The sequence below is a fragment of the Manacus candei genome, unplaced genomic scaffold (assembly GCF_025592945.1).
Source record: "Manacus candei isolate 608988 ecotype Guabito, Panama unplaced genomic scaffold, ASM2559294v1 h1tg000003l, whole genome shotgun sequence".
Lineage (NCBI taxonomy): Eukaryota > Metazoa > Chordata > Aves > Passeriformes > Pipridae > Manacus > Manacus candei.
This window is the reverse complement of record NW_026138051.1, coordinates 17,033,840-17,277,632: the sequence shown is the minus strand read 5'-3', so window position 1 is coordinate 17,277,632 and position 243,793 is coordinate 17,033,840. Positions and strand designations below refer to the sequence as shown.

The window sequence follows — 243,793 nt, the reverse complement described above, 5'->3', positions numbered from 1 at the left end:
AGCAGCCCAGCAGCCCTCTGCCATGCAGGGTGGCCAGGAGAAAACATAGGACATACTCCACGTCCTGCTCCTTGTTACAGGCAAGAGACTGCCAGCATTGAGTTGTCTTTGACAATGCCTTCTGACCACAGTTATTAAATACTGATCAGGACTGACAGACAGGAGGATGTAAGCCCAGTGTCTGCCCATGTTTGCAGCTTGCCCGACTGCATGCTTGATAGGACACCAGCAAAATCCCTGGCCCATGGTTTTATGGAAGTAGCTGAGATTGGACTTACCCTTGGCCAATTATCTGCTGTAAAGTGTATTTCTTCGTAGGGTTCTCCTCACTCACAATGCCCTCTGAAAGAAACAACATGAAAGATGCTCGTGTGAAACAGAGATACCACCTTGCAGCAGATCCGAAAGGCAGCCCCACTGTGCGGGGCTGTGAGCCCTTTGTAGTCAGCTGGTAACAACAACAACAACAACAACAATAACCACAACAGCAGAGGCAGCTCCGAAGCACAGGTGGCTCCACAAAGACTGATTTTCCACAGTCTTTTGAGGGTTTACCTTGACAGGAAACTAAGCCCATGGAGAAATGCTCAGAGGAGACAGAAATCAGAAAAGAACAGGCACCAATGCAAGAGTGCGATGGATATGGATGACCTACGGGGAGAAAACGGGAGCCGTGAGGGGGGAGCGCTCGCGCGCGTCCGGCAGCGTAATAAACAACGAGCGGCTTCATAGCGCCTGTGGCTCTTGAGTTTTACTAGCGTCGCCTTTTCCCGGCATCACTGAGGCCTCAGCTGAGATGGGGTGACCCCCAGGCTGAAGCAAAAACCGCTGCGGGCTGAAGCAGCGGGGCACAAGGGCTGAGATGAGAATGGCTCTGGGCTTAGACAAAACCGGCTGCAGCTGAGGCGGGGGGGGGGGGCAGTTATGAGGCAGAAAGGGCTGTGGGCTGAGGCAAAACCGGCAGCGGATTGAGGGGAAAATTGGTGCGGGCTGAGAGGAAAACACCTGAGGGCTGAGGCAAGAACAGTTGCCGATGAGGCGGGGCGGCCCCCAGACTGAGGCAGCAGCGGCGACGGTTCTCAGCCTGGGCGATGGGGTGGGGCGGGGGGAAGAGGCCAGGCACTGAGCACAGTGGCGAGGAGTCTCCCTACAGCTCCCCGGCCCCACGCCGTCCCGCTGCCAACTTGAAGGAAGCCCCAGTTCCACCCCCCACCCCCCCCATCTTTCCGTTTTTCCTTTAATTCTTTCCTTCCCCAATTCCAAGCCATACCAAAACCCCCATCAATGGGGCTTCCCAGCTATGAATAACAACAAAAGTTAATTTAATAATGAAGTGGCTGCAAAGATCAGAGTAGATACTTGCCACCGCCCGGTGCGGAAGGAAACAGGGACGCGACACAGAACGGTCTGACAAGGCAGAAGGAAGGGGTGCAACAGCTATTTTATTAGGAGGAACGAGGACTTATGTAGGGTTCAGGTGAGGGAGGTCCGATAACCGGGGCGGAGCATGGGACGGACATCTCAGGGTGCCACAGGACTGGGGAGTAGGGAGAAGGAGGGAGGAACTTGGGAGGAGTCAGGTATCTGGGGCCAATGGGAGCTCACTCCGCACTGCGGCATTTTCTGGCCAATCAGTGTGGGATGAGCGGGAAAGCAGGGGAGAGTAAGGGAGAAAACAACTTTTGGTGGGAATAACTGGGGACAAGTTCAGACATGTCTGGGGTAGTACAAGTCAAGGGGATTGATACAGAGGTATATGTGTGGGTACATTAAACTGGCTTCAGAACTGGGTAAAAACATGCAAGTCCATAAGTTGGTGTTTTCCTCAAGCACCATTCAGGTCTCTCCAAGCTCGGAAACGCTGCCATTCTGTTTCTTGTTCCTCCACACATACGTTGGCTGTTTTCCAAGTCCTTCTTTACTCTGCCTCCTTTGCGAGTGGAGGCATATCAGTGTTGGGAAAGGAGACTTCTTCAGGTTGTGATGCTGCAGCAGTGCCTGCCATTGCAGAGCTCTTGAGGATCTGTGGCAAGAATTAGTTTCTGTGAGAAAGGTGGCTTGCAGAGATGCCCTGAGATCATAGTTCAAATGCAAACCCTTGGGAAGATGCTGTTGGCCACCAGTTGGGCTCTTAAACTGTCTCTTGCTGGCCACTTCACAAAGTGAATGGACGAGAAGAAAAGACTGGATTTACACGAGTTCCTGGGCAGTTTCCTCTTCAATTTTTATGCATTTTTGAACTGTGCAGAGGGGCAGGTATCCCCAAGGGACAGTTTCTCCTGTCTCCTGCAAGGGACCCTGACTCAATTTGGAAGTTCAAAACCCCTTTTCCAGGTGTCAGTGGCTGGGCTGTAGCACCATGTCATGGCAGGGCTACAGCCCTCACAATCTTCAGCCATGCATGGCAAACACTGTCTGCTCAGGAACTTGCAGCTCTGAATGACACCAAAGGCAGCGCTAATGTACGCTGGCACTTACTGATTTCATTCGTTAAGGCTTTGCTTTGACAACTTCTTTCTCTGCTTGCTCTTCTTTCCCCTCTTGTCCAGAAAGAGAGGGACCCAGCAGAGGTTCTGGTGCCTGTGTTGTGGATCTCCTGGCTGCATCAATCAGAGGAGCCATCTCGTCAAGACTCTTGGATTTCTTTAAAAACGGATGCTGCACCCAAAACGAAAGAAAAACCAATAGAGCCATTACTTTCCAAACACAGATTCTCACAGGCTCCAGCAGGATCCCTCTGGTTACCAGCAATACACATCAGGAGGACTGAGGGCACCATCTACACCTCCAACTTCATGTCCAGGACCTTGCTATCACAGGAAACATGGCCCATAAGGCCATTATTCAATTTCTCAAGGTGTCTGCAGCAAGGAGGTTTGCCTTGCCAGTGCTCGGGAATGCCACTTGCTGTCTCGGGCCTTTTTCCATTTCAGAAAACTCAAAGGACTCCCTTAGGTTCCTCTTCTCTAAAGACTTGGGCTATTTTAGGTGTGAAAATTGATGAGGAGCATAAGCCCCTCCTCGGGAAATTCCCGTACCTCTAAGCAAGGTCAACCCCAGGAGGATGCAGGCCTGTGTATTGTTCTGAAGAGCACTGAGGTGGAGGTTCTCAGCACCCAGACAAGAGCAGGGACACAAGGGGCAGAGCGCTGATGGACTCAGCTCTGGCTTGCAGGGAGAGCAGTGTGTGCATTCCAGCCCTGCCCCTCCCTGTGCTGGCTGCCACCTTCCTTCCCAGCAGGGACAGCCCAGTGGCACCTTCTGCAGCTCCCTCTCTCTGCCATAAAACCTGCCAGAACCCTGGAGCACTTCTGGCCTGCTTGAATGTGCCAGGCAGCAAATGGGGCTGGGACAAGGCCCGCTCAGCTGTCCCTCCTTGGGTGGCAGAACCTCAAAGAGTGGGGCAGGAGGGACAAGCTGGGCCCCCTCTGAGGCTCACAGTGAGCTCCCCACAGCCCCTTCCTTCTCCCAGGCCATTAATACTCTGACCACTTGGCTGGGACTGCTTTCTTGGGTCCCCCTCCACCAACACCATTTCAGCCTCTGGACCTGCTATTATGCTACTCCAGCTCTTTTGCCACCAGGTACAACCAAGTGTCCTCCCAAAGTACAAGCCAGGGCCACAGACAGGACCAGATGGTGGAAGACCTTTCCTTGGAGGAAAGGCCATGAGAGATGGCACTGGAGAAGAGAAGGTCCCAGGGAGAACTTATTGTGGCCTTTCAGTCCTTCAAGGGGACACATTTTTTCAAAGGGCCTGTTGCAATGGGACAAAGGGTCATGGTTTTCAAGTGGAAGAGGATAGATTCTGGTTACATCTAAGGAAGTTATTGTTTAGAATGAGGGTGCTGAAACACTGGCACAGGAAGTGGATGCCCCACCCCTGGTCAGGTGGGACAGGGCTCTGAGCAACCCGGTCTAGTTGAAGATGTCCCTGCTCGTTGCAGGGGGGTTGGACTAGATGCCACTTAAAGGTCCCTTCCAAGCCAAATTATTCTAGGATGCTACTTAGTTGTCATTTGAAAAGCACCAAGAGTGGAGATTAGTAGGAGAGGAAGCCTCCTGATGCCTCTGAGTTTAGCTGATGACAAAGCCCATCCCTGGACAGCTGTTTCACCTGCAGCCACTTTACCTTCAGCAGCTTCTTGGCCGTCCATCGACGCTTCACCTTCCGATTCAGGCAGGACTGCAGGAAGGAACGGAACACAGGCGACAGTTCTCTGGGAGTCTCCAGCTCCGGTGGCACGTCCTTAGGCTGGGACAAAGGAAACACAAGGCAGCCATTAACCATCCCTCCCTGAGGGGAAGAGCTCCAGCACAGGCCAGTCCTTGCTTTCTGAGACTTGACCTGGGGCTTCTCCAGGAGCCCTGATCAACATTTGAGCTTAAGGAAGCAGAGAATTTTCAGCATCCAGACCAGTCCTGCTAATTGCCTTCATCTCTTTTTGCTGCCTTCTGCAAGGCAAATGCAATCCAAAAGAAGTCTTCCAAGCAAAGTCAGGGACCTTTTTCAGAAGAACTGGAAGACTGACATTTTCCATAATTGTTGCCTTCCTCAGGAATTAACTGTGCAGCATTTAACTTGGTTTCAGCTGTTAGTTCATGGGGTTTTATCCCAGTATACCTTCCTGGCCTATTGCACACTCCTTTGATGTAAGAACGGGTCATTTCATTTTAGGGAATTAGCATCTACAACTGCAAACTTGAAAATACATTGGCTTACTACAAGGAGCTGTGCTAGAACCTACTTTTAGAAATGTACTGGCTAATACATACTTGTGGCAGTACTAGAAGCAGTGACCTGCCCTGAAAGGCTCAGGTAAGCAGTGGGCACTGGTCCCAGTTTGAAAAGACTTCTGGCCTGCAGATCCCCTTGAAATGCTTTTCACAGTAATTCTCCAACGGGAGAATCCTGCTGCTGAAAAACTCCTGCCATTGGGAGATCCAGCTCCAAGGGAGTTCAAAGAGCACAGGAGGAATTCAAGCATTGTGGGAGGCCAAAACGGCCCATTTCTGCACTGGCACATGTCGCTTCTCCTGTGAGCAGATGTGCTCCAGGACACTTTTAGACGTGGGCCTTGGGGGGACTAGTTCAAGCTGATGTGAGTGGGAGAAAGATATGGCTCAGGGGAGAAAGGCAGGGCTCTCTGACACTATTTGCACCTTACCCGTGTAGGACCATCCACCATTTCTAGTGCTGTGATCCCAAGGGCCCAGATGTCCACTTTGGCATCATATCTGTCTCCTCTCAACATTTCTGATGCCATATAGAAAGGAGCTGCAAAAAATGACCTCCATGTCTTTCGCCGGGGCTTCAGCCAAGCACATAAGCCAAAATCAACTGCAGAAAAAAGAAATAGTGTTAAAACCGGCTTGAATTATGAAAGCAAGCACAAGAATTCCCCACTCTCAGTCTGAGAGCACAGTGTTGAATCTAGCTGGAAGAGTGGCTGTGCTCTGTTTCCTCTGGAAGGGACATACCCAAACCAAAGGCACTCTTGACAGCCTCATCCTCTCTAGAGCTCTCTGCACATTGCAACTCTGCTCTCAGCTTACAGCAGTGGGCTGGGCACTCCCACCAGCACCACTTTTGGGGAGCTGGCAGGCACTCAAAGGCAACCCCAGACCCTGCCTCCAAGGAACGCTGTGCCTGACCAAGAACACCTACTCAATCTCACAGATCCATCGATTCCTAGAAGAATATTGTCACTTTTGATGTCTCTGTGGATCACTCGATTTGAATGAAGGAAATCCAGGGCTTTCAGGCACTGAGATTAAACAAAGAAATGAGAGAAAAAAATTAATTAGGCTGATTTTTTTCCCACAAAAAAGGAAATGGCTCTAAAAGATCAAATTTCCAGGTGACACAACAATTGCAGACATACCTCAAGTGGCAAAGTTTGGAATAATAAATAAAATAAAATGAAATTAAACTAGAAAGGAAAGTACAACAACATTATAGGAGTATAATAACAGAGTACAAGAAATGCAGTGAGACTGGCAGGCCGTTCACTTGGATGCTCTTTTCTTCTCCACATCATAACAGCAACGCAGAAACAAAGCTCTGAACAGGAAATCACTCCTGCTCTTACCACCTTTTGCAAAGAACCATCCTGTCCAAGCTGTCAGAAGCAAGGGCAGCATCCCTTACCTCCCGACTGATGGAGGCTATCATCTCTTCCTCAAGAGCTTGTTTGGAAATGACATCGCCTAAGGTGCATCCCTCCACATATTCCATCACCAGCCAGAGTTCTTCATTGAAAAGGTAGCTGAAAGAAGAAACCCACAGCATGGAGATGAATGGGCCCAGCTAAATGACCTTATGGGAAAGACTGCAGTTGAGTTTTCTTGCCAGGTCACTTGTAAATGAAGAGAGAATCTGAGCAGGCTAAATGAGAAAGGCTCATCTGTGAAAAAGGAGATGTCCTAGATGGCAAGCAAGGCAAAAATGCAGTTTAGTGACAGCAGAGAGAAATCTGGAACCAGGACATTGCCATCAGCTGCTTCATCATCTTAACTCCTCCCTTCCAGCCTGAACTCCAGGAAGCAGGCAACACAGACTTCTCCACGGGAGGAGAGTGTGCACCACTGAGGGCAGATGTTGGTCAACCCCTTGGAAAGCATTGCATAGAGTGCATTCAGAAACAGGGAAAACCATTTAAAACCTGGCACATTGTGTGGTTGTGCAAACAAGAGCCTAGTCTTCCTGGCATCCACAGCAACAGAAAGTAGAGGGAAAACCCCAAGGGCAATAATTTCTAGGTGGGTTTATCAGCACGTATCATTAAGGCACAGAAAAGATGATCAGTTTGAAAAAAAACAGACCCCAAAAGAACAGGGAGGTAGTGAACTGAAGGGCTGTGGCTTTAGGAAGACATGGCAGATGGAGGTTTTGGAAGACACGCTTCAAACTACCTATACCAGAAAAGGCCAAGGCAGACACAAGGCAAGCTCCTCCCTGAAGGAGCTAAGAGACCTGTGCCCTGCACCTCCCATCCACTGCAGGTGGAGGAGTTGAGAAATAATGAAGAGCTCCATGTTCTTCCAGTGACCAAAGTGGCTTTTTAGCCTTTGGCTTGCAGTGTGTCAATGAACCTCAATGTGATAATCCCAGAACCACTCACCTGTCTATATAGTGAATGATATTGGGGTGCCTCATTCTCTTCAGGACCGTAACTTCATTTACAACTTTTTCGCTTTGATGCTTTTGGTCTCCAAGAAAAATCTTCTTGATGGCCACCTAAAAGGAGATTAAAAGCCATAGACTTGAGAAGTCTGTTGCACGGGACCACAACGCACATGGAGCGGGTGTCTTTGGAATGATGGAGCCAGGCTGGGCCAAACTGCCTGGGATTAGACACCAGAGCTTCTTAACTGACAGGACAAGAGGCGATTCCTCCACTGGCCCTTGTGTGCCAGTTACAGGACACATGGCTATAGACATTTTGCCTTGTAAACTCTGGACAAATGGTCTCCAAACAATCAATCCATAATGGAGGAAATCCCGTCCTAAAAGGTCATGGAGGTTTCAGAAAAAAAAAAAAATACAATCCCAGAACTTTGTAACATGTTGAAGTTGGATTTTGCTACTCTAAAGAACGTTTTTTAACCCAGTTCCTATTTGCAGTTCTTTTCTGGGTTTGAAAAGGAATAACCCATTCTAGGGTATTTTATGGATGTGGCCGGGGTTATGAGCAGCTCTCAGGGCCTTTAGATCCCTTGCAGACTCCTGTGTAAGTGCACTTCCCAAGTGCAGCACTGCAGCTGGGTAAGGAGCCACCAAGTAGCTGATGCATTAGCATAGTCAGTAAATAAGTCTGAGCAAAGGTGTCCTTCTCTGAAAGATACCCCTGCCCTCCTTGCCTTCTTTTGGGGACTTAATAAGGACAAGGTCTGTCCAAACCGTGTGTTGCAGGCTGACACTTGTCTGCCCTCAGAGGAACAGTCTCTGCAGCAAAGATCTCGTGGCCACCCAGAGCTGTGGCCACAGCTCCCAGCGGAGGGGAAAGCACTCGAGAGCTGCACAATCTGCCGGGGGTGCTGGCCCTTACCTGTCCTCCTGTGGCAATGTCAACTCCTCGGAAAACTGTTCCAAAAGTCCTAGAAACAGAGCAGCAGCCAAGAAAGGAGAAGGCGTTTAGGCCCTGGGTGAGAAAGCCAGCCCAGAGAGCAGAGCTCTGCTGCCCAGAGTGTTTATAAAACACTCGGCTTCAGCAGCAGCCCAGCAGCCCAGCAGCCCTGTGCCATGCAGGGTGGCCAGGAGAAAACATAGGACATACTCAACGTCCTGCTCCTTGTTACAGGCAAGAGACTGCCAGCATTGAGTTGTCTTTGACAATGCCTTCTGACCACAGTTATTAAATACTGATCAGGACTGACAGACAGGAGGATGTAAGCCCAGTGTCTGCCCATGTTTGCAGCTTGCCCGACTGCATGCTTGATAGGACACCAGCAAAATCCCTGGCCCATGGTTTTGTGGAAGTAGCTGAGATTGGACTTACCCTTGGCCAATTATCTGCTGTAAAGTGTATTTCTTCGCAGGGTTCTCCTCACTCACAATGCCCTCTGAAAGAAACAACATGAAAGATGCTCGTGTGAAACAGAGATACCACCGTGCAGCAGATCCGAAAGGCAGCCCCACTGTGCGGTGCTGTGAGCCCTTTGTAGTCAGATGGCAACAACAATCACAAGAGCAACAGAGGCAGCTCTGAAGCACAGGTGGCTCGACAAACACTCTGTTCCTTTAGTACAGCTAAAGTTGACATGCATACCACGGACTGCTCTACCAGAAGTGAAATACATGATACGTACTGAGATCGGCGAGGTAAATACTTGTTAGTGAGGATATCAGTTGTGGCTGGTCTGAGCTTTTTCTCCCTGTGCTGGTTTCCCCAGAGCTTTTCTTCCCAGTGTTTGTTTTCTGTGTGCATTTTTTCCCAGTGCCTCTTTTGCCAGTGCTTGTGCTTGGCATTTCAGTGTCGGGCAAGCAGTCTTCTTTAGGTTGTGGTGCTGCAGCAACACCTGCCATTGCAGAGCTCTTGAGGATCTGTGGCAAGAATTAGTTTCTGTCAGAAAGGTGGCTTGCAGAGATGTCCTGAGATCATATTTCAAATACAAACCCTTGGGAAGATGCTGTTGGCCACAAGTCAGGCTCTTAAACTGTCTCTTGCTGCCCACTTCACAAAGTGAATGAACGAGAAGAAAGGACTGGATTTACACGAGTTCATGGGCAGTTTCCTCTTCAATTTTCATGCATTTTCTCAACTAGGTCGTGCAGAGGGGCAACTACCCTCTAGGGCACAGTTATTGCTGTGTGTCCTGCAAGGGACACTCTGACTCAACTTGGAAGTTCAAAACCCCTTTTCCAGGTGTCAGTGGCTGGGCTGAAGCACCATGTCATGGCAGGGCTAGAGCCCTCACAATCTTCAGCCACAAAAAGCAAGCGCTGTCTGCTCAGGAACTTGCAGCTCTGATTGACACCAAAAGCAGTGCTAATGTACTCTGGCACTTACTGATTTCACTCCTTCAGGCTTTGCTTTGACAACTTTCTTCTCTACTTGCTCTTCTTTCCCCTCTTGTCCAGAAAGAGAGGGACCCAGCAGAGGTTCTGGTGCCGCTGTTCTGGGTCTCCTGGCTGCATCAATCAGAGGAGCCATCTCGACAAGACTCTTGGATTTTTTTAAAAACCGATGCTGCACCGAAAAACCAAAGAAGAACAAAAGGAGCCATTACTTTCCAAATGCAGTTTCTCACAGGCTCCAGTGGGATTCCTCTGGTTACCAGTAATACACATCAGGAGGATGTAGGGAACTATCTAGACCTCCATCTTTCCTCTGAGGAAAGGCCAAGACAGATGGCACTGGAGAAGACAAGGTCCCAGGGAGAGCTTATTGTGGCCTTTCAGTCCTTCAAGGGGACACATTTTCTCAAAGGGCATGGTTGCAATGGGACAAAGGGTCATGGTTTTCAAGTGGAAGAGGATAGATTCTTGTTACATCTAAGGAAGTCATTGTTTAGAATGAGGGTGCTGAAACACTGGCACAGGAAGTGCATAACCCATCCCTGGTCAGGTGGGACAGGGCTCTGAGCAACCCGGGCTAGTTGAAGATGTCCCTGCTCATTGCAGGGGGGTTGGACTGGATGCCACTTATAGGACCCTTCCAAGCCAAACTATTCTGTGACGCTACTTAGTTGTCATTTGAAAAGCACCAAGACTGGAGATTAGTAGGAGAGGAAGCCTCCTGATGCCTCTGAGTTTAGTTAATGACAAAGCCCATCCCTGGACAGCTGTTTCACCTGCAGCCACTTTACCTTCAGCAGCTTCCTGGCTGTCCATCGACGCTTCGCATTCCGTTTCAGGCAGGACTGCAGGAAGGAACGGAACACAGGCGACAGGTTTCTGTGAGTTTTCAGCTGGGGTGGCACGTCCTTAGGCTTGGGACAAAGGAAACACAAGACAGCCATTAACCATCCCTCCCTGAGGGGAAGAGCTCCAGCACAGGCCAGTCCTTGCTTTCTGAGACTTGACCTGGGGCTTTTCCAGGAGCCCTGATCAACATTTGAGCTTAAGGAAGCAGAGAATTTTCAGCATTCAGACCAGTCCTATTAATTGCCTTCATCTCTTTTTGCTGCCTTCTGCAAGGCAAATGCAATCCAAAAGAAGTCTTCCAAGAAAAGTCAGGGACCTTTTTCAGAAAGACTGGAAGACTGACATTTTCCGTAATTGTTGCCTTCCTCAGGAATTAACTGTGCAGCATTTAACTTGATTTCAGCTCTTAGTCATGGGGTTTTATCCCAGTATACCTTCCTGGCCTATTGCACACTCCTTTGGTGTAAGAACGGGTCATTTCATTTTAGGGAATTAGCATCTACAACTGCAAACTTGAAAATACATTGGCTTACTACAAGGAGCTGTGCTAGAACCTACTTTTAGAAATGTACTGGCTAATACATACTTGTGGCAGTACTAGAAGCAGTGACCTGCCCTGAAAGGCTCAGGTAAGCAGTGGGCACTGGTCCCAGTTTGAAAAGACTTCTGGCCTGCAGATCCCCTTGAAATGCTTTTCACAGTAATTCTCCAACGGGAGAATCCTGCTGCTGAAAAACTCCTGCCATTGGGAGATCCAGCTCCAAGGGAGTTCAAAGAGCACAGGAGGAATTCAAGCATTGTGGGAGGCCAAAACGGCCCATTTCTGCACTGGCACATGTCGCTTCTCCTGTGAGCAGATGTGCTCCAGGACACTTTTAGACGTGGGCCTTGGGGGGACTAGTTCAAGCTGATGTGAGTGGGAGAAAGATATGGCTCAGGGGAGAAAGGCAGGGCTCTCTGACACTATTTGCACCTTACCTGCGTAGGACCATCCACCATTTCTAGTGCAATGATCCCAAGTGCCCAGATGTCCACTTTGGCACCATATATGTCTCCTCTCAACATTTCAGGGGCCATATAGAAAGCAGTCCCAACGACTGACCACCGTTTCTTCTGCCAGGGCGTAAGCCAAGCACAGAAGCCAAAATCAACTGCAGACAAAAACAAGGACTGTTAAAACCAGCTTGAATTATGAAAGCAAGCACAAGAATTCCCCACTCTCAGTCTGAGAGCACAGTGTTGAATCTAGCTGGAAGAGTGGCTGTGCTCTGTTTCCTCTGGAAGGGACATACCCAAACCAAAGGCACTCTTGACAGCCTCATCCTCTCTAGAGCTCTCTGCACATTGCAACTCTGCTCTCAGCTTACAGCAGTGGGCTGGGCACTCCCACCAGCACCACTTTTGGGGAACTGGCAGGCACTCAAAGGCAACCCCAGACCCTGCCTCCCAGGAACGGTGTGCCTGACCAAGAACACCTACTCAGTTTCACAGATCCATCCATTCCTAGAAGAATATTGTCACTTTTGATGTCTCTGTGAATCACTAGATTTGAATGAAGGAAGTCCAGGGCTTTCAGGCACTGAGATTAAACAAAGAAATGAGAGAAAAAAATTAATTAGGCTGATTTTTTTCCCAAAAAAAAGGAAATGGCTCTAAAAGATCAAATTTCCAGGTGACACATCAATTGCAGACATACCTCAAGTGGCAAAGTTTGGAATAATAAATAAAATAAAATGAAATTAAACTAGAAAGGAAAGTACAACATTATAGGAGTATAATAACAGACTACAGGAAATGCAGTGGGACTGGCAGGCCGTTCACTTGGATGCTCTTTTCTTCTCCACATCATAACAGCAACGCAGAAACAAAGCTCTGAACAGGAAATCACTCCTGCTCTTACCACCTTTTGCAAAGAACCATCCTGTCCAAGCTGTCAGAAGCAAGGGCAGCATCCCTTACCTCCCGACTGATGGAGGCTATCATCTCTTCCTCAAGAGCTTGTTTGGAAATGACATCGCCTAAGGTGCATCCCTCCACATATTCCATCACCAGCCAGAGTTCTTCATTGAAAAGGTAGCTGAAAGAAGAAACCCACAGCATGGAGATGAATGGGCCCAGCTAAATGACCTTATGGGAAAGACTGCAGTTGAGTTTTCTTGCCAGGTCACTTGTAAATGAAGAGAGAATCTGAGCAGGCTAAATGAGAAAGGCTCATCTGTGAAAAAGGAGATGTCCTAGATGGCAAGCAAGGCAAAAATGCAGTTTAGTGACAGCAGAGAGAAATCTGGAACCAGGACATTGCCATCAGCTGCTTCATCATCTTAACTCCTCCCTTCCAGCCTGAACTCCAGGAAGCAGGCAACACAGACTTCTCCACGGGAGGAGAGTGTGCACCACTGAGGGCAGATGTTGGTCAACCCCTTGGAAAGCATTGCATAGAGTGCATTCAGAAACAGGGAAAACCATTTAAAACCTGGCACATTGTGTGGTTGTGCAAACAAGAGCCTAGTCTTCCTGGCATCCACAGCAACAGAAAGTAGAGGGAAAACCCCAAGGGCAATAATTTCTAGGTGGGTTTATCAGCACGTATCATTAAGGCACAGAAAAGATGATCAGTTTGAAAAAAACCAGACCCCAAAAGAACAGGGAGGTAGTGAACTGAAGGGCTGTGGCTTTAGGAAGACATGGCAGATGGAGGTTTTGGAAGACACGCTTCAAACTACCTATACCAGAAAAGGCCAAGGCAGACACAAGGCAAGCTCCTCCCTGAAGGAGCTAAGAGACCTGTGCCCTGCACCTCCCGTCCACTGCAGGTGGAGGAGTTGAGAAATAATGAAGAGCTCCATGTTCTTCCAGTGACCAAAGTGGCTTTTTTGCCTTTGGCTTGCAGTGTGTCAATGATGTGATAATCCCAGAACCACTCACCTGTCTATATAGCGAATGATATTGGGGTGCCTCACACTCTTCAGGACTGCAACCTCAGTTACAACAAGCTCCCTTTTGTTCTTTCTGTCGAGAACAAAAATCTTCTTGATGGCCACCTAAAGAGAGATGAAAAGCCACAGACTTGAGAAGTCTGTTGCACAGGACCACAACGCACATGGAACAGGTGTCTTTGGAATGATGGAGCCAGGGTGGGCCAAACTGCCTGGGATTAGACACCAGAGCTTCTTAACTGACAGGACAAGAGGCGATTCCTCCACTCGCCCTTGTGTGCCAGTTACAGGACACATGGCTATAGACATTTTGCCTTGTAAACTCTGGACAAATGGTCTCCAAACAATCAATCCATAATGGAGGAAATCCCGTCCTAAAAGGTCATGGAAGTTTCACAAAAAAAAATACAATCCCAGAACTTTGTAACATGTTGAAGTTTGATTTTGCTACTCTAAGGAATGTTTTTAACCCAGTTCCTATTTGCAGTTCTTTTCTGGGTTTGAAAAGGAATAACCCATTCTAGGGTATTTTATGGATGTGGCCGGGGTTATGAGCAGCGCTCAGGGCCTTTAGATCCCTTGCAGACTCCTGTGTAAGTGCACTTCCCAAGTGCAGCACTGCAGCTGGGTAAGGAGCCACCAAGTAGCTGATGCATTAGCATAGTCAGTAAATAAGTCTGAGCAAAGGTGTCCTTCTCTGAAAGATACCCCTGCCCTCCTTGTGTTCTTTTGGGGACTAAATAAGGACAAGGTCTGTCCAAACCGTGTGTTGCAGGCTGACACTTGTCTGCCCTCAGAGGAACAGTCTCTGCAGCAAAGATCTCGTGGCCACCCAGAGCTGTGGCCACAGCTCCCAGCGGAGGGGAAAGCACTCGAGAGCTGCACAATCTGCCGGGGGTGCTGGCCCTTACCTGTCCTCCTGTGGCAATGTCAACTCCTCGGAAAACTGTTCCAAAAGTCCTAGAAACAGAGCAGCAGCCAAGAAAGGAGAAGGCGTTTAGGCCCTGGGTGAGAAAGCCAGCCCAGAGAGCAGAGCTCTGCTGCCCAGAGTGTTTATAAAACACTCGGCTTCAGCAGCAGCCCAGCAGCCCAGCAGCCCAGCAGCCCAGCAGCCCAGCAGCCCAGCAGCCCTGTGCCATGCAGGGTGGCCAGGAGAAAACATAGGACATACTCCATGTCCTGCTCCTTGTTACAGGCAAGAGACTGCCAGCATTGAGTTGTCTTTGACAATGCCTTCTGACCACAGTTATTAAATACTGATCAGGACTGACAGACAGGAGGATGTAAGCCCAGTGTCTGCCCATGTTTGCAGCTTGCCCGACTGCATGCTTGATAGGACACCAGCAAAATCCCTGGCCCATGGTTTTATGGAAGTAGCTGAGATTGGACTTACCCTTGGCCAATTATCTGCTGTACAGTGTATTTCTTCGTAGGGTTCTCCTCACTCACATACTGCTCTGAAAGAAACAACATGAAAGATGCTCGTGTGAAACAGAGATACCACCTTGCAGCAGATCCAAAAGGCAGCCCCACTGTGTGGGGCTGTGAGCCCTTTGTAGTCAGCTGGTAACAACAACAACAACAACAACAATAACCACAACAGCAGAGGCAGCTCCGAAGCACAGGTGGCTCCACAAAGACTGATTTTCCACAGTCTTTTGAGGGTTTACCTTGACAGGAAACCAAATCCATGGAGGAATGCTCAGAGGAGACAAAAATCAGAAAAAAACAGGCACCAATGCAAGAGTTTGTTGTCTACAAACATTAAGGAGAGCTGGTGCAACAGAGCCCTATTTTCTTGGAGAGAAACACTCTGTGTGATTCAGCAGAAGGAACAGCCACAGTGCTCTGTTGCTTCCTCTCTTCCTTTAGTAGAACTAAAGCTGACATGCATACCATGGACTTCTGTAGCAACCAGGAAATACATGATACGTACTGAGTTCAGCAAGGAAAAGTCGTGTTAGTGGGGACAGCTTTGGCGGCTGGTCCGTGATTTTCTTTGGAATGCTCTTCTTCCGAGTGTCTCCTTTCCCGGTGCTTGTGCTTGGCATTTCAGTGTTGGCAAAGGTGACTTCTTCAGGTTGTGGTGCTGCAGCAACAGCTGCCATTGCAGAGCTCTTGAGGATCTGTGGCAAGAATTAGGTTCTGTCAGAAAGGTGGCTTGCAGAGCTGCCCTGAGATCATATTTCAAATGCAAACCCTTCGGAAGACTTGGCCACAAGTCAGGCTCTTAAACTGTCTCTTGCTGCCCACTTCACAAAGTGAATGGACGAGAAGAAAAGACTGGATTTACACGAGTTCATGGGCAGTTTTCTCTTCAATTTTCATGCATTTTCTCAACTGGGCTGTTCAGAGGGGCAACTACCCTCTAGGGCACAGTTATTGCTGTGTGTCCTGCAAGGGACATTCTGACTCAACTTGGAAGTTCAAAACCCCTTTTCCAGGTGTCATTGGCTGGGCTGAAGCACCATGTCATGGCAGCACTCCAGCCCTCACACTCTTCAGCCATGCATGGCAAGCACTGGCTGCTCAGGAACTTGCAGCTCTGAATGACACCAAAGGCAGTTCTAACAAAAGCTGGCACTTACTGATTTCATTCCTTCAGGCTTAGCTTTGACGTTTTCCTTCTCTGCTTGCTCTTCCTTACTCTCTTGTCCAGAAACAGAGGGAGCCAGCAGAGGTTCTGTTGGTGGTGTTGTGAACCTCTCTGTAAGGAATCTCCTGACTGCATCGAGCAGAGGCCTCATGTTGGTGAGACTACCGGATTTTTCTAAAAATGGATGCTGCCCAAAGGAAAAAACAAAGAAAGAAAGGAGCCATTACTTTCCAAATGCAGTTTCCCACAGGCTCCAGCAGGATCCCTCTGGTTACCAGCAATACACATCAGGAGGACTGAGGGCACCATCTACACCTCCAACTTCATGTCCAGGACCTTGCTATCACAGGCAAACATGGCCCATAAGGCCATTATTCAATTTCTCAAGGTGTCTGCAGCAAGGAGGTTTGCCTTGCCAGTGCTCGGGAATGCCACTTGCTGTCTCGGGCCTTTTCCATTTCAGAAAACTCAAAGGACTCCCTTAGGTTCCTCTTCTCTAAAGACTTGGGCTATTTTAGGTGTGAAAACTGATGAGGAGCATAAGCCCCTCCTCGGGAAATTCCCGTACCTCTAAGCAAGGTCAATCCCAGGAGGATGCAGGCCTGTGTGTTGTTCTGAAGAGCACTGAGGTGGAGGTTCTCAGCACCCAGACAAGAGCAGGGACACAAGGGGCAGAGCGCTGATGGACTCAGCTCTGGCTTGCAGGGAGAGCAGTGTGTGCATTCCACCCCTGCCCCTCCCTGTGCTGGCTGCCACCTTCCTTCCCAGCAGGGACAGCCCAGTGGCACCTTCTGCAGCTCCCTCTCTCTGCCACAAAACCTGCCAGAACCCTGGAGCACTTCTGGCCTGCTTGAATGTGCCAGGCAGCAAATGGGGCTGGGACAAGGCCCGCTCAGCTGTCCCTCCTTGGGTGGCAGAAACCTCAAAGAGTGGGGCAGGAGGGACAGCTGTTTCACCTGTAGCCACTTTACCTTCAGTAGCTGCTCGGCCGTCCATCGGCGCTTCTCATTCCGTTTCAGACAAGACTGCAGGAAGGAACGGAACACAGGCGACAGGTTTCTGCGAGTTTTCAGCTGGGGTGGCTTGTGCTTAGGCTGGGACAAAAGACACAAGGCAGCCATTAACCATCCCTCCCCGAGGGGAAGAGCTCCAGCACAGGCCAGTCCTTGCTTTCTGAGACTTGACCTGGGGCTTCTCCAGGAGCCCTGATCAACATTTGAGCTTAAGGAAGCAGAGAATTTTCAGCATCCAGACCAGTCCTGCTAATTGCCTTCATCTCTTTTTGCTGCCTTCTGCAAGGCAAATGCAATCCAAAAGAAGTCTTCCAAGAAAAGTCAGGGACCTTTTTCAGAAAGACTGGAAGACTGACATTTTCCATAATTGTTGCCTTCCTCAGGAATTAACTGTGCAGCATTTAACTTGATTTCAGCTCTTAGTCATGGGGTTTTATCCCAGTATACCTTCCTGGCCTATTGCACACTCCTTTGGTGTAAGAACGGGTCATTTCATTTTAGGGAATTAGCATCTACAACTGCAAACTTGAAAATACATTGGCTTACTACAAGGAGCTGTGCTAGAACCTACTTTTAGAAATGTACTGGCTAATACATACTTGTGGCAGTACTAGAAGCAGTGACCTGCCCTGAAAGGCTCAGGTAAGCAGTGGGCACTGGTCCCAGTTTGAAAAGACTTCTGGCCTGCAGATCCCCTTGAAATGCTTTTCACAGTAATTCTCCAACGGGAGAATCCTGCTGCTGAAAAATTCCTGCCATTGGGAGATCCAGCTCCAAGGGAGTTCAAAGAGCACAGGAGGAATTCAAGCATTGTGGGAGGCCAAAACGGCCCATTTCTGCACTGGCACATGTCGCTTCTCCTGTGAGCAGATGTGCTCCAGGACACTTTTAGACGTGGGCCTTGGTGGGACTAGTTCAAGCTGATGTGAGTGGGAGAAAGATATGGCTCAGGGGAGAAAGGCAGGGCTCTCTGACAGTATTTGCACCTTACCCGTGTAGGACCATCCACCATTTCTAGTGCTGTGATCCCAAGGGCCCAGATGTCCACTCTGGCATCATATTTGTCTCCTGCCAACATTTCTGGTGCCATATAGAACGGAGTCCCAATGAAAGACCTCCGTTTCGTCTCCCAGGGCTTCAGCCAAGCACATAAGCCAAAATCAACTGCAGACAAAAACAAGGACTGTTAAAACCAGCTTGAATTATGAAAGCAAGCACAAAGATTCCCCACTCTCAGTCTGAGAGCACAGTGTTGAATCTAGCTGGAAGAGTGGCTGTGCTCTGTTTCCTCTGGAAGGGACATACCCAAACCAAAGGCACTCTTGACAGCCTCATCCTCTCTAGAGCTCTCTGCACATTGCAACTCTGCTCTCAGCTTACAGCAGTGGGCTGGGCACTCCCACCAGCACCACTTTTGGGGAACTGGCAGGCACTCAAAGGCAACCCCAGACCCTGCCTCCCAGGAACGGTGTGCCTGACCAAGAACACCTACTCAATTTCACAGATCCATCGATTCCTAGAAGAATATTGTCACTTTTGATGTCTCTGTGAATCACTCGATTTGAATGAAGGAAGTCCAGGGCTTTCAGGCACTGAGATTAAACACAGAAATGAGAGAAAAAAATTAATTAGGCTGATTTTTTCCAACAATAAAGGAAATGGCTCTAAAAGATCAAATTTCCAGGTGACACAACAATTGCAGACATACCTCAAGTGGCAAAGTTTGGAATAATAAATAAAATAAAATGAAATTAAACTAGAAAGGAAAGTACAACAACATTATAGGAGTATAATAACAGAGTACAAGAAATGCAGTGAGACTGGCAGGCCGTTCACTTGGATGCTCTTTTCTTCTCCACATCATAACAGCAATGCAGAAACAAAGATCTGAACAGGAAATCACACCTGCTCTTACCACCTTTTGCAAAGAACCATCCTGTCCAAGCTGTCAGAAGCAAGGGCAGCATCCCTTACCTCCCGACTGATGGAGGCTATCATCTCTTCCTCAAGAGCTTGAATGGAAACCACAGCACCTAAGGGGAATCCCTCCACATATTCCATCACCAGCCAGAGTTCTTCATTGAAAAGGTAGCTGAAAGAAGAAACCCACAGCATGGAGATGAATGGGCCCAGCTAAATGACCTTATGGGAAAGACTGCAGTTGAGTTTTCTTGCCAGGTCACTTGTAAATGAAGAGAGAATCTGAGCAGGCTAAATGAGAAAGGCTCATCTGTGAAAAAGGAGATGTCCTAGATGGCAAGCAAGGCAAAAATGTAGTTTAGTGACAGCAGAGAGAAATCTGGAACCAGGACATTGCCATCAGCTGCTTCATCATCTTAACTCATCCCTTCCAGCCTGAACTCCAGGAAGCAGGCAACACAGACTTCTCCACGGGAGGAGAGTGTGCACCACTGAGGGCAGATGTTGGTCAACCCCTTGGAAAGCATTGCATAAAGTGCATTCAGAAACAGGGAAAACCATTTAAAACCTGGCACATTGTGTGGTTGTGCAAACAAGAGCCTAGTCTTCCTGGCATCCACAGCAACAGAAAGTAGAGGGAAAACCCCAAGGGCAATAATTTCTAGGAGGGTTTATCAGCACATATCATTAAGGCACAGAAAAGATGGTCAGTTTGAAAAAACCAGACCCCAAAAGAACAGGGAGTAGTGAACTGAAGGGCTGTGGCTTTAGGAAGACATGGCAGATGGAGGTTTTGGAAGACACGCTTCAAACTACCTATACCAGAAAAGGCCAAGGCAGACACAAGGCACATGTGAACCTCGATGTGATAATCCCAGAACCACTCACCTGTCTATATAGCGAATGATATTGGGATGCCTCATGCTACTCAAGAGTGAAACCTCAGTTAAAATTATCTCTCTTGCGTACTTTCTCTTGGAAAGACACATCATCTTGATGGCCACCTAAAAGGAGATTAAAAGCCACAGACTTGAGAAGTCTGTTGCACAGGACCACAACGCACATGGAGCAGGTGTCTTTGGAATGATGGAGCCAGGCTGGGCCAAACTGCCTGGGATTAGACACCAGAGCTTCTTAACTGACAGGACAAGAGGCGATTCCTCCACTCGCCCTTGTGTGCCAGTTACAGGACACTTGGCTATAGACATTTTGCCTTGTAAACTCTGGACAAATGGTCTCCAAACGATCAATCCATAATGGAGGAAATCCCGTCCTAAAAGGTCATGGAAGTTTCACAAAAAAAAATACAATCCCAGAACTTTGTAACATGTTGAAGTTGGATTTTGCTACTCTAAGGAATGTTTTTAACCCAGTTCCTATTTGCAGTTCTTTTCTGGGTTTAAAAAGGAATAACCCATTCTAGGGTATTTTATGGGTGTGGCCGGGGTTATGAGCAGCGCTCAGGGCCTTTAGATCCCTTGCAGACTCCTGTGTAAGTGCACTTCCCAAGTGCAGTACTGCAGCTGGGTAAGGAGCCACCAAGTAGCTGATGCATTAGCATAGTCAGTAAATAAGTCTGAGCAAAGGTGTCCTTCTCTGAAAGATACCCCTGCCTTCCTTGCCTTCTTTTGGGGACTTAATAAGGACAAGGTCTGTCCAAACCGTGTGTTGCAGGCTGACACTTGTCTGCCCTCAGAGGAACAGTCTCTGCAGCAAAGATCTCGTGGCCACCCAGAGCTGTGGCCACAGCTCCCAGCGGAGGGGAAAGCACTCGAGAGCTGCACAATCTGCCGGGGGTGCTGGCCCTTACCTGTCCTCCTGTGGCAATGTCAACTCCTCGGAAAACTGTTCCACAAGACCTAGAAACAGAGCAGCAGCCAAGAAAGGAGAAGGCGTTTAGGCCCTGGGTGAGAAAGCCAGCCCAGAGAGCAGAGCTCTGCTGCCCAGAGTGTTTATAAAACACTCGGCTTCAGCAGCAGCCCAGCAGCCCAGCAGCCCAGCAGCCCTCTGCCATGCAGGGTGGCCAGGAGAAAACATAGGACATACTCAATGTCCTGCTCCTTGTTACAGGCAAGAGACTGCCAGCATTGAGTTGTCTTTGACAATGCCTTCTGACCACAGTTATTAAATACTGATCAGGACTGACAGACAGGAGGATGTAAGCCCAGTGTCTGCCCATGTTTGCAGCTTGCCCGACTGCATGCTTGATAGGACACCAGCAAAATCCCTGGCCCATGGTTTTGTGGAAGTAGCTGAGATTGGACTTACCCTTGGCCAATTATCTGCTGTAAAGTGTATTTCTTCGTAGGGTTCCCCTCACTCACAATGCCCTCTGAAAGAAACAACATGAAAGATGCTCATGTGAAACAGAGATACCACCTTGCAGCAGATCCAAAAGGCAGCCCCACTGTGCGGGGCTGTGAGCCCTTTGTAGTCAGCTGGTAACAACAACAACAACAACAACAACAACAATAACCACAACAGCAGAGGCAGCTCCGAAGCACAGGTGGCTCCACAAAGACTGATTTTCCACAGTCTTTTGAGGGTTTACCTTGACAGGAAACTAAGCACATGGAGAAATGCTCAGAGGAGACAGAAATCAGAAAAGAACAGGCACCAATGAAAGAATTTGTTGTCTACAAACATTAAGGAGAGCTGGTGCAACAGAGCCCTTATTTTCTTGGAGAGAAACACTTCGTGTGATTCGGCCAAAGGTTTAGCAGTTTTGAATGCACTAAGTTAAGTGCATTCAAGATTAAATTTTGACAATTAAATTGAGGTTTGGAATCTACTGTTGTGAACAAGTGCCATTTTCAGAACAGAAAGAATATTATCAGGTGTTTACAGGAGAGGATGGAATCTGCCCAACCTTTCAGCAGTTTGCCAAAAAAAAGGCCTTTATGTTGTTCAAGAGCAGCATCTCAAGTTCTAATCCCTGAGAATGGGGCTTTAAGAACTTGGACCCTCATCACTGATCAGCAGGCTGAGTTCTGAAGAGGACCTTGCCTGTGCCATTTGAAGAACCACACTGCTTGTCTTCAACCTTAGAGATTTCGGCAAAGTCTCTGTACTGCGAGGAGTCAGGAGTCTAAAGAGAATTTAGGAACCCTAATATTCTCTTGGGTTTAGCCCTCTGCACACAGGAGTTCACTAGGTCATTCACTAGGTCAAAGCCTTCTGCTCAACCAGAAACCATCTCTGCCTTTGCCTGGAGCGTAGATGGAAGCTCAGGAAAACTGAATCCAGCCCCAGCTGCCCTCAGAGGCAGAAGGAACAGCCACAGTGCTCTGTTGCTTCCTCTCTTCCTTTAGTAGAACTAAAGCTGACATGCATACCATGGACTGCTGTACCAGCCAGGAAATACATGATACGTACTGAGGTCATCAAGGTAAAGTTGTGTTAGTGGGGACAGCGTTGGCGGCTGGTGCGGGATTTTCTTTGGAATCCTTTTCTTCGGAATGCTTTTCTTCCGAGTGTCTCCTTTCCCGGTGCTTGTGCTTGGCATTTCAGTGTTGGCAAAGGTGACTTTTTTAGGTTGTGGTTCTGCAGCAGCAACAGGCCTCTTGAGGATCTGTGGCAAGAATTAGGTTCTGTCAGAAAGGTGGCTTGCAGAGCTGCCCTGAGATCATAGTTCAAATGCAAACCCTTGGGAAGATGCTGTTGGCCACAAGTCAGGCTCTTAAACTGTCTCTTGCTGCCCACTTCACAAAGTGAATGGACGAGAAGAAAAGACTGGATTTACACGAGTTCCTGGGCAGTTTCCTCTTCAATTTTCATGCATTTTCTCAACTAGGTCGTGCAGAGGGGCAACTACCCTCAAGGGCACAGTTATTGCTGTGTGTCCTGCAAGGGACACTCTGACTCAACTTGGAAGTTCAAAACCCCTTTTCCAGGTGTCAGTGGCTGGGCTGAAGCACCATGTCATGGCAGGGCTAGAGCCCTCACAATCTTCAGTCCCAAAGAGCAAGCGCTGTCTGCTCAGGAACTTGCAGCTCTGAATGACACCAAAGGTAGTGCTAACCAAAGCTGGCACTTACTGGTTTTATCTCTTCAGGCTTTACTTTTCCAACAGCCACAGGTTCCTTCTCCACTTCTTTCTCTTCAACCTCCTGTCCAGAATCAGAGGGGGCCAGAAGAGGTTCTGGTGCTGCTGTTGTGTCCTGGGGAGAGTCAGTAGAGTCAGGGACAGTCACCATTCTGTCCCTTGCAAGGTTGGATAGTTACACACAATAACAAAAGGGTCATTTCACAAAAGGCCACTTTCTTGTTCAGTTTGCTTAGATTTTCTCAATTAGGCTATTCAGACGGGCAGGTAACCCCAGGGCACAGTTATTGCTATGTGTCCTGCCAGGGACACTGGCTCAACTTGGAAGTTCAAAACCCCTTTTCCAGGTGTCAGTGGCTGGGCTGAAGCACCATGTGATGAAAGGACTCCAGCCCTCACACTCTTCAGCCATGAAGAGCAAGCTTGCTCTCATCACAAGTTCTAAATTACACCAAAGACAATGCTAATGTAGTCTGGCACTTACTGATTTAATTTCTTCAGGCTCTGCAGCTCCAACAACAGCCACGGGTTCATCGTCCACTTGCTCTTCTTTACCCTCTTGTCCAGAAAGACAGGGAGCCAGCAGAGGTTCTGGTACTGCTGTTGTGCCCTGGGGAAAGTCAGTAGTGTCAGGGACAGTCACCGTTCTGTCCCTTGCAAGGTTGGATAGTTACACACAATAACAAAAGGGTCATTTCACACAAGGCCACTTTCTTGTTCATTTTTCATGGTTTTCTGAAATAGGCCCTGTGGAGGGGCAGGTACATCCAAGGGACAGTTTCTCCTGTCTCCGAGGAATCCTGCACGGCAATCTAAAGACTAAACAGGAAGGGTCAAAATCCCTTTTCCAGGTGTCAGTGGCTGGGTAGAAGCACAGTGTCATGGAAGGACTCCAGCCCTCGCACAGTCTTCAGCCATGAAAAGCAAGCTTGCTCTCATCACAAGTTCTAAATTACACCAAAGGCAATGCTAATGTAGTCTGGCACTTACTGATTTAATTTCTTCAGGCTCTGTGGCTCCAACAACAGCCACGGGTTCATTGTCCACTTGCTCTTCTTTACCCTCTTGTCCGGAAAGAGAGGGAGCCAGCAGAGGTTCTGGTGTCACGTTTGTGCCCTGGGGAGAGTCAGAAGATTCAGGGACAGTCACCATTCTGTCCCTTGCAAGGTTGGATAGTTAACACGCAATAACAAAAGGGTCATTTCACACAAGGGCCTGGCCAATTTCTTGTTCATGGATTTTTCTGAAATAGGCCCTGTGGAGGGGCAGGTACATCCAGGGGACAGTTTCTCCTGTCTCTGAGGAATCCTGCACAGCAATCTAAAGACTGAACAGGAAGGGTCAAAATCCCCTTTCCCAGGTGTCAGTGGCTGGGTAGAAGCACAGTGTCATGGAAGGACTCCAGCCCTCACACTCTTCAGCCAGGAAAAGCAAGCTCACTCTGATCACAAGTTCTAAGTTACACCAAAGACAATGCTAATGTAGTCTGGCACTTACTGATTTAATTTCTTCAGGCTCTGCAGCTCCAACAACAGCCACGGGTTCATCGTCCACTTGCTCTTCTTTACCCTCTTGTCCAGAAAGACAGGGAGCCAGCAGAGGTTCTGGTACTGCTGTTGTGCCCTGGGGACAGTCAGTAGTGTCAGGGACAGTCACCGTTCTGTCCCTTGCAAGGTTGGATAGTTACACACAATAACAAAAGGGTCATTTCACACAAGGGCCTGGCCTGGACAATTTCTTGGGCTGAAGCACCATGTCATGGCAGCACTCCAGCCCTCACACTCTTCAGCCATGCATGGCAAGCACTGGCTGCTCAGGAACTTGCAGCTCTGAATGACACCAAAGGCAGTGCTAACCAAAAGTGGCACTTACTGATTTCATTCCTTCAGGCTTTGCTCTGATGTTTTCCTTCTCTGCTTGCTCTTCCTTACTCTCTTGTCCAGAAACAGAGGGAGCCAGCAGAGGTTCTGTTGATGGTGTTGTGAACCTCTCTGTAAGGAATCTCCTGGCTGCATCGAGCAGAGGACTGTTGTTGGTGAGACTATCAGATTTTTCTAAAACTGGATGCTGCCCAAAGGAAAAAACAAAGAAAGGAGCCATTACTTTCCAAATGCAGTTTCCCACAGGCTCCAGCGGGATTCCTCTGGTTACCAGCAATACACATCAGGAGGACTGAGGGCACCATCTACACCTCCAACTTCATGTCCAGGACCTTGCTATCACAGGCAAACATGGCCCATAAGGCCCTTAATCAATTTCTCAAGGTGTCTGCAGCAAGGAGGTTTGCCTTGCCAGTGCTCGGGAATGCCACTTGCTGTCTCGGGCCTTTTCCATTTCAGAAAACTCAAAGGACTCCCTTAGGTTCCTCTTCTCTAAAGACTTGGGCTATTTTAGGTGTGAAAACTGATGAGGAGCATAAGCCCCTCCTCGGGAAATTCCCGTACCTCTAAGCAAGGTCAACCCCAGGAGGATGCAGGCCTGTTTGTTGTTCTGAAGAGCACTGAGGTGGAGGTTCTCAGCACCCAGACAAGAGCAGGGACACAAGGGGCAGAGCGCTGATGGACTCAGCTCTGGCTTGCAGGGAGAGCAGTGTGTGCATTCCACCCCTGCCCCTCCCTGTGCTGGCTGCCACCTTCCTTCCCAGCAGGGACAGCCCAGTGGCACCTTCTGCAGCTCCCTCTCTCTGCCACAAAACCTGCCAGAACCCTGGAGCACTTCTGGCCTGCTTGAATGTGCCAGGCAGCAAATGGGGCTGGGACAAGGCCCGCTCAGCTGTCCCTCCTTGGGTGGCAGAAACCTCAAAGAGTGGGGCAGGAGGGACAAGCTGGGCCCCCTCTGAGGATCACAGTGAGCTCCCCACAGCCCCTTCCTTCTCACAGGCCATTAATACTCTGACCACTTGGCTGGGACTGCTTCCTTGGGTCCCCCTCCACCAACACCATTTCAGCCTCTGGACCTGCTATTATTCTGCTCCAGCTCTTTTTGCCACCAGGTACAACCAAGTGTCCTCCCAAAGTACAAGCCAGGGCCACAGACAGGACCAGATGGTGGAACAACTTTCCTTGGAGGAAAGGCCACGAGAGATGGCACTGGAGAAGAGAAGGTCCCAGGGAGAGCTTATTGTGGCCTTTCAATCCTTCAAGGGGACATATTTTTTCAAAGGGCCTGTTACAATGGGACAAAGGGTCATGGTTTTCAAGTGGAAGAGGATAGATTCTGGTTACATCTAAGGAAGTCATTGTTTAGAATGAGGGTGCTGAAACACTGGCACAGGAAGTGGATACCCCATCCCTGGTCAGGTGGGACAGGGCTCTGAGCAACCCGGTCTAGTTGAAGATGTCCCTGCTCGTTGCAGGGGGGTTGGACTAGATGCCACTTAAAGGTCCCTTCCAAGCCAAACTATTCTGTGATGCTACTTAGTTGTCATTTGAAAAGCACCAAGACTGGGGATTAGTAGGAGAGGAGGCCTCCTGATGACTCTGAGTTTAGCTGATGACAAAGCCCATCCCTGGAGAGGTGTTTCACCTGCAGCCACTTTGTCTGCAGAAGCTGCCTGGTAGGCCATTGGGGCCTCACATTCCCATACAGGTAAGACTGCAGGATGGATCGGAACATAGACGGCGGATTTCTGGGAGTCTCCAGCTGGGGTGGCACGTCCTTAGGATTGGGACAAAGGAAACACAAGACAGCCATTAACATGCACTTGGTCCTACGGGCCTCAGTTCTACAGTGCGTATGTGCCAGGCCAATTTAACTCTATCAAATTAGGGGAGTTGAAGCCCCTCCACAGTCCCAGCTGCCTCTCAGTGGCAGGGCATTACATCCCATTGTCCCAAATTTGCTCGCTTTACCAACTAGTTAGACAGTGCTGCATATTGCTCTGACTTAGATGTCCCACCACGGCTAAAAGCAGCAAACAGTCTTCTGCCTGCAAACCCAGACCTTCCTCTGTTTAAAAGCTCTTGAACAGAAAATGAGAAAACGGCCAGGGATGCCTTGGCTGCTGCTGCTGCTGCTGCAAAGGCACTGACATGGACTTTCTTTCATGGACTTGCTTTCAGCCTCTCAGGCTGGCACTCTTTTGTAACAGGCCAAGCTCACAGCTCGCTCCATGATTCTTAAAACTAGGAACGTCAAAGCTTCCTTTTCCACTCACAGAAGGACGGGCTGCTCTCTGTCTACCTCCATATCCACTGGTGATTCCTCCGTCTGCAATGGGCAAGGCAAAATGAAGCAGATGCTGTCAGAAAACTGCCTCTTGTGGGGAATCCCATCACACAAGGCAACCCAAATAAAGAGCATTTTTCTTTCACAACATCTCTCCAGGAGCAACAGTTCTTTTGCACAGCAAGCAAGAGAAGAGGACAAAACCCCACATTCATCTTCTTCTACAGTTTCCTGTCTATTTTTTATGCTGTTTTCCCAGGAAATAAAACAAATAGAAACTCCATCAAGCAAATGTAAATTGTCCATTAACAGTCAATGCTTCTGTTCTGCCCAAGAGCTAAAGCAGCTTTAGTTGAAGAGCTAAAGAAGTTTCCTCTTCTTTTTTTTCTCCTTTTTCTGTTCTGTTAGCTTTTGGTTTTTCTTTTAATAAATGGCAAGCATCAGTTCTCTTTAGCTTGCTGAAAATGGTTCCCCAGAAAAACTGTCCCAAAATCCCCTCTAGCCATTCTGTCATAGCACACGAACAGCTCCTGGGTTCAGGAGCCTGCACTGTTTGCAAGTTGGCATTTTATTTCAAAAGTCATTGGTGTGATCAAATCCTTTAATTATGGAATTTAACAAACAGGATGCTTTCCCCTCAGTTCTGGAGATAACTGAACAGTTTTGAGAACTTCTGAGAAGCTCTCCCAAGCCTGCATTTTGGAAGTCGTACTGGTAGAACCAGCAAAGTGAGGAAATTACAGACTCCACAGGCTATCCAGTGGAGGGCACAGAACCCCCTCAAGTTCCATTCCAAATGCTGTCCACACACAGACCCCTCCTTTTCAGACAAAGCTGTTGACAGGAGTTCTACCAAACTAAGGGCATCTTAAGGGCAGTTTTGTTTCTAAATCATCTCAGTGCCTAAGGAAGAGCATAAAGAACGCAGCCATGCCAAAGCCAGGTATGCTGCCCCCAGGAACAAACACTACTCACCTCTCGGGACATCCATCACCTGGCAGGGCCTGTCTGGAGAAAAATATAAATTTGATGAAAGGAGCACAAAATCATGAACTGCAGCACAGATTTGCCGAAACATGTCAGCAAAGCTGTGCTGCAGTCCAAGGGGCACAGCCCCTTGGGGGAGGGGAAAGAAAACCGTTCGCTGGTTTGCAGGGTCTCCACTGAGAGCTCCTCGATCTGAAAAAACCTCTTCGATGCCCGTTCGCAACTCTCCGCTGAGAAATCCTCAATCCGAAGACTCCTCTGCGATGAGCACGCGACGAACTGCACCGCAAGCCGAGGCCCTTGGTGCCTGAATGAGAGCGTTCCACGGACACTGCAGTGGCCACCCAGCACTTCAGTGACATCACAGCGACAGTGGGGCAACAGTCCTGTGACATCACGGAACCAGCCGTTCAAGGTTCCCCACGCTGCAATGGTTTTGGGTGGCTTCTTGACCCCTGGAATGTTGAATCTTGCTCTCCTGCTGGAGCCTGACCTCCCTTTCTCACAGTGACTTGTCAGCTTACCTCCCGATGTAAAGCTCACCTTTCTGCCTAAAACTCATCTGGAAATCAACTCTGCTCTTCCATGGAATAATGGAATAATAAGTTTTCAATCTCTGTCTGTGTGGAGGCCTTTGACTGGTCACCCACAGCCCTCAGCACTGTGAATAAAGTGACGCCTTGCTTTTTAACAGTAGCATTGCAGGGTTTGAGAGTTCTATTATCCCGAGGATTTCAGAGGTATTTGACAACTCCAGGAAGAGAGAGATTCCTTCCCGGCAGCCCTCACGGCACAGCCCTCGCTGCACCAAGCTGGGCTTCTCCCCTTTTACCGTGGAGAGGCTTGGAGGACATTCAGAACAGCTGTGATTGCCTGACATGGACAGCATTTGTTGTCAATCCCTCAGGGACACGTCCGTGTTCCACACGTGGCAGGGAGCCCTTGGAGCAGCTGTCAGAGTGGGGGTGCCCCCGTGGGTGCTTCCTGCCCGTTCTCCCCCCTTTGGCCACTTCTCCCATAGCCACTCAAGTCAGACTTTCTCCCAAGAAAGTTCTCTGCCCAGCACTGAGCTCCTGGTGCACCTGCAAACCCCAAATTCCCTTAGGCTTGTGGGAAACCTACAGGGTCGGAAGCCTCAGTGGACATGGAGCTCTTAAATCCTTCTCCTATCCAACTTCTGTGTGCGTGTAAGATTTTCTGGGGCCCTGACTAGCCTTTCTGTCTGCTCCAGTGGAATATCAGGGCCACGGAGCAGCGGGTGTGTGTGAGGGGGTCTCCCTCTTTGCTGCCTGCTGAGGGGAAGGTGCTGAGAGACTGCGCATGCTCCGAGAGCGAGGTGAACCGTTCGGTGAGAGGCAGACTCGAAGCCTTCATCCCCTACGACCACCCGAGAGAAGTGGGCAGGCGCCAGAAGGCGTGTCCCGAGATTTCCATAGACCAGCGCCCACTCTGGGGTAGTTCCTGAATATGTAAAACCGTGCGATGGATATGGATGACCTGCGGGGAGAAAACGGGAGCCGTGAGGGGGGAGCGCTCGCGCGTGTCAGGCGGAGTCATCCCCGCGCGTCCGGCAGCGTAATAAACAACGAGCGGCTTCATAGCGCCTGTGGCTCTTGAGTTTTACTAGCGTCGCCTTTTCCCGGCATCACTGAGGCCTCAGCTGAGATGGGGTGACCCCCAGGCTGAAGCAAAACCGCTGCGGGCTGAAGCAGCGGGGCACAAGGGCTGAGATGAGAATGGCTCTGGGCTTAGACAAAACCGGCTGCAGCTGAGGCGGGGGGGGGGGGGGGGGGGCAGTTATGAGGCAGAAAGGGCTGTGGGCTGAGGCAAAACCGGCTGCGGGCTGAGGGGAAAATTGGTCCGAGCTGAGGCAAAACCGACTGTGATCTGAAGGAAAAATGGCTGAGGGTTGAGGGAAAAACTGGTGCGGGCTGAGGGGAAAACACCTGAGGGCTGAGGCAAGAACAGTTGCCGATGAGGCGGGGCGGCCCCCAGACTGAGGCAGCAGCGGCGACGGTTCTCAGCCTGGGCGATGGGGTGGGGCGGGGGGAAGAGGCCAGGCACTGAGCACAGTGGCGAGGAGTCTCCCTACAGCTCCCCGGCCCCACGCCGTCCCGCTGCCAACTTGAAGGAAGCCCCAGTCCCGTCCCGTCCCGTCCCCCACCTTTTCGTTTTTCCTTTAATTTTTTCCTGTTCCCACACAAATACATACATATATGTGTATATATATATATATTTGTATATACATATATATACACACTATATGTACACACTATTTACACAGTCTCTCTCTATATATACACACACACAAGTATGTACATTATCTATATAAAAGGGAGCATTATATAAGGGGCTACAGTGCAGGAGAGTTATGGGGTGTCGTGCAAATGCCCTATAGAGTACAGGCCAAGCAGAATGTCTGTACATCTGCATTTATTATTTCTTGGAAGCAGTTGGAACAGACAGGGTTTGCCCATCAGAAGGAGCTGAGTTCCCAAGCTGGGAACACAACTGGCTGTGCTGATTTACAAGGCTTCTGGCTTCCCCAGTGAATCCCAGGTGAAGCAAGGCTGCCTGCTCCCCGCATGATAGCCAAGGCTGGGCAGGGACGATGCCCCCTCACTGTGGGCTCCAGCTCCTAACAGAGCTGGGCAGTATTTTTTAACAACTTGTGGGAAAAACAGGGTTTTTTGGAGGGTGCTGCATTTATGTACATACTCAGGCCACCTTCAGCAGAGAGTCCCTCGGAAATGAAAACGGGGGAAATGGGTGGGAAATGTTTCATTTCGGCCTTTCATAACTTCAATGTGAAGTGACTGAAGCAAAAGGTTTACAAACACATATTCAGGGACTTCTGCCTCCGCCTGCCCCGCTGGCAGCCGCGAGAGGGCGATCTGTATCCATTCACCCACCCATCCTTCCATCCGTCCAGGTAAAACCATGGCCAGGTACCGACGCAACACACACACACCGATAAATACAGGGTATCGTTTACAGAAGACATCATACATTATCCTATACACGATATTACACCTCTCTCTACAGTGTGTAGCACCTATAGAAGGGCCTCCGAATGTCTATAAAAATACATATTTATATACATATACTACAGATACACACAATATATATTTACACAAACGCTATATATATATACACTACATATATACACACTATATACACAGTCTATATACAAACACATATATACATTATCTATATACAACGGTTATAATTCTACAGTACATTGTGTAGATACACACAATATATATTTACACAAACTCTGTATATATATACATATATATATATATATACACACTACATATACCCTGCCTCCCAGGAATGCTGTGCCTGACGAGGAACACCTACTCAATTTCACAGATCCATCCATTCCCAGAAGAATATTGCCACTTTTGATGACTCTGTGGATCACTCGATTTGAATGAAGGAAGTCCAGTCCTTTCAAGCACTGAGATTAAACACAGAAACACAAGGAGAAAATTAATTAGGCTGATTTTTTTCCCACAAAAAAGGAAATGGCTCTAAAAGATCAAATTTCCAGGTGACACATCAATTGCAGACATACCTCAAGTGGCAAAGTTTGGAATAATAAATAAAATAAAATGAAATTAAACTAGAAAGGAAAGTACAACAACATTATAGGAGTATAATAACAGAGTACAGGAAATGCAGTGAGACTGGCAGGCCGTTCACTTGGATGCTCTTTTCTTCTCCACATCATAACAGCAATGCAGAAACAAAGCTCTGAAGAGGAAATCACTCCTGTTCTTACCACCTTTTGCAAAGAACCATCCTGTCCAAGCTGTCAGAAGCACGGTCAGCATCCCTTACCTCCCAGCTGATAGAGGCTATCATCTCTTCCTCAAGAGCTTGAATGGAGCTAAGGTGAATCCCTCCACATATTCCATCACCAGCCAGAGTTCTTCATTGAAAAGGTAGCTGAAAGAAGAAACCCACAGCATGGAGATGAATGGGCCCAGCTAAATGACCTTATGGGAAAGACTGCAGTTGAGTTTTCTTGCCAGGTCACTTGTAAATGAAGAGAGAATCTGAGCAGGCTAAATGAGAAAGGCTCATCTGTGAAAAAGGAGATGTCTTAGATGGCAAGCAAGGCAAAAATGCAGTTTAGTGACAGCAGAGAGAAATCTGGAACCAGGACATTGCCATCAGCTGCTTCATCATCTTAACTCATCCCTTCCAGCCTGAACTCCAGGAAGCAGGCAACACAGACTTCTCCATGGGAGGAGAGTGTGCACCACTGAGGGCAGATGTTGGTCAACCCCTTGGAAAGCACTGCATAGAGTGCATTCAGAAACAGGGAAAACCATTTAAAACCTGGCACATTGTGTGGTTGTGCAAACAAGAGCCTAGGCTTCCTGGCATCCACAGCAACAGAAAGTAGAGGGAAAACCCCAAGGGCAATAATTTCTAGGTGGGTTTATCAGCACGTATCATTAAGGCAAAGATAAGATGATCAGTTTGAAAAAAACCAGACCCCAAAAGAACAGGGAGGTAGTGAACTGAAGGGCTGTGGCTTTAGGAAGACATGGCAGATGGAGGTTTTGGAAGACACGCTTCAAACTACCTATACCAGAAAAGGCCAAGGCAGACACAAGACAAGCTCCTCCCTGAAGGAGCTAAGAGACCTGTGCCCTGCACCTCCCATCCACTGCAGGTGGAGGAGTTGAGAAATAATGAAGAGCTCCATGTTCTTCCAGTGACCAAAGTGGCTTTTTAGCCCTTGGCTTGCAGTGTGTCAATGATGTGATAATCCCAGAACCACTCACCTGTCTATATAGCGAATGATATTGGGGTGCCTCATGCTACTCAGGACAACTTTTTCGCTTTGATGCTTTTGGTCTCCAAGTAAAATCTTCTTGATGGCCACCTAAAAGGAGATCGAAAGCCACAGACTTGAGAAGTCTGTTGCACAGGACCACAACGCACATGGAGCAGGTGTCTTTGGAATGATGGAGCCAGGGTGGGCCAAACTGCCTGGGATTAGACACCAGAGCTTCTTAACTGACAGGACAAGAGGCGATTCCTCCACTGGCCCTTGTGTGCCAGTTACAGGACACATGGCTATAGACATTTTGCCTTGTAAACTCTGGACAAATGGTCTCCAAACAATCAATCCATAGTGTGGGAAATCCCATCCTGAAAGGTCATGAGGGTTACACAGAAAAATATAATCCCTGTACTTTGTAACATCTTGAAGTTGGATTTTGCAACTCTAAAGAACGTTTTTAACCCAGTTCCTATTGGCAATTCTTTTCTGGGTTTAAAAAGGAATAACCCATTCTAGGGTATTTTATGGGTGTGGCCGGGGTTATGAGCAGTGCTCAGGGCCTTTAGATCCCTTGCAGACTCCTGTGTAAGTGCACTTCCCAAGTGCAGCACTGCAGCTGGGTAAGGAGCCACCAAGTAGCTGATGCATTAGCATAGTCAGTAAATAAGTCTGAGCAAAGGTGTCCTTCTCTGAAAGATACCCCTGCCCTCCTTGCCTTCTTTTGGGGACATAATAAGGACAAGGTCTGTCCAAACCGTGTCTTGCAGGCTGACACTTGTCTGCCCTCAGAGGAACAGTCTCTGCAGCAAAGATCTCGTGGCCACCCAGAGCTGTGGCCACAGCTGCCAGCGGAGGGGAAAGCACTCGAGAGCTGCACAATCTGCCGGGGGTGCTGGCCCTTACCTGTCCTCCTGTGGCAATGTCAACTCCTCGGAAAACTGTTCCACAACTCCTAGAAACAGAGCAGCAGCCAAGAAAGGAGAAGGTGTTTAGGCCCTGGGTGAGAAAGCCAGCCCAGAGAGCAGAGCTCTGCTGCCCAGTGTTTATAAAACACTCGGCTTCAGCAGCAGCCCAGCAGCCCAGCAGCCCTGTGCCATGCAGGGTGGCCAGGAGAAAACATAGGACATACTCAATGTCCTGCTCCTTGTTACAGGCAAGAGACTGCCAGCATTGAGTTGTCTTTGACAATGCCTTCTGACCACAGTTATTAAATACTGATCAGGACTGACAGACAGGAGGATGTAAGCCCAGTGTCTGCCCATGTTTGCAGCTTGCCCGACTGCATGCTTGATAGGACACCAGCAAAATCCCTGGCCCATGGTTTTGTGGAAGTAGCTGAGATTGGACTTACCCTTGGCCAATTATCTGCTGTAAAGTGTATTTCTTCATAGGGTTCTCCTCACTCACAATGCCCTCTGAAAGAAACAACATGAAAGATGCTCGTGTGAAACAGAGATACCACCTTGCAGCAGATCCAAAAGGCAGCCCCACTGTGCGGGGCTGTGAGCCCTTTGTAGTCAGCTGGTAACAACAACAACAACAACAACAACAACAACAACAACAACAATAACCACAACAGCAGAGGCAGCTCCGAAGCACAGGTGGCTCCACAAAGACTGATTTTCCACAGTCTTTTGAGGGTTTACCTTGACAGGAAACTAAGCACATGGAGAAATGCTCAGAGGAGACAGAAATCAGAAAAGAACAGGCACCAATGCAAGAGTGCGATGGATATGGATGACCTACGGGTAGAAAACGGGAGCCGTGAGGGGGGAGCGCTCGCGCGCGTCCGGCAGCGTAATAAACAACGAGCGGCTTCATAGCGCCTGTGGCTCTTGAGTTTTACTAGCGTCGCCTTTTCCCGGCATCACTGAGGCCTCAGCTGAGATGGGGTGACCCCCAGGCTGAAGCAAAAACCGCTGCGGGCTGAAGCAGCGGGGCACAAGGGCTGAGATGAGAATGGCTCTGGGCTTAGACAAAACCGGCTGCAGCTGAGGCGGGGTGGGGCAGTTATGAGGCAGAAAGGGCTGTGGGCTGAGGCAAAACCGGCAGCGGATTGAGGGGAAAATTGGTGCGGGCTGAGAGGAAAACACCTGAGGGCTGAGGCAAGAACAGTTGCCGATGAGGCGGGGCGGCCCCCAGACTGAGGCAGCAGCGGCGACGGTTCTCAGCCTGGGCGATGGGGTGGGGCGGGGGGAAGAGGCCAGGCACTGAGCACAGTGGCGAGGAGTCTCCCTACAGCTCCCCGGCCCCACGCCGTCCCGCTGCCAACTTGAAGGAAGCCCCAGTTCCACCACCCCCCCCCCCCATCTTTCCGTTTTTCCTTTAATTCTTTCCTTCCCCAATTCCAAGCCATACCAAAACCCCCATCAATGGGGCTTCCCAGCTATGAATAACAACAAAAGTTAATTTAATAATGAAGTGGCTGCAAAGATCAGAGTAGATACTTGCCACCGCCCGGTGCGGAAGGAAACAGGGACGCGACACAGAACGGTCTGACAAGGCAGAAGGAAGGGGTGCAACAGCTATTTTATTAGGAGGAACGAGGACTTATGTAGGGTTCAGGTGAGGGAGGTCCGATAACCGGGGCGGAGCATGGGACGGACATCTCAGGGTGCCACAGGACTGGGGAGTAGGGAGAAGGAGGGAGGAACTTGGGAGGAGTCAGGTATCTGGGGCCAATGGGAGCTCACTCCGCACTGCGGCATTTTCTGGCCAATCAGTGTGGGATGAGCGGGAAAGCAGGGGAGAGTAAGGGAGAAAACAACTTTTGGTGGGAATAACTGGGGACAAGTTCAGACATGTCTGGGGTAGTACAAGTCAAGGGGATTGATACAGAGGTATATGTGTGGGTACATTAAACTGGCTTCAGAACTGGGTAAAAACATGCAAGTCCATAAGTTGGTGTTTTCCTCAAGCACCATTCAGGTCTCTGCAAGCTCGGAAACGCTGCCATTCTGTTTCTTGTTCCTCCACACATACATTGGCTGTTTTCCAAGTCCTTCTTTACTCTGCCTCCTTTGCGAGTGGAGGCATATCAGTGTTGGGAAAGGAGACTTCTTCAGGTTGTGATGCTGCAGCAGTGCCTGCCATTGCAGAGCTCTTGAGGATCTGTGGCAAGAATTAGGTTCTGTCAGAAAGGTGGCTTGCAGAGATGCCCTGAGATCATAGTTCAAATGCAAACCCTTGGGAAGATGCTGTTGGCCACCAGTTGGGCTCTTAAACTGTCTCTTGCTGGCCACTTCACAAAGTGAATGGACGAGAAGAAAAGACTGGATTTACACGAGTTCATGGGCAGTTTCCTCTTCAATTTTTATGCATTTTTGAACTGTGCAGAGGGGCAGGTATCCCCAAGGGACAGTTTCTCCTGTCTCCTGCAAGGGACCCTGACTCAATTTGGAAGTTCAAAACCCCTTTTCCAGGTGTCAGTGGCTGGGCTGTAGCACCATGTCATGGCAGGGCTACAGCCCTCACAATCTTCAGCCATGCATGGCAAACACTGTCTGCTCAGGAACTTGCAGCTCTGAATGACACCAAAGGCAGCGCTAATGTACGCTGGCACTTACTGATTTCATTTGTTAAGGCTTTGCTTTGACAACTTCTTTCTCTGCTTGCTCTTCTTTCCCCTCTTGTCCAGAAAGAGAGGGACCCAGCAGAGGTTCTGGTGCCTGTGTTGTGGATCTCCTGGCTGCATCAATCAGAGGAGCCATCTCGTCAAGACTCTTGGATTTCTTTAAAAACGGATGCTGCACCCAAAACGAAAGAAAAACCAATAGAGCCATTACTTTCCAAACACAGATTCTCACAGGCTCCAGCAGGATCCCTCTGGTTACCAGCAATACACATCAGGAGGACTGAGGGCACCATCTACACCTCCAACTTCATGTCCAGGACCTTGCTATCACAGGAAACATGGCCCATAAGGCCATTATTCAATTTCTCAAGGTGTCTGCAGCAAGGAGGTTTGCCTTGCCAGTGCTCGGGAATGCCACTTGCTGTCTCGGGCCTTTTTCCATTTCAGAAAACTCAAAGGACTCCCTTAGGTTCCTCTTCTCTAAAGACTTGGGCTATTTTAGGTGTGAAAATTGATGAGGAGCATAAGCCCCTCCTCGGGAAATTCCCGTACCTCTAAGCAAGGTCAACCCCAGGAGGATGCAGGCCTGTGTGTTGTTCTGAAGAGCACTGAGGTGGAGGTTCTCAGCACCCAGACAAGAGCAGGGACACAAGGGGCAGAGCGCTGATGGACTCAGCTCTGGCTTGCAGGGAGAGCAGTGTGTGCATTCCACCCCTGCCCCTCCCTGTGCTGGCTGCCACCTTCCTTCCCAGCAGGGACAGCCCAGTGGCACCTTCTGCAGCTCCCTCTCTCTGCCATAAAACCTGCCAGAACCCTGGAGCACTTCTGGCCTGCTTGAATGTGCCAGGCAGCAAATGGGGCTGGGACAAGGCCCGCTCAGCTGTCCCTCCTTGGGTGGCAGAACCTCAAAGAGTGGGGCAGGAGGGACAAGCTGGGCCCCCTCTGAGGCTCACAGTGAGCTCCCCACAGCCCCTTCCTTCTCCCAGGCCATTAATACTCTGACCACTTGGCTGGGACTGCTTCCTTGGGTCCCCCTCCACCAACACCATTTCAGCCTCTGGACCTGCTATTATGCTACTCCAGGTCTTTTGCCACCAGGTACAACCAAGTGTCCTCCCAAAGTACAAGCCAGGGCCACAGACAGGACCAGATGGTGGAAGACCTTTCCTTGGAGGAAAGGCCATGAGAGATGGCACTGGAGAAGAGAAGGTCCCAGGGAGAACTTATTGTGGCCTTTCAGTCCTTCAAGGGGACACATTTTTTCAAAGGGCCTGTTGCAATGGGACAAAGGGTCATGGTTTTCAAGTGGAAGAGGATAGATTCTGGTTACATCTAAGGAAGTTATTGTTTAGAATGAGGGTGCTGAAACACTGGCACAGGAAGTGGATGCCCCACCCCTGGTCAGGTGGGACAGGGCTCTGAGCAATCCGGTCTAGTTGAAGATGTCCCTGCTCGTTGCAGGGGGGTTGGACTAGATGCCACTTAAAGGTCCCTTCCAAGCCAAATTATTCTAGGATGCTACTTCGTTGTCATTTGAAAAGCACCAAGAGTGGAGATTAGTAGGAGAGGAAGCCTCCTGATGCCTCTGAGTTTAGCTGATGACAAAGCCCATCCCTGGACAGCTGTTTCACCTGCAGCCACTTTACCTTCAGCAGCTTCTTGGCCGTCCATCGACGCTTCACCTTCCGATTCAGGCAGGACTGCAGGAAGGAACGGAACACAGGCGACAGTTCTCTGGGAGTCTCCAGCTCCGGTGGCACGTCCTTAGGCTGGGACAAAGGAAACACAAGGCAGCCATTAATCATCCCTCCCTGAGGGGAAGAGCTCCAGCACAGGCCAGTCCTTGCTTTCTGAGACTTGACCTGGGGCTTCTCCAGGAGCCCTGATCAACATTTGAGCTTAAGGAAGCAGAGAATTTTCAGCATCCAGACCAGTCCTGCTAATTGCCTTCATCTCTTTTTGCTGCCTTCTGCAAGGCAAATGCAATCCAAAAGAAGTCTTCCAAGCAAAGTCAGGGACCTTTTTCAGAAGAACTGGAAGACTGACATTGTCCTCAATTGTTGCCTTCCTCAGGAATTAACTGTGCAGCATTTAACTTGGTTTCAGCTGTTAGTTCATGGGGTTTTATCCCAGTATACCTTCCTGGCCTATTGCACACTCCTTTGATGTAAGAACGGGTCATTTCATTTTAGGGAATTAGCATCTACAACTGCAAACTTGAAAATACATTGGCTTACTACAAGGAGCTGTGCTAGAACCTACTTTTAGAAATGTACTGGCTAATACATACTTGTGGCAGTACTAGAAGCAGTGACCTGCCCTGAAAGGCTCAGGTAAGCAGTGGGCACTGGTCCCAGTTTGAAAAGACTTCTGGCCTGCAGATCCCCTTGAAATGCTTTTCACAGTAATTCTCCAACGGGAGAATCCTGCTGCTGAAAAACTCCTGCCATTGGGAGATCCAGCTCCAAGGGAGTTCAAAGAGCACAGGAGGAATTCAAGCATTGTGGGAGGCCAAAACGGCCCATTTCTGCACTGGCACATGTCGCTTCTCCTGTGAGCAGATGTGCTCCAGGACACTTTTAGACGTGGGCCTTGGGGGGACTAGTTCAAGCTGATGTGAGTGGGAGAAAGATATGGCTCAGGGGAGAAAGGCAGGGCTCTCTGACACTATTTGCACCTTACCCGTGTAGGACCATCCACCATTTCTAGTGCTGTGATCCCAAGGGCCCAGATGTCCACTTTGGCATCATATCTGTCTCCTCTCAACATTTCTGATGCCATATAGAAAGGAGCTGCAAAAAATGACCTCCATGTCTTTCGCCGGGGCTTCAGCCAAGCACATAAGCCAAAATCAACTGCAGAAAAAAGAAATAGTGTTAAAACCGGCTTGAATTATGAAAGCAAGCACAAGAATTCCCCACTCTCAGTCTGAGAGCACAGTGTTGAATCTAGCTGGAAGAGTGGCTGTGCTCTGTTTCCTCTGGAAGGGACATACCCAAACCAAAGGCACTCTTGACAGCCTCATCCTCTCTAGAGCTCTCTGCACATTGCAACTCTGCTCTCAGCTTACAGCAGTGGGCTGGGCACTCCCACCAGCACCACTTTTGGGGAGCTGGCAGGCACTCAAAGGCAACCCCAGACCCTGCCTCCAAGGAACGCTGTGCCTGACCAAGAACACCTACTCAATCTCACAGATCCATCGATTCCTAGAAGAATATTGTCACTTTTGATGTCTCTGTGGATCACTCGATTTGAATGAAGGAAATCCAGGGCTTTCAGGCACTGAGATTAAACAAAGAAATGAGAGAAAAAAATTAATTAGGCTGATTTTTTTCCCACAAAAAAGGAAATGGCTCTAAAAGATCAAATTTCCAGGTGACACAACAATTGCAGACATACCTCAAGTGGCAAAGTTTGGAATAATAAATAAAATAAAATGAAATTAAACTAGAAAGGAAAGTACAACAACATTATAGGAGTATAATAACAGAGTACAAGAAATGCAGTGAGACTGGCAGGCCGTTCACTTGGATGCTCTTTTCTTCTCCACATCATAACAGCAACGCAGAAACAAAGCTCTGAACAGGAAATCACTCCTGCTCTTACCACCTTTTGCAAAGAACCATCCTGTCCAAGCTGTCAGAAGCAAGGGCAGCATCCCTTACCTCCCGACTGATAGAGGCTATCATCTCTTCCTCAAGAGCTTGTTTGGAAATGACATCGCCTAAGGTGCATCCCTCCACATATTCCATCACCAGCCAGAGTTCTTCATTGAAAAGGTAGCTGAAAGAAGAAACCCACAGCATGGAGATGAATGGGCCCAGCTAAATGACCTTATGGGAAAGACTGCAGTTGAGTTTTCTTGCCAGGTCACTTGTAAATGAAGAGAGAATCTGAGCAGGCTAAATGAGAAAGGCTCATCTGTGAAAAAGGAGATGTCCTAGATGGCAAGCAAGGCAAAAATGCAGTTTAGTGACAGCAGAGAGAAATCTGGAACCAGGACATTGCCATCAGCTGCTTCATCATCTTAACTCCTCCCTTCCAGCCTGAACTCCAGGAAGCAGGCAACACAGACTTCTCCACGGGAGGAGAGTGTGCACCACTGAGGGCAGATGTTGGTCAACCCCTTGGAAAGCATTGCATAGAGTGCATTCAGAAACAGGGAAAACCATTTAAAACCTGGCACATTGTGTGGTTGTGCAAACAAGAGCCTAGTCTTCCTGGCATCCACAGCAACAGAAAGTAGAGGGAAAACCCCAAGGGCAATAATTTCTAGGTGGGTTTATCAGCACATATCATTAAGGCACAGAAAAGATGATCAGTTTGAAAAAAACCAGACCCCAAAAGAACAGGGAGGTAGTGAATGAAGGGCTGTGGCTTTAGGAAGACATGGCAGATGGAGGTTTTGGAAGACACGCTTCAAACTACCTATACCAGAAAAGGCCAAGGCAGACACAAGGCAAGCTCCTCCCTGAAGGAGCTAAGAGACCTGTGCCCTGCACCTCCCATCCACTGCAGGTGGAGGAGTTGAGAAATAATGAAGAGCTCCATGTTCTTCCAGTGACCAAAGTGGCTTTTTAGCCTTTGGCTTGCAGTGTGTCAATGAACCTCAATGTGATAATCCCAGAACCACTCACCTGTCTATATAGTGAATGATATTGGGGTGCCTCATTCTCTTCAGGACCGTAACTTCATTTACAACTTTTTCGCTTTGATGCTTTTGGTCTCCAAGAAAAATCTTCTTGATGGCCACCTAAAAGGAGATTAAAAGCCATAGACTTGAGAAGTCTGTTGCACGGGACCACAACGCACATGGAGCGGGTGTCTTTGGAATGATGGAGCCAGGCTGGGCCAAACTGCCTGGGATTAGACACCAGAGCTTCTTAACTGACAGGACAAGAGGCGATTCCTCCACTGGCCCTTGTGTGCCAGTTACAGGACACATGGCTATAGACATTTTGCCTTGTAAACTCTGGACAAATGGTCTCCAAACAATCAATCCATAATGGAGGAAATCCCGTCCTAAAAGGTCATGGAGGTTTCAGAAAAAAAAAAAAATACAATCCCAGAACTTTGTAACATGTTGAAGTTGGATTTTGCAACTCTAAAGAACGTTTTTTAACCCAGTTCCTATTTGCAGTTCTTTTCTGGGTTTGAAAAGGAATAACCCATTCTAGGGTATTTTATGGATGTGGCCGGGGTTATGAGCAGCTCTCAGGGCCTTTAGATCCCTTGCAGACTCCTGTGTAAGTGCACTTCCCAAGTGCAGCACTGCAGCTGGGTAAGGAGCCACCAAGTAGCTGATACATTAGCATAGTCAGTAAATAAGTCTGAGCAAAGGTGTCCTTCTCTGAAAGATACCCCTGCCCTCCTTGCCTTCTTTTGGGGACTTAATAAGGACAAGGTCTGTCCAAACCGTGTGTTGCAGGCTGACACTTGTCTGCCCTCAGAGGAACAGTCTCTGCAGCAAAGATCTCGTGGCCACCCAGAGCTGTGGCCACAGCTCCCAGCGGAGGGGAAAGCACTCGAGAGCTGCACAATCTGCCGGGGGTGCTGGCCCTTACCTGTCCTCCTGTGGCAATGTCAACTCCTCGGAAAACTGTTCCAAAAGTCCTAGAAACAGAGCAGCATCCAAGAAAGGAGAAGGTGTTTAGGCCCTGGGTGAGAAAGCCAGCCCAGAGAGCAGAGCTCTGCTGCCCAGAGTGTTTATAAAACACTCGGCTTCAGCAGCAGCCCAGCAGCCCAGCAGCCCTGTGCCATGCAGGGTGGCCAGGAGAAAACATAGGACATACTCAACGTCCTGCTCCTTGTTACAGGCAAGAGACTGCCAGCATTGAGTTGTCTTTGACAATGCCTTCTGACCACAGTTATTAAATACTGATCAGGACTGACAGACAGGAGGATGTAAGCCCAGTGTCTGCCCATGTTTGCAGCTTGCCCGACTGCATGCTTGATAGGACACCAGCAAAATCCCTGGCCCATGGTTTTGTGGAAGTAGCTGAGATTGGACTTACCCTTGGCCAATTATCTGCTGTAAAGTGTATTTCTTCGCAGGGTTCCCCTCACTCACAATGCCCTCTGAAAGAAACAACATGAAAGATGCTCGTGTGAAACAGAGATACCACCGTGCAGCAGATCCAAAAGGCAGCCCCACTGTGCGGGGCTGTGAGCCCTTTGTAGTCAGATGGCAACAACAATCACAAGAGCAACAGAGGCAGCTCTGAAGCACAGGTGGCTCGACAAACACTCTGTTCCTTTAGTACAGCTAAAGTTGACATGCATACCACGGACTGCTCTACCAGAAGTGAAATACATGATACGTACTGAGATCGGCGAGGTAAATACTTGTTAGTGAGGATATCAGTTGTGGCTGGTCTGAGCTTTTTCTCCCTGTGCTGGTTTCCCCAGAGCTTTTCTTCCCAGTGTTTGTTTTCTGTGTGCATTTTTTCCCAGTGCCTCTTTTGCCAGTGCTTGTGCTTGGCATTTCAGTGTCGGGCAAGCAGTCTTCTTTAGGTTGTGGTGCTGCAGCAACACCTGCCATTGCAGAGCTCTTGAGGATCTGTGGCAAGAATTAGTTTCTGTCAGAAAGGTGGCTTGCAGAGATGTCCTGAGATCATATTTCAAATACAAACCCTTGGGAAGATGCTGTTGGCCACAAGTCAGGCTCTTAAACTGTCTCTTGCTGCCCACTTCACAAAGTGAATGAACGAGAAGAAAGGACTGGATTTACACGAGTTCATGGGCAGTTTCCTCTTCAATTTTCATGCATTTTCTCAACTAGGTCGTGCAGAGGGGCAACTACCCTCTAGGGCACAGTTATTGCTGTGTGTCCTGCAAGGGACACTCTGACTCAACTTGGAAGTTCAAAACCCCTTTTCCAGGTGTCAGTGGCTGGGCTGAAGCACCATGTCATGGCAGGGCTAGAGCCCTCACAATCTTCAGCCACAAAAAGCAAGCGCTGTCTGCTCAGGAACTTGCAGCTCTGATTGACACCAAAAGCAGTGCTAATGTACTCTGGCACTTACTGATTTCACTCCTTCAGGCTTTGCTTTGACAACTTTCTTCTCTACTTGCTCTTCTTTCCCCTCTTGTCCAGAAAGAGAGGGACCCAGCAGAGGTTCTGGTGCCGCTGTTCTGGGTCTCCTGGCTGCATCAATCAGAGGTGCCATCTCGACAAGACTCTTGGATTTTTTTAAAAACCGATGCTGCACCGAAAAACCAAAGAAGAACAAAAGGAGCCATTACTTTCCAAATGCAGTTTCTCACAGGCTCCAGTGGGATTCCTCTGGTTACCAGTAATACACATCAGGAGGATGTAGGGAACTATCTAGACCTCCATCTTTCCTCTGAGGAAAGGCCAAGACAGATGGCACTGGAGAAGACAAGGTCCCAGGGAGAGCTTATTGTGGCCTTTCAGTCCTTCAAGGGGACACATTTTCTCAAAGGGCATGGTTGCAATGGGACAAAGGGTCATGGTTTTCAAGTGGAAGAGGATAGATTCTTGTTACATCTAAGGAAGTCATTGTTTAGAATGAGGGTGCTGAAACACTGGCACAGGAAGTGCATAACCCATCCCTGGTCAGGTGGGACAGGGCTCTGAGCAACCCGGGCTAGTTGAAGATGTCCCTGCTCATTGCAGGGGGGTTGGACTGGATGCCACTTATAGGACCCTTCCAAGCCAAACTATTCTGTGACGCTACTTAGTTGTCATTTGAAAAGCACCAAGAGTGGAGATTAGTAGGAGAGGAAGCCTCCTGATGCCTCTGAGTTTAGTTAATGACAAAGCCCATCCCTGGACAGCTGTTTCACCTGCAGCCACTTTACCTTCAGCAGCTTCCTGGCTGTCCATCGACGCTTCGCATTCCGATTCAGGCAGGACTGCAGGAAGGAACGGAACACAGGCGACAGGTTTCTGCGAGTTTTCAGCTGGGGTGGCACGTCCTTAGGCTTGGGACAAAGGAAACACAAGACAGCCATTAACCATCCCTCCCTGAGGGGAAGAGCTCCAGCACAGGCCAGTCCTTGCTTTCTGAGACTTGACCTGGGGCTTTTCCAGGAGCCCTGATCAACATTTGAGCTTAAGGAAGCAGAGAATTTTCAGCATTCAGACCAGTCCTATTAATTGCCTTCATCTCTTTTTGCTGCCTTCTGCAAGGCAAATGCAATCCAAAAGAAGTCTTCCAAGAAAAGTCAGGGACCTTTTTCAGAAAGACTGGAAGACTGACATTTTCCGTAATTGTTGCCTTCCTCAGGAATTAACTGTGCAGCATTTAACTTGATTTCAGCTCTTAGTCATGGGGTTTTATCCCAGTATACCTTCCTGGCCTATTGCACACTCCTTTGGTGTAAGAACGGGTCATTTCATTTTAGGGAATTAGCATCTACAACTGCAAACTTGAAAATACATTGGCTTACTACAAGGAGCTGTGCTAGAACCTACTTTTAGAAACGTACTGGCTAATACATACTTGTGGCAGTACTAGAAGCAGTGACCTGCCCTGAAAGGCTCAGGTAAGCAGTGGGCACTGGTCCCAGTTTGAAAAGACTTCTGGCCTGCAGATCCCCTTGAAATGCTTTTCACAGTAATTCTCCAACGGGAGAATCCTGCTGCTGAAAAACTCCTGCCATTGGGAGATCCAGCTCCAAGGGAGTTCAAAGAGCACAGGAGGAATTCAAGCATTGTGGGAGGCCAAAACGGCCCATTTCTGCACTGGCACATGTCGCTTCTCCTGTGAGCAGATGTGCTCCAGGACACTTTTAGACGTGGGCCTTGGTGGGACTAGTTCAAGCTGATGTGAGTGGGAGAAAGATATGGCTCAGGGGAGAAAGGCAGGGCTCTCTGACAGTATTTGCACCTTACCTGCGTAGGACCATCCACCATTTCTAGTGCAATGATCCCAAGTGCCCAGATGTCCACTTTGGCACCATATATGTCTCCTCTCAACATTTCAGGGGCCATATAGAAAGCAGTCCCAACGACTGACCACCGTTTCTTCTGCCAGGGCGTAAGCCAAGCACAGAAGCCAAAATCAACTGCAGACAAAAACAAGGACTGTTAAAACCAGCTTGAATTATGAAAGCAAGCACAAGAATTCCCCACTCTCAGTCTGAGAGCACAGTGTTGAATCTAGCTGGAAGAGTGGCTGTGCTCTGTTTCCTCTGGAAGGGACATACCCAAACCAAAGGCACTCTTGACAGCCTCATCCTCTCTAGAGCTCTCTGCACATTGCAACTCTGCTCTCAGCTTACAGCAGTGGGCTGGGCACTCCCACCAGCACCACTTTTGGGGAACTGGCAGGCACTCAAAGGCAACCCCAGACCCTGCCTCCCAGGAACGCTGTGCCTGACCAAGAACACCTACTCAGTTTCACAGATCCATCCATTCCTAGAAGAATATTGTCACTTTTGATGTCTCTGTGAATCACTAGATTTGAATGAAGGAAGTCCAGGGCTTTCAGGCACTGAGATTAAACAAAGAAATGAGAGAAAAAAATTAATTAGGCTGATTTTTTTCCCAAAAAAAAGGAAATGGCTCTAAAAGATCAAATTTCCAGGTGACACATCAATTGCAGACATACCTCAAGTGGCAAAGTTTGGAATAATAAATAAAATAAAATGAAATTAAACTAGAAAGGAAAGTACAACATTATAGGAGTATAATAACAGACTACAGGAAATGCAGTGGGACTGGCAGGCCGTTCACTTGGATGCTCTTTTCTTCTCCACATCATAACAGCAACGCAGAAACAAAGCTCTGAACAGGAAATCACTCCTGCTCTTACCACCTTTTGCAAAGAACCATCCTGTCCAAGCTGTCAGAAGCAAGGGCAGCATCCCTTACCTCCCGACTGATGGAGGCTATCATCTCTTCCTCAAGAGCTTGTTTGGAAATGACATTGCCTAAGGTGCATCCCTCCACATATTCCATCACCAGCCAGAGTTCTTCATTGAAAAGGTAGCTGAAAGAAGAAACCCACAGCATGGAGATGAATGGGCCCAGCTAAATGACCTTATGGGAAAGACTGCAGTTGAGTTTTCTTGCCAGGTCACTTGTAAATGAAGAGAGAATCTGAGCAGGCTAAATGAGAAAGGCTCATCTGTGAAAAAGGAGATGTCTTAGATGGCAAGCAAGGCAAAAATGCAGTTTAGTGACAGCAGAGAGAAATCTGGAACCAGGACATTGCCATCAGCTGCTTCATCATCTTAACTCATCCCTTCCAGCCTGAACTCCAGGAAGCAGGCAACACAGACTTCTCCATGGGAGGAGAGTGTGCACCACTGAGGGCAGATGTTGGTCAACCCCTTGGAAAGCATTGCATAAAGTGCATTCAGAAACAGGGAAAACCATTTAAAACCTGGCACATTGTGTGGTTGTGCAAACAAGAGCCTAGGCTTCCTGGCATCCACAGCAACAGAAAGTAGAGGGAAAACCCCAAGGGCAATAATTTCTAGGTGGGTTTATCAGCACGTATCATTAAGGCACAGAAAAGATGGTCAGTTTGAAAAAACCAGACCCCAAAAGAACAGGGAGGTAGTGAACTGAAGGGCTGTGGCTTTAGGAAGACATGGCAGATGGAGGTTTTGGAAGACACGCTTCAAACTACCTATACCAGAAAAGGCCAAGGCAGACACAAGGCAAGCTCCTCCCTGAAGGAGCTAAGAGACCTGTGCCCTGCACCTCCCGTCCACTGCAGGTGGAGGAGTTGAGAAATAATGAAGAGCTCCATGTTCTTCCAGTGACCAAAGTGGCTTTTTTGCCTTTGGCTTGCAGTGTGTCAATGATGTGATAATCCCAGAACCACTCACCTGTCTATATAGCGAATGATATTGGGGTGCCTCACACTCTTCAGGACTGCAACCTCAGTTACAACAAGCTCCCTTTTGTTCTTTCTGTCGAGAACAAAAATCTTCTTGATGGCCACCTAAAGAGAGATGAAAAGCCACAGACTTGAGAAGTCTGTTGCACAGGACCACAACGCACATGGAGCAGGTGTCTTTGGAATGATGGAGCCAGGCTGGGCCAAACTGCCTGGGATTAGACACCAGAGCTTCTTAACTGACAGGACAAGAGGCGATTCCTCCACTCGCCCTTGTGTGCCAGTTACAGGACACATGGCTATAGACATTTTGCCTTGTAAACTCTGGACAAATGGTCTCCAAACAATCAATCCATAATGGAGGAAATCCCGTCCTAAAAGGTCATGGAAGTTTCACAAAAAAAAATACAATCCCAGAACTTTGTAACATGTTGAAGTTGGATTTTGCTACTCTAAGGAATGTTTTTAACCCAGTTCCTATTTGCAGTTCTTTTCTGGGTTTGAAAAGGAATAACCCATTCTAGGGTATTTTATGGATGTGGCCGGGGTTATGAGCAGCGCTCAGGGCCTTTAGATCCCTTGCAGACTCCTGTGTAAGTGCACTTCCCAAGTGCAGCACTGCAGCTGGGTAAGGAGCCACCAAGTAGCTGATGCATTAGCATAGTCAGTAAATAAGTCTGAGCAAAGGTGTCCTTCTCTGAAAGATACCCCTGCCCTCCTTGTGTTCTTTTGGGGACTAAATAAGGACAAGGTCTGTCCAAACCGTGTGTTGCAGGCTGACACTTGTCTGCCCTCAGAGGAACAGTCTCTGCAGCAAAGATCTCGTGGCCACCCAGAGCTGTGGCCACAGCTCCCAGCAGAGGGGAAAGCACTCGAGAGCTGCACAATCTGCCGGGGGTGCTGGCCCTTACCTGTCCTCCTGTGGCAATGTCAACTCCTCGGAAAACTGTTCCAAAAGTCCTAGAAACAGAGCAGCAGCCAAGAAAGGAGAAGGCGTTTAGGCCCTGGGTGAGAAAGCCAGCCCAGAGAGCAGAGCTCTGCTGCCCAGAGTGTTTATAAAACACGCGGCTTCAGCAGCAGCCCAGCAGCCCAGCAGCCCTCTGCCATGCAGGGTGGCCAGGAGAAAACATAGGACATACTCCATGTCCTGCTCCTTGTTACAGGCAAGAGACTGCCAGCATTGAGTTGTCTTTGACAATGCCTTCTGACCACAGTTATTAAATACTGATCAGGACTGACAGACAGGAGGATGTAAGCCCAGTGTCTGCCCATGTTTGCAGCTTGCCCGACTGCATGCTTGATAGGACACCAGCAAAATCCCTGGCCCATGGTTTTGTGGAAGTAGCTGAGATTGGACTTACCCTTGGCCAATTATCTGCTGTACAGTGTATTTCTTCGTAGGGTTCTCCTCACTCACATACTGCTCTGAAAGAAACAACATGAAAGATGCTCGTGTGAAACAGAGATACCACCTTGCAGCAGATCCAAAAGGCAGCCCCACTGTGTGGGGCTGTGAGCCCTTTGTAGTCAGCTGGTAACAACAACAACAACAACAACAATAACCACAACAGCAGAGGCAGCTCCGAAGCACAGGTGGCTCCACAAAGACTGATTTTCCACAGTCTTTTGAGGGTTTACCTTGACAGGAAACCAAATCCATGGAGGAATGCTCAGAGGAGACAAAAATCAGAAAAAAACAGGCACCAATGCAAGAGTTTGTTGTCTACAAACATTAAGGAGAGCTGGTGCAACAGAGCCCTATTTTCTTGGAGAGAAACACTCTGTGTGATTCAGCAGAAGGAACAGCCACAGTGCTCTGTTGCTTCCTCTCTTCCTTTAGTAGAACTAAAGCTGACATGCATACCATGGACTTCTGTACCAACCAGGAAATACATGATACGTACTGAGTTCAGAAAGGAAAAGTCGTGTTAGTGGGGACAGCTTTGGCGGCTGGTCCGTGATTTTCTTTGGAATGCTCTTCTTCCGAGTGTCTCCTTTCCCGGTGCTTGTGCTTGGCATTTCAGTGTTGGCAAAGGTGACTTCTTCAGGTTGTGGTGCTGCAGCAACAGCTGCCATTGCAGAGCTCTTGAGGATCTGTGGCAAGAATTAGGTTCTGTCAGAAAGGTGGCTTGCAGAGCTGCCCTGAGATCATATTTCAAATGCAAACCCTTCGGAAGACTTGGCCACAAGTCAGGCTCTTAAACTGTCTCTTGCTGCCCACTTCACAAAGTGAATGGACGAGAAGAAAAGACTGGATTTACACGAGTTCATGGGCAGTTTTCTCTTCAATTTTCATGCATTTTCTCAACTGGGCTGTTCAGAGGGGCAACTACCCTCTAGGGCACAGTTATTGCTGTGTGTCCTGCAAGGGACACTCTGACTCAACTTGGAAGTTCAAAACCCCTTTTCCAGGTGTCAGTGGCTGGGCTGAAGCACCATGTCATGGCAGCACTCCAGCCCTCACACTCTTCAGCCATGCATGGCAAGCACTGGCTGCTCAGGAACTTGCAGCTCTGAATGACACCAAAGGCAGTTCTAACAAAAGCTGGCACTTACTGATTTCATTCCTTCAGGCTTAGCTTTGACGTTTTCCTTCTCTGCTTGCTCTTCCTTACTCTCTTGTCCAGAAACAGAGGGAGCCAGCAGAGGTTCTGTTGGTGGTGTTGTGAACCTCTCTGTAAGGAATCTCCTGACTGCATCGAGCAGAGGCCTCATGTTGTTGAGACTACCGGATTTTTCTAAAAATGGATGCTGCCCAAAGGAAAAAACAAAGAAAGAAAGGAGCCATTACTTTCCAAATGCAGTTTCCCACAGGCTCCAGCAGGATCCCTCTGGTTACCAGCAATACACATCAGGAGGACTGAGGGCACCATCTACACCTCCAACTTCATGTCCAGGACCTTGCTATCACAGGCAAACATGGCCCATAAGGCCATTATTCAATTTCTCAAGGTGTCTGCAGCAAGGAGGTTTGCCTTGCCAGTGCTCGGGAATGCCACTTGCTGTCTCGGGCCTTTTCCATTTCAGAAAACTCAAAGGACTCCCTTAGGTTCCTCTTCTCTAAAGACTTGGGCTATTTTAGGTGTGAAAACTGATGAGGAGCATAAGCCCCTCCTCGGGAAATTCCCGTACCTCTAAGCAAGGTCAATCCCAGGAGGATGCAGGCCTGTGTGTTGTTCTGAAGAGCACTGAGGTGGAGGTTCTCAGCACCCAGACAAGAGCAGGGACACAAGGGGCAGAGCGCTGATGGACTCAGCTCTGGCTTGCAGGGAGAGCAGTGTGTGCATTCCACCCCTGCCCCTCCCTGTGCTGGCTGCCACCTTCCTTCCCAGCAGGGACAGCCCAGTGGCACCTTCTGCAGCTCCCTCTCTCTGCCACAAAACCTGCCAGAACCCTGGAGCACTTCTGGCCTGCTTGAATGTGCCAGGCAGCAAATGGGGCTGGGACAAGGCCCGCTCAGCTGTCCCTCCTTGGGTGGCAGAAACCTCAAAGAGTGGGGCAGGAGGGACAGCTGTTTCACCTGTAGCCACTTTACCTTCAGTAGCTGCTCGGCCGTCCATCGGCGCTTCTCATTCCGTTTCAGACAAGACTGCAGGAAGGAACGGAACACAGGCGACAGGTTTCTGCGAGTTTTCAGCTGGGGTGGCTTGTGCTTAGGCTGGGACAAAGGAAACACAAGGCAGCCATTAACCATCCCTCCCCGAGGGGAAGAGCTCCAGCACAGGCCAGTCCTTGCTTTCTGAGACTTGACCTGGGGCTTCTCCAGGAGCCCTGATCAACATTTGAGCTTAAGGAAGCAGAGAATTTTCAGCATCCAGACCAGTCCTGCTAATTGCCTTCATCTCTTTTTGCTGCCTTCTGCAAGGCAAATGCAATCCAAAAGAAGTCTTCCAAGAAAAGTCAGGGACCTTTTTCAGAAAGACTGGAAGACTGACATTTTCCATAATTGTTGCCTTCCTCAGGAATTAACTGTGCAGCATTTAACTTGGTTTCAGCTCTTAGTCATGGGGTTTTATCCCAGTATACCTTCCTGGCCTATTGCACACTCCTTTGGTGTAAGAACGGGTCATTTCATTTTAGGGAATTAGCATCTACAACTGCAAACTTGAAAATACATTGGCTTACTACAAGGAGCTGTGCTAGAACCTACTTTTAGAAATGTACTGGCTAATACATACTTGTGGCAGTACTAGAAGCAGTGACCTGCCCTGAAAGGCTCAGGTAAGCAGTGGGCACTGGTCCCAGTTTGAAAAGACTTCTGGCCTGCAGATCCCCTTGAAATGCTTTTCACAGTAATTCTCCAACGGGAGAATCCTGCTGCTGAAAAACTCCTGCCATTGGGAGATCCAGCTCCAAGGGAGTTCAAAGAGCACAGGAGGAATTCAAGCATTGTGGGAGGCCAAAACGGCCCATTTCTGCACTGGCACATGTCGCTTCTCCTGTGAGCAGATGTGCTCCAGGACACTTTTAGACGTGGGCCTTGGTGGGACTAGTTCAAGCTGATGTGAGTGGGAGAAAGATATGGCTCAGGGGAGAAAGGCAGGGCTCTCTGACAGTATTTGCACCTTACCCGTGTAGGACCATCCACCATTTCTAGTGCTGTGATCCCAAGGGCCCAGATGTCCACTCTGGCATCATATTTGTCTCCTGCCAACATTTCTGGTGCCATATAGAACGGAGTCCCAATGAAAGACCTCCGTTTCGTCTCCCAGGGCTTCAGCCAAGCACATAAGCCAAAATCAACTGCAGACAAAAACAAGGACTGTTAAAACCAGCTTGAATTATGAAAGCAAGCACAAAGATTCCCCACTCTCAGTCTGAGAGCACAGTGTTGAATCTAGCTGGAAGAGTGGCTGTGCTCTGTTTCCTCTGGAAGGGACATACCCAAACCAAAGGCACTCTTGACAGCCTCATCCTCTCTAGAGCTCTCTGCACATTGCAACTCTGCTCTCAGCTTACAGCAGTGGGCTGGGCACTCCCACCAGCACCACTTTTGGGGAACTGGCAGGCACTCAAAGGCAACCCCAGACCCTGCCTCCCAGGAACGCTGTGCCTGACCAAGAACACCTACTCAATTTCACAGATCCATCCATTCCTAGAAGAATATTGTCACTTTTGATGTCTCTGTGAATCACTCGATTTGAATGAAGGAAGTCCAGGGCTTTCAGGCACTGAGATTAAACACAGAAATGAGAGAAAAAAATTAATTAGGCTGATTTTTTCCAACAATAAAGAAATGGCTCTAAAAGATCAAATTTCCAGGTGACACAACAATTGCAGACATACCTCAAGTGGCAAAGTTTGGAATAATAAATAAAATAAAATGAAATTAAACTAGAAAGGAAAGTACAACAACATTATAGGAGTATAATAACAGAGTACAAGAAATGCAGTGAGACTGGCAGGCCGTTCACTTGGATGCTCTTTTCTTCTCCACATCATAACAGCAATGCAGAAACAAAGCTCTGAACAGGAAATCACACCTGCTCTTACCACCTTTTGAAAAGAACCATCCTGTCCAAGCTGTCAGAAGCAAGGGCAGCATCCCTTACCTCCCGACTGATGGAGGCTATCATCTCTTCCTCAAGAGCTTGAATGGAAACCACAGCACCTAAGGGGAATCCCTCCACATATTCCATCACCAGCCAGAGTTCTTCATTGAAAAGGTAGCTGAAAGAAGAAACCCACAGCATGGAGATGAATGGGCCCAGCTAAATGACCTTATGGGAAAGACTGCAGTTGAGTTTTCTTGCCAGGTCACTTGTAAATGAAGAGAGAATCTGAGCAGGCTAAATGAGAAAGGCTCATCTGTGAAAAAGGAGATGTCCTAGATGGCAAGCAAGGCAAAAATGTAGTTTAGTGACAGCAGAGAGAAATCTGGAACCAGGACATTGCCATCAGCTGCTTCATCATCTTAACTCATCCCTTCCAGCCTGAACTCCAGGAAGCAGGCAACACAGACTTCTCCACGGGAGGAGAGTGTGCACCACTGAGGGCAGATGTTGGTCAACCCCTTGGAAAGCATTGCATAAAGTGCATTCAGAAACAGGGAAAACCATTTAAAACCTGGCACATTGTGTGGTTGTGCAAACAAGAGCCTAGTCTTCCTGGCATCCACAGCAACAGAAAGTAGAGGGAAAACCCCAAGGGCAATAATTTCTAGGAGGGTTTATCAGCACATATCATTAAGGCACAGAAAAGATGGTCAGTTTGAAAAAACCAGACCCCAAAAGAACAGGGAGTAGTGAACTGAAGGGCTGTGGCTTTAGGAAGACATGGCAGATGGAGGTTTTGGAAGACACGCTTCAAACTACCTATACCAGAAAAGGCCAAGGCAGACACAAGGCACATGTGAACCTCGATGTGATAATCCCAGAACCACTCACCTGTCTATATAGCGAATGATATTGGGATGCCTCATGCTACTCAAGAGTGAAACCTCAGTTAAAATTATCTCTCTTGCGTACTTTCTCTTGGAAAGACACATCATCTTGATGGCCACCTAAAAGGAGATTAAAAGCCACAGACTTGAGAAGTCTGTTGCACAGGACCACAACACACATGGAGCAGGTGTCTTTGGAATGATGGAGCCAGGCTGGGCCAAACTGCCTGGGATTAGACACCAGAGCTTCTTAACTGACAGGACAAGAGGCGATTCCTCCACTCGCCCTTGTGTGCCAGTTACAGGACACTTGGCTATAGACATTTTGCCTTGTAAACTCTGGACAAATGGTCTCCAAACGATCAATCCATAATGGAGGAAATCCCGTCCTAAAAGGTCATGGAAGTTTCACAAAAAAAAATACAATCCCAGAACTTTGTAACATGTTGAAGTTGGATTTTGCTACTCTAAGGAATGTTTTTAACCCAGTTCCTATTTGCAGTTCTTTTCTGGGTTTAAAAAGGAATAACCCATTCTAGGGTATTTTATGGGTGTGGCCGGGGTTATGAGCAGCGCTCAGGGCCTTTAGATCCCTTGCAGACTCCTGTGTAAGTGCACTTCCCAAGTGCAGCACTGCAGCTGGGTAAGGAGCCACCAAGTAGCTGATGCATTAGCATAGTCAGTAAATAAGTCTGAGCAAAGGTGTCCTTCTCTGAAAGATACCCCTGCCCTCCTTGCCTTCTTTTGGGGACTTAATAAGGACAAGGTCTGTCCAAACCGTGTGTTGCAGGCTGACACTTGTCTGCCCTCAGAGGAACAGTCTCTGCAGCAAAGATCTCGTGGCCACCCAGAGCTGTGGCCACAGCTGCCAGCGGAGGGGAAAGCACTCGAGAGCTGCACAATCTGCCGGGGGTGCTGGCCCTTACCTGTCCTCCTGTGGCAATGTCAACTCCTCGGAAAACTGTTCCACAAGACCTAGAAACAGAGCAGCAGCCAAGAAAGGAGAAGGCGTTTAGGCCCTGGGTGAGAAAGCCAGCCCAGAGAGCAGAGCTCTGCTGCCCAGAGTGTTTATAAAACACTCGGCTTCAGCAGCAGCCCAGCAGCCCAGCAGCCCTCTGCCATGCAGGGTGGCCAGGAGAAAACATAGGACATACTCAATGTCCTGCTCCTTGTTACAGGCAAGAGACTGCCAGCATTGAGTTGTCTTTGACAATGCCTTCTGACCACAGTTATTAAATACTGATCAGGACTGACAGACAGGAGGATGTAAGCCCAGTGTCTGCCCATGTTTGCAGCTTGCCCAACTGCATGCTTGATAGGACACCAGCAAAATCCCTGGCCCATGGTTTTGTGGAAGTAGCTGAGATTGGACTTACCCTTGGCCAATTATCTGCTGTAAAGTGTATTTCTTCGTAGGGTTCCCCTCACTCACAATGCCCTCTGAAAGAAACAACATGAAAGATGCTCGTGTGAAACAGAGATACCACCTTGCAGCAGATCCGAAAGGCAGCCCCACTGTGCGGGGCTGTGAGCCCTTTGTAGTCAGCTGGTAACAACAACAACAACAACAACAACAACAATAACCACAACAGCAGAGGCAGCTCCGAAGCACAGGTGGCTCCACAAAGACTGATTTTCCACAGTCTTTTGAGGGTTTACCTTGACAGGAAACTAAGCCCATGGAGAAATGCTCAGAGGAGACAGAAATCAGAAAAGAACAGGCACCAATGAAAGAATTTGTTGTCTACAAACATTAAGGAGAGCTGGTGCAACAGAGCCCTTATTTTCTTGGAGAGAAACACTTCGTGTGATTCGGCCAAAGGTTTAGCAGTTTTGAATGCACTAAGTTAAGTGCATTAAAGATTAAATTTTGACAATTAAATTGAGGTTTGGAATCTACTGTTGTGAACAAGTGCCATTTTCAGAACAGAAAGAATATTATCAGGTGTTTACAGGAGAGGATGGAATCTGCCCAACCTTTCAGCAGTTTGCCAAAAAAAAGGCCTTTATGTTGTTCAAGAGCAGCATCTCAAGTTCTAATCCCTGAGAATGGGGCTTTAAGAACTTGGACCCTCATCACTGATCAGCAGGCTGAGTTCTGAAGAGGACCTTGCCTGTGCCATTTGAAGAACCACACTGCTTGTCTTCAACCTTAGAGATTTCGGCAAAGTCTCTGTACTGCGAGGAGTCAGGAGTCTAAAGAGAATTTAGGAACCCTAATATTCTCTTGGGTTTAGCCCTCTGCACACAGGAGTTCACTAGGTCATTCACTAGGTCAAAGCCTTCTGCTCAACCAGAAACCATCTCTGCCTTTGCCTGGAGCGTAGATGGAAGCTCAGGAAAACTGAATCCAGCCCCAGCTGCCCTCAGAGGCAGAAGGAACAGCCACAGTGCTCTGTTGCTTCCTCTCTTCCTTTAGTAGAACTAAAGCTGACATGCATACCATGGACTGCTGTACCAGCCAGGAAATACATGATACGTACTGAGGTCATCAAGGTAAAGTTGTGTTAGTGGGGACAGCGTTGGCGGCTGGTGCGGGATTTTCTTTGGAATCCTTTTCTTCGGAATGCTTTTCTTCCGAGTGTCTCCTTTCCCGGTGCTTGTGCTTGGCATTTCAGTGTTGGCAAAGGTGACTTTTTTAGGTTGTGGTTCTGCAGCAGCAACAGGCCTCTTGAGGATCTGTGGCAAGAATTAGTTTATGTCAGAAAGGTGGCTTGCAGAGCTGCCCTGAGATCATAGTTCAAATGCAAACCCTTGGGAAGATGCTGTTGGCCACAAGTCAGGCTCTTAAACTGTCTCTTGCTGCCCACTTCACAAAGTGAATGGACGAGAAGAAAAGACTGGATTTACACGAGTTCATGGGCAGTTTCCTCTTCAATTTTCATGCATTTTCTCAACTAGGTCGTGCAGAGGGGCAACTACCCTCTAGGGCACAGTTATTGCTGTGTGTCCTGCAAGGGACACTCTGACTCAACTTGGAAGTTCAAAACCCCTTTTCCAGGTGTCAGTGGCTGGGCTGAAGCACCATGTCATGGCAGGGCTAGAGCCCTCACAATCTTCAGTCCCAAAGAGCAAGCGCTGTCTGCTCAGGAACTTGCAGCTCTGAATGACACCAAAGGCAGTGCTAACCAAAGCTGGCACTTACTGGTTTTATCTCTTCAGGCTTTACTTTTCCAACAGCCACAGGTTCCTTCTCCACTTCTTTCTCTTCAACCTCCTGTCCAGAATCAGAGGGGGCCAGAAGAGGTTCTGGTGCTGCTGTTGTGTCCTGGGGAGAGTCAGTAGAGTCAGGGACAGTCACCATTCTGTCCCTTGCAAGGTTGGATAGTTACACACAATAACAAAAGGGTCATTTCACAAAAGGCCACTTTCTTGTTCAGTTTGCTTAGATTTTCTCAATTAGGCTATTCAGACGGGCAGGTAACCCCAGGGCACAGTTATTGCTATGTGTCCTGCCAGGGACACTGGCTCAACTTGGAAGTTCAAAACCCCTTTTCCAGGTGTCAGTGGCTGGGCTGAAGCACCATGTGATGAAAGGACTCCAGCCCTCACACTCTTCAGCCATGAAGAGCAAGCTTGCTCTCATCACAAGTTCTAAATTACACCAAAGACAATGCTAATGTAGTCTGGCACTTACTGATTTAATTTCTTCAGGCTCTGCAGCTCCAACAACAGCCACGGGTTCATCGTCCACTTGCTCTTCTTTACCCTCTTGTCCAGAAAGACAGGGAGCCAGCAGAGGTTCTGGTGCTGCTGTTGTGCCCTGGGGAAAGTCAGTAGTGTCAGGGACAGTCACCCTTCTGTCCCTTGCAAGGTTGGATAGTTACACACAATAACAAAAGGGTCATTTGACACAAGGCCACTTTCTTGTTCATTTTTCATGGTTTTCTGAAATAGGCCCTGTGGAGGGGCAGGTACATCCAAGGGACAGTTTCTCCTGTCTCCGAGGAATCCTGCACGGCAATCTAAAGACTAAACAGGAAGGGTCAAAATCCCTTTTCCAGGTGTCAGTGGCTGGGTAGAAGCACAGTGTCATGGAAGGACTCCAGCCCTCGCACAGTCTTCAGCCATGAAAAGCAAGCTTGCTCTCATCACAAGTTCTAAATTACACCAAAGGCAATGCTAATGTACTCTGGCACTTACTGATTTAATTTCTTCAGGCTCTGTGGCTCCAACAACAGCCACGGGTTCATTATCCACTTGCTCTTCTTTACCCTCTTGTCCGGAAAGAGAGGGAGCCAGCAGAGGTTCTGGTGTCACGTTTGTGCCCTGGGGAGAGTCAGTAGAGTCAGGGACAGTCACCATTCTGTCCCTTGCAAGGTTGGATAGTTAACACGCAATAACAAAAGGGTCATTTCACACAAGGGCCTGGCCAATTTCTTGTTCATGGATTTTTCTGAAATAGGCCCTGTGGAGGGGCAGGTACATCCAGGGGACAGTTTCTCCTGTCTCTGAGGAATCCTGCACAGCAATCTAAAGACTGAACAGGAAGGGTCAAAATCCCCTTTCCCAGGTGTCAGTGGCTGGGTAGAAGCACAGTGTCATGGAAGGACTCCAGCCCTCACACTCTTCAGCCAGGAAAAGCAAGCTCGCTCTGATCACAAGTTCTAAGTTACACCAAAGACAATGCTAATGTAGTCTGGCACTTACTGATTTAATTTCTTCAGGCTCTGCAGCTCCAACAACAGCCACGGGTTCATCGTCCACTTGCTCTTCTTTACCCTCTTGTCCAGAAAGACAGGGAGCCAGCAGAGGTTCTGGTACTGCTGTTGTGCCCTGGGGACAGTCAGTAGTGTCAGGGACAGTCACCGTTCTGTCCCTTGCAAGGTTGGATAGTTACACACAATAACAAAAGGGTCATTTCACACAAGGGCCTGGCCTGGACAATTTCTTGGGCTGAAGCACCATGTCATGGCAGCACTCCAGCCCTCACACTCTTCAGCCATGCATGGCAAGCACTGGCTGCTCAGGAACTTGCAGCTCTGAATGACACCAAAGGCAGTGCTAACCAAAACTGGCACTTACTGATTTCATTCCTTCAGGCTTTGCTCTGATGTTTTCCTTCTCTGCTTGCTCTTCCTTACTCTCTTGTCCAGAAACAGAGGGAGCCAGCAGAGGTTCTGTTGATGGTGTTGTGAACCTCTCTGTAAGGAATCTCCTGGCTGCATCGAGCAGAGGACTGTTGTTGGTGAGACTATCAGATTTTTCTAAAACTGGATGCTGCCCAAAGAAAAAAGCAAAGAAAGGAGCCATTACTTTCCAAATGCAGTTTCCCACAGGCTACAGCGGGATTCCTCTGGTTACCAGCAATACACATCAGGAGGACTGAGGGCACTATCTACACCTCCAACTTCATGTCCAGGACCTTGCTATCACAGGCAAACATGGCCCATAAGGCCCTTAATCAATTTCTCAAGGTGTCTGCAGCAAGGAGGTTTGCCTTGCCAGTGCTCAGGAATGCCACTTGCTGTCTCGGGCCTTTTCCATTTCAGAAAACTCAAAGGACTCCCTTAGGTTCCTCTTCTCTAAAGACTTGGGCTATTTTAGGTGTGAAAACTGATGAGGAGCATAAGCCCCTCCTCGGGAAATTCCCGTACCTTTAAGCAAGGTCAATCCCAGGAGGATGCAGGCCTGTGTGTTGTTCTGAAGAGCACTGAGGTGGAGGTTCTCAGCACCCAGACAAGAGCAGGGACACAAGGGGCAGAGCGCTGATGGACTCAGCTCTGGCTTGCAGGGAGAGCAGTGTGTGCATTCCACCCCTGCCCCTCCCTGTGCTGGCTGCCACCTTCCTTCCCAGCAGGGACAGCCCAGTGGCACCTTCTGCAGCTCCCTCTCTCTGCCACAAAACCTGCCAGAACCCTGGAGCACTTCTGGTCTGCTTGAATGTGCCAGGCAGCAAATGGGGCTGGGACAAGGCCCGCTCAGCTGTCCCTCCTTGGGTGGCAGAAACCTCAAAGAGTGGGGCAGGAGGGACAAGCTGGGCCCCCTCTGAGGCTCACAGTGAGCTCCCCACAGCCCCTTCCTTCTCCCAGGCCATTAATACTCTGACCACTTGGCTGGGACTGCTTCCTTGGGTCCCCCTCCACCAACACCATTTCAGCCTCTGGACCTGCTATTATTCTGCTCCAGCTCTTTTTGCCACCAGGTACAACCAAGTGTCCTCCCAAAGTACAAGCCAGGGCCACAGACAGGACCGGATGGTGGAACAACTTTCCTTTTAGGAAAGGCCAAGACAGATGGCACTGGAGAAGAGAAGGTCCCAGGGAGAGCTTATTGTGGCCTTTCAATCCTTCAAGGGGACATATTTTTTCAAAGGGCCTGTTGCAATGGGACAAAGGGTCATGGTTTTCAAGTGGAAGACGATAGATTCTGGTTACATCTAAGGAAGTCATTGTTTAGAATGAGGGTGCTGAAACACTGGCACAGGAAGTGGATGCCCCACCCCTGGTCAGGTGGGACAGGGCTCTGAGCAACCCGGTCTAGTTGAAGATGTCCCTGCTCGTTGCAGGGGGGTTGGACTAGATGCCACTTAAAGGTCCCTTCCAAGCCAAACTATTCTGTGATGCTACTTAGTTGTCATTTGAAAAGCACCAAGACTGGGGATTAGTAGGAGAGGAGGCCTCCTGATGCCTCTGAGTTTAGCTGATGACAAAGCCCATCCCTGGAGAGGTGTTTCACCTGCAGCCACTTTGTCTGCAGAAGCTGCCTGGTAGGCCATTGGGGCCTCACATTCCCATACAGGTAAGACTGCAGGATGGATCGGAACATAGACGGCGGATTTCTGGGAGTCTCCAGCTGGGGTGGCACGTCCTTAGGATTGGGACAAAGGAAACACAAGACAGCCATTAACATGCACTTGGTCCTACGGGCCTCAGTTCTACAGTGCGTATGTGCCAGGCCAATTTAACTCTCTATCAAATAAGGGGAGTTGAAGCCCCTCCACAGTCCCAGCTGCCTCTCAGTGGCAGGGCATTACATCCCATTGTCCCAAATTTGCTCGCTTTACCAACTAGTTAGACAGTGCTGCATATTGCTCTGACTTAGATGTCCCACCACGGCTAAAAGCAGCAAACAGTCTTCTGCCTGCAAACCCAGACTTTCCTCTGTTTAAAAGCTCTTGAACAGAAAATGAGAAAACGGCCAGGGATGCCTTGGCTGCTGCTGCTGCTGCTGCTGCAAAGGCACTGACATGGACTTTCTTTCATGGACTTGCTTTCAGCCTCTCAGGCTGGCACTCTGTTGTAACAGGCCAAGCTCACAGCTCGCTCCATGATTCTTAAAACTAGGAACGTCAAAGCTTCCTTTTCCACTCACAGAAGGACGGGCTGCTCTCTGTCTACCTCCATATCCACTGGTGATTCCTCCGTCTGCAATGGGCAAGGCAAAATGAAGCAGATGCTGTCAGAAAACTGCCTCTTGTGGGGAATCCCATCACACAAGGCAACCCAAATAAAGAGCATTTTTCTTTCACAACATCTCTCCAGGAGCAACAGTTCTTTTGCACAGCAAGCAAGAGAAGAGGACAAAACCCCACATTCATCTTCTTCTACAGTTTCCTGTCTATTTTTTATGCTGTTTTCCCAGGAAATAAAACAAATAGAAACTCCATCAAGCAAATGTAAATTGTCCATTAACAGTCAATGCTTCTGTTCTGCCCAAGAGCTAAAGCAGCTTTAGTTGAAGAGCTAAAGAAGTTTCCTCTTCTTTTTTTTCTCCTTTTTCTGTTCTGTTAGCTTTTGGTTTTTCTTTTAATAAATGGCAAGCATCAGTTCTCTTTAGCTTGCTGAAAATGGTTCCCCAGAAAAACTGTCCCAAAATCCCCTCTAGCCATTCTGTCATAGCACACGAACAGCTCCTGGGTTCAGGAGCCTGCACTGTTTGCAAGTTGGCATTTTATTTCAAAAGTCATTGGTGTGATCAAATCCTTTAATTATGGAATTTAACAAACAGGATGCTTTCCCCTCAGTTCTGGAGATAACTGAACAGTTTTGAGAACTTCTGAGAAGCTCTCCCAAGCCTGCATTTTGGAAGTTGTACTGGTAGAACCAGCAAAGTGAGGAAATTACAGACTCCACAGGCTATCCAGTGGAGGGCACAGAACCTCCTCAAGTTCCATTCCAAATGCTGTCCACACACAGACCCCTCCTTTTCAGACAAAGCTGTTGACAGGAGTTCTACCAAACTAAGGGCATCTTAAGGGCAGTTTTGTTTCTAAATCATCTCAGTGCCTAAGGAAGAGCATAAAGAACGCAGCCATGCCAAAGCCAGGTATGCTGCCCCCAGGAACAAACACTACTCACCTCTCGGGACATCCATCACCTGGCAGGGCCTGTCTGGAGAAAAATATAAATTTGATGAAAGGAGCACAAAATCATGAACTGCAGCACAGATTTGCCGAAACATGTCAGCAAAGCTGTGCTGCAGTCCAAGGGGCACAGCCCCTTGGGGGAGGGGAAAGAAAACCGTTCGCTGGTTTGCAGGGTCTCCACTGAGAGCTCCTCGATCTGAAAAATCCTCTTCGATGCCCGTTCGCAACTCTCCGCTGAGAAATCCTCAATCCGAAGACTCCTCTGCGATGAGCACGCGACGAACTGCACCGCAAGCCGAGGCCCTTGGTGCCTGAATGAGAGCGTTCCACGGACACTGCAGTGGCCACCCAGCACTTCAGTGACATCACAGCGACAGTGGGGCAACAGTCCTGTGACATCACGGAACCAGCCGTTCAAGGTTCCCCACGCTGCAATGGTTTTGGGTGGCTTCTTGACCCCTGGAATGTTGAATCTTGCTCTCCTGCTGGAGCCTGACCTCCCTTTCTCGCAGTGACTTGTCAGCTTACCTCCCGATGTAAAGCTCACCTTTCTGCCTAAAACTCATCTGGAAATCAACTCTGCTCTTCCATGGAATAATGGAATAATAAGTTTTCAATCTCTGTCTGTGTGGAGGCCTTTGACTGGTCACCCACAGCCCTCAGCACTGTGAATAAAGTGACGCCTTGCTTTTTAACAGTAGCATTGCAGGGTTTGAGAGTTCTATTATCCCGAGGATTTCAGAGGTATTTGACAACTCCAGGAAGAGAGAGATTCCTTCCCGGCAGCCCTCACGGCACAGCCCTCGCTGCACCAAGCTGGGCTTCTCCCCTTTTACCGTGGAGAGGCTTGGAGGACATTCAGAACAGCTGTGATTGCCTGACATGGACAGCATTTGTTGTCAATCCCTCAGGGACACGTCCGTGTTCCACACGTGGCAGGGAGCCCTTGGAGCAGCTGTCAGAGTGGGGGTGCCCCCGTGGGTGCTTCCTGCCCGTTCTCCCCCCTTTGGCCACTTCTCCCATAGCCACTCAAGTCAGACTTTCTCCCAAGAAAGTTCTCTGCCCAGCACTGAGCTCCTGGTGCACCTGCAAACCCCAAATTCCCTTAGGCTTGTGGGAAACCTACAGGGTCGGAAGCCTCAGTGGACATGGAGCTCTTAAATCCTTCTCCTATCCAACTTCTGTGTGCGTGTAAGATTTTCTGGGGCCCTGACTAGCCTTTCTGTCTGCTCCAGTGGAATATCAGGGCCACGGAGCAGCGGGTGTGTGTGAGGGGGTCTCCCTCTTTGCTGCCTGCTGAGGGGAAGGTGCTGAGAGACTGCGCATGCTCCGAGAGCGAGGTGAACCGTTCGGTGAGAGGCAGACTCGAAGCCTTCATCCCCTACGACCACCCGAGAGAAGTGGGCAGGCGCCAGAAGGCGTGTCCCGAGATTTCCATAGACCAGCGCCCACTCTGGGGTAGTTCCTGAATATGTAAAACCGTGCGATGGATATGGATGACCTGCGGGGAGAAAACGGGAGCCGTGAGGGGGGAGCGCTCGCGCGTGTCAGGCGGAGTCATCCCCGCGCGTCCGGCAGCGTAATAAACAACGAGCGGCTTCATAGCGCCTGTGGCTCTTGAGTTTTACTAGCGTCGCCTTTTCCCGGCATCACTGAGGCCTCAGCTGAGATGGGGTGACCCCCAGGCTGAAGCAAAACCGCTGCGGGCTGAAGCAGCGGGGCACAAGGGCTGAGATGAGAATGGCTCTGGGCTTAGACAAAACCGGCTGCAGCTGAGGCGGGGGGGGGGGGGGGGGCAGTTATGAGGCAGAAAGGGCTGTGGGCTGAGGCAAAACCGGCTGCGGGCTGAGGGGAAAATTGGTCCGAGCTGAGGCAAAACCGACTGTGATCTGAAGGAAAAATGGCTGAGGGTTGAGGGAAAAACTGGTGCGGGCTGAGGGGAAAACACCTGAGGGCTGAGGCAAGAACAGTTGCCGATGAGGCGGGGCGGCCCCCAGACTGAGGCAGCAGCGGCGACGGTTCTCAGCCTGGGCGATGGGGTGGGGCGGGGGGAAGAGGCCAGGCACTGAGCACAGTGGCGAGGAGTCTCCCTACAGCTCCCCGGCCCCACGCCGTCCCGCTGCCAACTTGAAGGAAGCCCCAGTCCCGTCCCGTCCCGTCCCCCACCTTTTCGTTTTTCCTTTAATTTTTTCCTGTTCCCACACAAATACATACATATATGTGTATATATATATATATTTGTATATACATATATATACACACTATATGTACACACTATTTACACAGTCTCTCTCTATATATACACACACACAAGTATGTACATTATCTATATAAAAGGGAGCATTATATAAGGGGCTACAGTGCAGGAGAGTTATGGGGTGTCGTGCAAATGCCCTATAGAGTACAGGCCAAGCAGAATGTCTGTACATCTGCATTTATTATTTCTTGGAAGCAGTTGGAACAGACAGGGTTTGCCCATCAGAAGGAGCTGAGTTCCCAAGCTGGGAACACAACTGGCTGTGCTGATTTACAAGGCTTCTGGCTTCCCCAGTGAATCCCAGGTGAAGCAAGGCTGCCTGCTCCCCGCATGATAGCCAAGGCTGGGCAGGGACGATGCCCCCTCACTGTGGGCTCCAGCTCCTAACAGAGCTGGGCAGTATTTTTTAACAACTTGTGGGAAAAACAGGGTTTTTTGGAGGGTGCTGCATTTATGTACATACTCAGGCCACCTTCAGCAGAGAGTCCCTCGGAAATGAAAACGGGGGAAATGGGTGGGAAATGTTTCATTTCGGCCTTTCATAACTTCAATGTGAAGTGACTGAAGCAAAAGGTTTACAAACACATATTCAGGGACTTCTGCCTCCGCCTGCCCCGCTGGCAGCCGCGAGAGGGCGATCTGTATCCATTCACCCACCCATCCTTCCATCCGTCCAGGTAAAACCATGGCCAGGTACCGACGCAACACACACACACCGATAAATACAGGGTATCGTTTACAGAAGACATCATACATTATCCTATACACGATATTACACCTCTCTCTACAGTGTGTAGCACCTATAGAAGGGCCTCCGAATGTCTATAAAAATACATATTTATATACATATACTACAGATACACACAATATATATTTACACAAACGCTATATATATATACACTACATATATACACACTATATACACAGTCTATATACAAACACATATATACATTATCTATATACAACGGTTATAATTCTACAGTACATTGTGTAGATACACACAATATATATTTACACAAACTCTGTATATATATACATATATATATATATATACACACTACATATACCCTGCCTCCCAGGAATGCTGTGCCTGACGAGGAACACCTACTCAATTTCACAGATCCATCCATTCCCAGAAGAATATTGCCACTTTTGATGACTCTGTGGATCACTCGATTTGAATGAAGGAAGTCCAGTCCTTTCAAGCACTGAGATTAAACACAGAAACACAAGGAGAAAATTAATTAGGCTGATTTTTTTCCCACAAAAAAGGAAATGGCTCTAAAAGATCAAATTTCCAGGTGACACATCAATTGCAGACATACCTCAAGTGGCAAAGTTTGGAATAATAAATAAAATAAAATGAAATTAAACTAGAAAGGAAAGTACAACAACATTATAGGAGTATAATAACAGAGTACAGGAAATGCAGTGAGACTGGCAGGCCGTTCACTTGGATGCTCTTTTCTTCTCCACATCATAACAGCAATGCAGAAACAAAGCTCTGAAGAGGAAATCACTCCTGTTCTTACCACCTTTTGCAAAGAACCATCCTGTCCAAGCTGTCAGAAGCACGGTCAGCATCCCTTACCTCCCAGCTGATAGAGGCTATCATCTCTTGCTCAAGAGCTTGAATGGAGCTAAGGTGAATCCCTCCACATATTCCATCACCAGCCAGAGTTCTTCATTGAAAAGGTAGCTGAAAGAAGAAACCCACAGCATGGAGATGAATGGGCCCAGCTAAATGACCTTATGGGAAAGACTGCAGTTGAGTTTTCTTGCCAGGTCACTTGTAAATGAAGAGAGAATCTGAGCAGGCTAAATGAGAAAGGCTCATCTGTGAAAAAGGAGATGTCCTAGATGGCAAGCAAGGCAAAAATGCAGTTTAGTGACAGCAGAGAGAAATCTGGAACCAGGACATTGCCATCAGCTGCTTCATCATCTTAACTCATCCCTTCCAGCCTGAACTCCAGGAAGCAGGCAACACAGACTTCTCCATGGGAGGAGAGTGTGCACCACTGAGGGCAGATGTTGGTCAACCCCTTGAAAAGCACTGCATAGAGTGCATTCAGAAACAGGGAAAACCATTTAAAACCTGGCACATTGTGTGGTTGTGCAAACAAGAGCCTAGGCTTCCTGGCATCCACAGCAACAGAAAGTAGAGGGAAAACCCCAAGGTCAATAATTTCTAGGTGGGTTTATCAGCACGTATCATTAAGGCAAAGATAAGATGATCAGTTTGAAAAAACCAGACCCCAAAAGAACAGGGAGGTAGTGAACTGAAGGGCTGTGGCTTTAGGAAGACATGGCAGATGGAGGTTTTGGAAGACACACTTCAAACTACCTATACCAGAAAAGGCCAAGGCAGACACAAGGCAAGCTCCTCCCTGAAGGAGCTAAGAGACCTGTGCCCTGCTCCTCCCATCCACTGCTGGTGGAAGAGTTGAGAAATAATGAAGAGCTCCATGTTCTTCCAGTGACCAAAGTGGCTTTTTAGCCCTTGGCTTGCAGTGTGTCAATGATGTGATAATCCCAGAACCACTCACCTGTCTATATAGCGAATGATATTGGGGTGCCTCATGCTACTCAGGACAACTTTTTCGCTTTGATGCTTTTGGTCTCCAAGTAAAATCTTCTTGATGGCCACCTAAAAGGAGATTGAAAGCCACAGACTTGAGAAGTCTGTTGCACAGGACCACAACGCACATGGAGCAGGTGTCTTTGGAATGATGGAGCCAGGGTGGGCCAAACTGCCTGGGATTAGACACCAGAGCTTCTTAACTGACAGGACAAGAGGCGATTCCTCCACTGGCCCTTGTGTGCCAGTTACAGGACACATGGCTATAGACATTTTGCCTTGTAAACTCTGGACAAATGGTCTCCAAACAATCAATCCATAGTGTGGGAAATCCCATCCTGAAAGGTCATGAGGGTTACACAGAAAAATATAATCCCTGTACTTTGTAACATCTTGAAGTTGGATTTTGCAACTCTAAAGAACGTTTTTAACCCAGTTCCTATTGGCAATTCTTTTCTGGGTTTAAAAAGGAATAACCCATTCTAGGGTATTTTATGGATGTGGCCGGGGTTATGAGCAGCACTCAGGGCCTTTAGATCCCTTGCAGACTCCTGTGTAAGTGCACTTCCCAAGTGCAGCACTGCAGCTGGGTAAGGAGCCACCAAGTAGCTGATGCATTAGCATAGTCAGTAAATAAGTCTGAGCAAAGGTGTCCTTCTCTGAAAGATACCCCTGCCCTCCTTGCCTTCTTTTGGGGACTTAATAAGGACAAGGTCTGTCCAAACCGTGTGTTGCAGGCTGACACTTGTCTGCCCTCAGAGGAACAGTCTCTGCAGCAAAGATCTCGTGGCCACCCAGAGCTGTGGCCGCAGCTCCCAGCGGAGGGGAAAGCACTCGAGAGCTGCACAATCTGCCGGGGGTGCTGGCCCTTACCTGTCCTCCTGTGGCAATGTCAACTCCTCGGAAAACTGTTCCACAACTCCTAGAAACAGAGCAGCAGCCAAGAAAGGAGAAGGTGTTTAAGCCCTGGGTGAGAAAGCCAGCCCAGAGAGCAGAGCTCTGCTGCCCAGTGTTTATAAAACACTCGGCTTCAGCAGCAGCCCAGCAGCCCAGCAGCCCAGCAGCCCAGCAGCCCTGTGCCATGCAGGGTGGCCAGGAGAAAACATAGGACATACTCCATGTCCTGCTCCTTGTTACAGGCAAGAGACTGCCAGCATTGAGTTGTCTTTGACAATGCCTTCTGACCACAGTTATTAAATACTGATCAGGACTGACAGACAGGAGGATGTAAGCCCAGTGTCTGCCCATGTTTGCAGCTTGCCCGACTGCATGCTTGATAGGACACCAGCAAAATCCCTGGCCCATGGTTTTATGGAAGTAGCTGAGATTGGACTTACCCTTGGCCAATTATCTGCTGTAAAGTGTATTTCTTCATAGGGTTCTCCTCACTCACAATGCCCTCTGAAAGAAACAACATGAAAGATGCTCGTGTGAAACAGAGATACCACCTTGCAGCAGATCCGAAAGGCAGCCCCACTGTGCGGGGCTGTGAGCCCTTTGTAGTCAGCTGGTAACAACAACAACAACAACAACAACAACAACAATAACCACAACAGCAGAGGCAGCTCCGAAGCACAGGTGGCTCCACAAAGACTGATTTTCCACAGTCTTTTGAGGGTTTACCTTGACAGGAAACTAAGCACATGGAGAAATGCTCAGAGGAGACAGAAATCAGAAAAGAACAGGCACCAATGCAAGAGTGCGATGGATATGGATGACCTACGGGTAGAAAACGGGAGCCGTGAGGGGGGAGCGCTCGCGCGCGTCCGGCAGCGTAATAAACAACGAGCGGCTTCATAGCGCCTGTGGCTCTTGAGTTTTACTAGCGTCGCCTTTTCCCGGCATCACTGAGGCCTCAGCTGAGATGGGGTGACCCCCAGGCTGAAGCAAAAACCGCTGCGGGCTGAAGCAGCGGGGCACAAGGGCTGAGATGAGAATGGCTCTGGGCTTAGACAAAACCGGCTGCAGCTGAGGCGGGGGGGGGCAGTTATGAGGCAGAAAGGGCTGTGGGCTGAGGCAAAACCGGCAGCGGATTGAGGGGAAAATTGGTGCGGGCTGAGAGGAAAACACCTGAGGGCTGAGGCAAGAACAGTTGCCGATGAGGCGGGGCGGCCCCCAGACTGAGGCAGCAGCGGCGACGGTTCTCAGCCTGGGCGATGGGGTGGGGCGGGGGGAAGAGGCCAGGCACTGAGCACAGTGGCGAGGAGTCTCCCTACAGCTCCCCGGCCCCACGCCGTCCCGCTGCCAACTTGAAGGAAGCCCCAGTTCCACCCCCCCCCCCCCCCATCTTTCCGTTTTTCCTTTAATTCTTTCCTTCCCCAATTCCAAGCCATACCAAAACCCCCATCAATGGGGCTTCCCAGCTATGAATAACAACAAAAGTTAATTTAATAATGAAGTGGCTGCAAAGATCAGAGTAGATACTTGCCACCGCCCGGTGCGGAAGGAAACAGGGACGCGACACAGAACGGTCTGACAAGGCAGAAGGAAGGGGTGCAACAGCTATTTTATTAGGAGGAACGAGGACTTATGTAGGGTTCAGGTGAGGGAGGTCCGATAACCGGGGCGGAGCATGGGACGGACATCTCAGGGTGCCACAGGACTGGGGAGTAGGGAGAAGGAGGGAGGAACTTGGGAGGAGTCAGGTATCTGGGGCCAATGGGAGCTCACTCCGCACTGCGGCATTTTCTGGCCAATCAGTGTGGGATGAGCGGGAAAGCAGGGGAGAGTAAGGGAGAAAACAACTTTTGGTGGGAATAACTGGGGACAAGTTCAGACATGTCTGGGGTAGTACAAGTCAAGGGGATTGATACAGAGGTATATGTGTGGGTACATTAAACTGGCTTCAGAACTGGGTAAAAACATGCAAGTCCATAAGTTGGTGTTTTCCTCAAGCACCATTCAGGTCTCTGCAAGCTCGGAAACGCTGCCATTCTGTTTCTTGTTCCTCCACACATACATTGGCTGTTTTCCAAGTCCTTCTTTACTCTGCCTCCTTTGCGAGTGGAGGCATATCAGTGTTGGGAAAGGAGACTTCTTCAGGTTGTGGTCCTGCAGCAGTGCCTGCCATTGCAGAGCTCTTGAGGATCTGTGGCAAGAATTAGTTTCTGTGAGAAAGGTGGCTTGCAGAGCTGCCCTGAGATCATAGTTCAAATGCAAACCCTTGGGAAGATGCTGTTGGCCACCAGTTGGGCTCTTAAACTGTCTCTTGCTGGCCACTTCACAAAGTGAATGGACGAGAAGAAAAGACTGGATTTACACGAGTTCCTGGGCAGTTTCCTCTTCAATTTTTATGCATTTTTGAACTGTGCAGAGGGGCAGGTATCCCCAAGGGACAGTTTCTCCTGTCTCCTGCAAGGGACCCTGACTCAATTTGGAAGTTCAAAACCCCTTTTCCAGGTGTCAGTGGCTGGGCTGAAGCACCATGTCATGTCAGGGCTACAGCCCTCACAATCTTCAGCCATGCATGGCAAACACTGTCTGCTCAGGAACTTGCAGCTCTGAATGACACCAAAGGCAGCGCTAATGTACTCTGGCACTTACTGATTTCATTCCTTCAGGCTTTGCTTTGACAACTTCTTTCTCTGCTTGCTCTTCTTTCCCCTCTTGTCCAGAGAGAGGGACCCAGCAGAGGTTCTGGTGCCTGTGTTGTGGATCTCCTGGCTGCATCAATCAGAGGAGCCATCTCGTCAAGACTCTTGGATTTCTTTAAAAACGGATGCTGCACCCAAAACGAAAGAAAAACCAATAGAGCCATTACTTTCCAAACAGAGATTCTCACAGGCTCCAGTGGGATTCCTCTGGTTACCAGCAATACACATCAGGAGGACTGAGGGCACCATCTACACCTCCAACTTCATGTCCAGGACCTTGCTATCACAGGCAAACATGGCCCATAAGGCCATTATTCAATTTCTCAAGGTGTCTGCAGCAAGGAGGTTTGCCTTGCCAGTGCTCGGGAATGCCACTTGCTGTCTCGGGCCTTTTCCATTTCAGAAAACTCAAAGGACTCCCTTAGGTTCCTCTTCTCTAAAGACTTGGGCTATTTTAGGTGTGAAAACTGATGAGGAGCATAAGCCCCTCCTCGGGAAATTCCCGTACCTCTAAGCAAGGTCAACCCCAGGAGGATGCAGGCCTGTGTGTTGTTCTGAAGAGCACTGAGGTGGAGGTTCTCAGCACCCAGACAAGAGCAGGGACACAAGGGGCAGAGCGCTGATGGACTCAGCTCTGGCTTGCAGGGAGAGCAGTGTGTGCATTCCAGCCCTGCCCCTCCCTGTGCTGGCTGCCACCTTCCTTCCCAGCAGGGACAGCCCAGTGGCACCTTCTGCAGCTCCCTCTCTCTGCCACAAAACCTGCCAGAACCCTGGAGCACTTCTGGCCTGCTTGAATGTGCCAGGCAGCAAATGGGGCTGGGACAAGGCCCGCTCAGCTGTCCCTCCTTGGGTGGCAGAAACCTCAAAGAGTGGGGCAGGAGGAACAAGCTGGACCCCCTCTGAGGCTCGCAGTGAGCTCCCCACAGCCCCTTCCTTCTCCCAGGCCATTAATACTCTGACCACTTGGCTGGGACTGCTTCCTTGGGTCCCCCTCCACCAACACCATTTCAGCCTCTGGACCTGCTATTATTCTACTCCAGCTCTTTTGCCACCAGGTACAACCAAGTGTCCTCCCAAAGTACAAGCCAGGGCCACAGACAGGACCAGAAGGTGGAAGACTTTTCCTTGGAGGAAAGGCCATGAGAGATGGCACTGGAGAAGAGAAGGTCCCAGGGAGAGCTTATTGTGGCCTTTCAGTCCTTCAAGGGGACACATTTTTTCAAAGGGTCTGTTGCAATGGGACAAAGGGTCATGGTTTTCAAGTGGAAAACGATAGATTCTGGTTACATCTAAGGAAGTCATTGTTTAGAATGAGGGTGCTGAAACACTGGCACAGGAAGTGCATAACCCATCCCTGGTCAGGTGGGACAGGGCTCTGAGCAACCCGGGCTAGTTGAAGATGTCCCTGCTCGTTGCAGGGGGGTTGGACTAGATGCCACTTAAAGGTCCCTTCCAAGCCAAACTATTCTGTGATGCTACTTAGTTGTCATTTGAAAAGCACCAAGAGTGGAGATTAGTAGGAGAGGAAGCCTCCTGATGCCTCTGAGTTTAGCTGATGACAAAGCTCATCCCTGGAGAGGTGTTTCACCTGCAGCCACTTTACCTTCAGCAGCTTCTTGGCCGTCCATCGACGCTTCGCATTCCGATTCAGGCAGGACTGCAGGAAGGAACGGAACACAGGCGACAGTTCTCTGGGAGTCTCCAGCTCCGGTGGCACATCCTTAGGCTGGGACAAAGGAAACACAAGGCAGCCATTAACCATCCCTCCCTGAGGGGAAGAGCTCCAGCACAGGCCAGTCCTTGCTTTCTGAGACTTGACCTGGGGCTTCTCCAGGAGCCCTGATCAACATTTGAGCTTAAGGAAGCAGAGAATTTTCAGCATCCAGACCAGTCCTGCTAATTGCCTTCATCTCTTTTTGCTGCCTTCTGCAAGGCAAATGCAATCCAAAAGAAGTCTTGCATGAAAAGTCAGGGACATTTTCAGAAAGACTGGAAGACTGACATTTTCCATAATTGTTGCCTTCCTCAGGAATTAACTGTGCAGCATTTAACTTGGTTTCAGCTGTTAGTTCATGGGGTTTTATCCCAGTATACCTTCCTGGCCTATTGCACACTCCTTTGGTGTAAGAGCGGGTCATTTCATTTTAGGGAATTAGCATCTACAACTGCAAACTTGAAAATACATTGGCTTACTACAAGGAGCTGTGCTAGAACCTACTTTTAGAAACGTACTGGCTAATACATACTTGTGGCAGTACTAGAAGCAGTGACCTGCCCTGAAAGGCTCAGGTAAGCAGTGGGCACTGGTCCCAGTTTGAAAAGACTTCTGGCCTGCAGATCCCCTTGAAATGCTTTTCACAGTAATTCTCCAACGGGAGAATCCTGCTGCTGAAAAATTCCTGCCATTGGGAGATCCAGCTCCAAGGGAGTTCAAAGAGCACAGGAGGAATTCAAGCATTGTGGGAGGCCAAAACGGCCCATTTCTGCACTGGCACATGTCGCTTCTCCTGTGAGCAGATGTGCTCCAGGACACTTTTAGACGTGGGCCTTGGTGGGACTAGTTCAAGCTGATGTGAGTGGGAGAAAGATATGGCTCAGGGGAGAAAGGCAGGGCTCTCTGACAGTATTTGCACCTTACCTGTGTAGGACCATCCACCATTTCTAGTGCTGTGATCCCAAGGGCCCAGATGTCCACTTTGGCATCATATCTGTCTCTTCTCAACATTTCTGATGCCATATAGAAAGGAGCTGCAAAAAATGACCTCCATGTCTTTCGCTGGGGCTTCAGCCAAGCACATAAGCCAAAATCAACTGCAGAAAACAGAAATAGTGTTAAAACCGGCTTGAATTATGAAAGCAAGCACAAGAATTCCCCACTCTCAGTCTGAGAGCACAGTGTTGAATCTAGCTGGAAGAGTGGCTGTGCTCTGTTTCCTCTGGAAGGGACATACCCAAACCAAAGGCACTCTTGACAGCCTCATCCTCTCTAGAGCTCTCTGCACATTGCAACTCTGCTCTCAGCTTACAGCAGTGGGCTGGGCACTCCCACCAGCACCACTTTTGGGGAACTGGCAGGCACTCAAAGGCAACCCCAGACCCTGCCTCCAAGGAACGCTGTGCCTGACCAAGAACACCTACTCAATCTCACAGATCCATCCATTCCTAGAAGAATATTGTCACTTTTGATGTCTCTGTGGATCACTTGATTTGAATGAAGGAAGTCCAGGGCTTTCAGGCACTGAGATTAAACACAGAAACACAAGGAGAAAATTAATTAGGCTGATTTTTTCCAACAATAAAGAAATGGCTCTAAAAGATCAAATTTCCAGGTGACACAACAATTGCAGACATACCTCAAGTGGCAAAGTTTGGAATAATAAATAAAATAAAATGAAATTAAACTAGAAAGGAAAGTACAACAACATTATAGGAGTATAATAACAGAGTACAAGAAATGCAGTGAGACTGGCAGGCCGTTCACTTGGATGCTCTTTTCTTCTCCACATCATAACAGCAACGCAGAAACAAAGCTCTGAACAGGAAATCACACCTGCTCTTACCACCTTTTGCAAAGAACCATCCTGTCCAAGCTGTCAGAAGCAAGGGCAGCATCCCTTACCTCCCGACTGATAGAGGCTATCATCTCTTCCTCAAGAGCTTGTTTGGAAATGACATCGCCTAAGGTGCATCCCTCCACATATTCCGTCACCACCCAGAGTTCGTCATTGAAAAGGTAGCTGAAAGAAGAAACCCACAGCATGGAGATGAATGGGCCCAGCTAAATGACCTTATGGGAAAGACTGCAGTTGAGTTTTCTTGCCAGGTCACTTGTAAATGAAGAGAGAATCTGAGCAGGCTAAATGAGAAAGGCTCATCTGTGAAAAAGGAGATGTCCTAGATGGCAAGCAAGGCAAAAATGCAGTTTAGTGACAGCAGAGAGAAATCTGGAACCAGGACATTGCCATCAGCTGCTTCATCATCTTAACTCATCCCTTCCAGCCTGAACTCCAGGAAGCAGGCAACACAGACTTCTCCACGGGAGGAGGGTGTGCACCACTGAGGGCAGATGTTGGTCAACCCCTTGGAAAGCATTGCATAGAGTGCATTCAGAAACAGGGAAAACCATTTAAAACCTGGCACATTGTGTGGTTGTGCAAACAAGAGCCTAGTCTTCCTGGCATCCACAGCAACAGAAAGTAGAGGGAAAACCCCAAGGGCAATAATTTCTAGGAGGGTTTATCAGCACGTATCACTAAGGCAAAGAAAAGATGATCAGTTTGAAAAAAACCAGACCCCAAAAGAACAGGGAGGTAGTGAACTGAAGGGCTGTGGCTTTAGGAAGACATGGCAGATGGAGGTTTTGGAAGACACGCTTCAAACTACCTATACCAGAAAAGGCCAAGGCAGACACAAGGCAAGCTCCTCCCTGAAGGAGCTAAGAGACCTGTGCCCTGCTCCTCCCATCCACTGCTGGTGGAGGAGTTGAGAAATAATGAAGAGCTCCATGTTCTTCCAGTGACCAAAGTGGCTTTTTAGCCTTTGGCTTGCAGTGTGTCAATGAACCTCAATGTGATAATCCCAGAACCACTCACCTGTCTATATAGTGAATGATATTGGGGTGCCTCATTCTCTTCAGGACCGTAACTTCATTTACAACTTTTTCGCTTTGATGCTTTTGGTCTCCAAGAAAAATCTTCTTGATGGCCACCTAAAAGGAGATTAAAAGCCATAGACTTGAGAAGTCTGTTGCACAGGACCACAACGCACATGGAGCAGGTGTCTTTGGAATGATGGAGCCAGGCTGGGCCAAACTGCCTGGGATTAGACACCAGAGCTTCTTAACTGACAGGACAAGAGGCGATTCCTCCACTCGCCCTTGTGTGCCAGTTACAGGACACATGGCTATAGACATTTTGCCTTGTAAACTCTGGACAAATCAATCCATACAATCCATCAACTCCAAACAATCAATCCATAATGGAGGAAATCCCATCCTAAAAGGTCATGGAGGTTTCCGAAAAAAAAAAAAAATACAATCCCAGAACTTTGTAACATGTTGAAGTTGGATTTTGCTACTCTAAAGAACGTTTTTAACCCAGTTCTTATTTGCAATTCTTTTCTGGGTTTAAAAAGGAATAACCCATTCTAGGGTATTTTATGGATGTGGCCGGGGTTATGAGCAGCGCTCAGGGCCTTTAGATCCCTTGCAGACTCCTGTGTAAGTGCACTTCCCAAGTGCAGCACTGCAGCTGGGTAAGGAGCCACCAAGTAGCTGATGCATTAGCATAGTCAGTAAATAAGTCTGAGCAAAGGTGTCCTTCTCTGAAAGATACCCCTGCCCTCCTTGCCTTCTTTTGGGGACTTAATAAGGACAAGGTCTGTCCAAACCGTGTGTTGCAGGCTGACACTTGTCTGCCCTCAGAGGAACAGTCTCTGCAGCAAAGATCTCGTGGCCACCCAGAGCTGTGGCCACAGCTGCCAGCGGAGGGGAAAGCACTCGAGAGCTGCACAATCTGCCGGGGGTGCTGGCCCTTACCTGTCCTCCTGTGGCAATGTCAACTCCTCGGAAAACTGTTCCAAAAGTCCTAGAAACAGAGCAGCAGCCAAGAAAGGAGAAGGCGTTTAGGCCCTGGGTGAGAAAGCCAGCCCAGAGAGCAGAGCTCTGCTGCCCAGAGTGTTTATAAAACACTCGGCTTCAGCAGCAGCCCAGCAGCCCAGCAGCCCTCTGCCATGCAGGGTGGCCAGGAGAAAACATAGGACATACTCCATGTCCTGCTCCTTGTTACAGGCAAGAGACTGCCAGCATTGAGTTGTCTTTGACAATGCCTTCTGACCACAGTTATTAAATACTGATCAGGACTGACAGACAGGAGGATGTAAGCCCAGTGTCTGCCCATGTTTGCAGCTTGCCCGACTGCATGCTTGATAGGACACCAGCAAAATCCCTGGCCCATGGTTTTGTGGAAGTAGCTGAGATTGGACTTACCCGTGGCCAATTATCTGCTGTAAAGTGTATTTCTTCGCAGGGTTCCCCTCACTCACAATGCCCTCTGAAAGAAACAACATGAAAGATGCTCATGTGAAACAGAGATACCACCTTGCAGCAGATCCGAAAGGCAGCCCCACTGTGTGGGGCTGTGAGCCCTTTGCAGTCAGATGGCAACAACAATCACAAGAGCAACAGAGGCAGCTCTGAAGCACAGATGGCTCCACAAACACTCTGTTCCTTTAGTACAGCTAAAGTTGACATGCATACCACGGACTGCTCTACCAGAAGTGAAATACATGATACGTACTGAGATCGGCGAGGTAAATACTTGTTAGTGAGGATATCAGTTGTGGCTGGTCTGAGCTTTTTGTCCCTGTGCTGGTTTCCCCAGAGCTTTTCTTCCCAGTGTTTGTTTTCTGTGTGCATTTTTTCCCAGTGCCTCTTTTGCCAGTGCTTGTGCTTGGCATTTCAGTGTCGGGCAAGCAGTCTTTTTTAGGTTGTGGTGCTGCAGCAACACCTGCCATTGCAGAGCTCTTGAGGATCTGTGGCAAGAATTAGTTTATGTCAGAAAGGTGGCTTGCAGAGGTGCTCTGAGATCATATTTCAAATACAAACCCTTCGGAAGATGCTGTTGGCCACAAGTCAGGCTCTTAAACTGTCTTTTGCTGCCCACTTCACAAAGTGAATGGACGAGAAGAAAGGACTGGATTTACACGAGTTCATGGGCAGTTTCCTCTTCAATTTTCATGCATTTTCTCAACTAGGTCGTGCAGAGGGGCAACTACCCTCAAGGGCACAGTTATTGCTGTGTGTCCTGCCAGGGACACTCTGACTCAACTTGGAAGTTCAAAACCCCTTTTCCAGGTGTCAGTGGCTGGGCTGAAGCACCATGTCATGGCAGGGCTAGAGCCCTCACAATCTTCAGCCACAAAAAGCAAGCGCTGTCTGCTCAGGAACTTGCAGCTCTGATTGACACCAAAAGCAGTGCTAATGTACTCTGGCACTTACTGATTTCACTCCTTCAGGCTTTGCTTTGACAACTTTCTTCTCTACTTGCTCTTCTTTCCCCTCTTGTCCAGAAAGAGAGGGAGCCAGCAGAGGTTCCGGTGCCGCTGTTCTGGGTCTCCTGGCTGCATCAATCAGAGGAACCATCTCGACAAGACTCTTGGATTTTTTTAAAAACCGATGCTGCACCGAAAAACCAAAGAAGAACAAAAGGAGCCATTACTTTCCAAATGCAGTTTCTCACAGGCTCCAGTGGGATTCCTCTGGTTACCAGTAATACACATCAGGAGGACGTAGGGAACTATCTAGACCTCCATCTTTCCTCTGAGGAAAGGCCAAGACAGATGGCACTGGAGAAGAGAAGGTCCCAGGGAGAGCTTATTGTGGCCTTTCAATCCTTCAAGGGGACACATTTTCTCAAAGGGCATGGTTGCAATGGGACAAAGGGTCATGGTTTTCAAGTGGAAGAGGATAGATTCTGGTTACATCTAAGGAAGTCATTGTTTAGAATGAGGGTGCTGAAACACTGGCACAGGAAGTGCATACCCCATCCCTGGTCAGGTGGGACAGGGCTCTGAGCAACCCGGGCTAGTTGAAGATGTGCCTGCTCATTGCTGGGGGTTTGGACTAGACGCCACTTAAAGGTCCCTTCCAAGCCAAATTATTCTGTGATGCTACTTAGTTGTCATTTGAAAAGCACCAAGAGTGGAGATTAGTAGGAGAGGAAGCCTCCTGATGCCTCTGAGTTTAGCTGATGACAAAGCCCATCCCTGGACAGCTGTTTCACCTGCAGCCACTTTACCTTCAGCAGCTTCTTGGCCGTCCATCGACGCTTCGCATTCCGTTTCAGGCAGGACTGCAGGAAGGAACGGAACACAGGCGACAGGTTTCTGCGAGTTTTCAGCTGGGGTGGCACGTCCTTAGGCTTGGGACAAAGGAAACACAAGACAGCCATTAACCATCCCTCCCTGAGGGGAAGAGCTCCAGCACAGGCCAGTCCTTGCTTTCTGAGACTTGACCTGGGGCTTCTCCAGGAGCCCTGATCAACATTTGAGCTTAAGGAAGCAGAGAATTTTCAGCATCCAGACCAGTCCTGCTAATTGCCTTCATCTCTTTTTGCTGCCTTCTGCAAGGCAAATGCAATCCAAAAGAAGTCTTCCAAGCAAAGTCAGGGACCTTTTTCAGAAAGACTGGAAGATTGACATTTTCCATAATTGTTGCCTTCCTCAGGAATTAACTGTGCAGCATTTAACTTGGTTTCAGCTGTTAGTTCATGGGGTTTTATCCCAGTATACCTTCCTGGCCTATTGCACACTCCTTTGGTGTAAGAGCGGGTCATTTCATTTTAGGGAATTAGCATCTACAACTGCAAACTTGAAAATACATTGGCTTACTACAAGGAGCTGTGCTAGAACCTACTTTTAGAAACGTACTGGCTAATACATACTTGTGGCAGTACTAGAAGCAGTGACCTGCCCTGAAAGGCTCAGGTAAGCAGTGGGCACTGGTCCCAGTTTGAAAAGACTTCTGGCCTGCAGATCCCCTTGAAATGCTTTTCACAGTAATTCTCCAACGGGAGAATCCTGCTGCTGAAAAACTCCTGCCATTGGGAGATCCAGCTCCAAGGGAGTTCAAAGAGCACAGGAGGAATTCAAGCATTGTGGGAGGCCAAAACGGCCCATTTCTGCACTGGCACATGTCGCTTCTCCTGTGAGCAGATGTGCTCCAGGACACTTTTAGACGTGGGCCTTGGTGGGACTAGTTCAAGCTGATGTGAGTGGGAGAAAGATATGGCTCAGGGGAGAAAGGCAGGGCTCTCTGACAGTATTTACACCTTACCTGTGTAGGACCATCCACCATTTCTAGTGCCATGATCCCAAGGGCCCAAATGTCCACTTTGGCACCATATATGTCTCCTCTCAACATTTCTGGTGCCATATAGAAAGCAGTCCCAACGACTGACCACCGTTTCTTCTGCCAGGGCGTAAGCCAAGCACAGAAGCCAAAATCAACTGCAGACAAAAACAGGGACTGTTAAAACCAGCTTGAATTATGAAAGCAAGCACAAGAATTCCCCACTCTCAGTCTGAGAGCACAGTGTTGAATCTAGCTGGAAGAGTGGCTGTGCTCTGTTTCCTCTGGAAGGGACATACCCAAACCAAAGGCACTCTTGACAGCCTCATCCTCTCTAGAGCTCTCTGCACATTGCAACTCTGCTCTCAGCTTACAGCAGTGGGCTGGGCACTCCCACCAGCACCACTTTTGGGGAACTGGCAGGCACTCAAAGGCAACCCCAGACCCTGCCTCCCAGGAACGCTGTGCCTGACCAAGAACACCTACTCAATTTCACAGATCCATCGATTCCTAGAAGAATATTGTCACTTTTGATGTCTCTGTGAATCACTAGATTTGAATGAAGGAAGTCCAGGGCTTTCAGGCACTGAGATTAAACAAAGAAATGAGAGAAAAAAATTAATTAGGCTGATTTTTTTCCCACAAAAAAGGAAATGGCTCTAAAAGATCAAATTTCCAGGTGACACATCAATTGCAGACATACCTCAAGTGGCAAAGTTTGGAATAATAAATAAAATAAAATGAAATTAAACTAGAAAGGAAAGTACAACAACATTATAGGAGTATAATAACAGACTACAGGAAATGCAGTGGGACTGGCAGGCCGTTCACTTGGATGCTCTTTTCTTCTCCACATCATAACAGCAACGCAGAAACAAAGCTCTGAACAGGAAATCACTCCTGTTCTTACCACCTTTTGCAAAGAACCATCCTGTCCAAGCTGTCAGAAGCAAGGGCAGCATCCCTTACCTCCCGACTGATAGAGGCTATCATCTCTTCCTCAAGAGCTTGAATGGAAACAACAGCAGCTAAGGTGCATCCCTCCACATATTCCATCACCAGCCAGAGTTCTTCATTGAAAAGGTAGCTGAAAGAAGAAACCCACAGCATGGAGATGAATGGGCCCAGCTAAATGACCTTATGGGAAAGACTGCAGTTGAGTTTTCTTGCCAGGTCACTTGTAAATGAAGAGAGAATCTGAGCAGGCTAAATGAGAAAGGCTCATCTGTGAAAAAGGAGATGTCCTAGATGGCAAGCAAGGCAAAAATGCAGTTTAGTGACAGCAGAGAGAAATCTGGAACCAGGACATTGCCATTAGCTGCTTCATCATCTTAACTCATCCCTTCCAGCCTGAACTCCAGGAAGCAGGCAACACAGACTTCTCCACAGGAGGAGAGTGTGCACCACTGAGGGCAGATGTTGGTCAACCCCTTGGAAAGCATTGCATAAAGTGCATTCAGAAACAGGGAAAACCATTTAAAACCTGGCACATTGAGTGGTTGTGCAAACAAGAGCCTAGTCTTCCTGGCATCCACAGCAACAGAAAGTAGAGGGAAAACCCCAAGGTCAATAATTTCTAGGAGGGTTTATCAGCACATATCACTAAGGCAAAGAAAAGATGATCAGTTTGAAAAAAAACAGACCCCAAAAGAACAGGGAGGTAGTGAACTGAAGGGCTGTGGCTTTAGGAAGACATGGCAGATGGAGGTTTTGGAAGACACGCTTCAAACTACCTATACCAGAAAAGGCCAAGGCAGACACAAGGCAAGCTCCTCCCTGAAGGAGCTAAGAGACCTGTGCCCTGCACCTCCCATCCACTGCAGGTGGAGGAGTTGAGAAATAATGAAGAGCTCCATGTTCTTCCAGTGACCAAAGTGGCTTTTTAGCCTTTGGCTTGCAGTGGGTCAATGATGTGATAATCCCAGAACCACTCACCTGTCTATATAGCGAATGATATTGGGGTGTCTCACACTCTTCAGGACTGCAACCTCAGTTACAACAAGCTCCCTTTTGTTCTTTCTGTCGAGAACAAAAATCTTCTTGATGGCCACCTAAAAGGAGATTGAAAGCCACAGACTTGAGAAGTCTGTTGCACAGGACCACAACGCACATGGAGCAGGTGTCTTTGGAATGATGGAGCCAGGCTGGGCCAAACTGCCTGGGATTAGACACCAGAGCTTCTTAACTGACAGGACAAGAGGCGATTCCTCCACTCGCCCTTGTGTGCCAGTTACAGGACACATGGCTATAGACATTTTGCCTTGTAAACTCTGGACAAATGGTCTCCAAACGATCAATCCATAATGGAGGAAATCCCGTCCTAAAAGGTCATGGAAGTTTCACAAAAAAAAAATACAATCCCAGAACTTTGTAACATGTTGAAGTTGGATTTTGCTACTCTAAAGAATGTTTTTAACCCAGTTCCTATTTGCAGTTCTTTTCTGGGTTTGAAAAGGAATAACCCATTCTAGGGTATTTTATGGGTGTGGCCGGGGTTATGAGCAGTGCTCAGGGCCTTTAGATCCCTTGCAGACTCCTGTGTAAGTGCACTTCCCAAGTGCAGCACTGCAGCTGGGTAAGGAGCCACCAAGTAGCTGATGCATTAGCATAGTCAGTAAATAAGTCTGAGCAAAGGTGTCCTTCTCTGAAAGATACCCCTGCCCTCCTTGCCTTCTTTTGGGGACTTAATAAGGACAAGGCAAAGATCTCGTGGCCACCCAGAGCTGTGGCCACAGCTGCCAGCGGAGGGGAAAGCACTCGAGAGCTGCACAATCTGCCGGGGGTGCTGGCCCTTACCTGTCCTCCTGTGGCAATGTCAACTCCTCGGAAAACTGTTCCAAAAGTCCTAGAAACAGAGCAGCAGCCAAGAAAGGAGAAGGCGTTTAGGCCCTGGGTGAGAAAGCCAGCCCAGAGAGCAGAGCTCTGCTGCCCAGAGTGTTTATAAAACACTTGGCTTCAGCAGCAGCCCAGCAGCCCAGCAGCCCAGCAGCCCAGCAGCCCAGCAGCCCTCTGCCATGCAGGGTGGCCAGGAGAAAACATAGGACATACTCCATGTCCTGCTCCTTGTTACAGGCAAGAGACTGCCAGCATTGAGTTGTCTTTGACAATGCCTTCTGACCACAGTTATTAAATACTGATCAGGACTGACAGACAGGAGGATGTAAGCCCAGTGTCTGCCCATGTTTGCAGCTTGCCCGACTGCATGCTTGATAGGACACCAGCAAAATCCCTGGCCCATGGTTTTATGGAAGTAGCTGAGATTAGACTTACCCTTGGCCAATTATCTGCTGTACAGTGTATTTCTTCGTAGGGTTCTCCTCACTCACATACTGCTCTGAAAGAAACAACATGAAAGATGCTCGTGTGAAACAGAGATACCACCTTGCAGCAGATCCAAAAGGCAGCCCCACTGTGCGGGGCTGTGAGCCCTTTGTAGTCAGCTGGTAACAACAACAACAACAACAACAATAACCACAACAGCAGAGGCAGCTCCGAAGCACAGGTGGCTCCACAAAGACTGATTTTCCACAGTCTTTTGAGGGTTTACCTTGACAGGAAACCAAATCCATGGAGGAATGCTCAGAGGAGACAAAAATCAGAAAAAAACAGGCACCAATGCAAGAGTTTGTTGTCTACAAACATTAAGGAGAGCTGGTGCAACAGAGCCCTATTTTCTTGGAGAGAAACACTCCGTGTGATTCAGCAGAAGGAACAGTCACAGTGCTCTGTTGCTTCCTCTCTTCCTTTAGTAGAACTAAAGCTGACATGCATACCATGGACTGCTGTAGCAACCAGGAAATACATGATACGTACTGAGTTCAGAAAGGAAAAGTCGTGTTAGTGGGGACAGCTTTGGCGGCTGGTCCGTGATTTTCTTTGGAATGCTCTTCTTCCGAGTGTCTCCTTTCCCGGTGCTTGTGCTTGGCATTTCAGTGTTGGCAAAGGTGACTTCTTCAGGTTGTGCTGCTGCAGCAACAGCTGACATTGCAGAGCTCTTGAGGATCTGTGGCAAGAATTAGTTTCTGTCAGAAAGGTGGCTTGCAGAGCTGCCCTGAGATCATATTTCAAATGCAAACCCTTCGGAAGATGCTGTTGGCCACAAGTCAGGCTCTTAAACTGTCTCTTGCTGCCCACTTCACAAAGTGAATGGACGAGAAGAAAGGACTGGATTTACACGAGTTCATGGGCAGTTTCCTCTTCAATTTTCATGCATTTTCTCAACTAGGTCGTGCAGAGGGGCAACTACCCTCAAGGGCACAGTTATTGCTGTGTGTCCTGCAAGGGACACTCTGACTCAATTTGGAAGTTCAAAACCCCTTTTCCAGGTGTCAGTGGCTGGGCTGAAGCACCATGTCATGGCAGCACTCCAGCCCTCGCACTCTTCAGCCATGCATGGCAAGCACTGGCTGCTCAGGAACTTGCAGCTCTGAATGACACCAAAGGCAGTTCTAACAAAAGCTGGCACTTACTGATTTCATTCCTTCAGGCTTAGCTTTGACGTTTTCCTTCTCTGCTTGCTCTTCCTTACTCTCTTGTCCAGAAACAGAGGGATCCAGCAGAGGTTCTGTTGGTGGTGTTGTGAACCTCTCTGTAAGGAATCTCCTGACTGCATCGAGCAGAGGCCTCATGTTGTTGAGACTACCGGATTTTTCTAAAAATGGATGCTGCCCAAAGGAAAAAACAAAGAAAGAAAGGAGCCATTACTTTCCAAATGCAGTTTCCCACAGGCTCCAGCAGGATCCCTCTGGTTACCAGCAATACACATCAGGAGGACTGAGGGCACCATCTACACCTCCAACTTCATGTCCAGGACCTTGCTATCACAGGCAAACATGGGCCATAAGGCCATTATTCAATTTCTCAAGGTGTCTGCAGCAAGGAGGTTTGCCTTCCAGTGCTCAGGAATGCCACTTGCTGTCTCGGGCCTTTTTCCATTTCAGAAAACTCAAAGGACTCCCTTAGGTTCCTCTTCTCTAAAGACTTGGGCTATTTTAGGTGTGAAAATTGATGAGGAGCATAAGCCCCTCCTCGGGAAATTCCCGTACCTCTAAGCAAGGTCAATCCCAGGAGGATGCAGGCCTGTGTGTTGTTCTGAAGAGCACTGAGGTGGAGGTTCTCAGCACCCAGACAAGAGCAGGGACACAAGGGGCAGAGCGCTGATGGACTCAGCTCTGGCTTGCAGGGAGAGCAGTGTGTGCATTCCAGCCCTGCCCCTCCCTGTGCTGGCTGCCACCTTCCTTCCCAGCAGGGACAGCCCAGTGGCACCTTCTGCAGCTCCCTCTCTCTGCCACAAAACCTGCCAGAACCCTGGAGCACTTCTGGCCTGCTTGAATGTGCCAGGCAGCAAATGGGGCTGGGACAAGGCCCGCTCAGCTGTCCCTCCTTGGGTGGCAGAAACCTCAAAGAGTGGGGCAGGAGGGACAGCTGTTTCACCTGCAGCCACTTTACCTTCAGTAGCTGCTCGGCCGTCCATCGGCGCTTCTCATTCCGTTTCAGACAAGACTGCAGGAAGGAACGGAACACAGGCGACAGGTTTCTGCGAGTTTTCAGCTGGGGTGGCTTGTGCTTAGGCTGGGACAAAAGACACAAGGCAGCCATTAACCATCCCTCCCCGAGGGGAAGAGCTCCAGCACAGGCCAGTCCTTGCTTTCTGAGACTTGACCTGGGGCTTCTCCAGGAGCCCTGATCAACATTTGAGCTTAAGGAAGCAGAGAATTTTCAGCATCCAGACCAGTCCTGCTAATTGCCTTCATCTCTTTTTGCTGCCTTCTGCAAGGCAAATGCAATCCAAAAGAAGTCTTCCAAGAAAAGTCAGGGACCTTTTTCAGAAAGACTGGAAGACTGACATTTTCTGTAATTGTTGCCTTCCTCAGGAATTAACTGTGCAGCATTTAACTTGGTTTCAGCTCTTAGTCATGGGGTTTTATCCCAGTATACCTTCCTGGCCTATTGCACACTCCTTTGGTGTAAGAGCGGGTCATTTCATTTTAGGGAATTAGCATCTACAACTGCAAACTTGAAAATACATTGGCTTACTACAAGGAGCTGTGCTAGAACCTACTTTTAGAAATGTACTGGCTAATACATACTTGTGGCAGTACTAGAAGCAGTGACCTGCCCTGAAAGGCTCAGGTAAGCAGTGGGCACTGGTCCCAGTTTGAAAAGACTTCTGGCCTGCAGATCCCCTTGAAATGCTTTTCACAGTAATTCTCCAACGGGAGAATCCTGCTGCTGAAAAATTCCTGCCATTGGGAGATCCAGCTCCAAGGGAGTTCAAAGAGCACAGGAGGAATTCAAGCATTGTGGGAGGCCAAAACGGCCCATTTCTGCACTGGCCCATGTCGCTTCTCCTGTGAGCAGATGTGCTCCAGGACACTTTTAGACGTGGGCCTTGGTGGGACTAGTTCAAGCTGATGTGAGCGGGAGAAAGATATGGCTCAGGGGAGAAAGGCAGGGCTCTCTGACACTATTTGCACCTTACCCGTGTAGGACCATCCACCATTTCTAGTGCTGTGATCCCAAGGGCCCAGATGTCCACTCTGGCATCATATTTGTCTCCTGCCAACATTTCTGGTGCCATATAGAAAGGAGTCCCAATGAAAGACCTCCGTTTCGTCTCCCAGGGCTTCAGCCAAGCACATAAGCCAAAATCAACTGCAGACAAAAACAAGGACTGTTAAAACCAGCTTGAATTATGAAAGCAAGCACAAAGATTCCCCACTCTCAGTCTGAGAGCACAGTGTTGAATCTAGCTGGAAGAGTGGCTGTGCTCTGTTTCCTCTGGAAGGGACATACCCAAACCAAAGGCACTCTTGACAGCCTCATCCTCTCTAGAGCTCTCTGCACATTGCAACTCTGCTCTCAGCTTACAGCAGTGGGCTGGGCACTCCCACCAGCACCACTTTTGGGGAACTGGCAGGCACTCAAAGGCAACCCCAGACCCTGCCTCCCAGGAACGCTGTGCCTGACCAAGAACACCTACTCAATTTCACAGATCCATCGATTCCTAGAAGAATATTGTCACTTTTGATGTCTCTGTGAATCACTCGATTTGAATGAAGGAAGTCCAGGGCTTTCAGGCACTGAGATTAAACAAAGAAATGAGAGAAAAAAATTAATTAGGCTGATTTTTTTCCCACAAAAAAGGAAATGGCTCTAAAAGATCAAATTTCCAGGTGACACAACAATTGCAGACATACCTCAAGTGGCAAAGTTTGGAATAATAAATAAAATAAAATGAAATTAAACTAGAAAGGAAAGTACAACATTATAGGAGTATAATAACAGAGTACAAGAAATGCAGTGAGACTGGCAGGCCGTTCACTTGGATGCTCTTTTCTTCTCCACATCATAACAGCAACGCAGAAACAAAGCTCTGAACAGGAAATCACTCCTGCTCTTACCACCTTTTGCAAAGAACCATCCTGTCCAAGCTGTCAGAAGCAAGGGCAGCATCCCTTACCTCCCGACTGATGGAGGCTATCATCTCTTCCTCAAGAGCTTGAATGGAAACCACAGCACCTAAGGTGAATCCCTCCACATATTCCATCACCAGCCAGAGTTCTTCATTGAAAAGGTAGCTGAAAGAAGAAACCCACAGCATGGAGATGAATGGGCCCAGCTAAATGACCTTATGGGAAAGACTGCAGTTGAGTTTTCTTGCCAGGTCACTTGTAAATGAAGAGAGAATCTGAGCAGGCTAAATGAGAAAGGCTCATCTGTGAAAAAGGAGATGTCCTAGATGGCAAGCAAGGCAAAAATGCAGTTTAGTGACAGCAGAGAGAAATGTGGAACCAGGACATTGCCATCAGCTGCTTCATCATCTTAACTCATCCCTTCCAGCCTGAACTCCAGGAAGCAGGCAACACAGACTTCTCCATGGGAGGAGAGTGTGCACCACTGAGGGCAGATGTTGGTCAACCCCTTGGAAAGCATTGCATAAAGTGCATTCAGAAACAGGGAAAACCATTTAAAACCTGGCACATTGTGTGGTTGTGCAAACAAGAGCCTAGTCTTCCTGGCATCCACAGCAACAGAAAGTAGAGGGAAAACCCCAAGGGCAATAATTTCTAGGAGGGTTTATCAGCACGTATCATTAAGGCACAGAAAAGATGGTCAGTTTGAAAAAACCAGACCCCAAAAGAACAGGGAGGTAGTGAACTGAAGGGCTGTGGCTTTAGGAAGACATGGCAGATGGAGGTTTTGGAAGACACGCTTCAAACTACCTATACCAGAAAAGGCCAAGGCAGACACAAGGCACATGTGAACCTCGATGTGATAATCCCAGAACCACTCACCTGTCTATATAGCGAATGATATTGGGATGCCTCATGCTACTCAAGAGTGAAACCTCAGTTAAAATTATCTCTCTTGCGTACTTTCTCTTGGAAAGACACATCATCTTGATGGCCACCTAAAAGGAGATTAAAAGCCACAGACTTGAGAAGTCTGTTGCACAGGACCACAACCCACATGGAGCAGGTGTCTTTGGAATGATGGAGCCAGGGTGGGCCAAACTGCCTGGGATTAGACACCAGAGCTTCTTAACTGACAGGACAAAAGGCGATTCCTCCACTGGCCCTTGTGTGCCAGTTACAGGACACATGGCTATAGACATTTTGCCTTGTAAACTCTGGACAAATGGTCTCCAAACAATCAATCCATAATGGAGGAAATCCCGTCCTAAAAGGTCATGGAAGTTTCACAAAAAAAAAATACAATCCCAGAACTTTGTAACATGTTGAAGTTGGATTTTGCTACTCTAAAGAATGTTTTTAACCCAGTTCCTATTTGCAGTTCTTTTCTGGGTTTGAAAAGGAATAACCCATTCTAGGGTATTTTATGGGTGTGGCCGGGGTTATGAGCAGCGCTCAGGGCCTTTAGATCCCTTGCAGACTCCTGTGTAAGTGCACTTCCCAAGTGCAGCACTGCAGCTGGGTAAGGAGCCACCAAGTAGCTGATGCATTAGCATAGTCAGTAAATAAGTCTGAGCAAAGGTGTCCTTCTCTGAAAGATACCCCTGCCCTCCTTGCCTTCTTTTGGGGACTTAATAAGGACAAGGTCTGTCCAAACCGTGTGTTGCAGGCTGACACTTGTCTGCCCTCAGAGGAACAGTCTCTGCAGCAAAGATCTCGTGGCCACCCAGAGCTGTGGCCACAGCTCCCAGCGGAGGGGAAAGCACTCGAGAGCTGCACAATCTGCCGGGGGTGCTGGCCCTTACCTGTCCTCCTGTGGCAATGTCAACTCCTCGGAAAACTGTTCCACAAGACCTAGAAACAGAGCAGCAGCCAAGAAAGGAGAAGGCGTTTAGGCCCTGGGTGAGAAAGCCAGCCCAGAGAGCAGAGCTCTGCTGCCCAGAGTGTTTATAAAACACTCGGCTTCAGCAGCAGCCCAGCAGCCCAGCAGCCCAGCAGCCCTCTGCCATGCAGGGTGGCCAGGAGAAAACATAGGACATACTCAACGTCCTGCTCCTTGTTACAGGCAAGAGACTGCCAGCATTGAGTTGTCTTTGACAATGCCTTCTGACCACAGTTATTAAATACTGATCAGGACTGACAGACAGGAGGATGTAAGCCCAGTGTCTGCCCATGTTTGCAGCTTGCCCGACTGCATGCTTGATAGGACACCAGCAAAATCCCTGGCCCATGGTTTTGTGGAAGTAGCTGAGATTGGACTTACCCTTGGCCAATTATCTGCTGTAAAGTGTATTTCTTCGTAGGGTTCCCCTCACTCACAATGCCCTCTGAAAGAAACAACATGAAAGATGCTCATGTGAAACAGAGATACCACCTTGCAGCAGATCCGAAAGGCAGCCCCACTGTGCGGGGCTGTGAGCCCTTTGTAGTCAGCTGGTAACAACAACAACAACAACAACAACAACAATAACCACAACAGCAGAGGCAGCTCCGAAGCACAGGTGGCTCCACAAAGACTGATTTTCCACAGTCTTTTGAGGGTTTACCTTGACAGGAAACCAAATCCATGGAGAAATGCTCAGAGGAGACAGAAATCAGAAAAGAACAGGCACCAATGAAAGAATTTGTTGTCTACAAACATTAAGGAGAGCTGGAGCAACAGAGCCCTTATTTTCTTGGAGAGAAACACTTCGTGTGATTCGGCCAAAGGTTTAGTAGTTTTGAATGCACTAAATTAAGTGCATTAAAGATTAAATTTTGACAATTAAATTGAGGTTTGGAATCTACTGTTGTGAACAAGTGCCATTTTCAGAACAGAAAGAATATTATCAGGTGTTTACAGGAGAGGATGGAATCTGCCCAACCTTTCAGCAGTTTGCCAAAAAAAAGGCCTTTATGTTGTTCAAGAGCAGCATCTCAAGTTCTAATCCCTGAGGATGGGGCTTTAAGAACTTGGAGCCTCATCACAGATGAGCAGGCTGAGTTCTGAAGAGGACCTTGCCTGTGCCATTTGAAGAACCACACTGCTTGTCTTCAACCTTAGAGATTTCGGCAAAGTCTCTGTACTGCAATGACTTGCGAGGAGTCAGGAGTCTAAAGAGAATTTAGGAACCCTAATATTCTCTTGGGTTTAGCCCTCTGCACACAGGAGTTCACTAGGTCATTCACTAGGTCAAAGCCTTCTGCTCAACCAGAAACCATCTCTGCCTTTGCCTGGAGTGTAGATGGAAGCTCAGGAAAACTGAATCCAGCCCCAGCTGCCCTCAGAGGCAGAAGGAACAGCCACAGTGCTCTGTTGCTTCCTCTCTTCCTTTAGTAGAACTAAAGCTGACATGCATACCATGGACTGCTGTACCAGCCAGGAAATACATGATACGTACTGAGGTCATCAAGGTAAAGTTGTGTTAGTGGGGACAGCGTTGGCGGCTGGTGCGGGATTTTCTTTGGAATCCTTTTCTTCGGAATGCTTTTCTTCCGAGTGTCTCCTTTCCCGGTGCTTGTGCTTGGCATTTCAGTGTTGGCAAAGGTGACTTTTTTAGGTTGTGGTTCTGCAGCAGCAACAGGCCTCTTGAGGATCTGTGGCAAGAATTAGGTTCTGTCAGAAAGGTGGCTTGCAGAGCTGCCCTGAGATCATAGTTCAAATGCAAACCCTTGGGAAGATGCTGTTGGCCACAAGTCAGGCTCTTAAACTGTCTCTTGCTGCCCACTTCACAAAGTGAATGGACGAGAAGAAAAGACTGGATTTACACGAGTTCATGGGCAGTTTCCTCTTCAATTTTCATGCATTTTCTCAACTAGGTCGTGCAGAGGGGCAACTACCCTCTAGGGCACAGTTATTGCTGTGTGTCCTGCAAGGGACACTCTGACTCAACTTGGAAGTTCAAAACCCCTTTTCCAGGTGTCAGTGGCTGGGCTGAAGCACCATGTCATGGCAGGGCTAGAGTCCTCAAAATCTTCAGTCCCAAAGAGCAAGCGCTGTCTGCTCAGGAACTTGCAGCTCTGAATGACACCAAAGGCAGTGCTAACCAAAGCTGGCACTTACTGGTTTTATCTCTTCAGGCTTTACTTTTCCAACAGCCACAGGTTCCTTCTCCACTTCTTTCTCTTCAACCTCCTGTCCAGAATCAGAGGGGGCCAGAAGAGGTTCTGGTGCTGCTGTTGTGTCCTGGGGAGAGTCAGTAGAGTCAGGGACAGTCACCATTCTGTCCCTTGCAAGGTTGGATAGTTACACACAATAACAAAAGGGTCATTTCACAAAAGGCCACTTTCTTGTTCAGTTTGCTTAGATTTTCTCAATTAGGCTATTCAGACGGGCAGGTAACCCCAGGGCACAGTTATTGCTATGTGTCCTGCCAGGGACACTGGCTCAACTTGGAAGTTCAAAACCCCTTTTCCAGGTGTCAGTGGCTGGGCTGAAGCACCATGTGATGAAAGGACTCCAGCCCTCACACTCTTCAGCCATGAAGAGCAAGCTTGCTCTCATCACAAGTTCTAAATTACACCAAAGACAATGCTAATGTAGTCTGGCACTTACTGATTTAATTTCTTCAGGCTCTGCAGCTCCAACAACAGCCACGGGTTCATCGTCCACTTGCTCTTCTTTACCCTCTTGTCCAGAAAGACAGGGAGCCAGCAGAGGTTCTGGTACTGCTGTTGTGCCCTGGGGAAAGTCAGTAGTGTCAGGGACAGTCACCGTTCTGTCCCTTGCAAGGTTGGATAGTTACACACAATAACAAAAGGGTCATTTGACACAAGGCCACTTTCTTGTTCATTTTTCATGGTTTTCTGAAATAGGCCCTGTGGAGGGGCAGGTACATCCAAGGGACAGTTTCTCCTGTCTCCGAGGAATCCTGCACGGCAATCTAAAGACTAAACAGGAAGGGTCAAAATCCCTTTTCCAGGTGTCAGTGGCTGGGTAGAAGCACAGTGTCATGGAAGGACTCCAGCCCTCGCACAGTCTTCAGCCATGAAAAGCAAGCTTGCTCTCATCACAAGTTCTAAATTACACCAAAGGCAATGCTAATGTACTCTGGCACTTACTGATTTAATTTCTTCAGGCTCTGTGGCTCCAACAACAGCCACGGGTTCATTGTCCACTTGCTCTTCTTTACCCTCTTGTCCGGAAAGAGAGGGAGCCAGCAGAGGTTCTGGTGTCACGTTTGTGCCCTGGGGAGAGTCAGAAGATTCAGGGACAGTCACCATTCTGTCCCTTGCAAGGTTGGATAGTTAACACGCAATAACAAAAGGGTCATTTCACACAAGGGCCTGGCCAATTTCTTGTTCATGGATTTTTCTGAAATAGGCCCTGTGGAGGGGCAGGTACATCCAGGGGACAGTTTCTCCTGTCTCTGAGGAATCCTGCACAGCAATCTAAAGACTGAACAGGAAGGGTCAAAATCCCCTTTCCCAGGTGTCAGGTGCTGGGTAGAAGCACAGTGTCATGGAAGGACTCCAGCCCTCACACTCTTCAGCCAGGAAAAGCAAGCTCGCTCTGATCACAAGTTCTAAGTTACACCAAAGACAATGCTAATGTAGTCTGGCACTTACTGATTTAATTTCTTCAGGCTCTGCAGCTCCAACAACAGCCACGGGTTCATCGTCCACTTGCTCTTCTTTACCCTCTTGTCCAGAAAGACAGGGAGCCAGCAGAGGTTCTGGTACTGCTGTTGTGCCCTGGGGACAGTCAGTAGTGTCAGGGACAGTCACCGTTCTGTCCCTTGCAAGGTTGGATAGTTACACACAATAACAAAAGGGTCATTTCACACAAGGGCCTGGCCTGGACAATTTCTTGGGCTGAAGCACCATGTCATGGCAGCACTCCAGCCCTCACACTCTTCAGCCATGCATGGCAAGCACTGGCTGCTCAGGAACTTGCAGCTCTGAATGACACCAAAGGCAGTGCTAAACAAAACTGGCACTTACTGATTTCATTCCTTCAGGCTTTGCTCTGATGTTTTCCTTCTCTGCTTGCTCTTCCTTACTCTCTTGTCCAGAAACAGAGGGAGCCAGCAGAGGTTCTGTTGATGGTGTTGTGAACCTCTCTGTAAGGAATCTCCTGGCTGCATCGAGCAGAGGACTGTTGTTGGTGAGACTATCAGATTTTTCTAAAACTGGATGCTGCCCAAAGAAAAAAGCAAAGAAAGGAGCCATTACTTTCCAAATGCAGTTTCCCACAGGCTCCAGCGGGATTCCTCTGGTTACCAGCAATACACATCAGGAGGACTGAGGGCACTATCTACACCTCCAACTTCATGTCCAGGACCTTGCTATCACAGGCAAACATGGGCCATAAGGCCATTATTCAATTTCTCAAGGTGTCTGCAGCAAGGAGGTTTGCCTTGCCAGTGCTCAGGAATGCCACTTGCTGTCTCGGGCCTTTTCCATTTCAGAAAACTCAAAGGACTCCCTTAGGTTCCTCTTCTCTAAAGACTTGGGCTATTTTAGGTGTGAAAACTGATGAGGAGCATAAGCCCCTCCTCGGGAAATTCCCGTACCTCTAAGCAAGGTCAACCTCAGGAGGATGCAGGCCTGTGTGTTGTTCTGAAGAGCACTGAGGTGGAGGTTCTCAGCACCCAGACAAGAGCAGGGACACAAGGGGCAGAGCGCTGATGGACTCAGCTCTGGCTTGCAGGGAGAGCAGTGTGTGCATTCCAGCCCTGCCCCTCCCTGTGCTGGCTGCCACCTTCCTTCCCAGCAGGGACAGCCCAGTGGCACCTTCTGCAGCTCCCTCTCTCTGCCACAAAACCTGCCAGAACCCTGGAGCACTTCTGGCCTGCTTGAATGTGCCAGGCAGCAAATGGGGCTGGGACAAGGCCCGCTCAGCTGTCCCTCCTTGGGTGGCAGAAACCTCAAAGAGTGGGGCAGGAGGGACAAGCTGGGCCCCCTCTGAGGCTCACAGTGAGCTCCCCACAGCCCCTTCCTTCTCCCAGGCCATTAATACTCTGACCACTTGGCTGGGACTGCTTCCTTGGGTCCCCCTCCACCAACACCATTTCAGCCTCTGGACCTGCTATTATTCTACTCCAGCTCTTTTTGCCACCAGGTACAACCAAGTGTCCTCCCAAAGTACAAGCCAGGGCCACAGACAGGACCAGATGGTGGAACAACTTTCCTTGGAGGAAAGGCCATGAGAGATGGCACTGGAGAAGAGAAGGTCCCAGGGAGAGCTTATTGTGGCCTTTCAATCCTTCAAGGGGACATATTTTTTCAAAGGGCCTGTTACAATGGGACAAAGGGTCATGGTTTTCAAGTGGAAGAGGATAGATTCTGGTTACATCTAAGGAAGTCATTGTTTAGAATGAGGGTGCTGAAACAGTGGCACAGGAAGTGGATACCCCATCCCTGGTCAGGTGGGACAGGGCTCTGAGCAACCCGGTCTAGTTGAAGATGTCCCTGCTCGTTGCAGGGGGGTTGGACTAGATGCCACTTAAAGGTCCCTTCCAAGCCAAACTATTCTGTGATGCTACTTAGTTGTCATTTGAAAAGCACCAAGACTGGGGATTAGTAGGAGAGGAGGCCTCCTGATGACTCTGAGTTTAGCTGATGACAAAGCCCATCCCTGGAGAGGTGTTTCACCTGCAGCCACTTTGTCTGCAGAAGCTGCCTGGTAGGCCATTGGGGCCTCACATTCCCGTACAGGTAAGACTGCAGGATGGATCGGAACATAGACGGCGGATTTCTGGGAGTCTCCAGCTGGGGTGGCACGTCCTTAGGATTGGGACAAAGGAAACACAAGACAGCCATTAACATGCACTTGGTCCTACGGGCCTCAGTTCTACAGTGCGTATGTGCCAGGCCAATTTAACTCTCTATCAAATAAGGGGAGTTGAAGCCCCTCCACAGTCCCAGCTGCCTCTCAGTGGCAGGGCATTACATCCCATTGTCCCAAATTTGCTCTCTTTACCAACTAGTTAGACAGTGCTGCATATTGCTCTGACTTAGATGTCCCACCACGGCTAAAAGCAGCAAACAATCTTCTGCCTGCAAACCCAGACTTTCCTCTGTTTAAAAGCTCTTGAACAGAAAATGAGAAAACGGCCAGGGATGCCTTGGCTGCTGCTGCTGCTGCTGCTGCAAAGGCACTGACATGGACTTTCTTTCATGGACTTGCTTTCAGCCTCTCAGGCTGGCACTCTGTTGTAACAGGCCAAGCTCACAGCTCGCTCCATGATTCTTAAAACTAGGAACGTCAAAGCTTCCTTTTCCACTCACAGAAGGACGGGCTGCTCTCTGTCTACCTCCATATCCACTGGTGATTCCTCCGTCTGCAATGGGCAAGGCAAAATGAAGCAGATGCTGTCAGAAAACTGCCTCTTGTGGGGAATCCCATCACACAAGGCAACCCAAATAAAGAGCATTTTTCTTTCACAACATCTCTCCAGGAGCAACAGTTCTTTTGCACAGCAAGCAAGAGAAGAGGACAAAACCCCACATTCATCTTCTTCTACAGTTTCCTGTCTATTTTTTATGCTGTTTTCCCAGGAAATAAAACAAATAGAAACTCCATCAAGCAAATGTAAATTGTCCATTAACAGTCAATGCTTCTGTTCTGCCCAAGAGCTAAAGCAGCTTTAGTTGAAGAGCTAAAGAAGTTTCCTCTTCTTTTTTTTCTCCTTTTTTTGTTCTGTTAGCTTTTGGTTTTTCTTTTAATAAATGGCAAGCATCAGTTCTCTTTAGCTTGCTGAAAATGGTTCCCCAGAAAAACTGTCCCAAAATCCCCTCTAGCCATTCTGTCATAGCACACGAACAGCTCCTGGGTTCAGGAGCCTGCACTGTTTGCAAGTTGGCATTTTATTTCAAAAGTCATTGGTGTGATCAAATCCTTTAATTATGGAATTTAACAAACAGGATGCTTTCCCCTCAGTTCTGGACATAACTGAACAGTTTTGAGAACTTCTGAGAAGCTCTCCCAAGCCTGCATTTTGGAAGTTGTACTGGTAGAACCAGCAAAGTGAGGAAATTACAGACTCCACAGGCTATCCAGTGGAGGGCACAGAACCCCCTCAAGTTCCATTCCAAATGCTGTCCACACACAGACCCCTCCTTTTCAGACAAAGCTGTTGACAGGAGTTCTACCAAACTAAGGGCATCTTAAGGGCAGTTTTGTTTCTAAATCATCTCAGTGCCTAAGGAAGAGCATAAAGAACACAGCCATGCCAAAGCCAGGTATGCTGCCCCCAGGAGCAAACACTACTCACCTCTCGGGACATCCATCACCTGGCAGGGCCTGTCTGGAGAAAAATATAAATTTGATGAAAGGAGCACAAAATCATGAACTGCAGCACAGATTTGCCGAAACATGTCAGCAAAGCTGTGCTGCAGTCCAAGGGGCACAGCCCCTTGGGGGAGGGAAAAGAAAACCGTTCGCTGGTTTGCAGGGTCTCCACTGAGAGCTCCTCGATCTGAAAAATCCTCTTCGATGCCCGTTCGCAACTCTCCGCTGAGAAATCCTCAATCCGAAGACTCCTCTGCGATGAGCACGCGACGAACTGCACCGCAAGCCGAGGCCCTTGGTGCCTGAATGAGAGCGTTCCACGGACACTGCAGTGGCCACCCAGCACTTCAGTGACATCACAGCAGCAGTGGGGCAACAGTCCTGTGACATCACGGAACCAGCCGTTCAAGGTTCCCCACGCTGCAATGGTTTTGGGTGGCTTCTTGACCCCTGGAATGTTGAATCTTGCTCTCCTGCTGGAGCCTGACCTCCCTTTCTCGCAGTGACTTGTCAGCTTACCTCCCGATGTAAAGCTCACCTTTCTGCCTAAAACTCATCTGGAAATCAACTCTGCTCTTCCATGGAATAATGGAATAATAAGTTTTGAATCTCTGTCTGTGTGGAGGCCTTTGACTGGTCACCCACAGCCCTCAGCACTGTGAATAAAGTGACGCCTTGCTTTTTAACAGTAGCATTGCAGGGTTTGAGAGTTCTATTATCCCGAGGATTTCAGAGGTATTTGACAACTCCAGGAAGAGAGAGATTCCTTCCCGGCAGCCCTCACGGCACAGCCCTCGCTGCACCAAGCTGGGCTTCTCCCCTTTTACCGTGGAGAGGCTTGGAGGACATTCAGAACAGCTGTGATTGCCTGACATGGACAGCATTTGTTGTCAATCCCTCAGGGACACGTCCGTGTTCCACACGTGGCAGGGAGCCCTTGGAGCAGCTGTCAGAGTGGGGGTGCCCCCGTGGGTGCTTCCTGCCCGTTCTCCCCCCTTTGGCCACTTCTCCCATAGCCACTCAAGTCAGACTTTCTCCCAAGAAAGTTCTCTGCCCAGCACTGAGCTCCTGGTGCACCTGCAAAACCCAAATTCCCTTAGGCTTGTGGGAAACCTACAGGGTCACAAGCCTCAGTGGACATGGAGCTCTTAAATCCTTCTCCTATCCAACTTCTGTGTGCGGGTAGGATTTTCTGGGGCCCTGACTAGCCTTTCTGTCTGCTCCAGTGGAATATCAGGGCCACGGAGCAGCGGGTGTGTGTGAGGGGGTCTCCCTCTTTGCTGCCTGCTGAGGGGAAGGTGCTGAGAGACTGCGCATGCTCCGAGAGCGAGGTGAACCGTTCGGTGAGAGGCAGACTCGAAGCCTTCATCCCCTACGACCACCCGAGAGAAGTGGGCAGGCGCCAGAAGGCGTGTCCCGAGATTTCCATAGACCAGCGCCCACTCTGGGGTAGTTCCTGAATATGTAAAACCGTGCGATGGATATGGATGACCTACGGGGAGAAAACGGGAGCCGTGAGGGGGGAGCGCTCGCGCGCGTCCGGCAGCGTAATAAACAACGAGCGGCTTCATAGCGCCTGTGGCTCTTGAGTTTTACTAGCGTCGCCTTTTCCCGGCATCACTGAGGCCTCAGCTGAGATGGGGTGACCCCCAGGCTGAAGCAAAACCGCTGCGGGCTGAAGCAGCGGGGCACAAGGGCTGAGATGAGAATGGCTCTGGGCTTAGACAAAACCGGCGGCAGCTGAGGCGGGGGGGGGGGGCAGTTATGAGGCAGAAAGGGCTGTGGGCTGAGGCAAAACCGGCAGCGGATTGAGGGGAAAATTGGTGCGGGCTGAGGGGAAAATTGGTCCGAGCTGAGGCAAAACCGACTGTGATCTGAAGGAAAAATGGCTGAGGGTTGAGGGAAAAATTGGTGCGGGCTGAGGGGAAAACACCTGAGGGCTGAGGCAAGAACAGTTGCCGATGAGGCGGGGCGGCCCCCAGACTGAGGCAGCAGCGGCGACGGTTCTCAGCCTGGGCGATGGGGTGGGGCGGGGGGAAGAGGCCAGGCACTGAGCACAGTGGCGAGGAGTCTCCCTACAGCTCCCCGGCCCCACGCCGTCCCGCTGCCAACTTGAAGGAAGCCCCAGTCCCGTCCCGTCCCGTCCCCCACCTTTTCGTTTTTCCTTTAATTTTTTCCTGTTCCCACACAAATACATACATATATGTGTATATATATATATATTTGTATATACATATATATACACACTATATGTACACACTATTTACCCAGTCTCTCTCTATATATACACACACACAAGTATGTACATTATCTATATAAAAGGGAGCATTATATAAGGGGCTACAGTGCAGGAGAGTTATGGGGTGTCGTGCAAATGCCCTATAGAGTACAGGCCAAGCAGAATGTCTGTACATCTGCATTTATTATTTCTTGGAAGTAGTTGGAACAGACAGGGTTTGCCCATCAGAAGGAGCTGAGTTCCCAAGCTGGGAACACAACTGGCTGTGCTGATTTACAAGGCTTCTGGCTTCCCCCGTGAATCCCAGGCTGCCTGCTCCCCGCATGATAGCCAAGGCTGGGCAGGGACGATGCCCCCTCACTGTGGGCTCCAGCTCCTAACAGAGCTGGGCAGTATTTTTTAACAACTTGTGGGAAAAACAGGGTTTTTTGGAGGGTGCTGCATTTATGTACATACTCAGGCCACCTTCAGCAGAGAGTCCCTCGGAAATGAAAACGGGGGAAATGGGTGGGAAATGTTTCATTTCGGCCTTTCATAACTTCAATGTGAAGTGTCTGAAGCAAAAGGTTTACAAACACATATTCAGGGACTTCTGCCTCCGCCTGCCCCGCTGGCAGCCGCGAGAGGGCGATCTGTATCCATTCACCCACCCATCCTTCCATCCGTCCAGGTAAAACCATGGCCAGGTACCGACGCAACACACACACACCGATAAATACAGGGTATCGTTTACAGAAGACATCATACATTATCCTATACACGATATTACACCTCTCTCTACAGTGTGTAGCACCTATAGAAGGGCCTCCGAATGTCTATAAAAATACATATTTATATACATATACTACAGATACACACAATATATATTTACACAAACGCTATATATATACACTACATATATACACACTATATACACAGTCTATATACAAACACATATATACATTATCTATATACAACGGTTATAATTCTACAGTACATTGTGTAGATACACACAATATATATTTACACAAACTCTGTATATATATACATATATATATATATACACTACATATACCCTGCCTCCCAGGAATGCTGTGCCTGACGAGGAACACCTACTCAATTTCACAGATCCATCCATTCCCAGAAGAATATTGCCACTTTTGATGTCTCTGTGGATCACTCGATTTGAATGAAGGAAGTCCAGGGCTTTCAGGCACTGAGATTAAACACAGAAACACAAGGAGAAAATTAATTAGGCTGATTTTTTTCCCACAAAAAAGGAAATGGCTCTAAAAGATCAAATTTCCAGGTGACACATCAATTGCAGACATACCTCAAGTGGCAAAGTTTGGAATAATAAATAAAATAAAATGAAATTAAACTAGAAAGGAAAGTACAACAACATTATAGGAGTATAATAACAGAGTACAGGAAATGCAGTGAGACTGGCAGGCCGTTCACTTGGATGCTCTTTTCTTCTCCACATCATAACAGCAATGCAGAAACAAAGCTCTGAAGAGGAAATCACTCCTGTTCTTACCACCTTTTGCAAAGAACCATCCTGTCCAAGCTGTCAGAAGCACGGTCAGCATCCCTTACCTCCCAGCTGATAGAGGCTATCATCTCTTGCTCAAGAGCTTGAATGGAGCTAAGGTGAATCCCTCCACATATTCCATCACCAGCCAGAGTTCTTCATTGAAAAGGTAGCTGAAAGAAGAAACCCACAGCATGGAGATGAATGGGCCCAGCTAAATGACCTTATGGGAAAGACCGCAGTTGAGTTTTCTTGCCAGGTCACTTGTAAATGAAGAGAGAATCTGAGCAGGCTAAATGAGAAAGGCTCATCTGTGAAAAAGGAGATGTCCTAGATGGCAAGCAAGGCAAAAATGCAGTTTAGTGACAGCAGAGAGAAATCTGGAACCAGGACATTGCCATCAGCTGCTTCATCATCTTAACTCCTCCCTTCCAGCCTGAACTCCAGGAAGCAGGCAACACAGACTTCTCCATGGGAGGAGAGTGTGCACCACTGAGGGCAGATGTTGGTCAACCCCTTGGAAAGCATTGCATAGAGTGCATTCAGAAACAGGGAAAACCATTTAAAACCTGGCACATTGTGTGGTTGTGCAAACAAGAGCCTAGTCTTCCTGGCATCCACAGCAACAGAAAGTAGAGGGAAAACCCCAAGGGCAATAATTTCTAGGTGGGTTTATCAGCACATATCATTAAGGCACAGAAAAGATGATCAGTTTGAAAAAAACCAGACCCCAAAAGAACAGGGAGGTAGTGAACTGAAGGGCTGTGGCTTTAGGAAGACATGGCAGATGGAGGTTTTGGAAGACACGCTTCAAACTACCTATACCAGAAAAGGCCAAGGCAGACACAAGGCAAGCTCCTCCCTGAAGGAGCTAAGAGACCTGTGCCCTGCACCTCCCATCCGCTGCTGGTGGAAGAGTTGAGAAATAATGAAGAGCTCCATGTTCTTCCAGTGACCAAAGTGGCTTTTTAGCCCTTGGCTTGCAGTGTGTCAATGATGTGATAATCCCAGAACCACTCACCTGTCTATATAGTGAATGATATTGGGGTGCCTCATGCTACTCAGGACAACTTTTTCGCTTTGATGCTTTTGGTCTCCAAGTAAAATCTTCTTGATGGCCACCTAAAGAGAGATGAAAAGCCACAGACTTGAGAAGTCTGTTGCACAGGACCACAACGCACATGGAGCAGGTGTCTTTGGAATGATGGAGCCAGGCTGGGCCAAACTGCCTGGGATTAGACACCAGAGCTTCTTAACTGACAGGACAAGAGGCGATTCCTCCACTGGCCCTTGTGTGCCAGTTACAGGACACATGGCTATAGACATTTTGCCTTGTAAACTCTGGACAAATGGTCTCCAAACAATCAATCCATAGTGTGGGAAATCCCATCCTGAAAGGTCATGAGGGTTACACAGAAAAATATAATCCCTGTACTTTGTAACATCTTGAAGTTGGATTTTGCAACTCTAAAGAACGTTTTTAACCCAGTTCCTATTGGCAATTCTTTTCTGGGTTTAAAAAGGAATAACCCATTCTAGGGTATTTTATGGGTGTGGCCGGGGTTATGAGCAGTGCTCAGGGCCTTTAGATCCCTTGCAGACTCCTGTGTAAGTGCACTTCCCAAGTGCAGCACTGCAGCTGGGTAAGGAGCCACCAAGTAGCTGATGCATTAGCATAGTCAGTAAATAAGTCTGAGCAAAGGTGTCCTTCTCTGAAAGATACCCCTGCCCTCCTTGCCTTCTTTTGGGGACATAATAAGGACAAGGTCTGTCCAAACCGTGTGTTGCAGGCTGACACTTGTCTGCCCTCAGAGGAACAGTCTCTGCAGCAAAGATCTCGTGGCCACCCAGAGCTGTGGCCACAGCTCCCAGCGGAGGGGAAAGCACTCGAGAGCTGCACAATCTGCCGGGGGTGCTGGCCCTTACCTGTCCTCCTGTGGCAATGTCAACTCCTCGGAAAACTGTTCCACAACTCCTAGAAACAGAGCAGCAGCCAAGAAAGGAGAAGGTGTTTAGGCCCTGGGTGAGAAAGCCAGCCCAGAGAGCAGAGCTCTGCTGCCCAGTGTTTATAAAACACTCGGCTTCAGCAGCAGCCCAGCAGCCCTCTGCCATGCAGGGTGGCCAGGAGAAAACATAGGACATACTCAATGTCCTGCTCCTTGTTACAGGCAAGAGACTGCCAGCATTGAGTTGTCTTTGACAATGCCTTCTGACCACAGTTATTAAATACTGATCAGGACTGACAGACAGGAGGATGTAAGCCCAGTGTCTGCCCATGTTTGCAGCTTGCCCGACTGCATGCTTGATAGGACACCAGCAAAATCCCTGGCCCATGGTTTTATGGAAGTAGCTGAGATTGGACTTACCCTTGGCCAATTATCTGCTGTAAAGTGTATTTCTTCGTAGGGTTCTCCTCACTCACAATGCCCTCTGAAAGAAACAACATGAAAGATGCTCGTGTGAAACAGAGATACCACCTTGCAGCAGATCCAAAAGGCAGCCCCACTGTGCGGGGCTGTGAGCCCTTTGTAGTCAGCTGGTAACAACAACAACAACAACAACAACAACAACAATAACCACAACAGCAGAGGCAGCTCCGAAGCACAGGTGGCTCCACAAAGACTGATTTTCCACAGTCTTTTGAGGGTTTACCTTGACAGGAAACTAAGCACATGGAGAAATGCTCAGAGGAGACAGAAATCAGAAAAGAACAGGCACCAATGCAAGAGTGCGATGGATATGGATGACCTACGGGGAGAAAACGGGAGCCGTGAGGGGAGAGCGCTCGCGCGCGTCCGGCAGCGTAATAAACAACGAGCGGCTTCATAGCGCCTGTGGCTCTTGAGTTTTACTAGCGTCGCCTTTTCCCGGCATCACTGAGGCCTCAGCTGAGATGGGGTGACCCCCAGGCTGAAGCAAAAACCGCTGCGGGCTGAAGCAGCGGGGCACAAGGGCTGAGATGAGAATGGCTCTGGGCTTAGACAAAACCGGCTGCAGCTGAGGCGGGGGGGGCAGTTATGAGGCAGAAAGGGCTGTGGGCTGAGGCAAAACCGGCAGCGGATTGAGGGGAAAATTGGTGCGGGCTGAGAGGAAAACACCTGAGGGCTGAGGCAAGAACAGTTGCCGATGAGGCGGGGCGGCCCCCAGACTGAGGCAGCAGCGGCGACGGTTCTCAGCCTGGGCGATGGGGTGGGGCGGGGGGAAGAGGCCAGGCACTGAGCACAGTGGCGAGGAGTCTCCCTACAGCTCCCCGGCCCCACGCCGTCCCGCTGCCAACTTGAAGGAAGCCCCAGTTCCACCACCCCCCCCCCATCTTTCCGTTTTTCCTTTAATTCTTTCCTTCCCCAATTCCAAGCCATACCAAAACCCCCATCAATGGGGCTTCCCAGCTATGAATAACAACAAAAGTTAATTTAATAATGAAGTGGCTGCAAAGATCAGAGTAGATACTTGCCACCGCCCGGTGCGGAAGGAAACAGGGACGCGACACAGAACGGTCTGACAAGGCAGAAGGAAGGGGTGCAACAGCTATTTTATTAGGAGGAACGAGGACTTATGTAGGGTTCAGGTGAGGGAGGTCCGATAACCGGGGCGGAGCATGGGACGGACATCTCAGGGTGCCACAGGACTGGGGAGTAGGGAGAAGGAGGGAGGAACTTGGGAGGAGTCAGGTATCTGGGGCCAATGGGAGCTCACTCCGCACTGCGGCATTTTCTGGCCAATCAGTGTGGGATGAGCGGGAAAGCAGGGGAGAGTAAGGGAGAAAACAACTTTTGGTGGGAATAACTGGGGACAAGTTCAGACATGTCTGGGGTAGTACAAGTCAAGGGGATTGATACAGAGGTATATGTGTGGGTACATTAAACTGGCTTCAGAACTGGGTAAAAACATGGAAGTCCATAAGTTGGTGTTTTCCTCAAGCACCATTCAGGTCTCTGCAAGCTCGGAAACGCTGCCATTCTGTTTCTTGTTCCTCCACACATACGTTGGCTGTTTTCCAAGTCCTTCTTTACTCTGCCTCCTTTGCGAGTGGAGGCATATCAGTGTTGGGAAAGGAGACTTCTTCAGGTTGTGGTCCTGCAGCAGTGCCTGCCATTGCAGAGCTCTTGAGGATCTGTGGCAAGAATTAGTTTCTGTGAGAAAGGTGGCTTGCAGAGATGCCCTGAGATCATAGTTCAAATGCAAACCCTTGGGAAGATGCTGTTGGCCACCAGTTGGGCTCTTAAACTGTCTCTTGCTGGCCACTTCACAAAGTGAATGGACGAGAAGAAAAGACTGGATTTACACGAGTTCCTGGGCAGTTTCCTCTTCAATTTTTATGCATTTTTGAACTGTGCAGAGGGGCAGGTATCCCCAAGGGACAGTTTCTCCTGTCTCCTGCAAGGGACCCTGACTCAATTTGGAAGTTCAAAACCCCTTTTCCAGGTGTCAGTGGCTGGGCTGAAGCACCATGTCATGTCAGGGCTACAGCCCTCACAATCTTCAGCCATGCATGGCAAACACTGTCTGCTCAGGAACTTGCAGCTCTGAATGACACCAAAGGCAGTGCTAACCAAAACTGGCACTTACTGATTTCATTCCTTCAGGCTTTGCTTTGACAACTTCTTTCTCTGCTTGCTCTTCTTTCCCCTCTTGTCCAGAAAGAGAGGGACCCAGCAGAGGTTCTGGTGCCTGTGTTGTGGATCTCCTGGCTGCATCAATCAGAGGAGCCATCTCGTCAAGACTCTTGGATTTCTTTAAAAACGGATGCTGCACCCAAAACGAAAGAAAAACCAATAGAGCCATTACTTTCCAAACACAGATTCTCACAGGCTCCAGTGGGATTCCTCTGGTTACCAGCAATACACATCAGGAGGACTGAGGGCACCATCTACACCTCCAACTTCATGTCCAGGACCTTGCTATCACAGGCAAACATGGCCCATAAGGCCATTATTCAATTTCTCAAGGTGTCTGCAGCAAGGAGGTTTGCCTTGCCAGTGCTCGGGAATGCCACTTGCTGTCTCGGGCCTTTTCCATTTCAGAAAACTCAAAGGACTCCCTTAGGTTCCTCTTCTCTAAAGACTTGGGCTATTTTAGGTGTGAAAACTGATGAGGAGCATAAGCCCCTCCTCGGGAAATTCCCGTACCTCTAAGCAAGGTCAGCCCCAGGAGGATGCAGGCCTGTGTATTGTTCTGAAGAGCACTGAGGTGGAGGTTCTCAGCACCCAGACAAGAGCAGGGACACAAGGGGCAGAGCGCTGATGGACTCAGCTCTGGCTTGCAGGGAGAGCAGTGTGTGCATTCCAGCCCTGCCCCTCCCTGTGCTGGCTGCCACCTTCCTTCCCAGCAGGGACAGCCCAGTGGCACCTTCTGCAGCTCCCTCTCTCTGCCACAAAACCTGCCAGAACCCTGGAGCACTTCTGGCCTGCTTGAATGTGCCAGGCAGCAAATGGGGCTGGGACAAGGCCCGCTCAGCTGTCCCTCCTTGGGTGGCAGAAACCTCAAAGAGTGGGGCAGGAGGAACAAGCTGGACCCCCTCTGAGGCTCGCAGTGAGCTCCCCACAGCCCCTTCCTTCTCACAGGCCATTAATACTCTGACCACTTGGCTGGGACTGCTTCCTTGGGTCCCCCTCCACCAACACCATTTCAGCCTCTGGACCTGCTATTATTCTACTCCAGGTCTTTTGCCACCAGGTACAACCAAGTGTCCTCCCAAAGTACAAGCCAGGGCCACAGACAGGACCAGAAGGTGGAAGACTTTTCCTTGGAGGAAAGGCCATGAGAGATGGCACTGGAGAAGAGAAGGTCCCAGGGAGAGCTTATTGTGGCCTTTCAGTCCTTCAAGGGGACACATTTTTTCAAAGGGTCTGTTGCAATGGGACAAAGGGTCATGGTTTTCAAGTGGAAGAGGATAGATTCTGGTTACATCTAAGGAAGTCATTGTTTAGAATGAGGGTGCTGAAACACTGGCACAGGAAGTGCATAACCCATCCCTGGTCAGGTGGGACAGGGCTCTGAGCAACCCGGGCTAGTTGAAGATGTCCCTGCTCGTTGCAGGGGGGTTGGACTAGATGCCACTTAAAGGTCCCTTCCAAGCCAAACTATTCTGTGATGCTACTTAGTTGTCATTTGAAAAGCACCAAGAGTGGAGATTAGTAGGAGAGGAAGCCTCCTGATGCCTCTGAGTTTAGCTGATGACAAAGCTCATCCCTGGAGAGGTGTTTCACCTGCAGCCACTTTACCTTCAGCAGCTTCTTGGCCGTCCATCGACGCTTCGCATTCCGATTCAGGCAGGACTGCAGGAAGGAACGGAACACAGGCGACAGTTCTCTGGGAGTCTCCAGCTCCGGTGGCACATCCTTAGGCTGGGACAAAGGAAACACAAGGCAGCCATTAACCATCCCTCCCTGAGGGGAAGAGCTCCAGCACAGGCCAGTCCTTGCTTTCTGAGACTTGACCTGGGGCTTCTCCAGGAGCCCTGATCAACATTTGAGCTTAAGGAAGCAGAGAATTTTCAGCATCCAGACCAGTCCTGCTAATTGCCTTCATCTCTTTTTGCTGCCTTCTGCAAGGCAAATGCAATCCAAAAGAAGTCTTCCATGAAAAGTCAGGGACCTTTTTCAGAAAGACTGGAAGACTGACATTTTCCATAATTGTTGCCTTCCTCAGGAATTAACTGTGCAGCATTTAACTTGGTTTCAGCTCTTAGTCATGGGGTTTTATCCCAGTATACCTTCCTGGCCTATTGCACACTCCTTTGGTGTAAGAATGGGTCATTTCATTTTAGGGAATTAGCATCTACAACTGCAAACTTGAAAATACATTGGCTTACTACAAGGAGCTGTGCTAGAACCTACTTTTAGAAACGTACTGGCTAATACATACTTGTGGCAGTACTAGAAGCAGTGACCTGCCCTGAAAGGCTCAGGTAAGCAGTGGGCACTGGTCCCAGTTTGAAAAGACTTCTGGCCTGCAGATCCCCTTGAAATGCTTTTCACAGTAATTCTCCAACGGGAGAATCCTGCTGCTGAAAAATTCCTGCCATTGGGAGATCCAGCTCCAAGGGAGTTCAAAGAGCACAGGAGGAATTCAAGCATTGTGGGAGGCCAAAACGGCCCATTTCTGCACTGGCACATGTCGCTTCTCCTGTGAGCAGATGTGCTCCAGGACACTTTTAGACGTGGGCCTTGGTGGGACTAGTTCAAGCTGATGTGAGTGGGAGAAAGATATGGCTCAGGGGAGAAAGGCAGGGCTCTCTGACAGTATTTGCACCTTACCCGTGTAGGACCATCCACCATTTCTAGTGCTGTGATCCCAAGGGCCCAGATGTCCACTTTGGCATCATATCTGTCTCTTCTCAACATTTCTGATGCCATATAGAAAGGAGCTGCAAAAAATGACCTCCATGTCTTTCGCTGGGGCTTCAGCCAAGCACATAAGCCAAAATCAACTGCAGAAAACAGAAATAATGTTAAAACCGGCTTGAATTATGAAAGCAAGCACAAGAATTCCCCACTCTCAGTCTGAGAGCACAGTGTTGAATCTAGCTGGAAGAGTGGCTGTGCTCTGTTTCCTCTGGAAGGGACATACCCAAACCAAAGGCACTCTTGACAGCCTCATCCTCTCTAGAGCTCTCTGCACATTGCAACTCTGCTCTCAGCTTACAGCAGTGGGCTGGGCACTCCCACCAGCACCACTTTTGGGGAACTGGCAGGCACTCAAAGGCAACCCCAGACCCTGCCTCCCAGGAACGCTGTGCCTGACCAAGAACACCTACTCAATCTCACAGATCCATCCATTCCTAGAAGAATATTGTCACTTTTGATGTCTCTGTGGATCACTTGATTTGAATGAAGGAAGTCCAGGGCTTTCAGGCACTGAGATTAAACACAGAAATGAGAGAAAAAAATTAATTAGGCTGATTTTTTCCAACAATAAAGAAATGGCTCTAAAAGATCAAATTTCCAGGTGACACAACAATTGCAGACATACCTCAAGTGGCAAAGTTTGGAATAATAAATAAAATAAAATGAAATTAAACTAGAAAGGAAAGTACAACAACATTATAGGAGTATAATAACAGAGTACAAGAAATGCAGTGAGACTGGCAGGCCGTTCACTTGGATGCTCTTTTCTTCTCCACATCATAACAGCAACGCAGAAACAAAGCTCTGAACAGGAAATCACACCTGCTCTTACCACCTTTTGCAAAGAACCATCCTGTCCAAGCTGTCAGAAGCAAGGGCAGCATCCCTTACCTCCCGACTGATAGAGGCTATCATCTCTTGCTCAAGAGCTTGTTTGGAAATGACATCGCCTAAGGTGCATCCCTCCACATATTCCATCACCAGCCAGAGTTCTTCATTGAAAAGGTAGCTGAAAGAAGAAACCCACAGCATGGAGATGAATGGGCCCAGCTAAATGACCTTATGGGAAAGACTGCAGTTGAGTTTTCTTGCCAGGTCACTTGTAAATGAAGAGAGAATCTGAGCAGGCTAAATGAGAAAGGCTCATCTGTGAAAAAGGAGATGTCCTAGATGGCAAGCAAGGCAAAAATGCAGTTTAGTGACAGCAGAGAGAAATCTGGAACCAGGACATTGCCATCAGCTGCTTCATCATCTTAACTCATCCCTTCCAGCCTGAACTCCAGGAAGCAGGCAACACAGACTTCTCCACGGGAGGAGGGTGTGCACCACTGAGGGCAGATGTTGGTCAACCCCTTGGAAAGCACTGCATAGAGTGCATTCAGAAACAGGGAAAACCATTTAAAACCTGGCACATTGAGTGGTTGTGCAAACAAGAGCCTAGTCTTCCTGGCATCCACAGCAACAGAAAGTAGAGGGAAAACCCCAAGGGCAATAATTTCTAGGAGGGTTTATCAGCACGTATCACTAAGGCAAAGAAAAGATGATCAGTTTGAAAAAAACCAGACCCCAAAAGAACAGGGAGGTAGTGAACTGAAGGGCTGTGGCTTTAGGAAGACATGGCAGATGGAGGTTTTGGAAGACACGCTTCAAACTACCTATACCAGAAAAGGCCAAGGCAGACACAAGGCAAGCTCCTCCCTGAAGGAGCTAAGAGACCTGTGCCCTGCACCTCCCATCCACTGCAGGTGGAGGAGTTGAGAAATAATGAAGAGCTCCATGTTCTTCCAGTGACCAAAGTGGCTTTTTAGCCTTTGGCTTGCAGTGTGTCAATGATGTGATAATCCCAGAACCACTCACCTGTCTATATAGTGAATGATATTGGGGTGCCTCATTCTCTTTAGGACCGTAACTTCATTTACAACTTTTTCGCTTTGATGCTTTTGGTCTCCAAGAAAAATCTTCTTGATGGCCACCTAAAAGGAGATTAAAAGCCATAGACTTGAGAAGTCTGTTGCACAGGACCACAACGCACATGGAGCAGGTGTCTTTGGAATGATGGAGCCAGGCTGGGCCAAACTGCCTGGGATTAGACACCAGAGCTTCTTAACTGACAGGACAAGAGGCGATTCCTCCACTGGCCCTTGTGTGCCAGTTACAGGACACATGGCTATAGACATTTTGCCTTGTAAACTCTGGACAAATGGTCTCCAAACAATCAATCCATAATGGAGGAAATCCCATCCTAAAAGGTCATGGAGGTTTCCGAAAAAAAAAAAAAATACAATCCCAGAACTTTGTAACATGTTGAAGTTGGATTTTGCTACTCTAAAGAACGTTTTTAACCCAGTTCTTATTTGCAATTCTTTTCTGGGTTTGAAAAGGAATAACCCATTCTAGGGTATTTTATGGATGTGGCCGGGGTTATGAGCAGCGCTCAGGGCCTTTAGATCCCTTGCAGACTCCTGTGTAAGTGCACTTCCCAAGTGCAGCACTGCAGCTGGGTAAGGAGCCACCAAGTAGCTGATGCATTAGCATAGTCAGTAAATAAGTCTGAGCAAAGGTGTCCTTCTCTGAAAGATACCCCTGCCCTCCTTGCCTTCTTTTGGGGACTTAATAAGGACAAGGTCTGTCCAAACCGTGTGTTGCAGGCTGACACTTGTCTGCCCTCAGAGGAACAGTCTCTGCAGCAAAGATCTCGTGGCCACCCAGAGCTGTGGCCACAGCTCCCAGCGGAGGGGAAAGCACTCGAGAGCTGCACAATCTGCCAGGGGTGCTGGCCCTTACCTGTCCTCCTGTGGCAATGTCAACTCCTCGGAAAACAGTTCCAAAAGCCCTAGAAACAGAGCAGCAGCCAAGAAAGGAGAAGGCGTTTAGGCCCTGGGTGAGAAAGCCAGCCCAGAGAGCAGAGCTCTGCTGCCCAGAGTGTTTATAAAACACTCGGCTTCAGCAGCAGCCCAGCAGCCCAGCAGCCCAGCAGCCCAGCAGCCCAGCAGCCCTCTGCCATGCAGGGTGGCCAGGAGAAAACATAGGACATACTCAACGTCCTGCTCCTTGTTACAGGCAAGAGACTGCCAGCATTGAGTTGTCTTTGACAATGCCTTCTGACCACAGTTATTAAATACTGATCAGGACTGACAGACAGGAGGATGTAAGCCCAGTGTCTGCCCATGTTTGCAGCTTGCCCGACTGCATGCTTGATAGGACACCAGCAAAATCCCTGGCCCATGGTTTTGTGGAAGTAGCTGAGATTGGACTTACCCTTGGCCAATTATCTGCTGTAAAGTGTATTTCATTGCAGGGTTCTCCTCACTCACAATGCCCTCTGAAAGAAACAACATGAAAGATGCTCATGTGAAACAGAGATACCACCTTGCAGCAGATCCGAAAGGCAGCCCCACTGTGCGGGGCTGTGAGCCCTTTGTAGTCAGATGGCAACAACAATCACAAGAGCAACAGAGGCAGCTCTGAAGCACAGGTGGCTCGACAAACACTCTGTTCCTTTAGTACAGCTAAAGTTGACATGCATACCACGGACTGCTCTACCAGAAGTGAAATACATGATACGTACTGAGATCGGCGAGGTAAATACTTGTTAGTGAGGATATCAGTTGTGGCTGGTCTGAGCTTTTTGTCCCTGTGCTGGTTTCCCCAGAGCTTTTCTTCCCAGTGTTTGTTTTCTGTGTGCATTTTTTCCCAGTGCCTCTTTTGCCAGTGCTTGTGCTTGGCATTTCAGTGTCGGGCAAGCAGTCTTCTTTAGGTTGTGGTGCTGCAGCAACACCTGCCATTGCAGAGCTCTTGAGGATCTGTGGCAAGAATTAGTTTCTGTCAGAAAGGTGGCTTGCAGAGATGTCCTGAGATCATATTTCAAATACAAACCCTTGGGAAGATGCTGTTGGCCACAAGTCAGGCTCTTAAACTGTCTCTTGCTGCCCACTTCACAAAGTGAATGAACGAGAAGAAAGGACTGGATTTACACGAGTTCATGGGCAGTTTCCTCTTCAATTTTCATGCATTTTCTCAACTAGGTCGTGCAGAGGGGCAACTACCCTCAAGGGCACAGTTATTGCTGTGTGTCCTGCAAGGGACACTCTGACTCAACTTGGAAGTTCAAAACCCCTTTTCCAGGTGTCAGTGGCTGGGCTGAAGCACCATGTCATGGCAGGGCTAGAGCCCTCACAATCTTCAGCCACAAAAAGCAAGCGCTGTCTGCTCAGGAACTTGCAGCTCTGATTGACACCAAAAGCAGTGCTAATGTACTCTGGCACTTACTGATTTCACTCCTTCAGGCTTTGCTTTGACAACTTTCTTCTCTACTTGCTCTTCTTTCCCCTCTTGTCCAGAAAGAGAGGGAGCCAGCAGAGGTTCTGGTGCCGCTGTTCTGGGTCTCCTGGCTGCATCAATCAGAGGAGCCATCTCGTCAAGACTCTTGGATTTTTTTAAAAACCGGTGCTGCACCGAAAAACCAAAGAAGAACAAAAGGAGCCATTACTTTCCAAATGCAGTTTCTCACAGGCTCCAGTGGGATTCCTCTGGTTACCAGTAATACACATCAGGAGGATGTAGGGAACTATCTAGACCTCCATCTTTCCTCTGAGGAAAGGCCAAGACAGATGGCACTGGAGAAGACAAGGTCCCAGGGAGAGCTTATTGTGGCCTTTCAGTCCTTCAAGGGGACACATTTTCTCAAAGGGCATGGTTGCAATGGGACAAAGGGTCATGGTTTTCAAGTGGAAGAGGATAGATTCTGGTTACATCTAAGGAAGTCATTGTTTAGAATGAGGGTGCTGAAACACTGGCACAGGAAGTGCATAACCCATCCCTGGTCAGGTGGGACAGGGCTCTGAGCAACCCGGGCTAGTTGAAGATGTCCCTGCTCATTGCAGGGGGGTTGGACTAGATGCCACTTATAGGACCCTTCCAAGCCAAATTATTCTGTGACGCTACTTAGTTGTCATTTGAAAAGCACCAAGAGTGGAGATTAGTAGGAGAGGAAGCCTCCTGATGCCTCTGAGTTTAGTTAATGACAAAGCCCATCCCTGGACAGCTGTTTCACCTGCAGCCACTTTACCTTCAGCAGCTTCCTGGCCGTCCATCGACGCTTCGCATTCCGTTTCAGGCAGGACTGCAGGAAGGAACGGAACACAGGCGACAGGTTTCTGCGAGTTTTCAGCTGGGGTGGCACGTCCTTAGGCTTGGGACAAAGGAAACACAAGACAGCCATTAACCATCCCTCCCCGAGGGGGAGAGCTCCAGCACAGGCCAGTCCTTGCTTTCTGAGACTTGACCTGGGGCTTTTCCAGGAGCCCTGATCAACATTTGAGCTTAAGGAAGCAGAGAATTTTCAGCATTCAGACCAGTCCTATTAATTGCCTTCATCTCTTTTTGCTGCCTTCTGCAAGGCAAATGCAATCCAAAAGAAGTCTTCCAAGAAAAGTCAGGGACCTTTTTCAGAAAGACTGGAAGACTGACATTTTCCGTAATTGTTGCCTTCCTCAGGAATTAACTGTGCAGCATTTAACTTGATTTCAGCTCTTAGTCATGGGGTTTTATCCCAGTATACCTTCCTGGCCTATTGCACACTCCTTTGGTGTAAGAACGGGTCATTTCATTTTAGGGAATTAGCATCTACAACTGCAAACTTGAAAATACATTGGCTTACTACAAGGAGCTGTGCTAGAACCTACTTTTAGAAATGTACTGGCTAATACATACTTGTGGCAGTACTAGAAGCAGTGACCTGCCCTGAAAGGCTCAGGTAAGCAGTGGGCACTGGTCCCAGTTTGAAAAGACTTCTGGCCTGCAGATCCCCTTGAAATGCTTTTCACAGTAATTCTCCAACGGGAGAATCCTGCTGCTGAAAAACTCCTGCCATTGGGAGATCCAGCTCCAAGGGAGTTCAAAGAGCACAGGAGGAATTCAAGCATTGTGGGAGGCCAAAACGGCCCATTTCTGCACTGGCACATGTCGCTTCTCCTGTGAGCAGATGTGCTCCAGGACACTTTTAGACGTGGGCCTTGGTGGGACTAGTTCAAGCTGATGTGAGTGGGAGAAAGATATGGCTCAGGGGAGAAAGGCAGGGCTCTCTGACGGTATTTGCACCTTACCTGCGTAGGACCATCCACCATTTCTAGTGCAATGATCCCAAGTGCCCAGATGTCCACTTTGGCACCATATATGTCTCCTCTCAACATTTCAGGGGCCATATAGAAAGCAGTCCCAACGACTGACCACCGTTTCTTCTGCCAGGGCGTAAGCCAAGCACAGAAGCCAAAATCAACTGCAGACAAAAACAAGGACTGTTAAAACCAGCTTGAATTATGAAAGCAAGCACAAGAATTCCCCACTCTCATTCTGAGAGCACAGTGTTGAATCTAGCTGGAAGAGTGGCTGTGCTCTGTTTCCTCTGGAAGGGACATACCCAAACCAAAGGCACTCTTGACAGCCTCATCCTCTCTAGAGCTCTCTGCACATTGCAACTCTGCTCTCAGCTTACAGCAGTGGGCTGGGCACTCCCACCAGCACCACTTTTGGGGAACTGGCAGGCACTCAAAGGCAACCCCAGACCCTGCCTCCCAGGAACGCTGTGCCTGACCAAGAACACCTACTCAGTTTCACAGATCCATCCATTCCTAGAAGAATATTGTCACTTTTGATGTCTCTGTGAATCACTAGATTTGAATGAAGGAAGTCCAGGGCTTTCAGGCACTGAGATTAAACAAAGAAATGAGAGAAAAAAATTAATTAGGCTGATTTTTTTCCCACAAAAAAGGAAATGGCTCTAAAAGATCAAATTTCCAGGTGACACATCAATTGCAGACATACCTCAAGTGGCAAAGTTTGGAATAATAAATAAAATAAAATGAAATTAAACTAGAAAGGAAAGTACAACATTATAGGAGTATAATAACAGACTACAAGAAATGCAGTGGGACTGGCAGGCCGTTCACTTGGATGCTCTTTTCTTCTCCACATCATAACAGCAACGCAGAAACAAAGCTCTGAACAGGAAATCACTCCTGTTCTTACCACCTTTTGCAAAGAACCATCCTGTCCAAGCTGTCAGAAGCAAGGGCAGCATCCCTTACCTCCCGACTGATAGAGGCTATCATCTCTTCCTCAAGAGCTTGAATGGAAACAACAGCAGCTAAGGTGCATCCCTCCACATATTCCATCACCAGCCAGAGTTCTTCATTGAAAAGGTAGCTGAAAGAAGAAACCCACAGCATGGAGATGAATGGGCCCAGCTAAATGACCTTATGGGAAAGACTGCAGTTGAGTTTTCTTGCCAGGTCACTTGTAAATGAAGAGAGAATCTGAGCAGGCTAAATGAGAAAGGCTCATCTGTGAAAAAGGAGATGTCCTAGATGGCAAGCAAGGCAAAAATGCAGTTTAGTGACAGCAGAGAGAAATCTGGAACCAGGACATTGCCATCAGCTGCTTCATCATCTTAACTCATCCCTTCCAGCCTGAACTCCAGGAAGCAGGCAACACAGACTTCTCCATGGGAGGAGAGTGTGCACCACTGAGGGCAGATGTTGGTCAACCCCTTGGAAAGCATTGCATAGAGTGCATTCAGAAACAGGGAAAACCATTTAAAACCTGGCACATTGTGTGGTTGTGCAAACAAGAGCCTAGTCTTCCTGGCATCCACAGCAACAGAAAGTAGAGGGAAAACCCCAAGGGCAATAATTTCTAGGTGGGTTTATCAGCACGTATCATTAAGGCACAGAAAAGATGGTCAGTTTGAAAAAACCAGACCCCAAAAGAACAGGGAGGTAGTGAACTGAAGGGCTGTGGCTTTAGGAAGACATGGCAGATGGAGGTTTTGGAAGACACGCTTCAAACTACCTATACCAGAAAAGGCCAAGGCAGACACAAGGCAAGCTCCTCCCTGAAGGAGCTAAGAGACCTGTGCCCTGCTCCTCCCATCCGCTGCTGGTGGAGGAGTTGAGAAATAATGAAGAGCTCCATGTTCTTCCAGTGACCAAAGTGGCTTTTTTGCCTTTGGCTTGCAGTGTGTCAATGATGTGATAATCCCAGAACCACTCACCTGTCTATATAGCGAATGATATTGGGGTGCCTCACACTCTTCAGGACTGCAACCTCAGTTACAACAAGCTCCCTTTTGTTCTTTCTGTCGAGAACAAAAATCTTCTTGATGGCCACCTAAAGAGAGATGAAAAGCCACAGACTTGAGAAGTCTGTTGCACAGGACCACAACGCACATGGAGCAGGTGTCTTTGGAATGATGGAGCCAGGGTGGGCCAAACTGCCTGGGATTAGACACCAGAGCTTCTTAACTGACAGGACAAGAGGCGATTCCTCCACTCGCCCTTGTGTGCCAGTTACAGGACACATGGCTATAGACATTTTGCCTTGTAAACTCTGGACAAATGGTCTCCAAACAATCAATCCATAATGGAGGAAATCCCGTCCTAAAAGGTCATGGAAGTTTCACAAAAAAAAATACAATCCCAGAACTTTGTAACATGTTGAAGTTGGATTTTGCTACTCTAAGGAATGTTTTTAACCCAGTTCCTATTTGCAATTCTTTTCTGGGTTTAAAAAGGAATAACCCATTCTAGGGTATTTTATGGATGTGGCCGGGGTTATGAGCAGTGCTCAGGGCCTTTAGATCCCTTGCAGACTCCTGTGTAAGTGCACTTCCCAAGTGCAGCACTGCAGCTGGGTAAGGAGCCACCAAGTAGCTGATGCATTAGCATAGTCAGTAAATAAGTCTGAGCAAAGGTGTCCTTCTCTGAAAGATACCCCTGCCCTCCTTGTGTTCTTTTGGGGACTAAATAAGGACAAGGTCTGTCCAAACCGTGTGTTGCAGGCTGACACTTGTCTGCCCTCAGAGGAACAGTCTCTGCAGCAAAGATCTCGTGGCCACCCAGAGCTGTGGCCACAGCTCCCAGCGGAGGGGAAAGCACTCGAGAGCTGCACAATCTGCCGGGGGTGCTGGCCCTTACCTGTCCTCCTGTGGCAATGTCAACTCCTCGGAAAACTGTTCCAAAAGTCCTAGAAACAGAGCAGCAGCCAAGAAAGGAGAAGGCGTTTAGGCCCTGGGTGAGAAAGCCAGCCCAGAGAGCAGAGCTCTGCTGCCCAGAGTGTTTATAAAACACGCGGCTTCAGCAGCAGCCCAGCAGCCCAGCAGCCCTCTGCCATGCAGGGTGGCCAGGAGAAAACATAGGACATACTCAACGTCCTGCTCCTTGTTACAGGCAAGAGACTGCCAGCATTGAGTTGTCTTTGACAATGCCTTCTGACCACAGTTATTAAATACTGATCAGGACTGACAGACAGGAGGATGTAAGCCCAGTGTCTGCCCATGTTTGCAGCTTGCCCGACTGCATGCTTGATAGGACACCAGCAAAATCCCTGGCCCATGGTTTTGTGGAAGTAGCTGAGATTGGACTTACCCTTGGCCAATTATCTGCTGTACAGTGTATTTCTTCGCAGGGTTCTCCTCACTCACATACTGCTCTGAAAGAAACAACATGAAAGATGCTCGTGTGAAACAGAGATACCACCTTGCAGCAGATCCAAAAGGCAGCCCCACTGTGTGGGGCTGTGAGCCCTTTGTAGTCAGCTGGTAACAACAACAACAACAACAACAATAACCACAACAGCAGAGGCAGCTCCGAAGCACAGGTGGCTCCACAAAGACTGATTTTCCACAGTCTTTTGAGGGTTTACCTTGACAGGAAACCAAATCCATGGAGGAATGCTCAGAGGAGACAAAAATCAGAAAACAACAGGCACCAATGCAAGAGTTTGTTGTCTACAAACATTAAGGAGAGCTGGTGCAACAGAGCCCTATTTTCTTGGAGAGAAACACTCCGTGTGATTCAGCAGAAGGAACAGCCACAGTGCTCTGTTGCTTCCTCTCTTCCTTTAGTAGAACTAAAGCTGACATGCATACCATGGACTGCTGTACCAACCAGGAAATACATGATACATACTGAGTTCAGCAAGGAAAAGTCGTGTTAGTGGGGACAGCTTTGGTGGCTGGTCCGTGATTTTCTTTGGAATGCTCTTCTTCCGAGTGTCTCCTTTCCCGGTGCTTGTGCTTGGCATTTCAGTGTTGGCAAAGGTGACTTCTTCAGGTTGTGGTGCTGCAGCAACACCTGCCATTGCAGAGCTCTTGAGGATCTGTGGCAAGAATTAGTTTATGTCAGAAAGGTGGCTTGCAGAGCTGCCCTGAGATCCTATTTCAAATGCAAACCCTTCGGAAGACTTGGCCACAAGTCAGGCTCTTAAACTGTCTCTTGCTGCCCACTTCACAAAGTGAATGGACGAGAAGAAAAGACTGGATTTACACGAGTTCATGGGCAGTTTTCTCTTCAATTTTCATGCATTTTCTCAACTGGGCTGTTCAGAGGGGCAACTACCCTCTAGGGCACAGTTATTGCTGTGTGTCCTGCAAGGGACACTCTGACTCAACTTGGAAGTTCAAAACCCCTTTTCCAGGTGTCAGTGGCTGGGCTGAAGCACCATGTCATGGCAGCACTCCAGCCCTCACACTCTTCAGCCATGCATGGCAAGCACTGGCTGCTCAGGAACTTGCAGCTCTGAATGACACCAAAGGCAGTTCTAACAAAAGCTGGCACTTACTGATTTCATTCCTTCAGGCTTAGCTTTGACGTTTTCCTTCTCTGCTTGCTCTTCCTTACTCTCTTGTCCAGAAACAGAGGGAGCCAGCAGAGGTTCTGTTGGTGGTGTTGTGAACCTCTCTGTAAGGAATCTCCTGACTGCATCGAGCAGAGGCCTCATGTTGTTGAGACTACCGGATTTTTCTAAAAATGGATGCTGCCCAAAGGAAAAAACAAAGAAAGAAAGGAGCCATTACTTTCCAAATGCAGTTTCCCACAGGCTCCAGCAGGATCCCTCTGGTTACCAGCAATACACATCAGGAGGACTGAGGGCACCATCTACACCTCCAACTTCATGTCCAGGACCTTGCTATCACAGGCAAACATGGCCCATAAGGCCATTATTCAATTTCTCAAGGTGTCTGCAGCAAGGAGGTTTGCCTTGCCAGTGCTCGGGAATGCCACTTGCTGTCTCGGGCCTTTTTCCATTTCAGAAAACTCAAAGGACTCCCTTAGGTTCCTCTTCTCTAAAGACTTGGGCTATTTTAGGTGTGAAAACTGATGAGGAGCATAAGCCCCTCCTCGGGAAATTCCCGTACCTCTAAGCAAGGTCAGCCCCAGGAGGATGCAGGCCTGTGTGTTGTTCTGAAGAGCACTGAGGTGGAGGTTCTCAGCACCCAGACAAGAGCAGGGACACAAGGGGCAGAGCGCTGATGGACTCAGCTCTGGCTTGCAGGGAGAGCAGTGTGTGCATTCCAGCCCTGCCCCTCCCTGTGCTGGCTGCCACCTTCCTTCCCAGCAGGGACAGCCCAGTGGCACCTTCTGCAGCTCCCTCTCTCTGCCACAAAACCTGCCAGAACCCTGGAGCACTTCTGGCCTGCTTGAATGTGCCAGGCAGCAAATGGGGCTGGGACAAGGCCCGCTCAGCTGTCCCTCCTTGGGTGGCAGAAACCTCAAAGAGTGGGGCAGGAGGGACAGCTGTTTCACCTGTAGCCACTTTACCTTCAGTAGCTGCTCGGCCGTCCATCGGCGCTTCTCATTCCGTTTCAGACAAGACTGCAGGAAGGAACGGAACACAGGCGACAGGTTTCTGCGAGTTTTCAGCTGGGGTGGCTTGTGCTTAGGCTGGGACAAAAGACACAAGGCAGCCATTAACCATCCCTCCCCGAGGGGAAGAGCTCCAGCACAGGCCAGTCCTTGCTTTCTGAGACTTGACCTGGGGCTTCTCCAGGAGCCCTGATCAACATTTGAGCTTAAGGAAGCAGAGAATTTTCAGCATTCAGACCAGTCCTGCTAATTGCCTTCATCTCTTTTTGCTGCCTTCTGCAAGGCAAATGCAATCCAAAAGAAGTCTTCCAAGAAAAGTCAGGGACCTTTTTCAGAAAGACTGGAAGACTGACATTTTCCATAATTGTTGCCTTCCTCAGGAATTAACTGTGCAGCATTTAACTTGGTTTCAGCTCTTAGTCATGGGGTTTTATCCCAGTATACCTTCCTGGCCTATTGCACACTCCTTTGGTGTAAGAACGGGTCATTTCATTTTAGGGAATTAGCATCTACAACTGCAAACTTGAAAATACATTGGCTTACTACAAGGAGCTGTGCTAGAACCTACTTTTAGAAATGTACTGGCTAATACATACTTGTGGCAGTACTAGAAGCAGTGACCTGCCCTGAAAGGCTCAGGTAAGCAGTGGGCACTGGTCCCAGTTTGAAAAGACTTCTGGCCTGCAGATCCCCTTGAAATGCTTTTCACAGTAATTCTCCAACGGGAGAATCCTGCTGCTGAAAAATTCCTGCCATTGGGAGATCCAGCTCCAAGGGAGTTCAAAGAGCACAGGAGGAATTCAAGCATTGTGGGAGGCCAAAACGGCCCATTTCTGCACTGGCACATGTCGCTTCTCCTGTGAGCAGATGTGCTCCAGGACACTTTTAGACGTGGGCCTTGGTGGGACTAGTTCAAGCTGATGTGAGTGGGAGAAAGATATGGCTCAGGGGAGAAAGGCAGGGCTCTCTGACAGTATTTGCACCTTACCCGTGTAGGACCATCCACCATTTCTAGTGCTGTGATCCCAAGGGCCCAGATGTCCACTCTGGCATCATATTTGTCTCCTGCCAACATTTCTGGTGCCATATAGAACGGAGTCCCAATGAAAGACCTCCGTTTCGTCTCCCAGGGCTTCAGCCAAGCACATAAGCCAAAATCAACTGCAGACAAAAACAAGGACTGTTAAAACCAGCTTGAATTATGAAAGCAAGCACAAAGATTCCCCACTCTCAGTCTGAGAGCACAGTGTTGAATCTAGCTGGAAGAGTGGCTGTGCTCTGTTTCCTCTGGAAGGGACATACCCAAACCAAAGGCACTCTTGACAGCCTCATCCTCTCTAGAGCTCTCTGCACATTGCAACTCTGCTCTCAGCTTACAGCAGTGGGCTGGGCACTCCCACCAGCACCACTTTTGGGGAACTGGCAGGCACTCAAAGGCAACCCCAGACCCTGCCTCCCAGGAACGCTGTGCCTGACCAAGAACACCTACTCAATTTCACAGATCCATCCATTCCTAGAAGAATATTGTCACTTTTGATGTCTCTGTGAATCACTCGATTTGAATGAAGGAAGTCCAGGGCTTTCAGGCACTGAGATTAAACACAGAAATGAGAGAAAAAAATTAATTAGGCTGATTTTTTCCAACAATAAAGGAAATGGCTCTAAAAGATCAAATTTCCAGGTGACACAACAATTGCAGACATACCTCAAGTGGCAAAGTTTGGAATAATAAATAAAATAAAATGAAATTAAACTAGAAAGGAAAGTACAACAACATTATAGGAGTATAATAACAGAGTACAAGAAATGCAGTGAGACTGGCAGGCCGTTCACTTGGATGCTCTTTTCTTCTCCACATCATAACAGCAATGCAGAAACAAAGCTCTGAACAGGAAATCACACCTGCTCTTACCACCTTTTGCAAAGAACCATCCTGTCCAAGCTGTCAGAAGCAAGGGCAGCATCCCTTACCTCCCGACTGATGGAGGCTATCATCTCTTCCTCAAGAGCTTGAATGGAAACCACAGCACCTAAGGGGAATCCCTCCACATATTCCATCACCAGCCAGAGTTCTTCATTGAAAAGGTAGCTGAAAGAAGAAACCCACAGCATGGAGATGAATGGGCCCAGCTAAATGACCTTATGGGAAAGACTGCAGTTGAGTTTTCTTGCCAGGTCACTTGTAAATGAAGAGAGAATCTGAGCAGGCTAAATGAGAAAGGCTCATCTGTGAAAAAGGAGATGTCCTAGATGGCAAGCAAGGCAAAAATGTAGTTTAGTGACAGCAGAGAGAAATCTGGAACCAGGACATTGCCATCAGCTGCTTCATCATCTTAACTCCTCCCTTCCAGCCTGAACTCCAGGAAGCAGGCAACACAGACTTCTCCACGGGAGGAGAGTGTGCACCACTGAGGGCAGATGTTGGTCAACCCCTTGGAAAGCATTGCATAAAGTGCATTCAGAAACAGGGAAAACCATTTAAAACCTGGCACATTGTGTGGTTGTGCAAACAAGAGCCTAGTCTTCCTGGCATCCACAGCAACAGAAAGTAGAGGGAAAACCCCAAGGGCAATAATTTCTAGGAGGGTTTATCAGCACATATCATTAAGGCACAGAAAAGATGGTCAGTTTGAAAAAACCAGACCCCAAAAGAACAGGGAGTAGTGAACTGAAGGGCTGTGGCTTTAGGAAGACATGGCAGATGGAGGTTTTGGAAGACACGCTTCAAACTACCTATACCAGAAAAGGCCAAGGCAGACACAAGGCACATGTGAACCTCGATGTGATAATCCCAGAACCACTCACCTGTCTATATAGCGAATGATATTGGGATGCCTCATGCTACTCAAGAGTGAAACCTCAGTTAAAATTATCTCTCTTGCGTACTTTCTCTTGGAAAGACACATCATCTTGATGGCCACCTAAAAGGAGATTAAAAGCCACAGACTTGAGAAGTCTGTTGCACAGGACCACAACACACATGGAGCAGGTGTCTTTGGAATGATGGAGCCAGGCTGGGCCAAACTGCCTGGGATTAGACACCAGAGCTTCTTAACTGACAGGACAAGAGGCGATTCCTCCACTCGCCCTTGTGTGCCAGTTACAGGACACATGGCTATAGACATTTTGCCTTGTAAACTCTGGACAAATGGTCTCCAAACAATCAATCCATAATGGAGGAAATCCCGTCCTAAAAGGTCATGGAAGTTTCACAAAAAAAAATACAATCCCAGAACTTTGTAACATGTTGAAGTTGGATTTTGCTACTCTAAGGAATGTTTTTAACCCAGTTCCTATTTGCAGTTCTTTTCTGGGTTTAAAAAGGAATAACCCATTCTAGGGTATTTTATGGGTGTGGCCGGGGTTATGAGCAGCGCTCAGGGCCTTTAGATCCCTTGCAGACTCCTGTGTAAGTGCACTTCCCAAGTGCAGCACTGCAGCTGGGTAAGGAGCCACCAAGTAGCTGATGCATTAGCATAGTCAGTAAATAAGTCTGAGCAAAGGTGTCCTTCTCTGAAAGATACCCCTGCCTTCCTTGCCTTCTTTTGGGGACTTAATAAGGACAAGGTCTGTCCAAACCGTGTGTTGCAGGCTGACACTTGTCTGCCCTCAGAGGAACAGTCTCTGCAGCAAAGATCTCGTGGCCACCCAGAGCTGTGGCCACAGCTCCCAGCGGAGGGGAAAGCACTCGAGAGCTGCACAATCTGCCGGGGGTGCTGGCCCTTACCTGTCCTCCTGTGGCAATGTCAACTCCTCGGAAAACTGTTCCACAAGACCTAGAAACAGAGCAGCAGCCAAGAAAGGAGAAGGTGTTTAGGCCCTGGGTGAGAAAGCCAGCCCAGAGAGCAGAGCTCTGCTGCCCAGAGTGTTTATAAAACACTCGGCTTCAGCAGCAGCCCAGCAGCCCAGCAGCCCTCTGCCATGCAGGGTGGCCAGGAGAAAACATAGGACATACTCAATGTCCTGCTCCTTGTTACAGGCAAGAGACTGCCAGCATTGAGTTGTCTTTGACAATGCCTTCTGACCACAGTTATTAAATACTGATCAGGACTGACAGACAGGAGGATGTAAGCCCAGTGTCTGCCCATGTTTGCAGCTTGCCCGACTGCATGCTTGATAGGACACCAGCAAAATCCCTGGCCCATGGTTTTGTGGAAGTAGCTGAGATTGGACTTACCCTTGGCCAATTATCTGCTGTAAAGTGTATTTCTTCGTAGGGTTCCCCTCACTCACAATGCCCTCTGAAAGAAACAACATGAAAGATGCTCATGTGAAACAGAGATACCACCTTGCAGCAGATCCGAAAGGCAGCCCCACTGTGCGGGGCTGTGAGCCCTTTGTAGTCAGCTGGTAACAACAACAACAACAACAACAACAACAATAACCACAACAGCAGAGGCAGCTCCGAAGCACAGGTGGCTCCACAAAGACTGATTTTCCACAGTCTTTTGAGGGTTTACCTTGACAGGAAACTAAGCACATGGAGAAATGCTCAGAGGAGACAGAAATCAGAAAAGAACAGGCACCAATGAAAGAATTTGTTGTCTACAAACATTAAGGAGAGCTGGTGCAACAGAGCCCTTATTTTCTTGGAGAGAAACACTTCGTGTGATTCGGCCAAAGGTTTAGCAGTTTTGAATGCACTAAGTTAAGTGCATTAAAGATTAAATTTTGACAATTAAATTGAGGTTTGGAATCTACTGTTGTGAACAAGTGCCATTTTCAGAACAGAAAGAATATTATCAGGTGTTTACAGGAGAGGATGGAATCTGCCCAACCTTTCAGCAGTTTGCCAAAAAAAAGGCCTTTATGTTGTTCAAGAGCAGCATCTCAAGTTCTAATCCCTGAGAATGGGGCTTTAAGAACTTGGACCCTCATCACTGATCAGCAGGCTGAGTTCTGAAGAGGACCTTGCCTGTGCCATTTGAAGAACCACACTGCTTGTCTTCAACCTTAGAGATTTCGGCAAAGTCTCTGTACTGCGAGGAGTCAGGAGTCTAAAGAGAATTTAGGAACCCTAATATTCTCTTGGGTTTAGCCCTCTGCACACAGGAGTTCACTAGGTCATTCACTAGGTCAAAGCCTTCTGCTCAACCAGAAACCATCTCTGCCTTTGCCTGGAGCGTAGATGGAAGCTCAGGAAAACTGAATCCAGCCCCAGCTGCCCTCAGAGGCAGAAGGAACAGCCACAGTGCTCTGTTGCTTCCTCTCTTCCTTTAGTAGAACTAAAGCTGACATGCATACCATGGACTGCTGTACCAGCCAGGAAATACATGATACGTACTGAGGTCATCAAGGTAAAGTTGTGTTAGTGGGGACAGCGTTGGCGGCTGGTGCGGGATTTTCTTTGGAATCCTTTTCTTCGGAATGCTTTTCTTCCGAGTGTCTCCTTTCCCGGTGCTTGTGCTTGGCATTTCAGTGTTGGCAAAGGTGACTTTTTTAGGTTGTGGTTCTGCAGCAGCAACAGGCCTCTTGAGGATCTGTGGCAAGAATTAGTTTATGTCAGAAAGGTGGCTTGCAGAGCTGCCCTGAGATCCTATTTCAAATGCAAACCCTTCGGAAGACTTGGCCACAAGTCAGGCTCTTAAACTGTCTCTTGCTGCCCACTTCACAAAGTGAATGGACGAGAAGAAAAGACTGGATTTACACGAGTTCATGGGCAGTTTCCTCTTCAATTTTCATGCATTTTCTCAACTAGGTCGTGCAGAGGGGCAACTACCCTCTAGGGCACAGTTATTGCTGTGTGTCCTGCAAGGGACACTCTGACTCAACTTGGAAGTTCAAAACCCCTTTTCCAGGTGTCAGTGGCTGGGCTGAAGCACCATGTCATGGCAGGGCTAGAGCCCTCACAATCTTCAGTCCCAAAGAGCAAGCGCTGTCTGCTCAGGAACTTGCAGCTCTGAATGACACCAAAGGCAGTGCTAACCAAAGCTGGCACTTACTGGTTTTATCTCTTCAGGCTTTACTTTTCCAACAGCCACAGGTTCCTTCTCCACTTCTTTCTCTTCAACCTCCTGTCCAGAATCAGAGGGGGCCAGAAGAGGTTCTGGTGCTGCTGTTGTGTCCTGGGGAGAGTCAGTAGAGTCAGGGACAGTCACCATTCTGTCCCTTGCAAGGTTGGATAGTTACACACAATAACAAAAGGGTCATTTCACAAAAGGCCACTTTCTTGTTCAGTTTGCTTAGATTTTCTCAATTAGGCTATTCAGACGGGCAGGTAACCCCAGGGCACAGTTATTGCTATGTGTCCTGCCAGGGACACTGGCTCAACTTGGAAGTTCAAAACCCCTTTTCCAGGTGTCAGTGGCTGGGCTGAAGCACCATGTGATGAAAGGACTCCAGCCCTCACACTCTTCAGCCATGAAGAGCAAGCTTGCTCTCATCACAAGTTCTAAATTACACCAAAGACAATGCTAATGTAGTCTGGCACTTACTGATTTAATTTCTTCAGGCTCTGCAGCTCCAACAACAGCCACGGGTTCATCGTCCACTTGCTCTTCTTTACCCTCTTGTCCAGAAAGACAGGGAGCCAGCAGAGGTTCTGGTGCTGCTGTTGTGCCCTGGGGAAAGTCAGTAGTGTCAGGGACAGTCACCGTTCTGTCCCTTGCAAGGTTGGATAGTTACACACAATAACAAAAGGGTCATTTGACACAAGGCCACTTTCTTGTTCATTTTTCATGGTTTTCTGAAATAGGCCCTGTGGAGGGGCAGGTACATCCAAGGGACAGTTTCTCCTGTCTCCGAGGAATCCTGCACGGCAATCTAAAGACTAAACAGGAAGGGTCAAAATCCCTTTTCCAGGTGTCAGTGGCTGGGTAGAAGCACAGTGTCATGGAAGGACTCCAGCCCTCGCACAGTCTTCAGCCATGAAAAGCAAGCTTGCTCTCATCACAAGTTCTAAATTACACCAAAGGCAATGCTAATGTACTCTGGCACTTACTGATTTAATTTCTTCAGGCTCTGTGGCTCCAACAACAGCCACGGGTTCATTATCCACTTGCTCTTCTTTACCCTCTTGTCCGGAAAGAGAGGGAGCCAGCAGAGGTTCTGGTGTCACGTTTGTGCCCTGGGGAGAGTCAGAAGATTCAGGGACAGTCACCATTCTGTCCCTTGCAAGGTTGGATAGTTAACACGCAATAACAAAAGGGTCATTTCACACAAGGGCCTGGCCAATTTCTTGTTCATGGATTTTTCTGAAATAGGCCCTGTGGAGGGGCAGGTACATCCAGGGGACAGTTTCTCCTGTCTCTGAGGAATCCTGCACAGCAATCTAAAGACTGAACAGGAAGGGTCAAAATCCCCTTTCCCAGGTGTCAGTGGCTGGGTAGAAGCACAGTGTCATGGAAGGACTCCAGCCCTCACACTCTTCAGCCAGGAAAAGCAAGCTCGCTCTGATCACAAGTTCTAAGTTACACCAAAGACAATGCTAATGTAGTCTGGCACTTACTGATTTAATTTCTTCAGGCTCTGCAGCTCCAACAACAGCCACGGGTTCATCGTCCACTTGCTCTTCTTTACCCTCTTGTCCAGAAAGACAGGGAGCCAGCAGAGGTTCTGGTACTGCTGTTGTGCCCTGGGGACAGTCAGTAGTGTCAGGGACAGTCACCGTTCTGTCCCTTGCAAGGTTGGATAGTTACACACAATAACAAAAGGGTCATTTCACACAAGGGCCTGGCCTGGACAATTTCTTGGGCTGAAGCACCATGTCATGGCAGCACTCCAGCCCTCACACTCTTCAGCCATGCATGGCAAGCACTGGCTGCTCAGGAACTTGCAGCTCTGAATGACACCAAAGGCAGTGCTAACCAAAACTGGCACTTACTGATTTCATTCCTTCAGGCTTTGCTCTGATGTTTTCCTTCTCTGCTTGCTCTTCCTTACTCTCTTGTCCAGAAACAGAGGGAGCCAGCAGAGGTTCTGTTGATGGTGTTGTGAACCTCTCTGTAAGGAATCTCCTGGCTGCATCGAGCAGAGGACTGTTGTTGGTGAGACTATCAGATTTTTCTAAAACTGGATGCTGCCCAAAGAAAAAAGCAAAGAAAGGAGCCATTACTTTCCAAATGCAGTTTCCCACAGGCTACAGCGGGATTCCTCTGGTTACCAGCAATACACATCAGGAGGACTGAGGGCACTATCTACACCTCCAACTTCATGTCCAGGACCTTGCTATCACAGGCAAACATGGCCCATAAGGCCCTTAATCAATTTCTCAAGGTGTCTGCAGCAAGGAGGTTTGCCTTGCCAGTGCTCAGGAATGCCACTTGCTGTCTCGGGCCTTTTCCATTTCAGAAAACTCAAAGGACTCCCTTAGGTTCCTCTTCTCTAAAGACTTGGGCTATTTTAGGTGTGAAAACTGATGAGGAGCATAAGCCCCTCCTCGGGAAATTCCCGTACCTTTAAGCAAGGTCAATCCCAGGAGGATGCAGGCCTGTGTATTGTTCTGAAGAGCACTGAGGTGGAGGTTCTCAGCACCCAGACAAGAGCAGGGACACAAGGGGCAGAGCGCTGATGGACTCAGCTCTGGCTTGCAGGGAGAGCAGTGTGTGCATTCCACCCCTGCCCCTCCCTGTGCTGGCTGCCACCTTCCTTCCCAGCAGGGACAGCCCAGTGGCACCTTCTGCAGCTCCCTCTGTCTGCCACAAAACCTGCCAGAACCCTGGAGCACTTCTGGCCTGCTTGAATGTGCCAGGCAGCAAATGGGGCTGGGACAAGGCCCGCTCAGCTGTCCCTCCTTGGGTGGCAGAAACCTCAAAGAGTGGGGCAGGAGGGACAAGCTGGGCCCCCTCTGAGGCTCACAGTGAGCTCCCCACAGCCCCTTCCTTCTCCCAGGCCATTAATACTCTGACCACTTGGCTGGGACTGCTTCCTTGGGTCCCCCTCCACCAACACCATTTCAGCCTCTGGACCTGCTATTATTCTGCTCCAGCTCTTTTTGCCACCAGGTACAACCAAGTGTCCTCCCAAAGTACAAGCCAGGGCCACAGACAGGACCGGATGGTGGAACAACTTTCCTTGGAGGAAAGGCCAAGACAGATGGCACTGGAGAAGAGAAGGTCCCAGGGAGAGCTTATTGTGGCCTTTCAATCCTTCAAGGGGACATATTTTTTCAAAGGGCCTGTTGCAATGGGACAAAGGGTCATGGTTTTCAAGTGGAAGACGATAGATTCTGGTTACATCTAAGGAAGTCATTGTTTAGAATGAGGGTGCTGAAACACTGGCACAGGAAGTGGATGCCCCACCCCTGGTCAGGTGGGACAGGGCTCTGAGCAACCCGGTCTAGTTGAAGATGTCCCTGCTCGTTGCAGGGGGGTTGGACTAGATGCCACTTAAAGGTCCCTTCCAAGCCAAACTATTCTGTGATGCTACTTAGTTGTCATTTGAAAAGCACCAAGACTGGGGATTAGTAGGAGAGGAGGCCTCCTGATGCCTCTGAGTTTAGCTGATGACAAAGCCCATCCCTGGAGAGGTGTTTCACCTGCAGCCACTTTGTCTGCAGAAGCTGCCTGGTAGGCCATTGGGGCCTCACATTCCCATACAGGTAAGACTGCAGGATGGATCGGAACATAGACGGCGGATTTCTGGGAGTCTCCAGCTGGGGTGGCACGTCCTTAGGATTGGGACAAAGGAAACACAAGACAGCCATTAACATGCACTTGGTCCTACGGGCCTCAGTTCTACAGTGCGTATGTGCCAGGCCAATTTAACTCTCTATCAAATAAGGGGAGTTGAAGCCCCTCCACAGTCCCAGCTGCCTCTCAGTTGCAGGGCATTACATCCCATTGTCCCAAATTTGCTCGCTTTACCAACTAGTTAGACAGTGCTGCATATTGCTCTGACTTAGATGTCCCACCACGGCTAAAAGCAGCAAACAGTCTTCTGCCTGCAAACCCAGACCTTCCTCTGTTTAAAAGCTCTTGAACAGAAAATGAGAAAACGGCCAGGGATGCCTTGGCTGCTGCTGCTGCTGCTGCTGCAAAGGCACTGACATGGACTTTCTTTCATGGACTTGCTTTCAGCCTCTCAGGCTGGCACTCTGTTGTAACAGGCCAAGCTCACAGCTCGCTCCATGATTCTTAAAACTAGGAACGTCAAAGCTTCCTTTTCCACTCACAGAAGGACGGGCTGCTCTCTGTCTACCTCCATATCCACTGGTGATTCCTCCGTCTGCAATGGGCAAGGCAAAATGAAGCAGATGCTGTCAGAAAACTGCCTCTTGTGGGGAATCCCATCACACAAGGCAACCCAAATAAAGAGCATTTTTCTTTCACAACATCTCTCCAGGAGCAACAGTTCTTTTGCACAGCAAGCAAGAGAAGAGGACAAAACCCCACATTCATCTTCTTCTACAGTTTCCTGTCTATTTTTTATGCTGTTTTCCCAGGAAATAAAACAAATAGAAACTCCATCAAGCAAATGTAAATTGTCCATTAACAGTCAATGCTTCTGTTCTGCCCAAGAGCTAAAGCAGCTTTAGTTGAAGAGCTAAAGAAGTTTCCTCTTCTTTTTTTTTCTCCTTTTTCTGTTCTGTTAGCTTTTGGTTTTTCTTTTAATAAATGGCAAGCATCAGTTCTCTTTAGCTTGCTGAAAATGGTTCCCCAGAAAAACTGTCCCAAAATCCCCTCTAGCCATTCTGTCATAGCACACGAACAGCTCCTGGGTTCAGGAGCCTGCACTGTTTGCAAGTTGGCATTTTATTTCAAAAGTCATTGGTGTGATCAAATCCTTTAATTATGGAATTTAACAAACAGGATGCTTTCCCCTCAGTTCTGGAGATAACTGAACAGTTTTGAGAACTTCTGAGAAGCTCTCCCAAGCCTGCATTTTGGAAGTTGTACTGGTAGAACCAGCAAAGTGAGGAAATTACAGACTCCACAGGCTATCCAGTGGAGGGCACAGAACCTCCTCAAGTTCCATTCCAAATGCTGTCCACACACAGACCCCTCCTTTTCAGACAAAGCTGTTGACAGGAGTTCTACCAAACTAAGGGCATCTTAAGGGCAGTTTTGTTTCTAAATCATCTCAGTGCCTAAGGAAGAGCATAAAGAACGCAGCCATGCCAAAGCCAGGTATGCTGCCCCCATGAACAAACACTACTCACCTCTCGGGACATCCATCACCTGGCAGGGCCTGTCTGGAGAAAAATATAAATTTGATGAAAGGAGCACAAAATCATGAACTGCAGCACAGATTTGCCGAAACATGTCAGCAAAGCTGTGCTGCAGTCCAAGGGGCACAGCCCCTTGGGGGAGGGGAAAGAAAACCGTTCGCTGGTTTGCAGGGTCTCCACTGAGAGCTCCTCGATCTGAAAAATCCTCTTCGATGCCCGTTCGCAACTCTCCGCTGAGAAATCCTCAATCCGAAGACTCCTCTGCGATGAGCACGCGACGAACTGCACCGCAAGCCGAGGCCCTTGGTGCCTGAATGAGAGCGTTCCACGGACACTGCAGTGGCCACCCAGCACTTCAGTGACATCACAGCGACAGTGGGGCAACAGTCCTGTGACATCACGGAACCAGCCGTTCAAGGTTCCCCACGCTGCAATGGTTTTGGGTGGCTTCTTGACCCCTGGAATGTTGAATCTTGCTCTCCTGCTGGAGCCTGACCTCCCTTTCTCGCAGTGACTTGTCAGCTTACCTCCCGATGTAAAGCTCACCTTTCTGCCTAAAACTCATCTGGAAATCAACTCTGCTCTTCCATGGAATAATGGAATAATAAGTTTTGAATCTCTGTCTGTGTGGAGGCCTTTGACTGGTCACCCACAGCCCTCAGCACTGTGAATAAAGTGACGCCTTGCTTTTTAACAGTAGCATTGCAGGGTTTGAGAGTTCTATTATCCCGAGGATTTCAGAGGTATTTGACAACTCCAGGAAGAGAGAGATTCCTTCCCGGCAGCCCTCACGGCACAGCCCTCGCTGCACCAAGCTGGGCTTCTCCCCTTTTACCGTGGAGAGGCTTGGAGGACATTCAGAACAGCTGTGATTGCCTGACATGGACAGCATTTGTTGTCAATCCCTCAGGGACACGTCCATGTTCCACACGTGGCAGGGAGCCCTTGGAGCAGCTGTCAGAGTGGGGGTGCCCCCGTGGGTGCTTCCTGCCCGTTCTCCCCCCTTTGGCCACTTCTCCCATAGCCACTCAAGTCAGACTTTCTCCCAAGAAAGTTCTCTGCCCAGCACTGAGCTCCTGGTGCACCTGCAAACCCCAAATTCCCTTAGGCTTGTGGGAAACCTACAGGGTCACAAGCCTCAGTGGACATGGAGCTCTTAAATCCTTCTCCTATCCAACTTCTGTGTGCGTGTAAGATTTTCTGGGGCCCTGACTAGCCTTTCTGTCTGCTCCAGTGGAATATCAGGGCCACGGAGCAGCGGGTGTGTGTGAGGGGGTCTCCCTCTTTGCTGCCTGCTGAGGGGAAGGTGCTGAGAGACTGCGCATGCTCCGAGAGCGAGGTGAACCGTTCGGTGAGAGGCAGACTCGAAGCCTTCATCCCCTACGACCACCCGAGAGAAGTGGGCAGGCGCCAGAAGGCGTGTCCCGAGATTTCCATAGAACAGCGCCCACTCTGGGGTAGTTCCTGAATATGTAAAACCGTGCGATGGATATGGATGACCTGCGGGGAGAAAACGGGAGCCGTGAGGGGGGAGCGCTCGCGCGTGTCAGGCGGAGTCATCCCCGCGCGTCCGGCAGCGTAATAAACAACGAGCGGCTTCATAGCGCCTGTGGCTCTTGAGTTTTACTAGCGTCGCCTTTTCCCGGCATCACTGAGGCCTCAGCTGAGATGGGGTGACCCCCAGGCTGAAGCAAAACCGCTGCGGGCTGAAGCAGCGGGGCACAAGGACTGAGATGAGAATGGCTCTGGGCTTAGACAAAACCGGCTGCAGCTGAGGCGGGGGGGGGGGGGGGGGGCAGTTATGAGGCAGAAAGGGCTGTGGGCTGAGGCAAAACCGGCTGCGGGCTGAGGGGAAAATTGGTCCGAGCTGAGGCAAAACCGACTGTGATCTGAAGGAAAAATGGCTGAGGGTTGAGGGAAAAACTGGTGCGGGCTGAGGGGAAAACACCTGAGGGCTGAGGCAAGAACAGTTGCCGATGAGGCGGGGCGGCCCCCAGACTGAGGCAGCAGCGGCGACGGTTCTCAGCCTGGGCGATGGGGTGGGGCGGGGGGAAGAGGCCAGGCACTGAGCACAGTGGCGAGGAGTCTCCCTACAGCTCCCCGGCCCCACGCCGTCCCGCTGCCAACTTGAAGGAAGCCCCAGTCCCGTCCCGTCCCGTCCCCCACCTTTTCGTTTTTCCTTTAATTTTTTCCTGTTCCCACACAAATACATACATATATGTGTATATATATATATATTTGTATATACATATATATACACACTATATGTACACACTATTTACACAGTCTCTCTCTATATATACACACACACAAGTATGTACATTATCTATATAAAAGGGAGCATTATATAAGGGGCTACAGTGCAGGAGAGTTATGGGGTGTCGTGCAAATGCCCTATAGAGTACAGGCCAAGCAGAATGTCTGTACATCTGCATTTATTATTTCTTGGAAGCAGTTGGAACAGACAGGGTTTGCCCATCAGAAGGAGCTGAGTTCCCAAGCTGGGAACACAACTGGCTGTGCTGATTTACAAGGCTTCTGGCTTCCCCAGTGAATCCCAGGTGAAGCAAGGCTGCCTGCTCCCCGCATGATAGCCAAGGCTGGGCAGGGACGATGCCCCCTCACTGTGGGCTCCAGCTCCTAACAGAGCTGGGCAGTATTTTTTAACAACTTGTGGGAAAAACAGGGTTTTTTGGAGGGTGCTGCATTTATGTACATACTCGGGCCACCTTCAGCAGAGAGTCCCTCGGAAATGAAAACGGGGGAAATGGGTGGGAAATGTTTCATTTCGGCCTTTCATAACTTCAATGTGAAGTGACTGAAGCAAAAGGTTTACAAACACATATTCAGGGACTTCTGCCTCCGCCTGCCCCGCTGGCAGCCGCGAGAGGGCGATCTGTATCCATTCACCCACCCATCCTTCCATCCGTCCAGGTAAAACCATGGCCAGGTACCGACGCAACACACACACACCGATAAATACAGGGTATCGTTTACAGAAGACATCATACATTATCCTATACACGATATTACACCTCTCTCTACAGTGTGTAGCACCTATAGAAGGGCCTCCGAATGTCTATAAAAATACATATTTATATACATATACTACAGATACACACAATATATATTTACACAAACGCTATATATATACACTACATATATACACACTATATACACAGTCTATATACAAACACATATATACATTATCTATATACAACGGTTATAATTCTACAGTACATTGTGTAGATACACAAAATATATATATACACAAACGCTGTATATATATACACATATATATATATATATATACACTATATATACCCTGCCTCCCAGGAATGCTGTGCCTGACGAGGAACACCTACTCAATTTCACAGATCCATCCATTCCCAGAAGAATATTGCCACTTTTGATGTCTCTGTGGATCACTCGATTTGAATGAAGGAAGTCCAGGGCTTTCAGGCACTGAGATTAAACACAGAAACACAAGGAGAAAATTAATTAGGCTGATTTTTTTCCCACAAAAAAGGAAATGGCTCTAAAAGATCAAATTTCCAGGTGACACATCAATTGCAGACATACCTCAAGTGGCAAAGTTTGGAATAATAAATAAAATAAAATGAAATTAAACTAGAAAGGAAAGTACAACAACATTATAGGAGTATAATAACAGAGTACAGGAAATGCAGTGAGACTGGCAGGCCGTTCACTTGGATGCTCTTTTCTTCTCCACATCATAACAGCAATGCAGAAACAAAGCTCTGAAGAGGAAATCACTCCTGTTCTTACCACCTTTTGCAAAGAACCATCCTGTCCAAGCTGTCAGAAGCACGGTCAGCATCCCTTACCTCCCAGCTGATAGAGGCTATCATCTCTTGCTCAAGAGCTTGAATGGAGCTAAGGTGAATCCCTCCACATATTCCATCACCAGCCAGAGTTCTTCATTGAAAAGGTAGCTGAAAGAAGAAACCCACAGCATGGAGATGAATGGGCCCAGCTAAATGACCTTATGGGAAAGACTGCAGTTGAGTTTTCTTGCCAGGTCACTTGTAAATGAAGAGAGAATCTGAGCAGGCTAAATGAGAAAGGCTCATCTGTGAAAAAGGAGATGTCCTAGATGGCAAGCAAGGCAAAAATGCAGTTTAGTGACAGCAGAGAGAAATCTGGAACCAGGACATTGCCATCAGCTGCTTCATCATCTTAACTCCTCCCTTCCAGCCTGAACTCCAGGAAGCAGGCAACACAGACTTCTCCATGGGAGGAGAGTGTGCACCACTGAGGGCAGATGTTGGTCAACCCCTTGGAAAGCATTGCATAGAGTGCATTCAGAAACAGGGAAAACCATTTAAAACCTGGCACATTGTGTGGTTGTGCAAACAAGAGCCTAGGCTTCCTGGCATCCACAGCAACAGAAAGTAGAGGGAAAACCCCAAGGGCAATAATTTCTAGGTGGGTTTATCAGCACATATCATTAAGGCACAGAAAAGATGATCAGTTTGAAAAAAACCAGACCCCAAAAGAACAGGGAGGTAGTGAACTGAAGGGCTGTGGCTTTAGGAAGACATGGCAGATGGAGGTTTTGGAAGACACGCTTCAAACTACCTATACCAGAAAAGGCCAAGGCAGACACAAGGCAAGCTCCTCCCTGAAGGAGCTAAGAGACCTGTGCCCTGCTCCTCCCATCCACTGCAGGTGGAGGAGTTGAGAAATAATGAAGAGCTCCATGTTCTTCCAGTGACCAAAGTGGCTTTTTAGCCCTTGGCTTGCAGTGTGTCAATGATGTGATAATCCCAGAACCACTCACCTGTCTATATAGTGAATGATATTGGGGTGCCTCATGCTACTCAGGACAACTTTTTCGCTTTGATGCTTTTGGTCTCCAAGTAAAATCTTCTTGATGGCCACCTAAAGAGAGATGAAAAGCCACAGACTTGAGAAGTCTGTTGCACAGGACCACAACGCACATGGAGCAGGTGTCTTTGGAATGATGGAGCCAGGCTGGGCCAAACTGCCTGGGATTAGACACCAGAGCTTCTTAACTGACAGGACAAGAGGCGATTCCTCCACTGGCCCTTGTGTGCCAGTTACAGGACACATGGCTATAGACATTTTGCCTTGTAAACTCTGGACAAATGGTCTCCAAACAATCAATCCATAGTGTGGGAAATCCCATCCTGAAAGGTCATGAGGGTTACACAGAAAAATATAATCCCTGTACTTTGTAACATCTTGAAGTTGGATTTTGCAACTCTAAAGAACGTTTTTAACCCAGTTCCTATTGGCAATTCTTTTCTGGGTTTAAAAAGGAATAACCCATTCTAGGGTATTTTATGGGTGTGGCCGGGGTTATGAGCAGCGCTCAGGGCCTTTAGATCCCTTGCAGACTCCTGTGTAAGTGCACTTCCCAAGTGCAGCACTGCAGCTGGGTAAGGAGCCACCAAGTAGCTGATGCATTAGCATAGTCAGTAAATAAGTCTGAGCAAAGGTGTCCTTCTCTGAAAGATACCCCTGCCCTCCTTGCCTTCTTTTGGGGACATAATAAGGACAAGGTCTGTCCAAACCGTGTGTTGCAGGCTGACACTTGTCTGCCCTCAGAGGAACAGTCTCTGCAGCAAAGATCTCGTGGCCACCCAGAGCTGTGGCCACAGCTCCCAGCGGAGGGGAAAGCACTCGAGAGCTGCACAATCTGCCGGGGGTGCTGGCCCTTACCTGTCCTCCTGTGGCAATGTCAACTCCTCGGAAAACTGTTCCACAACTCCTAGAAACAGAGCAGCAGCCAAGAAAGGAGAAGGTGTTTAGGCCCTGGGTGAGAAAGCCAGCCCAGAGAGCAGAGCTCTGCTGCCCAGTGTTTATAAAACACTCGGCTTCAGCAGCAGCCCAGCAGCCCAGCAGCCCTCTGCCATGCAGGGTGGCCAGGAGAAAACATAGGACATACTCAATGTCCTGCTCCTTGTTACAGGCAAGAGACTGCCAGCATTGAGTTGTCTTTGACAATGCCTTCTGACCACAGTTATTAAATACTGATCAGGACTGACAGACAGGAGGATGTAAGCCCAGTGTCTGCCCATGTTTGCAGCTTGCCCGACTGCATGCTTGATAGGACACCAGCAAAATCCCTGGCCCATGGTTTTATGGAAGTAGCTGAGATTGGACTTACCCTTGGCCAATTATCTGCTGTAAAGTGTATTTCTTCATAGGGTTCTCCTCACTCACAATGCCCTCTGAAAGAAACAACATGAAAGATGCTCGTGTGAAACAGAGATACCACCTTGCAGCAGATCCGAAAGGCAGCCCCACTGTGCGGGGCTGTGAGCCCTTTGTAGTCAGCTGGTAACAACAACAACAACAACAACAACAACAACAACAACAGCAATAACCACAACAGCAGAGGCAGCTCCGAAGCACAGGTGGCTCCACAAAGACTGATTTTCCACAGTCTTTTGAGGGTTTACCTTGACAGGAAACTAAGCACATGGAGAAATGCTCAGAGGAGACAGAAATCAGAAAAGAACAGGCACCAATGCAAGAGTGCGATGGATATGGATGACCTACGGGGAGAAAACGGGAGCCGTGAGGGGGGAGCGCTCGCGCGCGTCCGGCAGCGTAATAAACAACGAGCGGCTTCATAGCGCCTGTGGCTCTTGAGTTTTACTAGCGTCGCCTTTTCCCGGCATCACTGAGGCCTCAGCTGAGATGGGGTGACCCCCAGGCTGAAGCAAAAACCGCTGCGGGCTGAAGCAGCGGGGCACAAGGGCTGAGATGAGAATGGCTCTGGGCTTAGACAAAACCGGCTGCAGCCGAGGCGGGGTGGGGCAGTTATGAGGCAGAAAGGGCTGTGGGCTGAGGCAAAACCGGCTGCGGATTGAGGGGAAAATTGGTGCGGGCTGAGAGGAAAACACCTGAGGGCTGAGGCAAGAACAGTTGCCGATGAGGCGGGGCGGCCCCCAGACTGAGGCAGCAGCGGCGACGGTTCTCAGCCTGGGCGATGGGGTGGGGCGGGGGGAAGAGGCCAGGCACTGAGCACAGTGGCGAGGAGTCTCCCTACAGCTCCCCGGCCCCACGCCGTCCCGCTGCCAACTTGAAGGAAGCCCCAGTTCCACCACCCCCCCCCCCCCATCTTTCCGTTTTTCCTTTAATTCTTTCCTTCCCCAATTCCAAGCCATACCAAAACCCCCATCAATGGGGCTTCCCAGCTATGAATAACAACAAAAGTTAATTTAATAATGAAGTGGCTGCAAAGATCAGAGTAGATACTTGCCACCGCCCGGTGCGGAAGGAAACAGGGACGCGACACAGAACGGTCTGACAAGGCAGAAGGAAGGGGTGCAACAGCTATTTTATTAGGAGGAACGAGGACTTATGTAGGGTTCAGGTGAGGGAGGTCCGATAACCGGGGCGGAGCATGGGACGGACATCTCAGGGTGCCACAGGACTGGGGAGTAGGGAGAAGGAGGGAGGAACTTGGGAGGAGTCAGGTATCTGGGGCCAATGGGAGCTCACTCCGCACTGCGGCATTTTCTGGCCAATCAGTGTGGGATGAGCGGGAAAGCAGGGGAGAGTAAGGGAGAAAACAACTTTTGGTGGGAATAACTGGGGACAAGTTCAGACATGTCTGGGGTAGTACAAGTCAAGGGGATTGATACAGAGATATATGTGTGGGTACATTAAACTGGCTTCAGAACTGGGTAAAAACATGCAAGTCCATAAGTTGCTGTTTTCCTCAAGCACCATTCAGGTCTCTCCAAGCTCGGAAACGCTGCCATTCTGTTTCTTGTTCCTCCACACATACATTGGCTGTTTTCCAAGTCCTTCTTTACTCTGCCTCCTTTGCGAGTGGAGGCATATCAGTGTTGGGAAAGGAGACTTCTTCAGGTTGTGATGCTGCAGCAGTGCCTGCCATTGCAGAGCTCTTGAGGATCTGTGGCAAGAATTAGTTTCTGTGAGAAAGGTGGCTTGCAGAGATGCCCTGAGATCATAGTTCAAATGCAAACCCTTGGGAAGATGCTGTTGGCCACCAGTTGGGCTCTTAAACTGTCTCTTGCTGCCCACTTCACAAAGTGAATGGACGAGAAGAAAAGACTGGATTTACACGAGTTCCTGGGCAGTTTCCTCTTCAATTTTTATGCATTTTTGAACTGTGCAGAGGGGCAGGTATCCCCAAGGGACAGTTTCTCCTGTCTCCTGCAAGGGACCCTGACTCAATTTGGAAGTTCAAAACCCCTTTTCCAGGTGTCAGTGGCTGGGCTGTAGCACCATGTCATGGCAGGGCTACAGCCCTCACAATCTTCAGCCATGCATGGCAAACACTGTCTGCTCAGGAACTTGCAGCTCTGAATGACACCAAAGGCAGCGCTAATGTACGCTGGCACTTACTGATTTCATTCGTTAAGGCTTTGCTTTGACAACTTCTTTCTCTGCTTGCTCTTCTTTCCCCTCTTGTCCAGAAAGAGAGGGACCCAGCAGAGGTTCTGGTGCCTGTGTTGTGGATCTCCTGGCTGCATCAATCAGAGGAGCCATCTCGTCAAGACTCTTGGATTTCTTTAAAAACGGATGCTGCACCCAAAACGAAAGAAAAACCAATAGAGCCATTACTTTCCAAACACAGATTCTCACAGGCTCCAGCAGGATCCCTCTGGTTACCAGCAATACACATCAGGAGGACTGAGGGCACCATCTACACCTCCAACTTCATGTCCAGGACCTTGCTATCACAGGAAACATGGCCCATAAGGCCATTATTCAATTTCTCAAGGTGTCTGCAGCAAGGAGGTTTGCCTTGCCAGTGCTCGGGAATGCCACTTGCTGTCTCGGGCCTTTTTCCATTTCAGAAAACTCAAAGGACTCCCTTAGGTTCCTCTTCTCTAAAGACTTGGGCTATTTTAGGTGTGAAAATTGATGAGGAGCATAAGCCCCTCCTCGGGAAATTCCCGTACCTCTAAGCAAGGTCAACCCCAGGAGGATGCAGGCCTGTGTGTTGTTCTGAAGAGCACTGAGGTGGAGGTTCTCAGCACCCAGACAAGAGCAGGGACACAAGGGGCAGAGTGCTGATGGACTCAGCTCTGGCTTGCAGGGAGAGCAGTGTGTGCATTCCAGCCCTGCCCCTCCCTGTGCTGGCTGCCACCTTCCTTCCCAGCAGGGACAGCCCAGTGGCACCTTCTGCAGCTCCCTCTCTCTGCCATAAAACCTGCCAGAACCCTGGAGCACTTCTGGCCTGCTTGAATGTGCCAGGCAGCAAATGGGGCTGGGACAAGGCCCGCTCAGCTGTCCCTCCTTGGGTGGCAGAAACCTCAAAGAGTGGGGCAGGAGGGACAAGCTGGGCCCCCTCTGAGGCTCACAGTGAGCTCCCCACAGCCCCTTCCTTCTCCCAGGCCATTAATACTCTGACCACTTGGCTGGGACTGCTTCCTTGGGTCCCCCTCCACCAACACCATTTCAGCCTCTGGACCTGCTATTATGCTACTCCAGGTCTTTTGCCACCAGGTACAACCAAGTGTCCTCCCAAAGTACAAGCCAGGGCCACAGACAGGACCAGATGGTGGAAGACCTTTCCTTGGAGGAAAGGCCAAGACAGATGGCACTGGAGAAGAGAAGGTCCCAGGGAGAACTTATTGTGGCCTTTCAGTCCTTCAAGGGGACACATTTTTTCAAAGGGCCTGTTGCAATGGGACAAAGGGTCATGGTTTTCAAGTGGAAGAGGATAGATTCTGGTTACATCTAAGGAAGTTATTGTTTAGAATGAGGGTGCTGAAACACTGGCACAGGAAGTGGATGCCCCACCCCTGGTCAGGTGGGACAGGGCTCTGAGCAATCCGGTCTAGTTGAAGATGTCCCTGCTCGTTGCAGGGGGGTTGGACTAGATGCCACTTAAAGGTCCCTTCCAAGCCAAATTATTCTAGGATGCTACTTAGTTGTCATTTGAAAAGCACCAAGAGTGGAGATTAGTAGGAGAGGAAGCCTCCTGATGCCTCTGAGTTTAGCTGATGACAAAGCCCATCCCTGGACAGCTGTTTCACCTGCAGCCACTTTACCTTCAGCAGCTTCTTGGCCGTCCATCGACGCTTCACCTTCCGATTCAGGCAGGACTGCAGGAAGGAACGGAACACAGGCGACAGTTCTCTGGGAGTCTCCAGCTCCGGTGGCACGTCCTTAGGCTGGGACAAAGGAAACACAAGGCAGCCATTAACCATCCCTCCCTGAGGGGAAGAGCTCCAGCACAGGCCAGTCCTTGCTTTCTGAGACTTGACCTGGGGCTTCTCCAGGAGCCCTGATCAACATTTGAGCTTAAGGAAGCAGAGAATTTTCAGCATCCAGACCAGTCCTGCTAATTGCCTTCATCTCTTTTTGCTGCCTTCTGCAAGGCAAATGCAATCCAAAAGAAGTCTTCCAAGCAAAGTCAGGGACCTTTTTCAGAAGAACTGGAAGACTGACATTTTCCATAATTGTTGCCTTCCTCAGGAATTAACTGTGCAGCATTTAACTTGGTTTCAGCTGTTAGTTCATGGGGTTTTATCCCAGTATACCTTCCTGGCCTATTGCACACTCCTTTGATGTAAGAACGGGTCATTTCATTTTAGGGAATTAGCATCTACAACTGCAAACTTGAAAATACATTGGCTTACTACAAGGAGCTGTGCTAGAACCTACTTTTAGAAATGTACTGGCTAATACATACTTGTGGCAGTACTAGAAGCAGTGACCTGCCCTGAAAGGCTCAGGTAAGCAGTGGGCACTGGTCCCAGTTTGAAAAGACTTCTGGCCTGCAGATCCCCTTGAAATGCTTTTCACAGTAATTCTCCAACGGGAGAATCCTGCTGCTTAAAAACTCCTGCCATTGGGAGATCCAGCTCCAAGGGAGTTCAAAGAGCACAGGAGGAATTCAAGCATTGTGGGAGGCCAAAACGGCCCATTTCTGCACTGGCACATGTCGCTTCTCCTGTGAGCAGATGTGCTCCAGGACACTTTTAGACGTGGGCCTTGGGGGGACTAGTTCAAGCTGATGTGAGTGGGAGAAAGATATGGCTCAGGGGAGAAAGGCAGGGCTCTCTGACACTATTTGCACCTTACCCGTGTAGGACCATCCACCATTTCTAGTGCTGTGATCCCAAGGGCCCAGATGTCCACTTTGGCATCATATCTGTCTCCTCTCAACATTTCTGATGCCATATAGAAAGGAGCTGCAAAAAATGACCTCCATGTCTTTCGCCGGGGCTTCAGCCAAGCACATAAGCCAAAATCAACTGCAGAAAAAAGAAATAGTGTTAAAACCGGCTTGAATTATGAAAGCAAGCACAAGAATTCCCCACTCTCAGTCTGAGAGCACAGTGTTGAATCTAGCTGGAAGAGTGGCTGTGCTCTGTTTCCTCTGGAAGGGACATACCCAAACCAAAGGCACTCTTGACAGCCTCATCCTCTCTAGAGCTCTCTGCACATTGCAACTCTGCTCTCAGCTTACAGCAGTGGGCTGGGCACTCCCACCAGCACCACTTTTGGGGAGCTGGCAGGCACTCAAAGGCAACCCCAGACCCTGCCTCCAAGGAACGCTGTGCCTGACCAAGAACACCTACTCAATCTCACAGATCCATCGATTCCTAGAAGAATATTGTCACTTTTGATGTCTCTGTGGATCACTCGATTTGAATGAAGGAAATCCAGGGCTTTCAGGCACTGAGATTAAACAAAGAAATGAGAGAAAAAAATTAATTAGGCTGATTTTTTTCCCACAAAAAAGGAAATGGCTCTAAAAGATCAAATTTCCAGGTGACACAACAATTGCAGACATACCTCAAGTGGCAAAGTTTGGAATAATAAATAAAATAAAATGAAATTAAACTAGAAAGGAAAGTACAACAACATTATAGGAGTATAATAACAGAGTACAAGAAATGCAGTGAGACTGGCAGGCCGTTCACTTGGATGCTCTTTTCTTCTCCACATCATAACAGCAACGCAGAAACAAAGCTCTGAACAGGAAATCACTCCTGCTCTTACCACCTTTTGCAAAGAACCATCCTGTCCAAGCTGTCAGAAGCAAGGGCAGCATCCCTTACCTCCCGACTGATGGAGGCTATCATCTCTTCCTCAAGAGCTTGTTTGGAAATGACATCGCCTAAGGTGCATCCCTCCACATATTCCATCACCAGCCAGAGTTCTTCATTGAAAAGGTAGCTGAAAGAAGAAACCCACAGCATGGAGATGAATGGGCCCAGCTAAATGACCTTATGGGAAAGACTGCAGTTGAGTTTTCTTGCCAGGTCACTTGTAAATGAAGAGAGAATCTGAGCAGGCTAAATGAGAAAGGCTCATCTGTGAAAAAGGAGATGTCCTAGATGGCAAGCAAGGCAAAAATGCAGTTTAGTGACAGCAGAGAGAAATCTGGAACCAGGACATTGCCATCAGCTGCTTCATCATCTTAACTCCTCCCTTCCAGCCTGAACTCCAGGAAGCAGGCAACACAGACTTCTCCACGGGAGGAGAGTGTGCACCACTGAGGGCAGATGTTGGTCAACCCCTTGGAAAGCATTGCATAGAGTGCATTCAGAAACAGGGAAAACCATTTAAAACCTGGCACATTGTGTGGTTGTGCAAACAAGAGCCTAGTCTTCCTGGCATCCACAGCAACAGAAAGTAGAGGGAAAACCCCAAGGGCAATAATTTCTAGGTGGGTTTATCAGCACGTATCATTAAGGCACAGAAAAGATGATCAGTTTGAAAAAAACCAGACCCCAAAAGAACAGGGAGGTAGTGAATGAAGGGCTGTGGCTTTAGGAAGACATGGCAGATGGAGGTTTTGGAAGACACGCTTCAAACTACCTATACCAGAAAAGGCCAAGGCAGACACAAGGCAAGCTCCTCCCTGAAGGAGCTAAGAGACCTGTGCCCTGCTCCTCCCATCCACTGCAGGTGGAGGAGTTGAGAAATAATGAAGAGCTCCATGTTCTTCCAGTGACCAAAGTGGCTTTTTAGCCTTTGGCTTGCAGTGTGTCAATGAACCTCAATGTGATAATCCCAGAACCACTCACCTGTCTATATAGTGAATGATATTGGGGTGCCTCATTCTCTTTAGGACCGTAACTTCATTTACAACTTTTTCGCTTTGATGCTTTTGGTCTCCAAGAAAAATCTTCTTGATGGCCACCTAAAAGGAGATTAAAAGCCATAGACTTGAGAAGTCTGTTGCACGGGACCACAACGCACATGGAGCGGGTGTCTTTGGAATGATGGAGCCAGGCTGGGCCAAACTGCCTGGGATTAGACACCAGAGCTTCTTAACTGACAGGACAAGAGGCGATTCCTCCACTCGCCCTTGTGTGCCAGTTACAGGACACATGGCTATAGACATTTTGCCTTGTAAACTCTGGACAAATGGTCTCCAAACAATCAATCCATAATGGAGGAAATCCCGTCCTAAAAGGTCATGGAGGTTTCAGAAAAAAAAAAAAATACAATCCCAGAACTTTGTAACATGTTGAAGTTGGATTTTGCAACTCTAAAGAACGTTTTTTAACCCAGTTCCTATTTGCAGTTCTTTTCTGGGTTTGAAAAGGAATAACCCATTCTAGGGTATTTTATGGATGTGGCCGGGGTTATGAGCAGCTCTCAGGGCCTTTAGATCCCTTGCAGACTCCTGTGTAAGTGCACTTCCCAAGTGCAGCACTGCAGCTGGGTAAGGAGCCACCAAGTAGCTGATGCATTAGCATAGTCAGTAAATAAGTCTGAGCAAAGGTGTCCTTCTCTGAAAGATACCCCTGCCCTCCTTGCCTTCTTTTGGGGACTTAATAAGGACAAGGTCTGTCCAAACCGTGTGTTGCAGGCTGACACTTGTCTGCCCTCAGAGGAACAGTCTCTGCAGCAAAGATCTCGTGGCCACCCAGAGCTGTGGCCACAGCTGCCAGCGGAGGGGAAAGCACTCGAGAGCTGCACAATCTGCCGGGGGTGCTGGCCCTTACCTGTCCTCCTGTGGCAATGTCAACTCCTCGGAAAACTGTTCCAAAAGTCCTAGAAACAGAGCAGCAGCCAAGAAAGGAGAAGGCGTTTAGGCCCTGGGTGAGAAAGCCAGCCCAGAGAGCAGAGCTCTGCTGCCCAGAGTGTTTATAAAACACTCGGCTTCAGCAGCAGCCCAGCAGCCCAGCAGCCCTGTGCCATGCAGGGTGGCCAGGAGAAAACATAGGACATACTCAACGTCCTGCTCCTTGTTACAGGCAAGAGACTGCCAGCATTGAGTTGTCTTTGACAATGCCTTCTGACCACAGTTATTAAATACTGATCAGGACTGACAGACAGGAGGATGTAAGCCCAGTGTCTGCCCATGTTTGCAGCTTGCCCGACTGCATGCTTGATAGGACACCAGCAAAATCCCTGGCCCATGGTTTTGTGGAAGTAGCTGAGATTGGACTTACCCTTGGCCAATTATCTGCTGTAAAGTGTATTTCTTCGCAGGGTTCTCCTCACTCACAATGCCCTCTGAAAGAAACAACATGAAAGATGCTCGTGTGAAACAGAGATACCACCGTGCAGCAGATCCGAAAGGCAGCCCCACTGTGCGGGGCTGTGAGCCCTTTGTAGTCAGATGGCAACAACAATCACAAGAGCAACAGAGGCAGCTCTGAAGCACAGGTGGCTCGACAAACACTCTGTTCCTTTAGTACAGCTAAAGTTGACATGCATACCACGGACTGCTCTACCAGAAGTGAAATACATGATACGTACTGAGATCGGCGAGGTAAATACTTGTTAGTGAGGATATCAGTTGTGGCTGGTCTGAGCTTTTTCTCCCTGTGCTGGTTTCCCCAGAGCTTTTCTTCCCAGTGTTTGTTTTCTGTGTGCATTTTTTCCCAGTGCCTCTTTTGCCAGTGCTTGTGCTTGGCATTTCAGTGTCGGGCAAGCAGTCTTCTTTAGGTTGTGGTGCTGCAGCAACACCTGCCATTGCAGAGCTCTTGAGGATCTGTGGCAAGAATTAGTTTCTGTCAGAAAGGTGGCTTGCAGAGATGTCCTGAGATCATATTTCAAATACAAACCCTTGGGAAGATGCTGTTGGCCACAAGTCAGGCTCTTAAACTGTCTCTTGCTGCCCACTTCACAAAGTGAATGAACGAGAAGAAAGGACTGGATTTACACGAGTTCATGGGCAGTTTCCTCTTCAATTTTCATGCATTTTCTCAACTAGGTCGTGCAGAGGGGCAACTACCCTCTAGGGCACAGTTATTGCTGTGTGTCCTGCAAGGGACACTCTGACTCAACTTGGAAGTTCAAAACCCCTTTTCCAGGTGTCAGTGGCTGGGCTGAAGCACCATGTCATGGCAGGGCTAGAGCCCTCACAATCTTCAGCCACAAAAAGCAAGCGCTGTCTGCTCAGGAACTTGCAGCTCTGATTGACACCAAAAGCAGTGCTAATGTACTCTGGCACTTACTGATTTCACTCCTTCAGGCTTTGCTTTGACAACTTTCTTCTCTACTTGCACTTCTTTCCCCTCTTGTCCAGAAAGAGAGGGAGCCAGCAGAGGTTCTGGTGCCGCTGTTCTGGGTCTCCTGGCTGCATCAATCAGAGGAGCCATCTCGACAAGACTCTTGGATTTTTTTAAAAACCGATGCTGCACCGAAAAACCAAAGAAGAACAAAAGGAGCCATTACTTTCCAAATGCAGTTTCTCACAGGCTCCAGTGGGATTCCTCTGGTTACCAGTAATACACATCAGGAGGATGTAGGGAACTATCTAGACCTCCATCTTTCCTCTGAGGAAAGGCCAAGACAGATGGCACTGGAGAAGACAAGGTCCCAGGGAGAGCTTATTGTGGCCTTTCAGTCCTTCAAGGGGACACATTTTCTCAAAGGGCATGGTTGCAATGGGACAAAGGGTCATGGTTTTCAAGTGGAAGAGGATAGATTCTGGTTACATCTAAGGAAGTCATTGTTTAGAATGAGGGTGCTGAAACACTGGCACAGGAAGTGCATAACCCATCCCTGGTCAGGTGGGACAGGGCTCTGAGCAACCCGGGCTAGTTGAAGATGTCCCTGCTCATTGCAGGGGGGTTGGACTGGATGCCACTTATAGGACCCTTCCAAGCCAAACTATTCTGTGACGCTACTTAGTTGTCATTTGAAAAGCACCAAGAGTGGAGATTAGTAGGAGAGGAAGCCTCCTGATGCCTCTGAGTTTAGTTAATGACAAAGCCCATCCCTGGACAGCTGTTTCACCTGCAGCCACTTTACCTTCAGCAGCTTCCTGGCTGTCCATCGACGCTTCGCATTCCGTTTCAGGCAGGACTGCAGGAAGGAACGGAACACAGGCGACAGGTTTCTGCGAGTTTTCAGCTGGGGTGGCACGTCCTTAGGCTTGGGACAAAGGAAACACAAGACAGCCATTAACCATCCCTCCCTGAGGGGAAGAGCTCCAGCACAGGCCAGTCCTTGCTTTCTGAGACTTGACCTGGGGCTTTTCCAGGAGCCCTGATCAACATTTGAGCTTAAGGAAGCAGAGAATTTTCAGCATTCAGACCAGTCCTATTAATTGCCTTCATCTCTTTTTGCTGCCTTCTGCAAGGCAAATGCAATCCAAAAGAAGTCTTCCAAGAAAAGTCAGGGACCTTTTTCAGAAAGACTGGAAGACTGACATTTTCCGTAATTGTTGCCTTCCTCAGGAATTAACTGTGCAGCATTTAACTTGATTTCAGCTCTTAGTCATGGGGTTTTATCCCAGTATACCTTCCTGGCCTATTGCACACTCCTTTGGTGTAAGAACGGGTCATTTCATTTTAGGGAATTAGCATCTACAACTGCAAACTTGAAAATACATTGGCTTACTACAAGGAGCTGTGCTAGAACCTACTTTTAGAAACGTACTGGCTAATACATACTTGTGGCAGTACTAGAAGCAGTGACCTGCCCTGAAAGGCTCAGGTAAGCAGTGGGCACTGGTCCCAGTTTGAAAAGACTTCTGGCCTGCAGATCCCCTTGAAATGCTTTTCACAGTAATTCTCCAACGGGAGAATCCTGCTGCTGAAAAACTCCTGCCATTGGGAGATCCAGCTCCAAGGGAGTTCAAAGAGCACAGGAGGAATTCAAGCATTGTGGGAGGCCAAAACGGCCCATTTCTGCACTGGCACATGTCGCTTCTCCTGTGAGCAGATGTGCTCCAGGACACTTTTAGACGTGGGCCTTGGTGGGACTAGTTCAAGCTGATGTGAGTGGGAGAAAGATATGGCTCAGGGGAGAAAGGCAGGGCTCTCTGACAGTATTTGCACCTTACCTGCGTAGGACCATCCACCATTTCTAGTGCAATGATCCCAAGTGCCCAGATGTCCACTTTGGCACCATATATGTCTCCTCTCAACATTTCAGGGGCCATATAGAAAGCAGTCCCAACGACTGACCACCGTTTCTTCTGCCAGGGCGTAAGCCAAGCACAGAAGCCAAAATCAACTGCAGACAAAAACAAGGACTGTTAAAACCAGCTTGAATTATGAAAGCAAGCACAAGAATTCCCCACTCTCAGTCTGAGAGCACAGTGTTGAATCTAGCTGGAAGAGTGGCTGTGCTCTGTTTCCTCTGGAAGGGACATACCCAAACCAAAGGCACTCTTGACAGCCTCATCCTCTCTAGAGCTCTCTGCACATTGCAACTCTGCTCTCAGCTTACAGCAGTGGGCTGGGCACTCCCACCAGCACCACTTTTGGGGAACTGGCAGGCACTCAAAGGCAACCCCAGACCCTGCCTCCCAGGAACGGTGTGCCTGACCAAGAACACCTACTCAGTTTCACAGATCCATCCATTCCTAGAAGAATATTGTCACTTTTGATGTCTCTGTGAATCACTAGATTTGAATGAAGGAAGTCCAGGGCTTTCAGGCACTGAGATTAAACAAAGAAATGAGAGAAAAAAATTAATTAGGCTGATTTTTTTCCCACAAAAAAGGAAATGGCTCTAAAAGATCAAATTTCCAGGTGACACATCAATTGCAGACATACCTCAAGTGGCAAAGTTTGGAATAATAAATAAAATAAAATGAAATTAAACTAGAAAGGAAAGTACAACATTATAGGAGTATAATAACAGACTACAGGAAATGCAGTGGGACTGGCAGGCCGTTCACTTGGATGCTCTTTTCTTCTCCACATCATAACAGCAACGCAGAAACAAAGCTCTGAACAGGAAATCACTCCTGCTCTTACCACCTTTTGCAAAGAACCATCCTGTCCAAGCTGTCAGAAGCAAGGGCAGCATCCCTTACCTCCCGACTGATGGAGGCTATCATCTCTTCCTCAAGAGCTTGTTTGGAAATGACATCGCCTAAGGTGCATCCCTCCACATATTCCATCACCAGCCAGAGTTCTTCATTGAAAAGGTAGCTGAAAGAAGAAACCCACAGCATGGAGATGAATGGGCCCAGCTAAATGACCTTATGGGAAAGACTGCAGTTGAGTTTTCTTGCCAGGTCACTTGTAAATGAAGAGAGAATCTGAGCAGGCTAAATGAGAAAGGCTCATCTGTGAAAAAGGAGATGTCTTAGATGGCAAGCAAGGCAAAAATGCAGTTTAGTGACAGCAGAGAGAAATCTGGAACCAGGACATTGCCATCAGCTGCTTCATCATCTTAACTCATCCCTTCCAGCCTGAACTCCAGGAAGCAGGCAACACAGACTTCTCCATGGGAGGAGAGTGTGCACCACTGATGGCAGATGTTGGTCAACCCCTTGGAAAGCACTGCATAAAGTGCATTCAGAAACAGGGAAAACCATTTAAAACCTGGCACATTGTGTGGTTGTGCAAACAAGAGCCTAGTCTTCCTGGCATCCACAGCAACAGAAAGTAGAGGGAAAACCCCAAGGGCAATAATTTCTAGGTGGGTTTATCAGCACGTATCATTAAGGCACAGAAAAGATGGTCAGTTTGAAAAAACCAGACCCCAAAAGAACAGGGAGGTAGTGAACTGAAGGGCTGTGGCTTTAGGAAGACATGGCAGATGGAGGTTTTGGAAGACACGCTTCAAACTACCTATACCAGAAAAGGCCAAGGCAGACACAAGGCAAGCTCCTCCCTGAAGGAGCTAAGAGACCTGTGCCCTGCACCTCCCGTCCACTGCAGGTGGAGGAGTTGAGAAATAATGAAGAGCTCCATGTTCTTCCAGTGACCAAAGTGGCTTTTTTGCCTTTGGCTTGCAGTGTGTCAATGATGTGATAATCCCAGAACCACTCACCTGTCTATATAGCGAATGATATTGGGGTGCCTCACACTCTTCAGGACTGCAACCTCAGTTACAACAAGCTCCCTTTTGTTCTTTCTGTCGAGAACAAAAATCTTCTTGATGGCCACCTAAAGAGAGATGAAAAGCCACAGACTTGAGAAGTCTGTTGCACAGGACCACAACGCACATGGAGCAGGTGTCTTTGGAATGATGGAGCCAGGCTGGGCCAAACTGCCTGGGATTAGACACCAGAGCTTCTTAACTGACAGGACAAGAGGCGATTCCTCCACTCGCCCTTGTGTGCCAGTTACAGGACACATGGCTATAGACATTTTGCCTTGTAAACTCTGGACAAATGGTCTCCAAACAATCAATCCATAATGGAGGAAATCCCGTCCTAAAAGGTCATGGAAGTTTCACAAAAAAAAATACAATCCCAGAACTTTGTAACATGTTGAAGTTGGATTTTGCTACTCTAAGGAATGTTTTTAACCCAGTTCCTATTTGCAGTTCTTTTCTGGGTTTGAAAAGGAATAACCCATTCTAGGGTATTTTATGGATGTGGCCGGGGTTATGAGCAGCGCTCAGGGCCTTTAGATCCCTTGCAGACTCCTGTGTAAGTGCACTTCCCAAGTGCAGCACTGCAGCTGGGTAAGGAGCCACCAAGTAGCTGATGCATTAGCATAGTCAGTAAATAAGTCTGAGCAAAGGTGTCCTTCTCTGAAAGATACCCCTGCCCTCCTTGTGTTCTTTTGGGGACTAAATAAGGACAAGGCAAAGATCTCGTGGCCACCCAGAGCTGTGGCCACAGCTGCCAGCGGAGGGGAAAGCACTCGAGAGCTGCACAATCTGCCGGGGGTGCTGGCCCTTACCTGTCCTCCTGTGGCAATGTCAACTCCTCGGAAAACTGTTCCAAAAGTCCTAGAAACAGAGCAGCAGCCAAGAAAGGAGAAGGCGTTTAGGCCCTGGGGGAGAAAGCCAGCCCAGAGAGCAGAGCTCTGCTGCCCAGAGTGTTTATAAAACACTCGGCTTCAGCAGCAGCCCAGCAGCCCAGCAGCCCAGCAGCCCAGCAGCCCAGCAGCCCTCTGCCATGCAGGGTGGCCAGGAGAAAACATAGGACATACTCCACGTCCTGCTCCTTGTTACAGGCAAGAGACTGCCAGCATTGAGTTGTCTTTGACAATGCCTTCTGACCACAGTTATTAAATACTGATCAGGACTGACAGACAGGAGGATGTAAGCCCAGTGTCTGCCCATGTTTGCAGCTTGCCCGACTGCATGCTTGATAGGACACCAGCAAAATCCCTGGCCCATGGTTTTGTGGAAGTAGCTGAGATTGGACTTACCCTTGGCCAATTATCTGCTGTACAGTGTATTTCTTCGTAGGGTTCTCCTCACTCACATACTGCTCTGAAAGAAACAACATGAAAGATGCTCGTGTGAAACAGAGATACCACCTTGCAGCAGATCCAAAAGGCAGCCCCACTGTGCGGGGCTGTGAGCCCTTTGTAGTCAGCTGGTAACAACAACAACAACAACAACAACAATAACCACAACAGCAGAGGCAGCTCCGAAGCACAGGTGGCTCCACAAAGACTGATTTTCCACAGTCTTTTGAGGGTTTACCTTGACAGGAAACCAAATCCATGGAGGAATGCTCAGAGGAGACAAAAATCAGAAAAAAACAGGCACCAATGCAAGAGTTTGTTGTCTACAAACATTAAGGAGAGCTGGTGCAACAGAGCCCTATTTTCTTGGAGAGAAACACTCCGTGTGATTCAGCAGAAGGAACAGCCACAGTGCTCTGTTGCTTCCTCTCTTCCTTTAGTAGAACTAAAGCTGACATGCATACCATGGACTGCTGTAGCAACCAGGAAATACATGATACGTACTGAGTTCAGCAAGGAAAAGTCGTGTTAGTGGGGACAGCTTTGGCGGCTGGTCCGTGATTTTCTTTGGAATGCTCTTCTTCCGAGTGTCTCCTTTCCCGGTGCTTGTGCTTGGCATTTCAGTGTTGGCAAAGGTGACTTCTTCAGGTTGTGGTGCTGCAGCAACAGCTGCCATTGCAGAGCTCTTGAGGATCTGTGGCAAGAATTAGTTTCTGTCAGAAAGGTGGCTTGCAGAGCTGCCCTGAGATCATATTTCAAATGCAAACCCTTGGGAAGATGCTGTTGGCCACAAGTCAGGCTCTTAAACTGTCTCTTGCTGCCCACTTCACAAAGTGAATGGACGAGAAGAAAAGACTGGATTTACACGAGTTCATGGGCAGTTTCCTCTTCAATTTTCATGCATTTTCTCAACTAGGTCGTGCAGAGGGGCAACTACCCTCAAGGGCACAGTTATTGCTGTGTGTCCTGCAAGGGACACTCTGACTCAATTTGGAAGTTCAAAACCCCTTTTCCAGGTGTCAGTGGCTGGGCTGAAGCACCATGTCATGGCAGCACTCCAGCCCTCGCACTCTTCAGCCATGCATGGCAAGCACTGGCTGCTCAGGAACTTGCAGCTCTGAATGACACCAAAGGGAGTTCTAACAAAAGCTGGCACTTACTGATTTCATTCCTTCAGGCTTAGCTTTGACGTTTTCCTTCTCTGCTTGCTCTTCCTTACTCTCTTGTCCAGAAACAGAGGGAGCCAGCAGAGGTTCTGTTGGTGGTGTTGTGAACCTCTCTGTAAGGAATCTCCTGACTGCATCGAGCAGAGGCCTCATGTTGGTGAGACTACCGGATTTTTCTAAAAATGGATGCTGCCCAAAGGAAAAAACAAAGAAAGAAAGGAGCCATTACTTTCCAAATGCAGTTTCCCACAGGCTCCAGCAGGATCCCTCTGGTTACCAGCAATACACATCAGGAGGACTGAGGGCACCATCTACACCTCCAACTTCATGTCCAGGACCTTGCTATCACAGGCAAACATGGGCCATAAGGCCATTATTCAATTTCTCAAGGTGTCTGCAGCAAGGAGGTTTGCCTTGCCAGTGCTCGGGAATGCCACTTGCTGTCTCGGGCTTTTTCCATTTCAGAAAACTCAAAGGACTCCCTTAGGTTCCTCTTCTCTAAAGACTTGGGCTATATTAGGTGTGAAAACTGATGAGGAGCATAAGCCCCTCCTCGGGAAATTCCCGTACCTCTAAGCAAGGTCAGCCCCAGGAGGATGCAGGCCTGTGTGTTGTTCTGAAGAGCACTGAGGTGGAGGTTCTCAGCACCCAGACAAGAGCAGGGACACAAGGGGCAGAGTGCTGATGGACTCAGCTCTGGCTTGCAGGGAGAGCAGTGTGTGCATTCCAGCCCTGCCCCTCCCTGTGCTGGCTGCCACCTTCCTTCCCAGCAGGGACAGCCCAGTGGCACCTTCTGCAGCTCCCTCTCTCTGCCACAAAACCTGCCAGAACCCTGGAGCACTTCTGGCCTGCTTGAATGTGCCAGGCAGCAAATGGGGCTGGGACAAGGCCCGCTCAGCTGTCCCTCCTTGGGTGGCAGAAACCTCAAAGAGTGGGGCAGGAGGGACAGCTGTTTCACCTGCAGCCACTTTACCTTCAGTAGCTGCTCGGCCGTCCATCGGCGCTTCTCATTCCGTTTCAGGCAGGACTGCAGGAAGGAATGGAACACAGGCGACAGGTTTCTGCGAGTTTTCAGCTGGGGTGGCTTGTGCTTAGGCTGGGACAAAAGACACAAGGCAGCCATTAACCATCCCTCCCCGAGGGGAAGAGCTCCAGCACAGGCCAGTCCTTGCTTTCTGAGACTTGACCTGGGGCTTCTCCAGGAGCCCTGATCAACATTTGAGCTTAAGGAAGCAGAGAATTTTCAGCATTCAGACCAGTCCTGCTAATTGCCTTCATCTCTTTTTGCTGCCTTCTGCAAGGCAAATGCAATCCAAAAGAAGTCTTCCAAGAAAAGTCAGGGACCTTTTTCAGAAAGACTGGAAGACTGACATTTTCCATAATTGTTGCCTTCCTCAGGAATTAACTGTGCAGCATTTAACTTGGTTTCAGCTCTTAGTCATGGGGTTTTATCCCAGTATACCTTCCTGGCCTATTGCACACTCCTTTGATGTAAGAACGGGTCATTTCATTTTAGGGAATTAGCATCTACAACTGCAAACTTGAAAATACATTGGCTTACTACAAGGAGCTGTGCTAGAACCTACTTTTAGAAATGTACTGGCTAATACATACTTGTGGCAGTACTAGAAGCAGTGACCTGCCCTGAAAGGCTCAGCTAAGCAGTGGGCACTGGTCCCAGTTTGAAAAGACTTCTGGCCTGCAGATCCCCTTGAAATGCTTTTCACAGTAATTCTCCAACGGGAGAATCCTGCTGCTGAAAAATTCCTGCCATTGGGAGATCCAGCTCCAAGGGAGTTCAAAGAGCACAGGAGGAATTCAAGCATTGTGGGAGGCCAAAACGGCCCATTTCTGCACTGGCACATGTCGCTTCTCCTGTGAGCAGATGTGCTCCAGGACACTTTTAGACGTGGGCCTTGGTGGGACTAGTTCAAGCTGATGTGAGCGGGAGAAAGATATGGCTCAGGGGAGAAAGGCAGGGCTCTCTGACAGTATTTGCACCTTACCCGTGTAGGACCATCCACCATTTCTAGTGCTGTGATCCCAAGGGCCCAGATGTCCACTCTGGCATCATATTTGTCTCCTGCCAACATTTCTGGTGCCATATAGAAAGGAGTCCCAATGAAAGACCTCCGTTTCGTCTCCCAGGGCTTCAGCCAAGCACATAAGCCAAAATCAACTGCAGACAAAAACAAGGACTGTTAAAACCAGCTTGAATTATGAAAGCAAGCACAAAGATTCCCCACTCTCAGTCTGAGAGCACAGTGTTGAATCTAGCTGGAAGAGTGGCTGTGCTCTGTTTCCTCTGGAAGGGACATACCCAAACCAAAGGCACTCTTGACAGCCTCATCCTCTCTAGAGCTCTCTGCACATTGCAACTCTGCTCTCAGCTTACAGCAGTGGGCTGGGCACTCCCACCAGCACCACTTTTGGGGAACTGGCAGGCACTCAAAGGCAACCCCAGACCCTGCCTCCCAGGAACGCTGTGCCTGACCAAGAACACCTACTCAATTTCACAGATCCATCCATTCCTAGAAGAATATTGTCACTTTTGATGTCTCTGTGAATCACTCGATTTGAATGAAGGAAGTCCAGGGCTTTCAGGCACTGAGATTAAACAAAGAAATGAGAGAAAAAAATTAATTAGGCTGATTTTTTCCAACAATAAAAGAAATGGCTCTAAAAGATCAAATTTCCAGGTGACACAACAATTGCAGACATACCTCAAGTGGCAAAGTTTGGAATAATAAATAAAATAAAATGAAATTAAACTAGAAAGGAAAGTACAACAACATTATAGGAGTATAATAACAGAGTACAAGAAATGCAGTGAGACTGGCAGGCCGTTCACTTGGATGCTCTTTTCTTCTCCACATCATAACAGCAACGCAGAAACAAAGCTCTGAACAGGAAATCACACCTGCTCTTACCACCTTTTGCAAAGAACCATCCTGTCCAAGCTGTCAGAAGCAAGGGCAGCATCCCTTACCTCCCGACTGATGGAGGCTATCATCTCTTCCTCAAGAGCTTGAATGGAAACCACAGCACCTAAGGGGAATCCCTCCACATATTCCATCACCAGCCAGAGTTCTTCATTGAAAAGGTAGCTGAAAGAAGAAACCCACAGCATGGAGATGAATGGGCCCAGCTAAATGACCTTATGGGAAAGACTGCAGTTGAGTTTTCTTGCCAGGTCACTTGTAAATGAAGAGAGAATCTGAGCAGGCTAAATGAGAAAGGCTCATCTGTGAAAAAGGAGATGTCCTAGATGGCAAGCAAGGCAAAAATGTAGTTTAGTGACAGCAGAGAGAAATCTGGAACCAGGACATTGCCATCAGCTGCTTCATCATCTTAACTCCTCCCTTCCAGCCTGAACTCCAGGAAGCAGGCAACACAGACTTCTCCACGGGAGGAGAGTGTGCACCACTGAGGGCAGATGTTGGTCAACCCCTTGGAAAGCATTGCATAAAGTGCATTCAGAAACAGGGAAAACCATTTAAAACCTGGCACATTGTGTGGTTGTGCAAACAAGAGCCTAGTCTTCCTGGCATCCACAGCAACAGAAAGTAGAGGGAAAACCCCAAGGGCAATAATTTCTAGGAGGGTTTATCAGCACATATCATTAAGGCACAGAAAAGATGGTCAGTTTGAAAAAAACCAGACCCCAAAAGAACAGGGAGGTAGTGAACTGAAGGGCTGTGGCTTTAGGAAGACATGGCAGATGGAGGTTTTGGAAGACACGCTTCAAACTACCTATACCAGAAAAGGCCAAGGCAGACACAAGGCACATGTGAACCTCGATGTGATAATCCCAGAACCACTCACCTGTCTATATAGCGAATGATATTGGGATGCCTCATGCTACTCAAGAGTGAAACCTCAGTTAAAATTATCTCTCTTGCGTACTTTCTCTTGGAAAGACACATCATCTTGATGGCCACCTAAAAGGAGATTAAAAGCCACAGACTTGAGAAGTCTGTTGCACAGGACCACAACACACATGGAGCAGGTGTCTTTGGAATGATGGAGCCAGGATGGGCCAAACTGCCTGGGATTAGACACCAGAGCTTCTTAACTGACAGGACAAGAGGCGATTCCTCCACTCGCCCTTGTGTGCCAGTTACAGGACACTTGGCTATAGACATTTTGCCTTGTAAACTCTGGACAAATGGTCTCCAAACGATCAATCCATAATGGAGGAAATCCCGTCCTAAAAGGTCATGGAGGTTTCACAAAAAAAAATACAATCCCAGAACTTTGTAACATGTTGAAGTTGGATTTTGCTACTCTAAGGAATGTTTTTAACCCAGTTCCTATTTGCAGTTCTTTTCTGGGTTTGAAAAGGAATAACCCATTCTAGGGTATTTTATGGGTGTGGCCGGGGTTATGAGCAGTGCTCAGGGCCTTTAGATCCCTTGCAGACTCCTGTGTAAGTGCACTTCCCAAGTGCAGCACTGCAGCTGGGTAAGGAGCCACCAAGTAGCTGATGCATTAGCATAGTCAGTAAATAAGTCTGAGCAAAGGTGTCCTTCTCTGAAAGATACCCCTGCCCTCCTTGCCTTCTTTTGGGGACTTAATAAGGACAAGGTCTGTCCAAACCGTGTGTTGCAGGCTGACACTTGTCTGCCCTCAGAGGAACAGTCTCTGCAGCAAAGATCTCGTGGCCACCCAGAGCTGTGGCCACAGCTGCCAGCGGAGGGGAAAGCACTCGAGAGCTGCACAATCTGCCGGGGGTGCTGGCCCTTACCTGTCCTCCTGTGGCAATGTCAACTCCTCGGAAAACTGTTCCACAAGACCTAGAAACAGAGCAGCAGCCAAGAAAGGAGAAGGCGTTTAGGCCCTGGGTGAGAAAGCCAGCCCAGAGAGCAGAGCTCTGCTGCCCAGAGTGTTTATAAAACACTCGGCTTCAGCAGCAGCCCAGCAGCCCAGCAGCCCTCTGCCATGCAGGGTGGCCAGGAGAAAACATAGGACATACTCCACGTCCTGCTCCTTGTTACAGGCAAGAGACTGCCAGCATTGAGTTGTCTTTGACAATGCCTTCTGACCACAGTTATTAAATACTGATCAGGACTGACAGACAGGAGGATGTAAGCCCAGTGTCTGCCCATGTTTGCAGCTTGCCCGACTGCATGCTTGATAGGACACCAGCAAAATCCCTGGCCCATGGTTTTGTGGAAGTAGCTGAGATTGGACTTACCCTTGGCCAATTATCTGCTGTACAGTGTATTTCTTCGTAGGGTTCCCCTCACTCACAATGCCCTCTGAAAGAAACAACATGAAAGATGCTCATGTGAAACAGAGATACCACCTTCCAGCAGATCCAAAAGGCAGCCCCACTGTGCGGGGCTGTGAGCCCTTTGTAGTCAGCTGGCAACAACAACAACAACAACAACAACAACAACAACAATAACCACAACAGCAGAGGCAGCTCTGAAGCACAGGTGGCTCCACAAAGACTGATTTTCCACAGTCTTTTGAGGGTTTACCTTGACAGGAAACTAAGCACATGGAGAAATGCTCAGAGGAGACAGAAATCAGAAAAGAACAGGCACCAATGAAAGAATTTGTTGTCTACAAACATTAAGGAGAGCTGGTGCAACAGAGCCCTTATTTTCTTGGAGAGAAACACTCCGTGTGATTCGGCCAAAGGTTTAGTAGTTTTGAATGCACTAAGTTAAGTGCATTAAAGATTAAATTTTGACAATTAAATTGAGGTTTGGAATCTACTGTTGTGAACAAGTGCCATTTTCAGAACAGAAAGAATATTATCAGGTGTTTACAGGAGAGGATGGAATCTGCCCAACCTTTCAGCAGTTTGCCAAAAAAAAAACCTTTATGTTGTTCAAGAGCAGCATCTCAAGTTCTAATCCCTGAGAATGGGGCTTTAAGAACTTGGACCCTCATCACTGATCAGCAGGCTGAGTTCTGAAGAGGACCTTGCCTGTGCCATTTGAAGAACCACACTGCTTGTCTTCAACCTTAGAGATTTCGGCAAAGTCTCTGTACTGCAATGACTTGCGAGGAGTCAGGAGTCTAAAGAGAATTTAGGAACCCTAATATTCTCTTGGGTTTAGCCCTCTGCACACAGGAGTTCACTAGGTCATTCACTAGGTCAAAGCCTTCTGCTCAACCAGAAACCATCTCTGCCTTTGCCTGGAGCGTAGATGGAAGCTCAGGAAAACTGAATCCAGCCCCAGCTGCCCTCAGAGGCAGAAGGAACAGCCACAGTGCTCTGTTGCTTCCTCTCTTCCTTTAGTAGAACTAAAGCTGACATGCATACCATGGACTGCTGTACCAGCCAGGAAATACATGATACGTACTGAGGTCATCAAGGTAAAGTTGTGTTAGTGGGGACAGCGTTGGCGGCTGGTGCGGGATTTTCTTTGGAATCCTTTTCTTCGGAATGCTTTTCTTCCGAGTGTCTCCTTTCCCGGTGCTTGTGCTTGGCATTTCAGTGTTGGCAAAGGTGACTTTTTTAGGTTGTGGTTCTGCAGCAGCACCAGGCCTCTTGAGGATCTGTGGCAAGAATTAGGTTCTGTCAGAAAGGTGGCTTGCAGAGCTGCCCTGAGATCATAGTTCAAATGCAAACCCTTGGGAAGATGCTGTTGGCCACAAGTCAGGCTCTTAAACTGTCTTTTGCTGCCCACTTCACAAAGTGAATGGACGAGAAGAAAAGACTGGATTTACACGAGTTCATGGGCAGTTTCCTCTTCAATTTTCATGCATTTTCTCAACTAGGTCGTGCAGAGGGGCAACTACCCTCTAGGGCACAGTTATTGCTGTGTGTCCTGCAAGGGACACTCTGACTCAACTTGGAAGTTCAAAACCCCTTTTCCAGGTGTCAGTGGCTGGGCTGAAGCACCATGTCATGGCAGGGCTAGAGCCCTCACAATCTTCAGTCCCAAAGAGCAAGCGCTGTCTGCTCAGGAACTTGCAGCTCTGAATGACACCAAAGGTAGTGCTAACCAAAGCTGGCACTTACTGGTTTTATCTCTTCAGGCTTTACTTTTCCAACAGCTACAGGTTCCTTCTCCACTTCTTTCTCTTCAACCTCCTGTCCAGAATCAGAGGGGGCCAGAAGAGGTTCTGGTGCTGCTGCTGTGTCCTGGGGACAGTCAGTAGAGTCAGGGACAGTCACCATTCTGTCCCTTGCAAGGTTGGATAGTTACACACAATAACAAAAGGGTCATTTCACAAAAGGCCACTTTCTTGTTCAGTTTGCTTAGATTTTCTCAATTAGGCTATTCAGACGGGCAGGTAACCCCAGGGCACAGTTATTGCTATGTGTCCTGCCAGGGACACTGGCTCAACTTGGAAGTTCAAAACCCCTTTTCCAGGTGTCAGTGGCTGGGCTGAAGCACCATGTGATGGAAGGACTCCAGCCCTCACACTCTTCAGCCATGAAGAGCAAGCTTGCTCTCATCACAAGTTCTAAATTACACCAAAGACAATGCTAATGTAGTCTGGCACTTACTGATTTAATTTCTTCAGGCTCTGCGGCTCCAACAACAGCCACGGGTTCATCGTCCACTTGCTCTTCTTTACCCTCTTGTCCAGAAGGACAGGGAGCCAGCAGAGGTTCTGGTACTGCTGTTGTGCCCTGGGGAAAGTCAGTAGTGTCAGGGACAGTCACCGTTCTGTCCCTTGCAAGGTTGGATAGTTACACACAATAACAAAAGGGTCATTTGACACAAGGCCACTTTCTTGTTCATTTTTCATGGTTTTCTGAAATAGGCCCTGTGGAGGGGCAGGTACATCCAAGGGACAGTTTCTCCTGTCTCCGAGGAATCCTGCACGGCAATCTAAAGACTAAACAGGAAGGGTCAAAATCCCTTTTCCAGGTGTCAGTGGCTGGGTAGAAGCACAGTGTCATGGAAGGACTCCAGCCCTCGCACAGTCTTCAGCCATGAAAAGCAAGCTCGCTCCGATCACAAGTTCTAAATTACACCAAAGACAATGCTAATGTAGTCTGGCACTTACTGATTTAATTTCTTCAGGTTCTGCAGCTCCAACAACAGCCACGGGTTCATCGTCCACTTGCTCTTCTTTGCCCTCTTGTCCGGAAAGAGAGGGAGCCAGCAGAGGTTCTGGTACTGCTGTTGTGCCCTGGGGACAGTCAGTAGTGTCAGGGACAGTCACCATTCTGTCCCTTGCAAGGTTGGATAGTTACACACAGTAACAAAAGGGTCATTTCACACAAGGGCCTGGCCTGGCCAATTTCTTGGGCTGAAGCACCATGTCATGGCAGCACTCCAGCCCTCACATTCTTCAGCCATGCATGGCAAGCACTGGCTGCTCAGGAACTTGCAGCTCTGAATGACGCCAAAGGCAGTGCTAACCAAAACTGGCACTTACTGATTTCATTCTGTCAGGCTTTGCTCTGATGTTTTCCTTCTCTGCTTGCTCTTCCTTACTCTCTTGTCCAGAAACAGAGGGAGCCAGCAGAGGTTCTGTTGATGGTGTTGTGAACCTCTCTGTAAGGAATCTCCTGGCTGCATCGAGCAGAGGACTGTTGTTGGTCAGACTATTGGATTTTTCTAAAAATGGATGCTGCCCAAAGGAAAAAGCAAAGAAAGGAGCCATTACTTTCCAAATGCAGTTTCCCACAGGCTCCAGCGGGATTCCTCTGGTTACCAGCAATACACATCAGGAGGACTGAGGGCACCATCTACACCTCCAACTTCATGTCCAGGACCTTGCTATCACAGGAAACATGGCCCATAAGGCCATTATTCAATTTCTCAAGGTGTCTGCAGCAAGGAGCTTTGCCTTGCCAGTGCTCGGGAATGCCACTTGCTGTCTCGGGCCTTTTCCATTTCAGAAAACTCAAAGGACTCCCTTAGGTTCCTCTTCTCTAAAGACTTGGGCTATTTTAGGTGTGAAAACTGATGAGGAGCATAAGCCCCTCCTTGGGAAATTCCCGTACCTCTAAGCAAGGTCAACCCCAGGAGGATGCAGGCCTGTGTATTGTTCTGAAGAGCACTGAGGTGGAGGTTCTCAGCACCCAGACAAGAGCAGGGACACAAGGGGCAGAGCGCTGATGGACTCAGCTCTGGCTTGCAGGGAGAGCAGTGTGTGCATTCCAGCCCTGCCCCTCCCTGTGCTGGCTGCCACCTTCCTTCCCAGCAGGGACAGCCCAGTGGCACCTTCTGCAGCTCCCTCTCTCTGCCACAAAACCTGCCAGAACCCTGGAGCACTTCTGGCCTGCTTGAATGTGCCAGGCAGCAAATGGGGCTGGGACAAGGCCCGCTCAGCTGTCCCTCCTTGGGTGGCAGAAACCTCAAAGAGTGGGGCAGGAGGGACAAGCTGGGCCCCCTCTGAGGCTCGCAGTGAGCTCCCCACAGCCCCTTCCTTCTCACAGGCCATTAATACTCTGACCACTTGGCTGGGACTGCTTCCTTGGGTCCCCCTCCACCAACACCATTTCAGCCTCTGGACCTGCTATTATTCTGCTCTAGCTCTTTTTGCCACCAGGTACAACCAAGTGTCCTCCCAAAGTACAAGCCAGGGCCACAGACAGGACCGGATGGTGGAACAACTTTCCTTGGAGGAAAGGCCACGAGAGATGGCACTGGAGAAGAGAAGGTCCCAGGGAGAGCTTATTGTGGCCTTTCAATCCTTCAAGGGGACATATTTTTTCAAAGGGCCTGTTACAATGGGACAAAGGGTCATGGTTTTCAAGTGGAAAACGATAGATTCTGGTTACATCTAAGGAAGTCATTGTTTAGAATGAGGGTGCTGAAACACTGGCACAGGAAGTGCATAACCCATCCCTGGTCAGGTGGGACAGGGCTCTGAGCAATCCGGTCTAGTTGAAGATGTCCCTGCTCGTTGCAGGGGGGTTGGACTAGATGCCACTTAAAGGTCCCTTCCAAGCCAAACTATTCTGTGATGCTACTTAGTTGTCATTTGAAAAGCACCAAGACTGGGGATTAGTAGGAGAGGATGCCTCCTGATGCCTCTGAGTTTAGCTGATGACAAAGCCCATCCCTGGAGAGGTGTTTCACCTGCAGCCACTTTGTCTGCAGAAGCTGCCTGGTAGGCCATTGGGGCCTCACATTCCCATACAGGTAAGACTGCAGGATGGATCGGAACATAGACGGCGGATTTCTGGGAGTCTCCAGCTGGGGTGGCACGTCCTTAGGATTGGGACAAAGGAAACACAAGACAGCCATTAACATGCACTTGGTCCTACGGGCCTCAGTTCTACAGTGCGTATGTGCCAGGCCAATTTAACTCTCTATCAAATAAGGGGAGTTGAAGCCCCTCCACAGTCCCAGCTGCCTCTCAGTGGCAGGGCATTACATCCCATTGTCCCAAATTTGCTCTCTTTACCAACTAGTTCGACAGTGCTGCATATTGCTCTGACTTAGATGTCCCACCACGGCTAAAAGCAGCAAACAGTCTTCTGCCTGCAAACCCAGACCTTCCTCTGTTTAAAAGCTCTTGAACAGAAAATGAGAAAACGGCCAGGGATGCCTTGGCTGCTGCTGCTGCTGCTGCAAAGGCACTGACATGGACTTTCTTTCATGGACTTGCTTTCAGCCTCTCAGGCTGGCACTCTGTTGTAACAGGCCAAGCTCACAGCTCGCTCCATGATTCTTAAAACTAGGAACGTCAAAGCTTCCTTTTCCACTCACAGAAGGACGGGCTGCTCTCTGTCCACCTCCATATCCACTGGTGATTCCTCCGTCTGCAATGGGCAAGGCAAAATGAAGCAGATGCTGTCAGAAAACTGCCTCTTGTGGGGAATCCCATCACACAAGGCAACCCAAATAAAGAGCATTTTTCTTTCACAACATCTCTCCAGGAGCAACAGTTCTTTTGCACGGCAAGCAAGAGAAGAGGACAAAACCCCACATTCATCTTCTTCTACAGTTTCCTGTCTATTTTTTATGCTGTTTTCCCAGGAAATAAAACAAATAGAAACTCCATCAAGCAAATGTAAATTGTCCATTAACAGTCAATGCTTCTGTTCTGCCCAAGAGCTAAAGCAGCTTTAGTTGAAGAGCTAAAGAAGTTTCCTCTTCTTTTTTTTCTCCTTTTTCTGTTCTGTTAGCTTTTGGTTTTTCTTTTAATAAATGGCAAGCATCAGTTCTCTTTAGCTTGCTGAAAATGGTTCCCCAGAAAAACTGTCCCAAAATCCCCTCTAGCCATTCTGTCATAGCACACGAACAGCTCCTGGGTTCAGGAGCCTGCACTGTTTGCAAGTTGGCATTTTATTTCAAAAGTCATTGGTGTGATCAAATCCTTTAATTATGGAATTTAACAAACAGGATGCTTTCCCCTCAGTTCTGGAGATAACTGAACAGTTTTGAGAACTTCTGAGAAGCTCTCCCAAGCCTGCATTTTGGAAGTTGTACTGGTAGAACCAGCAAAGTGAGGAAATTACAGACTCCACAGGCTATCCAGTGGAGGGCACAGAACCCCCTCAAGTTCCATTCCAAATGCTGTCCACACACAGACCCCTCCTTTTCAGACAAAGCTGTTGACAGGAGTTCTACCAAACTAAGGGCATCTTAAGGGCAGTTTTGTTTCTAAATCATCTCAGTGCCTAAGGAAGAGCATAAAGAACACAGCCATGCCAAAGCCAGGTATGCTGCCCCCAGGAACAAACACTACTCACCTCTCGGGACATCCATCACCTGGCAGGGCCTGTCTGGAGAAAAATATAAATTTGATGAAAGGAGCACAAAATCATGAACTGCAGCACAGATTTGCCGAAACATGTCAGCAAAGCTGTGCTGCAGTCCAAGGGGCACAGCCCCTTGGGGGAGGGGAAAGAAAACCGTTCGCTGGTTTGCAGGGTCTCCACTGAGAGCTCCTCGATCTGAAAAATCCTCTTCGATGCCCGTTCGCAACTCTCCGCTGAGAAATCCTCAATCCGAAGACTCCTCTGCGATGAGCACGCGACGAACTGCACCGCAAGCCGAGGCCCTTGGTGCCTGAATGAGAGCGTTCCACGGACACTGCAGTGGCCACCCAGCACTTCAGTGACATCACAGCGACAGTGGGGCAACAGTCCTGTGACATCACGGAACCAGTCGTTCAAGGTTCCCCACGCTGCAATGGTTTTGGGTGGCTTCTTGACCCCTGGAATGTTGAATCTTGCTCTCCTGCTGGAGCCTGACCTCCCTTTCTCGCAGTGACTTGTCAGCTTACCTCCCGATGTAAAGCTCACCTTTCTGCCTAAAACTCATCTGGAAATCAACTCTGCTCTTCCATGGAATAATGGAATAATAAGTTTTCAATCTCTGTCTGTGTGGAGGCCTTTGACTGGTCACCCACAGCCCTCAGTACTGTGAATAAAGTGACGCCTTGCTTTTTAACAGTAGCATTGCAGGGTTTGAGAGTTCTATTATCCCGAGGATTTCAGAGGTATTTGACAACTCCAGGAAGAGAGAGATTCCTTCCCGGCAGCCCTCACGGCACAGCCCTCGCTGCACCAAGCTGGGCTTCTCCCCTTTTACCGTGGAGAGGCTTGGAGGACATTCAGAACAGCTGTGATTGCCTGACATGGACAGCATTTGTTGTCAATCCCTCAGGGACACGTCCGTGCTCCACACGTGGCAGGGAGCCCTTGGAGCAGCTGTCAGAGTGGGGGTGCCCCCGTGGGTGCTTCCTGCCCGTTCTCCCCCCTTTGGCCACTTCTCCCATAGCCACTCAAGTCAGACTTTCTCCCAAGAAAGTTCTCTGCCCAGCACTGAGCTCCTGGTGCACCTGCAAAACCCAAATTCCCTTAGGCTTGTGGGAAACCTACAGGGTCACAAGCCTCAGTGGACATGGAGCTCTTAAATCCTTCTCCTATCCAACTTCTGTGTGCGGGTAGGATTTTCTGGGGCCCTGACTAGCCTTTCTGTCTGCTCCAGTGGAATATCAGGGCCACGGAGCAGCGGGTGTGTGTGAGGGGGTCTCCCTCTTTGCTGCCTGCTGAGGGGAAGGTGCTGAGAGACTGCGCATGCTCCGAGAGCGAGGTGAACCGTTCGGTGAGAGGCAGACTCGAAGCCTTCATCCCCTACGACCACCCGAGAGAAGTGGGCAGGCGCCAGAAGGCGTGTCCCGAGATTTCCATAGAACAGCGCCCACTCTGGGGTAGTTCCTGAATATGTAAAACCGTGCGATGGATATGGATGACCTACGGGGAGAAAACGGGAGCCGTGAGGGGGGAGCGCTCGCGCGTGTCAGGCGGAGTCATCCCCGCGCGTCCGGCAGCGTAATAAACAACGAGCGGCTTCATAGCGCCTGTGGCTCTTGAGTTTTACTAGCGTCGCCTTTTCCCGGCATCACTGAGGCCTCAGCTGAGATGGGGTGACCCCCAGGCTGAAGCAAAACCGCTGCGGGCTGAAGCAGCGGGGCACAAGGACTGAGATGAGAATGGCTCTGGGCTTAGACAAAACCGGCTGCAGCTGAGGCGGGGGGGGGCAGTTATGAGGCAGAAAGGGCTGTGGGCTGAGGCAAAACCGGCTGCGGGCTGAGGGGAAAATTGGTCCGAGCTGAGGCAAAACCGACTGTGATCTGAAGGAAAAATGGCTGAGGGTTGAGGGAAAAATTGGTGCGGGCTGAGGGGAAAACACCTGAGGGCTGAGGCAAGAACAGTTGCCGATGAGGCGGGGCGGCCCCCAGACTGAGGCAGCAGCGGCGACGGTTCTCAGCCTGGGCGATGGGGTGGGGCGGGGGGAAGAGGCCAGGCACTGAGCACAGTGGCGAGGAGCCTCCCTACAGCTCCCCGGCCCCACGCCGTCCCGCTGCCAACTTGAAGGAAGCCCCACTTCCCCCCCCACCTTTCCGTTTTTCCTTTAATTTTTTCCTTCCCCAATTCCAAGCCATACCAAAACCCCCATCAATGGGGCTTCCCAGCTATTAATAACAACAAAAGTTAATTTAATAATGAAGTGGCTGCAAAGATCAGAGTAGATACTTGCCACCGCCCGGTGGGGAAGGAAACAGGGACGTGACAGTGCACAGAAGGGTCCACCAACATAGAAGGAAGGGATGCAATGGCTACTTTATTAGGAGGAACGAGGACTTATGTAGGGTTCAGGTGAGGGAGGTCCGATAACCGGGGCAGAGCATGGAGTTAAAAACTTAACTTTTTCTTTATTATAGCATCTTTATAATAGCATATATATATTTGATGAAACGAGCACAAAATCATGAACTGCAGCACATATTTTCCGAAACACTTCAGCAAAGCTGTGCTGCAGTCCAAGGGGCACAGCCCCTTGGGGGAGGGAAAAGAAAACCGCTCTCTAGTTTGCAGGGTCTCCACTGAGAGCTCCTCGATTCGAAAATTCCTCTTGGACGCCCGTTCACAAGCTCTCCGCTGAGAAATCCTCAGTCCGAGGACTCCCCTGCAACGAGCACGCGACAAACTTCACTGCAAGCCGAGGCCCTTGGTGCCTGACTGAGGGCGTTGCACGGACACTGCAGGAGAGTTATGGGGTGTTGTGCAAGTGCCCTAGACAGTACAGAGTCCAGGTATGCCCATAGCACTGTAACACACTATCTATATACAACGGTCATAATTCTACAGTACCTTGTGTGTCTATATATTTTATAAATTTGCACACCCCCCATATAATGCTCCCACATTTAGTAATCTCCATGATGTCAGTTGTGCCATTTCATGGGGAGCCTCCAAGCCATGAGGATCTGTCATTTTGTGGGGCCTCTCCCAGGGAAGGCTGTCACCCTCTGTGTCAGATTCAGTTCCCCGGGCAGAACTGGGATGCCCAAAGGACACTCACCTGAGCACAAGCCTGTGGAACAGCCCAGCTCCCTCCCCCTCTGTCCAGAGTGGCACAGACACTCCCGACCTTTCCCAGGAGCTACGAGGCAACCAAGAGGTCAGGAGGCATCGCCAGAAACGACTCCATCACTCTGCTCTCTTTTGCCCTTCTCGAGTCCTGCGCAGACCCAAGGTGGCAAATCCCATCAGTCCGTGCATTTCCATGCCTGGCCACGATTCCCCTGTGGAGCAGCCCACACCCAGTTTGTCTCTGAGTCCAGAAGATTAGTCTGGTCCCAGAAAGATGCAAGCATCCCGGGCTGGGCTTCTTCCAGCCTGGCTCTGCGCATGCTGAGGCTGCTCTGTGCTCTGCCAGGGCTCTGCGGGGGCTCAGCCCCTCACACTGCTGCTCTGAAAGCCTCACATCAGACGTGCCCTTTCGGAGCACACGGGCTGACCTTCTGCTTTTTCAGCTGAGGAAGACTCTCATCCAGGCACAGAGATTGCAAGTAGTCATACAAACCCAATTGTCAAGAACTCAAACACTCTACGGTCCCAGTTGAATACCTGTACCCAGCGGGGTGATTTGTCTGCCCCACTCTCCATCTGGTTGTGGCTGGACTTGCAATTGCACTTTCTTCCTCATATAGAAGTACCACGACTGGGCAAACACAGGCCAGTGGGATGTATTCCAAAGGCAATGTGGTCTGGAGCCGATGAATGAAAGAAACCCTTCCCCAACTCCAAACCATACCAAAACCCCCATCAATGGGACTTCCCAGCTATGAATAACAACAAAAGTTTATTTACAAATGAAGTGGCTGCAAGGATCAGAGTAGATATTGGCTATTTTCCTAATCCTTGTTTACTCTGTGCCTCCTTTGCGAGTGGAGGCATTTCCATGTCGGGAAAGGGGACTTCAGGTTGTGTTGCTGCAGCAGTGCCTGGATTTTTGAACGGTGCAGAGGGGCAGGTATCCCCAAGGGCCAGTTTGTCCTGTCTCCTGTCTCCTGCAAGGGACCCTGACTCGACTTGGTAGTTCAAAACGCCTTTTCCAGGGTCAGTGGCTGGGCTGAAGCACCGTGTCATGGCAGGGCTCCAGCCCTCACAATCTGCAGTCCCAAAGAGCGAGTGCTGTCTGCTCAGGAACTTTTAGCTTCCTTCTCTACTTGCTCTTCTTTCCCCTCTTGTCCAGAAAGAGAGGGAGCCAGCAGAGGTTCTGGTGCCGCTGTTCTGGGTCTCCTGGCTGCATCAATCAGAGGAACCATCTCGACAAGACTCTTGGATTTTCCTAAAAATGGATGCTGCACCAAAAACCAAAGAAGAACAAAAGGAGCCATTACTTTCCAAATGCAGTTTCTCACAGGCTCCAGTGGGATTCCTCTGGTTACCAGCAATACACATCAGGAGGATGTAGGGAACTATCTAGACCTCCATCTTTCCTCTGAGGAAAGGCCAAGACAGATGGCACTGGAGAAGAGAAGGTCCCAGGGAGAACTTATTGTGGCCTTGCAGTCTTTCAAGGGGACACATTTTTTCAAAGGGCCCAGTTACAATGGGACAAAGGGTCATGGTTTTGAAGTGGAAGAGGATAGATTCTGGTTACATCTAAGGAAGTCATTGTTTAGAATGAGGGTGCTGAAACACTGGCACAGGAAGTGGATGCCCCATCCCTGGTCAGGTGGGACAGGGCTCTGAGCAACCTGGTCTAGTTGAAGATGTCCCTGCTCGTTGCAGGGGGGTTGGACTGGATGCCACTTAAAGGTCCCTTCCAAGCCAAATTATTTAAAGATGTCTTTTGAAAAGCACCAAGAGTGGAGATTAGTAGGAGAGGAGGCCTCCTGATGCCTCTGAGTTTAGCTGATGACAAAGCCCATCCCTGGAGAGGTGTTTCACCTGCAGCCACTTTACCTGCAGCAGCTGCCAGGCCGTCCATCGACGCTTCGCATTCTGGTTCAGGCAGGACTGCAGGAAGGAACGGAACACAGGCGACAGGTTTCTGGGAGTCTCCAGCTCCGGTGGCACGTCCTTAGGCTGGGACAAAGGAAACAGAAGGCAGCCATTAACCATCCCTCCCCGAGGGGAAAGAGCTCCAGCACAGGCCAGTCCTTGCTTTCTGAGACTTGACCTGGGCCTTCTCCAGGAGCCCTGATCAACATTTGAGCTTAAGGAAGCAGAGAATTTTCAGCATCCAGACCAGTCCTGCTAATTGCCTTCATCTCTTTTTGCTGCCTTCTGCAAGGCAAATGCAATCCAAAAGAAGTCTTGCATGAAAAGTCAGGGACCTTTTTCAGAAGGACTGGCAGACTGACATTTTCCATAATTGTTGCCTTCCTCAGGAATTAACTGTGCAGCATTTAACTTGGTTTCAGCTGTTAGTTCATGGGGTTTTATCCCAGTATACCTTCCTGGCCTATTGCACACTCCTTTGGTGTAAGAACGGGTCATTTCATTTTAGGGAATTAGCATCTACAAGTGCAAACTTGAAAATACTTTGGCTTACTACAAGGAGCTGTGCTAGAACCTACTTTTAGAAATGTACTGGCTAATACATACTTGTGGCAGTACTAGAAGCAGTGACCTGCCCTGAAAGGCTCAGCTAAGCAGTGGGCACTGGTCCCAGTTTGAAAAGACTTCTGGCCTGCAGATCCCCTTGAAATGCTTTTCACAGTAATTCTCCAACGGGAGAATCCTGCTGCTGAAAAACTCCTGCCATTGGGAGATCCAGCTCCAAGGGAGTTCAAAGAGCACAGGAGGAATTCAAGCATTGTTGGAGGCCAAAACGGCCCATTTCTGCACTGGCACATGTCGCTTCTCCTGTGAGCAGATGTGCTCCAGGACACTTTTAGACGTGGGCCTTGGGGGGACTAGTTCAAGCTGATGTGAGTGGGAGAAAGATATGGCTCAGGGGAGAAAGGCAGGGCTCTCTGACACTATTTGCACCTTACCTGCGTAGGACCATCCACCATTTCTAGTGCTGTGATCCCAAGGGCCCAAATGTCCACTTTGGCACCATATCTGTCTCCTCTCAACATTTCTGGTGCCATATAGAAAGGAGTCCCAATGAAAGACCTCCGTTTCTTCTGCCAGGGCTGAAGCCAAGCACAGAAGCCAAAATCAACTGCAGAAAAAAGAAAGTGTTAAAACCGGCTTGAATTATGAAAGCAAGCACAAAGATTCCCCACTCTCAGTCTGAGAGCACAGTGTTGAATCTAGCTGGAAGAGTGGCTGTGCTCTGTTTCCTCTGGAAGGGACATACCCAAACCAAAGGCACTCTTGACAGCCTCATCCTCTCTAGAGCTCTCTGCACATTGCAACTCTGCTCTCAGCTTACAGCAGTGGGCTGGGCACTCCCACCAGCACCACTTTTGGGGAACTGGCAGGCACTCAAAGGTAACCCCAGACCCTGCCTCCCAGGAACGCTGTGCCTGACCAAGAACACCTACTCAATCTCACAGATCCATCCATTGCCAGAAGTATATTGCCACTTTTGATGTCTCTGTGAATCACGAGATTTGAATGAAGGAACTCCAGGGCTTTCAGGCACTGAGATTAAACAAAGAAACAAAAGGGGAAAAATAAATTAGGCTACTTTTATTGCACAAAAATGGCTCTAAAAGATCAAATTTCAGGTGACACATCAATTGCAGACATACCTCAAGTAGCAAAGTTTAGAATAATAAATAAAACAAAATGAAATTCAACTAAAAAAGAAAGTACAACATTATATGAGTATAATAACAGAGTACAAGAAATGCAGTGAGACTGGCAGGCCATTCACTTGGATGCTCTTTTCTTCTCCACATCATAACAGCAATGCAGAAACAAAGCCCTGAACTCCTGTTCTTACCACCTTTTGCAAAGAACCATCCTGTCCAAGCTGTCAGAAGCAAGGGCAGCATCCCTTACCTCCCAGCTGATAGAGGCTATCATCTCTTCCTCAAGAGCTTGTACGGAAACCACAGCAGCTAAGGTGCATCCCTCCACATATTCCATCACCAGCCAGAGTTCGTCATTGAAAAGGTAGCTGAAAGAAGAAACCCACAGCATGGAGATGAATGGGCCCAGCTAAATGACCTTATGGGAAAGACTGCAGTTGAGTTTTCTTGCCAGGTCACTTGTAAATGAAGAGAGAATCTGAGCAGGCTAAATGAGAAAGGCTCATCTGTGAAAAAGGAGATGTCCTAGATGGCAAGCAAGGCAAAAATGCAGTTTAGTGACAGCAGAGAGAAATCTGGAACCAGGACATTGCCATCAGCTGCTTCATCATCTTAACTCATCCCTTCCAGCCTGAACTCCAGGAAGCAGGCAACACAGACTTCTCCACGGGAGGAGGGTGTGCACCACTGAGGGCAGATGTTGGTCAACCCCTTGGAAAGCACTGCATAAAGTGCATTCAGAAACAGGGAAAACCATTTAAAACCTGGCACATTGTGTGGTTGTGCAAACAAGAACTTAGTCTTCCTGGCATCCATAGCAACAGAAAATAGTGGGAAAACCCCAAGGTCAATAATTTCTAGGAGGGTTTATCAGCACATATCACTAAGGCAAAGAAAAGATGATCAGTTTGAAAAAAAACAGACTCCAAAAGAACAGGGAGGTAGTGAATGAAGGGCTGTGGCTTTAGGAAGACATGGCAGATGGAGGTTTTGGAAGACACACTTCAAACTACCTATACCAGAAAAGGCCAAGGCACACACAAGGCAAGCTCCTCTCATCCACTTCAGTGGGAAGAGTCAAGAAATAATGAAGAGCTCCATGTTCTTCCAGTGACCAAAGTGGCTTTTTAGCCTTTGGCTTGCAGTATGTCAATGATGTGATAATCCCAGAACCACTCACCTGTCTATATAGCGAATGATATTGGGGTGCCTCATGCTGCTCAAGAGTGAAACCTCAGTTACAACAAGCTCCCTTTTGTTCTTTCTGTCGCGGAGAAAAATCTTCTTGATGGCCACCTAAAGAGAGATTAAAAGCCACAGACTTGAGAAATCTGTTACACAGGACCACAACGCACATGGAGCAGGTGTCTTTGGAATGATGGAGCCAGGGTGGGCCAAACTGCCTGGGATTAGACACCAGAGCTTCTTAACTGACAGGACAAGAGGCGATTCCTCCACTCGCCCTTGTGTGCCAGTTACAGGACACATGGCTATAGACATTTTGCCTTGTAAACTCTGGACAAATGGTCTCCAAACAATCAATCCATAATGGAGGAAATCCCGTCCTAAAAGGTCATGGAGGTTTCACAAAAAAAAATACAATCCCAGAACTTTGTAACATGTTGAAGTTGGATTTTGCTACTCTAAGGAATGTTTTTAACCCAGTTCCTATTTGCAGTTCTTTTCTGGGTTTGAAAAGGAATAACCCATTCTAGGGTATTTTATGGATGTGGCCGGGGTTATGAGCAGTGCTCAGGGCCTTTAGATCCCTTGCAGACTCCTGTGTAAGTGCACTTCCCAAGTGCAGCACTGCAGCTGGGTAAGGAGCCACCAAGTAGCTGATGCATTAGCATAGTCAGTAAATAAGTCTGAGCAAAGGTGTCCTTCTCTGAAAGATACCCCTGCCCTCCTTGCCTTCTTTTGGGGACTTAATAAGGACAAGGTCTGTCCAAACCTTGTCTTGCAGGCTGACACGGAGGAACAGCCCTCAGAGGAACAGTCTCTGCAGCAAAGATCTCGTGGCCACCCAGAGCTGTGGCCACAGCTCCCAGCGGAGGGGAAAGCACTCAAGAGCTGCACAATCTGCCGGGGGTGCTGGCCCTTACCTGTCCTCCTGTGGCAATGTCAACTCCTTGGAAAACTGTTCCAAAAGCCCTAGAAACAGAGCAGCATCCAAGAAAGGAGAAGGCATTTAGGCCCTGGGTGAGAAAGCCAGCCCAGAGAGCAGAGCTCTGCTGCCCAGAGTGTTTATAAAACACTCGGCTTCAGCAGCAGCCCAGCAGCCCAGCAGCCCAGCAGCCCTCTGCCATGCAGGGTGGCCAGGAGAAAACATAGGACATACTCAACGTCCTGCTCCTTGTTACAGGCAAGAGACTGCCAGCATTGAGTTGTCTTTGACAATGCCTTCTGACCACAGTTATTAAATACTGATCAGGACTGACAGGAGGATGTAAGCCCAGTGTCTGCCCATGTTTGCAGCTTGCCCGACTGCATGCTTGATAGGACACCAGCAGAATCCCTGGCCCATGGTTTTGTGGAAGTAGCTGAGATTGGACTTACCCTTGGCCAATTTGCTGCTGTAAAGTGTATTTCTTTGCAGGGTTCTCCTCACTCACAATGCCCTCTGAAAGAAACAACATGAAAGATGCTCATGTGAAACAGAGATACCACCTTGCAGCAGATCCAAAAGGCAGCCCCACTGTGCGGGGCTGTGAGCCCTTTGTAGTCAGCTGGCAACAACAACAACAACAACAACAACAATAACCACAACAGCAGAGGCAGCTCCGAAGCACAGGTGGCTCCACAAAGACTGATTTTCCACAGTCTTTTGAGGGTTTACCTTGACAGGAAACTAAGCACATGGAGAAATGCTTAGAGAAGACAGAAATCAGAAAAGAACAGGCACTAATGCAAGAGTTTGTTGTCTACAAACTTTAAGGAGAGCTGGTGCAACAGAGCCCTTATTTTCTTGGAGAGAAACACTCCATGTGATTCAGCCAAAAGTTTAGTGTTTTTGACAATTAAATGCACTAAGTTAAGTGCATTAAAGATTAAATTTTGGCAATTAAATTGAGGTTTGGAATCTACTGTTGTGAACAAGTGCCATTTTCAGAACAGAAAGAATATTATCAGGTGTTTACAGGAGAGGATGGAATCTGCCCAACCTTTCAGCAGTTTGCCAAAAAAAGCCTTTATGTTGTTCAAGAGCAGCATCTCAAGTTCTAATCCCTGAGAATGGGGCTTTAAGAACAAGGACCCTCATCACTGATCAGTAGGCTGAGTTCTGAAGAGGACCTTGCCTGTGCCATTTGAAGAACCACACTGCTTGTCTTCAACCTTAGAGATTTCGGCAAAGTCTCTGTACTGCGAGGAGTCAGGAGTCTAAAGAGAATTTAGGAACCCTAATATTCTCTTGGGTTTAGCCCTCTGCACACAGGAGTTCACTAGGTCATTCACTAGGTCAAAGCCTTCTGCTCAACCAGAAACCATCTCTGCCTTTGCCTGGAGCGTAGATGGAAGCTCAGGAAAACTGAATCCAGCCCCAGCTGCCCTCAGAGGCAGAAAGAACAGCCACAGTGCTCTGTTGCTTCCTCTCTTCCTTTAGTAGAACTAAAGCTGACATGCATACCATGGACTGCTGTACCAGACAGGAAATACATGATACATACTGAGTTCAGCAAGGAAAAGTTGTGTTAGTGGGGACAGCGTTGGCGGCTGGTGCGGGATTTCCTTCAGAATGCTTTTCTTCGGAATGCTTTTCTTCCGAGTGTCTCCTTTCCCGGTGCTTGTGCTTGGCATTTCAGTGTTGGCAAAGGTGACTTCTTCAGGCTGTGGTCCTGCAGCAGCGCCTGCCATTGCAGAGCTCTTGAGGATCTGTGGCAAGAATTAGTTTCTGTCAGAAAGGTGGCTTGCAGAGCTGCCCTGAGATCATAGTTCAAATGCAAACCCTTGGGAAGATGCTGTTGGCCACAAGTCAGGCTCTTAAACTGTCTCTTGCTGCCCACTTCACAAAGTGAATGGACAAGAAGAAAGGGCTGGATTTACATGAGTTCATGGGCAGTTTCCTCTTCAATTTTCATGCATTTTCTCAACTAGGTCGTGCAGAGGGGCAAATACCCTCTAGGGCACAGTTATTGCTGTGTGTCCTGCAAGGGACACTCTGACTCAACTTGGAAGTTCAAAACCCCTTTTCCAGGTGTCAGTGGCTGGGCTGAAGCACCATGTCATGGCAGGGCTAGAGCCCTCACAATCTTCAGTCCCAAAGAGCAAGCGCTGTCTGCTCAGGAACTTGCAGCTCTGAATGACACCAAAGGCAGTGCTAATGTACTCTGGTACTTACTGATTTCACTTCTTCAGGCTTTGCTTTGACATTTTCCTTCTCTACTTGCTCTTCTTTACTGTCTTCTCCAGTAACAGACGGAGCCAGCAGAGGTTCTGTTGATGGTGTTGTGAACCTCTCTGCACGGGATCTCCTGGCTGCATCGAGTAGAGGACTCATGTTGGTGAGACTACCGGATTTTTCTAAAAATGGATGCTGCCCAAAGGAAAAAACAAAGAAAGAAAGGAGCCATTAATTTCCAAACAAAGTTTCTCACAGGCTCCAGCGGGATTCCTCTGGTTACCAGCAATACACATCAGGAGGACTGAGGGCACCATCTATACCTCCAACCTCATGTCCAGGACCTTGCTATCACAGGAAACATGGCCCATAAGGCCATTATTCAATTTCTCAAGGTGTCTGCAGCAAGGAGGTTTGCCTTGCCAGTGCTCGGGAATGCCACTTGCTGTCTCGGGCCTTTTTCCATTTCAGAAAACTCAAAGGACTCCCTTAGGTTCCTCTTCTCTAAAGACTTGGGCTATTTTAGGTGTGAAAACTGATGAGGAGCATAAGCCCCTCCTCGGGAAATTCCCGTACCTCTAAGCAAGGTCAATCCCAGGAGGATGCAGGCCTGTGTGTTGTTCTGAAGAGCACTGAGGTGGAGGTTCTCAGCACCCAGACAAGAGCAGGGACACAAGGGGCAGAGTGCTGATGGACTCAGCTCTGGCTTGCAGGGAGAGCAGTGTGTGCATTCCACCCCTGCCCCTCCCTGTGCTGGCTGCCACCTTCCTTCCCAGCAGGGACAGCCCAGTGGCACCTTCTGCAGCTCCCTCTCTCTGCCACAAAACCTGCCAGAACCCTGGAGCACTTCTGGCCTGCTTGAATGTGCCAGGCAGCAAATGGGGCTGGGACAAGGCCCGCTCAGCTGTCCCTCCTTGGGTGGCAGAAACCTCAAAGAGTGGGGCAGGAGGGACAGCTGTTTCACCTGCAGCCACTTTACCTGCAGCAGCTTCCTGGCCGTCCATCGACGCTTCACCTTCTGGTTCAGGCAAGAATGCAGGAAGGAATGGAACACAGGCGACAGTTCTCTGGGACTCTCTAGCTCAGGTAGCTTGTTCTGAGCCTTGGGACAAAGGAAACAGAAGGCAGACATTAAGCATCCCTCTCCGAGGGGGAGAGCTCCAGCACAGGCCAGTCCTTGCTTTCCGAGACTTGACCTGGGGCTTCTCCAGGAGCCCTGATCAACATTTGAGCTTAAGGAAGCAGAGAATTTTCAGCATCCAGACCAGTCCTGCTAATTGCCTTCATCTCTTTTTGCTGCCTTCTGCAAGGCAAATGCAATCCAAAAGAAGTCTTGCATGAAAAGTCAGGGACCTTTTTCAGAAAGACTGGAAGACTGACATTTTCCATAATTGTTGCCTTCCTCAGGAATTAACTGTGCAGCATTTAACTTGGTTTCAGCTCTTAGTCATGGGGTTTTATCCCAGTATACCTTCCTGGCCTATTGCACGCTCCTTTGGTGTAAGAGCGGGTCATTTCATTTTAGGGAATTAGCATCTACAACTGCAAACCTGGAAATACATTGGCTTACTGCAAGGAGCTGTGCTAGAACCTACTTTTAGAAATGTACTGGCTAATACATACTTGTGGCAGTACTAGAAGCAGTGACCTGCCCTGAAAGGCTCAGCTAAGCAGTGGGCACTGGTCCCAGTTTGAAAAGACTTCTGGCCTGCAGATCCCCTTGAAATGCTTTTCACAGTAATTCTCCAACGGGAGAATCCTGCTGCTGAAAAATTCCTGCCATTGGGAGATCCAGCTCCAAGGGAGTTCAAAGAGCACAGGAGGAATTCAAGCATTGTGGGAGGCCAAAACGGCCCATTTCTGCACTGGCACATGTCGCTTCTCCTGTGAGCAGATGTGCTCCAGGACACTTTTAGACGTGGGCCTTGGTGGGACTAGTTCAAGCTGATGTGAGTGGGAGAAAGATATGGCTCAGGGGAGAAAGGCAGGGCTCTCTGACACTATTTGCACCTTACCTCTGGAGAACCATCCACCATTTCTAGTGCTGTGATCCCAAGGGCCCAGATGTCCACTTTGGCATCATATCTGTCTCTTCTCAACATTTCTGGTGCCATATAGAAAGGAGTCCCGTGAACTGATGTCTGTTTCCTCTGCCCACGGAGGAGCCAAACACAGGAGCCAAAACCAACTGCAGAAAAAAGAAAGTGTTAAAACCAGCTTGAATTATGAAAGCAAGCACAAGAATTCCCCACTCTCAGTCTGAGAGCACAGTGTTGAATCTAGCTGGAAGAGTGGCTGTGCTCTGTTTCCTCTGGAAGGGACATACCCAAACCAAAGGCACTCTTGACAGCCTCATCCTCTCTAGAGCTCTCTGCACATTGCAACTCTGCTCTCAGCTTACAGCAGTGGGCTGGGCACTCCCACCAGCACCACTTTTGGGGAACTGGCAGGCACTCAAAGGCAACCCCAGACCCTGCCTCCCAGGAACGCTGTGCCTGACCAAGAACACCTACTCAATCTCACAGATCCATCCATTCCTAGAAGAATATTGTCACTTTTGATGTCTCTGTGGATCACTCGATTTGAATGAAGGAAGTCCAGGGCTTTCAGGCACTGAGATTAAACACAGAAACACAAGAGGAAAAATTAATTAGGTTGATTTTATCGCACAAAACCGGAAATGGTTCTAAAAGATCAAATTTCCAGGTGACACATCAATTGTTGTTCCACACTGTCCCCTCCAAACCCAGGCAGTCTTGACTGCAGTGGCTGTGCTCTCTCCATCCAGCTGACAAATGATGGTTTGCCAAAAAGAGAAAACATCCCTCCCTTCACTAAGAACTGGAACACTTCAGGGTTGAAGTCTGCACGAGAAAGTTTTTATTGCTGGCCTTAAACAGCAGACTTGGAAGTGGCATGTTAGTCGCTTTTCAGAAGCAAACAGCATTTTGGGTACAGGGATATCCTTTTAACCTGGGGAATGTGAGAAATGACTCTACTTATCTCTGCAGTTAGGTCAAAATTCTGCCACCAGCATGTCTGCTTTTACAGGCAAAGATTGCAGTGCAGATATGCTCCAGTCTCAAGAGGCAAAGTGAGAATATTAAATAAAAAAAAATGAAATTCAACTAAAAAAGAAAGTACAACAACATTATAGGAGTATAATAACAGAGTACAAGAAATGCAGTGAGACTGGCAGGCCGTTCACTTGGATGCTCTTTTCTTCTCCACATCATAACAGCAATGCAGAAACAAAGCTCTGAACAGGAAATCACACCTGCTCTTACCACCTTTTGCAAAGAACCATCCTGTCCAAGCTGTCAGAAGCAAGAGCAGCATCCCTTACCTCCCGACTGATAGAGGCTATCATTTCTTCCTCAAGAGCCTGTTTGGAAATGACATCGCCTAAGGTGCATCCCTCCACATATTCCATCACCAGCCAGAGTTCGTCATTGAAAAGGTAGCTGAAAGAAGAAACCCACAGCATGGAGATGAATGGGCCCAGCTAAATGACCTTATGGGAAAGACTGCAGTTGAGTTTTCTTGCCAGGTCACTTGTAAATGAAGAGAGAATCTGAGCAGGCTAAATGAGAAAGGCTCATCTGTGAAAAAGGAGATGTCCTAGATGGCAAGCAAGGCAAAAATGCAGTTTAGTGACAGCAGAGAGAAATCTGGAACCAGGACATTGCCATCAGCTGCTTCATCATCTTAACTCATCCCTTCCAGCCTGAACTCCAGGAAGCAGGCAACACAGACTTCTCCATGGGAGGAGAGTGTGCACCACTGAGGGCAGATGTTGGTCAACCCCTTGGAAAGCATTGCATAAAGTGCATTCAGAAACAGGGAAAACCATTTAAAACCTGGCACATTGTGTGGTTGTGCAAACAAGAGCCTAGTCTTCCTGGCATCCACAGCAACAGAAAGTAGAGGGAAAACCCCAAGGGCAATAATTTCTAGGAGGGTTTATCAGCACATATCATTAAGGCACAGAAAAGATGATCAGTTTGAAAAAAACCAGACCCCAAAAGAACAGGGAGGTAGTGAACTGAAGGGCTGTGGCTTTAGGTAGACATGGCAGATGGAGGTTTTGGAAGACACGCTTCAAACTACCTATACCAGAAAAGGCCAAGGCAGACACAAGGCAAGCTCCTCCCTGAAGGAGCTAAGAGACCTGTGCCCTGCACCTCCCATCCACTGCAGGTGGAGGAGTTGAGAAATAATGAAGAGCTCCATGTTCTTCCAGTGACCAATGTGGCTTTTTAGCCTTTGGCTTGCAGTGTGTCAATGAACCTCAATGTGATAATCCCAGAACCACTCACCTGTCTATATAGCGAATGATATTGGGGTGCCTCATTCTCTTCAGGACCGTAACTTCATTTACAACTTTTTCACTTTGATGCTTTTGGTCTCCAAGAAAAATCTTCTTGATGGCCACCTAAAAGGAGATTGAGAAGTCTGTTGCACGGGACCACAACGCACATGGAGCAGGTGTTTTTGGAATGATGGAGCCAGGGTGGGCCAAACTGCCTGGGATTAGACACCAGAGCTTCTTAACTGACAGGACAAGAGGCGATTCCTCCACTCGCCCTTGTGTGCCAGTTACAGGACACATGGCTATAGACATTTTGCCTTGTAAACTCTGGACAAATGGTCTCCAAACAATCAATCCATAATGGAGGAAATCCCGTCCTAAAAGGTCATGGAGGTTTCACAAAAAAAAATACAATCCCAGAACTTTGTAACATGTTGAAGTTGGATTTTGCTACTCTAAGGAATGTTTTTAACCCAGTTCCTATTTGCAGTTCTTTTCTGGGTTTAAAAAGGAATAACCCATTCTAGGGTATTTTATGGATGTGGCCGGGGTTATGAGCAGTGCTCAGGGCCTTTAGATCCCTTGCAGACTCCTGTGTAAGTGCACTTCCCAAGTGCAGCACTGCAGCTGGGTAAGGAGCCACCAAGTAGCTGATGCATTAGCATAGTCAGTAAATAAGTCTGAGCAAAGGTGTCCTTCTCTGAAAGACACCTTTGCCCTGCCCTCCTTGCCTTCTTTTGGGGACTTAATAAGGACAAGGTCTGTCCAAACCGTGTGTTGCAGGCTGACACTTGTCTGCCCTCAGAGGAACAGTCTCTGCAGCAAAGATCTCGTGGCCACCCAGAGCTGTGGCCACAGCTCCCAGCGGAGGGGAAAGCACTCGAGAGCTGCACAATCTGCCGGGGGTGCTGGCCCTTACCTGTCCTCCTGTGGCAATGTCAACTCCTCGGAAAACTGTTCCAAAAGCCCTAGAAACAGAGCAGCATCCAAGAAAGGAGAAGGCGTTTAGGCCCTGGGTGAGAAAGCCAGCCCAGAGAGCAGAGCTCTGCTGCCCAGAGTGTTTATAAAACACTCGGCTTCAGCAGCAGCCCAGCAGCCCAGCAGCCCAGCAGCCCTCTGCCATGCAGGGTGGCCAGGAGAAAACATAGGACATACTCAACGTCCTGCTCCTTGTTACAGGCAAGAGACTGCCAGCATTGAGTTGTCTTTGACAATGCCTTCTGACCACAGTTATTAAATACTGATCAGGACTGACAGACAGGAGGATGTAAGCCCAGTGTCTGCCCATGTTTGCAGCTTGCCCGACTGCATGCTTGATAGGACACCAGCAAAATCCCTGGCCCATGGTTTTGTGGAAGTAGCTGAGATTGGACTTACCCTTGGCCAATTTGCTGCTGTAAAGTGTATTTCTTCATAGGGTTCTCCTCACTCACAATGCCCTCTGAAAGAAACAACATGAAAGATGCTCGTGTGAAACAGAGATACCACCTTGCAGCAGATCCGAAAGGCAGCCCCACTGTGCGGGGCTGTGAGCCCTTTGTAGTCAGATGGCAACAACAATCACAAGAGCAACAGAGGCAGCTCTGAAGCACAGATGGCTCCACAAACACTCTGTTCCTTTAGTACAGCTAAAGTTGACATGCATACCACGGACTGCTCTACCAGAAGTGAAATACAGGATACGTACTGAGATCGGCGAGGTAAATACTTGTTAGTGAGGATATCAGTTGTGGCTGGTCTGAGCTTTTTCTCCCTGTGCTGGTTTCCCCAGAGCTTTTCTTCCCAGTGTTTGTTTTCTGTGTGCATTTTTTCCCAGTGCCTCTTTTGCCGGTGCTTGTGCTTGGCATTTCATTGTCAGGCAAGGAGTTTTCTTTAGGTTGTGGTGCTGCAGCAACACCTGCCATTGCAGAGCTCTTGAGGATCTGTGGCAAGAATTAGTTTCTGTCAGAAAGGTGGCTTGCAGAGATGCCCTGAGATCATAGTTCAAATGCAAACCCTTGGGAAGATGCTGTTGGCCACCAGTTGGGCTCTTAAATTGTCTTTTGCTGCCCACTTCACAAAGTGAATGGATGAGAAGAAAAGACTGGATTTACATGAGTTCCTGGGCAGTTTCCTCTTCAATTTTCATGCATTTTCTCAACTAGGTCGTGCAGAGGGGCAACTACCCTCTAGGGAACAGTTATTGCTGTGTGTCCTGCAAGGGACACTCTGACTCAACTTGGAAGTTCAAAACCCCTTTTCCAGGTGTCAGTGGCTGGGCTGAAGCACCATGTGATGGAAGGACTCCAGCCCTCAAAATCTTCAGCCATGAAAAGCAAGCTTCCTCTGAACACAAGTTCTAAATTACACCAAGGTAGTGCTTATGTACTCTGGCACTTACTGATTTAATTTCTTCAGCCTCTGCTGCTCCAACAACAGCCACGGGTTCATTGTCCACTTGCTCTTCTTTCCCCTCTTGTCCAGAAAGAGAGGGAGCCAGCAGAGGTTCTGGTGCTGCTGTTCTGGGTCTCCTGACTGCATTAATCAGAGGAGCCATCTTGGCAAGACTCTTGGATTTTTTTAAAAACCGATGCTGCACCGAAAAACCAAAGAGGAACAAAAGGAGCCATTACTTTCCAAATGCAGTTTCTCACAGGCTCCAGTGGGATTCCTCTGGTTACCAGCAATACACATCAGGAGGACGTAGGGAACTATCTAGACCTCCAACTTTCCTCTGAGGAAAGGCCAAGACAGATGGCACTGGAGAAGAGAAGGTCCCAGGGAGAGCTTATTGTGGCCTTTCAGTCCTTCAAGGGGACACATTTTTTCAAAGGGCCTGTTGCAATGGGACAAAGGGTCATGGTTTTGAAGTGGAAGAGGATAGATTCTGGTTACATTTAAGGAAGTCATTGTTTAGAATGAGGGTGCTGAAACACTGGCACAGGAAGTGGATACCCCACCCCTGGTCAGGTGGGACAGGGCTCTGAGCAACCCGGTCTAGTTGAAGATGTCCCTGCTCATTGCAGGGGGGTTGGACTGGATGCCACTTAAAGGTCCCTTCCAAGCGTAATTATTCTGTGATGCTACTTAGTTGTCATTTGAAAAGCACCAAGACTAGAGATTAGTAGGAGAGGAGGCCTCCTGATGCCTCTGAGTTTAGCTGATGACAAAGCCCATCCCTGGACAGCTGTTTCACCTGCAGCCACTTTACCTGCAGAAGCTGCCTGGTAGGCCATCGGGGCCTCACATTCCAGTTCAGGCAAGACTGCAGGAAGGAACGGAACACAGGAGGTGGATTTCTGGGAGTCTCCATCTCGGGTGGCACGTCCTTAGGCTTGGGACAAAGGAAACACAAGACAGCCATTAACCATCCCTCCCCGAGGGGAAGAACCCCAGCACAGGCCAGTCCTTGCTCTCTGAGACTTGACCTGGGGCTTCTCCAGGAGCCCTGATCAACATTAGGACAAAACAAATATTGTTAAAACAATAGGAACTTGCAGCTCTGAATGACACCAAAGGCAGTGCGTACCAAAGCTTCCATTCCTTCAGGCATTACTTCTCCAACAGCCACAGGTTCCTTCTTCACTTCTTCCTCTTCATTCTCCTGTCCAGAGTCAGAGGGAGCCAGCAGAGGTTCTGGTGTCGCTGTTGTGTCCTGGAGACAGTCAGTAGAGTCAGGGACAGTCACCATTCTGTCCCTTGCAAGGTTGGATAGTTTCACACCACCTTAATCTGCTTACACATTAGAAACGAGCCTAGACATGCACTTGGTCCTACGGGCCTCAGTTCTACAGTGCGTATGTCCCAGGCCAATTTAACTCTATCAAATTAGGGGAGTTGAAATCCCTCCACAGTCCCAGCTGCCTCTCAGTGGCAGGGCATTACATCCTATTGTCCCAAATTTGCTCTCTTTACCAACTAGTTCGACAGTGCTGCATATTGCTCTGACTTAGATGTCCCACCACGGCTAAAAGCAGCAAACAATCTTCTGCCTGCAAACCCAGACCTTCCTCTGTTTAAAAGCTCTTGAACAGAAAATGAGAAAACGGCCAGGGATGCCTTGGCTGCTGCTGCTGCTGCTGCAAAGGCACTGACATGGACTTTCTTTCATGGACTTGCTTTCAGCCTCTCAGGCTGGCACTCTGTTGTAACAGGCCAAGCTCACAGCTCGCTCCATGATTCTTAAAACTAGGAACGTCAAAGCTTCCTTTTCCACTCACAGAAGGACGGGCTGCTCTCTGTCTACCTCCATATCCACTGGTGATTCCTCCGTCTGCAATGGGCAAGGCAAAATGAAGCAGATGCTGTCAGAAAACTGCCTCTTGTGGGGAATCCCATCACACAAGGCAACCCAAATAAAGAGCATTTTTCTTTCACAACATTTCTCCAGGAGCAACAGTTCTTTTGCACAGCAAGCAAGGGAAGAGGACAAAACCCCACATTCATCTTCTTCTACAGTTTCCTGTCTATTTTTTATGCTGTTTTCCCAGGAAATAAAACAAACAGAAACTCCATCAAGCAAATGTAAATTGTCCATTAACAGTCAATGCTTCTGTTCTGCCCAAGAGCTAAAGCAGCTTTAGCTGAAGAGCTAAAGAAGTTTCCTCTTCTTTTTTTTTTTCTTCTTCTGTTCTCTTGGTTTTTGGGTTTTGTTTTTTTTTTTCTTTTAATAAATGGCAAGCATCAGTTCTCTTCAGCTTGGTGAAAACGGTTCCCCAGAAAAACTGTCCCAAAATCCCCTCTAGCCATTCTGTCATAGCACACGAACAGCTCCTGGGTTCAGGAGCCTGCACTGTTTGCAAGTTGGCATTTTATTTCAAAAGTCATTGGTGTGATGACTCAAATCCTTTAATTATGGAATTTAGCAAACAGGATGCTTTCCCCTCAGTTCTGGAGATAACTGAACAGTTTTTAGAACTTCTGAGAAGCTCTCCCAAGCCTGCATTTTGGAAGTCGTACTGGTAGAACCAGCAAAGTGAGGAAATTACAGACTTCACAGGCTATCCAGTGGAGGGCACAGAACCACCTCAAGTTCCATTCCAAATGCTGTCCACACACAGACCCCTCCTTTTCAGACAAAGCTGTTGACAGGAGTTCTACCAAACTAAGGGCATCTTAAGGGCAGTTTTGTTTCTAAATCATCTCAGTGCCTAAGGAAGAGCATAAAGAACACAGCCATGCCAAAGCCAGGTATGCTGCCCCCAGGAACAAACACTACTCACCTCTCGGGACATCCATCACCTGGCAGGGCCTGTCTGGAGAAAAATATAAATTTGATGAAAGGAGCACAAACTCATAAACTGCAGCACAGATTTGCCGAAACACTTAAGCAAAGCTGTGCTGCAGTCCAAGGGGCACAGCCCCTTGGGGGAGGGGAAAGAAAACCGTTCGCTGGTTTGCAGGGTCTCCACTGAGAGCTCCTCGATCTGAAAAATCCTCTTCGATGCCCGTTCGCAACTCTCCGCTGAGAAATCCTCAATCCGAAGACTCCTCTGCGATGAGCACGCGACGAACTGCACCGCAAGCCGAGGCCCTTGGTGCCTGAATGAGAGCGTTCCACGGACACTGCAGTGGCCACCCAGCACTTCAGTGACATCACAGCGACAGTGGGGCAACAGTCCTGTGACATCACGGAACCAGCCGTTCAAGGTTCCCCACGCTGCAATGGTTTTGGGTGGCTTCTTGACCCCTGGAATGTTGAATCTTGCTCTCCTGTTGGAGCCTGACCTCCCTTTCTCACAGTGACTTGTCAGCTTACCTCCCGATGTAAAGCTCACCTTTCTGCCTAAAACTCATCTGGAAATCAACTCTGCTCTTCCATGGAATAATGGAATAATAAGTTTTCAATCTCTGTCTGTGTGGAGGCCTTTGACTGGTCACCCACAGCCCTCAGCACTGTGAATAAAGTGACGCCTTGCTTTTTAACAGTAGCATTGCAGGGTTTGAGAGTTCTATTATCCCGAGGATTTCAGAGGTATTTGACAACTCCAGGAAGAGAGAGATTCCTTCCCGGCAGCCCTCACGGCACAGCCCTCGCTGCACCAAGCTGGGCTTCTCCCCTTTTACCGTGGAGAGGCTTGGAGGACATTCAGAACAGCTGTGATTGCCTGACATGGACAGCATTTGTTGTCAATCCCTCAGGGACATGTCCGTGTTCCACACGTGGCAGGGAGCCCTTGGAGCAGCTGTCAGAGTGGGGGTGCCCCCGTGGGTGCTTCCTGCCCGTTCTCCCCCCTTTGGCCACTTCTCCCATAGCCACTCAAGTCAGACTTTCTCCCAAGAAAGTTCTCTGCCCAGCACTGAGCTCCTGGTGCACCTGCAAAACCCAAATTCCCTTAGGCTTGTGGGAAACCTACAGGGTCGGAAGCCTCAGTGGACGTGGAGCTCTTAAATCCTTCTCCTATCCAACTTCTGTGTGTGTGTAATATTTACTGGGGCCCTGACTAGCCTTTCTGTCTGCTCCAGTGGAATATCAGGGCCACGGAGCAGCGGGTGTGTGTGAGGGGGTCTCTCTCTTTGCTCTCTGCCAAGTGGCTGCAGCTGATGGGGAGGGACCCTGGGCTGAGGCAAAAACAGCTCTAGGGTGAGGTGAGGATGCTCCTCAGGGTGCAGCAAAATGGCTCTGGGCTGAGGCAGAAACAGCTCCAGGCTGAGGCAGAAAAAGTTCCGGGCTTCGTCAAGGCCGCCCCGAGGCTGAGGCAAAAGCACCTTCTGGCTGAGGTGAAAATGGCTCCGGACTGAGGCGGGGCGGCCCCCAGACTGAGGCAGCAGCAGCGACGGTTCTCAGCCTGGGCAACGGGGTGGGGCGGGGGGAAGAGGCCAGGCACTGAGCACAGTGGCGAGGAGTCTCCCTACAGCTCCCCGGCCCCACGCCGTCCCGCTGCCAACAGAGATTTGAAGGAAGCCCCAGTTCCCTCCCACACACACCTTTCCAGTTTTCCTTTAGTTTTTTTCCTGCTCCTATGGTGGCACTGGAGAGAGCACCCCCAGGTGCTTCAGGTGACATAATGGGAATGAATGTTCATTCCTGGCGTTCTTAGTTAACTCAAACTACAATAGTGGGACTTCCCATCCATAAGAAACAACAGAAGTTTATTCAGAAGCGAAGTGGGTTTTTTTTTGTTCAGAAAAGTTTGTTCAGAAGGGAATGTACAGCTTAACGATAGGGTGAGAAGACGGAGAATCCTCCAAAAGAGCTGAGGCTTTCCTCCTAGTTGTGCTCTGAGATGGCAAGCCACCCTGAAGTGCTACATTCACCTCTCTGAGGGGCAGCCCTTGGGCTGAGGAAAACACAGCTCTGGGCTGAGGCCAGAAGTGCTCCGGGGTGAAGCTAAAATGGCTCCGGGCTGAGGCAAAAAGGGGTTCAGCTGAGACAGGGTGGCCCCCAGGCTGAAGTGAAAACAGCTGCGAGCTGAGGCAGTAATGGCTGCCGCTGAAGCAGCAGGGCACAAGGGCTCGGATGAAAATGGCTCCGGACTGAGGCAAAAGCTCCTCCAGACCGAGGTGAAAACACTTCCAGTAGGAGGTGTAAAAGGCTTCAGGCTTCAGCAAAAATGGCTCCAGGCTGAGGTGGGGAGGCCCCTGGGCTTTGGCAAAAATGGCTGTGGGCTGAGGGGAAAATGGCTGTGGGCTGAGGGGAAAACTGCTACAGGCTGAGGCAGAAATAGCTCCAGGCAAACATGGCTGCGGGCAAAGGCGAAAACAGCTGCAGCTGAAGCCACAGGCCGCAAGGGTTGAGGTCAAAATGGCTCTGAGCTGAGGCAAAATCTCCTCCAAGCTGAGCTGAAAAGACCTTTCATCATCATGGCTAGGCTTCGCAAAGGAAGATTTGAGAAGGATTCTATCCCCGCTTGCTACAAGTGCGCTGATGGCTAAAAAGGCCAATGCGAGATAGACAAGTCCGGTTGCAAAAGGCACAGTGGAATGGCTCCTTAGGCGGTATTGGCAAGACATTGTTCTTTCTGCTTTGCCTCTTCTCCTCAAGAATGATTGTGTGTGTTCTCAAAAGAAGCAGCAGCATTATGTATAGTGTGTCTCCATGTCTCCCGATTGGAGGCCAGAGTAGACCATCTGAGCAAATGCAACGTGTATCTGTAAATGTGGCTGAATTTTCTCAAACAACTAAACCTCAAACGAATAGTTTAATCTCAAGGCTCCATCTTGTGGCAAGGTAAAGCAAAGACACTGATTGGGAAATTAATGTTTGTTCTTTCTAATATTTGTTCTTCCTTAATATTTGTTCTTCCTTAATTTCCCCCAGTTCTTCTGTAATAACCTCCTGGTTCTGCTCACTCAGGTACAGTATAAGTTTGATTTAACACCCTTGAAAGCTTAGAGCAGCATTCAGAGCTGTAGTACCTATGAAATAACTCGAGTATCCCGATTTTCTGAGTGTTTGTGTCTAATATCATTGTCCTTGTGTGTGTTTGTATGAAAATCTCTTGCAGAAAGGTAGGATTTGGCATCAGTTTTGGAATTATTACTGAGTCCTTCATTTAGAATTGTACTAATGGTGCAAAACAGAGACAAGTTGGTATTATTGCTATGAGTGACTTTTGATTTGTCAGCAGAAACTGTGATTAAAAAGATGGTTTATGAGGGGAAGGTGTAACCTGATTTTTGATCAGTTAGAAGAAATTCTGATTAAAAAGATCATAGAATCATGGAATCATAAAGGTTGGAAAAGACCTCCAAACCAAGTCCAACCTGTTCCAAACCCCACCTTGTCCCCCAGCCCAGAGCACTGAGTGCCACATCCAGTCCTTCCTTGGACACCTCCAGGGATGGGAATCCACCACTTCCCTGGGCAGCCCCTTCCAATGTCTGACCACCCTTTCCAGGAAGAAATTCCTCCTGATGTCCAACCTGAACCTCCTCTGGCACAGCTTGAGGCCGTTTCCTCTCATCCTGTCCCTTGTTCCCTGGGAGCAGAGCCCGACTCCCCCCGGCTCCCCCCTCCTGTCAGGGAGTTGCAGAGCCAGAAGGCCCCCCCCGAGCCTCCTTTTCCCCAGGCTGAGCCCCACCAGCTCCCTCAGCAACTCCTGCTGCTCCAGCCCCTTCCCTGGACATGCTTCAGCCCCTCAATGTCTTTACCTAAAACCACCATACTCAGCTCTGTGCCCTGTCCCACAGTGGGACAAGCAGTCCTGCCTTGCCCAGATAAAGCCTTGGCTTTCCCTTGGCATTCCCTTGGGGTGAAAGGAGAATGGCTGCTCCTTACCTGCTTCCTCCAGCTCCCCCCTGGCGAGCTTCCAGCGGGATGTCCTGGGTGGGAGAGACAGCACCCACGGGTGCTCCCTGCCTGTTGTCCACCCCAGCCTGCCATGGAGCCCTGGGAGCTCTGGGATGTGCACCCGTGAGGTGAAGGAGCAGCTCCTGGATTGGGCCGTTCCAGCTGCTGGTTTTCTCCCAGTAATTTTTTTACAAGGGACAGGATAAGGGAGAATGGCTTCCCATTGCCAGAGAGCAGGGTTAGATGGGGTATTGGGAAAGAATTCCTGGCTGTGAGGGTGGGGAGGCCCTGGCACTGGTTGCCCAGAGAAGCTGTGGCTGCCCCATCCCTGGAAGTGTCCAAGGCCAGGTTGGACAGGGCTTGGAGCAACCTGGGCTAGTGGAAGGTGTCCCTGCCCATGGCAGAGGGTGGGAGTAGATGATCTTTTAAGTTCCCTTCCAGTGCAAACCATCCTGAGATTCTATGATTCCATGAAAATTATTGTTTCTCTTTCATGATTCAGGGAGGAAGGCATCATCTCCCAAACAATTTCTTAGGTCCTCATGTTGGATATCTCACTGATAACAGCTTCTGGCATGATTGTGAGCTGGGCACCCTCCTGTCTTTCTGTGCCTATCCAAAAATTTATCAGTGAATGCTCAGGCAGCTCCTGCCTTTGCTAAACACATGGAGAACCACTGCAGTCCAAGGGGGGTAATTGTAGTGATTCAGAAGCGTTTACAAACTGGAACATCATTCTGCTCCATGCCTTTTTATTTTTTCCTCTCCCAGTTCCAATGTCAGGTCCCTAACGAATGCAGCATGGGGTGGTATTGGGTTTAAAGCAGAGTTTTCCTGTTGCTGCTCCTTACATATCGGTCGCACCCTTAATGATCTTCATAGGAAATATTTACTTTGAGGAGTTTGCTCCTCAGTACTGATCACTAAGCCAAGTGATCAAAACCAGGCAAGGCATGGCTTGCTCTCCTATGACTTCAGTTTTTCCTGGAAAGAACAAAAAAAAAACCAACCAAATCTTACTTCCAAAATTAATGCAAATCAGCTTGAAAATCATCTTGTCCCAATAAATGAACACTCCTTTCTTTCTCAGGCAGGCCAGTGTTAGCTTTTAAGGGAATAGAAACTCAAGGAAGAATAAACACTGGGGAAAAGGGAGGTCTGTGGTGGGTTCCCAGCCCTGAAAATATATGGTCTATTGCTTCAAAACCTTTAAAGGTGCTTAATTACCTTTTAAACTCCCAACATTTAGTTCAGATGCTGATGTTTCTTTGCGCTCATGGTATCTGGTCTGATCAGACGTAGAACCATAGAATCCTTTAGGTTGGAAAAGACCTTTAAGATCATCCAGTGCAACCATTAACCCAGATTCACCACCATGTTCTCCACTAACCCATGTCCTCAAGTGCCACATCCACGTGTTTTTTGAATACTTCCAGAGATGGACAACCTTTTCCATGAAGAAATTTTTCCTAATATCTAATCTGAACCTCCTCTGGTGCAACTTGAGGCCATTTTACATGGGTGAATCCCACCTTCAGCTGGTCCAGATGATGCTGGGGAGGCTCAGAGAAGGCTCAGAGGAAGCCATAGAAGCAACCATAGTGCGAGGGTAGCTGTTGCCTGTCCTGGGAGGTGATAATTTGGGATTCCTCTTGGACTCATTGGCCATTCCCCTCCAGCCTCGTGGGAAAACTCATTGCGTGAGGCACGACCAGGCTCTAAATGGCACTTCCCAGTTACAACCAAGCATTTATTTATAAATACAATGAAACCAGGCAGTTAAACAGGTGACAGGTGCTGAGGTGGTTCCCAGCAGGGCCCTCCCAGGGAGATGCAGTGGAGCACAGAGAACTTTACTCCTGCTGTTTCCAAACAGATCAGCTCACCTGAGACTGATAGACCTCCAGCTCCACTGCTGAGTAATGAGATGAGGAATGTGTTCAAGCTGTTGGGTAAACCACTGTTGTCTGTAAGAGATTCCCATCCTCTGCCTTCCTGGGCAGGACAAGTCTTATGGGTTCATCTGATGCTCACTGGGAATGTGCTGCTCTTTCTCTTCATCTGCTGAGCTGGGATTTTTAGAAGTGGGGTTGAGTTTCTTTCATGTGTGTTTTCCTGTTTAATTTGTTTCTGATTAAGTATTCATCAGTCCCACGTTACCTGGAATTTTATATGTGTTTTCCCTGTTTACTGATCCTTGAATTCCTGTGATTCCATGTACCATGTTCTGTTTGTCTCTGGGTTATGCTGCACCGATGGAGGCTCCAGGGATGAGGCTCCAGGGATGTTCTGACATGTACCAACAACTCATTGGCCTACCCCACCTCTCTGGCCCTGGGACCAACTCCCAAAGTACTCTGATGCTGAGAACAGGCAGAGTTTATCTAAAGGGATGTCTTTCCTTTTGGGGGAAAACCACCACCCTGACCTTGCTCAAGTTGTCTTCTGCCAGTGTCAGTGTCCCCATCTTGGTGTTACAGCACCACCAAATTGTAGTGAGCCTCCAGCCAGTGCCTGGGAGCTGTTGAAATCCCTGGATTACTGCCATGCCTGCCTTTATTTTGAAGAACCACTCTAGTGGTCCTTCCTAGGAGAAAACTTCCTGTTAAGATGGGCTTTCAGTGGGTGGCCTCTGCAATAAATCTCTGACATGGGTGCAAGGATCACTTTGGAGGCTGAAGCTTGAGAAGCAGCTTGAGGAAATCCCAACCACCTTCTGGCTCAGCATCATGATGATCACTGACCAGGATAACCAGCAGCTCTGCTTTATTGGCAATCCCACTCTCATGTTCCTGTGCTCATGTTTCTCATGGTTCCTGTTCCATACAGATTTGGGAGTGCCTGGAATGCTGTTTTCACCTCCTGCAGTTTCCTTGCCAGAGCTGGAACCACTGTGGGGAACACGCTTTTCCCTGGGCTGGTCTGTCTCCACAGTCCTGCCTCTTGTCCATCTCAAATCCTCAGTCTCTGCAATCTCAAAGTTGGCAGAGTGTTGTTGTTCCCTCTTTCTCTGGTATCCCCATGGGCAGCCATAGCAGGGTCCAGGTGTGTGGGTGCAATAGTGCTGTACCATGTGCAGCACCCTCAGGTGGGTGCTGAGGGTGCAGTGTGAGCACCCACCTCTGGGTCTGTGTCCCGGTGATCCCTGACCAGCCCCTCCCAACCTTTTCAGCCCTAAACTCATCTTTCACTGAGTTTTCTCCCTGTTGCCTTCATCTGCTGCTCCCCAAGTGCAAATACCTGCTATTTCTCCATGACTGAATCCCAGAATCACTGAGGTTGGAAAAGCCCTCCAAGATCATCCAGTCCACCCTGTGCCAAATCCCCACCTTGTCCCCCAGCCCAGAGCACAGAGTGCCACGTCCATTCCTTCCTCGGACACCTCCAGGGATGGGGGCTGCCCATTGGAAGGCAGCCCCTTCCAGTGCCTGACAGTCCTTTCCATGAGGAAATTCTTCCTGCTGTCCAAAATGATGAGGCTTTGAGCCTTTCAAGAGATCCCTGTGCTATTTGCAATAGAGTTTGCAGTTTAGTTTTATTAGATTGTCAATGAAGCTGCAGGGCATAATTACACCCCAAAATTCTGTAGACTTGAAAGCCCAGCCACCATTCCCTTGTTCTCCATGAGCTGTAACTTAATGCAAACCCCTCTGTCGCTCTCCATTTTCTAGTTCTTTCATTCACTCCTGCTGAGTAATTAAAAATGGCTTATAAATAAACACGGGGGATGATTTCCGAAATGTTCTGTATTTCCTTGCAAGGCTGGTACTTCTGTCATTGGCCCACTTAAGTGGTTTTGAAAGCTTGTATAGAGGTTCCTTTTACAATGTATTTGAAGTTTGTAATCCTGCTTAAATACACAAAAATAGGAAGGATTAACAAACTGCCATGCTGAGGCCAAAAGAAGACAGAACTAAAAGCAATCAAGGATCAGCCTATCAGATACATGAAATAAATTAGGGGAAAAGTGGAAAACTGTCAACAAAAATAATATGTTATGGATCCTCAAGCCTTTGTGTTTATGCTAGAGGGAGCCTAAAATAATCTGTGGTTTCTGATGCTTGATTTAGTTTTCCACAAGCCTAATTAACACCAGATTAAGTTTGCTGCCACTATAGGTTATTGCTGAGACCGACAAATCCTTGCTGTTTATTTGTTTCCTAAAAAAATGACTGGAGGCAATAACAGCATGACACAGTCAATAGGGTTGAAAACAATGCTGTAATATTCATCTTCATAAACTTCATCTTTAGGAGAAACCCCCATGACTTTCCACATTAAATTCTGGCCCCAGAGTCCTTACAAAGGGAAAAATCCCGTTGATTGAGTGTCCCATTGATTTAAGGTACAGCCCTGTGAATTTAAGCTAAAAATTATGGGTTTGCTGGACTAGATGGGTTGTTCCAGATGTTTAAAGCAACTTGTGTTCTCTGGGGCTTGGCCAGGTGTGGGCCAGTGGCTCAGGGAAAGGAGCTGAGCAAGGCAGTGACTTACAGAGGGAAAATCCATCACAATGGACATCGACCTGTGATATGAATTTTTCTGTGGAAAATATCAGCCATTAAATGACACTGTCAATACAAATGTCACAACATCTGGATTGAACCTGATTCCCAGAAACAGGGATAGGACAAGGGGGAATGGGTTCAAACTGTTAGAGACCAGGGTTGGATGAGAGATTAGGAAGAAATCCTTCCCTGTGAGGGTGGGGAGGCCCTGGCACAGGTTGCCCAGAGAAGCTGTGGCTGCCCCATCCCTGGAAGTGTCCAAGGACAGGTTGGATGGGGCTTGAAGCAAACTGGGATAGTGGACCTTTGATGCTTTCTGGGGGCTGCACTGGGCTCTTGCAGACCCTCACCCTCTAAAAAAAATCATCCAGGCTGAGGGAACAGATTCTCTCTGTGTGACTGAAATGTGGGATAGATGTGGATGAACAAAGACAAATATGAATTTTCACTGCAAGGCAGAGCCAACACAGTCCCTGGGTTTTCATCCCTGATTCTTCATTCCCTCCAAAGCAGAGGACAAAATACTCTTGTCTTTGTACTGGACTATTTCTGTAAAGGCTGAAGAGCTGAAGTGCCTGTTCAGTGACACAGCTGGAGATAAACAGAGAGTCCTAAGCCAGTGCAAATATTAGATGATGAGGGGCAAATGTCAGGATTTAGTGGGTTTCTGCTCCTTTCTGCTCTGTTATAAATCACTGATGGCAGCAGCTCCCTGAGGGTGGCACTGGCTGAGAGGGGACAGCTCACACCTTTCCCTGACCATGAGACAATGAGGTGACACCTCGGAGCATCTGAGGATGGTCAGGGTCCATGGTCCTGCACGATACCTGTAGTGTGTCTGAAATTCACCTTTTAAAGGATTTTTTTGCAGCAAACCCCTCCTCCAAATTTCTCTGCCAAGGTCTGGTTCATGCCAGTGCCAGGGGCAGCCTCAGGCCCACTCTGAAACCACCATCCTGCCACAGCCACCTGAGCAGAACAGGACGGGACTTACAGGAATTGCACCAAAACTGAAGACATTTCAGCTAAAAAACTCCCTGAAAAAGCTCCTGCTCTGTTTAAGCAGCATTTGGGGAGCAGCTTTTACAGTGCTGCCCCAAAATATTGTTAATTTTGCTATTTAGTGAATAAGGCAGGCCTGGGCCGTGGAGCCATTTGGATTCAATAATCCACTTCCAGACCTCCTTAGCCCAGATTTCTCAACAAGTGTGCGAGGATTTATCATTTGCTGGCTGTGGGTGAGTTACTACAGGGTAACACAATCTGGGTGAGTTACTACAGGGTAATACAATCCCAAGAATGCCAAGGAGGAATGATGCCTTTCCTGTGGCTGGGGATAGTCCACAGCTGGGGTTGGAGCTGTGGCTGCAGGTGCCTCCTGCTGCAGGGACACCATTTCCTTCAAGATGAGGAAAAAAAAGACAAAAAGCCTTTTCTGAATATTTAAACCATGCAAAATGCAACTGTAACTTGCATTAAAAGAGGAAAGTGATTATTTTGGAATGGCTTTCAGACGGAAAACTCCCAATGTCCTGAGCAGATGCTGTGGAGATTTTTCCTTGAATATATGTTCTTAGAGGCCGAGTTCTCCTGCTCTTTGCCCTCCCTCTTGGCTCCTGAGCTGCTCTCCGTGGCTCTCACATCACGTCACAGCAACTCTCCTCCTTCTCAGCTGCTGCATCCCAACCAGAGCAGGAAAACCACGGAGCCTCCTCCTGCTTCCCCTGTAGGATGTGAGGCTGGGGCAGCTCTGACACTGCTTGGAGGACATGAAGGATCCAGCCCCACCGAAGCTCAGGATATTTTGGAAACCCAGGATCCTACAGCTGCCTCATGAAATATTTTGGTTGTGTTTATTCACAGCCTCAGAAATGAGCAGCTGAGCCACAGAACCGAGGCAGTGGGATTTCCCTGGATGCACGTGTGGATTTTAAATCCCATTCCCATCTGCCACAGAGGACAGCGCAGCTCAGGGCAGGGGTCAGTCCCTTTTTCCCCACTTCCCTCTCCCCACTTTCTTCCCTTTCCCCAGTTCCTTTCCTTTTTCTCCATTTCCCTCTCCCGAGGTCCCTTTCCCCATTTCCTTACCTTCTCCCCCCTTCCCTTTCCCCAATTCCTTTCCTTTTTCTCCACTTTCTTACTTTTTCTCCATCTTCTCTCTCAGCACTTTCTTTCCTCCTCTTTCCTCACTTCTTTTCCTTTTTCCCTGTTTCACTTTCACCACTTCCCTTTCCCCACTTCCTTTCTTTTTCCCCATTTCCCTTTCCCCCCTTTCCCTTTCCAGGGAACCCTCCCTGTTCAAGCAGGGGGGTTGTCCCAGCTGACACACAGATGATCCCTTCCATGATTCCAAGCCCATCATGCTGTGCCTGAGGTCAGGATGGGGCCCCCCCCACAGCTGTTCCCCATCCCCTCAGAGCTCCCCTGCACCTCTGACTTGCTCCAGAGCTTTGCCACGAGGTGGACTAAGGTAAAGGAGATTTGGGGGATATTTAACTAAATCCTAAATCCAGGTCAAAGTTCCTTCTTCTGCTAATCCAGTCTTATCTCTGGATCATGGAGTCTGAGAGCAGGACTCGGGTGTTTGCGAGCACCAGGAGCTCAGTGGTGTCTCAGGTAAAAACAACGTGTTCCAGAGTGACATATTTTATGGGACAACATCCCACAGAGACAATTCCTGCAGCCCTTCCAACCCAGTGTCACTTGTTCCCTGCCGCCCATCCCACAGAACGATCCCTGTGCTCCATCGCTTCGTTAATTGCCATGGAAATTTGATAATTTCATCCGAAAGGAGAGTTGAGGAAAACTCAGGAAGGGCTCGGATTACTGAAAACTGGAAAAAATTAATCTTGATTAAAGCACTTCCCCCAGGAAAATAAGGACCTCCTGAACCCAGCCAAGGGCTGATTGCTCGGGAGCAGCTCTTTGGGAAGCACTGAGCTGGGATGAGGCCACTTGGTCCTAAACAGCATCAGAAAAGGGAGGAAAAAATCTGTTTGGAGGTGTCATTTTGTGAGTTCTTGGCTCCATCCCGCTCAGAGGAAGTGCCACAATAGGGATATTTCCCTCCCATGGCCATGATGGTCCCATCAGTCCCACGGGGTTCCCGGGAGGGAAAACAAGGATGGAGCAGCAAAGGTGGGTTCATTCCTCTCTGTAATTGAATACTGTTCTTATTTCCATGGAGACCCCTTTTCCTGACCCTTCACAGAGCACACACGATGTTGGCTCTTCCCAGCGACTCCACAACACCCTGGGCAGCCTCTCCCAGGGCTTGACAACCCTTCTGGGGCAGAAATTTTCCCTGATATCTAACTAAACCTTTCCCTGGCACAACATGAGAAAACAGGCTGTTTCCTCTTGTCCTACTGGTTGTTACCTGAGAGAAGAGGCCACCACTCAACTGGTGGTTGTAGAGATCCCAGAATCCCTGAGGTTGGAAAAGCCCTCCCAGACCATCAAGTCCAACCTGTGCTCGATCCCCACCTTGTCACCCAGCCCAGAGCACTGAGTGCCACATCCAGATAACAAAGGCCATCTCCTCCTCGTGTCCATGACATTGCTGATGGTCCACACTTGGTCCTCCTGACGTCCCCTCCCACCTTTGCACCCACATCCTCCACTGCTCCCACCGCATCACAGAAGGACATCTCGGGGGGCTCCGCTTCCCCTGGACCTCATTATCCCATTGACAGCAGCCAATATCTCCCTGCCCAGGAATGTATTTACTCATGGGCACATAAGTAATTCATTTCTCAAATTGAATTATCTGACTATGGAGATTGTGTGTTTTGATTGTGTCGCAGCACTTCTGAAACCGACTTAGGATTGATAAAAGCCAGATGGGAAGCGGAAACAGTCCATTTCATGACTCTTTAAACGTTTAAGTTGGTTAACCCTTATACTGCACCAGGTTTGAAGTTGGGCTGGAGTGTGGAAGCAATTTGTTGGTGAGTTCTCAGGATGCAAAGTGGGCTGGGAGTGCTCGCCGGGTTCTGCGCCAAAGGGAAAGGAGTCTCTACAAGGGCTCCTAGGAGGGAAAAGTGCTTAGGAGAGAGATGTGTCAGTGTGGGAGTTGTTAGAATTCTAAGAGAATGGGGCAAAATTCCAGCTGAAGGGTGTTTGGATCCAAGGCAGGTTCCTGAGGGTGTGGGATGAGCAGTAAATCACCTAGGGAGCCCCAGCTGTGGGGATGACAAAGCCCAGCGAGTGAACAGACAACAGAGGCCATGAACAGGAGTTAATTTGGCTTTAAGTGTGTTTCAACCATCAGAAAATCAAGGAAGGGAGGAAACACATGAGGAATGGCTTTCCAGGCTGCTGGTCCTTAGGAACACACAGGGAATGGCTTTCCAGGCAGCTGGTCCTGTGGAGCATGAGTCCAGCACCGTGGTTGGTGCTGTGAACACTCACTGTCACATATGAATGGAGCAAACCCCCGAACTCGCTGCGTTCCTCTGTTCTGTCTTCAATCTTTTATATTATTTTTATATGATCATTTTCCAGAGTGTGTTCCCTGTGCTGCCATGGGCTGATGCCGGGACCGCATACGGCACGAATTTCCAGCTCGGCCACTCAGGGCAAAACCTTCCAAAATATCTGTCAGTGCAATTAGACCCCACCTCAAATTCCCTGATAATTAAAGAAGACCATGACACGAGGGCCCATCTTTGGGGCGTGCAGCTGGAGGAGGGGGTGGATTCCGGGGCACATCTGCGTCAAATCCCGGCCCGGCTCTGGTTGCAATCACCTCGCAGGTGCCGGGGCTGTGTTGTCTTCGCCTCTTGCTGCATCCCCAACACACACCAGAGCTCTTCCCTCCGTGACAAGTCTCCTAAATTAAATTGCCTCTAATTGGTTTAGGGTTCTGCTTCTGCTGCGCTCACATCTCGCAACATGGAAAACTCTCCAGCCCCAAATACTTTATGATCCCGGTTTCCATCTCCCTCATATTTTCCAAGTTGGTTTCCTGTTTTCCCGTTGCCAAAAACACATATCGGCAAAGAGTAAAATAATTCACATACCAAGTGTTTGAAAGGATTGTTTCAGCCCGGAATTTAGGGAAAATCTGATATTTTTTGATCCCTGCTTTCCCAGCAGATGGGTTTTTATCACAGATTATGGGCATGGGGAGGGAGCCCAATGCTTGCATTCCTGCCTGGATTTTGAATCCATAACTCCAATATTTTTTAGATCCCACAGAAGTGGGTCTTCTATTCTCATCAGCTCAAAAATATTTCATCAAAGGGAAAAACAACAAGGAAGCTGGAAAAGGACAGGGAAAGGGCTCCAGGATGGGAAAATCTCACTCTGTCTGGAGTTATTCCTTCCAGGGCTCAATTCAGAGAAAAAAATGTGGGGCATTGGGAAAGGCACTGAAGGGAAAAATCTTTGTACTGGGAAATAAAGCCAAAGCAACTTTTCTGGCTCCGGATCTCCCATCCTGACCATTTTCCATGTATTTGAGCCCTTAATCTGCCCGTGCCTGTTCCTTCCCTGCAGCCCTGGAGATGCAGATGTGGGAGTTAAGAGCTCAAAATTTTTAAAAGCTGCTGATTCAAACCTAGAGAGTTGTCAGAATAGTCCCACTGGGAATTTTTTCCCTGGGGAGACACTGGTGGAACATCCTGGCTGGGGTAAGCAGCTCCTGGTAAAATCCCTGGTAAATAAATAATAATCGATTTACAAATCCCTTCAAGTCAGGCTGGTTCACTCGGGGATTTGATAAAAGGCAACATTTTCTGTTAGTCTGATTTTTTTAAAATATAGGGAAAAAGGGAAATTATTTACATTTCCTCAGGAGCAGCCAGGAGCCAGCACGTGAAGGAAAACCTGGAAAAAGGGAGATTTTACAGTACATGAAAATACTCAATGTCTGGAGAGGGCAGGGGTAGATTTTCATCTCCTATCCTCCAACACAGCCCTGTCCTGCCCCTTGGAGGGGGATTTGGATCAGCAAAGAACACAAAAAAGAGGAATTTCAAGGTTTCCAAACCGTGGATCACCTCACTCTGTGCAGCTCCAGGAGGGTGGGAAGGGAGTTTGCAGTGGGTGAAGCAATTCCTGCCAAGACAGACTGCAGAATAAGGAAAAAGAAAAGAAAAAAAAAAGAGAAAAAAAGAAAAAAAAAGAAAAAAAGAAAAGAAAAGAAAAGAAAAGAAAAGAAAAGAAAAGAAAAGAAAAGAAAAGAAAAGAAAAGAAAAGAAAAGAAAAGAAAAGAAAAGAGAAGAGAAGAGAAGAAAAGAAAAGAAAAGAAAAGAAAAGAAAAGAAAAGAAAAGAAAAGAAAAGAAAAGAAAAGAAAAGAAAAGAAAAGAAAAGAAAAGAAAAGAAAAGAAAAGAAAAGAAAAGAAAAGAAAAAAGAAAAGAGAAAAAAGAGAAAAAGGAGGATACAAGAAAAGAAAGAATGAAAATAAAATAATAAAATAAAAATAAAGTAAGTGGACTGGGATAGACTAAAATAAAATAAAATAAATGAATAAAGTAAAATAGAATAAAATAAAAAAGAAAAGAAAAAATAAAAGTACAAGAAAATAAAAGAAGGAAAATAAAGTTATAAAAATAAATGGACTAGGTTAGACTAGACTAGACTAAAATAAAATAAAATAAAAAAGCATAGTTAATTATCAAATCAAGGAGCAAGTGATGACCTTTGCTGGTAAGTGGCCATCTCTGAAGATCCTCAAAGTGTCACAGTAGGATTTGGGACTGATTTGGGACAAGTATAACCCAAAATTGATGCTGCTTCACCTCCTCCAGTCTATTGCAACGATCAACTTTAATTAATCAGCAAAATAATCAATAAAATAATCAGAAAAAATATTAATTCAAATGCAGTTTTAGAGGAAAAAGGCAGAGAAAGTCCAGGTTGGTCCCGTGATGTTTGCAGGGTAATTTTTATCTGACTGGTTTAATTTAATGGAGTTAATTCAGATTTACAGTGGGAAGCCCAGAATCAGGAAGAAAAAGACATAAAATAAGGATGGGGAAAGGGAGAAAAGTGGAATAATTTCAGTAAAAAGAGAAGAACTGGCCAAAAAACTCCTACAATATACATGTATTTTTGGAAAGTCAGGGAAGTAACCATAACCATTTTTATCACAGGATGTTCCTAGCACTTTCTTTTAATAAATGAAAATGAACAAGTCACTTTATGCAAATATTGTGGTTTAACATAAAAACAATAAAAGTTGATGTGTAAAAAAAGAACAAGTGATTCAAAAATAATTATTTCACTGAATTTTGGTTGAGAGAGAAGGAGGGAGAAGGGGGAGAATTCAGCTCTCCCAGCCCCATCCGAGCTCCCTCGGCTGCTGTAACTTCACTCATCCCCTCAATATCATCATTTTTATGATGCAGTCACATCCCTCTGCTTGTAAAAGCTCTAAATCACTCACTCTGGCAATTAAATCAGGAATATTTTCTTTTCCCTGGGATTTTCTATTACATGGCTTAAAACAAATAATTTAAGAGAAGTATCATATTATTGACTAATTATTAAAGTGCAAATTAAATAATAGCCAGAGTTAAATAAGCCCTGGGAGTCAGCAGCTCTTAGAGGCAAACATTTCCCCTCTGTACTTCAGAACATTAATTAATTTTCTGTATTTTCCAGTAAAACTTTGCAGTGCAGAAACTGAGAAGCCCGAGGTCTGTCCTGCTGTTTGTCACCAAGAGGGGAGTCAACGACAGCGGTTCCATCCTCACCCTGTGGCAGCGATGGCATCAGCACTGCTGAGAATAATTTTGTTTCAATTTAAAACTCACAGGTCTTCTTATTAAACCATTTTGTGTATAAAACACTTTCTATATAGGAAAAAAAAAAAAGAGAGAAAATTAATTTCCTTCACCCTGCTTGGGTTTCAGAGGAAATTCCACGTTACCACTCAAGAGCATCCACAAGAGAAAACGGGGAGGCAGAAAGCCTTTTTTTCCGATCGTAAAAAATAACCCCAGTGTGGTGTTGCCTCCCCTCGGCTGAGCGGGATGGGATGGGCTGCACATGCTGCCTTTGGGCTTCGCTGGAAAACTGTATTTACCAGAAAGCAATAAAGCAGAAGATTTTCTATTTCCATCCCCCCGATCCCTCCCCGATCGCGTTGAGCTGCCAGAGCAGCGAACACGGCAAGGAAACGGCCCCGGAGCGAGGGCAGAGCCGGCGAAACGGGTGTGATGCTGCGGGGAAATCAGCCGGCTTCTGGCAGGATTTGGAGGCTGAGGAAAAGCAGGATCTTGCCTCAAGATGGCAGGAGGGAGGCTTGGATCAGCTGCGGGGTGGGATGAGACCTCCAGAGTCCCGGCATGTGCAGGGTGCTGGCACTACCCGACAGTCTTGTGTCAGCACCCGAAAACCCAGGGTTATAACCCCAAAACTCCAGGATTAGCATCCCCAAATCCCTAAGTTAGCATCCTCCGAACTGCAGTGTCAGCACCCCCAAGCCCCAGTTTAATATCCCCCAAAATTCAGAGTTAAAATCCCTGAAACCCCAGTGTTAATATCCCTCAAACTTTGGTGTCAACACCCCTAAACTCCTGTGCTAATATACCCCAAATTCCAGTGTTATCTCCCCCAAATCCCAGTGTCAGCACCCCCCAACACCTGTATTAATATCCCTCAAACCCTGGTGTCAGTACCCCCCAAACCCCAGTGTTAATGTCCCCCAAACCTCAATGTTATCACTGCCAAGCCCCTGTATTAGCACACCCAAATCCCTGAACTAGCATCCCCCAAACCCCAGTGTTAATATCTCCCAAACCTGGGTGTCAGCAACCCAAAACCCCAGTCTTAGCAATCCCCCAAACCCCAGTGTTATCACCCCAAAACACTTGTATTAGCACCCTCAAAATCCCTGAGTTAGCAGTGCTATCACCACAAACCCCCAGCCTTAGTATCCCCCAAACCCTGGTGTCAGCCCCCACTGGTTGTAAAAGCCCTCTGAGCACATCGAGTCCAACCATTCCCCAGCCCTGCCCAGGCCACCACTGACCCATGTCCCCAAGTGCCACATCCATGTGGCTTTTAAATCCCTCCAGGGATGGGGACTGCACCACTGCCCTGGGCAGCTGTGCCAGGGCTGGACAGCCCTTTCCAGGGAGACATTTTTCCTAATATCCATTCTGAAGGTCTGTCCTCTTCTGGGAAGAGGCTGCTGACATTCAACATGGAGCTGTGACAGGAAGAAGGTTTTGGAAGTGAATAGATTCATATTGGATGAGGGGAACTCAATTATTAATGTTCAAAAGCAACTTTCACCGAGGCCCTGGTGTCAAATGAAGAAAGTGAAGCTGCTTTTTGTGGAGTGGCTCTTGCAGTTGGATGGGGCTTAGAGCAACCTGGGCTAGTGGAAGGTGTCCCTGCCCATGGCTGGGGGTGGGACTGGATTGTTTCTGTGGTCCCTTCCAACCCAGACCACTCTGGGAGTCTGTCTGGGAACAGATCCTGATGCCCAGGCAAAACTCCGTCCTGTTTGCACAACTCCTTCTCAGGGAAGAAAATTGCACATGACAAGTATTTGATTACAGTTTATAGCTAAGAAAAAAAAAAAAAAAAGACAAAATAAACCTCAGCTCCACAGGAAGAACTCACTTCAAGTCTTGGAAACTCTAAATTGAGCAGGTTGATGAGTGTTGGCTTCCCAGTGTCCAAAAACCTACCGCTGAACCCTTCAGGAGCTGATTTGGTCACGGAGGATGGAGGAGTCACTAATCCACACTCGTCCCACATCCCCTTCCATGTGAAGAGCCGGCCTGGGAGTGTTGTATCATTTGTTATTAATCACATCCCCCGTGTGCACCCAAACTTTGCCTCATTTCATGTGTCCAACTGCGGGGGCATCGTGTGCCACGGCCCATCTGGGCCTCGTTTGAAGCCCCTCCGAAGCACAGGGGGCCATGTGCAACTGATAAAGGCCAATTTGGGGTGGCTGGGAGGGGGGGGGGGGGCACTGCTCCCCAGGCAAACCCAAGAAGGACGCCCTATATGTTTTCTAAGTGCTAAACCCAAGGGAAATTACTTCATCAAGCCCCGCTCCAGAGCCCAGTAATGAGGGCTGTGATGTAGCCAGTGTTCGACCATGTTGACTTTACAGTACTGGAATTAATCCATGTGCATTGCAGCTCGGTGAAATCACTTCCAGCCCGCAGCGGCTCCGGGGCTGACTTCATCCTTGCAGGCCCAGATGCAGAGCCCTGGGAGTCGGGAGATCAGGGAGAGGACCAAGAGGCCGCTCCCTGTGCACGGCGGTGGCTCCCTGTCCTCGTGGGGATGCTGGATCTGTCTTGGGGATGATTCGGACTCCACAGCTCCATGAGGCTCGTTCCACTCCCCTGCTCCGGTGGCTGTGCTTCCTGCAGGGCTGCAGACAGGGGGATTTGCTGCTTCGCTCTCCCCTGATGAGATTATTCCCTTTTAACCCCTATAAAAATCCCCGGTAATCTCCCCGTGGCCGCGGGTTGCTCGGGATGCACATCCAGGCCAATGCTCTCGGCCGTGTCTCGGGCTTCCTTGGAAAGGGAATGTGCCAGCACAAGGTTTTCCCCACTGCCAGAAACCCCAGCTGCCATCATGGCAGTTTCTGTGTCTGTTAAAGATGGGCATTGGGGATTTTGGTGCTGTTTGGACCAGAAAAATGGAAGTGATGGCTGTGAGTTCCCTTCTGGGAGCTGATCCCAGCCCAGGGAGCATCCCCAAGGGGTGTGTGCTCATGGGAGCTGAGAAATCCCTCCAGGCCCACACATGCAATCCACTGCCCATCCCTGTTACACTTCCTTTTCCTTCATCCCTCATTTTTATTCCCATTTTCTCAGTAAAAGTGCAGTCTTCTTTTCCTTGGTAGTGGTCACACAGTTATTTAAGTGAGAATCAGGAGCTTCTGCAAAGTGAACACCACCCCAAACCCTGATTTTGGTGGTGTCTCATCAATCAAACAACACTGAAACCCCGTGGGGATGGATTCTGCCTTTCCAGGCTCTCTCTTGCTCTGTGCCTGCTGCCAGAGGCCAGGGAAGGGTGATGCCCTGGGGACCCACAGCAAGAGGGTCCCCAAGTCAGGCAGGTCTGATCCTCTGCTTATGTCTCTGGAGCACAGGGCAATTAATGGGAATTCATGGATAATCAGCTTTCTGAGGAACTTCCTGGAGCTGTTTAAACTCCCTGTGGAAGCAAAATTTTAAAACACATAAGAGGGTAATTCCTTAGATAAGCAAGAGAGTTCTGGACACCACTGTAGGCTGTGCTGCCCAGGCAGGGGATGCCACCTTCATCAGGCTGCCTGGAACACTCCAGGGTGTAGGAAAAGTGCAAAATGTGAGTATCCAAAAGGATTTATCAATCCTTGTATTCTAGCTGGGCTGTTTGCTGTCTTACCTAAACCCTGTCATGTAATTTAATTAGGTTTGTTTAATTTATATTTTTTTAAAAAAAATGCATGTGGGACTAGTAAACTTAATTAAAAAAGAAACATTGTTAAGCAGCCTGATACAGCTATAATTTGATTTAAAGTACTGGATGATACCAACTTTATAAATGTAAGGAGATCTGCCTTTTTCTTGAAAAAAAAAAGACCTAAATGAACTTAAAATACTTCTTCATTTGAGCTGGGGTTAATTGTGAAGGTTTTCTTCCTCCTGTTCTGTGTCTTCAGGGCTTTTCCAAGTAGGGTAAGAATATTCCATCTCGAACAAATTACTGCTGGATCGTTTGTGCTTTGTGCTCTGCAACTGAACCAGGTTTTGATACCTTTGTTTGTGGAATGCAAAATCCTGAGTGCCCCAAAATCAGTGCCAGAGCTTCCATGGATTTCAAAGGTACTGAGAATTAGGGATCATTTAGATTTGTTTGTGGAGTAATCTCCTGGATTTCAGAGAAGTTTCCACGCAGCACGAGTCAAAGAGATAGAAGTTGTCACCAGAATCTGTTTATAACATTATTGTAAACATTTATAATGTTATTATAAACATATTATATGTCATACAATGGGATATAACACGTAGTATTCCACGATGTGCCTTGGATTCAGGCTTTTCCTGACTTAAATCTAAGCAAGTCCATCTCCTCACGTTCGGCAGCCTCAGAGACAGACGCCGGGTCCAGCGGATGCCTTCGTCACTCTGTGTATCCCACTCCATAAAGCCTGGATATCCTGTGTTGCCCCTACCAAATCCTTCCCAAATCTCCCTGCTGGGGTCGGGCCGAGCTGTGGCCAGGGATTCACACTCTGAGAGAGAGAGAAAAGACTTAGGAAGGCTGAAAACTATTCCCGGGATGGAAATGGGGCTAGTGCTGGATGGCACCACCTCCCTCCCTCCAGCGTTTGTAAAATCCAAAACCCTTCTCTGAAATCCAGGAAATTACTCCAGAAACAAATCTAAATGACCCCTAATGTTGAAATCCACGGGAGTTCTGGCACTGATTTCAATCCTCTCGGGACTTCTCATTCCACGAACAAAGGTATCGAAACCCAAAGACAAAAAGGCTTTTTCCTGGCAGCAAAGTTATTTTGTAGGAGCTGCTGGTTTTAACCTTTTCTCTGAATTACTTGCAGAGACATTCAGGACAGGCTGGGAGGTGGCTGGAAGATGGGAATCATGGCTTTACAACCCTGAGCTCAGGGAAACCCCCTCCCTCAATGGTACAGAATCACCGGGACTGGTTATGGGCTTATTTGTCCAAATGTCATCCAGGGATGGACATTCCCCAGGTGCCCGAGTTGTCCCAGTGCCAGTTTTGCACAAACTGCAACCAAAACTGAACAAACTGATGGCAAATTATTGAACAAATGATGAACAGTGGGACCATCACTAAGGATATTTTATAGACTGTTTTCATAAGCTGTGGGTGGAATTGTTCTGATGACACTGTAGGGTCATGGACAGACTTAATTCAGTTCCACTTATTTTAATTTAAAAAATTAATGCATATGAAAAATGAAAAGGTTGCAGTTGTTACACTTTTCTGCTTCATTGTTTGGGGTTTTTTTTGCCAGTTTCTTTTGCCTTTAATAAAGAACCATCCTATTTTCCCCTCCTCCAGGGAAGGAGGACCTGGCTGACGGACACGGAGGAAAAGCCGAGATGCACAAGAAGGGAAACAAAACACTGAAAGTATAAAAATATCCTTTTCCTTCAACCCCACTCGATTGCAGCGATCTGAGCTGCAATTGTAGGCACAGAGGCCAAGCCAGAAAGTGTTCCAGGTTTGAATTTAACTTTCTTCCTTTAAACTCCAAATTTTATGTAACTTTATGACCGAGCTCCTGCAGCAGCGGCGGCTCCGGCACATGCGGGATCCCAGCGGGAGGTTTGCAGCTCCCGGTAGGAGAAGGGATTCCATATTATTTGTGGAATGGAGACCTTGATAAATTAAAGCTTTTCTTGCTTTTTGTCTCGCAAATTATTCTCAATGTGCTCTTGATTTTTGGGAAAGTAAACAAACTGAGATAGTTTTCAAACTCGGGTTTGTTCGCACATCGAATAGAGCTGGAGATCTGCAGGAGGGTTTGTGGGAGCTCAGGAAATAAAATCCAGGGATCCAGGGACTGAGAACATGGGCACCCCTGTTTCTGTCACTCAGTTATATTTACCAGCCATGAAGATAAGCTTTATTATTATTATTATTATTATTATTATTATTATTATTATTATTATTATTATTATTATTGACTAATTCTCCTAATTGTATTTTATTTTTGATATATATTACAGAGAAAAAAATCTTAGGGTTGAGTTTTGAATATTTATTCCTGAAAATTTGGAGGAGAGCAGATCCAGTCCTTATCTCATAGAATCATGGAATCATTAAGTTTGGGAAAGACCTCTAAGATCATCAAGTCCAGCTGTCAACCCAGCACCACCACCATGGCTATGAATGACTGAATTACAACCTGGATAACCTGAATTATAACAATTTGAGGAAAACACGTTTCTCAATGTTCTTACCTCCACGCTCCTGCTAGCCAGGGTGACACAACCCACACTGGGCCAGGCAATGCCATGGGAGGGATGACTGGTCTTTCAGGTGGAGAAACAATTGCTCCAAGGCAACTGGGATTCATCATTCCCAGCTCACTGAGCCCTGGTGGGAGCTCCAGTGAGCAGAAGGGTTCTGCCTGTTGGCTTTCTCCATCAGGCAAAATGCTCTGGCAGCATCTCCTGACCCATCTCCAGGTGGGTTGTTCCAACTCTGAGCATCACTTGCCCACAGGATGCTCAGAGGATGCTCATGGCACTCATGCCACTTCCCTCCATCTCCCTGTCCCGTGGCTCCGCTCTGCCCAAGAGCTGGATAGGAGAGATGCTGACAAAATCCACCAGGAGAGCACAGTAAATAAAACACTTGAGTCCTTCCCAGCAAAGCAGTGCTGCAGCTGAGGCTTCATGACTCCTCGGTGGCTCCCTGAGTTTGCTGATCCTGGGATTGGGAATTGCAGGATGTGAGGAGCAGCAGCATTTGGTGTCCTCAGGGCTGAGTTTATCGTGTTTTTCAGTGAACTGGATGAGTTCTGTTCAATATGGAAGTGCTTTAAGTTAGTGGAACATGGGGCAATAAAAATGAGCAGATGCACAGAAGGCAGAAATCCAGAAAAATTTACAGTCCTTCTCCTTACAGATTATGGAAACTCCTTTGCCCCTACTCGTGCTCTGGGCTCTCCTGCCACAGAAGGAAGGGAAAGAGGAGGGAAAAATCGAGTCCAAGTGGGATTTTTTCAACCCAAGCTACTTTTCCTGGCAGCATAGGAACCATCCAGCCTTCTGCTTTTCATGGCATTGCTGTAGGAGAAGCCAACCCAGCCCTGTTGCTTGGTTTGATGGCAATCTCACCCTAAACCTTCAACCATGGGAATGCTACTGAATTATAAATTATATCCCAATGTACAACATCCACCAGGTCCCCACAGGGCCCTTCTCCCATGGAGGGGTGATTTACCCAGTGATTAATGGGCACAGGCAGACTTGAGCAGCACTGAAAGGCAATATCAGCTCAAACACAACCAGATGTGCAAAACCTACACACAAAATCCATGGATAAAACATGCTGCAGGGCCCAGATCAGACTCAGCTGCTACTTCCAGGTCTTGAAGGTTAGGAAGAGGCAATTTTTTTGTGGATGAGCTGTAACCATGGCTCAGTCTTATGGCCAGGGTTGGAAGGGCAGGTTGTTGAAGGCAGAAGGTCAAGGGCCTGATTTGAGATCCCAAGGCCGTGGTGCCCACAGGGGTTATGAAGATTTCAGGGCTCCTACCAGTGTCCTCCTGACAAAGCTTCTCAGGGATATTATCTCCATACTCCTAATTTTTAATTGCAGCTTGTCTTAAAAAAAAAAAAAAGCCCACACAAGGCAAAGAATGTATGGCACAAAACAAGGAAAACTATTTTGTCCCCTCCAAAGCTTCCCAGTCTGCAGCGTGGACTCCAACCAAAGGTGGGAAAACCCTGCGGGTCAGAGTGGAGGATTTCACATTTTAGGCAGGAGGATCTTCCCTCTAACACCTGCACACTTGACTTGCTTTGGTTCTGGGTGGAAAACAAAGGTTGGACCACTGCTCCATGTCCACGATGGCTCTGGTGAACCCCAAAACTGTGCACGGAGTCTTGGAGATGGGACAGAGCATCCTGATGGAGAAAAACCATAGGAATGGTGCTGGGTGAGGTTGGCAGAACCCAGGGAAGGGCTTGGGGAGCCCAACCATGGGTGGGGCACCAAGAGTTGAGGAGGGGATGCTCCCTGCAAGCCAAAGGCCCCTTCCCCTGCTGAAAGCCAAAGGATGCTTGGCTGGAGGCAGCTCCACCCTGAGCCACAGCTCTCCCACAGACCTTCTCATCTCACCTTGTTTTTACATTACTGGAGGACAGAGTTTGTTTCTCAGAGCAAATCCCCCTGCTAATGTTGCTGGGATTTGGATTTATGGCCACGGGAGGTGTTGAGCCACCAGGCCAGATGGTTATATTTGCTAATTTTCATGATTTGGAGTGGTTTTTGGATCTCAGCATAACTGTCCACAGTCACAAGCAAGAGAAAGCCATAGGTTGAGCTGTTTCATACATTAAATCATTGCATGGTTTTTTTCTTCCCTTATTGGAAAAGATGGTTTGATTTGGGGCTGTGTAATTTATAGTCCTCAGCCTGTGACCCGGTGCAGCCAGGAGGAAACTTTGGGAAGGAAGATAATACCGTGGAGACAGATTTTCCTCCTCTCTGAACTGAAATTCCTCGTGAAGCTGAACCTTGGTGACCAGTTCAACTAAAGCTGATTTTCATCTGCTCCAGCAACACCAGCCATCAATAGACTTAACTGACAGACTTCACACTTGTTTTGCACACTCGGTGCTGTTGGGTGGCAAGTCAATCACACTTATTTATTAATTTAAAATTAGAACCAGCAAATCGTATCCCTCCTCCCTAAGGGGATAGCTGAAAAAGCAGAGTCTCACCCAGCCCTGCGTGGGGAGTTCATGCGGTTTTAATTTCAAACACAAAGAATCTATCGCTGGGCTGGGGGGGTGACATCACCCTCCTCAGAAAATTTCATGTGGTTCTCTTCTCTTGTTTTTAAAGCTATTATTTTACATATCTGCCGACAGATATTTGTATTGGCACATCCTATGGAATATTAAGATTGTATCTTTTCTGTTTAATTTCGAAAGGCGCTTCCTAACCCAAGTGCAAGCTCACAGCTCAAAACTAGAGCGGTGCTCCAAAGATGAGTGAAAGCTTCCTTGCAAACCTCTTAATCTATTGTCCTTCTCCCCAGTGCATCAGCCTTTCCAAGCTTTTATTCTCATCCCTCTATATTTGCACTTAGGGCCATAATTAGCCACGTCAACCGAGGATAGGGCTGCAAAACAAAGTGGGGTTTTTGCAGCTGGTCGTTCTCACCCAGGTATGGGCTCAGTTTAAGGCCAGAATTTGCATTTGTCTTTACAGACAGGGATGGAGGGAGAAGTCTAAACCTGTCCTAGGGCCAACTCCTCCAGCAAGGGCAAAGACAGCAGCGATGGAGAGAAATCCATGGAAATTAAACAACTGGAAAAGCACTTTTCACCAGAGCTGATGGAACTGGGGATAAATCACCACATCGTGTTTGGACCCACCTTCCCTAATCCCAGAGCGGGGAACAAAGCCTAGTGCAGACATGGGGATTTGGTGAGGTAGAAGAGGGAGCCCCAGAAACCTACAATTTCAGCCTGGATAAACCTGCACATCCGTGGCAGGACCGAGTTTTTCTTCACTGAAAGAGTGGTTAAGCACGTGAACAGGCTCCACAGGGAGTCACCAACCCTGGAGGTGTTCAAAAAACAAGTGAATGTGGCACTTAACATGTGGGAGGGATCAGTTAAAAGGGGAACTTGATGATCTTGGAGGTTTTTTCCAACCTTGATGACTCCAGGATTCTATGATTTTCTAAGCCAACCTCCTGAGCAGGCTCTTGGCCACACCATGAAAGTCATCAGCCAAGACCATGGGACTCCCCAGTGTCCCTGTCTGGCCACAGGGTTGTCTCTTCCTGGGTCATCTCTTCCCGATGGAACAAGAACACAGCCTCCATGGGGGTTTTCTGAGGCAAGTGTTAGTGCTCCAGACCCTCATCCTCCTCACCCCAAACCTTGGTGATCACAGGAGAATTTGGCCCATCTTTGCTTTCAGAGCAGGTGATGTGATCAAGGCCATCAAAGGACCCCGTGCACCAGTACCAAGGGATGTCTCCAGGTACCCAGTTACTGTTCAAAGCAAACCAGAATAGAGGCTGTACTTTGTAAAAATAACATTCCTTCCTATCTAAAAAGGCTTTCTGCCCTCAGATTGCTGCCCGTGAGAGGGTCATTGGAGTAAGGCCCTGCTTGGGGTTCCCAAACCCCCGGGATGCTCCACAGCTGGACCCTGCCTGGCCTGACTCCATTCTGCCTGGGAATATGGAATAACTCAGTATCAGCTTCCCTTAACTCTCTTAATTTCACCTCTCCTGTGTGGTTTTCCTGGCAGCCACACTGAGAACTCTGGCTCTTCCCTCCCCACACTCCACCAGTGAGAAGAGTAGCGATGGTCCTGGGGACAGGGGGTCCCAGGGCTCACCTGGGGTCACCTTCTCTTCCCCCAGAGCCCTTCCCTGAGGTAAATCCAGACAGGATACATTTTGGTGCAATTCTAAAGGTTTTCTGCTTCATCCACGTGGTTAATTCTGCCCCCTCTAAATCCCCTCTTATTACACATTCTTTAAGTATTTTCTTTAAGTATTATGAGAAGAGTTCAACATGGAAGGAATTTTCCCCTTTACTTAGAGGGGGAAGGGGCTGGGTTTTATTTCTCAGCTCTGGAGAGGTTGTGGTGAGGGAAAGGTGGTGGGAGAGCTGCTCAGTGGGATGGCCAGGCTGGCAGTGGCTCCTCAGGTGGTTGGGGAAGGAATGGAGCATCTTCTCCTCACTCTCACACACAGCCACCAGCCAAAACCAGGAGCTGGGCTGGAAAAGCCACCCTAAAAATGTTCCTTACAGCACAAAACTGAGAAATCTTGCTTTTTCAGGAAGTGTTTTGAGGTTGCAGTGAGATATCTGACAGAAGGTCCTGTTACACCACACTGGCAGTCCCAAGAAAGCTCTCAACAGCACATCAACCACAGCCAGAGCTGCTGCAGAAAGGTTCTGTGGTGACATGTCACATCGTGGTGCTGGAGGTGCACACGGTGGTCTCATCCTTACCCCACCAGCACATGGACATTACTGACCCTTCCCTGACTTCCCTGGATGCAGGGTGAACACCACCAACCCCTCTCTCATCATGAAGTGATCCGAGTCCTCTAATTTGATTTAACTCTCCCCAAATGCTTTATGTATTGTTTTTACTTGACTGAATCATTTCCTTAAGGTTTAATCCTATTCCCTGAGCAGACTTCTGGGGGGTTTATGTATAAAATAACACCATGGAGATTTATTTTAATATATCTTTAACTAATGCAGTGCACGTGGCAGTGAGGAACCTCCTTAGGAGCTCAACCAAGAAACTTCAGTGCTCGTTGGCCACCACCATAAACTGGTCATTTCTTGCTCAGGCCTGTCATTTTTGTCATGAAATTAATTCAGGATCTGGTTCCTACAGACAAGGACAGGCAGAACTTTGCCATCACCTCCTGGTTTGGATGGAGTTGGCCCAGAGGTGCCACAGCCCGGCAGGGATGGAGAGAGAGAACCTTGTCACACTGGGCTTGGAGAGAAGAGCAGAGGTTCTTTGAAGTTCAAGATGGGCAAAATAATCACAGACTGAAATTAAAGGTCTGCTGCAGGACAGGACCTTTGAGAATGTCAGGGAAAACCATCTCCTGAGCTGTTCTACCCTTCTAGGGGAGTCCTCTGCCAAGATTTCCTCGGCCTTCAGCTGTTTCTGCGTGAAAGATTTTTAGGAAGAAGAAATATTTGTTAATCTGTTAATAAACAATTAGTTAATGGCTACTGTGAAATGGTGGTTATGTTTCCAACAATTAGAGTTGAATGTTGCCAATTGCAGGTCCTGTAGAACCCAACCAGGTGTTATTTCAGCCCCAGAAGGGTCTCATCCTCTCTAGTTGCAGCCTCTGTATTAGCCAGGGCATTTAGAAACTGTTTTATTCCAGCATTAATGTCCTCCCATAACAAACCTTCCATCCCTTTCCCATGTGGACAGTGGCAGCTGTTTGTGGCACACTGTCTCATCCATAAGCTTATTTTTCTTATCCAAGAAAAGGATATTATTTGTACATTGAAATATTAATATTGGCTTGCATTTCTTCAGTGCCAGGTCTATCCCTATTACATGTGAGGCAGCACATTAATTTATGTTTATAATATGTTTATATATTATATTTTGGTTGCCCAGAGAAGCTGTGGCTGCCCCATCCCTGGAAGTGTCCAAGGCCAGGTTGGACAGGGCTTGGAGCAACCTGGGATAGTGAAAGGTGTCCCTGCCCATGGCAGGGAATGGGACTGGATGGGCTTTAAGGTTCCCTCCAACCCAAACCATTCCATGATTCACAACAAGCAAATAGGTTTGGATCTGAAAAAAAAACTCCAATCCTTTATTTACTGGTAGAAGTAAGGTTGGGAAACTGGGAAAAAAAGCCAACTGGAGGGTGAGTCCTGGAGCAAAGAGGGTTAAATCAATGCTGAAATGCTTTTTTACAGGACAGGAAAGATTTTTAAGGGGTGGATGTGGTTGGTGCTGCCAAGGCTGGGGTGGGAAGAGCACACGGAGACAAGAGATCTGCTTTGCTCCCTCCGGCTGCTTCTCTGCTAGAGGAGTTACACCACCCAAAAATATTACTCAGCATGTCCCACCTCAGATACACCCAGTGGGAGAAGAGGTGCATCCACACCCAGCTGTAGCCTTGATTGCTCGTTGTCTCATTAAACACTGGATAAGCAATGGCTGAGACTGTGTGATGGGAGCAACAGTGCTGCATCCCCCTGGCTGGAGACTGCAGGGTTAGAAACCATGTTTTATCCCAAATAATAAATAAATAAGTATTTTCTTGCTGATGATTTGTGTTTATCCATTAGAACCCAAAATGTCCAAGCACCAGATTTATAATTGCAGCTTTATATAAACCGATGATGGAGTGAAGACATAAAAGTGTCAGATGAATAATTGAGTGTAGGTGATAATAAAGTATTACCCCTAAACCAGAAGTCAGGGTTGATTTGCTCTAGGTTTGATTTGTTTTGTGTGGGTAAATGTAAGGTAAATCTTGGCAAAATTGAGGACAGCTCGAACACAATCCAATCTCCTAAAAACTGCCCCAAAAGTAGCCAGGCAAGGCTGTATTTGGAGGTTACCTGTGTGCTTTCACACATTAATGGACAGTATTAAAAGATCATTTTCAAGTTAAGCAAACATTTCTGGCTTATTGTATAACACTTGCTTTAAAATTAAGTTAGTTATTCTGAACTTTATGCCAACTGATTATTTGCTCAACTCTGATGACACTAATACAGGACATACCATCCCATAATTTGGTAAAGACAATGAGATTACAGAGCCCAAGCAAGGTCTGAGTCAGCCTTTGACAGATTAAAGCTCTCCAAGTCCCCTGAAAACCCTTCTCTGACACATTAATTTGACCTAAACCCTCAAAATGTTCCTGATTATATCATCTCAATCGGGCTTTATTTTTGTTTTATTTTTCATTGTAGGAAATTAAAAAGGCTCGGTTGATCCCCGGCCAAGTTCTTGAAATGTGTTGCAATGCTGAGGAAATAAAAGATTACTCGAAATACTTTTTAATAATATGTCATGTCAGCAGAGATAAAGGTTCACACTTCATGCCCTCAGCTGGCTTCGATCAGCGCCGGGCTGTGCTGGTCACCTTCCCTGGAAACCATGAGCTTATGCTCTTCTAATTATGAACATGTTTGTAAAATTTCATTTCTCTTTGTAAGAAGAAATAAAGATCTGCATAGGAGGGGCTGATCCTGCCTGGAGCAGGAGGTAACCCCCAAATTCCCCTCCCCAACCCTGTTCTCCATACATTTCTTGCCCCGAGGGATCATAGAATGGTTTGGGTTGGAAAGGACCTTCAAGATCGCCTAATTCCAACCTCCTGCCATTGACAGGGAATCATGTCCTTTGGAATAACATCCCAGAGGAGCCCCTGCAGCAGGTTGGACATTGTCCCATAGAGGCATTGGGCAAGGCCACCTGGACGTGCCTGTAGGAAACAAAACCACATGAGCAGAGGCCACTGCTGATGGACATCACTGAGAAGATGGAGTAAAACAGGGACAAACCCATTTATAATTCAGATTACAGCACAACATAGCTGGTCTCTGTATTTTGAGACACTTTGTGAAGGGTGAGAAACACCAAAATCCTCAATAATAAGTTAAATCTCATCAGCATCAGCCTCTCTGAGGGACAGGAGGAGGAGAAGGATGACTAAGAGATTCCTGAGCTCCTTCAAGGGTTGGGGTGAGCTCTTCTCCCATGTAACCTCAGATACCAGAGCTCTGGGGAAGCAAATTCCATAAACATCCCTCTATACACTTTATTTTACAGCTCAGGTACATCTGTCCCCAGTGCCATAAACAATAGTTTCCCACCAAGGGTTCAACAGGAGCCTGTCCAGATCTTTCTTACAGACTTTGGGAAGTTGGCACACCAACTTTCCTCTCCCAAATCAGGCTGCAGGGAAGAGCCAAACCAGAGCTGGCACAGGAGGAAGGGCAGCAGCCAGAGAAACGGGCAGCTTCCAAACAGGTGTCCAGGCTGGATGTTGAGCTCTGGCTTTTGGCACCTGTACCTGCACCCATTCCCCTCCTCCAAGGTCTTTTCCTTGATCAAACCCCTGTCCCAGTGAGATTTGCCCAGAATTTCGTGTATAAATGTCTATTTAAAAAGTATCAGTTGTTATAAATGCATATAAATGAGTATCAATGCACAAAGCCCACCATAAACTGAGTAAGGAGTGTCCTTGGAATAGGACTTTGAGGACAATGGAGTGAGTTTGGGGCATTTGAATACATATTTTGGACCACATGCTGGCATAGGTTGCCCAGAGAAACTGTGACTGCCCCTGGATCCCTGGAAGTGTCCAAGGCCAGGTTGGACGGGGCTTGAAGCAACCTGGGATACTGGAAAATGTCCCTGCCCACGTCAGGGGGTGCAAGTGGATGAGCTTAAAGATCCATTCCAGCAAAAACCATTCCATGATCTCCACAAAGACAACCTGCTGCCAGCCCAAAGTTTGGGAATGCGTGCACCAGGACACCAACCCTAACAAACAGAGAAGGAAATGCTGAAAAATAAACATTTGGATGAAGCAGGGCTTCCCTGCAACTCCGGGAGCACCTGGAAGCAGAGCACGGAGCGCTGTCACGCCAAAACCCTGCAGCAGCTCCCTCCCCGCCCAAACCTGCTTTCTCAGCTGGTCTGTGAATTTTATCCCTTCCCACATTTTTTTCCCGTTAAGGCTCATCTCTCCTGGCTGACCTCCCCGCTGCGCAGGGGATGGGGGGGGAGATAACACCCTCCCAGCCCAGCGCGAACAGCATTTCCCCTCCCAAAACCCACCTGAGCCCATGAATCCCCTTTGGTGCCAGCTCTGGGGAGGGTTCCCGGCTGGCAAGTAAATCAGCCCGGTGGCTTCCAGCCTGTGCAGGGTGGGGAGGTTCCCGGAGGGAGGGAATGCCGCGCAAATCCCGCGCAGCCCTTTCCGTGCGCACCTGAGGGTCCCGGCCGGAGACCCCCAGCCCCGACCCCCCCCTTTCCCGGCCGCGCAGGGGCTCCCCGGGACTACCCGCGTGGAAAACGAGGATTTCTGCCCCTAATTCAGCGCAGCTGCCGCGGCGGGGCCGTGCTTTGAAGAGGAGCCGGGGCGGGCGGGGGGGCGGGTTTGTTGCCTTGAAAAAACACCCCAAAAACAACTAAACAAACGAAAAGCAAAGGAGAACCGGGAGACGAGCCGGAACTCGTGCCCGGCGCTGTCACAGCCCGGGGGTGGCATCGAGTCTGTGGTGCCGGGGACACCGGAGGGGCCGCGTGTGACCGGCCCGTGGGGGCAGAGGGGGGGGCACGGCTCCCTCTCTCTTTTATCTCCTTTTTCCCCCTTTCGCTTTTACTTCCCTCCCGTTTCTCTTTCTTCCCCCTCCCTTCCCCCCTTTTTTTTCTTTTTATTTTCTCCTTTTCTCTCTTTGTTTTTATTTTTTTTTTCCCTTTTTCCCTTTTGCGCTGTTTCTGGTTAAACGTTATTTGCACTTTTGTTGGAAAAGTGGCCCCTAGTGTGCAATTATGTCAAATTTCTTTGAGTTTTACAATTTAATGGAGAACAGTAACTCTTTTATTGATCCTAGACGGGGCCGGCTCCTCTTCCCCCTCTCCCCCCACAGCCCTCCCGCTCTCTCCTCCCTCCCCATTCCCCCCCCCGTTACTCCCATGAAATGTCACTCAATGTTTCTTATGCTCCCACCAGTTTCCAAAACAAACAGAGGAGGCTGCAGCCGTCTATTGACTCAGTTGGATGCAAGAGGATCTGGCGGTGGCCGCTGCCCCCCGACGGGAGCGGTGCGGCGGCCGGGCGAGGGGCGCTGGGTGCGGGCCGGGATGGAGCCGCCGCCGCCCGCCTGAGCCCCGCTGCGGCCCGGGGGGACCCCCGGCAGCCCGGGGGGGATGGCGCTCAGCTCCCGGGCTCACGCCTTCTCGGTGGAAGCCCTGGTGGGTCGCTCGGCCAAGAGGAAGGTGCCGGAGGGGCGCGATGAGGAGCCCGGCCCCGGCTGCCGCTCGGCCCGCAGAACCCCCGAGGCGGGTCGGTACCGGCGGGACCCCGGGGCGGCGGGGGGCGAGGGCCGCCCCTCTGCCCCCGCAGCCTCCCGAGCAGCCCCCTCCCCTTTGTGTTCCCCGCAGAGAAGCGGCCCAAGGCCGGCGCCGAGGCGCGGCCGGCCGGGGTGCAGGTGGAGCTGCAGGGCTCCGAGCTCTGGAGGAGGTTCCACGACATCGGTACCGAGATGATCATCACCAAGGCCGGCAGGTACCGACCCCTCGGCCCGCCCTGACCGCCCCCCGCCGCCTCACTCGGGCTTTGCTTTTCCGTTACCTTTTATTTTCTTTCTTTTTTTCCCCCATATTCTTTTTTTTTTTTTTAGGAGTGCGGGGGGGGTGTTGTTTCTTGGGTTTTTTTTTCTGTTTTGTTTTGTCGTTTGGGGTTTTTCTGTTCTGTTGGGCTATTTTTCTTCGTTTGCCCCTTTTTCCCCTATTTTCGTTGAGTTCGATTTTTTTTTCCCCCGCCGATGCCCGTTTATAGTTTTCCAGCCCCTTTTCGGCCCGTAAGCGGCAGCTCTTGCTCAGCCCCTTCCCTGTGCCCGCAGGAGGATGTTCCCGTCGGTGCGGGTGAAGGTGAAGGGGCTGGATCCGCTGCAGCAATATTACATCGCCATCGACGTCGTCCCGGTGGACTCCAAAAGATACAGGTAAGGAGGGACGGGCGGGGACCTCCCACACCCACGCGGGTCCCCCCCTGCCCGGCTGTCCGCGGTCTGCTCTCCGGCCCGGCCGGGGCCGAATGTGACACACTGGGGACCCCGCACGCACCTATAGGTTCTATAGGTGTGCCTGGGTGTGGGGGCAGGTGGGGACGGGCCCTCCGCCGCCTGACCGCGCCCGGCCCGGGCCAGGTACGTCTATCACAGCTCGCAGTGGATGGTGGCGGGGAACACGGACCACTCGTGCATCACCCCGCGGCTCTACATCCACCCCGACTCCCCCTGCTCGGGGGAGACCTGGATGAGACAAATCATCAGCTTCGACCGGGTGAAGCTCACCAACAACGAGATGGACGACAAGGGGCACGTAGGTGTGGGGCAGCCCCGACGAGGGGGGCGGGTTGGGGCAGAGCATCCCCCCGGGGGGGCAGAACATCCCCCCGGGGGGCCGAACATCACCCCGAGGGGCAGCGCTGGGAAGGGGGGGGGGCCGATCCCTCCTGCCCCGGGTCTAAGGGCTGGGTCTCACCGACTTCTCGCCTCGGGTTTTCTTCCTGCCCTTCTCCCTCCGGGGGGTCTCAGCCGCCTCTCACCCCGCACAGATCATCCTGCAGTCCATGCACAAGTACAAGCCCCGCGTCCACATTATCGCCCAGGATTCTCGCTTCGATCTAGCGCAGATCCAGTCGCTGCCGGCCGAGGGGGTGCAGACCTTCTCCTTCCAGGAGACCGAGTTCACCACCGTGACGGCCTACCAGAACCAGCAGGTACGGGGGATCGGGGGGGTAGAGAGCCCCGACGGGACGGGGAATCAGGGGGATGGAGAGCCCCGAAGGTACGGAGAACCGGCCGAGGGGATGGAGAGCTGCGACGGTACGCGGGGGTTGTGGGGATGGAGAGCCCCGACGGGACGGGAACAAGGGGGACGGAGAGTCCCGATGGCCGGTCCCTCCTCACCCCGCGCCCCAACGGCCCCTTTCGCTCCCACCCTCCAGATCACGAAGCTGAAGATCGACAGGAATCCCTTCGCCAAAGGTTTTCGGGACCCCGGCAGGAACAGGTAAGAGCCGGGGCCGCTGCGCCGCCCGCCCCGCCGAGCCCCCGGTCCCACCGCCTTCACCCCGCTGTCCCCCCGCAGGGGGGTCCTGGATGGGCTCCTGGATTCCTACCCGTGGCGGCCGCCCCTCGCCCTGGATTTCAAGGCTTTCGGCGCAGACAGCCACGGTAAGTCTTGTCCATTGCCTCTCCCGCGGGCTCGGGGCTCCCCGCGGGGCTCAAACCACCGGGATGACGCGGTGGGTCCAGAAAACGAACCATTCGCCGTTTGGGGATTTAATACCGCGTGGGTTTGGACAAAATTCCCGTGCAAATCGTTGAGAGGAGCGGGAAGAGCAGGATGACGGCGCTGCCCGAGCCCCCGGCTGAAATCAGAGTGAGATGGGCAGAAAAAAATCTGTGAGTGTGCAGGAGGCTAATTTGGAGTCGGGTTGTTACGGCTTTGATCCTGTTCCACTAATTGCTTCCAACCGGTTTAGGAATATCAGCTAAAAACGTGGGAATAGTGACGGCCGGTGTCTTCTGCAGCGGCGGCTTCTGCGCCGACAAACGCGTTATGCAACAGAAAATAAAATTATCTGTTATTAGGATGCAGCAGTCCCACCGAAACGCAGGGAAGAGGGGAAAGTTTTAAGGGAAAATGTTCTCTCTCATCCTGGCAAGCGCACACCGGTCCCTTACAGCCCTTTCCCGTAAAACGACTTTTGGAAGTAATATTTGAAAATTGATTATTCATAGCGCCGAAGGAAAAAAAAAAACCTAACAGCATGTTTGCACGCTGGAGGCTCCAGCTTGGGTTTAAAGTCGCCGGTTTAAGTCTCGTTTAGGTTAGGAACTCTTCTAAGTCTTGGGACACACCAAGTCAGCTGTGTCTGCAGGGAACTGCTGCAAAAAATCACGGGAAAAATTCATGTTCTGCAGGCGAAGAAAAGGGGACACAAAAAAATCAGACTAGGGAGAAATTAAAAGGTTTATCAATTATAAAGAGAATTAGATTTTTTAAATTATCATTATTATTATTAGTAGTAGGAATTTTATTATTAATGTTAACGACTATAATAATAATAGTAATAATAACAATAATAAACATTTTGTATCTACAAAATATTTTATTCAAAAAGCCCCTTTTGAACCCGTTTGCCAGCACTTTGGAGAGAAACTGGTGTAGGAGCTGCAGTGGGGAATGAGGCGACAGCAACTGCAATGCTAGAAGATGCTAAAGTATTATTGTACATATGTTAAAATATTTGGGCTACCTGGAAATTCTAATTTATTTTTTTTATGCTTGTCTTCATGTAATTGGTATTTTTTTTCAGAGTCAGATTCCTGGACTGATGTAAATATAACAAAATCTCCAATTCTATTAATGCTAAAATTATATTTCTGAAGAAAAGCCGAAAAATAGAAATCCCAAAGCTCTATAACCAACAGGCAAATTTAAATGAAATTACAATCAACATCCTAAAGAAAGAATTGGCCATAAACTTTTGATTTTTAAACATAACAGAAAGGGCAGAAAACATTTGCTCATTGAGCTGTTCTGTCCTCTCTGCTGCAATCCTCAATCCCAGATTTGTTCTGGAAGTTGGGTGATATTGCTTAGGACACTGTAAAGCAAATCCTACCCCTGGTTTGCTCTGCTGGATCCAACCACGTAGGGATTCAGTCACTGCCTCCCACTCACAAATATCGACTCAGTCACATTATTCTCCATAATCCAAAGCCCCTGATTCCTGGAGGGCATCAGGATGTGTATATTGGGAAAGGACTGGATCCTGCCCTGCTGGTGTCAGGTCTGAAGCCCCACTGACATCAGCCGGGAAGGGTGAGATCCTCAGGGCACAAAACCTCCCTGGATTCCTGAGCCTGGGTGCTGATCTGGGAGAGGAAATTAATTTGCACCACGTCCAAAATCTTTGTGGGTTTTTTTTAAGGTCTTTTAAGGTTTGCTAAACCTTAGATGTCAGTTTGATTTTACAGTGGTGGGGTTTTACAGCCGATTCCGGGTCGCTGGTTGCGCATAAATTCCGATCAGATCACATCCCGGCAGTGCATCGCTTGGAATTCAGCGTAAATAGGGGAAGACACGTAGCACAAACGGATCCACATTCCCTTCTTTCCTTTCCCAGTCACTTTGGTAAGAAATTAAAACAAAGAGGGAGAAAAAGAAACCCTCTGGAAGGATTTGGTAATGACTGTGGAGCGGACACACAGCTCCTTAAAGGCAGGAGATCAAACCAACATCTGTGTAGCACCAGAGCTGGCTGCCCTGGAGCACCATTCCCACCTCAGAGCAGCCATCTCATCCCTGCCTCAGCTTTGCTCCTTGGTGTTGCTTTTCTACCGAATTCTGAAAGTGGTCATTCATCCCTTTCAGAAAGGGGGATGTTAAAATGACATGTGGGTTTAAGTTTCTGGAGACACCGATAGCATTCAGGGCTGCATTTCAAATTGCCTGGGAAGCCAAGTGAAATGAGTCAATTCCTGTGAGCAGGAAGGTACAGAAAATTCTCCATCAGGCTGAATATGCTTTTTTGTTCTTATATCCAAGGGGAAAAAGCTGTCTGGAATTTGTGTGAAAAACAGGGAAGCTGAAATAGCCATGGTGTATGTAAGAGGGGAAGGTTATCAGTTGCACAGCCAGGTACAGACCCATCAGGTGCGTGGAACTGGACTTCACAGCGGTCCCAGTCCATGGAATGGGATTAGCCATGTGTGAATATTGTTCTTGAAGTAGTGCTGAGTAACATCAACAAATAATTTATGGATAGATCTTCCTGTTTTCCAGGAGCTGGTTTTTGGAGTGAGTTTGTGCTTGGATGGACACTGGCAGCAGGGAGACGTGGAGTGGGAGCAGGAGTCCTCAGAGGGTTCCTTGGCTGTGGACACCAGCCAGCCCAGCCTGGATGATTTCTGTTTTCCTTTTCAGGTGGGAGCTCCAGCTCTTCCCCGGTGACCTCCAGCGGTGGGACCCCCTCTCCTCTGAACCCCCTGCTCTCTCCCTCGTGCTCCCCTCCCACCTTCCACCTGCCAGGGAGCAACATCGGCGTGTCGTGCCCCGAGACCTTCCTGCCCAACCTCAGCGTGCCCCTCTACTACAAGATCTGCCCTACGAGCTTCTTAAGACAGCAGTCTCTCATCTTTCCGAGCCACAAAAAGCTGGGAGGCACCAACCCACACCTCTTACCCCACTTCACAGTGGATGTGCCCAGACTGTCCTCTCTCGGCATAACCAACCTGAAAAGCGCCAAAGCCGAAGACTTAAACGCCCAGTGCCTGCAAGTGCCCGGCTCTGCTGGTCAAATGCTGTATGGATTACATGCATCTGGAAACATTTTCCCATCAAGTCCCATTGCTCGGGAAGCACTTAATTGTTCTTTACATCCTCCATATGGCCTGTATGGTTATAACTTCTCTGTGCCATCCAGACTGATGAATGCAGGAGGCCATTTCAAAGGCAGTGACAGCGTCCCGGCCGCTCTGAGCGAGGGCAGATGTCACCACTCCAGCTGGCACCCCACAGTTAACCACTGCCTTTAGTGGAATCACAGAATATTCCTAAGCATTGATATGTAAAGCAAGTCCTTCCTTCCCTTCATACCCACGAACTTGTTAGTTATTGACTTAGAAACGCTCCGTGGTACAGGAGAGGGATGTCCAGGCTTTTAACCCTTTCTTTTGTGGGCAGATATGTCGTGGTGTTGGGAGGGTAGAGGATTCGGAAGGGTGCAAGATCTTGGAGCATGGACAGTCTGAGATGACCCACAGCCAAGTGATCCCTTTTGATCCTGTTTATGTCACGGTTGTAGGTTGAGAGCAAACTGTACAGTCACCTTTTTGATAATTGCACTCTCAAGTGGGACTGGAGGCATCTGTATTTCTACAAATATGTTTTCTCTCTCTCGCTTGCCTTTAATCAGCTCAGAGTCCTGAGGAACTGCTGCTCACCTGCTCCAGTTTTATCCTTAATTTCAAAGGGACTGTCCAAGACCTGGAGTCGGCAAAGGAGCAGCATTTGGCCAAATGCTCGAGTGTGCTCTCAAGTTCCCTTGGCTCTAACGGGTCCTAATTAATGACATGAAAGTGCCTTTTCTCCAGGATCCCGTGGGGATGTAAATTCAAGTGTCTGCTGCCAGGGTAAAGAAAGGCAGGATGAAAGATGGATGTGTTCCTACCACGTGGGGAGAAGGTGGAGGGTGCTCAAGAGCCTCTCCAGGCCATGCCCTCCAGCAGCACTGGCACTGACAGCGTGGTGGGAACAACAGGGATGAGGGTCACACATCCCTTCCACGGCAAAATGGATCCATGCTGAGGGACCTGGAGGATCCATCTCGGAGAGCTGTGTGAGATGAAACACCTCCAGGACACTTTTCCTACCCAGTGCTCTCAGCCCCAGAAGATCCACCTGGGATCGCATCCATGAGCCTGTGTCCAAGGGAAGGGGAAAGGATGCTCCTGGCTTAGTCCCACGGAGAACACAGATCCTTTGTGGAGATTTACAACTCCACAGGCCCCGGAACACGAGATTTTCAATTCCTTCCAAAAGTCCTGTCTGTTCTATTGTAACCTGTGGATATTCTTGTTATTCCTGTAAATAATCTGCAGCTCTCAAGGGCACAGTATAACTCACAATAAATCAGGACACAGATTTTTATTCTTTATTTGATCAATGTTCAGTCTCTACGTAAAGTCAAATTTATTACTTGATATGTGGCAGAGATTGGAAAATAATGCTTGACAGGGACCAGCCACATTTTGGGATTAATCCTGTATTTACAAACACAATGTTATAGAGGGATTAGGTGCAGGTTTAAGACTCAAAACTGATATCAGAGTTTTGCTTTTATTTTCATTCATAACAGACAACAAATTAAGAACAGAACAAGCAATATCAAAAGCTGTTAAAATAACAAAAAGTCACGCTTTGACTTTCATGAGACTTTGCTAAAATTCAGACAGCGTCATTTTCCCTAATTTTCCTGCTTTGGGTGTTCATAGAGCCCCCAGTGATACCAGTATGAAATAGTGGGCTGTGCTAAATGGTCTGTACAACTGTAAAAATGAACAAACCTGCTTTCTCATGCTGTTTCTTAGCAGTTTATCTCACTGTTTTTATTAAAAGAAAAAAAGAAGAACCGTCTGTTTTCCTTTGGGAGTTCTTATTTCCAAGCCATCCCTCATCTTTGGTGGTGACTGAATTCCCATGGCAAATCCACTGCTGGCCCCGGACAGACTGTGTCCAGCTCCCCATGGGCTGAGTGACCACCTCCCAGCCCCAACACGTGGTTGTGCTCTGGAAGGCTCTTCCAGCTCAGTCATGGATTTGTGCAACGGAGAACGTCTAATTTTCCAAATCCTTGCAGTTGCATAAGATATTCCAGAGTTGCTGGCCATGAGCTGTAACCCAGTAAATCAGTGGCTGGTTAAAAACGTGGCTGATAATGAGTTGAATGGGTATTTTTAGTGTGGTGATTTGCTCCACCAGGAACGATGCTCTGCTGATTCCAGTGGAATTGGGTTGGGTTTCGAGGCGCCTTCGTGGGTCCCGTGGGATCACGGGGTTTGCCACCCTCCCTCATCCCAGCAGCTTGGAAAACACACCCAGAGCCTGCTCCCTGCAAGGTATGAGCGTGTCCCATGGGTGCCACAGTTTGGATGCTCTTCAGGCAAACCCATAAATGTCAATTTGTCCATACAAAAGGCCATCGTGGCTTGAGAGGCACTGTCTGATCCAGGTTATCTGAGGTTTATTTCCATTCCCTTTGCCTTTATCTCCTGGGTTTATACTTCCAAAAATCACTGCAACTAATGAGAAGGATGTTGGTGGTGTTTTCAGGCAGTTGTAGCTCTCTGTCCTGTGCCACTGTGGTCATCTCAGACCAGCCAAGGCTCCCTGACCCATATTTTCCACACCCACAGCGACGATTCAGCTGAATGGCTCACACTTTAGCACGGATGATTTTACCTATTTGAGCAAAAACTGTGCCCAAACCAGCAGGTAATCTCCACACTACATTCTCAGGGTGCTTTGTAAAACAGCCGCTGCTGGGAGGCAAGTGGCAGAACTTGAGAGAGTAAGACAGAATAATAAATATTAGTTATTAAATGTGCAGCTGGGGGAACCAAGGGTGATATTTACAGCAGGACCATGTGCCTGTAAATACAATTATGCATGTGCTGCTTTGTATTTCCTCCCACAAACGTTATTTGAAAACTTGTGGCAATTTCAAAGTTCCCAGTTACCCAGTATTATGGTGCTATTTTTAAATGGGAATGGGGGGAAGTAATCAAAGGGGTTTTTTTAGGGATTAAACTTGCTAAACAAGCTCAGCTATTAGTCATTTGACCTTTCCCAAGAGGAGTTGGAAGTTATTTGGGAATATCTGACCCCATTTATAGCACTCAGCAGATAAAACTGGTCGTACCAAGGGCGTCACGTCCATACTCGGCGCCGGGATATGGGATGAACTCAGTGCTCAGTCACGGGGGGTTGATTTAAAACCCAAGGAGACAAAAAACCCCAGCAATAACGTTTTTAATCAAAGTGCAGTTTTACCCTCCTGTTTCACCCAAATTTAATACATCCATCGAGGGGGAGCCAAAGGCGTGGAGGGAGCGTCGGATGTCGCTCTTCCCGATCGAAGCGCCCGGGTTTGCATTCGATCTGCTGAGGTTTGGGCTGTAATTAGATGATAATTTGTATCACAATTATGCAAAGCAAACGAGGATTGGATGGCAAGATAGAGCAGAACAAATAAGCACCCAGACCATTTGAAATGCATCCAGTGTGGAAACGATGTCCATGTGTGGCTGGGCCCGGGGACATGTTGTTCCAATAAAGCTGCAGAAAGGGAAAAGGCCGGTATCGGTTCCTACAAACGTTTCAAAAGCTCATGTTTACAAATTTGTATTGCACATTAATATGTAAACACACACTATTGGAACCAGATGAGTCTGCAATATTTACGTGTCCTTTCCTCTTAGTTTTGGGTGTCTGGTTGTCCCAAAGATACACAAAATCTGTGGTGACTCTTTGGGAAAGCGGTTCAGAAAGCTACAGAAGAGGTACAGATAATTGTAAAATTATCTGTGGCAGCTCTCCAAGCCCTGGATGGATTTTGGATTCTGGGTGCAGGGGGTGCATCCCCCAGCTCCTACAGAGTTGTGCTCCAAGCACGTGGTGGCTGGGATCATGTTTTGCAGTGCCACAAGTAATGCCTCATTCCCTGGCATTTACACACTGAAGGAATTTTACAATTTTCTTTATTGCTGTGTCATTTGGAGGCACTGGAGCTGTGGCATTGCTTGGACCATGCAGCAATTCCATCTGTACCCACTCCATGCTCCACTGGTGCTCCAGCCACCGAGCACTGGGAAAAACACATATCAAACCACCAAGAGTTACTTTTTACACAATAATTTCAAAAAGGAAAAGGAAAACCACCTTCCTTGCAATGTGAATAAAACCTTTGGCTTGTTAATCACTGTTTCTTTGACTGGTTTATTTGCATTATGGGATGCAAGCTCCAGGCGTCCCTTTCCATGGGACTCACTCTGATCCCAGGGAGCTAAAGCCAGTGGATACAGCAGTTGGGGCCGTTGGGAATTCCACTGGCTGTGAGGACTTTTGCAGATGTTGGGTATTGCCCTACAAGCTGTTCATGCTTAACAGAGCTCTGCTCTCCCTGAGCTCGTGGAGTTCCTGAATTTTGCAGTTATTTATAAACCCACTTCTCCACTGTGTCCCTTCAGTGACATTCCCAAGAAGGGCCTGCTGTCTACTTCCATACATCAAACAATTTCCTCTCAGATTGCTTCTCCTAAAGCACAAAGACTTCAGTTTATTGTAGCAATTAAGTACAAGAAGGAGTCCAGGTTTTGAGAAGGACCCCTTGAGCTTATAAATCAAATGACACAAACCAGTGAGTAGAAGTCAAGACCTTTTTGGAGAAGGAAACACCAGTGATAACGGAGAAAGCCCTGGAAAAATAATACTTGCTGTCTAAGGAGGCAGATCCTGAACAAAAGCAGAGATGGGGGCAGGGGCTGAGGATGGCTTCTGGCTCTCTGAAGTCTGAGGATATATTAGATGCTTTTTTTTTCAGATATTTTCAGACATTTTCTCTTATTTCAAAAGTCTCGCTCTTTCAGGTTTCAGAGAATGGCTTTTTGGAGAAATTCACTTTTTCCTTCTTGGCACTGGCTCCAGATCTCACCTCAGAGCTGGGTCCCAGCTCCAACAATTTCCTCCGGGCCCTGCCCAGCAGCTGGGAGCACTTAGCAGCTCATCCACCCTCCACTCACCTGCCTGAGCCGGCCCTGACAGGTCCATCTGCTTCCAGTCAGGCCTGCAAATAAACGGGGCTCTGAGGGGAGGAAAAGAGTCATGGACGTGTGTGGTGACTTGGAGTTACCCTTGCAATTACTCACATGATGCTCTGAGGATGGATGGTGCCTTCAGCTCTGGCCACTGGTCCATTGGAGCAGGCTGCTGCCTCCCTTCTCCATGGACCAGCAGCCTGGAAACAGCAAACAAACCCTTTTTTAGTCAGGTTTGGGTGGATTTGAACCACGATTCTGCCCTGGCTGTGCCCACCTCACTGTGGGCAAGTGATCACTGAGTGCTGTACCCATCAACTTCCATCCTACATTGCTTTAAACACACTGTGTGTTTAAGGCAGTTTGGTCAATCAATTTTGAGGGTGGGATTTTGTTTCATGGGTGTCTTCAACACCAGGACAAGATGGAGCAATCCAGGGGGCTGGACTGGTTTATCCTCAGTGGCACCACGAAGTCCTCCTGCCATTTTAAAACTTTAAAAAGATCATAAATGCAGATATAGATCAACATTTCAAGTGCTAAATGGTTCACATGCAGAAATACAGTGAATTAGTATTAAGAATTAAAATCAGGCAATGGAGCACAAGGAGTGGAGTCTCCAAAGCTGTGGGGATACTCAAAGGCACCTTCAAGTGAGTCCAGCCCCCATCCTCTCACAGGACTTGAGATTTTGGGGCTGGAATTAGTGTTTTTTCTCCCTGCAGCAAAAGCATTTCACATGTCTTTCACTATGAATATTTACCATGGGCTTTACAACCACGGTCTGTGCACAGTAAACAGACTTAATTGAAGTTTACAATACCTGCATTTCTCGCAGCAAATCGCTATGTCTGAAAGTGTTAATAAACTTAAACAGGAGAACTAAAGGTCTTCATAAAATTTGATTAGTATTTTTCTTCCACGGAGATAAAAACGGGGCAGCTCAACATCCAGCTGCCCTGCTCAGGATGTGCAGGTACCTCACATCTCCATCCACCACCAACAATTTTAGGTTCAGCACTTTGCTGAATTCTTCTTTTATCTTCGTTAAAAGTCTCACTGTAAAATTAATCGAAGTTGATAAGCTATTTCCTGTATCGTATTTCTCCCAACGTTATCGATATTGCTAATAAAAATAGATTGAAACAGTATGTTGTAATGTCCAGGACATAAGCCAGATCCTGCTGCAGCTCAAATAAATATGAATTTGGCCTTTGGCTTTCATAAAAGCAGGATAATGTCTCTATCTGGGCTCTTCTAATGGATAACATCAGCCTCCTTTGCTTTGCTTCTCAAAACTACCAGAACCTGAGAATTTAGGCTGGTAGAAGAAATACAACTCTGTGTCCTGGAGATTTTCAAGATTAAATCAAATCAAAGTAAAGTATAGCCCCAAACTTCATTCCCAGCTCAAACAAACCCCAGCATTTCCAAAGCCTTTGAGCTTTGGCCAGGCTGACACTTGCTGTGCTGGACCTCGGAATTGCAAATGGGAAGCTCTTGAGGGATGTGATGGGAAGGAGAGGACAGGGCAGAGCTCACCTGGGTTTGAACAGGTCCAGGTGCTTCACCCTTCGTGCCATCCCTCCTTCCCAAGCTGATGTCTCCACTTCCTGAGATGGTTTTTAGTCAAATTATTGGTCAAAGAATTAGGAAGAAATCCTTCCCTGTGAGGGTGGAGAGGTCCTGGCACAGGTTGCCCAGAGAAGCTGTGGCTGCCCCTGGATCCCTGGAAGTGTCCAAGGCCAGGCTGGACGGGGCTTGGAGCAATCTGGGATAGCAGAAGGTGTCCCTGCCCATGGCAGGGGTTGGAACTGGATGAGCTTTAATGTCCCTTCCGACTAAAACCATTCCATTAGTCCATGAAATGGGTTTGGGAGGTGTTTGAGCCACATGTGCCAGTGAGGTTCTCTTTCCTCTGATCAGCTCTTCCCCCCATTTTGAGGATCCTGTGAAGAGTCAGGATTTCCTTAGTGCAGCATGTACAAACAGTCCATCTGGGAATGCATCATGTCAGCTCCTGATCCAAGCAGGGTGGTTGCCAGGTCTGGCTGGTGAGACAGCCAGAGCACCCTGCTCCAAACTGGAGCTTCCCAAATGACCGACAGACCACTTATTTCTAAATTGGTTTTGAGTATCATTCCTGCATCTGGATCCAGGAGCCATAATGAGCCATAAAAAGGAGGAATTTCACTGGGTAGGTCTCCTGGACACAGAACAGAGCAAAGGATGGGAATGAGATCCAGCTCTGCCCAAGCCAAAATTTTTCAGAGGAGATACCTCTGTTGTCCATCCCGCCTCAGGTTCGTGGTACAGGGATGCTCCTGCATCCACTGGCATCTCCCATCACCCCACATCAGATCCAGACCCTGCTCAGAGTCTCAGTGGGAAATTGTATCCAAATCTTCTGGGGCTCCTTGGAGTTGCATCCCCCACCAGAGCCATGGCTCGGAGGCAGCAGGGATGGTCGGTGTCCCACGGCTCTCCCCCTGGATTTGCTCCTCAGCAGGTGAAAACACAGAGAGCAGATTTTCAGGTAATTTGTCAGCTTAAAAAAAAAAATAATGAAAACATCCCCTGGGCTGGAGAAAGTGTTTTATTTGGTGAAATTGAGCTTGGTCAGTTTTGATCCCGACATTCCTGCCCCGACAGCCACGTGGCCCCCGCGCTTCCATTCTTCCTCCTTCTTCTTAAAATAGGACACACCTGTGAGGAAGGCAAGTTCCTTCAAGACATTCCTGATCTGGAGCGTATTAAAGCGATATTTTTGTTTTGTATTTTTGATGATTTGCTCCAGTGATAACATAATAGCATGAGATTCTGCCTGGGACTGATTAAAACATTTCTTTTGATCAGCGCAGCAGATTGGAACAGTTGTTTATTACTGGACAAAGCCTGGAGAGAAGGAATTAAAAAGAAAAAAAAAGAGCAGAAAACAGGAATGGTACTGGGAGGCTGTTGGGTTTGGGAAAATCCTCTGTTCCAGCCGGGGTTTGAGAGGTGAGAGAAGGGAAGGATGATCCATCACACTGATGGACAACGGCTGAAAAGCTGGGCCCTGGCTGTTAAACCACACGTGGGGGGAATAAAAGTAATTTCTCACTCTCAGGACACACCAGTCACCCAGATCATCACTGATAAATTTCTAGATCCAAATTTACCTTTTCCCAGAAGGAAATTTCTCAGCTACATCAATCACCAAGCGTTTCGAAGCCACCTATGTTTTAAAATACAGGACTTAAGTTAAAACACCTCCTTCTATTTAATTTATTGACCAAAGGCAATATTATATTGTTACAAACCTACACCATCTGAACGTAAATGTGTTATTTTGCTTTAACTCCAGTTCCTCTAAAGGCTTTCAAGATTATAGATTTTAATTATGTGAATATTTTTAATAAAATCCCTACTTTAACTGCTGGCAAGACTGTAAGGGGAAAAACACAATAATCTCTGGCTCTGTCTCTTTGACAGAATAATTCTTCAAGTTTGCATTTGCCACATAGCTGCAGCTGTGACCAATAACCCTCTGTCTTTATGATTCTCCAACGATATGAAATGAAAATGAACTGGAAATGTTTATGCCACAAATGGTGTGCAACACATTAAACAGATAATAGAGCAAAGGGTTTGCTTGAAACAGGGGGTTTCTCCTCCAGCAGAGCCCCTCTGGAACTTAATCTCCCTTTTCCCAGGCAGCAGAAAGCCTCGGACACATCTCAGTATCTTCATTAGGGAGGAATTACTCCCATCTTGCTGTCCCCAGGTGCCACTGGAGGCGGAGCTTTGTTTCATGTGGCCAGTTCCAATTCCTGTGTTTATAGCAGCGAATTCCTTGGCTTCCTGGGACACTTGGAGATAAATCTTGTTTGCTTCCCCCTGCCTTTCCCCGCAGCGTGTTTATAAGCTGCACATTAATTCCTCGCTCATGCCTTTGGAATTTTTCACCACTTTCAATAAAAAAAAGGAAAAAAAAAAAAAAAGAGAGGCTTGATCATATTTAATCGTCTCAACCCGACATACTTCTGCTTGTTTGCAGCGATCGATGAGCTGAGCTAAATCAAATTCTCTCAGGTTGTTGGTTCCGAGGGGCTCCATTCCCAGCGCCTGCACCTGCCCCGTGTTTTCCTTGCAAGGCGACACCCCAGCCCGGCTCCGCCGGGAAATGCCGGGGCTGCGGAGCTCCTGACATGTGTCTGCAAATCGATCCCGGGATGGGGAGAGCCCGGGGGGGCCGGGGAGGGGGTAGGGGGGGCAGAGCTGCAATTTGGTAATTTGTTTCATGTGTCCCTCCATGTCCAGCCCGGCACCGTCAGCGCCTCGGGAGTGTAAAGAAACAGCTCGTTCCTAATTTGTGCGTTTTTCCAGTGCTCCCAGCACAGCCCACGGGATTTTACCCCGTGCTGCTCCCTGGACACCAAAACCTCGGGATGGGTTGGGTTGGTAGGGACCCTAAAGCTTATCTTGTTCCACCCCCTGCCCTCTTCACTAACCCAGGTTGTTCCAACCTGGCCTTGGACACTTCCAGGGATCCAGGGGCAGCCACAGCTTCTCTGGGCAGCCTGTGCCGGGGCCTCCCCACCCTCACAGCCAAGAATTCCTTCCCAATATCCCATCTAACCCTGCCCTCTGGCAGTGGGAAGCCATTCCCCCTTAGCCTGTCCCTCCAGGCTCTTGTCCCAAGTTCCTCTTCAGCTCTCCTGGAGCCCCGTTAGGCCCTGGAAGGTCTCCCTGGAACCTTCCCTTTTCCTGGTGCTCCTGAACTGCAGATGGTCAGAATTGCCCAAAATCACCCCCAGTGTGAGCAGAACTGAGCTCAAACACAGCGATGTTGGCAATTCCTTCAGCGTGGAAGTACAAATCACCTGGGGCAGGCTTGGAAGAAACTCTTCCACCAAGGAGGAGTTGATCTGAACATGTCATATTATTTCACCTCCTAATTCACCAAACTAGTAGAAGATTCAACCCTCTGGCTACTGTGAGTTATTAATTTAAAATCAACTTCTCGTTTGACTCTTGCTGCCAACAGCAGGACAGTCCCAAAGGCAGCAGCTCCATGAATCCCCTGGTGAATCTCCTTCAGGAAGCTCTTCTGTTCTTTCCATCACAGCATATTGGCACCAAGCTGTCTATAATATGTAACATATACACCCATGGAGTGCATTCCCAAGGGATTTCTGCTGCTCTGGAAGCAGCTGGAGGCTGTGCACAGTGTCCATGTCCTTCTGGCATCTCTAAATCACCCTTGGATGAGAAACCAAGAGCTGCTCACAGTGTTCCTCTGCCACCACCAGCCCAGCAGCTGCAGGAGACTCATCCCACACCAGGAACATTCCAATCCCACACCAGGAATATCCCAATATTGCCTCTCCTGGTCAATAATCAAATTTCTGAGCTGGTTGCTAATCACCTGCTCATGAACATGTTTTGCTGCAGCTTGAGGAATGGAAAGTCCCATCAACGTTGCTCTAATATTTCAGAGTATTGGGAATCCTCACTAATTGTCCCTGCAGAGAAATCCAGCCCACCTAGACATCACCTGCAGAATAAAACAATTACATTTAAAGAAGCACATTGTTGTTTTGGGGTGGCTTTTTCACTCCAGGCTGCTCTTAGAGCAGAGTTTATCTCCCTCCCTCTGCATGGCAGCACAAATCTGGCCGGGGAGGCAAGGAAGTGAAGTGTGGTGGGAGCTGTCAGCAGCTCCCTGGGATCTGACAGGGTCCAGCAAACGCTCCCCCCACCCTGACCCCACCTGTCAATCAGCTTCTGGGGGGAGAAGCCCCTTCCCACCCTCCCCCTTGGCGAGGAGCAGCAGCTCCAATTGTGAGGAGCTGTCATTTATCATTATTTTGGGAGGAAGGGGCTGGGAAGGTTCTCCTCACCCCCAAGGTGCAGGCAGAGCAGAATTTGAGATGATGGGTGGGGATTTCCCCCGGCACAGATGGGAATAAGACCCGGAGCTTTCTAGGCTGTACCAAAAATAGTGGCCCAATTTCAATCTCAATTAGAGCCTGGTAACCCCAGAGTATAATTCAGGAGGCAGCTTCTAATATTTCAGTTCAGGATGAAGAATAATATCCCACTTCCCGCTCCGCAGCCCGAGCGATTTTCATTTCATGGGGGCTAATCCTGACTCCAACATGTGTTTGGTGAGGTGCTCAGGGATGGGAGGGCGCTAAAGAAAATATGGGAAAAAGCTGTGTAGGAATGGCTGCGTTGAGGTCTGTGAAGCACAGTAATACAGCTCCCTGGAACCACAGAATCATGGAATGCTTTGGGTTGGAAGGGATCCTAAAGCTCATCCTAAAGCCATGGGCGGGGATACCTTCCACCGGACCAGGTCTAACCTGGCCTTGGACACTTCCAGGGATCCAGGGGCAGCCACAGCTTCTCTGGGCAACCTGTGCCAGGGCCTCCCCACCCTCACAGGGAAGAATTCCTTCCCAATATCTCATCTAAACCTCCCCTTTATCAGTTCGAAGCCAAATAATGCCTTTCATTTATTTTTTGGATGTCTCTATCACCACAAAGCTCCTACCAACAGGCCTTACGGAGAAGAAAACAAAAATTGCAAAACCCCTCCCAGATTTATTCTTTATTCTGGAAAACACTCCCTTTCCAAAGCTTCCAGTCAGTATTATCATCCTAATAATAAATTATTTTAAGAATGATTATTTTAAGAAGAATGCCTAAAGAATATTTTGAATTTTGGAAGACGAGTCTCAATCTGATTTCATTCTGATGACAAAGGAATTTGGCTTTAGCATTTAAATCAACATCATTATTCCATAAATATCATATCTGTCAATTACATGATTCACCTGTGAACACTTTTTTAGCATTTAAAAGGACAAACTCGTACAAAGGGATTGATCCCTTGGGTGGAGAGAGGGGGATGTTAGAGGTGCAGGCCAGGCATGTGCTATTCCAACAGCAAAATACTGATTTTCCAGCCCTTTTTTAGCCTATTACTGGAGATTCCTGGGGTAGAAAAGCTCCTTCAAGGTTTCTGCCCATCCATGGCCCTTCCTGCAGCTTTGGCTCATCCCTCCAAGAGAAAAGGCTCATGGAAAAGTGCCCCTTCCCTGCACCACAGGCTTTCCCCCTTTGCCATAGGAATCATTTCTTTGTTACTTAATCATCTGTAATTATCTCCTGGAGTAAATTCTGTTGGTGCATCAATTTTCAAACACAACAGTCGTTTTTATCAGTCATGTTTATTTAATTTTAGCTGATTAGCACAGAACCTAACAAGTGGCTTAGACTAACAGTGTGTCACTGCCCAAGTATTTTGTAGGTAACAAGAAGACATGGAATAGTGCACATGTTGCTTTGTCTGCATTAATCTATTTACATTGTAATTCTTCAACTGTTTTTAATGGCTGGTTCAGCTGGAAGCAATTAGTTGTCTAAATTAAAGCCACATTTCTCACTTTGTGCACTGGGAGGGGTTTCAGCCGTTGTCTTTCCCTTTGCTTTTTGTTTCCCAAATCAAGACGGGTCCCACTTGAAAATGCATGAAATCCTATTGAGGGGATTGAGCCGGGTGTTTGGAGCCATGTTCCCCTGTGTTTGCCTTGAAGCCAAAGGCTTGGATGGGCCACAAAACTCTGTGTTTGAAGTTCAACTCTGCTCAGGGCTGTCAGCAGGAGCCGACCCGGCAGCCGGGGCAGCTCCGAAAGGAGTGGAGGAAAGCCAGGAGAAGACAAAGCACTGGATGTTCTGGACTGTTCTGCACAGGCTGTGGCCCTTTGTTTATATATTAATTAAATTCACAAATAGGTTTGTGCTAAGCACAACATAATTCATACGTGTTGGATCTCACCTTCTTTTTTAAGGAAAAAAATGTCCCATTTTTAAAGCAGTGATGGAACACTTGGAGTCAGGCTGATGTTGCTCCTGGTGCTCATCCCAGGTCCACTCATCCCTCTGGCTCAGGATTTTCCAGGTCTGGCCTGAATACCACACTTTTCTCCCAGATATGTGTCAAGTCTCACAAGAGACCTTCAGCTCACTGTGGAGACTCACAAGGCATGCAGAGCTGTGGGATGTGAAGGGTTGTCCAGCCCTGGCACAGCTGCTCAGGGAAGTGGTGGAGTCCCCATCCTTGGTGGGGTTTAACAGATGTGTGGATGTGGCACTTGGGGACATGGGTGGCCTTGGCAGGACAGTTGGACCCAATGAACCTACAGGTCTTTTCAAACTAAACAATTCCATAATATTGCAATCCAATGTCTTTCATGAGGTTTGGACCCTCTATGCAAGGTGAGAATTCTTCCTTAAAATGTACTATTTATTACTGTTTGTTAAAAAAATAAAATAAAATGCTCTCCATGCAATGACTTGGAAATCAATGCATGAAGTCAATGACCTATGAGGGCAAGGAAAGAAAAGCCCCACTGTGCCCTCCATCGACTTCAGAACACCTTATAAAGTGGTACCCAGTGCACCAGCCTGGGAAGGGGGATACCCCCAGAGAAAACCAGCATTTGAGTCACTCTCTCCCATGGCAGTGCCTGCAGGGGCCACGGGACGGGTTTCTGTAGGGGCTTCATTGAATTTGACACATTTTATTTTGCTTTCAGCAACAAAAATTAATAAAAACTCACATGTGGCCTCATCCAAACTGAGTCTTCTCTTAAGTCAGTGTTCAAATAAATCAGGTTTGGCCCAGATTTACTCCTGGGGAAGTGCTGAGCTGGTGATCCAGCAGAACGGGGTGACAGGAGGGAAGGCCACCACCCTGCTTGCTCCTCTTCCTGCCCACCTCCAAACCCAAAGGCAAGCAGCCCCAATGGAGAGTTTTCTGCCTTCTTCTGTTTGTCCCAGCCTGAAAGTCCCTCAAACACTTGTGTTCTCCCCTCTCCTCCCTGTCCCATCTGTCCCTCATTACATGCTCGGGCTGAGCCCTGCGCGGGGTCGGGTTGCGCCGAGGCAAAGGTCAGAGGAACCTCCAGCCCACACTTTGCCAGCAGTTGATTATTCAGATAACAAACAACCTGAAGACTGAGAGGGCCTCAGACCGGACCCTGTCACTTCAGCAAAGGAAAAGACAATATCTAAATCCTCCAGGCTCCCTGCTACCCTGAATCTCCCAAAAATAATTAAGCAACCAGATGGCGTTTCGTGGAGCTGGTGCAGAGCTGCTGCCTGGCCGCAGCCTTCTTGCTTTTAATATAGTGCCCAGCATTAATCAAGCAGTTTAGGAGCATCCTGTATCAGTTGTACAAAACAGAGCTTCAATGATTTACTGTCAGATTCTTTCAGCTCCTGTTGGGCTCCTGTTTTCCTTTCATGTGGGGAGCAGGGTCAGCGGCAGCACAGTCCTGCTTTCACTTGGGCAACATTTGCTGCTGTCATTCCGGGCCCCGCCGTGTTCATGCTCCCAGCCCTGGATGCTAATTGATTTTAGGGAGCCCATCCATCAGTTAAATTTAGGAGATCACCCACCAGGTTTGCTGCTCACTGTCAAAGGTAATTCAATTAAAACTCCACAAGTGTGACTAACCAGGAGATGGGGAATATGTTCAGCAGCTGTGTTGCTGTGCCTTCTCCATCCTATTGTGTCTGTGCCCCGGCCATACACCTTGGCTGGGTAATGTACACAACAGTAGAAAAAAAATTAAGCCCGAATGGGGCCTTCAGGATGCAAATGTCTGAATTTAAAAGCTTCAGCAAAGAGAAAACCTTGAGATGTGTTGAAAGGCAGCAGTGCTTGAATTAACTTGTTGCGTCTATAGGGGTGTGGGGTTTCTAAAATAACCTTCAAAAGAATCCAATTTAGATTTTAAAATACACTGATGGTTTGGTTTCTCCTCATTCCTGCCTGTAAATTCCCAGTTTCCCCTCAGGCCTCACTCAGAGTTGATATGAAACCATCCAATGGTTTCCAATCATGGAAAGATGCTTCTATTAAACCCCCGAGGCTGAGGATTTTTGGACCCCTCCTGTCTGACACCCAGGATTTGCCTCTCCTGCTGCTGCCATCGGGCACTCAGATGTGGTTTGGCAGTAATTAAGCGCATCGTTAACGATCCCATTGCCCACCACGGGACAAAATGGTGTGTCTGCTTAAGAGATTAAAGGAAAACATTCCCTGAAAAGAACAGGTAAACAAGACACTCATCCCTCAACCTTTCACCCTCAGAGACCAAGGTTCACATCCCACTGGAGCACAAATAAATAGGGACTGGACTCCCCTGAGTCACTGCTGGGGGTTTATAGTCATGGTGAGACTATTCCAGAGCCCAGCAGAGTTGGGGATGGGAGAGGATGGGTGGGGTGCAGGCTTGGAAGGGGCTGGGAGCAGAGAAACCCCACAAATCGCTGCCTGCTCAGACAGCAGCTTGGATTTACTCCCAGTAAACACAGTACTGACAGTGGCTCCCTAAAATTGCTCTTATAAAATTAATTAGGCACCAATGGGAGTTTCCAAGGGCTTCCTCTGCACAGGTCCCATTCCAGCAGCCCCTTCTGCACGAGCCAAACCCTGAACAAACACTGGGATTTCCAGCTGGTTGTAGAAAATAAATGAGCTCCAGTGACTTCACAAACCCCTGGCCTTCCTGCACATATTTACAGTATCAGTATCCTGAGAAAACATTCAGACTTCCCAAATATCCCCATAAACCTTTGTGAAGAACTTGGGGATACCTGGCCTATTTATTACTCCAACCACAGGCTAAATGAAACTGTAAAACTTCCGGAAAAGCATTAAATTTGGAAGACAACCCAGAATATTCTGTATTTGCTGCTTTAAACTCGCCAGACAACTCAGGGTTGGTAAGTATTAACCTTTATGTTTTTCAAATATTTGGATGAAAAAACAGTGCTATTCTTAAATGCAATAATTGCCACTAATATATTATTACATCTGCTATCTTTACACATAGAATTACCCTGCAGAAAATGTTGTAATTATATATTTTGCATGGAAATATGAAGATTTTAAGCAACATTCATATACTTACAGCGACATAACTGGGTGAGGAACGGCTTTGATATACAACTGCTGCCAGGAATCCTCTTCTTCTTGTTGCTGCTGAACCTCTCCCTTCCTCTGGCATTAATAAATTAAGGCACCTGCTCAACAAATCAGCAGGAATCTGGAAAATCATTATCACTCCAACACGGAAGCGCTGCCCATCGGGACAGAACAAATGGGGTATGTGGCCTACATGGGACTGCAAAAAGGCTTCTATTTGTCAAATTACCAGAGGAAAAGTTGATCTTACTGTTATGGACTTTATCCACTTCCAGGTCATATCAATTAGTCACAGCAGGCTCGTGGAGACTGGAACTAATTTACAACACTCTGAGCGGGTCCCGCTTCTCCTATGGATTTCCAGGCACATGTTGGGGCTTCCAGACAGAACCTGGAACTAAAAACCCACGAGCAACAGAAACTGAGCTTAATAATTCCGGTATTGACCCATTTTACAACAAGAGAAGCAAAGCCCTGCCTGTGATAAGGATAAAGTGAAACAGAGACTCCAGGATTATGTTTATCTAATCTTTGAAAAAAAAAAAACCCCTTAAAAAATGTAATTAAAAAACACTGAGCGTCTTTAACAGAAGTTTTTAAATGTTTTCCTATCCCTGACAGCTCATTTTGACATAAATTGGTTGCAAGAAAGAATTATGAATCAGATAGCAAGGAAATTAAATTGAGCTGATTATTATCTTGTCAGATACACGCAGCAGTTGATACAGAATGTTCATTGCTTTAGACTTTCACACGAGGATTGTTTCATTCCTTAATAAATCCAGAATATCCTGAGCAATACACACAGGAAAACAGCTTTTAGTTTAGAAATATCCAATATGAAATATTTTCATGGTCTGAAATCACCCTTATCCAGAAAGGGCTGAGAGCAGCCTGTCTGTGTGAGATAGTCCAAGCCCGGCTGCTCCTCACGGCGTCAGACGACCTTGGAAAGCTTTTCCAAGAGCCAGGATCCTGCAGTGCAGTGATGTTCTATTTTGAACTGTTTAGCACAGCCAGAGATCCTTAATAAGGAGCAGCAAAGGGAAGCAAGAGCCTGCAAAAAAAATCCCCCCCTGCATCTTCTGCCGAGCTCAAACGGCCCAACTGGCCCAGAAATTGGTTACAGATTGTTGGTGTTGGTCCTTTCCCTCATGGAATGGTAATGAAGGGACCTGCTTCCGATACAAGCAGGGCCACTGACCCTTCCCAGGGCTTCAGTGGAAAAGTATTGTTTGGAAAAAGAAAGCAGGGAGTCTAGTGCTGCTGTGAGCTCAAAATGAGCCTGATGAGAGGTGGAGGCTGAAAAGTGCAATGAACTATAGAGAGATTATGAAATTATATAAACATATATATCATATATTATAGTTATACAATATCATATCATTAAAATATATTACTATATAATAAATATAAATATGTGAATATTTAATGTCTGATTATTCTATATTTCTATTATTACTTTATTTTATAAAAATATTATCTAAATATATTATCTGAATAGATATAATATATATTGTATATATGATCTAAATATATAAACTATATAAATATATATGATCTAAATATATATGATCTAAATATATATCATCCAAATATATATGATCCAAATATATATGATTTAAATATATAAACTATCTAAATATATATGATCCAAATATATATGATCTAAATATATAAACTATCTAAATATATATGATCTAAATATATATACTATCTAAATACATATTATCTAAATACATATTAAAATACAGATACTATAAAATTATCCCATATGAAATGATAGTAAATACTTCATCAAATCAAAGGTCATCAAGCCTCCAGTAAGAAAATAAATAAATTTTACTGATGAAATATATTTCCATCAGCCCACAATGTTTCCTTCTGCACAAACCAGAATTAGCACAGGACAAAAGCAGAAGGAGACAGTTCAAAAACGCACGGCCTAACTAAAAATGAAACTTAAAAGCAAGTTTAAAGCACAGAGTTACTCACTATCACACTCCTAACAGATCCTGAAGACCCAAATTCATGGCTAAAGACAGCAAAGGGATGTTTTGAGGAGGATTTAGTGAAGGCTGTGCCAAGTGCTGCCAGGCTGGATCCTCGGCAGCCCAGCAGCTTTTTAGGCCGGGATCAAGACTCCAACACAGGCACATCCGAAAACAAAGGTTCCATGGGTACTGCCGAAAACAAAGGTTCCATGGGAGACAGTGCCTTAAACCAGCCAGTTTCCCCGTAAGAATCTCAACCAGTAACTTCTGTAGGATCTACAAGAGCAAAGCCTGAGTCTCCCTCTGCTGGTTCCCAAACAACAGTGGAAGGGAAACATTAAAACTGAAAAACTTTAGGTCTGGGAAGGACAAACCCAAACCCAAACCCACCCCCACACCATCTCCTGCCACTTTTTCACCTGAACCCTTGTTTTGTATGTAAGGACAGAAAACCCTCTGAGATGTTTAAGCTGGAGGGATCACTCCACATAAGACTAATCATTTTAAAAAATCATTAAATTGTTAATAATTAGAGTTTATGTTGTTATACTTAATATTATTTACTCCCTAATTTTGCCAAATCTCTCTCCCAGCAGTTCCCACTTTATTTTCTTCTTGTTTTGATCCATCAATATTTAATTTTCTGGTTATATTCTCACAGGAATATGATGGCATGTGCTTGTTTATCCCTGTAAGAGACCAGTAACAGCCACACACCCAAAATAAGTTGTCTGTACAATTTTATTTACCACCTGCAGTTACATTTACAAACTGTCCCATACAAGTAAAGCAGTTTTCAAAGTGAACTTGACCAGAGCTACAAAAATTATTTTCTTCTCTATATACATCACCAGCTTCAGAGTTTATTTCTATGCACAACTGCTGATTATACTTAACAAAAAGTTGCTATTTTTTGGCTCTGAGGATCTCCACAAAGGCAACTCAATCATTTGATCCCATTGCAGTCATGAAATTAAAGTTCTTGTTCTGATTTTCCTTCCCTCTCCTTTCCTCTGAAGCTCTTCATGGCTTTGTTTTGGAATTCTAATGGAGACAAAACGTTACCACACACCAGCAGTTTTAGTAACAGAGGGAAAAAATGCTGAGCAAAATCATCCAGCAACATTTCAAGCAATGTTTCATTTTAGATGTTCCTGCTGGTCACATAAATATTGAAATATTAGCTGGGAATAAGTTCCATAAAAGCACATAAACAGATTTAACATGAAATGAACTTGTACAAACACAGACAATTTACAGGAGACAAAACAAGGTCGGAGTGAGGAGCCAGAGCTGCTCAGGGAAGAGAAATGTTTTGAGGAGCCCGAAAGGGAGGAAGGATGAAACTCAAATATTGCTCTTAGAGTAATTTTGTTTGAAGTATTTTCAAAAGACATGAGAAAAACATACATATTTGAATATATAACTGTTAAAACTTGGTGAATGCAGCTCTCAGACACCACTTCCCCAGGAGAGGGCAGGAGATCTGCATGTAGAAGCTGTAGAAGCTGCCAGGCCCCAAATCCTGGCACGGCTGGAATACACCAAAATTCCTGGAGTGAAGCCAACAGGGCAAAAATTCCCTGTTTCAGACACCTATTTCTTCCCCAAGTCAGCTAAACCTGCCTGGCTGTTTGCATCATAGTCCCCCAGACTTACCCTTAATTAGAACTAACTTGATTAAGTCAGTCAAGCCTTTATATTTTAATTCCTCTAAAGGAAGAACACTGGAAATCTATGGGGTCTTAGAGTTCACCAGCCTGGGATAAGATCAAAACTCCAAACCAGACTGTGCATCATCAATAAAATAATGAGTTTATTTAATATTTATCTTGCAGCAATCTCAGCCTCGGCTCTTTATTTTTAAATTCCTCCAAGGCTCACAGGAACTCAGAAAATCAACCATGTGGGAGCTCAGGTCCAGAATGGCCCAAACCCAGCCTAAGAGCAGCATGATTTTTAAGTTCTTTAAAAAAATTTTAACATAATTTTAAATTGAGCATCATTAAAATAAGCCAGGCAAGGCAGCTGGAGCTGTCATATTAAACACTGAAACCCTCAGCACTTCATGGACAGCTCCAACAAACCACAAAGCTCAAACAACCCCAAAGTAACTGGTGTGGAGTGATTCCACAGTAGGAAGTTTCTAGCAATATCATGATATGAAGTAACTGAATATACAAAAAAAAATGAAGTAAATCCAGCAAGGCAAAGGCACACACACAGTTACCTCAGCTGGGGTAACTTGTTGCATAGATACACCATTATCTGGTTACACTGTTCAGAAGAAAATGTAGTAAATAGTCCCTTTCCTAAGATGTTGTACTAATAATTTGAAGGGATTGTAGCAAAATTATGTGGGTTTTAAACATCTTCCAATTTCTCCTGTTTACAGGAGGAACACTCAAGGTGTTTACACTTATTTTCATTTACACAAGTGAAAAGATCACATTTTAAACTAGTTGTTTTAGTTCTGGCTGCCATTGTGAGAGAGAATTCCACAACATTTTAGGTTGTTTTGTCTATCTTACTTTCCTTATCTTATTTTCACAGTAGCCTTGATCACTTCAGTAGGTAACACCCTGCTAAACCTCTGGAGTGAGTTGGGTAACACATTCCAAATAAAGTCTGAAACTGCTCTGAAATGTTTCATCATTTTTGCACGTTTTCACTGAAAAATCCTGCTTGAATAAAAAAGTGAAGTGTTTTATTTTCCTCAAATATTTCCCCAACACTGGAAAACCCACGTGACCCTGAACACCAGGCAATTAAAAACCAATCCCAAGCCTGATGCTTCACACCTTCCCTCACCCCTACAAAGACAAAAACATAAAAATGAGCCCAAAAAATCAGGAAGATAATTTGAAGTCACTGCTTATCACAACACATCACAAGTGGTCTCAGCTACAAATTTCTACAACCATTTTTTACTTTACAACTGCAGCGAGAGTTTGAAGCTCCTGAGAGCAGCCAGACCCTCCCTCTGTGCAGAAATAGAAATTGCTAAAATGAGCTCCTCCATACAACTGGAATATTACAAATCATGTTATTTTATCTGCAGAGAGCAACAGACAAAGAGTCAAAAAATATATTTAAGTCCTTCTGTGTTAAACTGATACCACCACAAGTCCCCAGTTATATGAAATCAGCTTTTGGTAACTTATTTTTGAATGAAACTGCTAATTTTAGCACAATTACCTCACCTTTAAAAGACTAAAAAAACTCAAAAGTCCACTTATTTGTTTCAACAAGTGCATTTTCCATGAAATCCATGCTGTCCACCCCTGTGTGTTCCAGGAGTTCGGCTCTGTCAGAAAATTATCTGAACTGAACCATCAGTTCTCCAGCTGTAAACAGTTCTCTTCATTTTAAAAAATCACCTCATAATTTAAAATATATCTCAATGACACTCTGCTTGGCTTTGAACTAGAATGTACCAACATTAGTGGCTGAATTGGAACATCAACTTGAATTTGTGAAAAAAGCTTGCAAAAAATAGATCAACTTCCAAATGTACAGGAAAGGACATCAGGGCTGATATTTTTGGGTCACTTAATGTATTTTAGAAAGAGTAGCAAGCGAGGAGTGAAGTACCCTATATCACAAATATTCAAACACTAAGCCTGACTGTTTACATCTCCAGTGTAGTGCAGGGTTAGTTCCAGAAGGGAAGTTTGGAAGCAGGAACAAAGAACTGCAGCTTTGTTGAATTAAACTTGATCCCGTAGGCGGGCGAGTCTCTGTGACAGCTCATCCTGCAGGACCATCAAACACAAAGAAATCAACCATCAGCAACACCAAAATCAATCTCTGCCACCTCATGTCCAGCTGATATAAAATTCTTTCATGTTTTAACAAGATTTGCTTAAGGATGGCTGTGAAGGAGGAGTTACAGGACACAGAACTATGAAAGAACCAGGCAAAAATACATCTGAACTTTCTTCACTAAGGAGACAAATGTATAGTTAAAATTATTTTGATAGCAAGGCTGTTGTAACTACACACAGCTGAAATAGAAATATCATTCAGCAGCAGTGCTTTGGCAGAGTGAAGCATCAGTTCTCACAGCATTTCTCTAGAAAACTCTGATCTCAGGGAAACCTGACATTTACCTGTTCTGCTGAGGCAACGCTTGTACCAACAGAATCTGTCTGTCCTTGAGGTAGTTCCATGTTCAGATCAAGGCTAAGAGGAAATACATAAAAAAAACCAAGTGAGGTATAGGTGGATAAAAGGGAAGAACAATGACAAGCAGAGGAGGAAAACACTGAGGAATACTGAGACAGCATCCCAGGAATGCTGTGCTCCAGCTCCTTAGACCAGCTGGTGAGTAATTCTGACTCACT

The 243,793-nt window shown here is 48.2% G+C and overlaps 3 protein-coding genes and 2 long non-coding RNA genes across 9 annotated transcripts in view; 3 read left to right on the top strand and 2 right to left on the bottom strand.

The window, feature by feature from the left end:
- Positions 1–2,478: 2,478 nt before the first annotated feature.
- On the bottom strand, positions 2,479–183,697 carry LOC127470375 (uncharacterized). The gene is made up of 70 exons (XM_051785824.1): positions 183,643–183,697; positions 182,641–182,693; positions 181,632–181,754; positions 180,822–181,013; positions 180,129–180,363; positions 179,819–179,882; positions 179,361–179,409; positions 178,449–178,564; positions 177,476–177,593; positions 176,643–176,742; positions 176,145–176,317; positions 175,109–175,231; positions 174,130–174,324; positions 173,459–173,663; positions 172,350–172,413; positions 171,896–171,944; positions 170,971–171,086; positions 170,041–170,158; positions 153,911–154,010; positions 153,410–153,582; positions 152,377–152,499; positions 151,398–151,592; positions 150,742–150,931; positions 150,196–150,259; positions 149,722–149,770; positions 142,693–142,808; positions 141,721–141,838; positions 133,039–133,138; positions 119,555–119,727; positions 111,993–112,115; positions 104,145–104,324; positions 92,157–92,282; positions 91,650–91,775; positions 91,144–91,269; positions 90,652–90,774; positions 89,990–90,185; positions 88,873–88,936; positions 81,991–82,039; positions 81,130–81,245; positions 80,164–80,281; positions 79,681–79,780; positions 72,985–73,157; positions 60,289–60,420; positions 58,636–58,830; positions 58,261–58,386; positions 57,754–57,879; positions 57,248–57,373; positions 56,756–56,878; positions 42,736–42,970; positions 42,426–42,489; positions 41,976–42,024; positions 41,049–41,164; positions 40,077–40,194; positions 39,594–39,693; positions 39,094–39,266; positions 26,405–26,536; positions 24,752–24,946; positions 24,377–24,502; positions 23,870–23,995; positions 23,364–23,489; positions 22,872–22,994; positions 8,812–9,046; positions 8,502–8,565; positions 8,052–8,100; positions 7,125–7,240; positions 6,152–6,269; positions 5,669–5,768; positions 5,169–5,341; positions 4,133–4,255; positions 2,479–2,658 (listed from the first exon to the last, which is right to left on the bottom strand). Exons 1-70 carry the CDS (start codon positions 183,656–183,658, stop codon positions 2,491–2,493), a joined length of 8,787 nt encoding a protein of 2,928 aa, XP_051641784.1. The 5' UTR covers positions 183,659–183,697; the 3' UTR covers positions 2,479–2,490.
- LOC127470847 (uncharacterized) lies at positions 31,515–114,515 on the top strand. 4 transcript variants are annotated; one of them, XR_007904425.1, is made up of 3 exons: positions 31,515–31,864; positions 86,642–86,720; positions 114,074–114,515. It is a non-coding gene; the product is annotated as an uncharacterized LOC127470847 (long non-coding RNA). The 4 variants fall into 4 exon arrangements; XR_007904423.1 differs by lacking the exon at positions 114,074–114,515 and adding an exon at positions 107,880–107,965; XR_007904426.1 differs by lacking the exon at positions 31,515–31,864 and adding an exon at positions 65,405–65,751.
- Positions 137,490–180,961, top strand: LOC127470844 (uncharacterized). The gene is made up of 3 exons (XR_007904422.1): positions 137,490–137,545; positions 167,055–167,347; positions 180,926–180,961. It is a non-coding gene; the product is annotated as an uncharacterized LOC127470844 (long non-coding RNA).
- A 32,501-nt stretch (positions 183,698–216,198) lies between the features above and the next one.
- Positions 216,199–221,907, top strand: TBX22 (T-box transcription factor 22). 2 transcript variants are annotated; one of them, XM_051786320.1, is made up of 8 exons: positions 216,199–216,418; positions 216,517–216,640; positions 216,978–217,079; positions 217,284–217,458; positions 217,694–217,858; positions 218,087–218,151; positions 218,230–218,315; positions 221,077–221,907. In XM_051786320.1, exons 1-8 carry the CDS (start codon positions 216,283–216,285, stop codon positions 221,685–221,687), a joined length of 1,464 nt encoding a protein of 487 aa, XP_051642280.1. In that variant the 5' UTR covers positions 216,199–216,282; the 3' UTR covers positions 221,688–221,907. The 2 variants fall into 2 exon arrangements, with proteins under 2 accessions (XP_051642280.1, XP_051642284.1); XM_051786324.1 differs by having other exon boundaries at positions 216,283–216,489; positions 216,543–216,640.
- Positions 221,908–240,170: 18,263 nt separating this feature from the next.
- CHMP1B (charged multivesicular body protein 1B) overlaps positions 240,171–243,793 on the bottom strand; it is a 10,900-nt gene continuing 7,277 nt past the window's right edge. The window contains exons 7-8 of the mRNA XM_051786673.1: positions 243,560–243,632; positions 240,171–243,202 (exon numbers count right to left, since the gene is read on the bottom strand). Of these exons, the coding sequence (XP_051642633.1) occupies positions 243,158–243,202; positions 243,560–243,632 (118 nt within the window). The 3' untranslated portion in view covers positions 240,171–243,157. The remainder of the gene's footprint in view (positions 243,203–243,559; positions 243,633–243,793) is intronic.

Excerpts from the sequence above, each read along its gene's own strand:
- TBX22 (XM_051786324.1), top strand. The coding sequence starts at position 216,283 with ATGGCGCTCAGCTCCCGGGCTCACGCCTTCTCGGTGGAAGCCCTGGTG. Across the intron at positions 218,152-218,229 it reads CGGGACCCCGGCAGGAACAG|GGGGGTCCTGGATGGGCTCC; the intron begins GTAAGAGCCGGG and ends GTCCCCCCGCAG. Across the intron at positions 218,316-221,076 it reads TTTCGGCGCAGACAGCCACG|GTGGGAGCTCCAGCTCTTCC; the intron begins GTAAGTCTTGTC and ends TTTCCTTTTCAG.
- LOC127470375 (XM_051785824.1), bottom strand. Across the intron at positions 56,879-57,247 it reads AGCCTGAAGAAATTAAATCA|GACACAACAGCAGCACCAGA; the intron begins GTAAGTGCCAGA and ends GACTCTCCCCAG. Across the intron at positions 8,101-8,501 it reads CAGCAGATAATTGGCCAAGG|GACTTTTGGAACAGTTTTCC; the intron begins GTAAGTCCAATC and ends CTCTGTTTCTAG.